Source organism: Mirounga angustirostris, unplaced genomic scaffold (assembly GCF_029215605.1).
Source record: "Mirounga angustirostris isolate CCGP_5_RB_7025 unplaced genomic scaffold, mMirAng1.0.hap1 SCAF_13, whole genome shotgun sequence".
NCBI lineage: Eukaryota > Metazoa > Chordata > Mammalia > Carnivora > Phocidae > Mirounga > Mirounga angustirostris.
This window is the reverse complement of record NW_026991721.1, coordinates 24,920,373-25,206,745: the sequence shown is the minus strand read 5'-3', so window position 1 is coordinate 25,206,745 and position 286,373 is coordinate 24,920,373. Positions and strand designations below refer to the sequence as shown.

Here is a 286,373-nt window from a genome sequence, read left to right as displayed (position 1 = left end):
AATTTTTATAGCAATGTTTACAGTTCACTTGTAGTAAAATTACTGAAAAACAAACTTAAGAGGCTTTAAAAGCCTTAGCTGTGTGAACAGTGTAGTTCATACCTAGACTAGGTTTCTGTGAATCTGACACAGAGAGTTAATGTAATTCAGATGAAAGTTCCCCTCTTTTCCTTATCATAAATAAACTTGGCATTAGTTTATTGGGTGATTGAAGTCAAAGCAGTCAGACTATTTTGCCAAAATGATCAGGATGAGTAGTTCAATTATTCACTTCACTTGCCTGTGAAGACTTCAGAGTGCTGTGATCTAATGAATGAAATGAATGTCAACTTGGAAGATTTGTGTTAAAATATGTTAAGACATATATATATTTTAAAGATCTTATCCATTTAGGGGCACTTGGTTTTAAAGTTATATTCAATATTAACCTATTTTTGGGGTGCCTGGGTGGCTCAGTCGGTTAAGCGGCTGCCTTCAGCTCAGGTCACGATCCAAGGGTCCTGGTATAGAGCCCGGTTCTCCCTCTCCCTCTGCCCTTCCTCCCTGCGCGTGCTCTCTCTCTTTCAAATAAATAAAAGATTTAGAGAGAGGGCACACGCAGGGAGGAGGGGCAGGAGAGTGGGGAGCCCAATGTGGGGCTTGATCCCAGGACCCTGGGATCATGACCTGAGCCGAAGGCAGCCGCCTAACCGACTGAGCCACCCAGGCGCCCCCAAAATATGTTAATATTGAATATAACTTTAAAACCGACATTTTTGGAAAAGTGTTTTCCATTTACAGGCATACCTCATTTTATTGTGCTTTGCACATACTGCATTTTTTACAAATTGAAGGTTTGTGGAAACCCGGTGTCAAGCAAACAGCATCTTCTCACTTTGTGTCTGGGTCACATCTTGGCAATTCTCAACAGTATTTCAAACTTTTTCATCATTATTATATTTGTTATGGTGATCTGTCATCAATGACTAAGAATCGCTGAAAGCTCAGATGGTTAGCATTTTTTCGCAATATTTTTAAATTAAGGAACATACATTATGTTTTAGACTTATTACTGCACACTTAATAGACTACAGTATAGTGCAAACAAAACTTTTATATGCACTGGGAAACCAAGAAATTCATTTGATTTGCTTTATTGTGGTGGTCTGGAACTGAACCCAGAATATCTCCAAGGCATGCCTGTATAGACATACGCCGCTCTCCCACTGGTTGGCTGGGAAAATACTTTTTCTTGTTCCTTTAGTTATACGATGCCCCCAACCTACTGCATGGCTTTGGATTAGAAAAAAAGGTTAAAAAAAAGAAAACAGTAAAGGATTAAAAATCCACATAAACATAGCTTCAGTCCCCTTTCTGTCAAGTAGAAAATAGACAATTTTGGTTTGCTGAGACCATGGCTTTGAACTGGGGAGGAAGTCAGACTAAAGACACTGATTTGCCTTAAGATGTATTGGTCTTCCTGGACTTGCTGACCTGAGTACACAACTGTGAAAATGTCTGAAAACCAAGGAAATGGGATTGGGATCACGATATTGTAGGAAGTGAGAGCATGGACAGACATGCATATTCACCAAATATTTCTGGTTCATCTACCTTCCTGTGAGGTATTTGATAGGATAGCATCTCTTTGTTGTGGGATCATGTGACTGTTTCTGGCCAATGGGGTGGCAAGTCTGGGGTATTTGACCAGAGATACTCCCTACTTCTCTTTCCTTATAATAATCAGCAACACATGAAATATGGTTTCTTCAACAGCCTAAATCTACTGACTACTGTGAACATAGCGCTCTGCTGAACCACAGTGGATGCGTATCATTTGTTTTTAGCAGAGAATTGGAAACCTTCTTCCATAAAGTATGAGTATTTTGGGTTTTGTACACCATACTGTCTCCGTCACAACTACTCAACTCTGCTCTGCTGTGGCATGAAAGCAGCCATAGGAAAGATATACATGAATGGATGTGGCTGCACCCGCAAAAAAGCTTTACAAAAACAAACACTTGGCCCTGGGACTATAGTGTGTAGACCCCTGTTTTGTCACAGACCTTTTAGGATTGTTACTGCAGCATAACCTAGCCTATTTTGAACATCTTTTTTAAGATTTTATTTATTTGAGAGAGAGAGACATAGTGAGAGCAGGAACACAAGCAGGGGGAGTGGGAGAGGGAGAAGCAGGCTTCCCGCAGAGTGGGGAGCCCGATGTGGGACTCGATCCCAGGACCCTGGGATCACGACCTGAGCTGAAGGCAGACGCTTAACGACTGAGCCACCCAGGCGCCCCAAACCTAGCCTATTTTGATATACTGGGGCTGTGAGATGGCCCCCCAAGTGAGAATCTTTGTCACCTGTGTTGTCATCTTTCCTGCTCCCTCTCAACAATCTTTCCCTTTTCCTTGAAGAAAAGCCTAACTGAGCTGTGGGTCTGTATGCTTCTATAACTGTTACTGTATGCTGTGCTCATGAGAGGCACAAGAGGCCTCTCTTTCTCACAAGCCCTCTTTAGCTCAAACCTGAATCCTTCATTAGAGGTCTCCAAATCATTGGTTTCCATACTTTAGAATCCAGGAGGGGGTGTTAAAAACAGAGTGCTGGGCTCCACCTCTGGAGTTTGTCGATCTGGGGAGAATTTATCTAGTAGAATATTTCATGTCTGATCTTAAAGACATTGGTCAAATTCTAAGGCATAAAGCAGTGATTTTTTTTTTTTTTCCAAACTTCAATGTGCATGCAAAGCGACTGAGGATCTTGTTAAAAGGCAGATTAATACAGTAGGTCCAGGGTAGGGCCTGAGGTTTTGATAGTGATGGTGGTCAGGCTGAGCATACTAAGAGAGATGCAAGGGGTTAAAGGATTCTAATCTTCCTTTCTAGCCTCTAAGTGTAGCACAGTACCGGGGCTTCAGTCTTGAATAACCTTAGGTCAATTTTGACTTCTCTCACACCTTACAATTTGTTAGCAAATCTTGTTGGTTCTATATGCAAAGCATCCAGCCACCTGTCACCACCTTCACTGTAACACACTGATCTTGGCCACCACCATCTCTGGGCCATATTATTTCAACAGCCTCCTTATTGGGCTCCCAGCTTCTCCTCTTGCCCCACTCTCCCTCCTACCTCTCATCCACACACATGGTAAAGTCTTTACCCAGGGTGATCACGTCACTTCCCTGCTTAAAATTAAAACTATGTATGCGGTGACTCCCCATTTCCCTCAGCAAAGGCCAAAGTCCTTGTGATGACCTGGCAGGCTTCAAAACACTGGACCTCTTTTTTGTCTTTGACCTCATCTCCTACTCTCTGCTTCAGCCACTGGGGCCTGCTTGCTGTTCTTGAACCCACCGAGCACACTCCCATCTCAGATCCTGAAACTTGGGTGTTCCCTCTACCTGAAAACTCTTTCTCGAAGATAACTGCTTGGCCTCACGCCCTTCAGTTTTGCCTCAAAGTGCCAGTAAGGCTTGTCCTGACCACCTTGTTTGGTTTTTTCTTCTGTACCATTTCACTGACATTTTTCTTTTCCACACTTAAAATGAAATTCCACGAAGATATTTTTGTTTTGTTCACAATCTCTAGCGTTAAAGAGTTCCTAACATATATTAAGGTGCTCAATAAATATGTGAACGAATATATAACATACTTCGCAGCTAACTGGAATATCTTGAGGCTGGAGTCCGCTCTCGTTTCCCTAGACTCCCTAAGGATACACTGTTGCCAGCCAGTGTTACTCATTTTATTCCCTAGGGAATAGTGGGGTTTGGTAGATTCCTCTTCAAAATCCTTTTTCAGAGAATTTAAATTATAAATTGGTCATTTACTGTTGTCATACATTATGCGGCTGAAATCTCTCACTGATTATGTTCCTTTAATACATTTTCTTGCAGCACTTGGCTTATTTTCCGTTCACTGTCCACACCCACCCCGCCCCTAGTTTAATTACAGGACTGGAATAATTCTCTTGGAGCAAAAAAGTATTTTTGTTTTATATTCATTCAACATTCTCTTAAGAGTATTAGGTAAATTCGAAACAAAAAGACAACAAAGTCTAATTTGTAATACTCGGGCTTATTGGATAAGTGTCATCTTAAGATAGAAGACTATTTTTAACCCGAGTCCAGAGTTACAAGACTTTTAATAAGCCACCCATCTTGCTCATTTCCAACGCGTCCTACAGAGGACGCCTAGGTTACCTACCGGGTGATTGTTTTGTGGGGAAAGCGGCGAACTGTCTTTTTTCAAAAGACCTTTTGGGGTGTGTGAGTTTGCCTGCTCTGCATACAGAAGGAATTCTAGAAGCTGGGATTGCACCACCCACCCCACGCACCCTTTACTTGCAGAAACCTTTGCCCCCCCCCCCCCCCGCAACCCCCCCATTAGGGCTCTTAAGAGGGCAGACGCCAGCTCCGATCCAGCTGCTTGACACCTATTGTCCCCGTTTGGATGTCAAGCGACTTCGCCTGAAGGACCCTAGCCTCGATTTCGCTCCAAACTCTACGCGCCGCTCTTGCAAACCCCCCGGGGCCGTCCGGACCTGCCCAGAGCAGCCGCCCCCCAAGGACTGGAGCTAGGGCAGCGCGGTAAGAGGCCAGGTGGGCCTTTCCCCGCAGGCGTTCGCGCCGGGCAGCCCGAGCGGCCGCGAAGGCCCCCTCCCGCAGCTTCTCCCGCCCCCTCCGCCCCAGAGGGCCGGCTGGCTAAGTCCCTCCCGCTCTCGGCTCTCCGCCTCACTAGCAGCGGCTCTCGGTGCAGCGGGGATAGGGCGAAGCGGCCTGCGCCCACGGAGCGCACGACACTGCCCGGAACGCACAGCCACCCTTGCCCCCTCAGTCGCCCACTCGGGATCTCCAGCGGCCTCCGCGCGCGCACGGTGAGCGCCACCCGGACCGAGGCGCTGACGGGGAAGAGGGCCGCTGCCCCGAGTGTCCTTTACCTCCGGATCGGCTGGACCTTCTCGAGGGGCTTGCTCCTCAAGTCTCCCCTCCCCCCCAACCCCCTCCCCCGGTCATTACCAGTGCCCTTCTCCACCCTTCTCCGCCTCTTAGCCCCGACCTCTCTCCTCCCTCCCTTCCTCGCCAGGGACGAGTGCCGGCCCACCCCGGCGGGGACCGTTGCACTGGCCGTTGGCGGCCGGCGCTGCGAGGCCCCGCCCCCGGCGCGAGCCTCGGTATCCCGGGGCGGGTAGGCCGACCGGCGGCCCGCGCGGGGGAGGGGCGGGGCGGGGGGCGGCGCGAGGCCGGGCCGGGCGCCCCGCTGGCGGGTCGCGCGCGCGTCCTCGGTCTCTTCCTGCCCTTGCGGCGCGCGCCGGCCCCGTCCCCACCCCCACCCGCTCGCGCAGGCTCCCGCTCGCTGCGCGTTTTGTCCCGCGTCTCTCCCCGTCCGCCGCCTGACTCGCCGCTCTTGTCCTCCTTCCTCCCGCTTTTTCTTTCTTCTCACGGTCTAAAGATGCCCTCGGCCACCAGCCACAGCGGAAGCGGCAGCAAGTCGTCCGGACCGCCACCCCCGTCGGGTTCCTCCGGGAGTGAGGCGGCGGCGGGGGCCGGGGCAGCTGCGCCGGCTTCCCAGCACCCCGCAACCGGCACCGGCGCTGTCCAGACCGAGGCCATGAAGCAGATCCTCGGGGTGATCGACAAGAAACTTCGGAACCTGGAGAAGAAAAAGGTGCCAGGAGTTGGCGGGGACGGGAGGGTTGGATGCTCCGACCCTGACTGCTGTGGCCTGCCCTCTTCCCGTCCCTGGCGCATCCCCTGCACTCACCCCCACCCCCCACGCCCGGCCCGCTCAGTAAACGGAGCTTGGAGCCCAGAAAACGGGCTCCTAGGGGAGGTGCTTGTCACCTGACCCGGACGCGGCGCTCACCCCCTCCCCCCGCTCCGCCCGGGGCGCTTTATTACTCTCCGCCGGCCGTGGGCCAGGTTTTTTGGCCCTTGGGAGTGGGATGCGTGAGGGCGGGGGCCTGTCCTGTCGCGAGACTGGACTGAGTGATGCCCTTCTCTCCGTCACCGAGGCCCGATTTCTTTGACGGAGGGCCAGCGGGGAGAAATGAAAGGGGTCCCGGTGACGGGGCTCAGGCCTCAACCGACCGCCTCGTGGAGTTGGGGCGGCCTGCGTGCGTCCTGTAGCCGTGGGATTGGTCCGCTCCGTTACCGTGTACCTGAGGCCTATTCAGTGTCTCTTCTCCTCTCGGGAGGGAAGCGTGTTTAGGATCTTCACCTAGAATTGCTCCTCTATCAGGCCCCTTTTGAGTGGGTCTTCTATTTGCTGCCCACCCCCCCGCCCCCCTCTGATGGGCGCCCCCACGTTTCCTTCTTTGTTTCAATTGTCTAGGTGCCCCCCTGAGCCTCACGCTCAGCTCGATCCCGAGAAGATTTTCTGCAGCGGCTCTTTGCCCCTCCGGGACGCTAAAGAGGGACGGGAGGGAGACTGCCACGATTGAGATTCGTTGGGGGGCGTGGGTCCGGGTTAGACCGAGGGGATCGCTAGGTCTCTGGGCACATGGAGAGAGCGTCTAACATGGCGGCGGCTGCGAGGAGAGGGAAGCGCTTTACAGGAGCTGCATTGTGAGCACAAAGCGAAAGCAGAGGGGGAGGGCAGAGACCAGGCAGCCGCCCGGGCTGGCCTTCCTCGCCGCCCCCCCCCGCGCCGCTCCTCCAAAAAACAGTCAAGCCACACCCACAATTTTTTGGATTCAATAGTTGGCCATTCTAGGTCACACCGTGAGGTTGATCTTCAAGTAGGCATTTTGTTTTATGCTTTCAGTGCAGGACAGTGTACCAACTCTTTTTAGAGCGACACGTGTGTGTGTGTGTGTATGTGTGTATGTATGTATATGTGGGTATGTAGAGAAAGGGTCTCGGTAGAGTGAATAATTCAACCTTCAGTAAGACTGGAGGTGGAAAGGAAGAAGCAAATCAGTAGTACAAAAATGGGGTAATTACATCTGTGACTCTTATGCATACTTTTTGCCTTTTACCTTAATAACTTTGCTTGGATAACTTAGGCTTGTTTGCTTCTAGTAAAACATATTTATTATAACATTCTGAATTTTGACGAAGTCATTTCAGAATGTTTATTTAGCCACCCACCTAACAGTGTTACTTAAGATGTTGAGACTAGCTAAAATTTGGGCAATAACAAATAACTTGAAGAAAATGGTGTAGGCCATAATTATTTTAATTGCTTGTTCTGTGATTTATTTTATATTTTGGGGGGAGTTTTAAAACAAACATTTTTAGATTTGATACTAATCTGTCTCATTTTTCCTATTGGGAATTTTACTTGAATTTCTTCGGTTTTATTTGAAATCGAGAGATGCACTACTTGTGGATGTCTATCTTTTGGTGATACTTTATTTTGATAAACAAGTGTGGTTTATTGTAAATGATAGAAATACTAGATTTATCAGCAGTAAAACAAGTATTTTACTTGTAAGGTAGCTACATTTAAATATGTAATGGAAAAAGCATGCCCAAGGCCAGTATCTTCTGAGTCTGCCATCTGATTTAGTTTTTGCTACTCTATTTGAACTTGAGACTTAGGTATCTTTTTAAAACTTCTTACTACAATAAGCAATCCTATCAATCTGGTTGATGCCTTGAGTGGTTTAATTTTCAAAATTCTTAGGAAATGCCTGTTTTCTTTTAGGATAGGAATCAAAAGATAAATAGCAATGATGTAATATTGGAAATATAGACAATTAAATGTAGATATTTATATTTTCATGACTTAAAAATTTCAAAGTTTTTAGTGTAAAATCAGGCACTGGATTAGCAGCCAATTTAGTTGTGAGGTGACTGAATCTAGTGCTCCAAATGTACTAAGGGAGTTTAGTTTATGAGCTCTTTGAGGACCTGACAGTGACAGGTCACTCATGTGTATGGATTTATATTATATACATTGCCTAACACCCGCCCCTCAGGCCCTCTTACAGAGGAGAAAGTAATGTAACTATTATTACAGAGATTATAGACTAGGCTAGTAAGTACTGAAAAGTTTCTTGTATTGGTGGAGGAAACACTACACAAAGTAACAAAAGTATTTCATATTTTTTTCCCCCAGTCTTCTCAGTGTTTTGGATGTTAGTGGAAAGGTCAGATTACTAAAGTTTTTTTTATAACTCACAGAATGAGCTACCCACTTGTTAAATAGTTAAGTTGGCAGTACTGGGGTTGTGACTTAATTACTATTGAAATTAAGTTTTACTTTTTGAGAAATTCAAGGCATTTGGGTTTTTCTCTAAACACATCTGGTTTCTAGTTTAAATTGTATTTTTTCTATATCTAGATGATTTACTGTATGAAAGGATTTAACTGTGATTTTTGTAGTGAGTGACATTTCTTATACACCTAAAATAGGATTTACTTTACAAATCAGTTTTGAACCTTTGTAGAAATCCTTATGCAGTAAAGTAAGATGATATTTATAACTGGATTTCTTTTTACTTTAGTCCACGCATAGCAACTTGTATTTGAGCTATATTTCAGACTTGACCTATTCATAAGAGTCTTCTGGACAAAATCTCTTTTTTAATGGATTCTAAAATCAAGTATCCTGACCAAAATTACTACCAGATATGTAGTATTACTTACTTTAAGACTTGGAGAATTGCAATAATTGCACTTCATTTAAAATACAAAGTTATTTGTTAATTTCCTTTTTTTTTTTTTAAAGATTTTATTTATTTATTTGACAGAGAGAGACACAGCGAGAGAACAAACACAAGCAGGGGGAGTGGGAGAGGGAGAAGCAGGCATCCCTCCAAGCAGGGAACCGGGGGGCTTGATCCCAGGACCCTGGGATCATGACCTGAGCAGAAGGCAGACGCTTAAGGACTGAGCCACCCAGGCGGCCCTATTTGTTAATTTTCTAGTAAGTTGAGCCTTGAGAGGAAAGCTAAACATCTGTTCAGTGAGAATGCATGCTTAACATTAATGAAATATGATCCTATTATGTAATGCAACTAAATGGCCTGGTAGTTTTTGAAATTTGAGCTTATAAAGACTGTGTGTTTAGCAAAGAGAAGAAATGCAGGTATAATCAAAAGAATGAAGTGCAAAACTCCATTTATAGATCTTTTAGCTTTTGTAAGTAATAATCAATTGAGTGATTGCCTAGTTTTCTTCATCAAGTTTGTTGGTATAGAACTGGGCTCTAGGCTATGCAAGATGGTACTTTGAAACCAAGCCTTAATTTTAACTGAATAGAGAGCTCATTTATATGGTAAGATGTAATCAGTTTAATGTAGAATAAAGGATGTTTTAATAGATGACATTTAAAATTTTTATGCTTTTTGGAAATATAAAAGGTTTAGACACTAGTGATTTTGGTAGGTGAAAGATTAACCAGGTGTTCTCTTGCAAGACAGCCTGACAGCTTTGTAACCAATATGTGACCAGAAGTGATAGCCAAGGGTACTTACTGTTTTTCATACTACTCCCTAAAGTCTTTGCTCTTTATATCTTTTCAGTTAATATACTGAAAAAGGATGTATCGTTAGAGAAGATAACATTTCTTTTTAGAGCAGTGCAGTGTGCCTCTACATACAATATTCAGTGCAGCTGTTGTACGGAATTTCTTTAAGTATTTTGAAATAAAAGCATTCTTAACTATTTTGTAAGTAAAATCTTTCTTGGGGCTAACATCTGAAGTTTTTCTTCTTTTTTTTTTTTTAAGATTTTATTTATTTATTTGACAGAGAGAGACATAGCGAGAGCAGGAACACAAGCAGGGGGAGTGGGAGAGGGAGAAGCAGGCTTCCCGCAGAGCAGGGAGCCCGATGTGGGACTCGATCCCAGAACCCTGGGATCATGACCTGAGCCGAAGGCAGACACTTAACGACTGAGCCACCCAGGCGCCCTGAAGTTTTTCTTGACAGAGTTAAAAATCTCTGATGTATTCGTTTCTCCCATTGGTTGCATGAAGTATTTCTCTGCAATGCAGAGGGCAAGAGTACTTTGTTTTTGCATTCACCTTGTCACAGAAAAAAAAAAAAAAGCATTTATAATGCTTCATTTGTTCCTCTCTTCCTGCCTGGGTATGTTGTGTGTGTGTGTGTGAGAGAGAGAGAGAGAAGTATTTAAAAATTTGAATTTAAAAAGGAAAAGATGTGAATTTCCTCATGTGATAATACGGGTATCTTTTTCTTGCTTGAAAGTAGAATCCCAAGTATTGTGATGAGGATGAATTGGTTTAACCTGAGCATGTTATTTTACTCCAGATAATTCCCATGAGGCAAATATATCTGTCCGAATACATTTTGTGTGACTTAGAGATTAATTTTACGTAAGTAATGTTTAGTTTACATTTAGGAAGATTAGTACTGTTTCATCTTTTAAAAAAATTAAATACTTTCAGATGTTGAAATTATAACAACATGGTGTTAATTTTATTACTATATTGTTAATAGAATCTAAGATACTTTAATACCTTAAAGTCATCTTAAGATTTGGTCGAATTCATTAATCAGTCTTATAGGGCCTGGTAGAATGCTCATTTCTCAATCTGTATTACAGAAGAGTAAATTGAGATGCTCAGGTAAAATGACCCAGTTTGGAATGAGTGAATTCCAAGGTCTCTTGTATCATGGGGGTAATTAGAATTTGTAATGCTCTGCAACATAAGTAAATTTTCATGTTTAAGCTGATCCTTTAGAACCAAGTGAGGCTTTTTACTTTAAATCTTTTAGGGTTCCTCTGTTTTAAAAAGCTGAAAGCAAAAGGACAAAGCTTTTTATTTCTTCATTGTTAAACCTTTATTAGTATCTTGTTAAATTTGTGTTTGTGCTATTCAGGTAATGGGGTCTTGAGAATAACAGTATAGGTCCCATTGTATCAGGTATCATTGGGACATCTGTATTGTTGTTAACGAAATGAACTTTATTTATTTATTTTTAATTTTTTAAAGATTTTATTTATTTATTTGAGAGAGAGAGCATGAGGGGGGGAGGGTCAGAGGGAGTAGCAGACTCCCCGCCAAGCAGGGAACCTGATGTGGGACTCGATCCCGGGACTCCAGGATCATGACCTGAGCCGAAGGCAGTCACTTAACCAACTGAGCCACTCAGGCGCCCAAAAATGAACTTTTAAAGTTTAAATTCTGCAGTGTCTCTTTATGCGTAGGTAAGCCCTGAAACTACATTTACCCCTCTCGACTCAGGCTTGGTATGTTGTACACCAGATAATTTGGGAAAAGCATTACCAGTAGGAGGAAGTAGGAGGTGTGTCAACCTTTCCATCTTAATTCTTGTATTCCGAGCTTCTAGGTATTTTTTAGTAATTGGTCTCTTTTTCTGGAGGCAATGAATTGTATGTAAACAGTAGAGAAGGATGAGAGGAGTAGCAGAAAAGACATTCAGCCAGAGTTGGAATTGTAAATTGCTTGACTTTTGTTCATTTATTTCTCCCACTAGCTACACTGGTGCTTTTGTTGGATAGAGTATGAGTGTAATAACATACATGAAAGAGACTATAGGGCAGAGTTAGAATTCATATTTCCTGAGGAAAAGGGAAGGTGTGCTTCTTGGCTATGCTCAGCTAAAGTAGTCTGTTTCCTTTAATGTCCTGTACTATCTACTATCTCTGTACTTGACATTTTGATTCTGTCTTATGTTCTTACTTTTTGTGTTTTTCTAAATAGGTAGTTAAGCTCCTCTGGGGCAGAGATTATGAATGATACCACACTGCCTTACTCATGGTAAATGCTAAATAAATACCTGTTAGTTTGACTAAATCATATAGAAATATTTGTAGTTTCATCAACAAAACCCTGTTAAGATGGATTAATCCATGAGGGAGAAAAATTCTTTTTGTACAGAGCTGTTTACTGCAGTGTTTTTACCGAAATGCAATTTTTCCTGAAGAATTTTTTTTTGATTTATTTAAGTGAGTAGCATTGATGAGTAGGCAACTAGAGCACATTTTAAAATCTTGGTACTATAAGCATGATTTGTAAATAGTCTTAGGAAGGGGGGACATAGATAATTCTTGGTATTTGAACCATTGTAAATTATTAGAAATTTCACTGCATTCCCCTTAATATTGTTATCCAGACGTAGAAGTAATGGAAATATACTTTAATCATTGAATTTTGGTCTCCATTAATTACAGTTCCTATGTTTTTATGTTGAACTCTCAACAGAGTATAAAATCATTCAGTTGTACCAACTCATCCTAATGAGTAGTTTGGTTAAAGCAACTAATAATTCAAAAGACATCTATTAAGATTATCAGTAATCATTTGTTTTTCAAATGCACAAGCTTTAGACTTCTTAAGAGTATAATGCAAAGTAGGTAATGCTGGAACTCTTCAATATTATACTTTTTTGTTTTCCTACTAGAGTCAGCTGCTTCTATTCATTCAGACTTAACCGCATAATTACAGCCATGGACAAGGAATAAGGATTTTTACAGGATTACCTTTTACTTTTTTTCCCTTTTCAATGGGACAAAAGTCTTATCAAATTAAACTCCTGGTTACTTATTTGCTTGAAAAACTGTCTTACAGTGGGTTCTTAGATAACATCTAATTTAGTATTCTCTTACTCTTAGTGTTTAAGAAACCCTGCATTCTTGACAAGTATTCACTCAGTTTCTGCAATTATCAGTCTTACAGGGCCTGGTAGAATGCTCATTTCTCAGTCTATTTCATTTTTGGACAGCTCTTTAAGATCTTGATGTTAGAGTCACCTCTCAACCCACCCTTCCCCTGCTCCCCACAATATTTAATATTGACTTTGTTTTCTGGAACAGCTCAGACTTCTACATGAGAAGGCTTCCAGCATTTGAAGAGGTGTTACGGATCATCTATGGATTGTAGTATATGTTCTCTCTACCCTCCTTTTTACAGTTGGAAACTTTTGTTTCTTAATATCTTTCCTGTCTCCTATGAATTTTACTAGTAACTAATTGTCAGCTGAATGCCAGGAGGCAGTCAGCTGCCTACCATTAATGTGGGCAAAGTCAGAATTGATATTTCTAAGTGAAGAACAGGGAATGTAGGGACTGGAGACTTGAAGTAGTATCTAGAAAGGCCACTGAAGATTACAGAAAGTTGAGAAGAAAAGAAATCCTTATCTTTTGGTTTTGCATTTTTCTATAGGTTTTCAATACTGTAGAAATGATTTATTTGGCCTGGAGACACAAAATAACTTATAGATAGGTGCTCTTATTATTTTTGTTATTTTAGGCTTCATTTTTTAATTTTAATTTTTATTTATTTATTTGACAGGGACACAGCGAGAGAAGGAATACAAGAAGGGGGGGTGGGAGAGGGAGAAGCATGCTTCTTGTGGAGCACGGAACCCGACGTGGGGCTTGATCCCAGGACCTTGGGATCACGACCTGAGCCGAAGGCAGACGCTTAATGACTGAGACACCCAGGTGCCCCTAGGCTTCATTTTTAACTTTTCTGTTTCAGTTTGGAGATCTCTTTGAGAAGAGAGGTTACATAGTTTCCTGGGTAGCCAAGCTAGTTTCTTCAGATGCTTGTCCCCTCATAATCTTTCTTGTGACCATAATTGTCTAGTTAAAGAATTTTTGTTTTTTTGGAGTCTCTCTTTTGCTATTTCTTTTTAATTATGTAATTTTAAAATGTTTTCTTTATTCATTTATGGAATTTGTCAGTTACTAAGAGGGAAGAAGGAAAGCTCAGGAGGATAGCTATTTTGGATATTTATCTTCTGGCACCCTCATAGCACTGTCCTGAATTTTTAGTAAAGTACTGAATTTCAGTAAAGTAACTTTTGTGGTCATGAAAAAATTCTTGAGAAGAATGGAAGATCTAGCTGTATTGCGATTCAGTAACATAATAATACTCTGGAGAGGGTGCGTGGGTGGCTCAGTTGTTAAGCGTCTGCCTTCGGCTCAGGTCATGATCCTGGGGTCCTGGGATCGCGCTCTGCATCGGGCTCCCTGCTCAACGGGAAGCCTGCTTCTCCTTCTCCCACTCCCCCTGCTTGTGTTCCTGCTCTCACTATCTCTCTGTCAAATGAATAAAATCTTTTAAAAAAATAGTACTCTGGAGAAAGGAAGGGAGGAAAACAGCAGCAGGGCAAAAATGAAATGTAGCAATGGCTAGAATCCAGAGTGACATAAAGAAGGAACATATTGAGGCACAAATGATTTTGCTGAGATTGATGACCTTAGGCAAGTTATTAACTGTCCTGTCTTTCAGGTTCTAGTTAGGTGAAATATGATTGATAATAGCCCTTGCTGATAGGGTTAGCTACCTGATAGCTTAAATTTGAATGTCTGTCATGTAGTGAATACTGTCAACTATTAAAAGCAACAAACAGGAGATAGGGTGGGACTGGGCAGCACTTCTTGGGATAATTATTTCTTAGGACCAGGTTGTCTTTTTTTTAAGATTTTAGAGTGCATGTGCATAAGCGGAGGGGCAGAGGGAGAGGGAGAAGCAGACTCACCACCGAGCAGGGAGCCTGATGCGGGGCTTGATCCTAGGACCCTGGGATCATGACCTGAGCTGAAGGCACACACCCAGCTGAGCCACCCAGGTGCCCCCACATACTGTCTTTTGACATTAATTGGGTATAGTCACATCTCTCCCTTTAGAGACTGGATAATCTGGAAAATGGCCCGATTTTTATCTTCCTCATATGTGGTGCAATAAATGAATGTTTAATACTTTCAGGATGCTCAGTATTTGAAAAGGAACCCTAAATTGAATTTCAAGATAGAATTTAAGAGGATAGGTTTTTGTTACGAGTATTGTGATAGGCTTTCTGATGAAGATATCTCTTTATGCTAGGAAAACAGCTCCATTTTCCAGAAAAAATACTTAATATTCATTTTATGTGGATGCTATGAGTAATTGACCAGTTTGTTCGTACTAGGTGTTAGATAGTCATGTTCTAGCTTAGGGAAGAAAAAAGCTGTGTTTGTCCGGAGCCCTTTGCTCCTGTGTGTGCCCCTTTGCATTCATTGGAGTTAATGTTGGATCAGTCATTGTGAAAAACAAATTATTTACATGTTGATTTAGTTCATACTGCAAATTTAACCCCAAATGAAGAGTGTTTCTACTTGGACTTTAAGCTGTTTGAATGGGATGTGACAATAGGAATGAAGCCAGTTACGATAGTGTCATTTGTTTTTGAGTTACCTACTCTTGGGACTAGTGCAGATACCATGTCTTTTTTTTTTTAAATCTCTGAAAGCTACTTAGGAGTGAGCTGGGATTGCAATCCACCCTCATTTTGAAAGGCAGAAGATTAGACCAATTGAATGTTCTTAAGAGGCTTTCTGTTGCTAGTATGAAATTTGGCATTCACCATTGAGTTTAATTATAAAGTGCTCTGAACTTCTGGACAGGCATAATTTAATAAAAGTACTGTGAATGGAAGATGGTAACCCTTCAGTGTTCAGATCATAAATGGATCTTATGTAAATGACTAGGTTAAATAGATTTATAAGCTGGTTTAGAAAACCACCATCAACAAGTTTTCTGAGTTTGTTCACAGCTAAACCTTTAAGTAACCAAATTGAGGCTGTCATATAATAATTTTTATGGTCACAATTTGTATCAGTGTTTCATTCAAAATAATTTCTTATTTCTGTATTCTCCTGGATTATTACAAGGGAATTACAATGTATTTGATCTAGGTGAATGGTTCTCAAACTTAACCACACATTAGAATCGTGGTGCATAGGGCTTGATAAAACACAGATTGCTGGGTCCCACCCCCAGAGGCACCTGGGGTGGTGCCTGAGAATTTACATTTTTTCTTTCTTTTTTTTTTTTTTAAGATTTACTTTTTGTAAGTGATCTCTACCCAACGGGGGTTCGAACTCACAACCCCAAGATCAAGTGTTGCTTGATCCACTGACTGAGCCAGGCCATCCAGGCACCTTGAGAATTTACATTTCTTCTTCTTCTTCTTTTTTTTTTTTTTTTAAAGATTTTACTTTATTTGACAGAGAGAGAGACACAGCGAGAGAGGGAACACAAGCAGGGGGAGTGGGAGAGGGAGAAGTAGGCTTCCCGTGGAACAGGGAGATCGATGCAGGGCTCGATCCCGGGACCCTGGGATCATGACCCGAGCTGAAGGCAGACGCTTAACGACTGAGCCTACCCAGGCGCCCTGAGAATTTACATTTCTAACAAGTTCCTAGCTGATGCTGATATATTGCTGGTTTGGAGACCACACTTTGAAAATCACTGACTTGGAGATCAACACAGGGTCCCTGCTATGTACAGATCTTATTATATGTAATAGGGAACAGAGGTCGTCCTCTTAGTTCAAATGCCATGGTGATAAAGTCTTATACACCCAAGCAGCCAGGAGAGCTTGTATTACACTGATAAAGAAAAAAAAAACCAACTAGGGCCCTTTAATGTAGAACAGTTTTCTAATTGTCCCTGCAGTCTTATTAGTAAGTTTCAGTTTCCTCAAATGAGGGCTATTTATTAGGAACTTTGACCAGACTCAGCATCTTGCTTTTTTGAAGATTGGGCCAGGATAAGGGAATAGGATATTTATAACGGTAGTAGAGCAAGTGTTAATGGCTATAGAGGAATAAATGTAAAGCTATAATGAAACTTTTGTTTTATTATGGTTAGAAAAATGTTTTACAAAAGATCTGTAGTTTGCATTCCTGTAGTTAATGACATTTTTTGATTGCATCACTAAAACTGCATTAATTCAGCTCACGAGGTATACGGAAGTGTGATCATCTTTTGAAAATCCCCTGTTAAAGATCCTTGAGATTTTTCAGTTACATCATAATTTTTTAAGATGTTTTTTCTGTCACAGTAAACTGTCATTTCTTGTGTGTCAGTGGCAGTCCTCCCTTTGAAAATTATGGCTCTTAAATTATGGATTGTAAAATTTGAAACCTGTTATAGCACTATAAAAATCAAAAGAAAGAGATGTATGAGTTTTAATGGAAATAGATCTTTGTTTTGGCGGCAAAGTCTTTGCATAGTTTTTGGTGACAGTATTCAGTGAAGGTGTGTACTGTGAAGCTGAGTTTCATATAGCAGCTGCTTTCCCTTTGTTTTGATTTCCCTTTTAACGTTTTTCCAGTTACTCCTCTGTGTGATAGATTACTCCAAAACTTACTCCATTTTATGATGCACACAGATTCTGCATGTCAGGGATTCAGACAGGGCACACAGTGGGGTTTGTGTGTCTCTGCTCTGTGATTCTGGGGCCTCAGCTGGAAAGACTAAGGCTTGTTCACTCACATGTCTGATGCCTGGGTTAGAATGACTAACACTAAGATTGCTGATCAGAATTCTTACATAAGACCTCTTCATAGCTTGGCTTCCTCATAGCATGGCAACCTCAGGGTTGTTGGACTTCTTGTAGGATAGCCTGGGGCTCCAAACACGAGTGTTTTTAGTGACTAGCAAACAGGACAGAGATACATTGCTTTTATGATACAGCCTTGGAAGTTTACAGGATTGCTTCCACTGTACTCTGTTGGTAGAAGCCCACTTAATACAGTGGCAGAGGAATTGGACTAGTTCTACAAGGGGCAGTGCCAAGGTCACATGGTAGAAGAGTATGTAGAACTGCAGATGTAGCTGTCTTTGGAAAATGTAATCTGCCATAGAGTTTTGGGTTGGATGAATACTAAATTTGTTATTGTGGAGAAAATTGGAGTTTTTCTACTTTAGGATAGCTTGCCCTGTATAGGATAGTATAGATTCATAGTCAAGGATTATTATAGGTTAAAGTCCTGGCAGTATCCTGAAATCTGTCATTCTTACTGTCTTCTATAGCATGAAATTTTAATTTTCTATTTAAACTGTATATGTTGATTGCAGAATATCTAAGTATACAAAACAAAGCAAAAGGAAAAAATTTCTACCTGTAATTCTACTACTCAGGTACTATTCTTAACATTAAAAAAACTTTTCATATATATATTTTTATATATGTACATTTTTTAGGAATTTCATTTAATGTCTATTTTAATTGGCATATATGTTTTAAGTTCTTAAGACATTAAATGATAAAGCTAAGCTAGGTAGGTAAAACTCTACCCTATGAGGGATATATAATATACTCTATTACTTTAGATTTAGCAACAGCTTTGAAAAATGTATAAAAAGGGAAGATAATAAATGCCAGGTATAAACTAACAGTATTTTTTCTTCTACCTAATAGTGAATTCAGAATTTTTACTGTACTAGCACTACATTTTGGGTCCTCTTTTCATTCTCATATCTTCTGTTATCTGTTTATTTCTAAATAGAGGAATCCTGACTATAATAAAGTATTATTATACTCTAAGTCATCATTAAAAGCAAATCTTGTTTGGTTTTTTATTTCTTAAAAGAAAAGTTAGCCTACCCTTTTAAAAAAGAGAATGAACTGCCTTTATTCATCCTCAAAGAGTGTTCAAAGGCAGTTGAGCATATCTTTTGTACCTGGAATTAGGCCTGCCTTCATTTTTCAACCATAGACAAATTTTATACCTTTCCAGCTGGAGGTTGTTGTGTGAAATAATCCACCTAAGAATACAATTGGATACTTTCATCAGCCTTTAATGTTTTAATGTTTATCTTGGTTTTATTTACCTCCAAGATAACTGAGGAATTGTTAGGCTTTTCTTTCTTTTTTTTAAAGATTTCATTTATTTGAGAGAGAGAGAGAGAGAGAGAGAGAGAATGAGTGGGGGAGGGGCGGGGGGAGAGGGAGGGGGCAGAGGGGGAGAGGGAGAAGCAGGTTACCCGCTCATCTGGGAGCCCGACATGGGGTGTGATACCAGGACCTCGGGATCATGAACTGAGCCAATGGCAGACGCTTAACCAACTGAGCCATCCAGGTGTCCTGTTACGCTTTTTAATTTAGGGTGGAATGGTTATGCAAGTTGACTAATGTTTCTGGTACAAAGAAAATGGATCGTTTGACCTAAAACTAACTAGTATTGTTTTTAAAACTTGTTTCTTTGACCCTGAATGCATTTTATTAGATTTTGTATTTTGTTTTATGGTTAATTTTATTTTTGCTGAGGGTAAGGAACAATAAATATTCATAATTTATTGTGATTATATTAATTAAATATTTTTCCCCCTTGGGGTGCCTGGGTGGCTTAGTCGGTTAAGTGTCCAGCTCTTGCTTTCAGCTCAAGTAATGATCTCAGGGTTGTGAGATTGAGCCCCATGTCAGTCTCCACGCTGGGCATGGAGTCTGCTTAAAATTCTCCCTCTCTCTCCCTCTGCCCCTCCCCCCTTAAAATTTCTCTCCCTTAATTTAGGTTTCTATTTACTCTCCTCTGACCTTTAAAACAACTCAGTTCTTGACTTTTGCATTACCTGGATATCTTTTCTTGGGGTTTATCAAATAGTAGTAGCCTGGGAAACTGCCAAAGTTTTTATTTTAGTGAAAATAAAGATGACTTAAGCCAGAGGTTAATTTTCTTTTCCCACTGTCATACATTTAATTCCATTTGTGAGAAAATGAAGCAAAGCTGTTGACTAGCACACTATCCATAGGTGATGTGATAGCTGAAGTATTATGTTGTTCAAAAGAAATGGATGAAGTACATCAAAGATAATATGCACTTGGGTCTATTCAGGAAAAATACACTCTTTTTGTATCACTTAGTCACATGAATTCTTTGGCAAGGGGCAAGAGAGGGACAAGAATTCAACACTAAAATGTCTGATATGCTCCTGTATAAGCAGGATTGTAACCATGTTGTGGCCCTCACTCATGTGGATAGGAACCATTTGTGCAGGCCATCTGATGCAGATCTTTTTTGAGAAACCTAAAGAATAAGCAATGTTGTGTTGTGTCATTGGCTTGTAGTACAAAATTTGGTATCATTCAGCAGGGGTGGGAGTATTTACATTCATTTTTTAGCTCACTGTTGATTAACTTACTTCATGCACTAACTTAAACTGAAATCAACTAAAACGTATCTTTAGGGCAAGATTTGAGACAAACTTAGAGGATATATGTGTTTGTATTTCAGCATGGTTAGGCTGATATATACTTTAATGTGGGGCATAATTCTATTTTTTTTTTCTTTTAACATAGGGCAAGCTTGATGATTACCAGGAACGAATGAACAAAGGGGAAAGGCTTAATCAAGATCAGCTGGTAAAGATGCTACATTTTATTAAAGACTATATGTTTGCTGTTTTTAATAAGAAAATTAATTTTTGGTTCTTTGTGTTTTAGTAAAGTTGGGTTTTGTCTTTGTTATTTTAGGATGCCGTATCTAAGTACCAGGAAGTCACAAATAATTTGGAGTTTGCAAAAGAATTACAGAGGAGTTTCATGGCATTAAGTCAAGATGTAAGTAAAAGATTATATGTATGTTTATGAAATAATAAAAATAAGGAAAGCAGAAAATTTTGTTTCTTTGGGTTTTAGTCGTTGCGTTACTGTTGATAAGCTCTCTGCAAGTTGAGGATTGCATTCAGTTACACCTAAAACGCTTTCCAATTCTGTAAAGTTTAATGTAACACCTGAAAGATGCCTGAGAACTGAGGTTTCAGATATGACAAACTTTTTTTTTTCAGATATGACAAACTTAATATAGTAGTTACCCTAAAGATGTCATTGTTAAAAAAAAATTAGCTTATGTATATACACACACGTATTTTCCATATATTTCTTGTATATGAACATTTATTTTCCATATATTCCTTTATGCCTAATGACCATCTTACAGTTCTATTAACTATCAGAAAATAGAGTCTTGTTTTTATATTTGGTAATCACTGTCTCCATTAGGGATCTTAAGGAATGTGGCAGACTGGGATACATTGCTCTTGTATCAACTCATGATCTAACAAAGTGGTGTGTTTTTCCCATACATCTTTTGATGTGATAGAAGTCTGGGAACAGGACAAAAATACAAGCAAAGTCAAATAATTTGTTGAAAATTGAGGGAGACCAGAAAATTCATATTCTTCTGAATTAGTGTTACCTTATTTGGAGAAAGGTTAACAGCATTAAATACAAAGTTGCCTCAGATTTGGTTAAGTGAATAAACAAAACAATTATGTGATGAGAGACATTGCAGTACAGAGATAAAAAGTTCTGATTCTGGAACCAGACTGTCTGGTTTGAATCCTGATTCTGCCATTTTTATTTAATAGTTGTAGGACTTTGAGTTACTGAACTTGTCTGTCCCTATATCATTCAGGGTTTTCCAGAGAAACAGAACCAGTAGTATCAAAAGAGAGACAGGGAGAGGAGAGAGGCTGTCACAGTGCTTTGGTTTTCTAATCTGTAAAGTGGCGATAATAATGGTCCCTACCTCATCACAGGGTTGTGCTTGGAACAGTATTTGACTCATGGCTAATATATTTCATGCACTTAATATGTTACTTACTAAATTTGATTAAAGTTGGAAAATATTGATGATATCCCTCAAAATGGAATAAAGGAAAACTTAATTTATACCCAAGTAGGGAATTGTTCCACTTCACCTAGGTCAGAGCCTCAGGCTTGATGAATCCTGGCCAATTTCTTTTTCTGATTTCTTTAAAAAAATATGGATCATAGAAGTAGGATTGCTGTACAGTTTAATAATAGAACCAATCTATTTCTCAAGCTACTAACACCATGTAAGTGAAAATACTTACATTCTCCTTTGCTTCTGTTTTAACAGTGATGTTTTCAGGAACTTTTCACGAGGCATTTAAATTTATTGGCAGTCTTTTTATTGAACTCTGATGCTTTATTGCACTTTCCCACAATTTTTAAACACCTTCTTTGTTTTGCATTCAAGAGTTCTTGGGGCTCCTGGGTGGCTCAGTTGGTTAAGCGTCTGCCTTTGGGGTCCCGAGTCCCATTCCTGGCTCAGCGGGAAGCCTGCTTCTCCCTCCCCCACTACTCGTGCTCTCGTGCTCTCTCTCTCTCTAATTAAAAAAAAAAAAAAAGTTCTTTAACCTAGCTCCAGCCTACCTTTTCGAGTTTTCATATTCTTTCTTACTTGAACTGCTCATTTTATCCAGAGTGGCATTCTTTATCTTCTTTCTTTTGCTTTCTTGACTTAATTTCACATTCCTGTGTCTCTTCCTATAATATTTCCTGCCTCTGGCTACTGGCTGCCTCTCTACCCTAAAACTGCACACACACACCCAGCCCCTGCTCCCCAGTAAGATTGAAAGCTCATCTGTTTTAGGAGTAGATGTCACTTTCTCCTTGAAAGCTTTCTGTACTGCCCTAGCTTAGATTTCATCTCTGTGTTTGTATGTAGTATTCACTTGCTACTTACTGTTAAATATCAATCTGCTACCCTCTCTGCGCCATCATAGATTTGTCTTATTGCAGACTTCATTGTTCTCCTAGGTCTCTCTTCCTCATTTCTCCCTTTATTATACATTTCGTATGTCTTTGTTTTTTTCTGTCTCAGTTTATCCTGCTGAGGCTTGAGAAATGGGAGAAGGTGGGAAGGAAAACACTTTTATGGCTCTTGAAAAGAGTGACCTTTCTTTAAAAGTCTGACCTTTTTTTGACTCCAAGCTGACACTATTATGCACGAGAAAAAGAGAGACGTATTTGAGTTTGGTTGATGCTCTCCCTTTATCTTCCCAGGAAAGTTAAAGACTAGCAGAAGGAAAAGAACAGTGGGGGAAAATATCTGTGTACTTAGCATATATTTCTCTTCTACCTCCACCTTTTTCTCTGCCAGAAGTCAGTTTCTTTTCTTTTTCTTTTCCTTTTATTACTGTTTTTAAGTAGGTTCTACATCCAACATGGGGCTTGAACTCATGACGCTGAGATCAAGAGTCGCATGCTTTACTGACTGAGCCAGCCAGTTACTCCATAGTCACTATTTTCAATATGTTGGGATAATATAGTACTAGCAGTGGATTGTTGGGGGTGAGGAAGGCAGTGGTGGGTTGTAGCATCTCTGTGAGTCGATAGTAGGTATTTAAAGTGAAAAATTTGGACCATTTTTCTATTTTTGGAGATGGATATAGGTAAGATTTTTTTATTGTTACTGTGTTTGGGTTTCTTTCTTTCTTTTTTTTTTAAAGATTTTATTTATTTGACAGAGACACAGCGAGAGAGGGAACACAAGCAGGGGGAGTGGGAGAGGGAGAACCAGGCTTCCCGCTGAGCAGGGAGCCTGATGCAGGACTCGATCCCAGAACCCTGGGATCATGACCTGAGCTGAAGGCAGACGCTTAACGACTGAGCCACCCAGGCGCCCCTGGGTTTCTTTTTTAATTGACTCGGGCTTAATTAGAAATTTTAATTTTTATACTTTTTATTAGAAAAATGGCAAAACTAAAGTTAAATGGATATAATGAACACCCCTGTATCCATACTCAGCTTCTACAGTTTTCATCTCATGGGCAGTCCTATTTCATATATACCCACACCTACTCCCTTATTCCCTATCAGCTAGGTTACTTTGAAGCAAATCCCAAATATATCCTTTTATTGGTAACATTTCAGTAGTATAATACTTTATAGGGGAAGATGTGTTCTGAATTTCTAGCAACTGTTTAAAACAGATGATATATTAAATATTAAAGTTTTATTTGTAATTTGGGAATCATCATTTTGTATATCAAGATCACATACTCATTGAGTAAAGTGTATCTTATTTATATTGGACTTGAAATTGGTTGAACTAAATTAGGAATTTTGTGAATTTCATTTCAGTGTCTTATGCTTACATATTTATGCAGATTCAGAAAACAATAAAGAAGACAGCGCGTCGGGAGCAGCTTATGAGAGAAGAAGCAGAACAAAAACGTTTAAAAACTGTACTTGAGCTCCAGTATGTTTTGGACAAATTGGGAGATGATGAGGTGAGAACTGATCTGAAGCAAGGTTTGAATGGAGTGCCAATATTGTCTGAAGAGGAATTGTCATTGTTGGATGAATTCTACAAATTAGCAGACCCTGAACGGGACATGAGCTTGAGGTATAGTGGTATTTGATAGTAGAAACTTCTAAGTGCTGACTTGACAACTAAAAAGTAATTAATTAGCTTTTTAATTATTATAAGGTTGAATGAGCAGTATGAACATGCTTCCATTCACCTATGGGACTTACTGGAAGGAAAGGAAAAAGCTGTATGTGGAACAACCTGTGAGTATTACAATTTTTTATTTTGTAACTAAGAGTCTTTAAAAACTGGTTTTCTATTTAAAAGTAATGTTAATTGACGAAATTTCAGAACTGTGTAAATAACATTTATCTACTGTTTACTTTTGGTTTACTTCCTTTTTTTTTCTTTTTGCCATGTGTGTGTGTATGTGTGTGTATGTGTAAGTCAAAAACACCAATCCTAAATCTGTAGAGATGGGAATCCTAACTTAACATGGTTTTGTTTATAACTTACTCTGCTTGAGGTAGACAGATTAACACCAAATAGACTTTTCAGAGTTGTTGGTATTAGATAGGGACTTTTTTTTCCTTACTGGTGAAATTTTGTGAAAAATGCTTACTGTACCTCATATGTTTTACTCATGGTCCTTGCCTTCGTCTTTCTTTAGTTTTTTAGACTTCAGCTAATTTGAGGATGTTAATTTTTTTGTATTTTTTTTTTAAACCTTAACCTCAAATGTGCAGTGCATATTGATTTTAAAGAAAATAAAGGGCCATTTAAGCTTCACTACCTCAGTAAATTAGGAATTTTAGGTTTATTTCCTTAGTAAATAAGGGAATAGGTTCTTTGCTATTTATGAAGTTGATTAGGAAAGTAGATTTTGAACATATTAAGGTAAAAGTATCTGTTTATACAGCTATTTGGTGAAAAATTGGATAAAAAGCTTTAACTGGCAAAACTGTATGATGTAATTTGAGTGTATTTGCTTTAAGGAAATAGGTAAATCAAATATGAGGAACCAGCCTTTTTGTAACTTTTCATGTAAGAAATAATTTTCTTGGTTTGTTAACTTGCCCGATGCAGGGCTGTATTTCTTTGTAAAAAAGAATTTGTATTTCTTCTGTATTTCTTTGTAAAAAAATCATTTTGGCTTCTTAATTTTAGTTCTGCACCAAATATGTACTGAATTTATCATTTGAAGTTCTAATAGAAAGAAATCTACGTGTGTGTATAAACTTGTTAGCTTGAAAAAATAGTTTTAGGTCAAGCCTGATCATTACTGAGGAGTAACAAGGGTTAAATAAGCTTGTAGCTTATTTTGGTGTTACTTTCTACTAGTCTTGTTCACTCATCTTAGGAATGTAAGATCTTTATTGCTAATGAAGAGGTACTAATGAACTCAAATTGGTGTTTTCATGTGCATTTAGTTTTCATGCATAAGTTTTTTAAAACAAATAGTTCTTAGTTACGAGCCTCTGATGCAGGGGAAGGGAAACATGAAATGTTCATTCAAAAAGTTGTTAGTTTTATTGTTAACAGGATTAACTCTATGATATTTTGATACTGTCCTTGAAGTTTTATTTTTCTGTAAAGTGACCTACTGGAGAATACATTCTGCAAACATAGGTACATTCTACGTGTACTATATATAAGGCCAGGAAATTGAGATTAATTCTTGACACATACCTTCACCTGCTGCCCTGCCCCCTTATATCCAAGTGTACCAAATTCTGACAGTTTTGCCTTTTAAATATCTTTTGAATCTATCTACTTCTTTTTCTCTTCCACTTTCTGCCTCTTTTCTAATGCAGTCTCTTAACTGAATCCACCCTCTGCATCCCTCTTTAAATTCTTTAATGGCTTTCTTTTTTATTTTTTATTTTTTAAAGATTTTATTTATTTATTCGACAGAGAGATAGACAGAAGAGCACAAGCAGAGGGAGAGGCAGAGGGAGAGGGAGAAGCAGGCTCTGCACCGAGCAGGGAACCCGATGCGGGACTCGATCCCAGGACCCTGAGATCATGACCCGAGCCAAAGGCAGACGCTTAACCATCTGAGCCACCCAGGCGCCCTTAATGGCTTTCTTTTAATTATATTTTACATACAGTTGTTCTTAACTTAAAGACCTTGCATGTTCTGGCCCTTACTAGACTCGTCTTTATGTTTTTTCTTACTCCCTATGCCTCAGCCACAGCACATGCTTTCATTTTCTTGTATTTGGCACCCTTTCTCTTTATACAGGGCTTTGTAAATGCTGTTGTCTCTGTCTTGAAACACTTCTCTCCTTTCTACTACTCATCTTCCAGATCGGTGCTCTTGCAGCACTTAACGCACCAGGAAAGCGTCTTGTGTTTCTTCGTGCCTAGGGTCCAATCCATTGTACCTCTGTGTAGTACTTTTCACAGATGTGATTTTACTGTTTTTGTATCTGATAACTCTTCTCTATTGGACTATAAACTTAGGGAGGGCAGATACTGTATCTTTTACAAATCTTGTTGTAGCCCCGTTGCCTTCTGCGTTGCCCAACATATAGGTAGGTGTTAAATACATACTAAATGAATTAAATGATAGTTGTCAGCTTTTTGTTTTGAACTAACTTCAAGTGTATAAAGTTTAATACTAATAGCTTCTTGTTATCTGTCATTCCATGATTCCTGTTGTTGGTGGACTTTAATGTTTTTTATATGTATGTTTCAGTAAGAGTTGATAAGGTTTTTTTCTTAGGGCAGTATTTTGTAGCATGTTGAATCTTATTCAAGTCAGGCATCCTGAGATGGCTGACATTATAATTCATATTTAATTTTTAGATAACATTATAATTCATATTTAATTTTTAGATAAAGCTCTAAAGGAAATTGTTGAGCGTGTTTTCCAGTCAAACTACTTTGACAGCACTCACAACCACCAGAATGGGCTATGTGAGGAAGAAGAGGCAGCCTCAGCACCTACAGTTGAAGACCAGGTAGCTGAAGCTGGTAAGTACTTAGGGGGATATGAGCTTTAGTTTATAGTCCTGGCTTTACTTCTTTTGCCACAAGTTCAGGTTATACATTTACTTAGTTACATATGCACATTGAGGTTTTTAATGAAACTTTAAGCAAGACAAAATATTCAAACAATGTGTATTAAAGAGTTATTCCCAGAGGTATTAAATATCAGTCATTTAGGGGCAACTTGGTGGCTCAGTCCGTTGAGGGTCCCACTCTTGATTGTGGCTCAGGTCATGATCTCAGGGTTGTGAGATAGAGCCCTGCATCTGGCTCCATGCTAGGTGTGGAGCCTGTTTAAGATCCTCTCCGTCTCCTGTCCTTCCCTGGATCACTGTTAAAAACTGATAGTTTTTTTTATTGCAGTATTGCTGGGCTGGAGTATAGATGAGGGGAAATGTTGTAGGGCTTTTTAAGTACATTGTGGTTGACATGCCCAGATTTATCGTTGTTTACCATGCCTAGTATGTGAAGTGAATAGCATGAGGGTACACACACGCGTGTGTGTGTGCGTGCGTGTCTGTGTTTTAAATGTTGGGGTGATTATAAATCTGTAATCTTGAACTGTAACTGTCAATGGCAAGGGATCTTTTCCAATTAACTTTAACACCTAGCATAAACTAATAAGTAGGTAAGTACTCACTAGGAGTACTTTTATGATAACTTAAGTTGATAAATAAAATTCTGAGTACCATTGGAAGCATTGTCAGAGCATAAATTTTGTAGTGGTTAAAAAGCACGGATTCTTGAATCAGACTGCCTGGATGGAAAGCTTGGCTTTGACTCTCATTAGCTATGTAACTTTGGGCAAGCAACTGAATTTCTCTGTATCTCAGGTTCTCTATTTAGAAAGTAGTATGTGAAGTATGTATGTATATGGTATCTGGTACATAGTAAGCACTTCATACAGTGTTATAAGGTTGAAACTAGAAGGGAAGATTGCACATTGATGGAATTTATTGTTTGCAGATCAACATAAGGAAGTCTTCTCTCCACCTTTAACTACTTTCACCAACTGATTAAAATAGAGAGTAAGATTTTAATCTGGGTGCTGCTTTATAATATTACTTCTTAAGGCTAGAGAGAGAAGTTTTAACTTAGCTCTTGGCATTTTACCTCATCAGAAATACTCTTGAACCTAATTCATTCTGGAGTAAATGGTAAAGAAAACTTTCTAAATACATTATTGTAAGAATGATTAAAATACAGAAACTTACTGCTGACTATAACTTTGTAAATAAATTCCGGCTATTTGATGGTAAACTGCTAACTTATTTGGAGTTTAAATGAATTGCTAATTTTCAAAAGATTTTCTTACTTTTCATTTATATCCTCTCTTAACCTCTTAGAACCTGAGCCAGCAGAAGAATACACCGAACAAAGTGAAGTTGAATCAACAGAGGTATGATTTTTATTTAATGTTAGCTTTCTTTTTCTGCCTTTCAAACAGAACTCTCAAACATTTACTTTGCTTTGCAGTATGTAAATAGACAGTTTATGGCAGAAACACAGTTCAGCAGTGGTGAAAAGGAGCAGGTAGATGAGTGGACAGTTGAAACAGTTGAGGTAAGAGTTCTCTCGGTTACACGGTTGCTATCTTTTGTTTTTATTAGTAATTTTTGGATCTCCTAAGAACAAATTAAGATTGTTAGTCTTTTGCATTTTTAGTACATTTATTATCATAACAAACTTATATTAAACATAACAAGATCATTATGTTTAAAAGATAATTTATTTATACCTGTGAATGTTTAGTAGAATCTCTGCTGATCCAGCTATAGAAAATATATAAAAAGTTATTTGTGTGTAAGTTAGGGTTATTAAAGTATATGATTTGTGTGTTGATACCAGGTTGCTCTGTAAAAATCTGGGCACCCATATGGATAGCCTTCAGAAAAGGTCCACCTTCCAAGGGATATGTTGGAGTGTCATCTTTTCCTCAATTGACATTACCTTTCTTCAGGTCCTCATGTCTAGTTCAGGTGCCCCCTTCATATTTTTCTTTTCTGACTGCCCCTGGCCATCCTGAATTATTCAGTTTTATAGGTCAGTTATTAGAAGATTTAGTTTTAATTAAGTTACTTTTACTTGAAACTCTTGATGGTGTTGTGTTACCTATAAGATAAAATCAAAATGCCTTGCCAAGTTGGTCCTTGCCATCCTTCCCATCCTCTTTTAGGTTACTTCTTTTATATATCTAAAGTACAGAAAAAATAGCTTTGAATAATAATGCTTTTCTCTTTAATATTGTTATTCCATCAAGAGCATTCTCCAAAGGTGTAATTGTATTAACACCTTTAGCTTTTTCTTGATGTACTAAAATGCACTGTTGATAGCTTGAGTAAAGAACTTGCCCTGTACTCTAGAAAGTTACCTAGTTTGGATGAAAACAGTGTCCCATGAAGCCCTAGCAAGACAGTATGTATTTGCTGAATTATGCAAAGCAGTTCAGAAATATTAGAGGGGCGTTAAAAGAACAATAGATATAAAAGATCTGTAGAATGGTGATTTATATATGAGGTATGTAAACCTCCTGGGCCTTGACTAAGTAGATTTGGCATATGTTTTTAGGGGAGTGAGGTAATTGGTATATATTAGCATGGATATAGGGGTAGAAATGAATTATTAGCATATTTGTTTTATTGAACATTAGGGATGAAAAGTATATGTTGGCATAGTAGTAAAGTTTGGGAAGTAACAGAGCTTAGTAGTACTTTTTTGCTTTTTATTGGGAGAGAAAAGTATATTATCATACTTAGTAATGTGCCAGTATGGTTTGTTCTTAAGTACTTGGTAGGTAGGGCCTTTCTAAAGGCTATCCAGATGGAATTCTAAGGAATTTTTTGAGCAACCTGATGTAGATGACACATCAGTTGGTCTTCATAACAATTTAGGTAGTGATTATTATCTCATTATTGCTTATAAGAGAAGTAAGGTTATGATTTATCTAGGCTCACCAGGTATGACTTGCCCAGGTTTAAAAGCCAGACAGAATGTAAATTTGATATAATAAAAATTAGTGAGATTTCCCAGAAGAGCAGGGAATTACTAAATAATAATCAGAAATTATTAGAGCTAGGAAAAAGGTAGGTGTAGTGAGCTTTGGCTTTTGTAGCAAGTTAGATAAGGTGATAGGGCTTGATTCTATGGTATTAGCAGAGAGAATGAAATGGTAGGAACTCAAAGTTTGATGATAATAACTAACTTGAGTGCTGACTATGTATCAGGTACTGAGATAAATACAGATTTAATTACTATAGAAGGAATAGCAGTTGAAGCAGAGTACATTCTTTTAGGAAGCAAGCATGGGTAATCTTTGAAAGCAGGTTATAAAGTAAATCTGAAATGCTACATAGTGATCCTGTGGAATTGAGAACACTCTAGAAGTGATAGCACTGAATGTTAAATTTTAAATTTATGATTATAGTCAGTTTGAGTAACTACATTAAAGCCTACTGTTTTGTTTATAGTATAGTGCCATATATGAATGGAGCTCTTGCATTCTCCCGGTCTGCATCCCTCCCCTCTTTATCCCCTTTAGGTGGTAAATTCACTCCAGCAGCAACCTCAGGCTGCATCTCCTTCAGTACCAGAGCCCCACTCTTTGACTCCAGTGGCTCAGGCAGATCCCCTTGTGAGAAGACAGCGAGTCCAGGACCTTATGGCGCAAATGCAGGGACCCTATAATTTCATACAGGTAGGTGCGGTTGAGTCAAACACTGACTTGAAAGTTTAAGTGTTTACGTCATTTAATTTAATTCCATTATATCCTGACTTGCAGGATTCAATGCTGGATTTTGAAAACCAGACACTTGATCCTGCCATTGTATCTGCACAGCCTATGAATCCGACACAAAACATGGACATGCCTCAGCTGGTTTGTCCTCCGGGTTAGTAATGATCTATTCTTATGTGTGAAATATAGGGCCAGTGCTTTCAGGTTTTGTAAAGCATATGAAAATTATTTCCTTTTAATGTTTGCTTAACTTTTGGATCTTGTGTCTTTTAATTTGATAAGAAATGTTTACTGTTTTTCCCTGTAATATGAATAACTGTAGTTCTGTTGCTTTTTTAAACCTTTTGTTACACACATAGACTTAAGTATGTACAAATATACAGCTTTGATGAGTTTCACAAACTGAACACACCAGCACCCAGAAATGGAATATTACCTGTACCTCAGAAGCCTTTCAGTCACAAGTTACCCTCTCTTCCAGCCCTGTGGGAAACATTTCCTGATTTGTAACATTACAGACCAATTTTGCTTGTTACTATAATTTATATAAATTAAATTTTGCTTGGCTTTTTAAATTTCAAAATTAAGCATAAAAATAATAGAGGGGTCTCTCTCTGAAGGATGCTTGCAGCTTTTTAGGAGAATTTGTGAACATTTTATTATCTAAATAAAAATGAGATGTAACAGTAAAGTGATTAAGGGGATGTTTAAGAGGAAAGGCGAAGATAGGCCAAAAGACAGTTGAAGTTTCAAACTCCTACTAATCTTACACCATTATTAGAAATAGCACTAAATAGAGTTGTTGGTGTTTTGTACTCTGTTACGTGGACACTTTTTCTCCGGGACCATTAGTAATTTTGAGTCTTGGTTTTTTTCCCCAGAACATGTCATCATTAAGGGCACAAAAGTGGAACTATATAAAATAACATATTTAATGTCATATAAATCTTCAGTGTCATAAAAGGAGTTGCTGAGAGAAAGCATGTTTAATGACACTGTTAATTTGTTAAGGTAGTTAGGATTTCTCCAAAGTAAAGGGAGCTCATATCTCTAACGTTTCTACCAAGAGTTAAAAAACAAATCAGGGTTAGGCCTTCTGGAAAGGAATCAAAGTAATTAGTGTTCATTTTCCATATTCTACCAGAGGAAGACTAACACAGTTTTTATAGTTGGAAAGTTGTGCCAAAATCAACACGTACAGCATTGATATAACCTGTAAGCCATTTAGATACTCAGTTAATGCTGAGTTCGTTAGCCTCTCTGATGAAAATGGGTGATTTCTAAATGACTAACCACAGATTGTATATTTTTGATTCTTTAACCCATGGTTGGGGAAGGGAGTAGAAGACTGCTAAGAGTTGACAATTTGAATATAGGTTTTTTTAAAAGGTGTATTCTTATTTTTTCCTGTGGAAGCATTTAAGATTATATTGAAAGTTGATAATGTTAAAATATTACTGAATATTGTCTATCTTAGGTGTTGAGTAAGGGTAATGCTACTTTGTAGTTACCACATTAAAAGGCTCTTTTTCATGGATAACTGTGGCATTGATTCTTGCCTATTCTGCTCTATACCTCTTTGTTAGTACTTTTTCACTGACGTCTTACTTTACCTTAGCAGAACTCAAAATGAAAGCCATTGTGAGAGTTGACTAATAATGATTACCAGGAAACCAAAATGCTCACTTGAAAGCTAAAATCCTACCTATACTTTTCCAATTTTTTTCATGATCACTAAAAAGTTTTTTTTAGGATTTGGCTATAGAAATTTTCTCTAAAGAAATTTGATTCCTGGATAACAGTGGGGTTTTTTTGGTCAATTTACAGTTCATTCTGAATCTAGACTTGCTCAACCTAATCAAGTTCCTGTACAACCAGAAGCTACACAGGTAAGAGTGACAGAAATACTGCTGTAGGTTTGTTTTTAATCAGTTCTTGGGTCTCTTTAATTGGCTTTTGAAAGTCAGGTATGAATTTTATCATTGTCTGAGTCTGGAGTGGGTAGCTGTCAGCCTTTATTTCCATGTTACATTTACTTTTGTTTTAATAACTTAAAAAACACTGTTTTTTGTTAAGTCTCATGTTTATAATAGTTTAATGAAGAAAGATGCCTTTTTATTTTGAATGGAGTAGAATTTGAGAAGACCTATTTAAATGTCATAATTTTAAAATTTAGTGTAGATATTGCCATTTAGAAGCATTTGTTGGGAGACTTCATAACTGGACTTGGGTTTATCTAACTTTCAGCTTTAATATTAGATGTATTTTTTGCAGTTGTTAGGCTTTATAGTTTCTTTAGCAGGTATATCTGTTTCTTAGCCCTGTCTGTCTTAGAGTTTATAACAGAAAGCAGCTTTGATTGCTTTACTTCTGTGTAGGTTCCTTTGGTTTCATCCACAAGTGAGGGGTATACAGCATCTCAACCCTTGTACCAGCCTTCTCATGCTACAGAGCAGCGACCACAAAAGGAACCAATTGACCAGATTCAGGCAAGTTTCTGTTACTAGGTAACATAAACTTGATGAGGCACTTATTCATGAATTGGGCAGAGGTAAATATTGTGTTAATATTGTGATTCTTTTTGGTCCTAATGCATGCAATACAGTATTTTGCTTTTATGAAATAGTTGAATTTCTTAACATACTAAGTCTTGGATAGTAGACTTGGTTAAATTCAGTTTACCACTAAAATGCATCTATTCATTTTGTGTTTAGGCAACAATCTCTTTAAATACAGACCAGACTACAGCATCATCATCCCTTCCGGCTGCTTCTCAGCCTCAGGTGTTCCAGGCTGGGACAAGCAAACCATTACATAGTAGTGGAATCAATGTAAATGCAGCTCCATTCCAATCCATGCAAACGGTAAGTAAATTAACTGAACTAACATTAAGTGCCTGGTGTGTACTATGATCATACCAGAGTGTCAGCAGAAAAGTCTTCATTTAGCTTTGTGTTTGAGTTTGCATCTATCCAAACTGTGGAATATATTTAATTGCACATAAACTCTATAATTTTTTCCTGTTCCCAGAGATAACATTTGACACTTAGGAGTTATGTACTCACATCTTCCTTTTTTATAGTTTCATCCTTTTGGTTTGATTAATAAAAGTAAACATGCAGAGAAGTAGACTACTACGATATCTAAATATAAATCATTATCTAGATTTAACAATTGTCTGCATTTTTCCATATTTGCTTAATCTTACCTTACTGAAGTTTCTCATAGTAAATTTCACATATTATAGTTCATTGTGGTTTTTCAGTAAGCATCTCTAAATTGCAGAATTACTAGAAAGCAATGATAAAAATACCGTAATTAATGGGATATAGCTAAATTGGTGGTCATGGTAAAGTTCATAGAGTTAAATATTAAAATATTAACTTTTGGTTAAAATGTCAATAAAAATAAAATGAATAAAATATTCAACTCAAATTTAAAGTTCATAGAATTAATTTCTGTAAGTGACATTGTATCAGGGGTTTGCATCCTTTAAAAAGCTTTCTTATTTATAGTAGCATTTCTAAGGCTGCTGCTTTGTCTGTCTTTTTATTTTTTTATTTTTTTTAAAAGATTTTATTTATTTATTTGAGAGAGAGAATGAGAGACAGAGAGCACGAGAGGGAAGAGGGTCAGAGGGAGAACCAGACTCCCCTCTGAGCAGGGAGGCCGATGTGGGACTCGATCCCGGAACATGACCTGAGCCGAAGGCAGTCGCTTAACCAACTGAGCCACCCAGGCACCCCTTTGTGTGTCTTTTTAGATTTTGATCCCCTCTTATGCTCTCCTTTAAGTGCTATGTGGTGTGTATGTGTGTATGTAAATAGAGAGAGAGAGAGAGAGAGAGTGTGTATGTGTGTTTGAGACTTCTGTAAGAGAGAGAGAGTGTGTGTGTTTGAGACTTCTGTAATGCATTTACATTTGAGGTAAAACCAGCATTGAGGTCTGCCTTGTTAAAAGTAGGGAAATTATTAGCATAAAGGGATGAAGTAATCATTTACTTTATTTACTTACAGGTGTTCAATATGAATGCCCCAGTTCCTCCTGTTAATGAACCAGAAACTTTGAAACAGCAAAATCAGTACCAGGCCAGTTATAACCAGAGCTTTTCTAGTCAGCCTCACCAAGTAGAACAAACAGACCTTCAGCAAGAACAGCTTCAAACAGGTAGGAAAACCAGCGTCCCTTCCTTGGCTGCTTGCTTTCCAACTGTTACTGATAGTGTTAGGAGAGTTTAGACTTTAGAGTGTTAGTGTCCAAGAATTTTTGTTTTAGTAGTAGACCTTATGGATTTTTCATTAAATCGAGTCCATATTTATTGTATGTGAATTACCTGCACTTTTTTTTGAGGCTTTATGCCAATTTTCTTTTGGTCAGTAAGCATTCATAATATCCCTGTTTCATTCTATGATTTTAGTGGAACTAAACTTGTTACTCAAATTATGATCAACTTTACTTTTAATTGCTAATTAATTGAAGCCAACGAGCATGATACCTGGTAGGTAGTAAGTCAGTTATACAAAGTTAAGAAGCAGTAAGGAATTGGCTTGGTTGTCAGTGTGCTAGTTAGAATAAAATATGCAAAAACCTCATGGTAGCTATATTTGGTAGATTAGGTTGAAACGAAGTCTCTGTTGGCAAGTAAGGTCATTCATAAGTTGGCTAGTTACCACACACATTGCAATAATGTAGATAGAGATATCGTAGATTTCTGAACTTTGTAAGGTGTGAAATACCTGCTTTAGGTCTTTGGTTATTTAGATCCCAGGTTGTTTAATTGGAATCCCATAACAAACTAGCAAACCTTTCTAAAATCATACGAGTTAATAGTTTAATTTTACCACACTGATTTAAATAACTATGAAATATTCTAATTGTCCAGTTTCTTGATAGACTTGGATCAACATTATGGATTTTTCAGTACTAAATTCTTACACATTTCCTGTAGTATTAAGCACCAGTAATTAGTAGGGAGTTTGAATCAACTATAATCTGATATTTATCCATTATGCTATCTGTGGTCAGCTGGTGAGTGGTAAAACTGGGCTTCATGCTCTCAGGCTCCTTTAATTATTGCCATGTACTCATAAGCATGTCAGCACAATGTCTAAAGGCCCCAAATACACCTGTTCCACAGCAGATTGTACTGTCTAGTCAGGAACAACCTGCAAAAGGGATATGGCAAGAATCTGGCTATTATTTATGGACTTAGAGTTTATGCTGTACAAACACTTCGATAGAAATTGTTTTTTTTTTTTTTTTTTTTTAAAGGAATTCTGGTTTTGTTTTCAAGATTTTATTTTTATTTATTTTGTGAGAGAGAGAGAAAACAAACATATGAGCCTGGTGGGGGGTGGGGGTGGCGCAGAGGGAGAAGCAGACTCCCCACTGAGCAGGGAAGCCTGATGCAGGGCTCGATCCCAGAACCCTGGGATCATGACCTGAGCAGAAGGCAGACAGACGCTTAACTGACTGAGCCACCCAGGTGCCCTGATTTCTAGTATTTTTAAATGAAGTGCTTTAATTGTACTGCTCTGAGTTTTCTTGCAGTGAGATTTGACCAAGACTAATACAATTCTTACTGATAAAAAGTTGAGTTGAAAATTCACTTTTGACCACTCTATATGCATGTGAATCAAATCTCTTCAAATAGAAAATGTTACCTGTAATCATGATAGTTGCCTGTAATTTTAAATTTGGGGAATGTAGTGAAAGGCACTCTGTAGAAAGATCACACAGTGAATGGTGTAATTGGTACATTAATTACATAGTTCAAAAAGGAGCCATGACTCCTTCTCCTAGGCATACTTGGGCTTTTTCACTCCAAATAGCATTCTAAGAACTGATAAATGTGTTTGGGGTTTCTTCAGGATACAAAATATATCAGGTGAAGTTTTTCAGGTCATACCACCTTTTCTTTCTGCCTAAACATGGAAGATTTGGGCTGCCAAGAGGTTGCTGATTGTTTTTGTTCCTGGGGTATGGGCCTTCCTTTAGTCTCTACCTTCCATACCTTCCAAAGGTAGTGTTCGCATCCCATTTTTCCTGGGAATTACAAACATTGGGATAATAGCAGAAAGGTACCTCAGGATTTAATTTTTGAAGATTTCTAGATTCTAGACTTCTCCCCATTGTGGAAGGAGGAGGGGGTGTGCAAGGTTAGTGTGAACCTTCTAGAATCTTCTCTTTACCTCATCAGGTTGAGTGCCAGTGTGAGTGCTATTTAACTGTCTTCTAAATTGGTTGTACTTAAAAGTACTTGAAATGGAATCAGGCATTAAGGGGGGGTATAAGTTGAAGGCCTCTGCTGATTTATCTTTATAATTGACTGAATATTCCACCATATGGTTGTCTAGCTATGGGAGAGTATGGTTTTGTATGTTTCACTAAGTATCAAGGGAAATTTAAAAGGATGAGAAAGCTTTTACCACTAAGGAGCTTTATAGTAAAAAGAAACAAATGATACAAAATGGTAATTGTATTGTTTTAGTATGTAAGATCTTCTGAATTATTGTGGGTCTCTTGTGCTAGTAGGCAGATGCCTCTTAGAAGATGTTTAATAATACAGGTTTTTTCGTTTCATTTGGAAGGATAGATTTTTGTGATCTCACACATTTGTGTGCTTCTAAAGGTTTGGAATTATTGTTGGAGAATTGTATTCTCTTCAGCTTATTAATGTATGGGTAGGAGAAAAATAGGGACTTAATGACTTAACTAATGTATAGTTTTCACTATTGTTAATATGAAAATTTAAAGACAATTTGAGGAGGAAGTATAAGACACCCCTTAAACCAGAAAATGTGAGAGAACAGGTTGTAATGTGCTATGTGTATGCGGTGTGTGTGTGTGTGTGTGTGTATAAATTTTTTCTTTTTATTATAGTGGTTGGCACCTACCATGGTTCCCAGGACCAGCCCCACCAAGTGACTGGTAACCACCAGCAGCCTCCCCAGCAGAACACTGGATTTCCACGTAGCAGTCAGCCCTATTATAACAGTCGTGGTGTGTCTCGTGGTGGTTCCCGTGGTGCTAGAGGCTTGATGAATGGATACAGGGGCCCTGCCAATGGATTCAGAGGTACAAAAAAAAAAAAGCAGCAGCAAGTTTATGTTCTTTTTTGATTTATAAAACATATAGAAATATGTCGTAAGGTTTTGGGGAAAGATATGTATCTGCATTAGCCTCTTATGTACGACTTAAACATTCTTAGTATGTTATAGGCAATTATTTTTTTAAAAGATTTTTACTTATTTGAGAGAGTGTGAGGGAGCACAAGCCGGGAGAGGGGCACAGGGAGAGGGAAAAGCAGACTCCCTGCTGAGCAGGGAGCCCGATGTGGGGCTCCATTCCAGGACCCCAAGATGATGACCTCAGCTGAAGGCAGGCGCTTAACTGACTGAGCCACCCAGGTGGTCCTGTTACAGGCATTTAAATTGATAAAATTAGGAATGAATTTTTTTAGGTGTCAAATCCATGTCTTCTGTGTCCTCTAGGTGATAATTGCTTTCCACACATTATCAGACTTTATGGGGATTTTTTTTGTGGGGGGGTGTGTGTGCATGAATGGGTAAAAATGTCCTCTTCCAAGAAAGTTAATACTCAGAAATTTAGGAACAGATTGGATCAGGATAGGAAACTAGAAATTAGTTTAAAGAACTAGCATGGCTTACAATTTTTCAGTTCTTCCTTTGGTCAATAGTAAGAAATAAAAATTCCTTGTGTAGATAAGAAAATTATTTTCTTGTCCTAAATTTTAGGAGGATATGATGGTTACCGCCCTTCATTCTCTAACACTCCAAACAGTGGTTATACACAGTCTCAGTTCAGTGCTCCCCGGGACTACTCTGGCTATCAGCGGGTAGGTAGAAGTTGCTTTAAAATACAAACCTGACCTAAATACACCAATGAAATGGACTGATGTGGTTTTTTGGACTTCAGTAATTAAGTAATTTGGGGCTAATTTTGTACCTTTGTACAAGATACTTCATTATGGAAAATGATGACTTTTGCTTTTCTTAAGAAGTACTCAGCATAGGTGCTCATTTAATAGAGTCTTAAAAACAATGATTTCATGCACTGTTGGTGGGATTGCAAATTGGTGCAGCTAATTTCACACTGTGAAAAACAGTGTGGAGGTTCCTCAAAAAATTAAAAATAGAATTACCATATGACCCAGTAATTCCACTACTGGGTATCTACCCAAATAAAAGGAAAACACTAATTCAAAAAGATATATGCACCCCTGTATTTATCGCAGCATTATTTATAATAGCTAAGATGTGGATGGAAGCAACCCCAGTGTCCATCACTAGATGAATGGATAAAGAAGATGTGGTATATATAATGGAATATTACTCAGCCACACACACACACAAAAAAGAAATCTTGCCATTTGCAGGAACATGGATGGATCTAGAGAGTGTAATGCTAAGAGAAATAAGTCAGAGAAAGACAGATACCATACGATTTCACTCATATGCAAAATTTAAGAAACAAAACCAAGACTGACAAAAAAACAATCTTAAATGGAGAATAAACTTGGTAGTTGCCAGAGAGGGGAGGTGGATAGGGGGATGGGTGAAATAGATAAAGGAGATTAAGATTAGACTTACCTTGAGCACTAAGAAATATATAGAATTGTTGAGTCATTCTGTTGTACACCTGAAACTAATATAATACTGTGTTAATTATACGTGAATAAAAATAAGTGTGTGTAGGAGAAGAAAAAAGATTTTTAAGAGCAGAGACATCTCATTGAATATTCTTGAGAATAACAAGTATAATTACAGAATAACTTCTAGCTATGATGAAATGTGTAAAAGAATAAGGAATTTTGTGTTCTGTAAGTGTCGGTAAGAATAGATAGATGATGAGTAAGCATTAAAAAGATTACATTTTCTTCAGTACTAACTAGCTTGTCTTTTAGGATGGATATCAGCAGAATTTCAAGCGAGGCTCTGGGCAGAGTGGACCACGGGGAGCCCCACGAGGTAATATTTTGTGGTGGTGATCCTAGCTCCTAAGTGGAGCTTCTGTTCTGGCCTTGGAAGAGCTGTTCCATAGTCTGCATGTAGGTTACATGTTAGGAATACATTTATCATTACCAGACTTGTTGCTAGGGATTAAATGAAATGCTCTGTTTCTAAAACTTCTCTTGAACCCAAATTTAATTTTTTGAATGACTTTCCCTGTTATTATATAAATTGTCTTGAAAACTAGAACATTTCTCCTCCTCAGAAAAAGTGTTTTTCCAACTGCAAATTATTTTTCAGGTCCTAAAACCTGCTAAATGTTTTTAGGAAGTACTTACTGAAACATTTTTGTAAGACATTTTTGGAATGAGATTGAACATTTATATAAATTTATTATTCCTCTTTCATTTTTGAACATGCATATTATATTTTAGGGTCAGAAATCCTTTAATGGCCAGATAAGCCATAGTTACATTTAGAGAACCATTTAGAAGTGATAGAACTAATTGAAATTTCAATGCCTTTGGATCACTAATAGTGATATAAGTGTCAAATTATTTCTGACTTTTAAATAAAACACCCAAAATCCTAACTAATTTATTGAACTATATTTAAAAATTACATGTTTAAAGAATTTCTGCTTTCGTCTATTACCATAGGAAAACTGCTTCCTATTTTTAGGGCAGGAAGCCAACCTGTGTAACAATTAGAGCGGTAGCATTTCATATGATCTGAAATTCTAAATGGTTCTCTGATTTAAGGGAAGTTAAATTGAATAGGTTTCCTCTAGATATTGGCCATAACATGTATAAAATGTATATTAAGGAGGAATTATAAAGTACTTTGATTTCAGTGCTAGTAGAAACTGGCCAGCAAAAAGGTGCATTTTATTTTTAAATTAATGGATCACTTGGGAATTAACTGACTTGAAGTATCAAAGGATATTTGCATGTGAATGTGGGTTATGTTCTTTCTCACCTTGTAGCATATTCTATGAAAGTTGAGTTGACTGGTAGCTAAAAATCTGTTTTAACAGCATGTAAAAAGTTATTTTATCTGTTACAAGTCATTATACAATTTTGAATGTTATGTAGTTTCTTTTTAACAGTTTAGGTAACAAGGTCTGTTTTTCATTCTGGTGCTTTTATTAATTTTGATAGTATGATGTTACTTACTACTGAAATGTAAGCTAGAGTGTACACTAGAATGTAAGCTCCATGAGAGCAGGTACTTTGTCTGTCTTCACTGCTGTATCTATTTCCAACGCCTGATGACAGTGCCTGGCACATAGTAGGCACTCAATAAATACTTGTTGAATGAATGAATGAATGAGTACTGGTGGAATACTCCATTAGCTCTACTCTTCTTTTAGCTAGAGAACATGAGCAAATTTGCACATGACAACTTCCAGGACAGGTGAACACTGAAGAATTGACCTCTTAAACCTAATAATGTGACAAGCTGCCCACATGCTTCTTGACTTCAGATGAAAATCTGCTTGAAGGCAAAGCAAATAATATTTGAAAGAAAAACCAAATGCCATTTTTGTCTTCTAGGTCGTGGAGGGCCCCCAAGACCCAACAGAGGGATGCCGCAAATGAACACTCAGCAAGTGAATTAATCTGATTCACAGGATTATGTTTAAACGCCAAAACACACTGGCCAAGTGTACCATAATATGTTACCAGAAGAGTTATTATCTATTTGTTCTCCCTTTCAGGAAACTTATTGTAAAGGGACTGTTTTCATCCCATAAAGACAGGACTACAATTGTCAGCTTTATATTACCTGGATATGGAAGGAAACTATTTTTATTCTGCATGTTCTGTCCTAAGCGTCATCTTGAGCCTTGCACATGATACTCAGATTCCTCACCCTTGCTTAGGAGTAAAACATAATACACTTTACAGGGTGATCTCTCCGTAGTTATTTGAAGTGGCTTGGAAAAAGCAAGATTGACTTTTGACATTGGATAAAATCTACAAATCAGCCCTAGAGTTATTCAATGGTAATTGACAAAACTAAAATATTTTCCTTTTGAGAAGGAGTGGAGTGTGGTTTGGCAGAACAACTGCATTTCACAGCTTTTCCGGTTAAATTGGAGCACTGAACGTTAGATGCATACCAAATTCTGTATGGGCCCGTAATACAAAAGGCTGGCTACCAGCTTTGACACAGCACTATTCATCCTCTGGCCAAACGACTGTGGTTAAAAACACATGTAAATTGCTTTTTAACAGCTGATACTGTATAAGACAAAGCCAAAGTGCAAAATAGGCTTTGATTGGCACTTTTTGGAAAAATATGCAACAAATATGGGATGTAATCTGGATGGCCGCTTCTGTACTTAATGTGAAGTATTTAGATACCTTTTTGAACACTTAACAGTTTCTTCGACAATGACTTTTGTAAGGATTGGTACTATATATCATTCCTTATAATGTACATTGTCTGTCACTAATCCTTGGATCTTGCTGTATTGTCACCTAAATTGGTACAGGTACTGATGAAAATATCTAATGGATAATCATAACACCCTTGGTCACATGTTTTTCCTGCAGCCTGAAGGTTTTTAAAAGAAAAATATCAAATGCCTGCTGCTACCACCCTTTTAAATTGCTATCTTTTGCAAAGCACCAGTATGTGTTTTAGATTGATTTCCCTATTTTAGGGAAATGACAGACAGTAGTTTCAGTTCTGATGGTATAAGCAAAACAAATAAAACATGTTTATAAAAGTTGTATCTTGAAACACTGGTGTTCAACAGCTAGCAGCTTATGTGGTTCACCCCATGCATTGTTAGTGTTTCAAATTTTATGGTTATCTCCAGCAGCTATTTCTGTAGCAGTTGCGTTTATCTTTTGTCTAACCCTAACTGAATTATCTTTTTCTCATGGAGGCGTTTAAATTCAAAGTGGTGATTCCTTCACTTAGATGCATAGGGAGAGTCACAAGTTTGATGGAGATGACAGTTTAGTAATTTATGTACTGTTGGAATTTGTGCTAGCAGTTTGAGCACTTGTTCTGTGTGCCTATGAACTTAATGCTGCTTGTCATATCCCACTTTGACTTCATGGGGAATTAATCCCATCTATTCAGCAAAGGCTACTAATACTAAGTGAATGGTATTTTCTGTGCAGAAACTGAATTTTGTTTTATTAGCCTTTAGCTAAGGAATTTTTCCAGTAGGTGCTCAGCTACTAAAGAAAAACAAAAAACAAGACACAGAACTATTCTCAAACATTCATTATTAGACAACTGGAGTTTTTGCTGGTTTTGTAACCTACTAAAATGGATAGGCTGTTGAACATTCCACATTCAAAAGTTTTTTGTAGGGTGGTGGGGAAGGGGGGGTATATCTTCAATGTTTATTTTAAAATAAAAGAAGTTCTTGACTTTTCTCATGTGTGGTTGTGGTACATCATATTGGAAGGGTTATCTGTTTACTTTTGCAAATGAGTATTTCTTTTGCTAGCACCTCCCGTTGTGTGCTTAAATGACATCTGCCTGGGATGTACCACAACCATATGTTAGCTGTATTTTATGGGAAATAGATAAAATATTCGTGGTTTACTGGGTAATCCCTAGATGTGTATGCTTACAATCCTTCTATATATAAAACTAAATTTGCTGTGTAGAAAATAATTTCATGACATTTAAAATTGAAGTAAATAAGTTCTTTATACAGTGATCTCTATGAATCAGTTCAGAGATGAGATGGGGGAGAAATGCTTTCTAGGTTTCAAACTTCTATGCATTAGTGTAGATGTTGTAGATGTGTAAAGGTGTTAGTTTTATTATTTCTATGTATGTTTTTAAAAGAATCGTTCTCTTGGAAATATAATTTTTTTTTTTGGCATTCTGTCATCACAGTCTAAATGTTAAGCTTTTATGTCTCAATTCAGACTATATTTTTTAAAGGAGTGCCTCGTTATGAGGCAGAGAACTTCTTTTTAAAAAGAAGTTCTGTTAAGATCTGAGTCTTGGTACTAAGTGTCCTGTATAATCTGTGAATACTTGTCCTACCTGCAGAAGGCCTTTTGTTTGGTCAAATGCTTATTTTAGCAGAGTTGCAAGGAAATGACTGTCACATGTGTCACTAGCTTCTTGGTATAGTAAGACTCCACATATAAGGTACTTGTTAAATGCACAATATCAGTCATCTCATGTGGATAATGAGACTTCTATTTTAAAGCTTTAAGGTAGAATGTCATTGATGACCTTGGTTAGAGCAGTTTTATTTCTAGATCCTAATATCCCTAAAGAATATGGAAGAGGTTTTGCAATCAGTGTATCTTGATATTAAAACAAATGTCCTTTAAACATTTTTAATCGGTTAGCTTCTGCAGTTCTTTTGTCTCCTATATATGTATCTCTGTTATGTGGGAGACTTTTCCACTTATAGGAGGCATGAGAATTTGTGTTTATTCTCAGAAGCCTCAGTAACTGAAGTGCTCTGTTGACAACCAGTTCATAAAATGTAGAAGGCAGTTCAGTAGTCAGCCTCCTAAGTGTCTTAGGAAATTTGTACCATTCATTTTATTTCCAGTAATACATCTAATTAGGGGAATGAGATACAGGTAAGCACTGAGTTCAAAGCCTTCTTCATTTCATCTTTAAGTTCCTGAACTCTCGTCCTACTTGAGTTCTTACTAAGCACTTTTAAGTTTTACGGGCTATAAATTATATTCAAAGAATCAGTATTGCCCTTGAGTTGTTTATCCCTTCTCTAGAGTCAGCGGGGAGGGAAACCATCAGGAAAATGAATGTAAATTGTTAAGGCTTATCTTTATACCTTTTCCCATCCTGAGGTCTATAAAAATACTGGAAAAGACTAGTGAATGTCTTAAATTACATTAGATTAAATATTAAAATCTGATTCCTTACTGTCCTTGAGTGAAGTCTGCATTAGTTGTGTATTTTATCCAGTAAAGCTCTAAAGTGCTACTTGTGAGAGGAGAGAAGGAAGAAGCTTAAATCTATCTGGTAGCCTTGTCTTCTAAGGTAACTAGACTGCCACCTTCTTTCAGTCAGGATTTTAATACCTTAATTTAACAGCTGTTGCGAGGCCTAATCCAGTCTCATGCAGAAGACTGGCTCATTGAGTGCAGGCAGTGCAAGACCACCTGATCTAGTACAAGGCAATTTTTAGTGTTGTATTTTTATTTGTAAATACTAGTTTTCTTTACTGTGTTTATATTCGGGAGACTCTGTATTAAGCCACTGAACTAAGGCTTCATTTGGCAAATTTGGGTGTCCTTTGCCAAGCATCATGGCAAGCACTAAGCATTCAGTGGTGACAAAATCACTGTGGTTCCCGCTTTCACTGAACAGTCTCGTCAAAGATAATGACAAGGTGACACAAAAAGGTAGCAAGTGCCATGATGGAGCAACATGGTTGATGACAGGTATAAAGGCCATGACTCAGGTTATGACCTAGTCAAAATGATCAGGAAAGACTTTGGTGAAAGGGATAATTCAACTAAGACTTGACGGATTAGGAGTAATTAGGCAGAGAAGTGGAGAGAAGAGCACATCCAAAGGTACAATCTCCAGTGACTGAGAAGGCTATCTGCCCAAGTGGGAGGAGTTATGGCTTTTAGTAGTTAGTGGCTGAAGAAATAGGTAAAGGGTACTGTATGATGGCTCTATAGTTATGTTCCATGTTAAGTTTTGTCTCTTAACAGTTGGAAACTATAAAGGGTTTCTAAACTGTGTATGGGGCCAGGGGTGGGTTCAAGGATGGTCACCTAATAAATTTGCCATTTAAAGAATATAAAATGCAGTGTTGAGAACAAAATGTATGGGGCAAGACATGTCTTTTGGAGTAGCCCATGTGAGAAATGATTACAACATAAAGTGGAGGACGGTAGTGAATGGATTCTAAATGTTTCCTGTCTCGCCACTCAGTAATCAGTATCATGTACTGGGTAATCTAGGCTTCAGTTGTGAGACGTTGATCTCTAGCTACAATCTTTCCTAGGTGATCTCATCTAATCCCAGGACTTTGAATACAATCACTAGTATTTCTGTCACTCCGAAATGCTCCTAGGTCCCAAACTCCCCAAAACTCCAGTCCTCGTCAGTATCTCAATTTGAATGTCTTGAGTATTCCAAATTAATCTCTCAATTAAGCTGCATTTGCTTAGGATAAATACTTTGGCTCTCATTTGTTTCTCTTTGATACCCTGTATCTAGTCCTTAAGCAACCTGGATCTACCTTGGCAGTGTATCCCGAGTCCTGTAGCACTTCTAACCACCACGACCACTGGCTCACAGTGGCTAGCGACAGGGGCTTACAGTGGCTGGCTGCTGCTCTTGTCCTGCAGTGATTTTTGGACAGCAGCCAAGAATGAGCCTTTGCTGAGGCAAGCCGGATTTTGTCACTTCCCAGTTCCCAAACTCCTGGCTTTCCCATCATGCCTAGAATTCTAAAGTTTGGTCTGTGTGCGTTCATCGTTCGGCCTAATTTCCTACCATTTTGTTCTTGCTCATTGTAATCTGGCTACATTGGCTGCTTTGCCACCTTGCCAAGATTTTTCCCATCTAGAAATCTACGTGTTACATCTTCAGCGTGGGAAGGCTTTTCACTCAAATATTCTTAATGCTCATTCTTCCTAAATTCAGGTGTTTGCTCCAGGCTCCAGTGTCATTACCTCAGAGGCCTTCTATGGCCACCACTAAAACATAATCCTTTGTCACTGTTTACTTACTGGATACTTTTTTCTTAACAGCACTTAAAACTTAGAATTATGCAAACTTCATGAGTGACAGGAACATTTTGGTCACTTGATCCCTTGTGTCTGGTATATTGACATTTTTGTTGAGTGAATTAGAAAATGATGGATATTGGACTAAATGGGTGCTGGTGATGATTACATTAGAATTGGAAGTGTCTTGATTTGGGGAAGGAGTTTCAGTGAGGAAGATAAGTTCGGCTTCAGGCATTTGAATTTGAGGTATCCGAAAAATGTCAAGCAAGCAGTTGGGATTTGTTTACTTGAAGGTCGACGATCTGGCTCAAAGACAAGAATGTGTAAGAATATATATGTGGTTCTTGTGCTTGGGCGAGTTTCGCCTGGGAGCTGGTGGGGGTGGGGGGTGAGGAAGAAAGGTGAAGTAATTTAGCAAGAGCAGAGACCCAGAGCTGGTTTTCAGAAGAACGCCGTCATTTGATGGCCAGATAAGGCCTAAAGGGAGCCTACAAAATACCCACACTGGTGGGTAGAAACCACGCTGAATTCTCGACAGGTCTACAGGAGCATTTCTGCAGGTGTGGAGGGTCAAGTGAGATGAATCAAACAGGTCTGCTGGTAGTTTACTCATTTTGTCACATTAAAGTGGGAAGTTGTTTTAATAAAAGAATCGGTAAAATAACGCACAGATCCCTGGAGTCGGTCGTCTCGTAAAACTAGGCTAACACACAACCCTGGACCACTTACCGTGTGCTGCCCCGGACCCATCTGGGAACCCAGGCTTGCCCCAGCACAGTGGTAGGAGCTGAGGGTGCGGACACCTTACGCTTATTTTGCCCTTCGAAGCCAGGGTATTTTGAGTCTGATGTGAGGCAAATCGCACCCGGCACCACAGCTGTCCTAAGCAGAGGCTGAATTCCAAAGCCGCGCTGAGGATTTAGGCTGCAGCTCCGCCTCCCGGGCCTCTGACGTCATCATACGGAGACGTGGTTGAGGAAGGTCCCGGCACGCACGTCACGCCGTGCCGTTAGTGCGCTTGCGCGCACGCCGCTTTTTAGGGCCTGAGCGGGACGAGCGTCACGGAGCGAGGCCAAGTCTGAGAGCGCGCGGTCAGGCATCCGCTAGGGGCAGGCCGCCGCTTCCTCCTGGCTGCTGGAGTGATTCGGTTCCACACGTGGTTCAGCTTGTCTGCTGGCTGGGATCCGCTGGGCTCGGGGCGCAGGTACCCAACACGGGATGGCTTGGGTTGGGTGTTGAGGTCGGTGTCCATGGGTCCAGAGGTGACCGGCTCGAGGATGAAGTCTCTGCATCTATGCCGATGCCCGGCCCTCGCCGGCTGCCTTCCCGCATGGGCGCTCCTAGATGACAGATTCCTCTTCCCCGATTGGCGACCACCCTCGGCGTGCTTCTCGAGCGCTCTCGGGGGGTTGCGTGGCTCGATCTCCACCTTCTAGGGACCTCTTGCTAGGGGTCGGGGTGAGGGGGTGGGTGACAACACTTTCGCTTTCTGCGGGGCTTGCCCACAGTTCCTGGTATCGGCGCTGGGCATTAAACTGAGGCGCTGGGCGTTACACCGAGTCCAGATCTTCCCACGCTTTGAACTGTTTGTCTCAGCTCATTCTTTTATGGTCTTTATTCAGCAGTCACATTCAGGACTTTGTTTTATTTGCTAATGCCCCTAGAACGGTGACTGGCACATAGATGCTATTTTATTTGTTAGACCAATAGGTGAGTGAATGAAGAAAAGTCCTCTTTCTCTTCTCTCAGGGCCCTCTTCATCCATTAAGCCTTCCGCGGCAACTCCAGTCCAGAGTAATCTCAGACCTTCATCAGACCACTGGCGGTACTATTATTTTACATCTAATTTTGTCTGTCTTCAGACAGATCGCCCTTTATCTGTTTCACTTGAATATTTTTTCCAAGGAGAATGAAAGCTCCTTGAAGTCAAGGCTTTATCTGGTATTGCTTCTGGGGCTCCCACAGTAACTAAGGCAAAGAGCAGTCCCTAATAATTATTGATTAGCGTGTCGTCGTTTTGAGGCAGCAACTTAACCGGCAAGCTGGGCAGATTGGTGAGCTGGAAAGAGCTTATTTAGACTTTGGAGTCAGGCAGACTTGAGTGTGAATCCTGTCTCTGTCACTTTCCTTCCTTGAGATACTTGAATCCTTTATACTTGCTCCTTTCCTTATGAAAAAGGAGCCATTGATTGTAACATAATGTTTGATGTTAAGATAGAACTGCTAAAATCCACATTTGGATTGGAGGTTAGAAGGATGATTACCACACAGTTAAGGCAGTTAATGAACTTTATGTTTAGAATGCAGCAGGCCCTGGGCTTTCTAGGTAACCTGTTATTCTTATTTTTATGTTGTAGTAATATAATTGATACTGTTGATGTTTCTTTGGTGTATTTATTGTGGTAATGATGCAATATTGTGTCATATGTAATCACAATGACTTTAAGGTTATCTGTACAGGCTTCAGTATGGTTTTCCCTCCCTTGAGGAGACAATTGGGACACATTTCATCACAGTAATCATCGATTTCCTTTCCCTGACTCTATTAGTAATGCATACGAATTAAAAACAAAAACACCAAATAACAAAAGAATAAAATAAGAACGATCTGCAATCTCACCGTTCAGAAATAATTACATTTTGGTGTTTTCTTCCAGGTTTGTTTTCCTTATATGTTATGTACAAAAAAAGGTATCGTGCTTTGTCCTGAGATGTCTGTCTTCTCATAAGTATCTACATCCATATCCTTAGATAATTTCTGAAAGTTATTTTGAAAAAGTTTTCTTGAAAACTGCTTTATTATCCTATAAATATGCCATCATATATTTTAATCATTCTGTTTTTTGGAACATTGTTTCCAGTTTTGAAAAAAAACCTCCTTGATAGAAGTGTGAATTACAGCTTCTCTTCTGACTTTCCTGCTGAGGAAACATATTGTTCACCTCCCAAGCCTCAGTTTCCTAATTTTAAAAATGAAACTGACATGTTCCCTAGGGAGTAGTTAACCCAGGAGGGTTAAGTAAAATGATAACTTTTTTTTTTTAAAGATTTTATTTATTTATTTGAGACAGAATGAAAGAGAGAGAGAGAGCTCATGAGAGGGGGGAGGGTCAGAGGGAGAGGCAGGCTCCCCACCGAGCAGGGAGCCCGATGCGGGACTCGATCCAGGGACTCCAGGATCATGACCTGAGCCGAAGGCAGTCGCTTAACCGACTGAGCCATCTAGGCGCCCAAGTAAAATGATAACTTACAAATGTGCCTGGCATACCCCTGGCTCCACAGGAGGTGGCCAGCTAATGTTCCTCACCCAGAATCTGGTGTTCACGTCCAGTTGTGTTTCCTTTCTCTCTGTTTCAGTGGTAATCTTTCACCATGCATCGGAAGAAAGTAGATAACCGAATCCGGATTCTCATTGAAAATGGAGTCGCTGAACGGCAAAGGTCTTTGTTCGTTGTAGTTGGAGACCGAGGAAAGGATCAGGTAAGATGTAGTCAGCATTTCCTGACTGACTTTGTATCTTATCCCACAGAGTCAGCTTGTTACTGGCCCTCGGAAGTTTCAGCACATAGTAGCATTAAGGTTCCTTTGACTGGTTTTCTTTGAGTAAGATGCCTAGTGAGAACCTCGGTGGGGACTAAGCATGAGGTTAAGTGTGTCTGACCAGGCTTCTAGCCCCTGCCTAGGCGCTGCTGGCCTTGTGACCTGGGGCACTTCCCTGTCCTGGCCCTCGATTTACTTTCTGGATCTGTCAAGTGAGGTCTTGGGCCTGGCAGTCTCTGAGGTCTCTTTGGGCCCTGAGATTCTGTGACTTCTTCCTTTGGCAGGTAGTCATACTCCATCACATGTTGTCCAAAGCAACCGTGAAGGCTCGGCCTTCAGTGCTGTGGTGTTACAAGAAAGAGCTGGGGTTTAGCAGGTAAGTTTGGCCCTTTGAGTGTCCTGTACCACTTACAATTCCTGCTCCTTAATTCAGTGCCAGGCAGTGATTCCCTGACCTAGTTTTTCAGGGATCATTAGGGAGGTGCTACCTATGAGGACACTTTCGAAGAGAGAAAACGATAGCGCTGATGTCCTTTCTTCGTTCCTGACAATGAGTTTCAAATCCATTCCATGCTCTGTAGAAGTGCCCAGCCCAATTCCTTGCTTTCTGCCTGTGATTTTCTTTTTACTTTTCTAAGCTGATCAAGCCTGTCTAATGCAAGTTCCTTCAATTGTCTTTTCCCATCTCAAATTTACTCTGTATTTGCAGTCTGTTTTTTGCCTTTTGTTTCTGAGGAGGACGTGCCTCATCCCATGTCCACTGCAGACCCCTTAATCTACTCTGGATCTCTTCTCTCACTTCTTTCAGGACCTGCATCCTCTTTCCTCTCCCAGCCACTCTATATCCCTTTGAAACTTGCTTCTTTTTCTTGTAAACGTGCTCAGCTCTCCAGTCTCAAAAAACAACAACAACAACAACAAAACGATTAGCTACCTACTCAGTTTTATCTCTCAGGCTTGCATTTTCTCTCACATTTATTGCAGTGAAACAGAAGCCTGGTGCACTTCTAGCCACACTCTTGCTAGCTGGCTTCTGCTTTGATCATTGTAACCAGACTGTGCTCTGGGAAGTCATCGACAGCCAGACACTTCACGCAGCAGCTTTTCTCCCTCTTTCTCCTTCCTCTCAGCGCTCTTTCTCCACTGGTTCACTGTTGTGTTTCACAGTTGGCTCTCCTCTTATTTTTTGAAGCTGCGGTAGTCAGGACGTCTAGTTGGTAAATAGCGGCCCTCCAGCACAAACACACTTAGGCCCAAAGGGGGTTTCTTGACGTCTCTGAGGTATGTTCGGGGATGAGATTTCAGCCCTGCCTCGGCTGCTGTAGAGCCAGAGCACTGATGCTCCCAGTTCTTGCTCACTCTCAGCTCTGCTTATCCGCTCTGTTCTTTCCCGCTACAGCTCTGCTTTCTGTGTTCTTTTGTCACCACGGCAGAAATAGCTGTTGAGTGTTGAGGTCCAGCAATGTCGGACATCAGTCTTTCTCCCTGAATTCCTGTGGAGCGATGCCCACCCCTGGGTCTGAGGAGGTGGGGTCAGTCCATCTAGTGGAAACGTGGTAGTTCTACCCATAATTCTGTGTATGGAGGAGTTTGGAGTGCTGAGGCCTGTTCCTTGGCAGGTAACCTCCTTTGTGGTGCCATCAGAAGCGCACTCCTTTGTTGGCTTCTATGATCCTTTCTTGGGCGCCCTTCCTGAGCAGTGCTCTTTTTCTTGATCTTATCTCCTACCGTCCGCCCAGCTCTAGTGTGCGTTTCTGTCCTTGAGCCACTCCTCTCTCCTTTATTCCCAAATGTGTTTGTCTCTGGCGTTGACTCTGAAATGGAATCTCCCGCCCTGGCTGCTTTGTGCCATGGACACTCCCGGCCTTGGCCCTGCCGCCACCTCTGTCCGGGATGCCACCTCCGCCTCTCTGGCACCCTCTTCTGAAACGTCCCCCACTTTTCGGGGCCTGCCTCCTTCCCCAAACTTACCCCAAACCCTGTAGCCACACCTTGGGGCGCCTCCACCCTCTTCGCTGCCTGTCAGTCTTCCAGTGCTGCTCACCCTCCGTTCTCCCTCCTCAGGAAGACGCTCCTTTGCACCCTGGTCTTGTTTTACTTCCAGGCAGTAAGTTCATTTAGTTAGGAGGCCTCGCCTGCTTATTTTTATATTTTCGTATTTTCAAGTGATCTGACATGTTTGTAGTAGGTGCTCAGATAATATTTGAGTTGAATGCATCGTTTAACGGGCTCTAAGAGTCTTTTAATTGTACTTAGTTCCAAAGGCTAAATTTGATTAGTTAGCATCCTTTGGTCTTCAAGAGACTTGATTCTGCCTAAAAGAAACTAGTTTTTGAGTAAATTGTCTTGCTTTTTTAAAAAAAATAATATAAATGCGTTCTTGTAAGAAATACGGAAAATACAGACAAATCACAAAGGTGAAAATAAAAGCACTCATAATCTCAGTACATAGGCATTGTTGGCATTTGGCTGTCTATCACTGTGTTGTAAATCATAATAGGTATTTTGTTGTATATATTCTTTTATATTAGGGCAGGTAAGCATTTTTAATACAGATTGAGAATAAGGCCTGTTGCCTGTCAGCAGAATGGTAACTTTCTGGGACTTGTGAGTGTCACTGCCGTGCAGTTGGTGAATGTCAGATGGGTGCAGAATTAGGCAGTTCACAGTGTTCGGGCAGATTTGTCTTTCCAACTTAACCCCTCAACTTCACTTGTAAGAATCTCGTATGTGCCTCTTGTAGCTCTCCCAGCCCTGTCTTGAGGTGACAGAGCACCAGATTAGCTGATGCTTGTAAGTCATGGGCTAAGGCATGAGCCCGAAGTGACAGTAACAGTCACCTTGCCCAACTGCCTCTTTCACAGATGAAGAAATACGGGCTCAGAGGGAGGGCCTTTGTTCTAGCTATTCAGTTAGAGGACTGTGGTAACATTTCGATCAGTTAGAATTCTCAGTTCTGGAGCTTTCCTGTTTTTCTCTCTGTAGAGGAGAGAATTAAATGACAGTTGGATAGTCAGGGTTTTTAAGACAAAAGTTCCAGATTCCTGAGAGTTATCCAGATCCCATTCCAACCCTTATAGCCTCTGTCAGTATTGTCTTAAGTAAGAGCTGCCCTTGAGGACTTGATCCCACAGCCTGGGGAAGGAAGTAGATGAATGCATTTATGAAAAATGAATAAACTACCTGTGGTCACCCTGCCTCTCCCAGGTCTTCTGGGGAATGGTACCGTGTAGTGGAAGCATGTGCTTGAGGCTAAGGTAATGAGATCACCAAGGTTGGTTTCAAACTCTGGTCTGGCCAGATATGAGCTTTTAGGTCCTTTTATTACCCTTCGTTTGAAGTCAAGTATTTGCAGAAGGTGCCAGGGCAGCTTAGCAGGGTCCCCACACAGATTTACCCCTGGCTCCCTCTGAAGCCCATCCTCAACCTCTCTACGCTTTCCTTCACCTTTAAAGGGAGGGGTTAGCCCTACAGTTGCCAAGTTCCCTTCTAGCTCTGAAGGTCTGGGTGGGTGATCATTGGCCTGTCTCCTGCTCCCACCCTTATAGCCTGTCTGGTTAACTGGCTCTCCTGGGGTGTGTGTGTTGGGGGTGATTGCAGTCACCGGAAGAAGAGAATGCGACAGCTCCAGAAAAAAATAAAGAATGGGACATTGAACATAAAGCAAGATGACCCCTTTGAACTGTTCGTGGCGGCCACAAACATTCGGTACTGCTACTACAATGAGACCCACAAGATCCTGGGCAACACTTTCGGCATGTGTGTCCTCCAGGTGGGTGGCTTCCTCCAGCCTGTGCCTGGAGTCCGAGGGCGGAGGGCTCCCCTCAAGAACAGGCGGACTGTAAGGAGACAGATTCACCTGTCCCGCCTCCCCCGAGCATTGTCAGCAGAACACTTGGCCACTCTCCAAAGCAAACTTGATACCTCACCCCATATAAAAATAAACTTTTCTACTCAGAGCAGCACTTATCTAGAGATACCAGAGCTGACACAGATGCTCCGTCACAGCTGCTTCTAACCAGCTGAAGGTGAGAAAGTTCTGCGAACTTCCAAGTGACCCCATGTCCCCAGATCCTTAGGAGAACTAGCTGGAGACTTCGGTGAGCAGTGAGTGGTGGGACCTGTGCACTCGGGCGTTCTCCGCAGAGAGCTTGATGGGCATAACCGCCACCAACACCCTCAGTCCCTGTCGTTCTTAAAATCCCCTCAGTTTTCCCCCCACAGAGAACTACCTGGGGCCTTTTTTCACAGGTAATATTCTCTTGCTAGTCAAGTTAATGGACTAAATCTCACGTTTTTCTTTGTTTTGAGCTCTGGCAGTCTGTTTTATCCTTTGATTCCTTGACACTTGTGACCCCCGCATGCCCCAAAAAAGAACACTAAGCTCAAATCCCCAAGTTTGGTATGTGTTTATGGTATGCTTGTACTACCATGATTACATTCGTTATAAAACATACCTTATGAAATGTAAATTAAGAAATGAGGGGGAAAAATCATGAATTGGGAGTTATTATTTTTTCTTTCTACGTTCTAGTGGGTTGTCCCTTACTGCTGGTTTGCATCCCGCCTTGGAGACAAGAAGAGAGCATTTTGCCTCTTCTCAAGCCACCACTGAGCGGTAGGGAGTGTTCTTAGGCTGCCGTTACAGGTTGCCGGGAAGAAGGCTCCCTTGGGCAGTGGCTCCCCCATGTGGTGCAATTGAGTTTTGTCAGACAGGTTCTATCTGTAAACATGTCAGAAAATGAACATGAGGGATTTGTGAAATGCAAGTGGGAATCAATTTCTTCCCAAATAGGATTTTGTCTGAGATTATTAGACACATACGACATACAAAACCAGGTACCCCTATTCTCCAGGGCTGGGCTCGCTTCTCTGCCCATCAGGAAGGGGTGTGTGTATGTGTGTCCATACTGGTGAGTTGGATGGGGGCTCTGGTCTTGGGTTTGTGTTCTGAAGCCCTTCTTTTATCACCTGGCCCTTGGTTGAGCTTCCCTGGGGGTGCTCTCTGCATGACTAGCCCTTTCCAAGGTCTCCTTCTTCCAGGATTTTGAAGCTTTAACTCCAAATTTGCTGGCCAGAACTGTGGAAACAGTGGAAGGTGGTGGGCTGGTGGTCATCCTCCTACGGACCATGAATTCACTGAAGCAGTTGTACACGATGACCATGGTAGGTGTATGGTTTTTAAGTGAACTCTGGCGGTTCAGATCAAGCTGTATTTTTACTGTTGGCCACGTTCTTCTAAGAATTCCTGTTCAGTAGTTCCAGTGAGTGGTCAGCACAAGCTCTGGGCTGGGAGCTTTTGGACTGTAAGTAATGAGAAGGTCACTGCGGAGAAACGTCAGTGGCCCTGACTGTGTCTGGGCATCTCTGAATTTCACATTTGCTTTCGGGTATTTGCAAATTCTACACTGGTGAGTTCCAGGTATGATGCAGCTATTACGTAGTTTCATTTCTGGAATGATATTCTGCAGAGAGCCAAGCCAGTGCCTCCTTTGTCTATTGCAAAAAAGGGACCACGCACAGATGCCCTCACCAGTCCTCATCCTGGTGGATGATGAAGGGACATTTGCCAGTTCCACTCCCAGTTTGGCAAGAGCTTCGACTCTGGGAGGGCTATTTTCCATCCAAAGCCGAGAACATGGTTAGGAGTGGGAATATGTTCCAGTGGATGCAGAGCTGCTCTCTTGACGCCATCAGTATTGCCACGTGGATGTTCTTAGTTATGCCCATGGCCCTGCTCCGGAATGGCGTTAGGATTGGCCTCAGGGTTTCACGAGCTGCGTTTATACGGTGACCTGGACTTTCCTCAAACCTTAGCTGCTTCCCATCACCACTGTGGCCCCTCTGGCTTCCTCAGGCGTCCTCAGACATGCCCACTACACTTTCACCTGAAGGTCTGTGCACTTGCTGTGGCCTCTGGGATATCTGTGTGGCGCTCTTCCTCACTGCATTCAAGTCCTTGCTGAACGCCACCTGGTCAGTGTGGTCTTCCCTCACACCCTGTTTGGAATGTGTGACCTGCTTTATTTTTGTTCAGGGCATTTGCCAAATACCTGAGGTTACATATATATTTGTTTATTGTCTGACTTCCTGTGTTAGTCTCCAAACTTTGTGAGATGAGACTTTGTTTTCCTCACTGGTGCACTCCAGATCCTGGAAGAGTGCCTGGCGTTTAGTAAGCGCTGATTAAATGCTTGTGAATGAATGAATGACCGTTGTGCCCACGTCAGTTTGTTTGTCCTTCTTCCCCCTTTCATATGGCTGTCCGCTTCTCACCTCAGAGGGCCTTCCCTCTGTACCACATGTAAGTAACTGCTGCCCTGCCATTCGCTATCACTGCACCCTGTTTTTCATTTGTTGTATTTGCCACAATTTTACTCATTTGTTTCCCTCCAACCATTAAACCATAGGTTCCATGAGAACAGAGGTCATGCTTCATTAAATACCGGTGTATACCCAGCATGTCTGGCACACGGTTGATACGTACGTTTTATTGAATGAAGACATTTTATGATGCTGGCTAAAATGTGGGAAGATGTCCAAGTTGAGATGAGGGGAAGTTTGTTGTAATGAAAAACACTACATTGAGTATTTGATGATCCCAGTTCCAGCAAAGAGCAGTTGGGCCGTTTAGCACAGGAGGTGCTGCGGGAGTGAATTTCCATCAGTAGCTCTGGCACCTCCTTTATCCCAGGGTTGCTTATTAGAACGTCTTCACATTTAGACCCAGAGCCTCATCCTTACTTTGGGATGTCTTTGTTCACAGATATTGTTTCTTTTAGGACGTGCATTCAAGATACAGGACTGAGGCCCATCAGGATGTGGTGGGAAGATTTAATGAGAGGTAGGTCTGAGGCACATTTCTCAGGCCCTTAATTGTGGGGAGCCATGGCGGGAAGCATATTTTTGTCTTGGACCCAGTGGAGAGCTGTGCTTTTGTCTGAGGGCAGGTAGCACAGGGGTCCAGAGTGGTGAGATCCTGGCAGCAGTGCTGGTTGGAAAGCCAACTGGAAGCAGTGAAAGTGAGTGGGGAGCTGGGGCTTGAACCAAGTCCTCCTCCTGTCTGGCTTTTAGCTTACTCTTTTGTCAGAGGGGTAATTTGTCTGGGTCACCGTTTCCCAAAATGTGTTTCACAGAACACTGGTATTTTAAGAGGGGCTTTATGTCGAAAGGATTTCTGGCCAGTTGTGTCTGGGAAGTGCTGATACGGTTTATCCTGTGTGAAGATTCATTTTAGCGTGTCATAGCCTCTCAAAAGTCTTGCAGCAGCAGGGACCTATTTAACTGATCGTTTCCCGGATTTATTTGACCACAGAGCCCTTTTTTAGGGAACACCAGTTAGCAGCCTGTGAAACTCCATGTGAAGCTGTAGCCTGGATCAGTGGTCCTCATCTAGAGCAGTCTTGCTCACTGGGGACATTTGCCAGTCTCTGGAAACATTTTGAGTGTCATGACTTGGGGGAGAGCGAGCACTGGCGGGGCGGGAGACGCTACCGGCATCTAGTGCGTAGAAGCCACGGATGCTGCTGTTGAACAGCCTAAAGTGAACAGAACAGCTCCACAACAAAGAATCTGAAATGTTGCTAGTGCTGAGGTTTAGAAGTCCTGGCCTCAAAGCTTGGGGCCTTTGCAGTTTTCATCCTCTCTGGTGCTTTCACTCAGGAGATGGAGTGGGTCAGGAGGTGGCCACGTGCTGCTGGATAGAACAGAAGGAAGCTTGTGCGAGTAGCCCATGAGGCTCTCTTCTTGCGCTGGGGGAGGAGTTTGAATTCTCCAGCCAAAACATGTTTTCCTACACACAGGAGTGTCTGTGTTAATTTCTTAAGGGAGCTTTTGTCTCTTCCTTGTCTTTATTTTTTCTTCCTTGTGGCCGAAGGTAAATTCATTCATGTACGGGTTTGTTTCCCTGTGTGACTGGTGATCACTTGTGGGGGGGGGGTTGGAGTTCCCCACTGAAGGATGGCCTGAGACAGCTCAGTCCTCAAGGGGTGAGCCTAAGAGGGTGTGGGAAGGGCCGTGTGACGCAGGGAACAGTGATGGTTGTGCACAGTAGGAGTGCTTGTAACCTGTCTCTCAAGATAGTTCTCGGTGTTCTTGTTTGCTGTATAAAGCACGTTCAGGGGGCACCTGGGTGGCTCAGTCGGTTAAGCGTTTGCTTCAGCTCAGGTCATGATCCCGTGGTCCTGGAATGGAGCCCCACATCAGGCTCCCTGGTATTCCCTCTCCCTCTGCCCCCTCCACTGCTTGTTCTCTTTCTTTAACTCATTCTCTCTCAAATGAATAAATAAAATCTTAAAAAAACAAAACACGTTCAGGTGCCTTGTAGAGGAGGCTCAGAATCCTCTTATACTGCCCTCCAACTGGGTTTTGGCTTTCCCTAGCATTCTTAGAGACGGGGCCAAATGATTTTCCTGGAGAAAAGCCACACCTTTGTTGTGTAGACATTGCCTTCCTTCCCCCTCAGCACCTCATGACCATTTTGTTCCTCAGATTTATTCTCTCCCTGGCCTCTTGTAAGAAATGTCTCGTCATCGATGACCAGCTCAGCATCCTGCCCATCTCCTCGCACGCTGCCAGTATTGAGGCCCTACCTCCCCAGACCCCGGTGAGTCAGCCAGCAGTCCAGGAATTGGGGCGAGGCCGTGTTTTCTGTGAGGACCCTTCCGTGGCAGTGGCAAACCTTCTCCTCTCCTCTCTGGTAGGATGAGAGTCTTGGTCCTTCTGACCTGGAGCTGAAGGAGTTAAAGGAGAGCTTGCAGGACACCCAGCCTGTGGGCGTGTTGGTGGATTGCTGCAAGACCTTAGACCAGGTGAGTGTGGCATTCCGAACTTCCCCGCCCCAGGATAGACAGTGCAGAGGGGAAATAGAACGTACAGAAAGCAACGGCAGCCAAGTCAGGACAAGTCAGGACAAGTCAGGACTTGGATCCTCCTGGGGAAGGGACCTTTTCTCTTGCTTGAACTCATGCAGCAACACCAGGGCTAGTCTCCGTCATCTGCGTTCCTAAAAAGTCCAGGGATTACCTCTCCCTCCACCCCAGGTCATCCGTTCTGGGAGTAGAGGGTCTGGGGGGCGATGGGGGAGAGGGATTGAATTTAAAGAGGATCCTCCCCCCAGCGTTTTTTTCCAAGAGAGGGTGATATATCTGTATTCTTCATTTTAGTTAAGTTTTAAGAACATAAAGGTTTTTTCTTCAGCTTTGCGTAAAAGTGAGAGGAGAGCCTAAGGCCCCTTGTACCCTGATTCCAGAGTGAGGCCTGAGAGGGCCCTCTGTGGTGGTGTGGACCTGATCTTTAGGTATAGATAGTGGGCTGGGAGGGAGCTTCCAGAATGCATTTCTGTCCTCACCGAGGTGGCCAGGCTGGTAAACTCAGCTTCTCTGGTGGTTCCTGGGCTGAGTAGGAGCTGACTGGGCAGTGCCCAGAGGCCTTCAGGCTGTCAGGTGTGTTCAGGGTTTTGGTCCAGCCTGAGCCAGAGGAGCAGTCCAGGCCTCTTGGCACTGGGCTCTGCCCTCATGATGGAAAACAGCTGTAGTGACACCTCCCACTTGGGGCGGAGGCCCAGCAGGCTGATTTCCGTGCTCGTTCTAGAAATAGAATTATCGGCCACATAGCTGTCTATGCAGCCCAGGCTGCAGGCTCTAGGCTGCTTTGAGCCACTTCCTGGTCCCCTTTGTCAGAAAGAGGAAATGAGCGAGAGGATGGAGAAAGGGCAGAAGAGGGAGAAGCTGTAAAAACAGTAGTAGTGCTGTAAGAAAATACATAGAAAAAGAAATCACTAAGTAGGAAAGAGTGTGCGTTACAAATGGAAAATGGTGTTTCTACTTGGCAGTCCCATTCTGCAGAGACAACTGCCATTGACAGTTTATTGTGTGTTCTTCTGGAACTTTTTCTGTGCATGGAAATGGAGATTTTAAAAATATGCGAAGGGATTACACTGTACAGTGTAAGTGGTCCTCTAGTAGGCATTTGGGTTGACTCCAGCTGTTTTCCTATTATGAACAATGCTGTTAGGATCTTCTTACAGATACGCGCTATCTCTAGGATAAGTTTCCAGAAGAATTGCTGGATTAGAGTGTGTGTGTGTTAAAATGGGTGTAGCACCAGTTCGTGGAACCAGCAACAGTGTGAAAACGCCTTTTTCCCTGTACCTTGCCAGCGTTGGCTGTGGTTAAACTTCTAAGCCTACCAGTCCTGTGCCATGGGAACGCAGGATCGCTGTTCTGATTTGTGTTGCTTTAATTATGAGAAAAGCAGGTACTTTTTTCATATAATTACTGGTCATCTGGGTTTGTTTGTTTGTTTTGTAAATTATTTTGGGGGGGTTGGTTTTTCATTTTAGCATTGTTTTAGAATGTGTTTTCTAAAAAGATTTATTTATTAGAGAGAGAGCACATCTGTGCCGGGGAGGGGCAGAGGGAGAGAATCTTCAAGCAGACTCCTGCTGAGCAGGGAGCTGGACATGGAGCTCGATCCCATGACCCATGAGACCATGACCTGAACTAAAACCGAGAGTTGGACGCTCAACCCACTGAGCCACCCAGGCGCCCCTAGAATGCATTTTTAGTCCAGATATCTTACCTTTCTGTTATGTTAGATTTTTCCTGGTTATGTTTTGTCAGAGTTAAAACTTCTCAAAAGTAAGCAACAAAAGAGCAAAATACAGTGCTCAGCAAAAACCAAGTTAAGATGAGTAGGACCTGGATCTCCTCTGAGTGTTTCCATCTGGAGAGACTCTGGCTTCTTGGAGCTTGTCCCCTTTCTTCCCTTCCATCTGCCTGGGCTTGTGTCTCTTCAGTGTCTTCTTTTTTTTTTTTTTTTTTTTTAAAGATTTTATTTATTTGAGAGAGAGAATGAGAGAGAGCACATGAGAGGGGGGAGGGTCAGAGGGAGAAGCAGACCCCCCGCCGAGCAGGGAGCCCGATGCGGGACTCGATCCAGGGACTACAGGATCATGACCTGAGCCGAAGGCAGTCGCTTAACCAACTGAGCCACCCAGGCGCCCCTCTTCAGTGTCTTCTTTAGTGTAGCTGCTTGGGTGTGTCAGGCACCTTGTTCAGGACCAGACAGGCCAGGCTGGACCATCTGGCCTTCTTCCCAGTCTCGGCCTGTTCCCAGGGCAGATCCCAGTCGGGGAGTAGAGTTTGGCCCCTGAGTGGTGTTGTGGTTCCTCCTCTCATCCTCTGCCTCTGGCATCTTGCTCTCCTTGCCAGGCGCGACCCTAGGCACTGGGCTCAGTAAAAAGGAGGGGCACACCTGCTTCGTGGAGCTTGCGTTCTGGTGGGTTGAGACTGACAGCGAGTCAAGGAAACAGGCCAATCCTGATGTGTAGTAGAAGGTGCTGCGTACGTTGGAGAAACACAGGCAGTGTCAAAGAGGAATCGGGAGTGCAGGAGGTGGGAGGCCTGGTTTAGAAGGTGATCCTTGAGCAAAGCCTTGGAGGAGTTGGGGAAAAGAGCCCTGGGGCCATCTGGAGGGAGAGCGCTTTTGGAGAGGGGCCACCAGGTGCAGAGGCCTGAGGTAGGAGTCTCCCTGGTGGTAGACTCGAGGTAGACTGCTTGAGGACCAGTAGGGAGGCTGCCTGAGTTGAAGCAGAGTGAGCGGACGAGAGTAGGAGGAGATGACAGAGGTTATGTGGCACAGCCCCGTGGCCCTGAAGGGCTTGGCACTTACTCTCTGAGAGGTGGGCACCCACGGAAGGTTTCACGTGTCCAGTCTTTCAGCACAGCTGCTGGAGGGATCCCCAGGCTGAATTTTAAAATTCACCCTCTGGCTGCTATGTTGAGTCTAGACTGTAGGGGAACAAAGGTGGAAGCAGAAAGACTAACTGGGAGTCTCTTATAATAATGGGGGAAGACAGGATGGGGGCTTTGAGCAGCATGGCAGAAGAGGACACTGGTGAGGGATGGTAGGATTTGTATATATTTTGAAGGTAGACTGATGGGCTTTGCTGGTGAATCGGGCATGGGGAGAAAATGTAGAGGCTCTTGGCCTAAACAGCGGGCCAGTTAACTTGAGACGGAGAAGACTGTAGATGGAGGAGGTTGGTGGGGGACACTCTGGGTTCCCCTCAGGTCAGTCTGAGAAGTCTGACAGACATACAAGCGGAGACATGTAGGGGCAGTTGCGTGTATACAGGGATTGCTGGGTGGGGAAGAGGTCTAGAAGTGGGTGTTCCCAGCATCTGAGTGGCATTTCAAGCCTTGAGACTAAGAGGAGATGACCAGGCGGTGAGAAGCCCGAGTGCTGAGCCTTTCCTCCTGGCCTGCAAGAACTGGCCCCCTTTGATTTTGCCTCGACGTCTCCACCATAGTGGTGGTAGATGGCTGAAACTTGGTCTTTCTCAAAGCTCACCTAAGAGGGTTCTCTTTTCACAGGCCAAAGCTGTCTTGAAGTTCGTCGAGGGCATCTCTGAAAAGACCCTGAGGAGTACTGTCGCGCTCACGGCTGCCCGAGGAAGGGGGAAGTCTGCAGCTCTGGGATTGGCTATTGCTGGGGCAGTGGCTTTTGGGTAAGGAGGTCTCATTGCCCCTCTTTGGGAAGTCTGAGCTCTGAGGAGTAAGTGTGCGGGATAGGAGGCAAGGGACCAGGATACTGTCCCTGGGTGTGTGCGGGCTCCTGTGTGATTTCTCTAGGCTGTGGGTCCTGTCTAGACACAGCGACGCCGTCTCCCCCCGTCCCCCCGGTGGTGCACTCGTGTGCGTGCAGGCACGTGGGTACACACACCAGGACCTTTGTGATCACTATTTAAAGTCGAACAGACACACCAAAAAAGTGGGACAGATGTACAAAAGCAAAGAAACAGGAGTAAGAAACTTTAAAACCCTTCAGGAGATGGGAATGGATGTGACCATCTTTGCTGACCGCGGAAAGTACACGTTTGACATTTTAATGATTTTGATCAGTAGAACATCTTGTTTGCTTTTGGGGAGCTGCCTTTGAGTGTGATGTTCCTTTCTGTTCTCTTGCCCTGGGTGGAAGATTTATGCAGTCGCCAGGAGAGTGTGTACTTAGAGCTTCACAGGCAGAAATAATGGACCTAGACTTTACCGTGTCCTCACATGTGTGATCTTCCTTGGTGCACCTAATAGCTCCGTAAGCATTTCACAGTGGATAAAACCCAGGCTCAGGGAGTTTCAGTGAGTCAGTCACTCCCGATTCCCCAGCAAGTCAGTGCCAGTGGTGCAGGGGCTGAGGGTAGCCCCTGCCTTGTGGTCTCTTGTTCCTGCTGCTCCAGGAGGGCCCGTCAGCAGCTCCGCCGTTGGCACCCTTTACACTCAGCCAGGGTCCCCTGCAGGTTCGCTGCGGCCTTGGTCTGAGCGCCGATTGAGCCGTCGGGCCTCATGGTCTGAAGCACTCTCAGCACAGCTAGCGATGGCCGTGAGCCCACCCTCTGGTCCCAGGACACAGGCTCGGCAAGTGGCACACCGGCTCCTCACACGGAAGGAGTTGTGTGCACGCACCTCTCGGCCGCGTGCCTTCCCAGATGTCAGGAGCTGACTGCCGGGACGTGCCGCCTTCTCACTGTTCATGTGTTCTCATTAGTTTGGGAGGAAAAATGTACTCAGATGAGGAGTTGTACTTTTCCTCCCTAAAAAGTGTTCTTTTTTTTCTGCCATTATCTCTGGTAAATCCCGTGTGTCACAGGGCAAACAAAAATCTCTTCTTTCCTCTTTTGTTCCCTAAACGTCCTTTTTGGATTTCCTAATTCCTTAAAAAAAAAAGTCCTCTTCTTTTGTTCAATAGGTACTCCAATATCTTTGTTACCTCCCCAAGCCCTGATAACCTCCACACTCTGTTTGAATTTGTCTTTAAAGGATTTGACGCGCTGCAATATCAGGTAGGAAATTAGGATAAGAACTTACTTTGATTCAGTGCTGGGTGTAAATCTAGGTGAAGTCTTTGGAGTGTCTGCTTACTTTTAATTTCTAACATTTGTCATTGATTTGACTCTCTCCATCAGGAGCATCTGGATTATGAGATCATTCAGTCTCTCAATCCTGAATTTAACAAAGCCGTGATCAGAGTGAATGTATTCCGAGAACACAGGCAGACCATTCAGGTGAGGCTCGTTCTAAAACCCTGCTGTGTGGGGCCACTGTCCTGCTGTATTTAAATACAGTCATTTTATGTCATTTTATGTTCTATGTAAATTGGGTGTCTTTTTTTTTTTTTAATATTTATTTGACAGAGAGAGACACAGTGAGAGAGGGAACACAAGCAGGGGGAATGGGAGAGGAAGAAGCAGGCTTCCCGCGGAGCAGGGAGCCTGATGCAGGGCTCGATCCCAGGACGCTGGGATCATGACCTGAGCCGAAGGCAGATGCTTAGCGACTGAGCCACCCAGGTGCTCCGACTGGGTGTCTTGTATACAGTGTTGCTGTATTATGATAAACCTGATCCAGATTTTCAGCCTCTTCTCAAGGAAAACTTGCAAGCAAACTCACAAACGTATGTAGCCAGGTTGGAAAGTTATCGTTTTATCCCTTGAAAATCGAGTAAGTGGGATTATGAGTATGCGAATCAGCTAAAAGAACTCCTATCACTGTTCTGACATCAGTTCTGATTTTCCTTAGTTACAGTAGGTTTTGAGATGGTGCATCTGTAACTAGAACAACAGCCTCTCCATTTAAAAGAGAAAAATAACTTTGCAAGATGTACTCTGAATCTTTGTGGTTTAGCCAGTGGCCTATTTTCCTTTTTAAACAGTGTTTTCCTGAAAGCTCTATAAATCTCCAGTGCTCTGGAAGCCTGAATGGTCTGCACTTGTCCAAAGTGCAGTTTTGTTCAATTATAGAGAAACATCAGTGTGACAGGCTTGCAGAAGGGATGGAGGCCCCTGGGCTCCCAGCGGAGGAGGCTCATCGATTGTTTTCGGACTTGGGGTGGGAATTGGGCCAGGTAAACTTGGCAGTTTATGACCTTTATGCCTGTGAAGGTATATGTATCTGTCTGTCAGGGAGGTATACCTTTCCAGGTTGTAACTAATGGTAAGTGTTTATGCCTTTTACCTAAGGATCTTAATTTTTTCCTACTAGGTCTCTTTCTGGAATCTCTTCATTCTGTACATTTCTTCCCATTTTTGCCAGATTCCCTCAGCCTCACTGGAAGTGGGGGGAAATCTGATGGTGGGGTGGGGTGGAGGGCAGGCGACAGGCAGTGAGAATACAGAGACCTGTTAAAACTCAAGAAAAATACACAAACCAGAGAAAGAAAACCTTTCCCTGAAATGCCCAGGCTCAGCCCTTGCTGCTCTTTGGATTTGTAATCAGAGACCCGCTTAGACTTCCAGAGTCCCTTTGTCTCCAGGCTGGAGTTTAAACACAGAAGAGGTGACCTGACTTTATGAGGCTCCATTTGGGTCCCTTTGAGGCCTCCTTCTTGCTGGAAATTGAGAAAAAGACGAATATTAGATTAAAGTCAGCTACGCCTCTCTGGGGGGCTGCTTTCTGCTGCTTTTATGAGGTGCTTGTTTAGGTTTTTTCCCCTTGGCAGGCGAGGACATGGGGCCCTACTGAGGGTGTGTATTTGCTGTTAGAGTTGAGTGGAGTTGCTGTCTCCCTGATCCATCATTCGACTTCCAGCAAAGCAGTTAGATCTTATTTGTAATGAAATACTTCAGAAAAGTACAGAGATCAAGGTAACACTCAGAATCTAAGCACTTAAGCCTAAGGAATGTTGACATTTTGTTGTTGGCTGTGTTTATTTCATATTTTAAAAGTCATTTTTATTTTTTTATTTATTTTATTTTATTTTTTTTAAAGATTTTATTTATTTATTTGAGACAGAGAATGAGAGAGAGAGCACATGAGAGGGGGGGAGGGTCAGAGGGAGAAGCAGGCTCCCCGCCGAGCAGGGAGCAGGGAGCCCGATGCGGGACTCGATCCAGGGACTCCAGGATCATGACCTGAGCCGAAGGCAGTCGCTTAACCAACTGAGCCACCCAGGCGCCCCAAAAGTCATTTTTATTTTTATCTTAAAGATGTAAAGCATTTAGACACAGTCGCAGCCCCTCTTGTAGCCCTCCCCGTCCCATTCCCTCTTTCTGCCACTCCCCATAGGTAACTCTACTCTGGGTTGGTGTGTTTCCTTTCAGTTCTTGTGTTTGTATTTTCCTAGGTAAAATGCTAACATACTATACTTGTCCTTTTTCTGCCTGCCTTGTTACTCAGCATTTGTTTTCAAGATTTGTCCAGATGGAAGCTTGTAGCTCTGGTTGATTTCAAGCATTTTATTTTTATGCTACTGTTTATTTATGTTTCTAGGAGTGGAACTGTTCGATTTAGGGTATGCACAGATTTCCCCCTTTCTTGGATTTTGCCAAATTCTCCTTTAAAAAAAAAAAAAGTGTACCAGATTACCTTCCCACCAGCATTTTTTTTTTCTTTAATTTTTGTTTTCCTCAAGTTCTTACCAACACTGAGTGTTTTATGGCTATTTAATTTTTACCTGTGTGTGAAATGGGATCTCCTGGTTGTCTTTGGCATTGCACTGATTACTCGTGAGATTGCATGTCTTTATGTTAGTTGGCCGTCAGGCTTCCTCTCCTGTAAAATACCTCTTTGTGGCCTTGTACAAACTTTAAAAATAGCAGGAAGCCCTGAAGAAACTGAAGAGGTAGTTTGTATGCATAAGGATGCCAAACTTAGGGCCAGTTTGTGGTATTATGTGGCCAAGCTAATAATACAGTTAAGGACATGTGAGTGTTTGTGTATTAGGAAGGAATCGAGTCTTAGAAGTATCCTCCCTCACCAGTTCAGGGAGACTTGGCCTTAATAATGATGGTGACCAAGCAGGGAGCCCAGGAGCCAGTGTGTAGCAGGCGCTTGAGACACCTGACATCGTTTCATCCGCTGCCGCCGCTGGGCCAAGGCTGTGCCTCTGGCTCTCTGGCCAGAGCGAGGCTGGGGAGAAGCATAAGAAAGGAAGGGGAAACCCCACCTATCAGTATTAGGCCAGGCACCAGCCAGGACATGTTTCTAGATTTCCCTGATGTTTCTCTCAAGTAACCATCAGATAGGTATTTCTTCCACAGTGTGGAGAGGAGTCGGAGGCCGCGAGGCTAAGTGACCTGTCCAGGGGCACATAATTGGTGATTGCACCTCCGAACCCAGGTGTCTGTCTCTGAGCTCATTCTGTTTTATCCTGCCAAGGAAAAGTGGGAAGGAGGAGTGAGAGAAAGAAGAACTGGGAAGGGAAAGAGAGAGAGGACAGAGAGTGGCTTTTATGAGGCCTTGCAGGGATCACAGCTGTGGCCCTGGGGTGGCTGATGATAATATAAACTTTTTTTCCCCACAGTATATACATCCTGCAGATGCTGTGAAACTGGGTCAGGCCGAGCTTGTTGTGATTGATGAAGCCGCTGCCATCCCCCTGCCCCTGGTGAAAAGCCTCCTGGGCCCCTACCTTGTGTTCATGGCATCCACCATCAACGGGTAAGCACCTCTAGTGGGAGTCATTGCTCCCGTTGTAGGTTCTTGCCCATTAGGCGGCATGAGTGAACGTGCCTGGGTCAGGGCGGGTCGGTCCGGTTCCCGAAGTCAAAGTTGTGGGAGCTGCTTCGGTCTCTACTGGGGCTTGTGCATGTTGGAGTCGGTCTCTCATTAATGAGTGGTGCCCACCTCTGGTCTGATGGTAAATGGGCAGCACGAGACTGAAGAGTTTCATAACCTAAGTGGTGAAGGTATCATTCTGTTTCTAGGCCTGATTAGGTTTCAGAGAGCACACAGCAGTACTGACGTCATGTCTTGTGGAGCCATGTGGAAATACAGAGTTACGGCAACTATCAAATTAGTATAAGACAGCAGTCTTTTTTTTTTAAGATTTATTTATTTGAGAGCAAGGTCGGGGGAGGGGCAGAGGGAGCGAGAGGATCCCAAGCAGACTCCCCACTGAGTGTGGAGCCTGACTCAGGGCTTGATCCCACGATCCTGAGATCATGACCTGAGCCGAAGCCAAGAGTCGGACGTTTAACTGACTGAGCCACCCAGGCGCCCCAAGACAGCAGTCTTACAATGGCTCAAAGCTTTGTTTAGATACTTGAAATATTTAGTTTATGCTTGCTGTAGAACCATTAGGAAAAATAGGCAAGCAAAAAGAAAAGTCACTTGATAGGATCACCACTGAGAGATGGCTTCTGTTAGAATTTTGTTATACATTTTCTATGGATTTATTTTACTTTTTTATTTTGAATAAGAATGTAAACTATGTTTACATACTGTTTTTAATTTGCTTTTTTATGTAACAATATACTGTGAGCTCTTTCCAGGTCAGTAAGTATGTATGTTCAATATTGGAAAGATTTCTGTGTGGAAATCACATCTTGAAGAGATTATCTCTTACAGATTATTACTGTGTCTGCTTTACTTATACTGAAAATATTTAAATAAAATAGATTTTACTTTTTTTGTTAAAGTTTTCTTGAGATATAATTCATATACTATACAATTTACCCACTTTGTGTAATTCGGTGGTTTTTAGTATCTGCACAGAGTTGTGCAACCAGCCCCACAATCAGTTTTGCATTTTCATCACCCCCAAAAGAAAAACCATACCCGTTACCTCTCGCCCTCTAATCCCTCCCTAACCCCCCCTGCCATGGGGAACTACTAGTCTATTTTCTGTCTCTTTTTTTTTTTTTTAAAGATTTTATTTATTTATTTGAGACAGAGAGAATGAGAGAGAGAGAGCATGAGAGGGGGGAGGGTCAGAGGGAGAAGCAGACTCCCTGCCGAGCAGGGAGCCCGATGCGGGACTAGATCCCGGGACTCCAGGATCATGACCTGAGCCGAAGGCAGTCGCTTAACCAACTGAGCCACCCAGGCGCCCTCTATTTTCTGTCTCTTATAGATTTGCCTATTCTAGACAATTCATGTAAATGGGACCAAACAATGTAGGGTCTTTTGTGACTGGCTTCTTTCACTTACCATAATGTTTTCAAGGTTCATCCATGTATCTTGTGTCAGGATTTTCTTCCTCTTAATGGCCAAATAATACTCCATTGTATGTTTATACACATTTTTTTTTTCCATTCACTTGTTGATGGACATTGGGATTGTTTCTATCTTTTGGCTGTCAGGAATAATGCTGCTGTGAACATTTGTATATAGGTTTTCTGTGTGGACATGTTTTCATTGCTCTTGGGTATATACCCAGGAGTGAAATTCCTGGGTCAGATAGTAACTTTATGTTTAACCGCTTGAGGGACCGCCAGACTGTTTTCCAAAGCAGCTGCACCAATTTAAATTCCCACCAGCAGCGTATGAGATTTCCAAGTTTTCCATGTCCTTGCCAGCATGTGTGTTATGTCTTTTTGATTATAGCCATCCTAGTGAGTGTGAAGTCGTGTCTCATTATGGTCCTCATTTGCATTTCTCTAGTGGCTGACCATGTGGGGCATCTTATCATGTGCTTACCCGCTATTTGTAGATCTTTGGAGAAATCGCTATTTAGATCCTCTGCTCATTTTTCTATTTGGCTTATTTGTCTTTTTATTATTGATTTGTAAGGTTTCCTTATATATTCCAGGTATAAGTGCCTTACATGGTTTACAAAAATTTTCTTCTGTTTTTTTCCCACTTTCTTGATAATGTCCTTTGAAGCACAAAAGATTGTTTTGTTGCTTGTGCTTACTTGTTTTTCTTCTTTTTTAAATAAGTAAATGGAATTCTTTTGAGAAAGCTTTGTATGTGTGGCCAGGAAGGAGAATAAAATACCTCAAAATTCCTGTTTTTTGATCATTCTTTAAAAATAGTATTTGAGTAAAAGGAAGGATTTATATAGTCTTTAAATATTATCACAGTGAGTACCATAAATAAAAAAGAAGACCCACTGAGCGGTCTGTCCCCGCGGGACCTGCACTGTGACTAAAGGAGGAAATACAGATGAGAAGAGCCCATTCGGTGGCCAGAGTAAAGATGATTTCTTTTTTTTCCAAAATTTTTGTTAGTTGTTTGGTCATCTTCTCAGTGAAAGTAGGGATGAAAGGAATTACTGAGGTGGTGGGTTTATTCAGTCTTGATTTTCCAAACCGGAAGCACTCGGTCTTCCTTCAGGTGCGTTACTTCAGCGGCAGCTCGCTCACTGACCATTGAACAGTGCTCCAGTTCATTATGCTGAAGGCTTTACTCGCATCATCTTTCCAGTCCTTATTTTTTTTTTTAGTTAATAGCACCATCTTGTGAGGTGTGTAGAATAACCCCCTTTTGAGGATGAGGCTTAAAGAGGGTGAGTTCCTTGTCCAGAGGTGCTCAGCAATTGCGTCAGACTTGAACCCCAGCCCCACCGGCCCCCAGCTGAGCCACTGGGCTGCCTTGCCTCCTGGAGGTGTGTGCACGCTCTGCGGGAGTCCAGTCGGCAGCAGGGGGAGGAAGGCAGTTCTCTGTCCTCTCCTAGACCGTGGATTTGGGATGTCATGCCTGATGGCCTTTGCTTTTGCTCCTAGCTACGAGGGCACTGGCCGGTCCCTGTCCCTCAAGCTGATCCAGCAGCTCCGTCAGCAGAGTGCCCAGAGCCAGATCAGCACCACCGCTGAGAACAAGGCCACAGCGACAGCCAGACTGGCATCAGGTACCCCCGGACGGGCGTGTCCACGGCAGGTCCCACAGATTCTCTTGCAGGGTCCTCTCCTTATACCAGCATGGGCGGTACCGGACTGTGCTGCCATTAGGCACAGAGGTTGGGTCCCCAGGAGGTGGAGTTGCTTTCCCCAGGGAACAGCAAGCCCGTGACCAGATGGAAGCCTGACCCAGGCCTGTCACCACCTCAGGGCATGGTTGCACCGACTTAGTGGGATCCCTGTGGGATCAGTGTCATGGCAAATTGACCATCCCCCAGAACAGTTTAAAACCAGTCCGTTTAAATTCTCAAGCCATATTTACGTGGGCCTATGACAGAGAAAGTAGAACATTTGCCTTGCTCTTTTAGACAAAACACATCTAATAATTGTTTCTTGTCACGTGTGTGTGTTGTGGGGAGCAGCGCGGACCCTGCATGAGGTCTCCCTGCAGGAATCCATCCGATACGCCCCCGGGGACACGGTGGAGAAGTGGCTGAACGACCTGCTGTGCCTGGATTGCCTCAGCATCACCCGGATAGTCTCGGGCTGCCCTCTGCCCGAGGCCTGCGAGCTGTATCCTTCCGGTGTCTGCGCCCTGTGATGGGTGGGGGGCAATGAAAGCATTGAGCAGAAGGCCTCGGCCCTTTGTTCCAGAGGCTGCCACTCCAGGGAGAGGGGAAAGTTGAATGTTCTCCATTTCCTTGCTGCTCCTGCCCCACAATACGGGGCTTCTCTGGAGGACATGGGGCTCCTCCTTCCAGGCTGGGGGCAGTCCACGTATCCAGGTCCCTTCTGGAAGCAGTATGTCCTGTTTTGGGCTCTCTTTGGTTTGTTTTGGTTGCTTAACTCCAGACGCAGTTACTATGTTAACAGAGATACCCTCTTTTGCTACCACAAGGCCTCTGAAGTTTTCCTGCAAAGGCTTATGGCCCTCTGTGTGGCTTCTCACTACAAGGTAACTGCAGCCAGCCCTTGGGTGAACTTCAGCTCTGACAGTGCCTTTTTTGGCTTTTCATATCTTTTATTACCTGATGGCTCAGGTGACCATTGCACTGGGACTTAGATGTCCTGATGTTGTCGAGGTTCACTGATATTGCTGGAGAGATTGCATTTCCCATTGATCAGACCTGTTTTGGGCTTCTAGCTTTGCAGACAGAGTGTGGAATTCCTGCACGTAGCCCCATGCTTGGTAGCTGGGGAGGGTGGAGAGCTTTGCTTATTTTAAAATAGGTTCTTGTGTTTCTCACTCGTCTGCTAAACAGATGGGCTCAGGTGGCTTAGCAGTAGTTACCTGGTGGTACCAACTGACCGAGGCCAGCCTTGTACCTCTGGGCTGTTTTTAAGGAGCACCGAATGAGAATTTAGAATATCTGAAAGTCTTCAAAACTGAAGGGCATGTTGGGGAGGACACTTCCTGAGGATCTAGGTAGCATTTTTATGAACAGCCTTCAGCAGAAGGCTGAAGAGTTGGGCGTTAGAAGTCGTGATAGGTTTTCTTGAAATAGCAGTCTCTTCTCAGGAAAAAGTTCACTTCCCAGCTGTGAAATCCACAGTACTGACGAAGCAGTCCTCTGCCCTCCTCCGTAGCCTCAGTACTGTGGACAGATGACAGCAAACCAGCAAACATTTGAGGCGAAGTCCCTCCTAGGTCATTTCAGAGGGTCTCAGGCTGGCTGGCCCACATACTAGAAAAGCGCTCAGCTGGGTTTCAGCTCGCAGCTTGGCTTTGGAGAGGGAGCTACACCAGTCAGCCGATGACTCCGGAGTGGCCTCTCGAATAAAGGACAAGAGGAGTGGTTCTCAGGGACTCGTGTTTGTGCCCCACAGAACTCTCCCAATGATCTCCAGATGCTTTCTGATGCGCCTGCTCACCTTCTCTTCTGCCTCCTGCCCCCGGTGCCCCCCACCCAGAATGCCCTGCCTGAAGTGCTTGCTGTCATCCAGGTATGGTAGCCGTGATTTGGGGAAACACTTAGGAATCAAGGATTAAAAAAAAATTTTTTTAAAAAAGGAATCAAGGATTAATGGCTCAGTAACTGTGGCATGGTGGGGGAGGTGTTGATTCCCAGTGTGGAGCCAAGTGGCTGGGTGATTTGAGGCAGGTGAGTAGGGTGCGTGGAAGGAAACCACTGCCGACGGAACCCCAAAGCCCCACTGTTGGAGGAGAGGTGAAAGTCGGAACTGGCCTCTCGTATTTTGACCTAGGGCTCCTCCTAAAACAGAACTTGTTTGTTTTCCTCCTTTATTACAAAAGCAATACCTGTACTTCTAAGATTAGAAGATACAGGTTGGAAAAAATAATGTTTTTAATGCCTGGCATGTACTTATGCATTTTTTCTTTTTTTATAAAGATTTTATTTATTAGAGAGCACACATGCACACACACACATGCACAGGGGAGGGAGAGGGACAAGCAGATTCCCCGCTGAGCACGGAGCCCGATGTAGGACTCAATCCCAGGAACCTGGGATCATGACCTGAGTTGAAGGCAGATGCTTAAGCAACTGAGCCACCCAGGCGTCCCTACTTACGCATTTCTATTTTTCCTTTTCATAAACGTGAGATCATAGTGTTTTGGAATCTGCATTTTTTTTCAGCGTGTCAGATACTCATAATCTGCACAGTTTAAAGGCTGCATTGCATTTCATTTATGCACACACCATACTGTTTTGAACCATTGTCCTGTTAGACACCAGAGTCCTTGTGAATTTGCACCCTGTCATACAGAGCTGCGGGAGCATCCTGTGTTTTAATTCATGTGCACACATGCCCACCGTGCATGGAGACCGTTTTTCTAGCGTAGTTTTTGCTCTGTGGGCCGGGAGGAAGTCTGTATTCTGCCTTATGAATGAGAGTGTCAGGATGCCCCCAGGGCACAGTCCTGAAACTTCCACTGGAAATGGAGGAATCCGCTGTAGGGTTGAGCCCGAACTAGAGTGGAAACAGCCGGCCTTGTCAGGGAGGCAGCAGCAGAATGCCGATGATGTTCTGTGAGTGGGCTCGATGCCTACGTCTGGCCTCTGTCTGCACTGTCCTACTTCCCCCGTAGGTGTGCCTTGAGGGGGAGATTTCTCGCCAGTCCATCTTGAACAGCCTGTCTCGAGGCAAGAAGGCTTCGGGGGACCTGATCCCGTGGACGGTGTCAGAACAGGTGCCACCCTCTCCCTGACTTGGCCGAGTGAGGGAAGCTGGCGGGGTTGGAGGATGTTTGGTGGCTCACTTCCTGGCTCGTGTCTCCCACACAGTTCCAAGACCCAGACTTCGGCGGCCTTTCAGGTGGAAGGATTGTTCGCATTGCTGTTCACCCGGATTACCAAGGGGTAACGCATCCTCATGCCTCTCCAACTGCTGGGCTTTATTAGCTGCAGCTGTGTTGCTGGCGGCTCCCTAGGGCAGGTGTATTTATTTGGTTGTTTGGATGGATGCCTAGTCAAGGAGTAAGCAGTTCCCGGTACTCCTCTGCTGTGGACAGTTGCCCCAGGGCTAGGGGTTGGTGGGTGGACAGGGTGATTGTATGTGCTTGCTTTTCTTTAGTGAAGATAGGGCACCTGTGAACCTGACCTACTTTCCACAGTTAGCTCCCGTCTCTTAGAAATCCCCACTGAGGAGCCAGCTGTGGAGACGTCCGTTTGGGGCTTGCTGATCTGGGGACCTGCCCTCCTCTTGCTCAGGCTAGATGGTGTGAGAGTGAGGGTCATAGTGTGCTCGTTCTTAGGGTCTCTGCTTTGACCTCACTGGGGGATTTCATCGGTTCTCTGCCAAGTGTAGTTTGACTCGGAATGCAGGCTTTCTGGGAGAGTACAGGGGCGTAGAAGTGGTTTCCACAGATTGAGAACCTGTCTGTTTCCCTCTGTGTTCGCTCACAGATGGGCTATGGCAGCCGAGCCTTGCAGCTGCTGCAGATGTACTTCGAAGGCAGATTCCCTTGTCTTGAGGAAAATGTCCTTGAGACGCCACAAGAAATTCACACCGTCAGCAGCGAGGTAAGCATCTTTTGGCTGAGCTCCTTGTTCCCGGGAGGATGGTTCTCTGGGTCTTCAGGAACATCAAGAACTGCTCAGTGGTCTGGGCTCTTGGAGCGCGAGCAGGTTTCCTCGTGTTTTGGAGAAGCAGCAGCTTCTTGAGGCACTTGAGTTGAGAACCTCAGATCAGCATTATCAGCATCACCTGGATACTAGTTAAAAATGCCAGTTCTCGAGCCTTGCCCCAGGCCTCCGGAGTCAGAGGGTGGGGGTGGGGCCCCGTGATCTGTGCGTCTTAATGAGTTCCCAGGTAATGCGCATGTGTGCCCCAGCTTTGCACCAGACTCCTGCTCGGGTCGCTGGGCCCAGACTAAGGGAAGTTGTGTCTCTCTTGGTAAGATCATTAACACCATGAACTGCGACAGTTTTTCACATACATTCACTTGATTTTCACAGTGTGCCTGTTCAGGAGGCGGGCAAGGGGCTTGTATTTAAGGGCCAGCTTAGAGGTTTGTCACTGCCCAAGTCACAGAGCCACCTGGTGACAGAGCTGGATCTTCAGGACCCTGTCTCTGTCTCTTCTTAAATGTTTAGGCATTTTGAAACCGTGTGGCTGTTTACCTGAATTCTAGGTTTGGAGCTGTGTGATTTCATGTGTGTCCAGGTGTTTGGTGTACTTGGGAATGATCACTGGACCCAGTGGTGTGCCTGTATTTTAAAAACCAGGGAACAAACAACAAAGAAACCTGTCCCAGTTTTGCCAGGTTTAGGTCTGAGACTGGTTTGGTGGGGGTGCTTGGGAATGTCACTGAGCTCCCTCTTCCTGTGCTGGGTGCACTGTGTTCTCTTCCTGGCATCCTCCAGGCCGTCAGCTTGTTGGAAGAGGTCATCACTCCTCGGAAGGACCTGCCTCCCTTACTCCTCAAACTGAACGAGAGGCCTGCTGAGCACTTGGATTACCTGGGTGTGTCCTATGGCTTGACCCCCCGGCTCCTCAAGTAAGGGTTTGCCTGCCCTCCCTCCCTTACGTCACCCCGTGGCCTTGGTGTCCCCAGAATGAGAGTTCTGTGGGTTGTGTGTGTGTGTGCGCCTTTCCAGCTGGTGTGTCTGTCAGCCATCCATTGAATACCCTTCCCGTGTTCATGTGTCAGCCGCTCTCAGAAGGTGCACGCTGCTCTTTTTGTATCTTTGCAGGTTCTGGAAACGAGCTGGGTTTGTTCCTGTTTACCTGAGACAGACCCCGGTGAGTGAGGCAGAGGAGGGGTGTGGGTTTGCGGTTACAGTTGGTGACAGGCCTGTCCTTACACAGGCCCTGGTGCCTCTTCTTGTGCTCTGAGCACGTGTGCCCCTGCCTGCAAGAGGTTTATTCCGATGGACACCGAAACGGCCATCATCCCTGAAAGGCCTTACTCCCGTGCTGTGCGGTGCACGCCTGGTGTGTGCCTGGCCTTGTGCGCGATTATAAAGTGGCAGAGGCACACATGGACTTGTTCATCAAATTCTGGAATCCTGCAGCCTGGGGGCCTCTTCGAATAGTACTGTAAAAAGTAAAACCATGTTTTTAGGAGAGGGTTGCAGGTGGGCAGACTCCGATTATAAGCTGGTGTCTGAGGGAGGGATGTAACTGCGTGGCTGACAGAGCCATGGAGATTATGGACGGGGAAGTTACTGACTGGGAGTTCATTAAAAAAATTCATTTATTTACCACCTGCTGTGAGCAAGCTAAGCCATGAAGCTTATTTTCTAATGGGTAGAAATGGGCAACAAGAAAGTGAAGAAAACGAGAACTTTTCAGATCACACTAGGTGCCATGAAGAAAACCAAACACTGAAACTGTAGTGTACTGAGTGGTTAGGCTTCCAAAGGGTGGCCTTTCAAACTGGACCCTGAATGATCAGAGTGGACTGGCTATGTGGACATTCTTGGAGAAAAATGTGTTTCCAAGCAGTGGGTGCAGTGAGTGTGGGGCCTGAGGTGGAAGTAACTTGGTGATTTGAAGGAGGCGAAATAAGGCTGGTGTGGGTCATGGTGGGGCAGCGAGGGTGGGTGGGGACTCTCTTTTCTTCCCATCTGGTCGGAGGAAGGTTTTAAGGAGCTGTGACTGCTGTGTAGACCGTGGACGGTGGTGGCCTGAGAGTGAAGGCAGGGAGGTGGCTGCCCGAGATGGGGCACGGGCTGAAAGGAAGTGGTGAAGACAGACGGAAGTGGCAGAGGCCAGGTATGTCTGGGGTCGAACTGATAGATTGGAGGATGAGTGAACCAGAAGACTTGAGGATAATTCTTGGGTTTTTGGCTTGGGATTCTGGGTGAGAAACTGGAAGATGGCGGTGCTGTTTGCTGAGAAGAGCTGCTGGAGGGGACAGGTCTGGAGCAGACAGTGGGAATGGTCTGGTGCAGTGTGACAGGCTGTCAGATACCTGATGGGAACGTGGGACAAGTGGTTGCCTACAGGAGTCTGGACTCCAGGGAGAGGTTGGGGCTGGACGTGGACATTTGGGAGCATGTTCTCAAGAGAACGTGCTCCCTAGGGTCGAGGACTTTGTTTTCTTCACAGCTGTAACCCCAGCACTTAATAGCATCTACCGTGTAGAGTAGTATTGTGTTCAGTAAATACTTTGGTTCAGTGAATGAGTACTACATTTTTAAAGTTATTGAAAACTGAGACTGAAGGTCAGCTGAGAGGAGGGTGCATCCTGGACTCTCCAGCCTTCAGAGGAGTGGGTCAGAGACAGAGGAGAGGCCTTGAGCTGGAGAAGAAAGTAGGGGAAGGTATACAGAAGGCAAGTTTAACCAGTGTTTCAGGAAGGGTGGGGGCGCCTGGGTCGCTCAGTAGGTTGAGCGTCCAACTCTTTTTTTTTTTTTTTAAGATTTTTATTTATTTATTTGACAGAGAGACACAGCGAGAGAGGGAACACAAACAGGGGGAGTGGGAGAGGGAGAAGCAGGCTTCCCGCGGAGCAGGGAGCCCGATGCGGGGCTCGATCCCAGGGCCCTGGGATCATGACCTGAGCCAAAGGCAGATGCTTAACGACTGAGCCACCCAGGCGCCCCGAGCGTCCAACTCTTGATTTTGCCTCAGGTCATGATCTCAGGATCGTGGAATCCAGCCCTGCATTGGGCTCTGCGCTAAGCTTGGAGGCTGCTTGACATTCTCTCTCTCCCTCTTCTGGCCCTGCCCCTACAGAGGCCTGTGTGCACATATTCTCTCTCTCTCAAAAAAAAAAAAAAAAGCATCTGTGGCTGTGGGAGAGCAGGTAAGCTAAGGATAACTAAATGGCCACTGGTCTTGTTGGCAGTGGTGATTAGAGGGAGAGCAGCTGCTGTAGAGACCAACTGGAGAGAAGGGGAAGTGAGGAAGTAGATGATTTTAGGGGAAGCAAAAGGGGACCGAGAAACCAGGTAGCTGCAGGGACATTGGCATTAAGCGGAGTTTGTCAGATGGAAGATCCTAGAACATGTTTGTTTGCTGCAGGGTATGATCCTGTAGAGATTGCACAAATAGTAGTCCAGGTGACGGGGCTCTGATTGCAGACCTCGAGGAGGCAAGGGGAGTAGGACCCCGAGTGCAGGAGGAGAGGTGGCCATCTCCTTCACAGCAACTGGGAAGGCAGAGAATTTGGGCACAGAAGGTGTTGGTCAGTTGGTTGAGTTGTTGGGTGGATGAAGTTCTCTTCTGGTTGCTTCTGTTTTCCCAGGGAGGGGAGGCTGTCAGCTGCGAGAAGGAGTGTTGGAGATTTTATATATATATATATATATATATAATATATATAATTTTTTTTTTTTTTTTTTTTGCACACACAAGGCCAGTATCCAAGGAGTGCCCATTTGAGTGTTTAAAGTGGGCCTGGCGAAGACTGCTGGGTGTTCGGCTGCTTCCATGTGGGCACAGAGCAGCTCCCAGATGGGCTAGGTCCTTGTTGGTTTTGGTTGAGGCTGGGCTATAAGTTTGCTGGGCAGCGGCAAGGAGGGTGCAGAGCATTGAGCTCAGTGTAGACCGTGGTTTATTGCTGTGCTTCTGTACGCCACTCATTTGTGGCGTGGTGTGGGTGTTTTGTTCTGTGAATGCTCTTTGTCGAAATCCATTAGATATTTCTATGGTGTGGGGTCTTGTGGTTGTTATATAATAAAAATTTAAAAACCTGTACCCACTATTTGAGCACCTGAAGAAGCTTGCATTTATAAGCTGATTGCCAGTATGGGAATTCTAGGTTTGGGGCCCGGCGTTTTGTTGTCAGGTTCCAAAACATGTGGATCGGATCGTGTGGAATTGAAGCTGTAATGACTGAGTTCAGAACCTGTCCTGATGTGTGCAAGTGGCTCACCTCCGTGGGTCCGGAGCAGCCCGCGTGCTCGGACAGTCTGAACCGCCCTGCTCCTCCATGGTGGCTGGCACCTGCTGCGAAGTCACAGAACCGAGTGGCCTCTGACAGCTGTGGGGGAGGTGCAGGCCATGCACGGAGGGCCCTCTCCCAGCTGGGAGGAAAGGCAGGCCCAGGGAGGCACCTCATCTTCCCGCCCTGCCCGCTTGCCCTTCAGCAATGACAGATGCTTCAAAAAAGGGTGCTCTTGGTGCCAAGCAGGCATTTGTGTTTCACAGAATGACCTGACTGGGGAACACTCGTGCATCATGCTGAAGACGCTGACTGATGAGGAGGACGCTGACCGGGGAGCGTGGCTCCCCGCCTTTTGGAAGGGTAAATTGGACGGGAAGGGGGGCAGTGAGGTAGCAGGCCAGGGGCCCCCACACCTCTGACTGCATGTGGTTGTACTCCACAGACTTCCGCAGGCGGTTCCTAGCCCTGCTGTCCTACCAGTTCAGCACCTTCTCTCCCCCGCTGGCTCTGAACATCATTCAGAACAAGAACATTGGGAAGCCGGCACAACCAGGTGAGCTGCGAGGGCCAGCGCGGAGGGCTGGTGGTGGCAGATCTTAGTATGTTCCGTGGGAGGAGGAGGAGGTGAGGTGAGCGTGGTGGTCCAGGAAGAAGGCTGGCTTAGGAATTGAGGGATGGGTCCTAGGCCTGCAACTCCCACTGACTGCCGCCCCACCCCCGACCCCAGGCCCTGCTCTGCCTTAGGGGCACCAGCACCCATAGTACCTTCCATTTTTATAACAAAACTTTGGAGATATGATCTGACTTCACATGTCAAATAGGGTCATACAGGTAGTTAATTATGGAACTTGATTTAAATCCTGTGAGCTAGCGTAACCAGCTCAGTTCTGAGGCTCCGTCTTCTCATTCATGACCTTGTAATAAGAACGTGCGCCCAACCTTATGTGGCTAACACATGGACAGTGCTTTGGGCATATAAATTGTTTGAATATCTAAAATATTAAAAAGTGGATCCTTAGTATTAATAGCTGTAGGTTTTTTTCTGTTGCTCATTGTGTGTGTCCCTTTTTTTTTTTTTTTTTTTTTTTTGGCGATTATATTTTGTTGGAAAAAGTTGTGTTCTTTGAACTGGGCAGAGCATACACTTTCTGTGAAGCTGGGTCCTGAGAAGTGACACAGTGGGGAAGGAGTGTTTCCTTGGTCTGATGTGTTGGCATGGAACTCTGAGCAAGGGGTGCACCCCAGCTTTCCCCGCTCCCTGCGTGGCCTGGAGCTGCCTCCCCCTGTGCAGGACGAAGGTCAGGGCTGCCCAGGGCCGTGTGTTATGTCGGTGGGCAGGCGCTTTCAGGCGGCTCCTCTCCTGCTCTGGTTCAAGGCCCTGTGGAGGAGCAGCTGTGAGCGTGCCACCTGGGGACCAGTGTGTGTGTGGTCTGGGAATCCCGTCAGACCTCGAGACCTGCCCTGACCTGCCCTGACCTGCCTGGCTCTGTTGCATGTACAGCACTGCGCCGGGAGGAACTGGAAGCCCTCTTCCTCTCCTATGACCTGAAGAGGCTGGAGATGTACTCACGGAACATGGTGGACTACCATCTCATCATGGACCTGATCCCGGCCATCTCCCGCATGTATTTCCTCCACCAGCTGGGGGACCTGTCCCTGTCCGCTGCCCAGTCAGTAGGTTATCTGCTGCTTGTGTGCTGGGTGTTGGCTGGGACGCTCGGGTGCAATTTTGTGCATTTAATTCCTTGCGGTTCTGATAGTTGGGTAGTGTACTCCCCATTTTACGGGTGGGGACACTTGGACTCGGAAGTCACTCATGTGCCCGGCCATAGCGTGTAGAATAGCTGCGGTCTGAACCCACGCCCTTCCCGCCCCACCATGTCGCCTTGATTCTGACTTGAACTTAGCAGAGGTCAGGGACACCGTGAACTTCTCGTGCAGCTCTGAAGCAGCTCTTGTCAGGATAATCAGTTTGCGGAGTTCAGGAAGGGGGAGTATTTCTTGGTGGTTTCAGTAATGGGATGAAAGAGAAGGAGCCGGAAAAGTCCATAGTTCGTACCACATAGCTGTGGTCAAAAGAGTGACTGGTTCTTGGTGCCATTTTAATGGGCAAGGGCCTGTCCTGGTGGCCACATCAGCAGATTTTACATCCTCCAGGCTCTTCTCTTGGGAATTGGCCTACAGCATAAGTCTGTGGACCAGCTGGAAAAGGAGATCGAGCTGCCCGCAGGCCAGCTGATGGGACTTTTCAACCGGATCATCCGCAAAGTTGTGAAGGTAGTATCAGCCAAGGGCAGGGTTTTGGTCAGTTTCAAATACTTTAACAAACTCACTCTCTGCCTTAAGTAGATGTCAATAGATGTTAACATTTCAATTTCTCTCTCTCTCTCTCTCTCTCACACACACACACACACACACACACACCCCCCCAAAGGGCTTCAGCTCTGTCCGTACTGTTCCCTGCCCCAGAGGCAGGAATTTGCTGTCTTCCTATAAGTCTGTGTTCTTGTCCTCTTACGGTGAATGTGCGCACTCTGTGCTCCGGGAAGTGGGTGCCGAGTGACTTGGGGGCAAGGGTCTGGGACTCTGCCTCGGCTTCATCTTCCACTCCTGCCTGTGGTCTTGCAGCTGTTCAGCGAGGTGCAGGAACGGGCCATCGAGGAGCAGATGGCGGCAGTGAAGGACGTGGTTATGGAGCCCACTATGAAGACCCTCAGTGATGACCTGGTACGTTCCCGCTGAAGGCCTGGCGCCGCCGGCCCTGCTCCCTTTCCCCCGGAGGAGGGGTGCCCAGCCCTGACCCCCGCCGGCCGAGGCTCTGTAGGCGGAGCCAGCACGAGCTCCCTGCGTCTCCCATGTGCGAGCCCCACTGCGTGCGTGTGTGCGTGCACGCTCTCCAGCAGCAGCTGCTGACAACTTCTTGTTAGTCCTTTTGGACTTTTCCTAATGCACATTTTATATTCCTGTGTCTTTGGTAAGAGCTGCCGCTGATGGCGGGCATGTGTGCTGGTCACGTTGACATTCTGCCCCCCTCCCCTTTTTCTGTGCTTTGTCCTCGGCTTGCCTCTGACCGACTCTGTCTCCGGGCCTTTGACTGCAGGATGAGGCAGCGAAGGAATTCCAGGAAAAACACAAGATAGAAGTGGGGAAGCTGAAGAACATGGACCTCTCTCAGTAAGGCCTCTGTGTGGCTTGTGGGGGGCGAAGGCTCTGCCTTGGCCGTCAGGACCCTCAGGACCTTCTGCGGGCCTCTTCTGACCCCCTTCTGGGCACCGTGGCAGCCTTGCATGGCATCCTTCTAGAAGCACTCAGCGAAAAGCTTCCTCCTTCATTATTTGCAGAATTTGGGAGGATTTTCCTCCGGCCCCTCAGGGAATGGCGGGGGGGGGGGGGGGGGATGCTGATTGATGAGCATCACTTTTAATGGCCGCTTTGTGTTTGGCTTTTGCATGTGAATTTGTTTGAAGAAAGGATTCTGCTGCCTAAAGCACAAAACCCCATGCTGTGGAACCCTCTGTGTACTAGATCTCTTGGTCCCCTTCCAGCTCCAGCCCTAAGGGTGCTGCTGGAGGTGGGCGTGAGCGACTAGGGGGCGACAGGAGGCTCCCCTGGGGGGCGGTGAGTGGGAGTCGGACTCCTGCAGGCCTGGCAGCCCCCCTTGCTGCAGCAGAGCTCAGCTCTCCGTCCGGGTCCTGCTGCACTCGGCAGCCCCTTCCTCTGCCGCTCACACGGACACCGCACGCTGCGTCTGACGAGGCTGTCGTCTGCTGTCTTCTTTTAAGCCGGCTTTGACATTTCCTTTTTTTTTTTTAGATATATAATCCGTGGGGATGACGAAGAATGGAATGAAGTTTTGAACAAAGCCGGGCAGAATGCCTCCATGGTCAGCCTGAAGAGGTGAGGTGGGCCCCACGACCTCTGACCTCTGACCGGAGAGGCTTTGTGGCTTCTGTGCTTCCCTAGTGACTTTCACTAGGAGATGGGGCCTGAGGCAAAAGCTCTGAGGGACAAGTCACTGCTCTTTCCTTGGAGGGGCGCAGCTTTGGTGTCCTCTGTCCTGCAGATGAGGCGGGCCGTGGGGCTGCTGTGCGCTTCGGTGCGGTGTCCCGTTCCCCTCAGAACAACGGCGGTGGCTGTATCAGTACCAGCGCCGCTTTAAAGATGAAGTGACCTAGGCTGGAGGGGGTTTGGTGACTTCCCGAGGAGCATCCAGCCAGTAGGATGGGGACCAGCTGTGTCCACTGCGAGGACTGGAGTTTGACCTCTGCGTCGAGGGTTCTCCAAGGCTTAGAGTTCTTTAGCGTCATAAAAATTGAGGGCCCCCAAAGGCCTTTTGTTTATGTGGGTTGTATTTTTTGAGATTTCCAATATTAGAAATGAAAAACAGAAAGAAGTATTCATCCAAAATTAACAGTCATGGATTTGTTATTGATTTGTTGTTTTAAAAACTCCCCCCACCCCCCCAAAAAAATCTTAGAGTGGCGGTCTTTTACATCTTGCAAATCGGTACTCTCTGGCTTATGGAAGGCAGCTGGCTTATCTTCCGCATTCAGTCTGGTGCCACCACACACCTCGCAGCCGGGGGAAGGCTGGTCAGCTGTGAGAGGACAAAAGGGAAAGGCAAACGGTGTGTTTATGTCATTAGGAAACTAGTTTCTACCTTGGGGCCCACCTGGAAGGTCCGGGGGATCCCAGGAGTCCGTGGACCCTGCTTTGAAAACCATCCCCTCTGGCTGCTCTCCTGCAGAGGGGAGCATTTGTAGACAGTGGCTCCTCGGGCCTGAACCTTCATCAGCGTTCCCTCGGGAAGAGAATGAGGTTTCCCCTGCCCTGGGCCTCTGGAGGTGAACTTCCATATCTGGTTTGGGGTTAATGGGGAGGGGAGTTCTTGGCATTGCCATAGGACAGGGTCCCTTAGAGGATGTGCTTGGAAAGACAAGTCTTGTGACTGTAGCAACTGTAGATCCCAGAAATGCCAATGTTGTCTTCCGCAGTCTGTTAGTTACCGTGGCATTTTGAAGGTTCCAGCATTGATGCCAGCCTTACTCCCCAGATGCTCCCAGATGTGGCACAAGAGCCCACTGTCAGTGTGTCCTAGTTTCTGGTTTGGACAATAAGGCAGATGTGGCACAGGGCCCACGACGGCTCCAGCCTTGAGCATGGGGCTTTGACCGCAACAAAAGGCCGGGGCATGTGCTGGTGTGGGGACGGCTGGTTCCTCACTCCTCAGAGGTCGGCTTTGCCTGCCGTTTGTTTGGCTGTTACTGCTGCTGAGGAGCCTCCTGAATTCCCTGACCTTTGTGGTACTTCAGGGCTCTGAGTAAATTGTACTCTTGGAGGTAAAAAAGCAAGGCCTCACATCAAAGAATAGGATGATAGATACCAGTGTTTTGTTTTGTTTTTTTCCCCCAGAGGTCACTTCATTCAGATGATGTTAGTGGTCTGTGGATAGAACTGTTCGTTCTCTCCTCGTAGGGAGGTGTTTGTTTCCAGGGCAAGATGCCACGAGAGAGGATCTTTAAGCTGTAAGGGGAAGGAAGGTGGCCATTTGCTGAGTGACTCCAGTAGTGACCTGTCAGGCTCCTGCTGGCCAGCCGAGATGTGTAACCTGAGTTACTGCTCTTTAGGTTTCCCTCTCATTCAGGAAAAAGAAAATAATGCCACATCACAAAGTATTATAAGGCTTTCCTGGGAGTCTCCTGCTTTGTATTGGAGACTCTCCTCAGGGTCCTTGGGATAATATGTCTGCTTTCCTGGGTGATCCTGAGTGGTGAGCGGTGGGAGGGAATCCTCCTTGTGACTCCTGAGATTTTCCTTGAGGTCTCAGGAGTGGGGAATGAACAGCACTCCAAAGAGAACTCTGGTTTCAGGTGGTAAGAGAGAGATTTGTTCCTCTGTCTGAGGAAGAGCCCGGTCGGGGCAGGAACTGGGTCGGCATGTCTCCCCAGCCCAGTGCCTGGCGTGCGGATGGGCTTGCAGAGAACATTTGTGTCTAAGGTCATTAATGTTTCTGAAGGTGGAAACCCTTTTGGACAAAGCAAAGCGAGCCTAAAGCAGAGCAGTCTGCAAGATGGTACAGATCTGCATATTTCATTTTCTTTCTCTTTCTACTCGTGGTTTTTCTGTTTTCTTTTCTCTCCAGTGACAAGAAAAGGAAGCTGGAAGCCAAACAAGATCCCAAACAGAACAAAAAGCTGAAGAAAAACAGAGACGTGAAGAACAAAAAAGATCTGAAACTGAAGCGGAAGAAATAGGAGCGTGGGCATCAGCGGCTGACGTGTACGGAGAGCGCCCCGACTTCCCGAGCTGTCTCCGGCGGGGCCCGGCGGCGGCCTGGATTGTTGAAAGCAACAGGGGCCCCCGCCAGACCCGGAAGCCGGCCAGGACTTCAGTCCATGGGCTGAGCTTGGCTTAAGGAATGCGACGGTTGGGCAAAGCTCTGGCACTGCCGAGGGCCTGTCTCCCCTCCCGCGCTCCCGGCCTTCTCCCCCCCATAAGTTCCCGTTTTGCTCTGGGCCCAGCTCTGTTAGCGCCTCCTCAAGGGGGGGAAGCCACGCTGACTCTTTCCCATCTCAGGGTTAAACACGCAGCTTTCTGGTGATGCGCAGGCGGCCACTAGTGGAGCCCTGGGCCTCTCGTCGTGGCCTTGGCCGGACACCCTGAGGCCCAGGTCAGCGTGCGGCGCCCTGGGCTTTGCTCTGCTGTAAACCATCCCGCTCCTGGCTGCGCAGGCCTGCAGCCCCGTGTCCCAGAAGAGCCTGAGCTCTTAATTTAAGAAGAGGACCTCGAGTCCCCCAAATCTGTTATTTCATCTATTTGGGAAAAAGTGTTGGGCGAGACCCTTTCGCTAGCAGGGGTGAGGGAGGGCTAGAGAACCTATTTTAATAAATAACAAGCTAGAAAGAGCAACTGCCTCTGGGTGGTCATTGACTCCACGAGGGTGGAAGTTGCCCCTCTGCCTGCTTCTTCTTGCGGATCTTGGCTGCCGGGTAGAATCTGGAAGGTGTTGGTGCCAAGGCCAAGGGGAGGCAGTGGCCATGCTTAACCAACCCGAAGCCTGTGGGAGAAGTGGCCGGCACCAACCGTGCTCGCTGTGGTCCTTCTGAGGGACAAGCTGTGGCACCTGGAGGCTAGCTAGCCGTGCTTTCCCCCCCACATTCCTCTCGGGAGACAGGAACTGGGGACAGAAATTATGTGGTGGCTTCACACAGACTTTGATATGTGTGTTTGATGGTATCCCTTTGTGGTTCCCAATCCAGCACTGTGTTACTGAGCCTTGAGCCTGCGGAGCCTCTGCCGGTTTCTGTAGGATTGTTCCTTATCCCTGACCCTGGTACAAGCACAGCTCAAGGTAGAAGTCAGCTCAGTTGTGCTCTTGTTCTGATCTGCTGTTTCCCGGTGCCACGCATGGGAGCTGAGGGCAGTCCTGCACAGCTCCCTGGCTGCGTCAGTCTTCAGCTTCCATGCTCGTTCTTCTTTTTATCTGCAAGATTCACATGGAGGCCTTGGTTACTGACGTTCCTTGGTTTTTCATAGAATTTAAAAGGACTGGTCTTCCATGAGTCCAAAGACCCTTTCTTCCGCCATGATGTGTAATCCAGGTTCCAAGAAGTCTGACACATGGCAGGGAAGGAAGGGGAGCTTCTGGACCAAAGAGGATTAAAGGCATACTGCCCAGGACTCACACCCACAGCAAGGAGAGCAGATTCTGCCTGGACTAGGGACCCCTGCACCTTGTCCACACAGGTCTCGGGGCCTTTTGTCTCCTGGATCTAGAGGTTCCTGCCTGCAGACCCCCTGTCAGGTCTGCAGGAAGGTTTGCTGAGAGGGGCAAGGAGACTAATTTTTGATCTGCTTTTTTCAGGTGAGTGCCTGAGCCTATCTTTCAAAGAGGATTTTCTTAGGAGAGAGGCTTAAAAGCAAAATCAGAATCCCAAATGGTCACAGCTGGATGGTTTCTTAAAGCTGTCCAGCCACGTCATCCCATGGGTAGGAGGGCCCGGCCCTTGCGCTTTCGTGGCCTCTCCAGCCCCGAAGCCTGGCTTGTGCTCTGCTCCGGGATGCAGGGAGGAGGCGCCCTGAAGCCAGGCCTCTCAACCCTGCTCTGCCCCGAGTCTCCCTGTGACCTGGGGCACACCACTCACCTGCACCTGCTGTCCAGGGCGACATGTGTGAGATGCAGGTGGCAATGATCGCTCCCACCTCCTGGGCCGTTGGAGGAGTGAGTGGAGCTGAGTGTGGGGAGCGGACCACGGTGCCTGCTGTGCGGCAAGGGCTCCAGAAATCTGTGTGTCACGGGGCCCGCGTCTGCGTAACCAGGGGAGCTGCTCGGTGACACAAGCGCTAGGAGTAAGACCGGCTTGTTCTAAAGCCACAGGCTGAGCTGAAGAGTCCCACTTGGGCAGCAAGAAGGTGCACCTGGTGGTCAGACCTGTCGGGCTGTCGGCTTCCAACAAGGTTGTCCCTCATCTCTCTGAGGCCGCCTTCCCCTCCACACGCTAAGAGGAAGCTGCATTTGCCTACTATCTACAGTCCCGGCCCTTTTCCTGACAAAGCGTATGTTCTTAAACAGGTCTCTGCACTTCGGGGTAGTGATCTTGCGTTCTCCGAACCTGACAAAGCACACCTCCCCCAGACCTCGCCATCTGGCCCCCAGACAGAGTGACATCTGTAAAGCTAGGCTGTCTCGGGAAATGTCACTGGCGAAATGAATTCAGAAAGGCTGCCTGTGAATGCTGTCACCCGGACGGGAAGGGGCTCAAGAAGCCTGAACAAAGAAGATGCCTAAATGGGCTGCATCCCCCTGAGCGGGGACGGGGTTCCCGCCGGCCTGCTCCGGGGCTTCACCGCTCATCTGGCCCCTGCCGCCCCAGAGGACTCGAGTGACCAGGAGTTGGACACAAAGGGCTGTGGAGGCTGGGGGAGGGGAGGAAATAAGTGACCGCCACCTTGGAAAAATGTAGACTCATTATCTGAGGGTTATTACCCCAGCCGCCAGCTCAGCTCGCAGGTCTCAGTGGGCGGGTCAGGCCTCAGCCTGGGGGGAGGGGAGAGGGAGGGGAGAGGGAGGGGATGCCCCGTTCTGTGGGCAGCCGGTTAAAGGGGAAATGTGTGGATTCGGGGTGGCGGCTGGTGGAAGGCCCGAGGCTCTCCTGTGGTGCTGTAGGTGGTTCAGCTGAGAACGTTGCCGTGGTCCTGGTGTCTGGCTGGCACTGGGAAACCAGCAGAGAGCAAAGTTAAGGGGAAGGAGGAACGGGGGCAGGAAGGCAGGCGACCCTCATGTCTGGAGAAGGTTTCCTTTGGGGACAAGGCCCAGGCTCCAGCTGCTGTCGTTGCCTGCAGGGCGGCTGTGGGAGACTGAAATCCCTCTGGTATAGAACTTGCGTTCAGCCCCTTGTTTCCCTGGGACTCCTGCGAAGGCCAAGTTCACTCCTGCCTTTGGCTGCTGAGAGCCTGAAGTGGGCAGCTGGAGGAGAAATGGACCCTGTGCTCTGGAGCAGTGGCCCTGAGGAGGAGACCCAGCCACCAGGGATAAGGTAAGGTGACCAAACACCTCCACTTCTCTTCTAGTCCCCCTAGCCCCCTTGGAAGAATCTGATTTTTTTCTAATTATTTGTTAGGTAGGCTCCATGCCCAGTAACGTGGGGCTTGAACCCACGACCCTGCGATCAACAGTCAGACAACTGAGCCACCCAGGCGCCCCTCTATTACTGAAATGCCTTCTTAGTGTGTTCTGCTACACAGAGGCTCAAAGGGGTCCCAGCCCTGCCTTACATTGCCTTCCCTTTAGCCTGCCCCGCAAAAGAGAAAACAGCTAAGCTCTCTAGGTACTTGGCTGAGGCATGTGCTACAGGGGGCACAAGGAGAGCGGGGCGAGGCTTGTGGGGAGGGTGGACACAGACCCCTGAAGGGGAGCCACTGCAGACTGGCAACTGCTGGCTGGGCAGGGACAGCCCCCTGAACCAACCTCCCAGGGGCGTCCACCCAGGATGGTGCCGAGCCTTGCGCCTCCTCCCTGTGGCCCCCAGAGGGCGCCAAGCTGCCGGGCCTGGGCCCCGCCCCGCAAAGCTGGGCATTGGACCTTTCCTGGACTGACCCCAACTACCACCCTGAGGTCTTCATGTTGTCCCCCAGTTTCTGAGTTCTGGCCTCTCAGTTGCCGAACCACAGCCGCTTGGGCCAGTGTTCCTAGTGACCGGCCTCAGGTAGCAAACACTTAAAAAAACCTTTATTTCTGCCTGGATGTCGTACTTAAAACTAGAACTGGTCCCAGAAGACCCTTGGGCCCAAGTCACCAGCTCCCTGTCCTCTCTCCATTCCCAGGTGGCACAGACCAGCTTGGGCTCAGCTGGGCCGGAGGCAGCAGCCGCCAACCTCGCCGGGCCTCACAAGGGTTTGCAGACAACCGTTATGACAACCCCAATGGTAGTTCCCACGTGAGGGCGCTGGGGGTGGCCTGGGCTCAGGGAAGATCAGAAAAGCCCCTGACAGCCATCTTACTCCTGGCAGGGGGCTCCCGTCCCTCCACACAAACACCTTTTCTGTCCTCATAAATGGCACCTAAGTGCTTAACAGAGAAGAATTTTGTATCTTCAGCTAGCTTGTTTGACAGGGGTAGGGTGGGGTGTGTGTGTGTGTGTGTGTATGTATATGTATGTAGGGGGAGTCCTAACCCAGCTTGGGGCTGGAGGCCTGAGTAACCAGGGAATTAGCCCTGGGTTCTCTTCCCCAGCTCTGAGCGACTCTCTAGCAAGAGTGACAAGGCCAAGGTCATTGTTAACAAGTGTTTATTGTTAATAAAACCCTGGTACATTTACAATAAGTGACATTAATGTACAGTTACAGTATCATACAATATTACAGCAATAAAATAACGCCTATTCCTTTGTACATCCAGCTCAAGGAGCTAGTCAAAAATATTTTCCAAGATTGCAAGCCCCTGGGGGCTTTTCAAGGTAACCAAAGTGACACCTCCTGAAGTGCCCAGGGCTCTTGGTGAATAAATAGTTTCTAAGGTGCAGCCAGACAGCCCGAAGATGGCGACACCCAGAACAAGCTGTCCGGATGCCACCCCAGTGTCTGGTCCGTAAATACGACAGGTGTCAGGCCCGCGGCTGGCAGGACAGGAGCCGTGGCAGGTCCTCTGCTCCCCCCACCGCCCCACCCCTTCCACCCCCGGACCCGCAGTTCCCATGAGAAGTGCCCTGCTCTAGAGACCCAGCCAGGGCGACACGGAGGCGTCTGCTTCCTGAGCCCCCAGAGGCAGCCTAACTCTAGGCTTGGGGTTTCAGGATTGGCCTCTAAAAGCAGCAGGAACAAAAGCTGAGGCCAGCAGACTGTGCCCTATGCACCCCCATGCCGCCCCTGGCTCAGCCTGGAAGTCCGAGGGCGTCACCTGGGGGAACCGCCTTCTCACACTAACAGAGCAGGGGTGTGCTCCCCCAAAGGAGGGCCTCTGTAGGCCTAGACACCAAAGAAAATAGGACTGTAAGTGACCCTCTGGGCAGGGATCTTCAGGCCCTCGGAGGCTCACATCACAAAGGCCTAGCCTTGAGGAAGAAGTTCAAGGATTTGGGCAGCCTTTCTGATGTGACCTTGAGGAAAAATACCAGTTTCGGCACGAAGTGGCCTGGGGCCCAGAGTGTAAGTTCTCTACCTTCATCAGGATGCCCATACCCCCAGGGGCCCCAGCTGGGACAGTCCGAGCTTGGGGAGGCCTGGGGATTGTGGGTGGTCAGAGCCTGGAATGAATGGTCAGAAGCTCTTTCAAGCAGGGGTGAATCAGGGTCAACCCTAGACCTCCAGGAGGGGAAAAGGGGCACACGAGGGTGAGTGCACCGTGGCCCTCGAGGTGCAAACAGTATGGGGTCGGGGGTGGGGGGAAGGGCCACCTTTTGGCCTTGTCTGCCCATCACTCGTCAAGCAAACCACCCTGGGGCAGAGGGGCTGACAGTGGGGCCGCCCAGTGACCGGGGGCTCAGAGCACATCAGCCTACCCAAGGACCGATTAACACCGGAGAGGGGGTCTGCAGAATGAGGGGGAAACGGAGCCCCATGAGCCTGGCTCCAAGGAGGCCTACAGCCAGTGCCCCTACCCCCACAGCGGGGCTCCGACCCATCCACAGGGCCCAGGTGTGTACTTGTTCAGACGCCCCCGGAAGCACTTGCTCCCAGCCTTTCAGGCCCCCCTCCCCACCCGGGACGCCTAGACTCGGAGCCCCGGCCCAGAGGCGGCAGGCTATGCCGCCCTGCCGCGTCCCCACTGCCCTCAGACCCGAGAGGTGATGTAGACAGAGTGCACGCGCTCGGCCAGGGTGCTCTGCAGGTCCTGCAGGGGGTCCAGGCCCTGCACCTTGCTGTTGCGGCTGTAGATGAGCTGCCGGAAGGAGTCCTGCTCGAGCAGGGCCTTCATGTGCTTGAGGAAGAAGCCTTCACAGAACAGGGCCAGTTCAGGGGCGTTGTGGATCTGTTGCGGGCGGGGGAGTGTGAGAGCCACGGCCTTCGCAGAGCCCCCCGGAAACGACACACCTCCCCACCCCGCCCCCAAATCTCACCAGGGGCCCAGGGCCTTCCCCTTATCTGGATTTCTTCCGTAATTCTCCTCCAGATGGGACTATTCCGGGTTCAAATCCCAGCTGCGCCACCAGGAACATCACTGTCTTGGCCCATCATTTTCTTTGCCTACTTCCCGCTGCTGCCATCACTGAATGGCAGGCACCCTTGTTGGCTTGAAGTGCCCTTACCAATGCCCGGGGCGGGGAGCCCAGCGCAAGCCGGGCACCTGAGCAGTTCCCCCGGGAGATGCTCAGTAACGATTTTAACTCAACTATCAAGTGGCCACTCCGGGCCAGGCGCTGGGCACCAAGTTCTGGGGGCCAGGTCTCTGCAGGGTCTCTTAGAGCTGACGCTCTACTTTGGGGGAGACAGAGAAGCCAGAGAACCAAGTAAGGTCACAGCAGACAGTGGTCAGTGCTGTGAGGAAAGTGGCAGGGGCCTCATGGGAGAGGCCAGTGGAGTCGGCAGGCCTGCGCTTTCCTGGGGGAGGGCATGGTTATCGCCAGAGCTGTGGGGGACGTGTGAGCTAAGAAAGCCATGTGGAAGATGTGGGAGGGGTCCTGGGGGCCGGCCAGTGTGAGATTTAGGCTGCGGAGGAAGCTTCGTGGGAGGGAGACTTTAAGTAGAGCAGTGACATGGTCTTAACGCTTGTCAAAGAGCCTGGAGACCTCACGGTGACAGCCAAGCAGGGGGAGGCCGGGTCAATGTCATGGTCCGGAGAGGTGACGGTGGCTCGGGACAGGGTGGGCACAGTGGACATGGAAGAAAGTAGACAGACTGCTGATGTGTTCACAGGGAGGGAGCCGGCCCAGATGGGGCAAATTAAGATATATGTAACTCCCAAGTTTTGAGCCCGAGCACCTGAGCAGAGGGCTGTGCCGAGAGGGGGTAAGATTAAGGAGGGGGTAAGATTAAGGAGGATAGGTTGGGGGAAAAAATCAAGTAAGAACTAAGGAAGTGATGTGACTTGGAGAAGCTCAGCCCTTTGGCCCAGGCCCCCCAGGCTGTGAAGCTCCCCTCCCGAGCTGCAGGCTGCCCTGATGAACAGCGGGAACCCCAAGCTACAGAGGGCATCACTAACTCCCCTCCACCCCTTGCACGGCCCCTCAGCCTGGCCTGGCACAGCCACGGGACAGCGAGCCCGTGGGAGGCGGCGGACGGCGCGGCACTCACCTTGGCGTACTTGTAGGTGTTCACGGCACTCTCCACGCTGAGGGTCTGAGAGCACAGGATCTCACAGTGTCTCTGCAGGGCATCCAACTGGAACAGGCTGGCAGCTGACAGCAACTGGGGGTGGCACGGAGAGGAGGGGGAACGTGGCCTTGGATGCGGGCAGCAGGCCCATGGCCCAGGCATCAGGGAACAGAAAGCTGCTCCGTGCCGTGGGCCCTGGTTTCTCCTAATCCTTGGGGCCCTGCCCGCCTCCGCAGGTCAAGTCTGAGGACTGATTTCTTTCTGTTCTAGGTCACCTGGGTACTTGCTGGGACACTTTGGAAGGCACAGGACGGGGGACAGACACTGGATGGGATGCCTGACCTCAGAAGGTTTTCAACCCTGAGCTGCGCTCCTTGTCTCCCAGACCTACTAGCCAGGCGCGTGACCCTCAGGGGGTCGGTTTTCTAAGCAGTGAGGTGGTGAGGGGGAGGCCGGGCTGCCTTTGATCCTGCTGGGCCCATCATCCCTCCACCCTCCGCCCCAAGGCCTGGCCCAGGAGGTAGATGGGCGAAAGGCCCTTCCTGTTACAGGAAGAGAAAGGACCAGCAGGGAATCAGGAGGTCCTGGAAGAGGCCACCTCCCCTCTCGGCTCTCCAGATGCCCTGTCCCTGAGTGCCAGCAGCTGGGCATGGGGCACACGGGCTCCCACCCCTCTCCCCAGCTCCGGGACCTCACCTCTAGGATGTCAGCAGCTGGGATGTCCATGGCTTCTGTCCCTCCGTAGTACAGATACTGCATCATCATCTGCGGTGAGAAGAGACCCCGTGTGAACACCAGACCCACAGGTCCTGTGTCCTTATCTGCCTCCAGCAGAGTGCCGCTCTCCACCCTGGGCCTGGCTGAGCCCTCCGTCCTTCCGCAGGTGGAGGCGCGCACGTCCCCCAACTCCCTGAGGCTACTCTTTGTGTCTGTGCAGTTTCCAGAAGTCAGCCCTGAGATTCTCCCTCCTGATCGACTGCGTGTAGGACAGGCCTCCTTCCATGGGGTAGCTCCACTCTGATCCTCAGGACAGCCCAGTGAGCCCAGAAAGGTACTATTCACAGATGGGGAAACTGAGGCCCAGGATGGGGGAAAGCAGCATGGCTCGAGTCACTTGGGTCTCCTGATTCCCACATCAGACCCCTAGGTGGCACGCTGCACATTTCTCTCACCTACATTCTAAATATGGGCCCGGGATGGGGGCGCTGCCCTCAGAAGCTGCTTCCAGTTTTCCTGTCTGTGCTGGGACTCCAATGTGGAGGTGAGAGCCAGACCCTGTCTCCCCGCTAGATTTGTTCCCTTGGACGGCAAGCACAGAGCTGGGGTTGGGATCTGCTCCAGAGGTCAGCTCGCCCCCCTGCCCAGACCTGCCTGGGGCTTCTGGGAACAGAGGGTCCAGGATATCAAATGAGGTGGCCCAGGAGTGGGTAATGACATTTAATTTTGTTGAGGTCTAAGTTACGAACTCTGCCATCACACTGGAGGCTGGGAAGTTCCCCGCTGGAAAAAGAAGTGGTTTGCACCGGTTGGCTGAAGAACAGCCCCAGCAAGGAGCTGGCAAGTGTGTGAGTAAACGCGGCTCCTGCCGGCACAGTCGGCCTCTGCTAGCAGTGGCCCCTGGGCTGGAAGAGGCACCAGAGGGTCTAGGGAAGGAGCCCAGCTCCGGGGAACGGGAGTGCGGAGATGGGCCTGGCCAGTCTGTCCAGGCCCAAGGTTGGTGCCCGAGACCGCCATCCCTCCCCTCCCCCCAGAGAGGCCTTCTGCAGCCCCTGCTGGAGCACGCGGTGTGCTCCGTGTGTCTGTCACTCCAGGAGGCGTGTGCCCCGGCGGGCCCACCCCCCCGCCCCCCAGGGCCTGGGCTCCGAGCTGTTCAGGACCGCACCGCAGGACAGCCCTGGATGAGCTGGGGCAAAAGCCCCTGGCCCAGGGCTGGGAGTGGAGTGGGCGGGTGGGCAGGAGCTCCCAGGATTGGAGGCTAAGAGATGGCCTCAGGGAAGCCCCTCAGCAAGAGGGGATGCAGAGGTGTGGGCAGCAACCCGCAGCTCCCCTTCCCAGCCTCCGCCTTTCAGGAGCTGGTTTGGACAAGGCGCAGCCAGCTGTGGCCCGTGGAGCTCCCTGAGGTCACTTGAATGCATATTAGTCCATGGAAGTCAGACCAGAACTGCTCCCTTGCACTTGCTGAGGGAGCTGGGTGGCCGGCAGGCCGGGCAGATGGGCTTTGCCCAGCCCGGCAGCCCCCAGGCAGGACGGGGGTCATGTGGCTCCCAGCAGGCTGCCCGCGGCTCTGGGAAAGGCCCGGGGAAGGTTCAGCTGCAGAGGGGCCGCACGGTTGGCTTCTGGCCCGAACGGGAACCCAGGAACCCGAGCGCAGGAAGGCCACGGACACCGCACGGGTAGGACTGGGGTCAAGCCAGACAGGCAAGCGTCTAGACCCGCTACAGCCACTGGTCACGTGTAGCTTGAAAGCCTGGGAGAGAAGGCTGGTCTGAGTGGAGATGTGCTGTGTCAGATACACACTGGACTGGAAGAACTTAGTATGAGAAAGAATGTAAAATACGCCATTAATTTTTATATTGACTGCATGTGATGTTTGGGCCATAAAGGGTTAAAGAATATACTATTAAAATTAATTTCACCCATTTCTTTTTGCTTTTTTACGTGGCTACTACGAAGTGTTAAATTACATAGGTGGCTTGCGTTATTTTCTCTTGGATGGCACAGCTCAGGTCTCCTCGGGCCGGTTTCCTCCTCTGGAAAACGGAATGACCGGCTTCCTTCCCTCCCCCTCACCTGTCTCTGTCTGTCTGTCTGTCTCTCCCAGTGCAGTGAAAGCCACGGAGATACTCAGGGGCTGCTCTAAAACATCCGGGCTTTGTTAGGAAGCTCGGCCTGGGATTGAAGGCTTTAGGCTGAGCCCTCCGAGGAGCCCGGAGAGCAGGAGTCAACGTGTGGAGGCCCCCCCCCCCCCGGAAACAGCGCTCTCCCCCGATGGCGGAGTTCTACAGCCACAGAGCCCACCCTGCCCAGGCCCCTGGGTGCCGGGGCGTGAGACCTGCTGTCCCCGCAGCCCTGACAAGTGACACGGCCACTAAGTGCCCTGGCACAGGCGTCCTCCAGTGAGCGAGGGCAGCCCCACGGCCGTGGTCACCCGGGTGCCCACACGGACCCTCACCCCCACCCTCCTGTGTCTGACTGTGACCCCACCTCATGTTCCAGCTCACCCAGACGGGGGGCTTCTTAGCCAAACAAGGTTCTAGAGCTGCCCCCTTGCCCGTGAGTTTGGATCGAGGGCTGGAAACGGGGGAAGCGGAGACACCCCACTCTGCTGCTGGTGCCAGTCCCCGGGGCCGGTCCACTCTCCCCTCATGCACCTCCCCCATCCCACTGCTGCCACCCACTCACCCTCATCACGCGACTAGACTTCTCTACAGCCTCCCACCTGGCCCCTGGCTGGAGCTGTGGCCCCTCTGAGTGAGCTCTGTAAATGCGAACTTGACCGTGCCACACAGCCTTGGATTGAATCCCGGCTCTTCACTTCCCAGCTGTGCGACCGCAGGCAAGTCACTCACTTCTCTGTGCCCCTGATGGAATAACCTACCCACCCCTCCTCGGACCGCGCTGTGCCCCGACGCGTAACTCATGAGCAGGGACACGAGCAGGGACACAGCGCTTGGAGCCCCGCCTGGCTAAGCGGTAGCTGTGATGACCTTCCAGGAAGCTTCCTCGGTAGGTTAAAGGTCAAACCCTTCATGCGATGGCTCCTCGGGCAGCGTCTTCTGAACCTCTAACCAGACCGGACCAGAGGGCAGTTCGGGAGCATGTGTGGTCTCTGCTGCTGGAGTTCGGTGTGCACCGTCCCCCTGCCTGGAGCCCCCGTGGCTGGCCAGCTGCCCCGGTCCCTGACAGCCGCCGCGCTGTGGGTTAGGTGCCCCCCACCTGTGCCCCCGGCGCTGCCCCCACACCTCTCACCCTCTCGGAGTCCCGTCTCCTGGGGGGCAGGGCCCTGGCCTGTTTACTGCTGTCCCCACGCTGTCCAGAGATGACGAAATGCTAAATAGTAAGTGGGTGAAGACAGTGTGAGGGGGAACTAGGCCATTTTCGATGGGGGCTCCCTGTGCTTCCGTGAGACTGATCTGTCCCATGAGGCCACAGAGCTGTCCTGTGCAGGGCCAGGCCCTGGAACCCATACCAGCTGCCTCCTGGCCTCAGCCCCTGGGGGTCGTCCCTGCAGCCTGGGGCCCACCACACAGCCTGGAGACCGGGAGTCGCCACTTCCCAGGAAGGAGCTCTCAGCAGGGGCTCGGCTGAGATCCCGGCCAGGCTCCTCCCTCCAGACTCTCTGGCCACGACTGGCGGCCAGCCTGTGGACTCTGCATCACGCAACCTCTGATGTTCCCCAAAGCCGAGGGACCGAAAGACCCGACCCTTGGTCTTCCACAACCAGGATGGGCTCAGCTGGCTTTTTCTGCTGGGCCTGCCGGGCTGGGGTCCGATGCTCGGGAGGACTGGTGCAGCCCACACGACGCTCCTCAGAGTGCGTGCACGCCAGCCGCCGGGGGGCTTGTTGGCACGCAGGAGGGCAGGGGGCTGACGCGCAGGTGTGTGCTGTGGGGAGCCCACCCTGAGGAACGAGGGCTCCTACAGGCACGTGTGGCGGGTGCTGGGCCTCACAGGTCTGCCGTCCGTCCGCCCAGGCCCCTTGCCCAGTGGTCAGAGCTCAGGACGCGTGAGCGAGGCTCTGAAAACTGTCAGCCTGCACTGGAAGGGCTACCGTGGCCTGGGACAGACGCGGCTGCTCCTACCGGACCACAGGTTCAGTGAACGCAGAAGGCAGTGGGCACAGAGTGCAAGATTATGGCCAACTCCCAGCTGCCTCCCAGCCCAGACAAAGCCGTGGGGCCCTGGGGGAGGCCGCCCCCCCGCCCCAAGAAACACGCAGCACGGAGGCCCACCCACCTGGAAAATGTGGTACTTCATGTCGCTGATCTCAATAGTTTTGCCACCGTCGCCATCTTGTTCTGATTTATTGGTCATCAGCGTCTTGAACCTGGAGCAAAGGGGGTGAAACAAGGCGGGTCTTGCACATGACTTTGATTTCATCCCCAGCAGCAATGGCGCCATCCATCACCCGACTGGTCACTGGGGGATGGGGCATTTTTAAAATTACTGCAGTGCTCCCAAAATAACTCTCGGCAAATGGCAGCTTACATCATCCTGGGCTGACAGCCGGGCCGGGCCGCGATCTGTCCCCACCGCCCCCCGTGAGTGACTGTGATGCCTGTGGCCTGGAAGGTGACTCTGCATTCCAGAACATTTTCTAATAATCGGAAGCAATACCTTGACCGGGAAGAACAGCGCTGCAGAGCGCCTCTTGAACTCTGGGTCCCCCCCTACTGTCCCGTCCCTCTGTCCACTCTGCCCCGCGCCCCCTGTGGGGTGGCGGGGGCTCCACGGCTGTGGGACCCATCTCTGCGGGGCAGAGGCTCCTCTCTGGAACGTGAAGCTGCCCCCACCATCCGGGGCTGGGCTTGTTCCCCGAGGCGGCCTACCTGTTAGAAGCCGTCACCAGCAGGACCTTGTGCGCATAAAAGAGCTTTCCTTCCACCAGGAAAGTCACGTCGGACATCTCCTTGTTGTTCAGAAAGTGAGGATCTGTAACCAAAGGGAGAGAAGGGAAGTGACCGAGGGCCCCCCGGGTGCCAGGTATGCGTTCCGAGAGGCCTGGGGGGTACACGGGAGAACAGAGACACTGAGGCGCCGGGAACGGGGAACAGCAGACCAAGGTGCGTGGAGAGGAACAGGAGGAGAGACGGGACGGAGCTCTGGGAAGGACGAGGGGCGGCTGGCCGCGGGCGTGGGGGGCAGGCCTCACCCAGCCTGGCGGGCAGCGTCTTCCGGATCTCGGGAATGCTGGGCACCGGGCTGCTGCCGTAGCAGTGCGTGAAGATGGTGGCCAGCTGCTGCGTGACGGCGTCGTTCTGCGGGGCAGAGGAGAGGGAGGGCCCGTGAGGCCGCCTGCCGTGGCTGCAGACACGGCAGGCTCGCTTCCCAAGTCCAGACCCGGCTCAGAGCAGCCACCGTCTTTCGGTTCCTCCTGGATCTGGCCTGGCGAGAGATGCCCGTGCCTCCCTCACGGAGTCCCCAAGTTGCTTTTCTGGCTGGGTTCCCGCCCCGACAGATCCACGGCCTCCGGCCTCTGCAGCCAGGCCGTGGCAGTCCGGCCGTGGGGTGTGCGGGAGGGGGCCTGCGTGTGTGTGTGCGTGTGTGTGCGTGTGCACACAAGGTCTGGGCCAGCGCCTCGGAAGCCAACATGCTCGGCGCGCAGGGTGGGGACCCGCCTGACGTCACTCACCTTGCTGGTCTTGAGGATGTCGAACATGAGCTGCAGGCCCTCGGTCACCAGCTCCTCGTTGTACTCCTCCTCCTTGATGGAGCCGAAGTCCCGCAGGAGGCTCTGCACCACTGAGTAGCGCGACTGGGAGAAGGAGGTCCTCAGAGACTCGATCCACACGTGCAGTTTCCAGGGGACGCCTGGGGGAAGGGTGGGCGGTCGTCACCTCCGCCGGGCACAGCCTGCACACACCCCCGAGCCCACTCCGCAGCGACCCCCTCTCCGGGCGGGCTCCTGCCCCCTTCCCTCATGCCGAGGGACCCTGAAGCCAGGGAAGGAGAGCTTCCATGGACCCTGACAGGCCCTGCTGAGAGGTCAGAGGGGAGTTCGGGTGCCCCCATCAGATGGGGCAGAGGAACGACCCCGGCCCAAGGGCAGGGCACCCAGACGGCTCAGCCTGGGGCCACACCAGCCCCCGTTTGTGGGGCCCCGGAACGACTTCCTGGGAAGACCCATCAATTACGAGGGCTGGCCAGGTGCCCTTGGAGGCCGGGGAAACATGCCGGGCATCTGGGCCCATGCCTGTCTGGCACTCGGGGCACTGGCATCCAGTGGCACATAATTACTGTGTACCAGCTCCCTGGAGCGTGGCAGTGGGGCCATAAACTAACTTAAAACTACTCTGTGGAGGTCATGACAAAAGCTAGTAATTTTCTTGGTAATTAGCAAGCTGCTCCCCCCGCCAAGCCTCACTATGGAGTAAAAAGAGGATGATGGCATTCCCCAGGGACACAGTGACGTAGGTGGCATTAGCATCCCCGGTGTTCTGACTGTAGCTGAGAACGATATACCCATTTTACAGTGAGGAACACTGAGCCTGACCGGCTGCAAGTGTGGCGGCCACTAGGACGTTCCACACTGCCATTGTGCATGCAGAGCTCACGGAGAGCTGGCCCCAGGCCCTGGGCCTCGTGTGACGTCACGGTCTTACGCGAGGATCGGCAGCGCCAGTGACGGCGGAACAGCTGGGATCTGGCCCAGGTCTGCCTGTCTGGGCGGCCTCCCCGCAGGAAGGAGCGTCCACGGACTCGCAGACCAGAGGAGCGAACGTGTGTGGCCGAGTGACAGCTTGAGAGCCTCTAGTTGACCAGAAATGTTGACCATAGTGATGCAGATGCTGGCAGGGCCGCACGTGGCAGGCCGCAGCCAGGCTGGGGGCCGTGAGGCTCCGACCAGGGAGGAGGAAGGGCCCGAGGCTGGAGGGCTGGGGCGATGCCCCCCGACGCATCCCCGCGGAGGACCGTCTGAGGCTCAGGACCTCTGCTGTCCTGGCCATCGGCCGTCAGGCCTGCGGAGACGGAGTCCGCCCCGTGCCCGGCTGCCCCTGCGGGCCCTGGCCCTCTTCCAGGCTGCTCTTAAAGAGCAGCAGAGTGCCCGTGTGTCGCGCGGATGTGTGTGCGCGTGTGCACGCCCGCGGGGCCTCACCCAGTGCCCGCAGCTCCATGGTGATGTCCACGTAGCCGTGCTCGGCACTGTAGTACATGGCCTCCTGCAGGGCCTTCGTGCGGGTCCGGCTCAGCCGCATGGGCCCCTCGCTGCTGCTGCCCTGGCTGGAGGTGTCGCTCTCCTCCACGCCCTCGGCCAGGATCTCCTCCAGGGACAGCACGTCCGCTTTGGCCTGCTGGGGCTGTGTCAGGAGCTTCCTCAGGACGTTCCTGCGGGCCACGGGATGGAGGACGGCCATGCCTGAGGCCCTCACCGTGGACGGTGCCCGCCTGCGGTGCCCTCCTGAGCCCCGTGGCCTAGACGGGCTGCTGTGGGGCACCTGCGGGCACTAGGGGCTCACGGTCTTCCCTCCCAGGCAGGCTGGGCCAGGGCTCCCAGCACCCTCCATCTGCAGCCATCTGAGAGTGGCAGGGGAGGATACGGGTGGACTGGCCCTGGGGACACCCCCCCCCCCACCGCCACCATCCTGGTACTACTAAGTCGTGGGCCTTGGCACCAAACAGGCCCTGCCATCCTGGCTGTGTGGTCTCAGAGAGGTTGCTCTGCCTCTCTGTGCCCTGACTGCTCTGGCATCTGCAGAGCGGGGTATCCGTGTCACCCTCATCCCGGGTCAACGGGAGGCTGACATGACGGCGTCGGGTGTAGAGCCTGCCACGCAGCAGAACCCCGAGATGGCAGCCACCTGCACGCGCGGCGAGGGTCTGAAACCCAGGACATGCTCACATGCCTCTGAGTTCCAGCCTGCCGTGAACAAGGATGCGCTTAAGTCAAGATGCCGGTTCTGCGGACTTCCCGTGTGTTGAATGGTGGACTTGACAGAGCACGTTCCTGTCTACCACTGCGTTAACCCTGTGAGAGCCCGTGGGCCCCGCCGCTCATGGCCGATGACTGCGTCATGCTCAAGGTCGCACAGGCAGGAGTGCGGACTCAGGCCCAGGACTGCTGGTTCCATACCCTGGGGCTCATTCTGTCATATCCGGTGGCCTGGGATGGCCGTGGGGGGGGCAGGTCCACAGGTCACCTGGGGGCTGAGCCTCCTCCCAGCAGCCCTGCCCAGCCCGCTCCCCGCTCTGATGGAGGTCATGTTGCGCTGGGCAGAGACGCCCTCGAGAGACCCGGGGTCATCCGACTGTCGCTTTGCTAGCTCACTGAGCTTACAGAGCACCTCGTTTGTGCCGTGCGCTGGCATGGGAAGGTGAGCCGGCCACCACCCCGTCCCCTAAATCCCGTGTTCCAGAGAGAAAATGGGAAGCAGGTGCATGGACAGAGTGTGTCCGCACAGGGTGAAGAGGTTGCAACAGGGGAAAACACGGGGCGCTGGCTGGGTGAAAAGGCCTAGTGGCACTGATGTGCAGTACGGTCCTGGGGGGCAGAGGGGAGGGTGATTTTGGTGGCAGAAGCTGTAGAGGAAAGCATTCTAGGGAGGGGGCCACAGCAGGGCACCCTCTGCTTTCCGAGAATGGCGCTGGCGAACAGGAAGTAGCTGTCCCACCCGCCCTTCCCTTCTGGCCCCTTCTCTGGCTTCTAATAACTGCCTCTCTTGTCTCACTCTCTGTCTCATTCAGCTGTCTCACAGCTGCTAGATGGCTCTGGTCGCAGCCTGCTACCCGCCCCGTCACAGCCCTGGGCAGGCCTGGCCCCCACAAAGCAAGGTCCACCATCTGCTCCTGGAGTGGGATGTGATTTCCCACACAGCCGCCAGGAGGCTCTTCGGGGCGAGCCATACGCTGTGCGAAGCCCCCGGAGCCCTGGAGAAGGGCCACTAAGGGTGGGAAGGGATGTGGCCCAGTCTACAGGAAGTGGGAAGGCTTGCCCTGGGTGTTGGGAGACCCAGGCTGCAGTCCCAGCTCCACCAGGAACCGGCCGGGTGGGCCTCTTGTGCAAGGGGGCTGTCTCCGCCACCCAGAGTCTCTGGGCCTCCAACATCTGAGGCCTCTCTGCTGGTTGAAGACCTGTATCTTCTTTCTGGATGGCTTCCACACAGAACCCCCATCTGGAAAGATCTCTAGTTCTCCTGCTCCCCATGGGGGACTCGGACTCCTGAAAGCCTGTTTCATGCTCCCACTTCACACGGGGCAGGAACCCCAGGTGCGTACCTGTGGCCGTGGGCGGCCGAGTGGCTGAAGCAGTTCATATCCTCATGGAGGGAGGAGGCCATGCCATTGGCTTCGAGCATGCTGAGCAGGGGGTCAGCGCCTCGGCTCAGCAACAAGCTGACCAGCTCATAGTTCCCTGGAACACAAGGCAGACGGAGGGAAGATGCCCCCACCACCCACATCATCGTGTGCCTCTACGGGCCGCCGCCTGGCTGCCGAGCTCCACAGAAACGCTGATGAATGGGGCCGGGGGAGCCCCCAGAGCCCAAAAGGAGGGTCTCCAGGCTCACCTCAGGGACCTGGGCATGTGGCCACAAGTCCGGCTGCAGGCCCTGCCAGGCTGAGTGATGCCGCAGGGAGGGCCAGCGGAGCCTTGGGGCAGCAGGGGACCCTTGTGGGCAGGGCAGCTGTCTGTATACGTACCAGCCGCAGAGGCCAGCTGCAGGGGGCTCTCCGTGTAGCTGTCCTCACCGCCACTCACTGCTGAGCCCTCCACGTGGGCCCCGGCGTCCAGCAGCAGCTGCAGGGCACAGGGCAGGACATGGAGCAGGACACATCAGTGTGGCAGGGAGAGTCTGGGAGGTGTGCAGGGGAGGCTTTGGGAGAAGGGCCTCTGGTTCCCTCCAGGCATGTGACCAAGACCCAGCTCACCTGGGCAGCTGAGGAACCTGAACTCTGGAACTTGAAGTTACCCTCAGGCCTTTAAGTTTCTAGAATCTTCACCTCTACTCTTGTGGCTCGGGACCAAGGCCCTAAGCTGTGGGGATCTCTGAGCTGGTTTTCTCTTTCAAACAAATGCTTTCCTATGAATCGATTGCATCGCCCCCGATCTACCAGGGGAAACTGAGGCTCTGGGGGGCAGCAGAGGTAGTGGGAAAGGCACTGGTATTAGAGTCAGAAAGAGCTGAGTGTCAGTGCTGGCCACCAACCAGCGAGTGACCTGGGGCAGGGCATGAACCTCAACTCCTGAAGCCCCAGGCTTCCGCATCTCAAGAATGGCCAGAGGCCTGCCCTGCCGCCATGCTGGGCATGAAATGAAATGGAGCTCAACCCACCACAGAGATTTAATAACCAGCGGCCTCAGGTGGTCTCCCTGGAGAGGTCTGGCAGGCAAGCTCCCCAAGGCTGGGAGGCACAGGGCCAGGGCAAGACCTCGCTGTCCAGGACGCCTCTCTCCATTCTGGCAAGGGCAGGATGGCGCAGGGCTAACAGAGGCCAAGCAGTTCCAGCTGAGCCGGGCCTGGCTTTGCCTCGGGGCAGGGGTGGGGTCTGCGCTGCTCCAACAGGTGACTCTGGGCTGCACCTCACCTTCCCTGACCAGTGCTCTGGAGGGAGCACTTCGCTCCTTCCCGGGTTTCTGGAACACCAAACCCGAGGGAAGCCCCGCCAGCCCCACACCTGGAGACCAGGCATGAGGGGGCCAGGCTGGCCCCCAAGCCTGCGCCCCAGTGTGTGGGAAGTGGGGAACGGCTGTCGGCTGGAGGCTCTCGTCCGTCAGAAACCAGCTGTGGCACTGCCCGAGCCGGTGTGCCAAGGTGGGGGCGGAGGCCCGCCCGATGGGGCGAAACTGGGCGCCGGTCCAGGCAGGACCAGAGCACGGCCCTGCCGGCCGGTCTGGGCTAGGCCGGAACTCTGCTCGCAGCTCAGGAGGGCAGCAAGCGGCAAGCAGGCGGGGGACGGCAGCTGGCCTGGTGCAGACCATCTGCTGAGTCCCTACGACAGGCCAGGGCTGTGCTGACCATGACGAACAGACTGGACACGGCCCCTGCCCTCAGAGGACTTGCCACCTAGCAGACAGTCTGCGAGGGTGACACATGAACTCCCAGGAAGGAGTGTGCAACCCCGTATTCCCCAGTGGCCTGAGGAACAAAGGAGTCTGGGAGTCGAGGGGCAGGGTGGCTGGTGCCCTACCTGGGGTGGGCCACTGCTTGGCTCTGCTTCTGGGCCTCAACCCCACCCTCACACCAGTCACAGCTACCTGGGCCACTGTGGGCACCACCCGGCGTGACCTGGCTGGAGAGGTGACCCGTGCCGCTCTGAGTCCTCTCTCAGGACCCGGGACGCGCAAAGACTAAGCCTGTTAATGGGGATGGGCAGAACCAGGACGCCCTGATACAGGGCCGGCTCTGTGGGACCATTCACGGGGGAGCAGAAAGGGCTGTGGGTGGGCAGGAGGGTCGGAGGAGAGGCTGCGGAGCACACGTGCCGATTCCCGCAGGCCCGGAGACTCCCGGACAGCTACAGAGACGCCCGCAGGCCCGGGACTGCTTGGACCTGGGCTCGTTCCCCAAGATTCCACACGGGTCCTTATGCTAAAGCCCTCTCCTTGAGGCAAGCCGGGGGGCGGGTCTGTCCTGCTGAGCCGGTGCGCGGCCCGAAGCAGCTCCTCTGCTCTCTCTGATTCCGGGCAGGCAGGGCTACATCCGGGGCCCAGCCCCCCTGGCGAGCGAGGGCTCACCTGCACCACAGAGATGTGTCCATGCAGCACAGCGAACGTCAGCGAGGTCCAGTGCCGGCTGTCGGGGTGGACGGAGGGGTGCTTGGGAGAGTTGCTTGGAACCTGGAAAATGCCACAAAGGATCCGTTTTTTTTTTGGGTGAGTGCCATTCCTGGGCAGGTGACGCGGGCACCGGAGCGAGGGGGGCATCCTGCAGGGATGGCGACTAGGAGCCTATCCGAGTGCTTTCTGTTCAACTGGTCACGTCTGCATGGCGCACCCCGTAGACAAGGCTCAGCAGGATGGTCGGTTAGTGCTGCCTGCCCTGGGTACAGACACGGCAGGGACGAGGCTGTCCCGTAACAACCGTGCCCACGCTCTCCGCTCAGCTCCCTGCTCTCGGACAGGAAGCCCACGCGTCAGGACAAGCGCTCCTGGTTCACTGTTATCTCTGTGCATCCCTATTCCCATCCCTCCAAATACGGCACCAGCACGGCTGCTGGGGACCGTGGGGTGCTCCCTTGCTGGGCCAGGCGCCCCGCCGCGGCTGCTCACCTGGATGTCCAAGTTCGCTCCCGCATCAATCAGCATCTGGACCATCGCCTCGTCCCCGGCCGCGCAGGCGTACATCAGCGGCGTCAGACCCTGTGTGAAGCAAAGGTCGACGCTAAACCATCTGGCAATGGACGCAGTGCCACGTATTCCACAGGCGTCTGTGCCAGAAACCACAGTCCGGGCTCGGGCTTGACTCGGCTGCTCATCCGCAGCAGCCCTGCGTCGTGGCTCACCCTCCTGCCCCTTCCGGGCGCACTGGACACGGAGCCCGTGAGGCCTGAGTACGGGCCATTTCCACAAGCCTGCGGGACACCAGAGGGGTGAGGAGCACGGGCCCCGAGGCCCCCTCTGCCACGGGGAGCTGTAAACCGTGTCCAGGTCACTCGTCTCTGTTTGTGCCTCAGTTTCTTCTTTAAAATGAGACCAACAACAGGATCTAGCTCATAGGCTTGTTGTGAAGAAGACGAGTGACCGTGTGTCAGGTACTTAGCGCAGAGGAAGCCGACGTCAAGAGCTAAGGAATCACAAGAACGCAGCGAGCCCGTCACTGCCCTGGTGTTATACCGCCGGCCATACCCTAACCCACCCCAGGCCCTGGGCCCCTAAATCCCTGCGGGAGGTGATTTACATGCAACATCTCATCGAATCACCATAACATCCCTATTAAGGAGGCTCTATTATTATCCCCATTGTACAGACAAGGAGCCGAGAGACCCAAGGCCAGGTCACACGAGGAGGAGGAAGAACTCACACCGGACCCCGGATCCACCTGAGCCGTGAAGCCCCCCATCAGAGGCAGCTCACAGAGCGCGGACAGGGGTCTGACTTGGATCTCTTGTGCTACTGAGCAAGTCAGAGCTTTCCCGAAAGCGGAGGGCCAGTCCCTCCCCAAGTTTGGGTGGACGGCTCGCCGGGCTGCCTCCCGGCTGGGAATCTTTCTCCGGGGCCAGTAATAGCAAAGGCAGCAGTGGAAAGTGTTATCCCACAGCTGGATCCTGGCGAGCGTGTGTCTGGAGCCCTGCGATGTTATTTATTAGGTTATTTGTGTGTAGACAAGATCTCCTTACCTCATAAATCCCTGCCTAGTGCCCAGAGATAAAGAAATGGCCTGACATTAATCATGGGCGAGAGAGCTGTTTACCCACAGATCATCCCATAAATACCAAGGCCGAGGGCACAAACAGGACCGAGCATTTAGAGAAGAGCCGAGTGCCGCCGAGGGCAGCTCTGGTTTGGTTTCAGCCCCCTCCACACTTGCTTGACTTTGTTCTCTACACGTCTGTACACGGTCCAGTGTTTACATCGGCTCGGAGTCTTTTTTGTGTCAGCCCCCCCGCCCCCCACTCCAGGTCCATAGGTAAGGAAAAGCATGAAGGGCTGATGAACAGAGCTCACGGCTAATCGTCACTGTCATCACATGGACAGCGAAACCCAGAAGAACGCTTACTGAGCCTTTATTATGTGCCAGATGCAGAAGCGTCCCCGAACCCTACGGGGCAGGGACTGCTGTCCTCCTTTGATGGAAGCGACGAAGGTGACCCTCAGGGAGGTGGGGCAGCTTGTCCAAGACGCCATGGCTGTGACTGGGTGGATGGCTCGGGCCTCACCCCGGCACCCTGAGCGGGGGGAGGACGCCCCAGGATGAAAGCCCCTGCAAGGCCCAGGGACTGGCCCTGACCAAAGCACCCCAGGGAGGTCCGGCACCCAGCCTGTGTCCTCCCTGCTGGCCCAGCTGACACCCTGACTGTCCCAGTTCCGTGCTCCTGCTGAGTCATCTCCTCTCCCTGGAGTGCCTGCCCCACCGCTCTCTGCTTCAGCCCCTCTCTCCCCGTCCCGGAGGCCCCATTCCCCAGCCATTCTGCTTGACCCGTCACCTGTCCAGGTCCACCCTGGCCTCGTGGTTGACCTGGCACTTCAGCACGCCCTGTCCCGTGCTGGCATCTCACGGGACAGCATTCCACCCAAGCCCTCTGCCGTCACGGAGCTTTCCCCCCGCGTCTGTGTGGCCTTCCAAGCCACAGAGCCATCACCTATGTGGCGAGGATGCACAGAGTGGTGTCAGACAAACCAACTGGACAGCCCATAGTGGTGAAGAGCCTGGAGTCATCTGCTCTGCATTAACTGTGTGACCTCAGGTAAACCAACTTCGCTGTACCTCAGTTTGCCTCATCTATAAAATGGGGATGATAATAGCATGACATCCTAGGGCGACTGTCAAGACTGAAGGAGTTCATCTGGGCAGAGCGCTCTGAACAGTGCCTGGAACATATCAATGCTCCACAAATGTTAGCTCTTCACAGCAAAAACAATAAACAAAGCAAACAAAACCCCTTAAATTCTATCTAAAATTGTAAATCACTTCCAATGCTTCCTTTTCCGGCTTCATTTTACTCTCTAGCACTTTTCACAGACACACTCTGTGTTTTACGTTTCTATTTCTTGGCGCGTGTTTCCCCAGCTAGAACATTAACTCCATGAAGACAGCAGGTTCTGTGGGCCTGGTATGGAGTAGGCCCACGAGGCGCCCAGGGCCCACGCCCCAGTGACTAGTACTCACAGCTGGAAATCCAGCTGGGACTCCTCCAGACTTCTTCCCAGCCCTGCACCATTGGGGACAGTCTCTGGCCTCCCAGCCAGCAGAAGCAGAATCTCTGTTACAAAGGCATCCCCAGCGGTGCTAGGAAAGTCTTCCAGCTGATGCCCCACCAGCAACGGGAGGCTGCCCACTCCTCAGAAGCACCGAGCTGAACAGAAGGACTGTGCCACCCTCTCTCGCCACGGCGAGTCCCCACCTCTGTCCCCCGCGCCTGGCTAGCGGAGCTCTCCGCACGCACCTGGTCGTCCATAGTGTTCACCCCGTCTGGGCCCAGGGCGTCGATGGCCTGGTTGATGAGGTCCGTCCTGCCACAGTTGAGCATGCGGAAGCCCAGGTCCTGGTTGAATTTTTCGGTGGCCGCTCGGGCATCCAGCCTCCTGAAGGAGCTGAAACAGCACTCGGGTCTGCATAGATGAGACCCGGAGGTGTGTGAGCAGGACTGTGTGTGAGCGCCTCTCAAGGAGGTGAGGCTGACGAGGGGCAGGGCGACAGGGTGGAGGGGAAGGACGGGGAATTTCGGTTCCATCGGCAGCAACTGGCCTTGTCATGCTCAGTGACGTGAGCACAGACATCTGCTCTTCTACAAACACGTTAAAGAAGAGCTCGGAGCTGTCCACTGTCAGGAAAGGACGTCCCCTCAGGAACAACCCACCAGGGACTCTGCCTGAGCAGGATGCAGCTCCAGCCCGGACGTGGGCCACGGTGCTCGCCCGTGTGCTTTCTGCAGGGCGAAGACTGCCCTCGGACTAGAGGACGGCCACTGTGGCCCAGTTCCAGTTCTTGGCTTACATCCTCTCTCCTCAAGGGCTTCCCGAGGAGGCCCAGAATTACCAAACAGATGGTGGAGAACGGCCCAGAATCCCACTGCCATTCAGCCCTCCCACCAACGAGAGTCAGATTAAAAACTACATCTATGAGACGGCACACCACAGGCTTCCCACAGGGGGCCTCAGCCTGGAGCCAAAGTGTGGAAAGTTCACGTCCCAGAATGACATTTGGGAATTTGCCATGGAGACAGAGGAGGATATAACTGGGGTTGGGGCAAAGGGTCAAAAAAAAAAAAAAAAAAAAGGCAAGTCTCTCATACGACAAGGATGGCCACGGAGAACATTCTCCAGACGGACTTCAGGAGACCAGTCCAATGTAAGACGGTCATGCTGGGAAGAAAGTTAAGAGCCCAGGCTTGGGGTCATGTAGACCTGGGTTCAAATTCAGGCACTTGGCTAGCTGAGTATCTGTGGACAAATTAGTATTCCTCCCTGATGCTCAGTTTCCCCATTTGTAACATGGGCATTATAGCCCCTCTTTCTCTAAAGTTGTCATGAGGACCAAGATGACGCATGTACAGAGGAAGGGCTCAGCCCAGCGTCTACACTAAGGAATAGTTGAGAAAAAATAGTGGCAAGTATAGGAATAGAGGAGAGGAAGGACCCGCTTTTGCTGATTACCCCCCCCCCCCAAATATCCCACAGAGCCAGCCTGTGAGCGCTCTCCTGCCCAGATCCAAATGCGCGTCTGCTCTGTGACCAGCGGAAAGCAGCCAGGGTCTGGAATGATCCGTCTAACGGGCACGGCGCCCACAGAGCACGCCCTGGGAGGGGGCCCCCAACGTCCCGGAGAGGGAGGCGTGCGGCGAGCTCACGCCTCGCTGCTTCCGTACTTGAGCTGGCGGGGCTCACAGTCCAGGCCAGGCAGCAGCAGCCGGGCGGCCTGCCGGATGTCGCCGCTGTCCACGGTGAGGCTGCGGCGGTGCTCTGCGTAGGTGATGGCCACGCGCATCCACTCCATCAGCGGCGGCAGCAGCATGAAGGGCCTGGGAGGCAGCAGACAGAGAGGGGGTCGGGCCGCTGGCGCGCGCCCGCCACCACGCACGCCCCGAGACCCGCTACAGAGGCGGTGAGGTGTGGAGGGGCGGGCTCCTCGTCCTCACAGAGACCCCGGTTTGTCCCATTCCACAGACACGGTCAGGAGCCAGGAGGAAGTCCCGTCCTGGGCCACGGGCAGAACCCGAGGGCCTCAGGTGACCAGTGAAAGGAAGGGTTTGCCAGTGTGTCAAGGGGGGGGCCCTGAATTCGGACGGGGTCTCCTGGTCTCTCCCCGCAGAAGGGGAGACTGCCTCCTGGGTGGTGGGGGGGCGTGCGGGGGCAGGAGTCCCACAGACCCAGGCTCCCACCCCGGCCCTGCCCGAGCAGCTGTGTTCCGTCACCACAGACCAGCGTGGCCCGGGCCTGCTCCTGCCACCTGTGAGACGGGCTGTCGTGGAGCTGTGTGAGATGATGTACGGCACACAGCTCACGGTCGCCCCTTCCTCACCCTGCACCTGGGCAGAGGTGGGCCTTACGTCACTTCCTGTGGCAGGCTGGAGCCGCCTCCGCGTGGTGCTCCCCGTCCTACGGGGACAATGGTCTCGGGGCCTAACACTAAAAACCCAGGGCCACAGTGACATGGGGCACTAGGTGGAAGCAGGGAGACACTTCTGTTGGGCAAGGCCTTTGAGTTGCCAACTCCAGGGGGGCACCACTCACGAGGTAGTCCATGTGTCACCAGGGGGCGCCATTCACGCGGAATGGGACTAGTGTCCCCTGGCATTGAGCAATACGGCCTGCACAGTGGCTCAGGGGCCTGCCCTCTCCCCGCCCCAGGCCCTCCCAGCCCCATCCCGCCCGATCTGGGTTACTGCTGGGGAGGCGGGGTCCGCTCGCTACTGAGAGAGGCTTTCCTCCTGTCCTCGATCAGTTCTGGCAAGTCTCCCATGGTGAAGACCATCTTCGGAGACCTCCTCACAGTCCAACCCATCTCGGTGCTTTGGGCCGCCCTGACGTCCAGTCTTTGGCTGTATGACTCAATGGACAACCAGCCTGCTCTGCCCCGAGCTTTCCTTGCCTGGTCACAAGGATGAGGCAGCCCTGGCACCCTGCCCCTTGTGGCTGTTCTAAGGACAGCTCAAGTCCGCCTCCCACTCCTGTGCGTGCTCCCTGCCCTCCTGACGCCTGCCGCTCCTCCGCACCCCACTCCCTCTGACGCCCTGGGCTCCTTGAGCATTAGGCCTCTGCTGTCACCGCCATCTTGCCCCAGACGTGCAGAGAGGTACTGTGACCAGGAAAAGGACCTCTGCTCTCTCTCCTCAGCCACTAAGTCAGTCAACTGGAATCAATGAGAGACCCTCAGATCACTGGTCTCAGATTTCCAAACACTCAGGAAATCGTCAGAACTTGAAGAGCTTCTCTCCTTGAGGGAAAGGATGCTTTTATTTATTTTTAAACAAAATAAGCAGATGTGATCTTGAAGGTGGTTCATTTGGAAGTTATTTTGATCTTCTGGTTCTGTCGTTTCAGAAAACCTATCTGGGTCCTAGTGTACCAATCAGAGTGGTGAAGAGAGTCACGGGTTGGAGAAGCCTGGCTGGTCTTGGCCTTCAAGAGTGCCCCAGACCTCACCCCAACCCATTTCCAGTCCTGGCTCATATCCTTTACCAGGACACACCAGACCACCAGGCACCCGTGGTTCTCAAGCCTACCCTGCCCTCCCTACCTCCTCAAGAGAAGGAACCTGCTCTCACCTCTGCCCATCCAGATCGTGTTTATCCTTAAAGGCTCAGTTCCAGTACCTTCCCTTTCCAGAAGCCCTCCCAGATCCTCTCTCCCCGAAGAAAATAATCTCTTCCTGCTCTGAGATCCTTTAGAACTTGCTCTTCCATCAATGAATGTGTCTCATCTTCCTGACTAGACCCACTGTGCCTCAGAACAAGAACGATGGCCTGCTCATGTCTGCGTACTCCCAAGTATGCCCAGCATGGGGCCTGAACACAATAGGTCCTCAATAAACACTGGCCGAATGACTAAAAGTATGGCTGAGCATCAGGAACTTGTTATGATGGATCTGAGTTTTCACTTCTGGACCAACTCCTGTTTCTGCCCAGAAAAGAATGGCATATAATTTTCAAGGGCATAGTGCTGACTTGCTAGAGTAGGGAAAGCCAGGACTCTATGGGCGGAGCTTATAGAATGTAGGAAGGAACAACAAGCCATTTGTGAACTCCTCCTCTGTTTATAGAACTTTGATTATAAATACCCATTTGAATTCTCCCCAAATAGTTCTGGGTTTTCCAATTCTGACATTGCAATGCTAGAAGGCAAGCTCAGACACATATTTCTATATATATCAGTCCTTCTGATCCAAGGGGAAGGCTTTATCTAAACCACCAGCACTGGGACTGAAGTGTAAATGAAAAGATAGTTCGTGGATTTGCCAGCCACTCTTCCATGTTGTGGCCAACAGCCAAGACCAAGTGCCAAGTACGGACACTGAAGCTCTAAGCAGCATCTCCCAGCTGCACTAGGGGAAATCCAGGAGGGAACTTGGGGAATCACTAAGTCCAGTCAGATGGCGTTGTGATTCATTATGCTCCAGGCCTCTTAGAACTTGGCACATGAAAAAATATGGTGTTGATAACCTCGGTGGGCAGGTACTGGGGACTGGCTCATTCAGCCTCCATTATCCCATCTTTGTTGGAGACATAAAACGTTGAAAACTACATTTCCCAGACTCCTTTGCAGCTGGGGTTCTGGAGGCAAATTAGGTTTCGCCATTAAGATGCAGCTGCGTGAGATCTGGTGAATAGGTGTGAGGCCAAGCCCACCTTTGTCTGTTTCTGCTAGCAAGCCAGGTCATGAGACATGAGGTCTATTTTTTCTTTTCTTACAGACCCTTCCAGTGTCCATTTTCCACCTTCCCGAGTGCTTCAGGGGCCGTGGTAGTGCTACTGAAAGCAACCACAAAGATGTCTTGATTCCAGCTTCAATCGGAATTGCATTTCCAGGGCGTGTCTCAGAGGGAGCAGCACCCCCTGCTGGAGGAGTCTGGTATCGTCTTTGGAGGCGTGGCCTTGAACCTGCTCCTTGAGCTCTTCCAGTGATTCTCCTGGCATCTAATTCCCTGCATTAAATCCCTTCCTGCTTAAAATACCTAGAGTGGTTTCTGTTTCCTGAATTGAACGCTGACTAGATATTCTCAACATACAGAAATCCTCCAGGGTTAAGCACGTCCCTCCGCCTCTGGGGTAGTGGCTGGCGTCCACCTGTCCACAAACAAGGCGGTGCCAGTCCCCACACTGACCTCTTCAGGCCCTTTTCCCTGGCCTACCCACCCCCCTGTGGTCCATGGGAAGATGATAGGACAAGCAATTCATGGACTTTCTCAGTAACATCCTTCCCTTGGCCTGTAGGTTCCAGGCTACTACTTCCTTTCTGGTAATTTCATGTAGCCCACTGGACATGCTGAGAAGCTGGCCTGTATTCCTGGACGTTCTGGAAAATCCCCGTAAAAACTCCCATCCGTACCAGCTGCGGGTGCCTCCTCCCCACTGGGGGAGAGGGCTCCAGAGGAGTGAGGCTGGGAATGTCGGACATCTGCATTGCCCCCATGCTTGGTCCCGTCCCAAAGAAAAAGGCGGTTTTTCTCTTCTTGCCATTCCTCTAGGCTGAGCTTGGCCACAAGCCTTTCACTGCCAGGGCAGGTGTCTGCTGTGCCAGAGGGGGTGGGGGCATGGCTTTGGTCAGCCCCTCTGCCACCGAGATTCCCCCTTGCTGGGTCCAATATCTCTGAATAGCGGTTCTGGAGTGCTTTGGTCCCAGGATCCCCTTTGTACTCTTACATATTATTGAGGCTTTCAAAGAGCTTTTGTTTAAGTGTGTTATTCTACGGCTATTTACTGTATCAGAAATCAAGACAGAAAATGTTTGGGGTGCCTGGGTGGCTCAGTCCGTTAAGCATCTGCCTTCAGCTCAGATCATGATTCCAGGGTCCTAGGACCGAGCCCCAAGTCAGGCTCCCTGCTCAGTGGGGAGCTTCTCCTTCTGCCTCAGTCACTTCCCCTGCGTGCTTTCTCTCTCAAATAAATAAAATCTTAAAAAAAAAAAAAAAACCCAGAAAATGTTCAAACATGTAAATATGCAAGTTCACCTTCGGTGTACTGTCATCACCTGTCACCTAGCTTCTGGAAAACTCCCCTGGACACATGTGAGAAGATGAGAGTGAAAAGGCAAATAACACCTTATTCTTATGAAAATAATTTTGACCCTGTAGACTCCTGAAGTCTCCGGGACCCCAGGTGGTCCCCAGACCACACTGTGAGAATCACTACCTTAAGAGAGGGCTGTACTTGGGCTGAGTGTGGGGCTGGGCTTCTGCCTCTGGTGGCACACGGTCCAGCCAGTTCTAGAATACTGTGTGGTTTGCATGCACCTTCCCAGCCCAGTGCACTGAGGCTCCTAGCCCCCTTCCCTGCAGCATCCTCATTGCAAGAAAGCCCCAGTGTCCTGGAAGCAAGGGAACGGGCTCTATAACCTGGGGCAGGTCATTACACTCTTTGGGCCTGTTTTTCTCTTAAAGAAGTGGCTTCTAGATATTTCCCATTGTGAGAACCTCTTTTGCTGCTATTTCACAGACTCCCCGTGACAATGGCTCTGTCTGCAGTGATCTAGAGTGTGGGCTCAGGAGGGAGCCTTTTGGGTTGGGATCCAGCACCACCACCAATAAACTCAATTGTGAGCCTGGGCCCCCTCAGCCTCAGTCGTCCCATCAGTGAAATGGGTATAAATAATACGACCACCTCACGAGAAATACGCATGGAAGTGCTTAGCCCAGCATTTGGCCCATGGCAAGTTCTCAGTAAAGGTGAACTATTATTACTATGTTAGTATCTGTTGATAGAGAAAACACATAATAGCAGAACAGGCTATAGGAATCTGGTCCTATTAAATGCTTCAACTCTAGCTCTTCAAGTGGGGCTGACTCTCCCCTCACCGGCCCTCCAGCAAGTATAAACATGTAAAGATTGCAAAAGCCTGCCAGCAAACTGCCCATCACCCACTCCATCCCAGCTCATAAAAGAGACAAAACAAATGCAACCACTATGTTGAGTGTGATCTGGAAGCTGTTTCTGGCAGCGCAGGCTCTCGGCCTTGGCGGTTGAGGATCGCGCACGGTGGAAGGGACAAGGAACACAGACTCACCAACACGTGACGTTGGGGGGGGTGGAGGGCATGGAATGACGGCCAGGGACCTGCGCCCCCTGCCCGCCCCAAGTGCTGCTGAAACGGTCACGCTCGTGCACACCTGCACATCGGGTGGGGCTGCCGCTGTGACAAACCAAGCCACTTAAAAGGGCCACCGACCGGCAGCATGTGTCTTTGTGCGCGCAAAACAGCGGTGACTGCGACGTGGGACTGTCCAGGAGATGCACCAGTGGGAAAGGGCTTCCACTTGACTCCTCTTTGCTAGGGGAGGAAATGGAAGCGCCCTGGGGCCAAGGGCTCCGCCCAAGGTCACAGAGCCAGTTCAGCGGCACCAGGGAGACCAGCCCCACTTGTCCTGACTCAGCTTCTCCTCGTGTCTCTCAGTTAATCATATACCTGAACCTGAGTATATCAAGCCAAGGGTCTCATAAGGCCCTTCGAGAGGACCGGGCCTGCAAAAGCCACTTTTTAACCCCCTTAAAAAAAAAAAAAAAAAAAAAAAAAAGAGAATAAACTTCTTAAGGTCTTGGTTTTAAAGGTCCCTACAGCCTGGAAAAAAAATAAACCCAGCCCCACTGAGCAAGCATAAGATTTACTGGGATTACAGCCCTATAAGCAATGTCTTAACGACATGGAACAGGAAATGACTCTAATTTCCAGCTCAAAGCAGGCTCTGTTCTTCCTTGAGGTGGGCAGCGGCCTCGGGGAGAGGGGCAGGTTGCAGGGGAGTACAGGCCTGTAACTGGAGGCTGTGCACCCCGAGCCCGAGGCACGAGAAGGCCCGTGCCTGTCCCCCCCCCCCCACTGACCCCTGGCAGGTCTGTCCCCTCTGTGCCCAGCCACGAGGAGCCGGGAATGAGCACGTAGGCAGGCCCTGGACGTGCCCACCGGCTGGGCAGGGCCTGGAGACCTGGCCTGAGCTCAGCCCTGGGAAAACCGGGCGGCGGTTTCTTCACTTCCAGCCTTGGCAGGGAGTGCAGAGGGCTCTGGGCGCGGGCCTGGCTCCGGGGGCTGGAAAAGGGTTTGGAGGGGTCCTTGCTGCCTTTGTCTTGCTCCCTAAGGAGACTGCCCCCTTCCCCAGGAAGCTCAGCCCACCCTGCCTGTGGGCACCCTCAGTCCAGGAGAGGAACCTCACGGCGGCCAGCCAGTCTCCCACCCTCAGCCCTATATTCTCCCCCTGAATCTGCACCACCTTCGGATGGAGCCACTGCCAAGCACTGGGGTGCATGGGGCCATCGCCCTGCTGCATCACCCTTCTTCTAGCTCCCGCTATGGACGCTGTCTGGGCTGGGGCCATAGAGTAGCAGCATCAGGAACCAGCAAAGAGGCCCCGCTCTGCCCAATCGAACGACAGCTCTGCAGGCAAAGACTCCTCTGGGAAGGTCAAGTCAGCTCTACCACACCGGCTCTGAGGCCTTCACCATGGGTCGTCTAAGATTTGCAAGAGCCACTGTGGCCTAAAACACCAAGCCAAACCGTCCATGCAGAAAAAAAGCCACCGTGTCCCATTGAAGTCAGAGGCAACTCCCAGCACAAAGGAAGCAATTCTAGTCCGGTTCACATCTTGGACTAATTAATTTTCTAGAATTGCTTGGTAAACCAGAGTGGTTTGGACCAGCTGGGAGTCAGAGTCGGCAAGCACCTCCTCTGACCCCCAGGCCTATGTTCTCCAGCGCCCGCACTCTGCCCCAGCACCTGAGCTGACCCACGGCAAAGCCTCCACGTGGGGTCAGAGGACTGGGGTCAGAAGCCGAGCTCAGGGCTTGCTGAGGGGGAAATACTCTTTTCTTATTAAAACTCATCTGTTATGGATTAGAGACCTAAAAAATCCTCTACTTGCCCAGATATACATATGGATATAAATTTAGAATATAACCAAGTCATGATTAGCCGTGAGCAATTTCTCTGCCTCTTCCCAGGGACTTGCCCCTCAGGCCCCATGGGAGCCTAAAAGTGGGCAGTGGGATGGGAGGTCAATCAGGTGACACTGGGGCATCTTGGCTTGGCTCCCAAGGCATGCGGGAATAACAGAAGAACACTAACAACTAACATTTCTAGAGCATGCTAAGCACCTGGCACTCTTTTAAGCCCCTCATACCTATTGACTCGTTTAACCCTCGTATCGATGTTACGAAGCAGCTACTATTATTACCCCCATTTTACATGGGGAAACCGAGGGCTAGCGAGGTGGACTACCTTGCCCCAGATCACGCACCTCAGTAAACGACAGAGCTGGGATGAGGTCCCGGGCTGTGTACCCCAGCCCCCAGCTCCAGCACAGAGCATTCCGCTGCCGCTCAGCTTAGGAAATCAGCTCTGGTCCTCCACTTTCCAGACCCTTCCCCATCTCCCTCATCTTAGGGATGAGGAGTTTTAGGCACAATAACCATATCTTTTGTCACCCAAACTGGCCCACTTCTGAGAGGAAAACGGAGAATTGTTGCCAATCACACTGGGCAGCAAACTGTCTCAGACAAACCAAAACATCTGGTCACCCTAGCGGGAGGGTAAAGCGCGCAGCGGGCTCACGCCGTCCCCTCCTGCCCACCCCGAAGCGGCTCTCCATTCTGCCCCCAAGCCCTGCGCCTTCGCAGTCCCTACCCTATCGGTCATCATTTCATTTGTGTGTGAGCCTGCTTTCTCTTCAGCCTATAATCTCTCCAAAGGCAGCGACTTTTGCTCACTGACATCTCCCACCCCTCAGCACAGGGGCCCATGTTAGAAACGCAATCTTTGAATCTGTAAACGTGTGGCACGTTCCTCCCTCCTGGCGGCAAAGCCCTCGGGCTGCAACCGTGTTTTCAGGGGTCCGCTCTCACTCCAGAACTCTCTGTGGGGCTCCATGGGCTACGGAGTCGAGGGCATCAGGCCCAACTCTCTACAGGCAAAGGAGCTCGTAAAATGGGGACCGACTTCGTCTTTCATTCTTGGAGGCTTGAGTTGGCTTGGGTATTGGCAAATGGTTGTCTTCAGAAAAAGAAAATACTTCCTGGATAAAAAGCCAACCAGGGGCGCCTGGATAGCTCAGTCGGTAAAGCCCCTGCCTTTGGCTCAGGTCAGGATCTCAGGGTCCTGGGATCGAGTCCCACATCGGGCTCCCTGCTCCGCGGGAAGCCTGCTTCTCCCTCTCCCACTCCCCCTGCTTGTGCTGTCCTTCTCTCTCAAATAAATAATCTAAAAAAAAAAAAAAGACAACCATTTCACAGGAGAATTTTCGACCCAGGAGCAGTGTCCCGGGGGCGGGGCTCCGCTGACCGGGGATGACCTCCGGCAATTTCGGGGTGGGGGGGCGGGGCGAGGGTGCTGGGGGAGCCTTCTCCGGGAGGGAGGCAGCAGACGTGCTTCTGCAGATGTCTGCATGCTGCTGCGCCCCGGTGGAGGGGACACAGCCATCTGTCTTCAGTAACTGGGCCTGCGTCCAGGGTGGCATCTCCGTGGGCAAGCCGGTACAGATTCCAGGGCAGAGCCTGCACGCAGGCCACCACCCCGCCGCCCTGTCGTGCCGCAGGGAGGGTGCTGGGAGCTCCGGGGCGCCGGGCCCGTTTCCCAGGCGCCAGCTCCCCACGTGGCGGCCGATGCGCAGGCGGCTGGCCCAGCAGGCCACAGGGACACTGCTCCCCACGCCCCCGGCGGGGAGCGGTGTCGAAGCAGGCCTCTCTCCACCTCACTGGGGTGTGGCTGCCTTGGCCTACCCGCCACACCTCATCTGCAGAGCTGCCATGGGCAAGAGACCCACCTTCTTCACTGCTCGGCGTCCGGGACGGCTGACGAGAGACCACAAACTCTTCCACCGTATGGAAGCCAGACGGGCAAGGCCTCCAACCTGTTCACACACACAGCATGGGCCCTTGCCACCACCCATCAGCCTCTGCTGACAAGGCAGCCTTGGGAGGATGCTGTGGCTTAGCTGTTCTGCTTATTTCTCTCTCAGACACCCGGGACAGGGAGGGGGCAGGTCTTTTGTTCAGGGTCTCTGGATGGTCCTCCTGTTTGGATTCAGCTGAGTATAATCACACAAAATTTACCTCTCCCCCCTCCACAGTCCAAGGCAAAAAAAGATGACCCACTCACACTGTCAGGTAAAGAGTTTCTAGAAACTTCTAGAAGGAGGTAGAGGCATGGGGTTCTTGAGGCCTGACAGAGGCGTCAGGGGGTAATCCCTGATTGACAGTGAGTGGCTTTGACCCGTGTCATAAATAGCGGTGCGCCCAGCCACAGGGATAGGAAAAGATGGCGCGGGCTCCCAGGACTGACCTTGCTTTCCGCACCCACATCCCAACTGCAACTTCGAAAAAGACTCTGGCACTGGCTTCTGGGCAGTAAAGCCACATTGCTATGATTTGTTGAGGACCTACTACGTGCTGAGCAGGCATGAGGCCACTCTGCACACATGGCCCTATTTCTAATACAGCCACCCTGCAGGGGAGGTCTAATTATCAGTGTGCATTTTACAAATGTGGAGGCTGAGGCTTTGAGGGGTTGGGACACAGATCCAAGGTCACATAGCTAGCCACTGGCAAACTGTTCGGCTTTGAAAGGAAAAACAAACAGATTCCGGGGTCTTTCACGAGAACAAACTGCCACACGCAGAATGCTCTGAGCCTGCCATCTGGCTGAAACCCAGGAAGTGGGCAGGGTAGACAAAGGGCTGGCCTCAGTGGTTCCCCCAGGCCAGCTTCTGTACCTACGGCCTCATCAGCCCTGAAATCAGCAGGGAGCGGGAGGCCGGACTGGGCCCCAGAGCCTCAGGGGTACTCTCCAGACCTCTGAAGAGACTTTCCCCCAAATGTCCAATATGAAAGCAGCAAAGTGGGGGCAAGTCCCAGGGGGCTGTCCCGTCCCAGGTGGCCGGTCCTGTGGGAGGAGGGGGATCCCTGTGTAGAGCTGTGTGGCAGGCAAGAGGAGTGGGCCAGAGAGCAGCCCGGCCGGCCTGCAGACATCACCTGAGCTGCTCTCCTGTCCCCTTGGTGCTTGGGACGTCAGCGGCTCAGCCCTGGAAGCCACCATTGAGAAAGCGAAGTCCATTCCCTATAGAGCTGGGATTTCCCAGCACACCAAGGCTCCATACTGCAGACAAAGGTGATTGTTACAAAAACACAGCTGATGAATGAAGCCCCCAGGCCCGGTGGCTCCCACCCAGTCTTCTTTTCTGTGAGGCCCGGTGGCCCCAACAATGGGGCAGGAAGTCAGCCGCAACAGGCAGCCCCCGGGGGCACTTGTCAACGGCAAGGCCGGGACCCTGCCTGTCTCCATCCCCTGTTATCGGGCACCGTGGCTTCCTTTGTCTGCCCCCAATCCCTGGCTCATTCCTTGTCAGAGGCTGGACAGATGCCCACCATCAGGCTGGCCACCGTGAGCCAGCACACTCTTGTCCACCCAGGAAGAGGCCCCAAGTGGTTGAGTGCAGGCCGCCTACGTCTCGCTGCGTAGAGGCGGCGCTGCCCAAGAGACCCGGCTCCCGGGGTCCTGCCTCCTCTCTCCTGGGAGGTGGGAGGGACACTACACCCCCGATGATGTGAACGCTGTGCTCTTATAATCAGGCCTCCCTGCCTGAGCTCCGATCTGCCTCTTCCTACTTGGGACCTTGGCTGCCCCTCTGCCCCTCTCCAGGCCTCAGTCTGCTCAGCTATAAATGGGAACAGTAACAGCTTTCTCCAGGAGCTCTCATGAAAATCTATCAGAGAGCCGTGTACGTAAAGTGCTTTATAGACTGTGAAGCTTTGACTAGATGCTTCCGGCCTGTGTGAAATACATCAGATCGTCTCATTCCCCAGCTGAAACCTAGTAACCGCAGCCCATCTTGTGGGGGCACCAGGGCCAAACCAGCAAGCAAGGGGCCAGGGTACCCCAGTAACGGTGGAGAGTGTCTGACCCTCAGTCCGCCTGGTCTTTGAACCAATGGGTGGATGAAACCCAGTTTTTAAAGTTTTCTTCAATCCTTGGATGGTAGGTTGTGATAAATCTAAAGTTTGTACACATCTCTGTCCAAAGCAGGCCTCATTAGTCCTTTGTGACATCTGGTCTACTTCATCTTCTCTGTCACTCGCCGGGCTCCCTGGCTTCTGTCAGGGCTGAGTTAAAGGAATTACAGGGACTGAGGGCGTGTATATGAGAGGGAGAGAAAACATGCTTTTCTTTTTAGATTTATTTATTTTAGACAGAGCGGGAGCGTGAGCAGGGGGAGGGTGGAGGGGTAGAGGGAGAGGGGAAGAGAGAACGTCCAGCAGATGCCCCGCTGAGCGTGGAGCCTGACACGGGGCTCCATCTCATGACCCTGAGACCATGACCTGAGCCAAAACCAAGAGTTGGCCGCTTAATTGACTGAGCCAGCCAGGCGCCCCGAGAAAACATGTATTCTGAGTATACGTGACTTTTTAAAATTCACCATTGTTTCTGGATTATTTATGCATTAAACACGATTTAGTTGTTTTAGGCCTTCCATAAGGTTGACGAAAACAGTAATTACACAGATAATAACAGCTACCACGTCTGAAGAGCTTACTCTGTGCTAACTCCTTTAGACGTATAACCTCCCATGACTGCCATAAGAACCTCTGGAAGTAGATCAAGCCATTCTCCAGTGAAAGCTGAGAGGCTGAGGCCAGAGAAATGAAATAAGCTGCCCAAAGTCAGCCAGCTCGGAACTGGCAGAGACCCCATGCTGCGGTTGTTCTGACACCAGAGTCCAACCTTCAGGCTCCTGTTTCATTAACTGAACAACTTAGCTAACAGCCTACTACGTGCCAGGGACTGTTCTCTGTGCCGGGCACACAGTGGGAACAAAGCCTATCTATGGTGCTCACATTCTAGAGGGTGGGGAGTGGGGGGCGGACAAGTAAGCAGACAGATGCGTAGCCACCAGGTATCAGCGGGCCGACGAAGGTGCTCTGGAGGAAAGCAGCAGTGGGTAAAGTGACGGCGAGGGACCAGGCGTGGGAGGGACCGCTTGCTGCCCACGGCAGACTATAAGCAAGCCCCTTCCGAGATGACTGGGGGCGCCAGTCCGAGGAACACGGGAAACAGGTACTAATTCACCCAATCACTATTCTGACTTCTTTGACTTCCACTTTGAGTAAGCAGATGGGAATTTAACGCACAGAAAGGGGGAGAGGAAAAGAGAAAAAAGAGCTTAACATTGCAAATCTTCTTGAAATGGTATTTAAGGGAACCCTAAGTCAGTCCCATCAAGCCCCCACTGCCATCATCTCTATTATTTGATAAGAAAACACTTTCGCAAGCTGAGCAGAAGATTAACGAGCCCACTTCTTCAGACTGAGCACAGAGCCTATCCGTGGCGCTTCCTATTTATGTAAAGTGCTCGGCTGAGGGGAGACATCCCCCCCTTCTGCATCTGGAATGGAACAAAGAGGCGCCTCTCCTCGCTTTGTACCTCTCTTTGTATTTCCCCAGAACCTGGGGGGTGCCCCTTGGAGGCAGAATCTGGAAGCACAGGAACCAGCAGATGTGGCTCACTTTACACAGGGGGGAAACTGAGGCTCAGACGGGAAGCTGGACTTGCTCAGATCCCAGAGCCAGAGGGGCAGAGGGGCAGGAACTGGACTTGACCCTCAGGCACCTCTGAGGATGTACTTTTCCACTGGAGAGCTGCTCTAGCCCCACCTGGACGTATTAGCCTAGACACGCAGTCAACAGGAACTTGAAAAAACAAACACCAAATTCTCGTGATTTTAAAATGTAGATCCAGTTTTGTCGTGCAATACATACTTTGAAACAACGAAGTCCTTCGGTGACTTTTGCTGCCCCATGCCACTTGGCCTGTCCCCATCTTCCTGTGGCTGTCCTTTAAGGCCCTGTTAAAATCCCGCTGCTCTGATGCCCTCCCCGAGCCCGCCAGGCCCCTTGAGATTCCCCTGAATATGGCCGTGGTGAGGAGGACAGAGCATCCTGTGCTCCAGGAGCTGCTCCAAGGGCTTTTGCTGTATTAACTCAATCCCCACAACACCCCTGTTAAGAAGAGACCAAGGCACGGAAGCTAAATGACATGCCCAAGGCCACCTTGTTTGTCAGCGGCAGAGCTGGGATCGATCCCGGCCGGCTGCACAGTCTGAGCGCCGACCTACACGTGATCATGCAGCGGGTGGGTTTTGCTCATTCTTGGTCTCCTGTCTTGCTCCAGCCTCCCTCATGAGGCTGGAGACTCCATCACAGAAGGCACTCTTCATAGTTCTCTCATATCCCTTCCCCACTGAGCGTCAGAAGTACAGGAAGAAACGTGGGTTAATAAGCAAAGCACTGAAGATGGTATCTGCCACTTGGAATGTGCTCTCTAAATGCTGGTCAGGGCAGTGCGTGTAAGGAGTCATGTTACTAGTTGCATTATTAGTAGTAGTTCAGTTGGTAATATCAGTATTAGTAATAGCAGTCACGTATTAGTAGTACTTGAGAACCACCTTTTAAGAAATGCCATTCTAGGTCAACAAAGAGAGCCCACTCTGGGTGTCAAATGTGGGTCATCTAAACCCGTTTCTGACCACTAATGAGGAGGAGGGTGGCAGCCGACATTTAATATGTATTTTTTATAAGCCAGGGACTGAGTTCAGTGCTTCGCCATATTATCTTGTTTACTGCCAGTGGACATCGTACCTTTGCCATTTTCCCAACGAGGAAACTGAGGCCTGGAAAGATGAGCTGACCAGCCATACTGCTGGAAGATAGCAGAGAGAACACCTCCAGGGGGACCCGAGAAGCTCGTGGAATCTTTCTCCTCTTGGGAGGGATCTAAAACCCCAGGGGTGGACTTCGGGGGGAGCAAGGGGACCTGTAATGGCTGGCGCCTTGGAAGTCACCGCTTCCAAATTCTGTTCACACACTTGCTGGAAACTTCTTGACTAGCCTGATGTGGAACGGAACAGCGAAGAGCAGGGCCAGACACACGCCGTCTTCCACCAGGACCTCACCCGGATGACGGTTTCGTCCTCTGAGCAGCCCCGGAGCCTGAGCAGAGCTAGTGCTCTGGGAACTGCACCCTCAGATGACTATCAAACCAGCACATTGGGCCCCTGGTCCCTCCTGAAGCTGTCCGGTGGGGCAGAACCACAGACCGGACTGCTCTAGGCTTGGGCGCTGGGCTGTTCAGTAGGAACGCCTCTCTTCCCAGCATCAAGGCAAGCAGAGTTGGAAGGGGCTGCCCGCCCTCTGCTCTCCTTGCTCTCAGTGGGGTCCGGGCACTGAGTGAGGCAGGCTGGCATGAGGGAAAAGAAGAACCAGCCAATCACAGCAAGCACCGAGCCAGAGGACGGGGCCAGAACCCTCCAGGCCAAATTGAGCCCTCTCCTTATCTCGGCCCATGTGGCCCTGGCTTCCCCGCAGCTTCGTCCTGCCCCCCCCAATTCCTTCTTCTCTACCACACTGCTCCTGTCTTGGCTGGGGACCCTGTTCTCCCCTGCCTCGCAGTCTCTGCATGCTGTTCCCTCTGCCCAGTACAAGTGGTCATGTTAATCATCGTAGTAGCTCATATGTGGCATTTACTGTGTCCCAGGTCCTGTTCTAGAATGTTAGGAATGTGAGCTCATTTAGACCTCGCACCTTACAAGTGATCATAAGGACCATGTGTTGGCGTTCTATAGAACCGAGCTTTGGAGGAACCTACTGGCCGAAGGCTCTAAAATCACTAAGTGGTAAGTCCGATCTGAAAGGCACATGTTTGAATATAGTCCCCTCCTCAGACAGGGCTCTGGCAGGCTAGGAAGTCATGACGCCGGACACTTCCAGGCTCTGTCTCCCATCAGACTCTGGCTCGGCTCCCACGCTCCTCCTGGCTGAGCGTCCTGGGCCTCGGCAGCCCCCAAGCCTTCTGAGTGTGCATCCCGCCACCAAGGCGCACCGGGCGGGGCTGGGGAGACGCCCGGGCTCCAGCAAACGCACTGGTCTGTGGACAGGTGGCCTGCTGTCATTCCTAGGATTCCCAGATAGTCTCCGCTGCTGGTGCCATCAGATCAGATGCACCTGGGAATGCCACCTGCTGAGCCTGGGCCCTCCAGCACCCGAGGTTCTGAAGCAGAAAATTGGTTCATGTCCTGTGCGCCTCAGCCCTCTCTGCACTGCGAACTGTCTCCCTCGCGGGCTCTGCTTGATGACGCTTTCCTCCAGCAATGTGCTGGCGAGCTGGCAGACCTCCTGCTGCTCCTGGGTGTCCATGCTGCCTGCCTCCCCCCTTCCCAGACGCCTCGTCCCCAGGAGGATGATGGCCAAGGAGGTATCTTCCACCCAGGACGCTCTTTCGGCTAGCTCATCCCTCCGCCTCCAGGCATGACTAGCAAGGACCACACTTAGCCAGATGGCTGTCCATTCTCCTCCAGACCTCGGGGGAAGGAGGCTCCCCCATCTCCATGGGCAACCCTGGATCTCTGACAGCAAGTTCTTTCACTTTTCAGGCTTGGTCTCAGGTGATGACATGCCCTGCAGGGCAGCAGCTGTGACTAATCCTGTGTTTGAGACCCTGCTTCGTGCCTCGCCCGAGCCTGTGATGTAGAACTGCCGGGCAGGAAAGGCGCTCTGGGAGGGCGCAGGGAGGTTCCATCTGTGAGGCTCTCCCAGGGTGGCAAGGGACGGGTACTGGGAATGCACAGGCAGGTGGGGCTGGAATGGCCCCGGGAGACCCCCCCGGGGAGCCTTGAGAGCTTGAGGACCAGGGCTCAGCAGCCGGGTGGGGCAGCTGCAGCTGGGCACGGTGAAGGGCAAGGGCTTTGAGGTCGGAGAGACCTGGTTCAAATCCCTGCCCAGCCACTTAGCAGCTGGGTGGCCCCTCCGGCCTCGTGCTTTCATTTGTAAAATGGAGGTCATTCTAGCACCTACCTTGCTGATCTGTGGGGCACAAAAGAAACACGGGTAGGTAGAAAGGCCCTCTAGAAGAGCTGGCTACCTTATATGTGTACTGCACTTCGTCCTCCCCGCTTTACAGGTGAGGCGCCTGGAGCGTGGAGGGGCCTGTGCGGGAGGCTAGACCAGGGCCGAGGCCTCAGGGCCAAAGCCCGGGCTCCTTTCCCTAGCACTGCTGGCTCACTGTTAGGGCGCACACCAGTATGCCAGAGGGCCCGACTGTCCCTTGCAAAGCCACCCCGCCTGCCTACCCTGGACTCCTACTGTTTCGGCAGCTCCTTCCTCCCACCACCTCCCCTCCCACCCCCAGAGCAGGAGGCTCTGGGGAGACGGCGCCTCCTGGGGAGATACTAAAGCCTGACTGAGCCGTGCAGATGCAGCACGTGACTTAGCAGGGAAGGCCGTGAGGAGCCTCACACAGAGAGAGGAACACATGTCCCACCCTTTATCAGCATGGATGGGGTCACACGGCCTCCCGTGGGAAAGAAGAAGGGCCATTTCCTCCAAGCAGAAATCTCTGAGCACAGACCTGGGTGGCATCATCAATGCTACCATGTGGTCAAACCCACGCCACCAAACTGAGCTCCTTAGCCTCTGTGAGCAAGGCAGTGGGAAGAGATCACTAAATCCCCACAGACCCAGAACTCCCTAAGCCATCCACCCCCTGAACAGAGGCCCATGGGACCCCATTCCGCCATCACACCGGCGATCAGAGGCTCTGGATTCTGGCTGGGTGCACTTGGCCCCCACAGTCCTCACATGGGACAGAGGGAGGAACTCCCAGAGTCAACGAAGTGGGGGTATAGGGGGCAGAAAGAGACAGCCAGCCATCCCCAGACTCACAAAAGCAAAGCTCTGTCGCCCTGGAGCCAAGTCCGGCTATCTGTGTGTACAGACAGGAGGTTTCCCCAGAGCTCTGGTGAGGATACCAGCGTGGTGGTGCCTTGAGGAGACGTGGGGCTTCGCCTGCCGTGGGATGTGAGCTCGGTGGCCCCCAGGAAGGGCCAGCCAGGCTCCCCAGGGCCTGCCCCAGCCGACGGAGTCCAAGCATGGCAGGATCCCCTTCAGTAGCCAGGAGCCGGGCCACCACACGGCTGTCAGGCTGTCTGCCAGCCTGAGTATTTTTAGGGTGTCCTTTTTGTGCCCAAATCTGAAATGTCTGGATATTTTTTCCTAATGGTGGTTTCAGTTCCTCATGTATCTAATATTCATTCAAAATGATTCATGGAAAAATGCCTCAGCTACCAATTTTTTTGTGCCACAGACAGCGTGGATGTTAAATAATGAGATATCTACACACACGCGCGCGCGCGCTGAAGCTCAGCTACTGAAGCTCAGCTACTACGATCATGTCCAGACAACAACCCAGGTCATACAGAAACCCCGCTGCTGTGTTGTAGAGCACTGGGAGCCGGGAATTCTCCCAGGAGGAAGGCCAGAGGGCAGACACCGAGACAGCCAAGGGGTTCTGGGCATGACGGCTACAGAGGAGCACCTCCCTGGCCTGCCCCGCGGCCAACGGCCACGGTCACAGCCAGAGGGCCAAGCGGCCCAGGCCAGGGCAGTGGGCCCAAAGAAGGCTCCTCATCTTCTCCCAGACACCTTTGCTTGGATGATCGGGCCCCGCCTAGCACCCTTGGGACCTCACCAAACAACCAGCGAGTCCCCTCGCCCACCCTTCACGGGTTTTCCTTGCCCTTTCTCCCACCCAGCCAACTCTGGAAACCACAGCAATTTCTCCACAAAGCAGAAACAGCTGCGGCTTAGGGCCTCTGCTCTGGTTCCACCTTCCTGCCGGGCGCTTCCTTCAGGAAGCCTGGAGCCTCCCCCTGCTGCCTTCTTGCTCGGGGTCAGGCCCAGAGTGACTTACCTGGGCCCTGCAGCCGCTGTCCATCTCCAAGATGATCTAATAATGACACTGGTTATCATCAAGCAGCGGCAGCCTTTACTGGGAACCTACTACGTGTGTGTCCCTGGGCCACGGCTGCTTTAGGTCTCCTCACAGTCCTGCACATGTACTGGTTGTGAACAGAGCCTCTGTGGCCTTGGCAAGTTATCAAATCTCTGCCTCCACTTCCTTATCTGTCAAATGGGGCTATGAAGCACACGCATTTCCTGTGGGTACACATGCCAAGTGCTCAGCACGGTGCCTAGCGCCTAGTAAGCGCTCAGGAAATGTTGACCCTCACGATTCAGTCCTTACAACTGCTTCATTACCACCTCCCTGTTTATAGCAGAGGAGGTGGAGGCTCAGGGAAGTCTGAAACCTTGCACAAAGTTCTCAAGGTCCATGAACGCTGTTTGTGCCCAGACCCCTTGACTCCTGGGCCACGGCATTCCCAGCCTGCAACGTTTGCCATGTGTCCACAGGATTTCCCAAATTTTCACGATGGCCGTTTTGAATGAGCTGTGGTGCACCGCACCTTTGTTTTCTGTGACCGTGGGGGCAACAGAGAAGCGGGCCTGGCCGGGGAGCAGGCGTGAGGACCGCAAAGTTGATGAGACCCAGTGCCTCTCCAAGGCGGCAAGCCAGCTGGGGTGGGGGCCTGGGAAAGCAGTAGCCTTCGCTCTTCGAGGCTGTAGGCCTTCTTCCTCCACCATGTGGTACAGAGCCCCTCAGGCTCGTTCCCTCTCCGGGACCTGCGGAGCGCGGGAATGCGTGCCGATGGTGCTTTCTAAACCAAGGGCGTGTCTTCCTTACTTCCAGGACCTTTAAGCATGCAACTCTTGAGCCCCTGGACAGACCCTGCTGGATGGCCATGTTAGCCACGAGGCGAGGCTCATGCTAGCATATATGATGTTCTGGGCAAATTATTAAAAAGCATCCTCTCTAGGGAGAAAAATTTTAAAAGGCAGCAGCCCTCTGAGTAAGACCAACTAGAAAAGGTACCTGGTCTTTAGGCTGACATGACCCTGTGTTTGTCTCCCACTCGTGCCCCTCACTGGGTCCCCTTGTGCAGTGCAAAACCTTCACATCTGTTCTTAGCAGCCCTGCTCCCAGCCGGGGAAGGGTTAGGATCCTGTAGAGAGAGCAGCAGGCCTGGGTCCTGGGGCTCTTCAACCACTAACCTGCCAGAGCCACAATGCTCTCGTCCGTAACCTGAGTGGACGGGGCAGGGCAGAGCAGGCCTTAGATCCCCACCGACAATGAGAATGGTGGCATGGCCACGATCACAGGAGGTGACGGCTACCATCGAAGGAGGGCCTGCTCCCACCCCGACGCTGTCCTGAGCGCTTTTCCCCAGGGCCCTCACTCGCTCAGTTCTCACTAGCACCTTTCCCGGCAGCTGTGAATACCTGCTTTTATCAAAGGGGCGACTGAATGTCAGCGAGCCCAGGAAGTGACTGTTAGAGCTGGAGCGCCCGAGACAGAAGCCAAAATCCATTCTGAGCCTCGATGACCCCAGGCCACCCCTGCCCAGGGTGAATAGCATGACCGCATGCCAGGGCCAGGCCACCCGCTGAGCAGCCCCAGGGAGACCCCTACCGTTCGTTGTTCAGCGCCATCCTCGGGGGGTCCAGGTTGGGGTTCTCCATGGACTCCATCTGTGGACAGCGCAGGAAGTAGTAGAGCGTGTGGAGGGCGTCGGGGGACCAGGTGATGGGCTGGGGCGGCTGGCGGGCCTGGCGGGCGGGGCTGGAGCCCGGGCAGAGCGGGCGGCGCCCCTGCATGTGGTGCATGGCGCGGGACACCAGGTCACCTGCGGGGAGGGCGGAAGAGAAAAGAAGTCTGAGTTCACCAGCCCCATCCTTCCAAGGCTCCTGTGGCTCCCCTGGCCGTGGCGTGGAATTACTGTTTCCCCCGGAGCCAGCAGGCAGAGGTGGAGACTGTCACCTGAGACACACACCAGCAATTTCGTCTTCCTTTCCCTGCCAGGCTCGCCCGAACAGCCGCGCTACAGACTTGGCAGGGTTGGTCTCCTTCAGAACTTATGCTAATGTGGTTTCTCTTTTAACACCCCCACTCCCTCCACGACCCCGTGGGCCTTTCCCCAGCCCTTTGACCCAGGGAGCCCTGGCCTCTGACACGCAGCGCCAGGCTGTGCGGTGGCCTTTCCCTGGGCCATCCTGCCCAAAGCCCAGGCACCTCCACAGGGCAGGTCCCTCCATCTCCAACACATCGGGTTAGATGACCGTGGTCACTGGCCCTGTGTGCTCAGTGTGTGCTGAGTGTTTGGTTTCCAGAAATGGGCTCTCATTTGATCCTTTTAACACTGGAGCCCAGTATTATCCCCATTTTACAGGTGAAGAAATTGAGGCTTATCTGGTAAACAAACACTTAACTGACCCCCTAACGTTTCCCTAGTCACAGGGAGGCCAAGGTGCACAGAGCTTAACCAGCCAAGGTCCTGTGGCTAGTAAATGGTAGGGTCTAGATTTGAATGCAGGCATGAACTGAACTGTGACCCAGGCCTGACCCACTGAAGTCTGTGGGGTCCTCAGGTCCCCATATCCTGCACGGTGTTACTGCCCAAGTCAAGTCTTTTCAATATCCCACTGGCCTGGGACAGGAAATGTCCCATCATTGTGTGAGGCCACAATGCTGAGAAAGGATGGGCCACAGAGCCCCAGGCATCTGTGGGCTCCTCTGTTCTGGGAAGAGTGGCACCCTTCCATTCTCCTCAGGCCTGAGAACTGAGGGGGGCCTTGCCTGGGGCCAGCTCCCCCCCGCCCCCTCGCCATGGCAGTTCCTTAGAGATAGCCCCTTCCAGAGAAAGCCTCTGGACAAGGCTGGCCCTAAGGTGAAAGAAAAGAGCTGGTTTTAATCTGGTGAAGGGCATTCAGTGAGTGGCAGAACCAGGTCATTTATTCAATTGACCTTCATGATACAGCCTCCGTGAGTCTGGTTCTCTGCTCCCCTGCGTCCCTAGCACCCTGCCCGGGGTCTCCTGCATGATAGGCGCCCCCCCCCCAACATTTACAGAATCATGAAATAGCCTTACACATCCATTTCATTTCATTTTAAAATACAGCTTCTGGTGGGGCTTGACTTGAGCCCATTAGCGGCCAAGTTCTCCTAGGACAGCCTCAGCGACGATGTCTGGCTTCCGAGCAGGGAAAATGACATCCCTGGAGTTGGAGATCTCCACTAGGAAAGAGACCTCCATGCCCCGCTCCCCTTCGTCTCTCCACACCTGACTCTGCTCGTCCTTGTGACTGTAGCTCGGCTGCCTGGGTACCTCGTGACTTACGGACACCTGGCTCCCATCCCCAAGACTGATTTAATTGGTCTGGGCATCCTCTTTTGTAGAAGTTCCCTTGGTGAATCTCATGTGCAGTGAGGTTACGCAATCACCAGGTGAATAGACGAGAGCCCAGATTCCAGAGTCAGCCACGCCTGGCTTCCAATCAGGGCTCTGCTCTTTCCAACCATAAGCCTTACAGAAGTTTCTCATCAGAGCCTCCATCTCCTCATCTGTAAAATGGAATCTATCTAACCTCAAAATTGTGAGGATTCAAGTAAATAAGTGTAAAACACACAACATCGTGCTTGGCAGGGTACTTGGTAAAGATGAACTAGAACACCATTATCATTAATGCCCTATTACTATTACTCCTCTATCCTCCAGGCCATCTTCCACGCTGCTCTTCCTTCCAGGATTCTTTTCCAGGCAGTCAAGCCTTGACCCACATTTCCCAGGATGCGAGGAGTCTGAGCCCTGAGATGCCGGGTCCCAGCCCTGCCCTCGGGCTCCTGGGTGGCAGAAACGGGCATCGACAACCCCCAGACCAAGCCACCTCACGCCAGCTAGTTGTAGAGCTAAGTTAGCCGCAATCAGCTGAAACGTGGCTTCCATTTCTCCAGGTCAAAATGTCGTAACTTTCGGCAGCGTCACAGGACCACAAGGAGGAGAAGTCAGAGGGCCCCTGGTAGCATCAAAGAGAGACCCTGTGCAAACACTTCAAAGGCTTGACAAGGGAGAAGCCACTATCATTAATTATGTTTATGATTGCTTTATTGTTATTGGTGTAGAACCCTCTGGCAGCACTTACCAGCCAGAATCAAGGAAGAAATAGAAGCGACTCTTAAGCATTCCCTAAAAGGAAGCGGAGTACAAAGAGAGGCCTTCCAAAGATTTGGGGGTGGGGCGGGGGGGGGGGGGGGAGGACCACAAAGGCAGCAGAATGGCTACTGGAGATGCATGCAGGTCCCCAGCTTCTCCGCTCCAGGCCCAGCTGCATGCCATCAGTCTCTCAGAGACCAAGAAGCAGATGCCTACAAACAACTCTGATCACTCATCCAAAAACCCACACCGCTCGGCAGTCCTCCTTTAGGGCCAAAGTCAACCGCTCGCCTTGGGTATTCTCCCCAGGGCGGGGATCTTCCTCCCTGCCACCTCATATTTTCTAGGCTCAAGAGATGGGAAAAGTAGACTAGATCTCATCTAATCTCCACAACTTCCCCGTGAGGGAGGTATTTCCATCTTACAAACGAGGAAACAGGCTCCGAGAAGTTAAATGATTTGTCCCGCTGTACTAGTAAGTGAACCAGCCAGGACTCGACCTGGGGACCCCGAACCCCAGACGCATGCTCTGGGCCATGGCTCCATGAAAGTGTGGTGCACTGGGACAGGGGGCTGCCAACTGTTTGTTACTGTTTGTGATTGGGTCAAAATAAGCTAATTTTAGAAACTGAGAGCAAGCTTTAAAAAAGTCTCACGGCAATTTGACAGAGTGATCTAATAATTTTTTAAAAACTGGCTTGGTTTCATGTTTCTCGACATGCGTTTTCTATTCTATTTTACAAAGATTTCAGTCTGCAACAGAGTCGGGGCATGGCATCCGGGCACGTCACCACAGCTGACTTGAGAAGTCATGGCCCAGACTGGCCTGCACTCTTGCTTTCGTGCAGGTGAGCGCTCAGAGCTGCTCCAGAAATGTCCTTGTACTTGAGAGTCAGCTGATCCCAAGCTCGATGAAACCTCAGTCTGAAGCCCAGAAATGCCCACAAGGCCCAGAAAAGCAAGCCTGCACTGCTGGCTGATCAGGAGAGCCTCAGTGAGAGGTGCTGCGGGCTCCTCATCTCTCCAACCCTCATGATGAGCCATCAAATAAAAGCAGGCAAGATCTGCAAGGTAACTCTGTCTTCAAAATGAGGCCTACGTTATCTGGCTACCTTTAAAAAGAAATGCTTAGGTTTATCTTGTACTCCCTCCCATTTACCTTTCCGTGGGGAGAGAGGGACAGAGAAAAATACAAGTGCCTACATTCCCTGTGCAGCTGGGCCCGATACAAGAAACTTCCAAACCCACCTGGCAGGCTGGTCCTGGCTAGGTGCAGGGAGTAAATGCATGTTAAACCTGCGGTAAACTTTTAGGTACAAGGAGCTCAGTGCCAAGTACCACTAGCCTCATTAAGTTCTTTAGTCTCAGAGAGAAAATCTGCATTATCTGCCTCCACCTTCGTCTCCTCCCTCCTTCACTGTGGGTTAGCAAAAACCCTGGTTTCAGGGTGGGGAGGTGGGGCAACATGGCATATGATCCAGCCTGTTCAGTCATCTGTAAAAAGATGCGAAGGGGATGCTTCTTTCCTTTGCCCCAAGGAGCTGGGCCAGTGTGTGGGCCCATCTCAGGTGGGTTTTGGGAGGCAAACACTGGACAATACAGAACTCATTCCTTTACACACACATACACATACACACACACACACACGGCATCACGTACTATTCTAATTGTGGGAATATGGTACAGCAGGGAATAAAACAGAGAAAGTCTATTCTCATGAAGCTGACATTCTAGTCAGGGGAAAGAAATGACAAACTATTTACAAGTAAATATACGATACGTTTTAAGTGGTGACCAGTGCTTTGAATGAACTAAAGTTGTAAGGGGGTGGAGAATGAGGAATGAGAATGGGGTGCTCATCTATACAGTGGATGCTCAGGGAAGGTCTGTCTAATAAGGTATCATTTGGGCAGAGACTTGAAGAAAATGAAATGAAGCACCAACATAGTCGGGTATCTGGGGAAGAGGGAAGAGGGAAGAGCCAGTGCAAAGACCCTGGGGAGGGAGGATCTTGGCCAGGAGGCCAGGGTGGCGGGAGCACGGTCCACAAGAGAAGAGTAGTAGGTGATGAAGCCAGATCATATATTGGATTTTGGGCTATGGGGAGGATTTTAGATTTCACTGAGTGAGCTGGGAAGCCATGGAGGATGGAGGGGTTATTGAGCAGATGAGTGACACAATCCAATTTGTGTTTGACATGGCCCTAGTTTGGGCTGAGTTGATAGGAGCGGAGATGGCAAAAGGAGCAAACTAAAACTTGGGATATTTTTAGAAGGTAGAACCAATAGGGGCTGAATGATAAGGGCAGAATGATGACAAGCCCTTCCCTTGAGGGAAGTTTCTGAATGGTTCTCCCTTTGCCTGGCTGTGGATTATCATGGGCACAGAGGCGGCCATGGTAAAAGGCAAAGGATCAGACTCCAATCCTGATGTTGGCTGCTTGAGATGCTGGTGGCCGGGCTGCTAGCCACATCTAGGAAGCCCATAGCCCCGAGCAAGTAGAAGGGTGACCACTTAAGCCAGACATATCTGAGCCCACTTCCTACAGGGTCCTGGGGCAGCCATGCACCAGCCCTGACTTCTGTGACGCCCCCAGGAGACAGAGCTGGAAGTCCTGCCTTCTCTCCCAGCCCTAGCAGGCATCTGCTCTGGGACCTTGAACCAGGCACTTTCTTTCCTGCTCTGGGAAGGAGGAGGATGGAGGGAGGGAGAAAGCAGTGTCCTGAAGAAACAAAAGGGTTGCCATTCACCGTTCAGAAAGCTCAAGGAAATCACGAATGCGAAGGGCTAGAGCAGAGTGAAACTGCACCTGTTTCCACGCCATGCACCTCGACCCGTGTGTCCCCGCCCGCCACAGGGCAGTCTCATGCGGCCGCAAAGGAGAACAGAGGAGTGTGCAGGCTCATTTCTTAAACAACTGGGACAATGAGAGAGAGACAGAGATCAGGAGATGCATGAGCTTTATTGCCTCACACACTCTTTTGAAGCAGTTGCCGAACAGTAATGCCCTAGCCTAAGGGGTTTCTAACTGTGTTCCGCAGGACCCCGGGATGCCAGGAGAAGCCCAGGGCCACTGCAGGGCTGAGGCCACCCCAGCACACCAACTTCACTCTGCTTGTATCTTCCATTTTCTACACTGAGACTTCCGGGGGCACTTTGAGAAAGAACAGCAGTTGTAAATGCAGAGCACTGTGGGCCAGGCAGGTGAAATGAATGAACGAATCGGGCCAGCTATAAAACACTGAGCTATATGACAATGTAGGGGACACATGCTGCCCACTTTGCTGCTACTTAGCTCCCCCTGATTGCTGCACTGCAGGAAGGGGGTGCGGAGGCACTAGGTCATCTGATTTTTCAAGAGAAACCAGAGATCCAGATTTGCGTATGATTGAGCCCACGTGCCAACCAAACCATACGTGCTGTGGGCCACCAGTTTGCCATCTCTGGCCTAGAAGTATCTGGCTTTCAGAGACAGTTTGGAGGAGGAGGAGGCCGGAATCTAGAAGGCAAACTCTTACCCGACCTCGCCCTTAGAGCCAGCTAGACTGGGATGCACCACACTTACTCAGCTCTGAAATACTTCCCACACAGGTGGCCAGGAGGGACTGCTCCAGGGTCCGGAGCTCCAGCTGAGCATAGGCATCGGCTCGCTCGTCGTGGCCCAGGGACCCACCGTTGTAAGGACTGAAGTACGCGGGGAGGGAGAGGACACCTGTGGGGAAACAGGTAGACAGGTAAGTTCAGGAAGGAAGCAAAGGGCCACAGGCCCAGCCCTGCAGCTTCTGGTAGAGCGGGGGGGCGGGGCGGTAGTCAGTGGGCAAATGTCAAAGCAGCACTGGAGGACATCTGAGTTCTACAGGAGCCAGAATGAGGAGCAGCCCTCTTGTAGACGTGGTTTCTTGGACCTGCGGAAGGAACTGGCCTACCTGAGCTTCTGGGTCATATAAGAACTCATCCATTCCTTCACTTCCTCATTCACTGACTATCGAGAGTGTCTCCCTCGGCCCAGGCCTTGTGTGACATTCAGGACGCTGGGATGACAAAGAGACCTGGCTTTGCCTTCACGGACCTCAGGGGATGTGAATGCCCACTGTGCCCACCTGAAGGGTGGAACCAACCCCCTCCGAGTCCTCCCACTGCCTCATGCTGTCCCCGTTCCCTCTTCCTGCCAAGAAAGGGACGAAGACAAACCACAGAGAAAGGGGATGCATCCCAGCCACTGGCCAAGTCCAATTAGTGTTTTTCATTAGCACTTCAGGGCCAGAGGGACAGAGCTGTCAGAATCAATCCCGGAGGGTGACAGCTTGTAAATTTGTGTGGCTTCTTAGAAAGCACCAGAAAAGCAAAATCGGACCGGCTTAAAATTACATGTTGGTTCTTAAGAGCCCATGGCCACAGAGATTCCCAGCCTTTGGTAACTGCCGTTTCTTCAGTCAATGCATCTTTGTCCCACAACCCCCTGAACTTTTTTTTTTTTTTAAAGAAAAATACCCACAGGAATTTAATTGGTCACTTTTGGGAAGATCTCTTAAAATTCCTTGAGATAGCTGGAGAACCCCTGGGATGTGGCCAAATCCGTGTGAGAATTCCCTACCCTGCACACAGAAATGTAATGAGGATGGCGACAGCCAGAGGTGAAGCAGAACAGTCAAGACAGGGCCTTGGAGCCGGAACGTTTGGGTTCCTGATTCTGGCTCCATCACTTAACCAGCGGTGTGATCTCGGGCCAGTGACTTCCCTTCTCCGTGCCTTGGATTCCTTGTGCCGTAGCTAAGGGTAAGACAAGCCCCTGGTTCGTAGTGAGGCCGTGAGGACGAACTGGGCTGTGGATGTCCATGCTTGCACCAGTGCATGCCTCCGAGGAAGGGCTCTGGAGCTGTTGCTGTTATTTCTGCTATGTGCTGGGAATGGAGGCTTAATTTACACCACGAATTTATTCTTTCTACAAGGTAGGCACTGCTGTCTCCAACTTAGATCTTGGGGGACTGACGTTCAGAGAGTTTGAATAACTTGTTCAACTTAGTGGCAGAGCTAGGAGCTGAGTCTGGATGTGGCAGGCTTTCAAATGGGTACACTTCTCCCCTCTTGGAAGCCCACATCCAAGGAGCACCCCACCAACGCTCACCTATGGCCCTCTTATCCCTGCCCGGTTCACCCAAGAAGCCCCCCACTGTGTTCCACGGCGGGGGGAGGGGAGAGGCAAACACACACAGCAGTCTTCTTCCTGCCCAGACCCTGGCGGTGTTCTCCGACGGCTCTGCTGACAGTCCGCCCTGCCCTCCTCACCTGGCCTCCCCCTGACCCAGCCTGCCTGCCTCCTCCACGCTGCCTCACTGCCCCCCGAGTCCCCCGTCACCCCTCCTGCATGGCGGTGGCCCCTCCCATCACATCTGGTGCCCACATGGCACAGCAGGGCATCAAAGCACTTCCTCAGAGCACTGTTTCCAGTGGGAGAAGGAGGAGGGCATGATGGGGTTCCCCCTGCCCCCTAGCCCTATGCCCCAAAGCAGAAACTCTCCCTGACGGCTGAGTATGCAAACACATTAGGAACAGCTGGCTCTGAGAATTAAAAGAAGTAAAACAAAAGAGAATTCACTCCCCTCCAACACACACACACACACACACGCACACACGCACCCTCCAACCCATACACACATGTGCACGTGCACACACACACACCCGCTCCAACCCATAGAGACATACACACATGCACACACGCTCCAACCCATAGACACACACGCATGCACGCTCCAACCCATACACACACACATGCACGTTCTAACCCATAGACACACACACACGCACACACACACACACATGCATGCATGCTCCAACCCATAGACACACACGCACGCACGTTCTAACCCATAGGCACACACACACGCATACACACACGCTCCAACCCATAGACAGCCCAAACATTTGGGAGAGTTTCCACACATCTACGGGTCCTGCGCCGGCTCTGCTCCCCTCCCTTCTTCATTATTAATCTACAGAAACAACGCTGGGGACATGTGGATCAAATTTACAGTGCTTAGGGCAAGGGAATGGGAAATTCAGCAGATTTGTCAAAGGGTTCCCAGAGAGAAAGATTACATCACTGGACCCAGTAACGGGAGCCGGCAGGTCCATTAATAACAGCTCCCACCTTCCTAGTCATCGCCCCCCACAGGGGCTTTCACTCAATACCGTGGCAAAAGTAATTATGAACCTATTATTAATAACAATCATTGATGGCACCACAGCTTTTGCCTAGTACCTTTTGCTTTGAAGAGACATTCAGCATTGAGCAACGTGTTCTTCCAGTGCGAGAGGCAGGGTAATGGCCACGTCCGGCTTTCACTGAGGGCTTCCTGTGTGCCGGGCACACACCATTCCCTTTAATCCACCAAGCTTCATGACGGACTCTGCACCCATCTCGCAGATGAGGAACCCGAGGCCCCCAGAAGACTAGCCTGAGGTTACTGAGGCGCAGACACTGAACTGGGGCTAGAATTTCAATCTCGCCACCTCGTCCTTTAAACAGCCCCAGGGGATTTGTGAGAAGAGGGCTTCCATTGTGTGTGGGCCTGGGGTTTGACAGGAAGAAAGAGAAACTAAGACCCAGAAATGGGACTTTCCTTTTAATGGTTCCCCGGGCACCTCTTGCCAAGGATCCCTGGAGGCCTCCCGTGGAAGTCTGCAGACGGAGGCTGTCCCCTTATTCCCTCGGATCTTTCCAGAATGCAGCTCCACAACTTGCGTTCCACATCTGCCCCTACGAAAGCCTTTTTTATGTCAATCTGAAATTCATATAAGCCTGCTCCTCACAGCTCTCAGTGGAGAAGGAATATCTTTATGTCCTCTCAACACTTCAGCGTCTTCTTTGCCCCACACACTCCCAGCTTTATGATAGGGGCTGCCCAGCACAAGGCCATTCTGGAAAAAGGGATTTAACACACACACACACACAGGCACACACACAACCAAAAGAAAAGAAAAAAAGAAAGAGCATCTCTTTTTTTCCTCCCATTTTTGTAAAATCCTTAGGAAAAATTATTTACTTCAGGGGCGCCTGGGTGGCTCAGTTGGTTAAGCGACTGCCTTCGGCTCAGGTCATGATCCTGGAGTCCCTGGATCGAGTCCCACATCGGGCTCCCTGCTTGGCAGGGAGCCTGCTTCTGCCTCTGACCCTCCCCCCTCTCATGTGCTCTCTCTCTCTGTCTCAAATAAATAAATAAAATCTTTTAAAAAAAATTATTTACTTCAGTCCTAATCAAAAAGCAAGCATGGTGGACTGTTTCCTTTGATGAGTTAATAAGGACATCCCTGATCAATCCCTGTAAACTCTGTGAAAGTGACAGAGAAAACCCTAATGCATCACTCCATTCCCGCGACGTGATCTACGGAGTCGGAAGCAGTGATCTTTTACCTCCCTCTTCTGTAATATGAGCAACTCTGTTCAACGTTCCCTTCGAATGTACTCTAGCTGCATGTGAAGCTCTGCATTTCTCAATCTATACACAGAACCGTCACCTTCCCTCACTCAATTTTGCTCAATCTGGTTGCCCAACTCCCGAATCTCGGAACTCATTATCTCATTCCCCAAAGCCACGGCTGTCTCCTCCCCCGTCCCCTCCTGAACATAGCGCCACATCCGCCCAGTTGCACAAGGACAGCCTGTGAGTCACCCTTATCAAGCCTCCCTCCCGTCCTCCACCTACCTGATCAATGGACCAACCGCAAGCCTCACTGCTTTGACCACTTGGGCGTCTCAGAACTCCGCCCCTGCCATGACCCCAGTCCAACCACTCTCTTCCCTCACCAGATACTCACCTGTCTCCTCCCACCAATCTTGTCCCAACCTTGCCGTCCCTTACTCTGATCAGTACTCTTACTTTGGCTTGGTACTCTTCAGTGACCCCCCACCTCCCCACAAAGGAAAATAACCTTTGCACAGGTAACAACGGATCATTTTCTTTCTCTGAAATTTAGGGATGAAAACAGTTCTACCGGTGCATGGGGGAAATCCCCAGCACCTCCCAGGAAATCAGCAGAGTCAAGAAGCCTACGCATATCTGATCCCTGTGGCTCCACGCTGTTTTGTGAGTTTGGTCCCTTGGCTCTGCGCCAGCCCTGGGTTTGGAAAAGCCACCCGCTTCCTGCCTAAGAGATTCTCCGCCAGTGCCCAAAGAGGGCGCCACTGAGCTAGGCGGGAAAGCCTCCGAGCCAGGCCTGGGAACCCCGCCTTCTTGCCCTCCCTCGCCAACCAGGAATCAGACCGGGTTTCAGTTCTCCGGGGTGTGAGCTCCTCCAAGCAAGCAGCAAAAGAGAAGCGATGGACTGCACGCCGGGTTGACAAACCAGACTTTCAGTGCGAAGGCTTTTCAGAAGCAGGGCTCAGGCCAAAGGCCAAATCCAGGGGGATTTCGTTCTCGTCTCTGTGAAACACTGGGGTAGAGTCGTGGCTTCTAGAATCTTCTCCAGCACCGGGACCCTACGCTCGGATGGGCCTGTCTATGTACTCTAGCACTGATGTGGAGCGCTCAAAACTTTCTCCTTGCTTTCATTCCACTAATGTCCTAAGTGTGAACAGCGGGAACAAACAGACCCTGTTACTACGATTTCCTATGATTTGATTTCCCCCACAGCTATCATACCTCCTACCCAATACACACACACACGCACAATTTTAAATGTAAAGAAGATGTCCTTTTTTGGTGAAAACTGGCTAGATTTATGGTTCAGCTTTTCTGAGCAGTCATCAAAAAACCATCAAGACTGTAATATAACTGTTCTCACCCCGCCCCCCGCCCCAATTCAAGAAGCTATTACCAGCGCTCTCCCCAGACTTGTAAATGTTCTTTTCAGGGCACTGTGACTACAGTGGGCCCAGATCCCCGTGCGAGCCTGCGTCCCCCACCCCTGCCCGCGACACTCCCCACCGGACCCACCAGCAACCGGCTCAGGGAAGCTCATTTGTGAAGATGGCAAAGGCCACCGCTGGTCTCCTGTTTCTTTAAAATGAAAACCGGGATGCTGAGGATTACTCTTTTATTGCCCTTGTGAGGAAACTTGGCAGGGTGTATTGTGCTGGTTTTCTTAGGAGCTGGAAGCTTGGGTGGGGTTCAATCCATAAGCTTCTGAAAATAAAAATTATATTGCCCTACTGAGCGGTTTCCAAATAGCCCACATAATCCAACACTTTTTACTTTTTAAAAAGTGTTTCCATTCTCTGATCTGGAATTTTATATATAGCATGTTTAATGCCCAGTGTTGGATATTAGTCATACTGAAACAAAGTGCTGAAAAGTTAAAGCATGGCTAGTTTTCAGAGAGACGCAAATGGAGAACAAGGACAGTCAATTCTAGAACAACTTCACTGAGTGGTATTTCTCCTGACATTCTGAGGCCAAAAAAGGTTGGGGGTGGGTATTGAGGCAAGGTGGGGGGGAGGGGAAGGAAATAAGAAGGAAAAACCTGGCGAACTGTCCATGATTCATGTAAAACTGATTCATCAAGAATAATCGAAAGCTCATCTAACTCTTGGCCAGAACCCCTCTGAAGATGAGACGACTACGCTATGAGGCTCAGAGTTCAAGCGGGAGAAGATGAGAGCCAGGGGGAGATTGGAGTGTGGTCTGAGTTTGGGAAGCAGGTTTTAACCATGGGTAATGATGAATGGAGGGGCGCCTGGGTGGCTCAGTCGGCTAAGCATCTGACTCTTGATTTCAGCTCAGGTCATGATCTCAGGCTCATGAAACTGAGCCCCACATTAGGCTCTGTTCCCAGCACGGAGCCTGCTTAAGATTCTTTCTCTGCCTCTCCCCCCTCCAAAAAAAAAAATAATAATAATAATTAATAGAGATGGGCTACCACATAGTGAGTAGTACTCTAAGCCAGTAATGGGATGAACCCCAGCATCTGAACCCACACAAAGACCCCAGCAGGTAGCTACTAGTTCCATGTACCACTGAGAGACACTGAGGTTTAGATGGCCAGGTCACTAGGCTAAGGTCACAAAGCTAGAAAATGGCAGAGGTGGGATTCAGACCCAGCCTGCCCGACACTGGAATCCATACGGGTCACCACCACGGCACACCCTCCCACGTGGGGCTCTCGCCATTCAAGCTCAGGGAGAGACACTTGCTTCTGCAGGCACCATTCCCATTAGCAGTGCGCTTTCCCTTCTTCTTCAGGGTGAGGAAATTAAAAGCAAACAACGGTGGTCTGGTTCACACCTGACCCTGGCTAAGTCATCAGAACACCAATGGCTAAAGATGGTCATCCACTTCAGTCAGGCCCAGGGGATGAGGAGCTCCCTGTGAAACAGTAAAATAATAATGCACATTTATGACTGCCCAGGATGCTAGGGGCCAGAGAACCCAGGGCAAGATCAAAGCCGCCTCAAGTACAACACGTTCATTGCCAGCATCCCCAATTCTCTTTAAAAAGAAGATGGTAAAAAGCAAACCTCACCATGAATTCTGGGCTGCAATTCACCTCCCTCTGGAGCCCGTGACCATCCTGGGCCTCCTGGCAGAGGACCTGCTTGGGGAGCTGGCCTCGGGGCTGCCTCCTCCCCCTCCAGCTGGCAGCATCACCTCCAACCCCAGGGCCGACTCACTCAATGCTCAGGGGGCCCCAAGGGGGGCCACCATAGAACAACAACAGCCCACCCCAGAATCTCCACGAGGAATGCGGGCTCCCCGGCATTCTGGCTGCTTGTTTCATTAAGCCACAGATCAGTTCTGTCCTAGACCCGGAGGATGAATGTTAGGAGCCCGTAAAAGAACAATCTAGTAGAGATCACGGATTGTTGCTTAATTTGGGGGTGGGGTGGGGAGTAAAAACCTAATAAAACGCAGTCTTTTCATTGCCATTTCCCCTCTTCGCAAGAGAGTAAAATAAAGCCAGAATAACCAAGCAGATCAATTTCAGGAAATTAAACCTAAAGGTGAACTCTGGAAAAACCAGCAACAGTCACAACATCGGGCAGTATGGGGCAGAAAACTCACAGTGACCTACTGAGCTTTTTCCCCTGGAAAAACATCTCCATGGTGTTTAGAGTACTTTTTAAGAGATTCTGGGTGGCCTCTCTGCAAAGCATTGATGTAACACATCAAGAACTTGAGTGCAGGAAGCGTGAGCCTTGGAACTGCTGCCTCTTAAAAAAAGAAGCCACCACATGACCATGGGCCTTTGTCGAATGCTGTTCTTGACCCACACTGGGTGAGCACATGAATTCCTGTGAGCCCAGGCCAACAGAGCACCCCTTTTGTATAAAGGCAACACATTCAGTGTGCATGGGTGGTACACACAGTCAGCACCCTAAAATATCAGCCCTTTCCCCCATCAATGCACACAGCCACCCGGGTAAGAGTGGTTCTCTCTATGCTAGGGTTTTAAAAAGGTTTTGCATTCCCATGCTTTCTAAACTTTATTTATTTTTTTACAATGCATATGATTTATTGGCATAGTAAAATGTGATTGCTATAAGGGAAATGGGGGACAGGGAGGGAGGGAGATCCTTAGAGAATGAGGAGGGTGACCAATGCTTCAGCTGAGCAAAGGAATATCCATAACTTCAAATATGGCAGAAAATTAGTTATCAGAAATTAAATATTTATATAAGAAAACAAGCATATGTTAAAAAGAAAAATACTATAATCCAGTTACATATTAAGAGCCAGAATGGAGGTCATCTATCATAAGAGATAGTTCTTTTTTTTTTTTTTAAGACTATTTATTTGAGAGAGAGAGAAGGAGTGCGCACGAGCAGGGAGAGGGGAAGAGGGAGAGGGAGAATAGACTCCCTGCCTGATGAGCAGGGAGCCCAACGCAGGGCTCGATTCCGGGACCCTGGGATCATGACCTGAGCTGAAGGCAGACACTTAACTGACTAAGCCACTCGTGAACCCCAAAAGCTAGTTACTTCTGCATGGGAGAATTTTGGATGAATTTTTTCTCCATTATTCTTCATACTTTTTTCTAATGATTAAATAATGACCACATGTATTTTAATAAAAACAAAACCATTATTACAACCATTGCGAGCTCATGGAGGCCAAAAAATAAGAAAAGGTAAATAAAAGGAAAACCTTGTTGTTTTATAGAATTATTACTACCAAAAAAAAAAAAAGTAAGAAGAAAGGATATTCCCTTTGGAAGAAATCCAGGCAGAAACTGTTCTACATTGCTATAAGATTTTTCTGCATGCCTCATTCTAAGAATCCGCCCCTCTGAGACCAAGCGCCTTCCCCTGGCCCGGTGGTGGTGACTCTGGGAGGCTCAGGGGCTGTGTCACCAGTCAGACTCCTTGGGCATCCTGATAACCAGCCCAGCTGTGTACTCGCTGCACGGCGTCTATGTGATCATGATGCAGCCCTCACGGTGGCCTGGACCTCCAGCACCCGCCATGGCAGGTGCAGGGGGCAACGTGCTGGTAACTGAGGACAGGGACAGCCAGGAAAGTCTTCACACCACATGACCAGTATCACCAATTGAGAAAAGGAGCCTGGCACTGCCAGCACTGTTGTGGGGGTACTGGTGGGCATGGGGATGGGAGAGGACGCAAAGCTCGGGCCAGGACTGGTTCCGGAGCCACATCTCCTGCTAGGGAGCAGCGCTGCCGGGAGGAAAAAGAGGGGAGCAGGGAAGTCTTTAAGTATCAGCCCAGAGGGGAGGAGAGGGATAAATAAGCCAAGCACCTAAAACACACACACCAGTCACCCCTTGGGGGTTAAAAAAGAGGCAAATATCACAAGGTCCAGGGCAGATGGCCAAGGCATTTATTAACAGATCATGAGTGCATTAGTCAGAAATTTACTGTGCTAGAGTTCTTCTAACAAATATAACCTGCTTCACTCAGCTTTGGGTCCCATTCCAAAGGATTTTGACTATTAGACTCTCCAGATGATTTAATAGCATGAGTCAGAGAGAAGAGGGTTTAAAATCCAGCTCGGAATCTTATTAGCTGTGTGACCTTGGACCAGTTGCTTAACATCTCTGAGCCTCAATGTGCTCATCTGTGTAAAAGGCTTAATAGCTCCCTAGTTCACAGGATTGAGGATTAAAAGAGGTTAAGTGAGCAAAATGCCTGACACTTAGTAAGTGTGTAGTAAATGGGAATATTCTTATAAATGGCTTCATTGGTTCCCAGGGCCAATGGCTTTGGAATAAAACCATCAGATACCATATTAAAGTACTTACCACATTAGGAAGAAGGGATGGACCCGAAGCCAATCTATCCCATTATTTTTCTGAAGACCACTGTGGTCTACACTGATAAAAAATCATGCTTTACTCATGAAAGATGGGTTATTTATTCTGCATTCGTTCACTCACTCATTTATACAACAGCTACTTATCGATGACCTAATCATGCGCCAGAAGTAGCTATGCTCTGGGATAGAAAAGCAAACAGACAAGGTCCCTACCCTCTTGATGTTTGCGGTCTAGGGAAGGAGGACAGACAGTATACCACCCAAGTCGGTATTGTGTGGAAAGGGCTAGAGTCAGCACAAGGAGCCCAGAGGAGGGGTGTCCAAGCCAGACTATCCAGGGCTAGTGGTCAAGGAAGGCTTCCTGGAGGAAGGGACATCTCAGCTGATGACAAGTAAATGCCAGTCTGATGAAGGGACTGAGTGGGTCTTCCAAGGAGAGGAAAAGCCTGTTTAGGAAGGGTCTGGGGCAGTGAAAGGTTGGGGAGAGGCCCGACAGAGCAAGCACATTATCTGTCCTAGAGAGGTGTTTATTTTGAGCAGCCTGGGAGGCGGCTAATGGAGATCATTGCTCTCTCTCCACCTACCCTTGGAGCCAGTACTAATCCAAGGGTTAGCAAACTTTTTCTGTAAAGAGTCAGAGTGTAAACATTTTTGGCTTCGCAGGTCTCGGTCACAACGGCTCAACACAGCCTGTGTCCTGTGCACGTATGATATGCAAACAAATGCGCGTGGCTGTGTTCCATGTACGGAACTATAAATACAGATTTGCATCTCATATCACCTTCACGTGTCGTGAATAGCCTTCTTTTAATGAACTTTCTCAACCATTTAAAAATAAACTCATTCTGGGACGCCTGGGTGGCTCAGTCGGTTAAGTGTCTGCCTCCGGCTCAGGTCATGATCCCAGGGTCCTGGGATCGAGTCCCGCATCGGGCTCCCTGCTCCGCGGGGAGCCTGCTTCTCCCTCTGCCTCTGCCTCTGCCTCTATCTCTCATGAATAAATAAATAAAATCTTAAAAAAAAAACACCTCATTCTTAGCTTGGGGACCCTACGGAAACAGGTGTTACAGGTGTCAGGTGGGATGTGGCCTGCTGACCCCTGTCCTGATTCAGAGCCGCCTGGAGGGACTGAGAGGCGGGGTGCGGAGCTATGGGCAGACTGGGACAGGCCTCTGGGGAGGGGCCCCGGGGAAGGATGGGGGGGGCGGGGGGAGGGTACTAGCCACAAGAGTCTAACGGGCTGGGGCTCGGTCCTGAGGGCAATGCGGACCCACTGAAGGGGTTCGAGCTGTTGAGTGACACAGTCATACACGCACGTCAACAGAGAAATCAGGCAGCGGTGTGTGAATTGCACCAGGAGCAGCGCTGCCAGCCGAGGACACCTTCTCTGCTGTGGGACTTCATGGTCCCAAACCCACCCTGGGCCGCTGTCTGGGCTCTTACCTCAGTAAAGCCGCACATTTCTTTCAGCTTTTGCATGAAGCACTTCGACGTCAAAGACAGAGGTAGCAGATGGTAGTTTTTAGAACTCAGACTCGGCAAGGTACCATTTTTAAGGCCAAATAAGTGAAAACTGTACTTGACTACCTTTAAAATTGGTGATGGCCCTAGGTCAACTTGAAGCAGTTGGCAAATTTCAATCTATCAGGCTCAAAAAGGTAACTCACGAAGAATGGGAGAGTTTTTACAACAGATGCCTTGAAATCTGGGTCCGAACAAAGATACCCCAGTCCTGAGTGCACTGGGGACACCAGGGCCCAGAGGCGATGGTGCCCCCTTCGTTGCTCATACAGAGCTCACACCCCGCCACACACACACTCCACACACACACACAGAGAAACGGCTGTTTGCAAGCAGCTAAGTTCTGCAACAGAGAACACATTCTCTAAGGTCCTGGGACCCCGTGTCAAGGTTAACTGATGGCTTCCAATTCGAAATAAGCATCTGAGCAGGCTACGGAAATTTTAGCACTGTGCTACTATGCCCGTGATTCATTCACTTATGCAAATATCCCTTATGTGCCTATTAATTACCCTGAGCTTGGCACTAGGAATACAGAGGTGAATAGACACAGGATGCTGCTCTAGAGGAGAGGAAAAACATGTAGACAAATAATTAAAATGCAGTAGGATACGTGTGTGTGTGTGTGTGTGTGTGTGTGTGGGCGGGGGGGGATCTGGAGTAATAGAAATTTGGACAGAGTCTGGAGAGAGGGCTTTTGCTATGTGCCATCATGAGCTAAGGAGGAAAAAAATAACAAGATGTTTCAGAAGGCCCCCACTTATTCCAAGAACCCCAAAGGGATTTTACAGACTTTATGAGAAACAAACAGTCCCGGTCAACCCATGGCTGAGCAACATCATGCAACACCAGAGTGGGCTAAAGAGGATGCAGGAGGTACAGGGAAGGAAACTAATTTCTAGAAAGGAGGTCTCTAACAGAATTGCTCATTTCTGGGCTGGGGACACCCCAGACCTCACTGGGTCACTCCCAGGATCTTGAAGGACACCATGATCTTTCCCTGCTAAGATGTATGAAAACAGTCGCTGATGCTCGAAACCGTGCCAAGGCTCTGTGACCAATGCCATGCCATTCCTTCTTTCTAACAGAACCCCGGACTATTCTGTCTGGAACAGTCACATACTCTGAACCCTAGGGGACACTTCCTTGGCCTCCCTATAGCGGTGCAACACGGTTTCGGACAATGGGACATAAATTCAAGACTTCAGGGGTTCTGGAAACTGTTGCTTTCCCGACCTAAGGGGACAGGCCATCCAGCTGGCAGAACTCCTGCTTTGCTGACGACCTCCAATATGACAGAGCATCTGAAGAAGGTGCAACCGGGAGGCAGGCCACCTGCGGCAAAAGCTGGAGCACCGTCCAGGGCCCACCGTCCTTCAGTGGAGGCGGCGGCGGGGGGCGGCGGGGGGGGGGAAGGTGCCGCAGGAAGGGACAAGAGCAAGATGAGAACCAGTGCTCAGGATGGCAGAGCAGACAGCAGAAAGAGCCTGGGTCTCTGACAGCCTCACCAAGCAGCTAACTACCAGCAGGAGATGCTGGTCTCTGAATGTTTTACAGAAGAAAAACCACCCCGTTGGTCGGCGCATTCTTTTTCTAGGGCTGCGGTAACAAAGTTCCACAGACTGGGTGGCTTACAGAAGGGTGTATTCTCACAGTCCTGGAGGCTGGAAGTGTAAGATCAGGCGCTGGCAGGGCTGTTTTCTCCTGAGGCCTCCCTCCTTGGCTGATACATGACCGTGCTCTCCCTGCGCTCCGTGTCTGTGTCCTAATCTCTTCTGACAAGGACACCAGTCATATTGGATGAGGACCCACTCATATAGCCTCATTTTACCTTCATTACCTGCCTGAAGGCTCTATTTCCGAGTACAGTGACACGCTGAGGTACTGGGGGTTAGGACTTCAACATACGAATTTTGGAGGGACACAATTCGGACTCTAACGGTCGGGTTTCCCGTGACTTGCAGATGAAGTGATTTCTCTAATACCAAGATGATTTCTGTAAATCCCGTTTCCAAAACTGTTTTTATGCCATAGAACCCTTTGTTTGAATGAAATCATGTGGAAAGTCCTACAATAAAACCGTCTCCCCACTCCCAGGGCCCCCACGTCTCCATGAAGGGTGGGTGACTGCTCAAAGCCCACTGTCCATTCTGGCTGGCTATGGAAATGCCCCTCAGACCCCACCAAGAACAGAGCGGTTCTGGTCCACAACGCCAAGTTCCCTAAGGGCTTAGGTGGGCAACAGCAACTCCAGCCCTCATTTAGTTCAGACCGGAAGCTTCATGGTGGACCTTCCTCGTAGACCATTCGGCCACTACTAGGTGAGTATCTGTGCAATGCCAGTCACAGTTTAATTTCAAAAAATGCAGGTAAGCAAAAAGAAAATAAAAATCGTGGTAACTTTACCACCTTGAGATAATCACCACTGACATTATGGTTTTATATCCTTCAGGCATTTGAATATGCACCTATGCTTTGAGAGTACATCTATACTTTAAACAAATCTTTAAAAATCTAATTTTTGAGAGAAAGAGAGAGCGAGCATGCGTGCACAGCGGGGAGGGGCAGAGGGAGAGGGAGAGAGAACCTCAAGCCGACTCCACGCTGAGGGGGGAGCCTGACATGGGGCTCAATCCCACGACCCCGACATCACGAGCTGAGCGGAAACCAGGAGTCGGGCACTTAACCAACTGCGCCACCCAGGAGCCCGTATACTTTTAATTTTTAAAAAGGAACCCTACCATATCCTTTAATAATCTCCTTTTTCACTTAATATTTCATGGACATTCTCCACGGACCCAAAGAACGTTTCTCATCATTGTTTTCAATGGCAGCAGCATACGCCATTCCTGAGGTTCACGGCATTTACTGCCATTATTTTGGGTGAGTCAGGAGGGACACCTCTGATATGACTTCACAGTGGGCACTGTTCCCCGAGTCACTTCAAACTCTGGTGCTCTCGCACTGAGAAGCGTCCTCAAGTGAGGGCTCTACCTGGGAGGTGAAGAACCTCCTCTCCCACCGTTAGGTGACCTCATCAGGGCCTCCCAACAGACATCCACCAGCACCTTCCACCTCTTTGCTCATTTGAAACCGAGGTCTCACCAAAAGGGAATTAAAACCCCAGGAAGATGTGGGGTTTCCTCACATGTGTCTTTGGATGACAGACTCACTCGCAGAGGCCTCAAAGGGCTGGCTATGGGGCTGAATTCCAGGGAGCACTTGGGGTCTCTGGCCCACTGACATCTAGCCCTGGACTTGCACAGGGGATGCCCCCCCCTCCACCGCCGGGAAACCCAGGACTCCCAGTGCTTTCCACGCAGAACCCAAATGGGAAGATCTCTTGCTAAGTCACAGGTTTCTGGGGGAGAAACAGCCTGCAGCAAGCTTCCCTGGGAGGGAGGCCTTTCCTTGGGGGAGCTCCTTTGTCTGGCTGCCTTGGGTATGGCCGAGTCTCTGCCTGTCTGCAGAGCTGTATGTGACCCCGTGCACTTAAACTACAACTTTGGGCTTTGGCCAGAGTCCCTCGCTGTTTGTTTTACAAACTCCTACTTACAGTCTCAAATTAGGCTCATTAAAAAGCCAGCTCCCCATGGGGCTATAAACGTCACACGGACAAACGGAGAGTGAGTTTACAAGGCTGGCGTGTGATCTGCCCACCAAGACCGCTGCGGACCCAGTGGAAATAGTGAATCAGCCTTTTTGGGCAAAACCCCTTTCCCGGGCCCTCCCCGACTGAAGCTGTGCTGGCGACGGGCCAGAGAAGAGGCAGCTCAGGGAAGTCCTTCCAAGACAGCTGGGCTGGCTCTTTCTTGGATTTGAGCAGCACTGACAGAGGGGTCCTTTTCTCGCTTATTCATGTGCAGTACCCCAGCTCTGTTTACCCCGCCCTCCATGATCATCATCATCATAAGCAGAGGCTGCTGCCAACACAGCACCCCAACTCTCACTCATGCTTGAGCAGATGAGCCTTCTCCTCCCGGGGCTGTTTCTCTTGCCCCCATCCTAGCTCTGTCATCCCTACTTCGCAGCTTCTGCCGGTGGCTGGGGTCACACCCAGGGGGCGGTGGGTCTAGGTGAGTGGAGGGCAGAGAAGGCATCTCCTGCCCCCCAGCATCAGGCTCATTCTCAAAGCATCCACAAGTCGGCACGCCGCAAACTCCACTGAGGCTGAATGAAGCAATTTGTCACCTCGGAGATCTTACTATCCAGCCCCCACATCACCTGCCAGATGGCCAAGGTGAGAAAGAATCAAAGTCTTTTAACCTCCTTGATGAAATTTCAGGAGATTCGTTCTCCATCCCAGGGCTTTACTGAAACACACACAAATACCACTTGTCCTACACTTACTCTCCATCCCGCACGTAAACCAGAACACACCCCATATTTATATAGCGGAGGCTGGAAGGGACTATAGAAACCACACGGCCTCCAGCCCTACTCGTGCTTACCCGCGGGCCAGATTTAACATGTGGCCATCATGTCATCTATATTAGCCCCCTGCCCAGTACCCGTAGCTCCAGCTGACCATGGCTCTGATGTGTGACACGTCCAGCCAACGTGCCAAGTGGCTGTCAGAGGGCATGGTCCCAGGGACTGCAAACTCGCTTCCTCCTAAGAGAGTTCATGCGCAGCTCCAACCGCAAAAAGCTCTTATTCGATCCAATTCTATCTTGTTGCAGCTCCTATACTCCCGGTCCTGTGCCCACACCAGTAAATCTATCCCCTTCCCATGGCGGGGGGGCCCTACTTCCATCACAAGCTCCCCATGGGCCATGGCTCCACCCCGCCTAAATCTGGGAGCCCAGGACTCCTGCACAATTCTGGGGTGTGTGGTGTGTGTCTGCCCTGACTGCTTCAGAGTCTGAAATGCTCACAAGTGCAGCCTCGCCATTGTGGCTTCCCTAACGGTGGCCATCCTCTTTCTCCCTAGCGACGGGCCCCCCTTCCCAGAGCCTCCTACCCCGACCACAGTGCAGGTTAGGACCCCAGGCCTCGTGAGTTAGGCAGGACCAGCCTCAACGCTCGGCTCCACCGCTTACTTGCCATGTGGCTTGAGACAGATGACACCCTCTCTGAGCCCGTCTCCCTGCCTGTGAAATGGGGGTGAGACCCACTCTCAGAAAGCAAGAATGAGGCTCGGCTGAGACCACATGCCTTAGGCTTAGCACGGTGCCAGGCGTAGAGTGGGCGCCCAGGGAATGGAGGCTGTCCCCTGTCCGTGCCCCTGTCACCACTGGCTCCTGGTGACTACCACTGCTCTCTGCTCTTCTCCTAAGTCCTCAGGCTCGACCAAGGAGTTCTCTGTGATCCGAGGTGGGTAGCTTACGAAGGGCAGACGTGGTATTTTTCATCTCCCTCCTTCCTTCTCTCTGCCGTCTCTGCAGTCCCAAGAACACAGTAAGCATGAACGACCCAGGTTCAGAGAGCACGAATCGGACACTTGCAATATTAAAGCAAACCAAGACAATGGCTTCGGCTTCAGATGACGTGGAAGGCTAAAGAAAACCACCGTCTCTGTGACATCCATCCTTCCAAGAGCAGGTCTGGGAGGGCAGGCGTCAGAGCGCAGGGGCAGGCCGGGGGCTGACCGCTCAGCCACATGCAGTAGGGAGAGGCTGTGTCAGTGTGGCCGCCTGCCTCAGCCCTCCCCAGCCCTGATCCCGATCCAAAATGGGCTGGGGACCGAGCGCTGGAACCATCCGCAAGGCCTGGCCGCCACGGTTCTGGTGAAGCCGACCGACCGGCTGTAAACAGCGGCTTTGCAGACTGTAGAGCCCACCCTCTTTGCCCCGAGCTCTCCTACTCCCTTACCTTAAAAAGAAACAGAGGGAGAGAGGGAGGGAGGGAGAGAGAGAAGGAGGGAAGAAGGGAGAAAGGGAAAAAGAAGAAAGTGTTTATCTGAAAAATAAACACGAGTGCTACACACAACTGCTTTGAACTTAGAACCCTTGTGACGTTTCCATTAACTAAAGTTTTAGAAAAAGCCACTGCCTATTTGACTCTCAGTCTTCAAATAAACATTGGGAATGGCTTGGCAGGATGAGCCCTCTAGCGGCCCCACTGCCCAGGAGGCCAGTCTCTCAGAAGGGGCGGTTTTAATAGAGGGGCTCTCCTATGGGGATGGAAAGTAAAAATGAAGCTCTCCTTACAGGAATGACGGCGCTGCCTCCTCGGGGAGCAGTTAACAACGGCAGACTGGAGGCCAATGTGCAGAGGGTGCATGGCGTCAGAACTAAATGTCCCAGGGAACCTGAGATTGAACGGTGTCCCCATTCTACCAGTAAGCGAGCCATGCCGCAGGATGTTAAGCCACTTGCCTGACACCCCACGGGTAGGAAGCAAGAGCCTGCATGCCTCAGCCCCACTCCGTTACAGGAAACCTGGGCCTAGCATTTACAAGTCACAATTGGTTGTTTTTGTTAACTTGAGATACAGTTCATATATCCTAAAACTCATCCTTTAGGGGCACCTGGGTGGCTCAGTCGGTTAAGCGTCGGTCTGACTCTTGATTTCAGCTTATGTCATGATCTCGGGGTTGTAAGATCGAGCCCCGTGTGGGGCTTCGTGCTGGGTGTAGAGCCTGCTTAAGATTCTTTCTCCTCCCACCCCGAAAAAAACACAAAACGAAAAACAACCCACCCTTTAGAATAGTACACTTCAGTGGTTTTTAGTATAGTCAAAGAGTTGTGAAAACCCACCACTTTTTTTTTTTTAAAGATTTTATTTATTTATTTGAGAGAGAGAGAATGAGAGAGAGCACATGAGAGGGGGGAGGGTCAGAGGGAGAAGCAGACTCCCTGCCGAGCAGGGAGCCCGATGCGGGACTCGATCCAGGGACTCCAGGATTATGACCTGAGCCGAAGGCAGTCGCTTAACCAACTGAGCCACCCAGGCGCCCAACCCACCACTTTTTAATTCCAGAACATTTTCATCACCCCAGAAGACACCCTGTGCCCCTCAGGAGCCACACCCACTGTCCATCCCCACCACCACCCCGCCCCCTGCAGCCCTGGCAACCAGGAACCGACTTCCCGTCTCTCAGAGCGTGCCTGTCTTGGACGGCTCATACAGAAGGAGTAGCACAAGAAGCCGTCTTTAGTGTCTGGCTTCTCTTATGGAGTTGAACGTTTTCAAGGTTCACCCATGCTGTAGCACGTGTCAGTCCTCGCCTCCTTTTTGTGCCCGCATGATCTTCGGTTGTATGGGTCAACCATGTGTCATGTCCCTCTTGATTTGTGGATGGACATTTGGTTGGTTTCCACTTGGGGGCTACTGGGGAGAATACAGCTATGAACATTCACATACAAGTTTCTGTGAGGACATACGTTTTCGGTTCTCCCAAGTGTGTCTCTAGGAGTGAAACTGCTGGGTCAGAGGGTAATGGCATGTTTCACTTTTTGAGGAACTGTCCAACTTTCTTCCACAGTGACGGCATCATCTGACATCTAGTGGTCTAGGAGGGTTCCCGTTCTGCTTGCCTCCTCACCAACTCTTGCTACTGTCTTTTTGGGTAAAACCATCCTAGTGGGTATGAAGCTGTATCTCGTTCTGTGACAGTTTTTTAAAAACATATTTACTCTTTGGCAATGATTCGATGCTAGAATGGGCCTCCTTAGGAGGTGTGCCACCGCAGAAGACGTGGAGGAAGCCCAGAGTAAAATGAGAAACACATTTAATAAGAAATCAGTCCTAGGAGATTAGGATGATCCTAAGAATGAAGCTTCCTCACCAGCTCCATGTCAAATCACTTCTATTATAATCATCATTAATGCACGTTTACTTCAGAAAAATATAGAAAATATAGTCCAGTGCAAGGTACAAAATAAAAGTGGCCCATAATGCCATTACTGAAAGAAGTATTGATATGTTTTTTAAACATGCAGTTTGTAGCATTTCACTTACTACACCGCAAAGCATTTTCTCAGGCCATTAAAATCTTTGAGACAAGCCTTTATGTGTCTCCATGGTCACTGCCACCTGCTGCAGGCTCTGGTAGCCTGCTTTGTTCTGGGTCTCCTACATGTGTTCACCTTCCTTTCTTTTGAAACTAACCATCATTTAGTTCCCAGCATCAGGGCCTCTGGTTGGATATAACTTCCTTCCAGGGGGGCGGGGGAGGTAGAAGTCTGTGTAGAAACCCCTGGAGAGCCTGTAGGATGGACACACGCACACACACACACACACACACGCACGCACAGTCCTTACATTTCCCTGTGAGGACCATTCTGATGAGAGAAAGCAGAGAAGTTGGACCCGTGGGCTTGGGGACACTATAGTCCCCACGCACTCAAGGCTAGTGAGTTCACAGAGCACACTGAGGGGCTGAGGGGCAGCGCAGCTCAATAAAGGAGAATTTGTGGGCCACAATGAGGGTTGAATGTCAGGTTAGTCCCTTACCCAGGGATGCTGGGCACATCTTCAGCCTTTCAACAGTGAAATGGGACCAACAACACCGAAAGTACCTTGCAGGGTGCTGTGAGGGTCCAGTGAGAGCCTAGGGCAGTGCCCGAGACACAGAATGGCCTAGAAATGGTCCCTGGGGCCAGGCGGTGAGCAGAGAAAGTCCTTGTAAGTTAGCAATGGGGTGGCCTGCCTCCCCCCTCCGGTTCCTGAATGAGCAGTCCCTCCCTAAAGGATCTGTGACCATTTATTTGCCTGTTTCCAACCCCACTCACTCCACAAAGCAGAGGCCACAGGACTTTGAGTGGTGTCCACCTAAAGTCACTGATTTGGCAAGAGGCTTAGACTGCCTCTTCTAGTCCCTTCCCTCTAATTTCATCACAAAACTTTAGTACAGATGTGGCTCCTCTTTTCCCTGTTTCTGAAAATATTCCTAAAAGTAATGTCTCAGACAGCCCAGGAGCAATGAGCATAAGCCACCCCGACCCAGGGTTCTAATGCCATTCTCCAATAAAAGGACCCGAGTCCCATCGGACAAATGGTAGATTCTAGAAAGGGGCAGCAGTACAAAAGATGAGTTTGGAACATGTAGCACCAGAAAGGATGACAGGGGCCAAAAAAAGAAAATGATAGGGTGTTTCAAAGGATGCAGGAGCCCACTGAAAGAGCTCCCAATGGCCCACACTGGAACACTGTGAGCAATAAAAAGTACCATGGCATTGGATTATAATCCAAAGTAGAAAATAAATATCCATGTGTCCATATGATTAATAATGATGGAATGATTGAAGGGGAAAATAGATACATCTTTCATACTGAATAATTCTCACTAACTTATGTAAATGCATCTCCCTCTAGAAGGTGGGGCATAAATTCGTTCCCCTTAAGTGTGGGATGGGGAGGATTAGTGATTCCTCCTAAGGAGTACAGTATGGAAAGGGCTGGTGGAGGAAGGGTACCTTTACAGCAGAGAAACCTGACAAACAGTATCTCAGCCAGGTGGTTGGGGTTAATGTCATCAGTGATGAGTCACGTTGACATCATGGACCTTTGGCAGGACGTGAGAAGCAGGGTGCTTGACCTCTGTGATCCGCCCCCAAAACCTACAATCCCCATCTAATCATGAGAAAAACCTCAAACCCAAATTGAAGGATATTCCACAAAATACACAACCAGTACTCCTCTAAATGTTATGCTCACCAAGAACAAGGAGAGTCTAAGAAACTGTCAGAGCCAAGGGGAATCTAAGGAGACATGGACTTTAAATATAACACAGGATGCTGTGGCAGAAAAAGACCATTAGGTAAAAACTAAGGAAATCCTATTGGAGTAGAGACTTTAGCCAAAAACAACACTTCAATGTTCATTCATTCATTGTGACAAATGTACAATGCGACTCTCTAAGGTGATAATAGGAGAAATTAGGTGCAGAGTATTTGGGAACTTGCTGTACTATTCTTGCAACTTGTCTGTAAATCTGAAACTTCTAAAGTAGAAAATTTATTAAATGTTATTAAATAGGTGAATTCTAAAAAAAAAAAAAAAAAAAAAATTGTGCCAGAAACATTGTGTGTACTTCCCAAATTCCTAGTAAGGTGACCTGTCCTGGAATCTCTAAAATCTATCTAAAATTCTGCAGACACTTATCTCATATGGTACTTGCAATACTTGATTGCATTATATCTATTGATTTGTATATCCATTCATAAAACATTTTATTGAGTCCTTACTGGGGGCCAGGCACAGTGCTAGGCCCAGAAGATGTAATGGTGTTGAATTTGGTGCTTTTCCCTTTTCCCTGGGCCGGGGGCCGTGACAGGAGGTGCCCTGTGGAATAGGTTTGGTCCTTCTGTGACCAGGGAGGCAGTTGGTGTTTGCTGGATGAGGGTTCTGGCCCATCTCAGGCACTTTGTGCCCTTACTGGGCACCTTGGGGTAGCCAGGCATTTAACGAGGCTCACGTCCTTTAGGACATTTCAGGTTGCTTTATTCATTTTTTTCCCCAATATATATATATTTTTTCTGATTATAAAGGTAAATACGGTTATTATTTAAAAATTGGAAAAACGCAAATTTTAAAAAAAGGAAGTGTCCTATAATCTTACCTTCCAGAGATAACTTATTAATTTAGCACAAACTTTTTCTTCAAATAGTTTTTTGGGTATATATTAACATATCAGTATTTCTTCCACAGATAGGTAAAATATAATGTCGTTATTACCCTAACACTAAATCCTATCTTTTTTTTTTTTTAAGATTTTATTTATTTATTTGACAGAGAGAGACACAGCGAGAAAGGGAACACAAGCAGGGGGGAGTGGAAGAGGGAGAAGCAGGCTTCCCGAGGAGCAGGGAGCCCGATGCGGGGCTCAATCCCAGGACCCTGGGACCATGATCTGAGCCGAAGGCAGACGCTTAACGACTGAGCCACCCAGGCATCCCTAAATCCTATCTTTTGTGGACATTTTTTCAGCTGATTATACTTAGCTATATATATATATATATATGTGCATGTGTGTGTGTTTAAGATCCGCACAATTTCCTGCTACAACTGCCTCCCCGCATTAGGACCGTGTCCACAGCTGGCCCCCCTGGTGCCTGGGCGTAAGGGATTTCCCCTTCTCTTGGCTCTTCCCCCCGCTGGGGTGGGGGCAGCCATCAGAGCAGCTCCTGGGAGGAGGTGTCCTGAGCAGACCATGAGTCAGGCAGAGGAGCTTCCGTAATGGGATCATGCTGCTGGGGAGCTGTGGACACCCCAGCAGGGCCCGCTGAGCACTGACTCAGTGAGGTAGGAGGGAAGGGACGGGGCTCCCATCTCAAGCAGAACCTGTAACAGCTGACGAGCACAAGTTGTACCCAGAATAGGAGAAGCACAGTAAATGACCCAGGGCTTCCCCATCAGGGATATTCCTGAGTTACTTTCACTGATAACAAGACAACCGCTTGCGGCCGGTGAGGGTGAGGCTGAGCCAGGGAGGCGCCAGGGCTGGTTCTGGCCAGTGGAGGAGAAGATGCAATTCTCTGTCGTGCCTCCAAGTGCCAGCATTGCAGGAATACCCTGTCAGCTCTGGCTCGGCTTCTCATAAAATAAGACCACGGTGCATTGCACGTAATTGTTTCCTCATGCAAACGCAAGGCTACCCGGCCGTGCTGGGGCCTGGGGCCATCTAGGGGACTAATTCCGCCTAATGGGGCACCCAGGCTGCAGGGTGGTGGGCCCGGCTCCTGCCGGCTTCAGAGACCTCTGGCCATCTTGGCTCGGACACCGAAGGGTGCCCTTTCAGTTCCCCTGAAGCACTAAGACAGAGACCGCTGTGGTGGTTTGCTTAAATGTTCGGTGTCTAGTGCTCCCCTCCAAAGCGCAAACTCCTTCTGGCAGGAGTTGCCTGGATGATGGTGGGCACGTGAGAGGGGCTCAGTAAATATCTTCTGGGGGAAAAAAAATGAATGCCATTAACCAGCTGTTCCACTGTGACCTGGGTAACTTCTCTGACTTCTTCTAGACCTCAGTTTCTTCATCTGTAAAATGGATATGGTGTCTTCTCTCTAGTGGGTATGGGGAGAATTAAGAGGGCAAATGCACATAAGCCCTAAACCCAATGCCTGGCACTGCAAGAGCTTAAGAAACCAATGCATGGGCTCTTTCTGTCATCATCATCAGAGGTGAGAAGGATCCTGGACCCTGCTGTAAACTGCCACATCCCCCGTACTTAATGAATTCGCCTTTGTTCAAGCAGCCCCACAGGAAGGGGTTGGCAGAGAGGAAGGTCAAAAGGAACTGGTGCCTGTGATCCCACCTTCCTAAGAGGATGTGCCCATCAGAGTCCTGGAAAGGACCCTGTCTGTGTGGGGATCCTGCCATTTGGTTCATGAACCACAAGCCACAGGCCCTAGGAAGCAGCAACCAACAACCCATCACTGATTGCCATTTTGCAAACCTTTTCCTGATCCGGCTGCTCAGTCCAGCTAAAGGCACTCACTAGCTTCAGGAGTTCAGCCATTAGCTAACTGAACAGTCTTTGTGCCCCAGGTAATAGACAGAGCCAGGAAGCCAGGAAGGGGCACAGTTATACCCCGATACAAACCTCCCAGGTAGCAGAGCCCTGAACAGAGAGCTGCATGCTCGGGACCAGAATAGCACCCAGTTTCTCTGCTGCCTAGGGGCAGATCAATTTCCAGAAGGAAAAGAAAGTGCTGTTGTCGTGGGGCAAGGCCTGGTGGGGACAGCTCTAGCAATCAAGAGGAGGAAAGAGGTCCTGGTGGGAAGTCCCTGGTGATTCTTGTTCTGCGTTGGGGGTGGGGGGTAAAAAATTAGATAGAGGCTGGAGGAAAGGGGTTAAGAAAAATACAGGGAGCTCTTTTCCTGAAAGAAGAGGTCATTTGGAAACATCTCTTCGCGGGAAATCTAAAAATGCATTTTGAAATAGCTGAGAAGGTACGGAAATTTTCTTCCTTTTCTCTTATGGAAGTTTAGAGAGTTCACATTTGTCTTCCACCTCTGGCCTTGTGTGAAGGGCGGAACACACAGGATACAGTTTCATGTACTTTTCAGGAAAAAAAATTCTTCCTGATTTGGACTGGTTCATCCAAGGGCTTTCAGAGAAGCTTATGTGCAGGGCTGGAGAAGGACCCTGCCCCTCCAGATTTCCCAGAGGGCAGCTTCTTGGAAGGTCAGGGTGGGGGATCTCCTCCTTCCTCTTCAGGATATGCAGCAGATTCCAGGTAGTTAGAAGCAAAGAGGACCCCATTCTCTTTTGATCCCATCCCTGCACCCCTCCCCACAATTTACTGATTTACTCCGGGAAGCCTCAGGGCCCAAGGCCTGGCCTTGATCTCCAGGGGAAGCAGAAGTGATTGAGATGCCCATACATCAGGCTTGTCGGCAGGGCCCAGGAGGGAGGAGGGGGGATAAACAGACAAAGAGGGGCGGGGCGTGGGGGGGTAATAAACGAATTCACATCAGCTGCAAAGCGCCTCCCCTTGATGGATTAGCACCTTCCTCTGCCCTAATCATTCTAGACAGCCTCAGTGGCTTGGGCCAGCCAGGGCCATCTGGGAACCCTCAGGGATCTGGACTCCAGGTTCCATGGAAATGTTTTGGCAGCTACTAACTGTGATCCTCAAGTTTATGAGAAAGTTGAATGTAAACATAAAGACTTACTATCATTTAAATTGTACAAGGAAAGCAAGCTATTTAGAGTCACGGCCAAGAGCAGGGGCTTTGGGGACAGATCACCTACCTCTGAATCATTGTGCCTGTGTGCTCCGATCTGTAAGAGTCCACAGCACCACCTCTATGGGGTTGTTAGGGAAATCAAATATGCCAATGGATACAGAATAAACAATATTGGTAGTTTTTATAACAATCACCATGACTAGAACCCATGACATTTCTGGATGTTCTGAGTTTACATTGTTTCCCTGTTATCTCTGTAAATTCCTTTGCCAGATTATTCGTGGTTCTTATGATCACCACAAGATGCTCTTTGTAAAGGATAGTCTCCCTTTCTGAATTATTATTTGTATAAATCTGAACTTGCCCAATTCAGGCTGGCTTAAATGGGGGACCCACTCAAGAAGAGCCCTAGGCTAACAGCCGAGGAGGTAGGACACCCTCCTAAAGGTAATTTGGATCTCCATCTCCTTCCCTAAATCACAACTAAACGAGCACAGGTATAAACAGCTGTGAAGGTGCCAAGAAGCTCCAATGAAAACAAAGTCCCAGCCAAAGGAAAGAAATCCCGGAAACACTCGCTTCCAAGGAAAGTCCAAGTCCAGCCCACCTGTATTTCTGTAGCTCTCAACTTATTTGGAGAGAAAAAGTCTGGCCTTGACTTTTTCAGACACTCTAGTTTTCTCAAGGGGGACGGTCAGGGTGCCCTGGTTACCATCAGTTTCCTCCGGCATCTGAGAAGGAAGGTCAACATGGGACAGAACAGGCCACCTCTACCCAGAAATGTGCTGTCTTCCCTGAGGACGTCAGTTTCCATCTTCCAGTCTTCCCGGGCATTACCTGGTCCACGAGACCATCATTGCTCACATGGCTTTCTGCAGTGGCCTAGCTGATCTCCCTGCTTCTCTCTTTACATTCCATTCCCAGTGGAACAAAGAGAAGGATCCTGTTAAGACCAAGAAGCCAAGTCTAATCATGCCACTCCTCTATTCAAAGCCCTCCTATGGCCCACCCTGCTGTGTGCCCTCTTTCCATCCAGCACTGCACTCTGAGTAGGTCTTTAAATTGGCTTCAGAGCCCTATGTCATCTCCCCATACCCCTACCTCTCTGGTCACACCACACTGGCCCCCTTGGCTGTTCTAACAAGACAGGCATGATGCAGCCAAAGGGCCTTTGAACTTGCTGCTCCTTTCCCCAGGTATCTGTATGGCTGGCTCCCTCCCTCACCTCTTCTAAGGCTTTTCACAAATATAACTCTTTCAGTGAGGTCTCCCCTGACTTGTATCTGCCCACCTCCAGCTCTCCCTATTCACATTCCCTGCAATATTTTTCTCTACTACATGGCTCACCATCAAATAGATTATGTATTCTGCGAAATTATTTTCTTCATGAATATTATCTAATCCCCATGAGGCAGGGCTTTTGTCTGTTTGAGTCATTGCTATATTCTTAACATCTAGAATAATGCCCAGGATATAATAGGTGCTCAATAAATATCTGTTGGATGAATAGCAACCATATGACCATATTCATATGCATCCATGCATTTGCATAAGTATTAATCCAGGACCTACCATATGTTAAGTACTTAACATATACAATCCCATTAAGCTTTGTAACAGCCCATGAGGGGGGCTGTGAGCCCTACTTTATAAATGACAAAGCCAGGCCTGGAAGCTAAGCTAAGCGACTCCACTCTGCCTGAGCTGGGCTATTCTCTTTCCGTCTGGTCTCATGACTCATCACACCCTATTGTATCACTAGCATCTGTTTTCTCAGCTGATTGGAAGCTCCACGAGGGCCAGGGCCGAGTCTGGCCTCTTCATCACTGTGTCCCTGGTGCTCAGTAAATACCCGTGAAATGAGTACAATCTGATAGAGTGGGGAGGGATTCACAGCCTTGCCTTTTATCTAGCTCCTGGATCTGGTTCCCACCTACAGAACTTTTCAGAAGCACAGAAAGCAGTTTAGCCTGAGGCTGAGCCAACCAAGAATTCGCGCTCAGGCTTCTCCATCTTTCCTATCTCACTCACCCCCACCCTGGGCTTTTTGCCAGCAAAGAACAACTACCCAAACAAACTGCAAGACAGGCCTTTTCCTGTAACTCAGATCTATACTATAGTACAAGGTAAGTCTCTCTGACAAGAGTCTATGGAAAGAACCGACATTTGGGGGCTAAGGGCAGTTGTCACTCTCTCCGTGCCCCAGGCCCCCTCCCCCACCCTCTCCCCACCCCTTGGCAAAAATTCACCAGAGACCCACTGCCAGACAAAGGGCAGGAAGATGTTCTAGTCCGAATTGACCGTTTCCCCAGAGAAGCAAGTAGTCTAGGCTCTTTTTTTTTTTTTATATTGGATAAAGACCCAAGAGCCTGGGGACTGAATTATCACTTAAGAGTTAGGTGGAGTTTCTCATTTCAGTTACACAATTTCCTCACCACAAGATAGTTTAATGGATACAGAAGATTTGACAATTCATATGAAAACCTCAATGGCTAATCATCACAGTCCATTTTTTCCTGGGCTTCTGAGAACAGGGGAGAAGAAAAGGTTGTGTGTGTGTGTGCGCAGGCCACGCCCGCCCCACCACCCTGCCCCCTTAAAGCTGGAGCCAAGAGAGCTCTCAAAGAACGCCCTCCTTCCCAGTGCCAGAAACTTCCATTTGATGCACCCACTCCATTTGCTAGCGGGGAAGCCAAGCTGCTGACAGGAAGACCTCAAAGGTGGGAAGCCAGGATTCCAGGGAATCTGTGACGATCCACCTGGCCAAAGCACATGGGCTCCCAAGCACCGGGCTTCTCTTCCTCCACTGGCAACCATGCCCCTGAAGAAGGGGACCCCAGCCCCTCCACTGTCAGCACTGGCTAATCAGGGACAGGGGAGATGTTGTAATAATAAACTAATCATGCAATAGATGTTCAGGTCACTCATTCCCTGTGCCCACTCCACTGAAGCATCCTGCCCTTGAGTGCCTGGGCTGAAATCTTCAGAAAGACCAAGTTCACAGGGTATTGGCGGCAAGAGAGACAAGAAACAGAGAAGAGGCAGTTGCTTTTTCCTCCAAGGGTGGCATTATGGCAGGGGGGTTAAAAGAATTTGAGAGCCAGATGGTTTGAGTTCTAGCGTCAGCTCCACCAGTTACTGTGTGACTTTGGGCAAATTACTTGACTGCTCAGTTTCCTCATCTGTACAGTGGAAGTAACAGTTAGTAACCTCCTTCATGGGGCGTTGTGAGGATTAAGTGGGTCCATACCTCTCTTCTACAACCTCACAAAGGAGAAATGGAAAATGTAATCAAACATTCGCTCGTGCATTTCTGGGGAAGGGGAAGGCTGCCTTCACCCCAGGGACAGTCCAAGGGTGCCTCCATCAACTTCTGAATTTCCAGCCAGATGACATCCCTACTGCCCAAATACCACAGAAGGAGTGAAGAAATGACGGAGTGGAAGATACTGGAAGGACACCACGAACCACACACACACAGGCACCTCTCTGGGAGCCCAGGTTGGAGCCAGGAAAAGGGCCCAGCAGGCTTGTTTTGCATCCCCTCCATCCAGAGTTCCAATATTGCTCATTTATTATTATTTTTAAGAGACCCTGTCCATCTTGTATTCTTTATATAGAATGTAACTGTGGCTACATTTTATTCTAATACGTAAACACTTGTCCCCCTTCCTCATCCGTGAAAGATGCGAGCTTTTAGGATCCAGGCTGAATTTTAGTCAGAAACAGGCCACAGCCCCCCAAACGCTGCTGTGAGCAGCTAACCCCTTCCAGGTGCCTTGTGAAGGCTCCACAAGGGTGATCTTGCCTCCCAGCCCCTCATTTGCTTTAACAAACCAAGCGCATCAAAAAGCAGAGAATGCTGCCCGGGCCCCCCATCTGGAGTCTCTGGGTGGCGTCACTCTTGACCTTAACTGTGCTCCTGGAAACCCCCACCTCTGAGGCTGCGTTATGACAATGGAAAAAGTGGGCTTTGCCTTTTATAAATGAAACCAAGATCCATCCAGGCCCAGGTCTGTGTAGTAGCTCTGCTGTCACCCGTGAGTCAGACCTCGCCACGCCCTCCTGGTCTGTCGGGGGCTCAGGGCACAGTATCGGGCACGTGGGTAGTCGGGGTGGGACAATGACACAGTGAACGCTTGCATCATGCCACTGCTGCACCTTGCCATGCGGCGCCCCGGGAGCGGAAGCTCTTGCGGGACCAGGGGTGGTTCCTATTTTGGGGGTGGGGGGGGAGGGGAGGAATCCTGATAAGAGAGCTCTCTGCAGTTGCAACTGCATTCATCCCAAGCGAAGGACCGGTGCCGGCGTCCTGGGGGAGGAGGGGCTGTTGGACTCGTGGGAAAAATGACCAGCGTGGGCGTCTCTGTCACAGGGCCGTGTGACAGATCTAGCTAGTCACCGCAGGCCGCGGAGCCCCACTTCTGCCCCGAGCTACGCGGTTCCCCGTGCATCGCCTCAGTTAATCTCCACCGAAGTCCCTATAGGATGGGCACAACCACCGTCTTCATTTTCCAGAAGGGGGAACTACAGCTCAGAAAGAGGTCACTGCTGCTAAGTGGAGGCTGGTGGGTCACTTACGGGGCCTCCCCGAGGGCCTGACCCCAGCAGAACCAAGGCTCCTCCCGGACTAGGGCATCTTTCCCTCCTCCCCTGCCTCCCTTCCAGCCACACCTCTCCTCATCTCCACCCTGCCCACCTGTCGGGGAGCCTGATGAGGCAGCAGACTGGAGTTGGGCTGCCTGCACAGGGGTGCCTGCTGGTGGGGCTTTCCCCCTTTGGAGGAGCCATCACACATAGGTCAGTAACAGCCAGGAGCTGTAGACGGGGAGGCTGTGGTCCCCACACCTGGAAGGGTAAGAGAGGTCTGCTTCTGCCAGGACTAGCCTCCTGCCCTGCGGTAAATCACCTGGCCCTTCTTAACCCCACTTTCCTCACACATAACCCTCCCCGCCCCCCAGAAAGTAATACTAACATCTACTGGCATTTACTGCAATCCAGCACTCTTGCTAAGTACTTCCCATTTGATATCTCATTTCATCCTCAAAAATAATCCTGGGAGATAGACCCTCGTCTTATCCCCATTTTCCAGATTGTTATTGTCTATCTGTGAAAATGGGAACAATATTGGTTCTCTTATGAGGCTTCCAGGAGGACTCAGTAAGATCATTTATGAAATGCACCTGGCACAGACTCAGTGTTTGGAAGGTGAACACTCAAAGTCCTTCCATGGACAGCCCTAAAGTCAAGCATTTAAGTCAGACCAGAATGGAGCCCTGAGACATCCAGAGCGGGACGCTCTTCAAAGACACGCCCCAGCCCCAGGTATCGGCTCGGTGACTCAGCAGAGGGCATTCCACTGCCTTATAAAAAATTATCCTGGAAAACCCCTCCTGACCGTGGCCAAGATCCTTCTGAACCCTAGGACATGAGTGGATGTGTCTGCAGAAAAGAGGGAATTTGAAGCATTGGTTCCTGAGCCTAACAACGCATGTAATTCTCAAACCACCTCGGTTTCTGCACCAGTCCCATGCCAGGCCCTGCATTAGCTCTGGACCTACAGAGAGAAATGAGATCAGCTTCTTTCCTGGCACCAGCCTGGGTACCGGCAGACCAGGCCTGCCTGGGGAACCAGGATGCTGACCTAAGGAGATGTCACTGTTGACCAAAAGGGGTGTTGTGGGTTTTTTTTCTCTCTCTCTTTAAATCACTTCCAGTTGTTAAATGAATAAACAACTCTAAAATACTTAGGAGATAAGAGGACAATCTATCAGGACTCCCCTGACCTTTGAAAGCTCAAAGTGAAAAGGGAAGCAGGCCTGGGCTGCCTGTGGGAAAAGTAGATAAACAGCAGTTTCACAGGCAACACAAAGGGACTGAAAACCCTGCACATTTTTAGCATGTGACTAGAATAATCCACAGCTGGGCCCCCAGCACAAAACGCAGGCTAATAAAGCGCATGGGTAACAGGGATATCCAGGGACCTTCATTATAACCGAGTGAGCACTTTGGCCCGTTTAAGCCTTTCACGGATATCACCTCATTTCAGCCGCTCTCCGCATAGTGGGTGGGAGCGGGGTTGAGAGTCAGTCTGGCTGGGTGGCTGTGAATAGTCACTCCCACCCCCTCTGCACCCACCTCCCCTCGCTGGCTGGGCAAACTTGGGCGCACTGTTTAAATGCTTTAGGCCTCGAGGGGCGCCTGGGTGGCTCAGTTGGTTGGGCAACTGCCTTCGGCTCAGGTCATGATCCTGGAGTCCCGGGATCGAGTCCCGCATCGGACTCCCTGCTCGGCAGGGAGTCTGCTTCTCCCTCTGACCCTCCTCCCTCTCATGCTCTCTGTCTCAAATAAATAAAATCTTTAAATGCTTTAGGCCTCGATTTCCTCATCTGTAAAATGGGGGTACTAGGACCTACTTATAAGACTGCTGTCAGTGCTAAATAAAGCAATCCACGTAAAGCGCTGGGCAGGATCCAGGGACCCAAGTCTTCAATTCACATCAGCTATTGTTACTCTTACCGTGACTGTCAACAGCCCTGTGACTGACGTGCATGTCATCTCGAGCACACACACGATTAGGCTGAAACTTCTCAAGGTCGGAAGCTACTCACACTGGGTCCAGTTTCCTCTCCAGAAGGAACTGTTCACCACCCTGCCTCCCTAGAGCCACCGCCCCGTGAAACCATCCCTGCAGGCAGGGGGGCCTCTGAGAAATCACTGCCTGAAGCAAACCACCCAGGAACGGGAACCCGTTTGGGGGTCTGCCCAGGGAAGCAGACGGCAAAGGGAAATGCTTGGCTGGGCAGACCCGAGGCCTGACTCTGAATTCCCCATGGCTCCGCTGTGAGCAAAAGACCTGAAGGTGTTCCCGAGGTGCCAAGACATGGGAGGCACTCACTGGGACGAGCTGTGGCTGAGACCCCAAGGCGTCTGGAGCTATGCTGCCTTTTGTTTGCTTGTTCTCCTCTGGTGCAGAGGGATGAGCAGGAGCTGATCTGGGGGTTGGTCACAGGAGGGCTGGCTTCAGACCTCAGCCCTGCCTCCACCCTGGGGCGCCTCACGCGCTTCCACACACCCGGAGCTCCTTTACCAAGTGCAGAGTCTTATAATGAAGACAAATAGAAGCTTTTTGCCGGACCGCTGCTTCTCTCCTGAGCACGGAGACGCATCTGGGCCCCGCTGGCAGAACCCAGAGCCAACCCACTGCCAGTAAGAGAAAGACTGGTCCCTAAGGTGGATCACGGGGTGCTGCCCACCCCTCCCCGTCACTATCACACCTGTGACAGAAGGCCTTCCGTTATGTATTCACTGAGAACAAGCGACTGTCTAGCAGCTGTGGGTGTTAGAGCAGCCAACGAGGCCACAGCCCTCCCCACATGAGGCTCACAAGCTAAGAGGAAAGAGATAGTGACCAAAAAGTTCTAACGAGGTCATCCCAAGCCCAGACTCAACAATGCAGTCGGAATCGCCCCGTCAGCACATACCTCAGACCGTGTCGCCCCTCTGCTCGAAGCCCTCCAAGGACTCCCCATCTCACTCAGAGTGGAGTCCTGAGAATGGCCTGTAGCGTCCCGAGGGGCTGGCCCCAGGGCATCTCAGATCCTACTGCCCCGAGTCGCACTGGAACTCCTCAGGCCTTTGGGCAGGCTGTCCCTTTTGTCCAGAATATTCTTCTCCCATGGCAAGTTCTCTCACCTCCTTGCAGCCTGTGTTACAGTCATTAAAGTCCACCCTGACTACCTATTTCAAACTCCGACTCCACCACCTGCCCTCCTGCCCCTCCTTCCATTCTTGCCCGTTTCCCCCTTCCCCCTCCCCCCCCCACATACAATACACACTTACTGTCTTCACCGCTGGTTATCTTCCCATCCCCACCCCTCAACCCCACAGGAACATAAAGGCAGAGATGTGTGTTTTATTCTCTGACATATCTCAAACACCTAAGACAGTGCTGGCACGTTCCAGGCATTTGGTAAACACTTGTTGAATGAATGAATGAATGAATACTATGACAGGGTATTTGAGCACTCAGAGAAGAGGGCTAATTTGATCTAGGGGTCAGGGAAAGCGCCCCCACCTCCAGAGCCTGAGGGGTACTGGGGAGAAGGAAATAAGGGTAGAGAATCACCTCCTGACAGCCAGTCTCTGCCTTGGGGAGGGTGAAGTGCTGTCCTTGCCCCCTCCCCGAGAGGGACAATTCCACCTGCAGAGGGTGACCCCCAGGCCTGCTCCTGGCCATTCTAGGTACTTCCAGCTACCTGGACGGGCATCTCCACCTCAGAGAATGAAGATTTCTTCAAAGAGAGCTACTCTCTGAAGCCTGACCTATAAAATCTTTCATTAGCCAAATCCTCCACGAAGATTCTCAAGTCAAAGACTACACCAAGTCCAGCCCTGGCTATGAGGTTGAAGGGCAGAATGGAAGTACCCAACAGAAAGTTAAAAATCAATGATATTTATTGAAAGCACATTAAGGCCCCAGCACTATTATAAATGGTTAACAGACTTCCTTACTGATGAATTGGGCACCTCCAGCATGGGGACAGGCGGATAATAATGGAACCCACCTCATAGTGTGGTTCTGAGGAACATGGGGAATTAAAAGTAGGAAGTACTTAGAACAGAATCTGTCCCTCCAAGTCTTTGCCACTATGTCACCGTCCTCAACAGATGAGAAGACTGGGCCACAGAGAGCTGACATAACCTGGACCAGCTTCCAGGTCAAGCCAGGATTCAAACACAAGCCAGCCGGTTTCAGAGTTGATGCTCTTTACCCTATGCTACATTGTTCTCAGAAATCAGGCTCCTCACAGAACACATCTTCCTAAGGGATAGAGAGGCTCCTCAAAGCAGATTTGTAGGACGTTGGCTAAAAGATCCGGCAGCTAGCTATGGCTGAAAAGCCCAGGACCTACCCTCTCCTAAGGCTGACCCCGCCCCAAGTACAGGGAGCCACTGTGCTCTTCTGGACCATACTGTAAACTGGAAAAGAATCCCAGCCTTTGATGTTGCAACCACAGAAACACCTGGACCCCAGCAGAGGAGCAAGGCCTCCCTTCTCTTGGGGCGACAAGTGTCTGTCACATACGTATTGGTCTTCACGGTCAGATCCTGGCAGGGTGTGACCACCGGCAGCGATCCCACACAAAGGGCAGTGGAAGGACAGAGGGACTGGCTGGGGCCCCAGACTTCTTGCTCCCTCCTCCCCAACACCCTGACTTAGATGCTCTCCTATATAAAAAAGAAACTTCCTCAATTCCTTTAACTATGGCTTCATTTTCCATTCCACATTCCTAGAAGCCAGGACGGCTCTTACTCAAAGAAGGAATTATTTATTTATTTATTTATTTATTTTTAAATTCTTATGTTAATCCCCATACATTACATCATTAGTTTTAGATGAAGTGTTCCATGATTCATTGTTTGTGCATAACACCCAGTGCTCCATGCAGAACGCGCCTTCCTCAATACCCACCACCAGGCCAACCCATCCTCCCACCCCCCTCCTCTCCAGAACCCTATTTGTTTTTCAGAGTCTATCGTCTCTCATGGTTCGTCTACCCCTCCGATTTCCCCCGCTTCATTCTTCCCCTCCCGCTACCTTCTTCTTCTTCTTTTTTTAACATATATTGCATTATTTGTTTCAGAGGTACAGATCTGAGATTCAACAGTCTTGCACAATTCACAGCGCTTACCAGAGCACATACCCTCCCCAGTGTCTATCACCCAGCCACCCCATCCCTCACACCCCACCCCCCACTCCAGCAACCCTGTTTCCTACAATTAAGAATTCCTCATATCAGTGAGATCATATGATACATGTCTTTCTCTGTTTGACTTATTTCACTCAACATAATACCCTCCAGTTCCATCCACGTTGTTGCAAATGGCAAGATCTCATTTCTTTTGATGGCTGCATAATATTCCATTGTGTATATATACCACATCTTCTTTATCCATTCATCTGTCGACGGACATCTTGGCTCTTTCCACAGTTTGGCTATTGTGAACATTGCTGCTATAAACATCGGGGTGCATGTACCCTTTCGGATCCCTACTTTTGTATCTTTGGGGTAAATACCCAGTAGTGCAATTGCTGGATCATATGGTAGCTCTATTTCCAACTTTTTGAGGAACCTCCATACTGTTTTCCAGAGTGGCTGCACCAGCTTGCCTTCCCACCAACAGTGTAGGAGGGTTCCCCTTTCTCCGCATCCCCGCCAACATCTGTCATTTCCTGACTTGTTCATTTTAGCCATTCTGACTGGTGTGAGGTGGTATCTCATTGAGGTTTTGATTTGGATTTCCCTGATGCTGAGCGATATTGAGCACTTTTTCATGTGTCTGTTGGCCATTTGGATGTCTTCAAAGAAGGCATTATTAAAAAGCAGAGTGTGGAGTGGAGTTGTGGCCCAGTCCACTGCAGAGGTGGACCTGAAGGGCGGGGGGACCTGGAGGCACACAGCCCCTCCTCTCAGGGTGTTCAAGAGAGGTTACGTAGGAAAGAGAAACAAGTGACTTAGTTCACAAGTGTGGTTTTCATGAATGAATGCAAACGTACAACTTTTTTAAAAGGGACATGTTGATTCTGGGAGGGACACGTCAGCAAAATCCACTGAAGTCATCACGATATGATGACTCCTTCAAATTATAAAAACTAGGAGGCATCACAGAACTAGAAGACACCGGCAACACGGATTCAGTGCTGAGGCGGTCATGACCTGCACGCTGCTAGCGCTGACCACAGACAGGAGTGGGGACCCTGAGGAAGCTTGCAGCACCCCGAGCCCGCAGGCTCTGCGCCGCTAGGGACGGGTCTCTGTCTGGCCCCGAGGTGCAGCCGTGGTCAAGGCGGTATTACATGGGCGCCAAGGAGCAACTGAGAAAGTTGCGCAGAACTGGTGAACTAGTTTTACACCCCAAACATCCAGGGTTAGGTAAAGATTTAAATGGGATGCTACAAAAGCAACCAGCTTACGGTGTCTTTTTTTTTTTTTTTTTTAAAGATTTTATTTATTTATTTGACAGAGAGAGTGAGAGAGAAACAGCATGAGAGAGGAGAGGGTCAGAGGGAGAAGCAGGCTCCCCGCTGAGCCGGGAGCCCGATGTGGGACTCAATCCCAGGACCCTGGGATCATGACCTGAGCCGAAGGCAGACGCTTAACAACTGAGCCACCCAGGCGCCCGCTTACGGTGTCTTTGACCCGAGTAACCCCTGCAGCTTCTCAGGGAGTCAGCAGCACGCCGGGAGGCCCACATAGTGCCACAGGGCCAAGGCCCGGAACGCTGGCAAGAGGGCAGGCCACCGGGGTGGGGCGCTCCACCACCTCCTGACCAAGGCAAGGCCTCTTGAGCCTGAGCCCAGCTGAACACCTAACTTGGAGCTCTGTCCCCCTCGGGGAACTCTTTGGTAAGCCCCATCCCCTCACACCAGCGGCGGAGTGGAAGAAGGCCGAGTCCCAGCCCTGCGCTCGTGGAGCCAGCAGCGTGGCTCATGAGACGAGGCCTGGCCTGCGTGCAGGTGTATCCATGGCCGGGGCAGCATGGCCGCTGATGGCTCCCAGGGGCCAGGATGGCCTCCGGGGCCGGGGGGTGGGGATACTCCGGGACAACCCGAGCTGGCCCTGGAAGAAGAGCAGGGAAGCTCAGGCAGAGAGAGGCAGGGGTAAGGGTCCAGGGAGGAACAAAGACAGAAGAGAGTGAGCAGCCCCCGAACAGAAAGAAGAGGGGGCGTGAGGGGCTGGCATTCATGGGAGAGTGGGGCGGGAATGCCTGCAAGGTACGTGGGGATAGGGAGCCTGAATGTCATCTCCTGGCCATAAGGGGACGCTGAAGGCATCTGTGCAAGAGAAGTCTCTCCAGGTCTCCTGAAAGGCCTTGTGAGTGTTTGAGCGCTCCCAGACCGTGAGTTCCGTAGGGGCAGGGGGTTCACTCCCAGCACCCATGGAAACTTGTGGCACACGTCAGTAAATACTTGCTGAATAAAGTCATGACAGATGTGCATCCAGAATCCCTTCCGTCCTGGTCCAAGGAGGCATGGGTTTCCTGTGGCGAAAAGGGCGGGGGGCTTCATAGACATCAAATGACAGGGTTTGGGCCAACTACAAGTCCTCAAATGACCCCTAGGGTCAGCTTTCTGCTCACATGGGGATGAAACTTAGTCCTGGGAGAGGAGGGATGGATGTGGAAAGTGAACAGTCATGGCAGAACACCTCCTCCTTCCAGTCTCCGCATCAATTCCTCCCAAACCCCAGAAGCCGTGATTGAGATCCCCCCTCAAAGAGGGGCAACAGAAGCCCCGAGCTTCCTTCTGTAACATGCACATCGGGTGCCTCCCTACCAACACTGCAGCCGCCGTTACTGAGATCCTGCCACCTGCCAGGCACCGTACAGATCGCCCTCTGCTCACTTAATCCTCGGGATAACGTGGAGAGGTGGATACCATCATCCCCATTTTAGAGATGAGAAAGTCAAGGTCCAGAGAGGCTAAGTTACTTGTAAGGTCACACAGCTTGTTTGGGGCAGAGTTGGAACCACACTGGTCTGACATCCAAGCACACGTTTTTTTTTTGTTTTTTTTTAAAGATTTTATTTATTTATTTGAGAGAGAGGATGAGAGGAGAGAGAGAGCACATAAGAGGGGGGAGGGTCAGAGGGAGAAGCAGACTCCCTGCTGAGCAGGGAGCCCGATGCGGGACTCGATCCTGGGACTCCAGGATCATGACCTGAGCCGAAGGCAGTCGCTTAACCAACTGAGCCACCCAGGCACCCCAAGCACACGTTCTTAATCTCTACGCTTACCCCTCCATCAGAATCCCTGATGTTACCCCAAAGAGGAAGGGAAGGAGGGCAGGTGCCCACAGAGCGCATAAGTAGAAACTGGTGGGCTAAGAGATGAACATTCCACCCTGGCTTAGGGGCAAGGGCTGGTTTGGCTGTGGTAGAGGGAAGTGGGGAAGGGCCTCTTAGACGCAAGGACCCTGGCTCCTCCCTTCTCCTATAACAACCAAACCAAAATAGAGGGGGTGAGGCTGCCAGTGGGCGTGGGAGCACATCACTCCCAAGTGAATCATGCCTCGGTGAAGGGCGAGGGGCCTGCTCAGACAGCCCAATACTATTTCTGCTCTGCCTGTGTGAGAGCCGAAAGGTGAGCAGCTGAGCTCTTTGTGAAAGGGAGATGCACGAAGTATGGCCAGAAGCATGCACAGACACCCTGCACCCTCCCCCAAGCACCAGGGGGACGTTAGGGGGACTGGCTCTGTTGAGGGGACCCTGTCTGCCCCCTTCTGCTCGGTCATGGTTGACCAGGCATCCACTCCCGCGCCCAGTAGTGTGTCAGGTGCTCTGGGCCATAAGAGAGACACTGTCTGACTGAAAGGGTAAAAGGAGAATTCTTTACTCAGTTTATCTCATATTAGATGCATTTTTGTAAGATTCCTTGCTTTTTTTTTTTTCCCCTGGGACCAAGCACAATGCAAATCAGTGACCAAGTTCTTTCGAATGAAGCAGTACAGATATTCGATGTACGCCTCGGAACAGACACAGCTGTCCGTGGAGTTGAGGACACAGTTGTCCTCATGAAACAACAGAAGAATAATGCAAGGATATCTGTAGCATGAGGAGAGGTGACCTACTGCAGACTAAAACAACAGTGGTTTGGAAGATAAAAAGATTGAAATGGCTCCTGATTATTGCAGTTCTGCCTGTGTTCACGGGAACTCAGAAGCCAGTAGAGAAGAAAATTCCCTCACTCCATCCCATTCTGAGTGACTCACAGGTGTGGAGTGTGGGGCACTGGGGGATCTGAGCCCCGCCTCCTCCCAGGGCCCCTCCCCGGGGTGCTCACCACAAATCTGTAAAGGGGAGACTCTCAAGAGAGAAGCAACTCTAACAGTCAGTCCCACATGGAGGTTCTGAGTTCAGGCTCCAGGAGGTGAACTGCAAGGAAGGCCACCCGATACGGCACTGTCCCCAAGCCAGGGCCCTACACTCCACACCTGGGGGAGGGATAACTGGAGCCAGTCAGGGGGCCAGATGCCAGGTCCCTTCCTGAATCCTCACATTTCCCCACTTCCTTTTGGTCTGTCTGGACAGCTCCTAATGACCACTGCTTGAATAGCTCTCCTTAGTCACAGGGGGAGGGTGCAATTTGGATAGCATGACCCAGGCCCCACAGGACCATTGACCCCTTCCCAGAGAATTGGAAAGGGAATCTAGAAAGGTTCCTAAGGTGTGCATTTAGGGCACACACCCCGAGCCCCAATCCCCAACTGTGCCCTCGTTTACAAAGAAGCCGACAGGAAAGAGGAAAGTAGGAAGGAGAAGAAGGAGGGAGAAAAGGAGACGGGTGCATTCTGCCAGACCTTGGTCCCAGCACATCACAAGGCTCAGCTCTCCTGTCTTTGGGCTCTGCCTGCTTCCAATAACCCTTTTCTTTTTGTATTTCTACCTTATCCTCAAAGATGTTTTGTATAACTTACAACCACAAGAGTCCTCCCTAATCTAGTGCCAGGGCCAGTGAAACTACCAGCTGGGCCAGAAGAGGCGAGGTGGTCTCCGGAGCCATCAGGAGACCAGACCTGGACACCAGGTCCTCTCCTGTCTCATTCCAGGTGGCCATCACCTGGCCCATGCACAGCTCAGGTCTGACTCCATCCCTCTATCCCAGGAGGAAAGGGGCTTCCACAGCTGCTCTCAGTGGAAAAGCCTCCTGTTAGCGCTGGCCCTGAGCTCCCTCCCCCACTTCCCAGCTAATGCCCATCCCCATGCTGGGGGAGACTGGCCCGTTATCTCCTCAGCATTCTTCCCGGATGACAGCAGGCTTGCCTGCTGCGAAACCGAACGCCGTGGCCCCTTCTGGGCCGGGAGCATCCCTGCCACCGTCTCTCATCTCATCACTAGCACCTGGGCCAGGGGACAGCGGAGGCCTGGGGTTCGTCACTCCCTTCCTTCAGAAGGACTGGGAGCACCGCCCATTCGGCCGCTGCCCCAGGCCCTACTGCACAGATGCAGCCCAGCTCAGAGAAGCCAGCCCAGCTTATTGAAATAGCCACACTGATTCCAGGGGAGCCACAGAGGAAGCAAAAAGCCCATGGTTATCTCTGCTGCTTCTGGCCTGGGAACAGTGCTCCTCCTCCCTCCCCCACCCAGTGGAAGGGCTACCTCTTTGGCATTCGGGGCGCTAGGAACAAAGCTGCCCTGTCTAGCCATCACCTCCTTGGGCTTAAGGCAACCACACTCCCTCCTTCAACACCCCCTCGGTGAAGTTCACCTGTCCTTCCTTACGTAGGTCAAAGGGCGCGGACTGTGTAGATGTATATTTTCCCATATGGCCTAGCAGCCCACAGCTTAACACATTATGACTGCACAAGAAATCATATGAGCGCTTACGAAGTGCCAGGTACTGAGCTGACTGCTTGGCAGACACAATTTCATGAAACCCTCACGGCTACCCTGTAAGGAGGGTACTGCTATGTTTTCCATGTTACAGACGAGGAAGCGGAGGCTCAGAAAATCCAGGTCGCCTCCCAAGTCCTACGGCCAGTGACTGATAGAGCCTGGACTGAATCCCCATTCTCCATGCTGCACTTCCCTCGGGACTGTAAGCCCGAGCCCGCATTCCTTCTGACTGCAGAACAGGCTTCTGTTAGCTTCTACCAGCACCTACTTGCTCACGCCGGTATACAGTGATGCTGGTGAATAAGGTGCTCACCAGCCATGTGTGGCTACTGGGCACTTAGAGTAAGTCCAGTGAATATCAGGAACTGAATTTTTACTTTCATTTAGTTTCAATTAATTTAAATTTAAGTCACCATGTGTGGTTAGTGGCTACCATCCTGGACAACACAGATATAAAATCGTATTTGTGCAAAGTACTTCCGTAGGTACTGTATTATTCTGTTTTCAGGCAAACAGGGCAAGTGAATTTAACCCCTTTTACAGAGGAGAAAACTGAAGCACGGGGATTTGCTCAAGTTGAATTCAACATTTCACTCTAAGCTCTCAAACTGTTTTCATCACATGTCCTTTACTCAAACTTGACCTCTGACCTGAGGGCCAGGAGAGATGGTCTTGACTGGGCCCCACTCTGGCTCCACTATTAAACAGACACGTCACTTTCTCACCTTCCCCTCCTCCATGCTGAGAAATAAGAGGGACAGATGCACATGGCAGAACATTATAGAAAGCCTGGGGTATGGTCTCCTCAGACCAAAGGGACAGGTAGTCAGGATTCAAGATCCTTCTAAGCTCCTGTGTGGTTCCAAGTCATCTTTCTAAAGGTGAGGAAAATGAGGCAGAAATTAGATAAATTCTTTCCCTGGTCCACCAGTCTTGTTTCAGAAGCCATAATTGGGGGGGAAAATACTGTGATCCCACATTCTGGCCTCAAGGACATTCTAATGCCTTGGTAAATGAAACCCAACTCCTGATCATTTCCTTTAGGACCAATCCAATCCTCAGGACATCACCTTTCAGCCAAAAATGGTATAATCCACTGGGTGGGCATTAAGTCCTTGCCAAACACCTTGGCACCCACCCAACACTCATTCCCACTCCTGGTCCTTGTGAAATCCAACCGATGAGTCTCGCCTATGATGTCCTCACTACCGTTGGTTTATAATCACACCCCCATACTACGGGCAGGTTACAATCTCCTGGCGCGCAGGGGGACATCTAGAGGCGGAAACAAATCACACGAGAAACAAACACAACACATGAGTTTCATAAAATACAGACAGAAAATAAACTACTAGTTCAGCCACTAGTGACCAGGGCAATGCTATGTTTTCCCCTCTGGTCCCTGGTGAATGCCCCCTAATTCTGGGAAAGGCTCCCTTTCGCCTTCTGAGTCAGGCTTGAAGGAAGACTGCAGTATTTCAGCCTGGGGTTTCTAGCAGAGAAACAAACCCGGTTTTGTCATATAATTTTCTGCACCCCCACTATAATAACACATCATTTGTGGATCTATGCTAAAGCAAACACCATATGGTGGCTGTGTAAAAAGCCGTCCGGGCTTCTGACCTTCGAGATGTAAGGGGTTCGTTTGGGAAAAGGAGGCTGAGTGGGGGGCGGAGAATCAAGACGGTAATGAGACATGGTGTCGGCAAGCTGTACTGGGTGACATTTGGAGGCTTAGTGTTGGAAAACGAGACTGGTGCCAGGTTCCAAACACTCGAGGCAAAATCGCCAATAATTCTTTTTTTTTGCTTTCCCAAGTGAAAAATGTTTCATGAAGTCTATTTTCTCAGTGTCTCACCGCAACTCACACACACACACACACACACACACACACACACACACACTCACTCACTCACTCCAGTGGGGAGGAGCACACGGGGAGCCACAGGCTACCCGAAAGGAAAATGACATCCTGACGCCTCTGGCTGGCGAGCTGCTTGGGGGAATGCCGTAGCTGTGCAGCTGAAAGAATGAGCCAGGCTGTGCCTGGTCTGCAGCCCACGGGTTCTGGGGTGGCTCCGAATCTCTACCACAGCACAACTCATGCAGACATAAGACCAGTCACAGGAGTCAACTACCTGCTCTGTGGCTGAGCTGCTTAAACACAAACTCACTTAAGACATTTAAAAATTCTAAACACACAGGATAGTTCCATTATTCCCCACGCATGAAAGGAGCCTCAACAGTTGGCATGAAGAGCACCTGGCCCTGTGAGATGGTTTTTTATGAAGGCAGGTCTTAAGACTGACCTCTGAATCCTGACTGCAATCAGCTGAGTCCATCGTGAACACCCAGGGAGGGCAACTGCTCCATAATGAACGGACACCCCTGGGTCCTCCCACTGGAGGGAGAAATTAAAAGAAAAATGAACCCAGGAGCCACGTGTGTCTTCGGAAGACCCGGTTCTGTGGCATCAGAAGCAAAAGCATGACTGAGGCATTGAGAATTGGTTCTTACCAAAAAGCGACTCAGAGCAGCTGAGTCTCCAGGAGCCCCTCTGGGACTCCGAGAGATGAAGAAGAGTTTCTGGACTAGAAGGGGCCCCAAGAAGCCAGCCTCTGAAGGAGCCGGCTTGCCCTCATACACCCAGAAGAATCCGCTGAGGGCGAGAATTTTCTGTTAATGACGAGGATGTTTTATATCTCTGCAGTCCAACATAATGGTCACTAGCCCCGTTTTGGCTGTGGGCACTTGGTATGTGGCTCATGCGCCTGTCTTAATTTAACATGAATTGAAATGTAAGCTTAGTCACATGAGGCGAGTGGCTACAATACTGGACAACACCATAAAATCAAACCTTCAATCACTGTTGGTGAAAAAGCCACCAAACTGCCTTCAGCAAAGCGCTCTGACAGTTACCCTTTTTCTTTCTTTTCAAAGAGAGGAAAGCTCAGCCAAGCTCACACCTTCTAATGTCAGGACACCCAGGCACAAAACCGAGGAGGCCAACTCGGGAGCAGCCATCTTCTAGCCAAGACGGGCCCTGATGCGTTGCCCCCAGAGGGGAAGTTCTCTACCTGAGGGTTACCAATCCTGTGAAGCCACCAAATCCCTCCAGAGCATATCCCACCAATCGTGGGCTGCACTGCCTCACCTTCCCCGGGAAGGCCAGACTCCCTCGGGGTGGGGGGGCGCAGGGCAAGACCCACACAGAGGCAGCACCCCCAGTTCCCCTTCAAGGCCTGCAGGCAGACTGCTCCAATGACCCCAAAACTCCACGGTCTCAGGGCTCCCCTCCAAAGCTCCAACCCATTTTGTCCAACAGAAATCTCAAGGGGTTTTTGTTGTTGTTCTTTTTAAAAAACTTCTATTTAAATTCAATTAACATATAATGTATTACTAGTTTCAGAGGCAGATGTCAGTGATTCATCAGTTGCATATAACATCCAGTGCTCATTACATCATGTGCCCTCCTTAATGTCCATCACCCAGTTACCCCATCTCCTCACCCCCCTCCCCTCCAGCAACCCTCAGTTGGTTCCCTATAGTTAAGAGTCTCTTATGGTTTGTCTCCCTCTCTGATTTCGTCTTATTTTATTTTTCCCTCCCTTCCCCTATGATCCTCTATTTTGTTTCTTAAATTCCACATAAGAATGAGATCATATGGTAATTGTCTTTCTCTGGTTGACTTATAGAAGTCTCAAGGTTTAAGATGAGGTCCGTGACATACCTACGGATTGCCATGTTGGCTTGTAAGTCTAGATCACTCATTTCAGCAGATAGCGATCATTATCAGATACCCCTCACATGCCTTCCCTACAGCTCGTTTGAATAAGGAATAACACAAATTTCTGCTCTGCTTTATCATTAACTTTTTTCCATTTAATCCTCACAGTGAGGGAGAGGCAGAAGGAAGATCTTTCAAACCTGCTTCATAGCTGAGAAAAATACAGCTATCAGGGGTTTACAGAGATGGAGTTAATGACCCAGCAGAAGACTGAGGATAATCTTGCATCTCTTTGGCAAGTTACTTAGCCTCTCAGTGCTTCAGGATCACATGTTAAATGGGAATAAAGAAAGCACGTGCCTCTTAGGGTTGTGGGGAGCTAGAGTTTGTACAGTACTTAGAAAGGTGCCCAGCACAGAGAGAGCTCTACCAGAGTGTGCTTATTCAGAAGGCTGTGATGTGTATGTGGGGGGAGGGGGCCATTACTATATGCTTACACACCATTGCTCCGTGCACATCATCCTATGTGTGAGCAATTTAACAGATGCTCAGCCAAGTCCAAGCACTGAGTGTGTTTGCTATCGTCAATTATTGCTATTATTCTCTTACTGGTGTCAGGCCTGTTAACGTTTTGATCTAACAGCCTGATGGGTCTCTCTGTCCCAGCTCAACTTCTGCTCTCCCACCCATCGTCTCTAGTGAGGTCCCATGTGTCCGACATCACCTTTGAGCCTGAATGAGGATAGGAGGGTTAGGTGCTACAGTCTAGGAGGTCTAGAATCAGGTGTGGTGATTTCATAGCAGGAACAAGGTGGGTGAGATAACAGAGGTCATGCAGCTGTAAGCCCTAAACTCCTATAAGTAGTTTGGAGAGTGGGCAAGAACTACCACGGAAACTTCCAGAAGATGAACATTTTTCTGATGGGGGGAGGGCAGGTTGTAAAATCCTCCCCAGCTCAGCTCCATTACTTCCCAGAAACAAGCAGACCTCTTTCGTCTGGGCATGTGCAAATTCAGCCTTTTGACATTTAGGGATCTGCGGGGTATCTACCTCCTTCCCTCCCTTTCAGCAGGCGGGCTCTGGCCTAGAGCCTCACAAAATGCTGACTGGTTATATTCCTGAGCAGTTGAGTGTCACCAATCAATGGCTTTTCAGAACTCACTGGGTGGGTCACAGGGGCACGAGTATCGCTGTCCTCAAAAGCTCAGCCCCCCTAGAGAACTAGAATTAGTCAATGAATCCCCAGAGCTTCCCCAAAACAAACTTTAAAAAAAAAAGATCTCTGCTAAATGTAAGGCTGTGTCTGGAGAGATTGCTTTTGATGGTGCTCCTGCCCAAGTGCAGAGTGGACAGAATCACAACCACCGTCCAAGCACCTTGAGGCGTCCCTGTGAAATCCCCAGAGGCCCTGGGAGCTGATGAGGACCGTGGTCAGGTGGTTCAGGCAGAAGCAAGCCGAATACAAAATGAGGATTTTCTGAGTTCAATAGCCCATCTGATCCTGGTTGATAAAGTACCTGCCCTGGCAGGGCGGTGCGCTGCCTCCTGAATAATACATTTTCAAGGTCCCAACTGCCGATCGCGGTGTAATTCAATGAGGGGTCTCCCAAGAGGACACGTTGGCGGCGCACACCACCACGCCGGGGCCTCGAGGACACAGTAGAATTCCCAGATCAGGCTTCTCCCCCGGAACGTCATCCAGAAACACTCCTGCCCCTTTCTAGGGATAAATCTGCACTGATAACAATGGAGTAACAGTTTTTCTAAATGGACACTTGGCCCAAGCACTGCCTCTTTGGAAGAATTCCAAAACAGTTACTCATTTCATGGGGTTTTCTCAACTCTTCAAGTCCTTCCTTTTACAGGTATTAAAGCTGACCCCCATGGAGACCAAGTGTCCTGCCCAAGGCCACGCCAAGGGTGAGTGCAGAGCTGAGGGGACACGGAGGCTCCCACGGCCCCATCTCCGCCAAACGCCTCATCCTGTCCTGTGTGAGTTCAGAGTATCCTTACATTTCAGTGATACTCCATAGGGCACGTTCACATCTCCTGTCTCCATTTCTTCCCCGAGGTTCAAGAATCTAAAAGATTTTCTAGAGGAAAGAGAAGTGAATGTGAAAACAAATGCAGCCGAAATGGTTGAGCACACAGTGCAATAGTTGTGGATATGAAAAATCCAGACTGACCTAAAAGATAAATACACACATGCCTCTTTGCTTTACAAAACTATTTACCATAGGATTCCAGTAAGTGGCCTGTTTTTCTCATGCATTTGAAAGATTTAACTTACAAAAGTCCTCCCCCCACAAAAAAAAAGTGTTTTTGGGTTCATGCCAATTGCATTATGGGAAAAAAATGTATATATATATTTTTTAATGTACTGCCGGCTTTTTACTTTCGAGAAACCAAGGTGGTGATAAAAGGACTATGAAGGACAATGGCTACTGACAATGATGAGAGTCCCATTTTACAGATTCACAGAGAGGTCAGAAGAGAATTTTAAACCCTGGGAGTAAAGAGGCCTCAAGAAACCTGATGCTTCCTTAGCTGTAATGAGTTAATCCACTTAGATCTCATGCATAATGGGCATGATGATAAATTTATAATTATCAGCATTTTCACTCTTTTAAAATGCTCTCACACATTCTCCTCTGGCGTCCCCCACCCGACGCATAGCCATTTTCACAGATTGGTGAATAAGCTGCATTCTTCTGGCTTTTAACAAACACCACACAGTGCTGTCTGTACCACCCCCCAAATTAAATCAGGCTTGTTGCAACACAGCTGCAGCTACCGGCTGCCAGCCTTTCTGGAGGCGCGCACAACTTCCGACTTGGCAGGGTGGGCTCTGGTTGTCACAGACCCTTCCAGCCCCAAATACCACCACACCCCTGGCACGGTGAGCCGGGCCCCCAGCAAGAGAACAAGGCGGACTCACATCCTCATCAGAAGCAGCACAGGGGCTTCTCATTCTCATGACCACCCTTCCACGGAGAAGTAAATGTGGTCCAGAAATGCAACAGGGTCTGCGCTTGGCACACAGTAGGTTCACGGTAAGTGGCAGCGTGGGCTGGGGCCAAGCACAGCGTTTGCAGCCTCTCTCAAAGGCGCGCAGAAACACTTCAGGCCAGTCCTCTTCCATCAGCTTATCCCTTGAGCGATGTGAGGGGCTTGTGCTCCCATGATCATTGACCCCAGTGCTCCTCCACAGAGGAGGGACCTGAGGCTCCGAAATAAAGGAAAGCGCCCAAGGCCACACTGCTGCGTGGGAGCCGAGATTTAGACCTCGGTCAGCCTGACTTTATTCTCGCTCTCTTTTCGGGGTCTTCAAGGGCCCCAAACACGGTGGAAGAGACAAGACAAAGGTGGGGCTAGAGATGTGGTGCTCTTGCAACAGAGCAAACAGGAACACAGAGCAAGGCCTTGGGGGTCTCTTTCGATTGTACCTCCAGCAACTACATAAGCTATCCCCGGCCCACCCCCACAACGTCTCCCTGGTGATTTGTCTTCCTCCATTAGCCTTGATAAATTACAAGGCCCCACGGCAGGGGCTGTTAGTTCCTCTCAACTTTGTTTGGAGCATTGTCCCAGCGAGGCTCAAATAAAGGGCTATTATTAATGGTGACAATAATGCAATACTGTCTTCTCAAGGGCCTCCACAAAGGTTTGCCAGACCCATGCCATGCTACTTCCTGCCAGCTTTCACTGGTGGCCTTCACCTGGGCACCCCGGTTGCCTGGAGGCGGAGGGTGGTACCCAGCGCTGCCCTAGCCCTGAATAGCGGACGTGGCGGGGGGAGGGCCCAATCCAGCACATCAGCACTTCAGAGTGCTGGCAGAGGTCGGACAAGGCAGCCGCAGGGGACAAACCCAGGCCAAGGAGATAATGCGCCCCAGCTTTGTTTTGAACAGAGCTCACTTGCAGCCCAGGGCGTAAGAGTGAAACAGCTCTGGGGACTGGTTGAGCATCGGGAGTGTTTCGCAGCTCTGGTTTTCATTAGGCACTTTGGGCCCGTGGAAGCTCTGACAGGTTAAGGGTTCATCTCTTGAGAGACGCTGCCTGTGATGAAGGAGGGGACATGGAGGGGAGCCCTTGTGTGTTTGGGCTCGTGGGTAGGGGTCCACGCGTGCAAGTGTGTGCATGAGAACCAGGCTCATCCTTCACATTCCTGAGCTTTGGGCTCCGGCTCGAAATTCATTAATAAAGGCTCAGTGGGGGAAATAAAAGGCTTTTATTGCAACGAGAGCCACCATCAGCATGAAGCGGGGTGGATGTGGAGGGGAGGTGGGGTTTAAACGTAAGTTCTTTTGCAGGTTCGCAGCTTTTAATTAGCATGCCTCTGGGGACAGAGTCCTCACCTCTACCCCCATGCTTATAAACGGCAGGTCTGCTCTTGCTTTGCTTTTACTGTCACCCGTGACAGTCAGGTCAGGCCCAGGTCACCAAAGGGGCTCGGCTTTTCCTAGAGCCTTTCATACATGTGGTTGACCTGTTCTCGGGCAGGTGCGGGGCAGGTGCGGCTCGCTCCTGTCAGGCCCCGGTAGACCACGAGCTTCCCCTGTGGACAGAGCTCAAATCTAGGCCCAGTGGAGAAACAAAGACCATAAGCCTAGATTTGCTCCCCAGGAGCCCTCTCCTCCAAGTCCAAAGAGCAAGATCCTGCTCGAACCTAGAGGCACATCTGACGTGCACAATACCACCACCCTGCCCCACCCCCTGCCCCCTGCCCTCTGCTGACAGCTGCTGGGGAGGTTGTGATCCGGGGGCCTAGAAGGGAGAACCAGAAACCGCCTGCTAACAAGGTGGTTGTGGGGGTGCTGTGGGCCCAGGCAGCTCCCCTTTCCACACTGATGTCTTCACGGAAAGTCTTTTGATTGGCTTTGCTCTGTAAGATCAGTGGTATTAACAGAGGAAGTTTCCCACCTTCTCTGAGGGAAGAGGCCCAGGCCTTGCCAGTCTTCTCCAGCAGGACCAGAGATCTTTGGGCAGCAGCTCGGAGAGGAGCACTGATCTTTGAGCAGCAGCTCGGAGAGGAGCACTGGATGGGGAGCACTGTCTGCTTAGAATCCCACAGGCTGGGATTCTAAGCTAGACTCTCCCTCAGCCCTGATTTCTTCCTCTGTGAGATGAGAACTTCCACATACGCTACTTCCACAATTAAATGGCAACACATCCAGAGCACACGTGGACCATGGCTCCTTCCTTGGGACCGTGGACAGGAAGAGGCATGATCAGACGTCTGGATACAGCTGGTGTCTCTACAGTATGCTGGGGAAGCTAGAGTGGACTGATGCCCTTGGAAATCATGCCCAATGGCCCTAATCCATGGGAATTTGCCCAGCTCCCCTAGGGGAGATCTTTCAAACTTGTTCAGAAAATCATCTTGTTTGACATTTTGCTGCCAACATTTTGTTGAGTTGGTTGCTTTTTCTGCCTCTTTCAGTCCCCCCACCCCCACACTGATCAAAGAAACCCAAACAGAGCCTCAAAGCCCCTAGTCAGCTATAATGCTCTCCCTGAATAGGACCAGTGGTGGGTGTCATGGACCGGCCACTCTTCAGTACCCTCCTGGGACGCTGAACTGCTCAGAAGTGTGTCCCAAGGATGCAACACATCTTTGGGCCTGGCTCTGCAGGGCACCAACCTCCCCTTCCTGGCCTGGTTCCTTCATCCTCAGAATAAGGGGCTTAGCTTCGCTTTTCTGTAAATGTTCTTCTAGCCTAAGATTTCACAATCCCTCTACCCTTCAACGTCCTCAATCACCAGAAGTAGGGGACAGTAATCCAGCACAAAGGGCCAGGAATGAGGAGATACGCATTGCAGAGCCTGCTCTTCCACTGATAACTCAGGACTTCAAGTCCTTACTCTCTTATGACTCAGTTGCTTTATCTAAGGATAAAGGAAAGGGCAATAGGCCTGTCCTTCCTAAGCAAGAAGCACAGATAAAGGAAGGAACAGAAGTGAGTGCAACCAGTTTGGGAGGCGGGTCTTTTATAGTCCTTAAAACCTGAGCTGTGTAAACGGCCCACACACTTTCTGTTCTTCTAGCAGAGAGGGGCAGAGGATGGGGCAAGGCTGCATCAGCATTTCCACAGTCTACAAAGTCACCGGCTGAGTCCTCTGACATCTCGGGGTTGCTACCCACAGGTAGCCCAGAGGGGTCCCTTCCGCTACCAGCACCAAGCGGACCTACCAGCCAAAGGAAAATGCCCTCTTTGAGCGAGGAGGAGAGAACCCAGATGGAGAGGGGCCGAGGCCTGGGATCCAGTCCCACCTCTACCACTAACTCATCGTGCGACTCTGAAGAAGTCCCATCCCCTGCCTGAGCCCTGTTTCCTCATCTGAGAGCTGAACTAGCCTACTGGAGCGATCCCTTCTGGCTGACACTGTGCACTCCTCCTATCGAGCAGGAAAACAGTAGTGGGTCTTGTTATTTCTGAGCAAAGGCCCTAATTGTTCTCTATAGCATGAACTCCTCTATCTAAAAACCACAACCTCTGCCTCCTTCCCTCCCCCGGCCGCCCCCTTCCTCTGTGATCCGCAAGACTGTTACAGAATATTCAGTTCTTTTTCTTCCAGTGCTTGGGCTGAAGACTCTGATGACTAAGCCATTGAATTTTAATATGCTACTGTGCTCCCAGGAGGATTCCTTCATTTCCCAGCTCCCACCTCCCCTGCCCCCTGCGCCCTCTGTGGACATGTGGTAGTCGTTAGGAGCAGTTTGAGGAAGTTTGGGCTTGCAGAGTAAAGGAGACACGGGGGGAGGGCTGCTAGTGAGGCATGATAAATGGACACAACAGGCCAGAGAGCCACTCAAAAAATAAACATAAGGCTCCTTTTGAGTGAGCCCACTAAACACAAATTCCAAAAAACGTCCTCCTCCTTTTTGTGTGTGTGGGGGGTGGTGGTGGTAGGAGAGGGAAGTTCTCTTGATGGAAATGAACAAGCTCAGAGAAGGAAACAATTCTCTTTATTGGCAGCAACCAGGAGCGCGCATTGGGGCGCTGCCAGCCATATGTCATGAATGCTGAGTCCTCCAGAGCCGAGGCTGGGCATCCAACTCTCGGGTGTCCAAGAGACAGCGGCCCTCGGAAGAGCCAGCCAATGCTGGCAGAACTCCATGGAGAAACGTGGGTCCCCACGTCCCTGGGGGAAAGACTCAACTGGCCAAGAACACCCCATGTGGGCTCAGTCTTGCTGACTTTCTGAAAGCCCTTCACCGTCCCAGAGGACTTCCTCAAATTTTCTTTCCTGGATCCCAACCCCAGCCTCTTGCCGATCCCCGATGCCCTTACTCCCTCCCTCACAGCCTCCATTTCCACCCATGCAGTTAAAAACCCTAGCCCTGACCTCTGAACGCAAACCAGGGAGCATGACACCCATCACTATGAGGGTGCCCAGGTACGGCAATGATACCGTGGTCATAAGAGAAGCAACAACTTTTTTTTTTTTTTTTTTGAGATGTTTACTGCAGTAGGAAGGGATGCAATGACATGAGCTATGGGATTATGCTTTCAAATACTCCAGCAACTACGGGGACACACAGGGGAAGTGGGGCAAGATCTCAGTAACTGTTGAGTCTGGGTAATGGGTACGTGGTTGGAGTTCTTCATACAACTCTTGACACGTATCTGTAGGCTCAAAAATATTCCCACTAGTAAAGAACAGTCTTGAACAAAATGTCACTTTCAGCGGTAAGCATTTCACTTGGAAGAAGTTTCTTCACAAGTCTGTGACCTGGGAGCATTAAAGCAATTTTCTGAGTGTGGAGAAGCACAGCATTTCAGGAAGTTTTTGGCGCGGATTTCACTTATTTGTTACCCAAGAGCTTGGGCAACCAGGTGCTGCCTAAGAAGGAAGTGTATCAATGTTCTGTGCTTTCCAGGAGCCCTTGTTAAATCACCTCCCATGTTGGGGTTTTATTTGGGAGCTCTCCCCAAGGATCTCTTTGGCACATTTTTCGGATGCACTGGAAGATGGCTAAGAGAACGGATACGTTCCCTTCTCTTCCATTCTTTCCCAGTTGTAAATAATACACAGATGTATACAAAACACATCTCCCCAACTCCGTTGTTTTTGTTTTTTTAAGTTACTGACTGAATTTTCCTCTTGCACATTTGAGAGCTCATGCACACGAGTTCACCTGACCACAGGAAAGAAATGCTTGGTGTAACTCCTGGAATGAGAAACAAGAGGCAGAGGATCCATCACTTGGAGAGCGGACCCTTCCCTCCGGGAAGATGCTCTGGACCAGCAGGAGGAATGCCATTTGCTGGACCATCCCTCGCAGCAGCTGGGAACCGGAAGGCCTGGGTCTGGGTCCTGCTCTGCCACCAGCCCAAGCCTCAGGCAGCTCCCTGAAGCCGGCCACACCTCTGTTCCCCCATTTTTAGAACAGGGTTAACGCCAAGTGCCTTGAAAGGCATCAGAAGGCTGCACGGAAGGTGGGCAAGCTGCCCAATGTGTTTCCTAGGGCTGCTGTAACAAAATACCACGGACGGGGTGACTTCAAGCAACAGAAATGTATTCTCTTACACGTCTGGAGACTACAAGTCTGAGATCAAGGTGTCCACAAGGCCATGCTTTCTCGGGGCAGAATCCTTTCTTGCTTCTTGCTAGCTGCTGGTTGTGGCTGCCAATCCTTGGCATTCCTCGGCTTATGGATGCATCGCTCCAATCTCAGCCTCCACCCACACATGGTGCTCTTCTCCCCGTGTGTCTGTGCTGCAAGTTCCTTCTTCTGAGAAGGATGCTGGTCATGTTAGATTAGCCGCCCACCCTACTCTATCAGGACTTCATCTTACTTAATTTCATCAGCAACAACCCAACTTCCAAATAACGTCACACTGTCACACTCTGAGGTACTGGGGGCTAGAATTTCAACATATCTTTTGGGGACACAGTTCAGCCCTAACACTCTTTTTTTTAATTTATTTGAGAGAGAGAGAGCGTGAGCGAGAGAGAAGCAGAAGGAGCTGCAGAGGGAGAGGGAGAAGCAGGCTCCCCGCCGAGCAGGGAACCCGATGCGGGGGCTCGATCCCAGGACCCCGGGATCATGACCTGAGCCGAAGGGGCAGTCGCTCAACCGACTGAGTCCCCCAGGTGCCCCAGCCCTAACACTCTCTTGTAGGCTTATCGGAGCTGTCAGTCTGTGGCTGAGGGGAGGAAACTGCCCACCAGGCCCGTTCAGTGGTTAATATGCTGGAGAAATGCCCATTGTGACAGGAACAGCCTCTTCTCCTTTTGCGGTTTTTGCTAAAAGGGGATTGGTTTTATGAAAAATCCTGTGGTTTTCATCAGGAAGTGCCCCTAGCTGGAGCCCAGAGAATGGGAGCATTGCTCCATGGCAGTTAAATTGAGAGAAATCCTTGGCTTTGTCATGAGGGCAGACCTGCTATGGGCCGTGGAGGATGTGCTTGTGTGGTTTTAGATCTGAAAATATTCCTGGGGCCATCTATTTGCAACAGTACCTAAGTCTGGCTGGGAGAAGACAAGAAGAAAAACAAGTAGGGGATTGAATCACTATCCTTCCATGTTCTTCCCTAGAGGTTGGTAAGTTTTTACTGTAAAAGGTCAGATAGTAAATATTTTGTGCTTTGGGGGGCCATCTGGTCTCTGTCACAACAACCCAACTTTGCTATTCTATGGGAAAGCAGCCATAGACAATACATAAACAGAGGGGCATAGCGGAGTTCCAACGAAACTTTATTTACAGACACTGAAATTTGAACTTCATAGAAATTCTATGTGCCATTAAGCATTATTTATCTTTTACTGTTTTTCAACCATTTCAAATGTGAAAACCATTCTTCGGGGGCAGGATTTGTCCCAGCGCCCCAGCTTGCAGACCCCTGATCTTCACGCTACCAGAGATATGAGATAGTGTGTTTTCCCACAGCACATCACTGCTGTCATATTACCTCATTTTTCAACACAACTTTGCACTTCATAGCATATTTTCATAGGATCAGGTCACCGGATCCTCTTATCCACCCCACTGGTGGGCACACTAGACATTATTCCCATTTTATAGATGAGAAAACAGAGACTCTAGTAAGTCAAATGCCCAGTTAGCAAGTGGTAAATCCAGACAGAAACATACATCTTCTGACTCCTTGTCTGGTACCCCAGCTAATACTCCACATCACCCAAATGTACGCCAAGCAGGCTACTCCCCGACAGATGTACATGTGCGTCCACGACTCCCCGAGTCACCATTTGTCATCTTCCCGTCACTTTTCTAGGAATTCTGCCATGATTGGGCTGTTGGTGCGGAGCAGAGAATTCTCCTCTAGAATCCTAGCTTCCTAACTAGGACGAGCAGGTGTAATGCTGACCTTGGAGGAGGATGGACTTGGAGCAGCTCCCACTGCTTCCACTGTGCCCACACAGAGTAAGGAGCTGAGTCTCAGGACCGGCCAGGGCCTGATTAGCTCCTGATGCTTCTAATCAGCTACACCGTTCAAGACAGTTTCCTTCTTCATCTGTGTCAGGAGTTGACAACAAGATGCTTATGGGGTCAGGCACGCAAGGTAAATGATTGAAGTTTGGGGGATAGAGATGCACAGCAAATTGGAGAACATCTGCTCCATCAGAGGGGGCAGATGTTACTCAGCTTTAGCCAACTGTTGCCAGATCAGGAAATCTCTGAATTTTAAATGATAGCATAAGATTTTTTTTTCTTTTTTTTTAAGGAGTATTAGCTCAAAAGATACCCATAGGCCTCTGTGTGCAGCCTCTGCCCTGAAGCCTGTCTCTAAACTTCAGGCAGGTGATGCCACCTTGTAGTACATAAAGTTGATTCTCTTTCCCCCAAACACTCATTACTAGCAGCCAAAGGTGTGGGTGGGTGCGTTTTTGGAGAGGAGACAAGGAGAAACAAGCAGCCACATGACCCTGAATAGAGCAGTACAAGGGGGTTAAAAAAAAAAAAAAAAGGCTTGGCGTTTGGAAGTAGATGAACACTGAATTATTCAAGGCAGGTTCAGCCCAGGGCAGAAATAGAAAATAAGTCCTTGCCATGTCCCTATTCAGACTACATTGAACTTGACGGTACCCCGTCACAAGACACCTTTGATGGAAATGAAGATGATAATCACTGATGCCATCCAGCATGGTGATTGATAATGTTCCCTCTTCCAAATCACAACAGTGTCCTTGAATCCCAGCAAGGGGCCTGGCTTGGGTCCAACATTCAGACTCTGGATCCAGAGGAAGGAGCTCAAGGCTCAGTGGGTACCTTGCTCCCAGTTTACACTCTATAAATACTGCCTTTTGCACCACGACCCATTACATTCTCTTTGATGGTAGAACCATGTTGCGGCCGTCCTTGAAACCCTGGCATCCTCGTTGCCAAACCTCAGCAGAAGCTTTGACTGGCTAACACAATGCTGTGTGTAGCACCCAGGAGGGCCCAGTGTTTGCTGAGCCAGCACGTGGAAATCAACGTTTATGGAACATTCATGCACCGGGTACATGTAATAAAACAAGGAGGTACTATTATTGTTCCCATTGTACAGATAAAATAAAAATTAAAAAACAAACAAAAACGAAACAGCACTAGGAGTTTAAGCAACTTTCTTAAGGTAAAAAACCTGATGAGAAATCAAGCTGGGATCTGAAACTAGGTCTGAGCCCCCAAAGTCCACTCTTTCACTGCGATGTGAGAAACACCTGCCATGCAGCCCCAAGGACATCCTTCCAAGGGCTGTTGAGCTCGAGTGACTAGCACATCCTTCATGGGAAGGAAGGGGACTGCCGGGAGGAGGAGTGGGGAAGGAAAGAAGGTGATGACACTTGACTGACTGGACTCCTCCTCGGGTCTGCCGCAGACCAAACAAGGTTCTGGGGCCATTCCAAGGAGCTACCGGTCCCCCAGGGAGCTTGACAGCAGAGCCTGATGTAGTGGTGCGTGACAGAGAGTTGCCATGTCACACGCCTTCTAAATCTTCCTACTTCCAAAGGTACATTCTGAGCTCATGCTCTGGAGACAGGAATGCCCGGTGGCCTCACGACTTCCCAGTGACTGTCCATCACTGTTTAAGCTCGCCGGGCCTCAGTTTTTTCATCTGTAACTGAAGGTGGTAAGGCACCCACACCTCTGTGGGTTGCTGGGAGGATGAAATAATGTCTATAAGGTGCTTAGCATAGTGCTTGGCATACAATCAGAACACAATACAATGTTGCCAGTGGTTTATTTGTTTGTTGGAACCTTTAATTGTGAAACAATTATAGATTCACAGGAAGTGGCAAAATTGTACAGAAAGGTCCTGTGTATCCTTCACCCAATTCCCCTAGATGGATACATCTTACATAACTACAGTACCATAGCAAAACTAGGAAATGGACATCAGAATAATGTGTATCTATAGTTCTATGCCATTTTATCACATTTTTAATGGTTTATTTTTATGATTAAAACCATTTTAGAATTTATAACTATCATGAGAGGCAGCACAGGGCTGTGGTTAAGTGTGCAGCCTCTAATTCCAGGGTGTCTGGGTTCTAGAACTGAGTTTGGCCATTACTGGCTGTGTGACCTCCAGCAAGTTACTTAACTGCTCTGTGCCCTAGTCCCCTTATCTATAAAAGGGGAACAACAAGAATAGAACTTCTCTGGCAGGATCATTAGGATTAAGTAACTTAATATATGTTAAGTGCTTAAATAGTGCCAGGTAGGCACTTAAGAAAACACTCCATGAATTTTAGCTATTATGATGCTCACAATTTTTCCTATTTCTGGGACCCAGGAAGAGAGAGGGGGGAGAATAATTTTGGCCTGCCTCTGTCTTGGAGCTCAGACCTTTCTTTCCCTTTGGTTGTTGGTCAGGATGCTTTATAGAAGTGAGCCAAGGAAATACCGGGCGTCTGCTTTTGTTGCTGTTTTGTTTTGGAATAAACCCTTGTTGCTTTCTGGAGAAAACTCAGGCAGTCTGGGCCTGAACCTGCTTTTTGGAAGGCCCGAGGTCTCTGTTGTGGAACCTTGATGGACTCCAGGCTCACTGTTTTGGAAAAGTAAGCTGGCAGGGAACGTGGGAGGGGCAGAGCTGGCTGGCTCTACTGGGCTTTCTACCTCTCGGAGGCCAGCACTTGACCCCGGATCGCAGTATTCCAGAACACTCAGGCTTCCTCTGAAAGACTCCTCCATCCATCCGACTGGTGGGCCCTAGATGGGCTTCCTGGTGGAGCCGCACTAGCAGACCTTAGAGGGGGTGGACGAAACAGGAACCCATCCTGACAACGGGCCCGTGGGAGGAGAGCCAATGGTGGCCACACGGTCCGGCCTCAAGGGCAAAGTTCCTAAGAACTTACATGCCCTTATGCACTAGTGTCGGAACAACGATGTAGAAAAGCGGAAGGAGAGGAGACCCGTACAGCTGCATGGAGGGTGGCACCCCCAAACAGGCTGTTGCTATGGGAAGAGGGGGACAGCCGTCATGCTCCCAGCCACCCTTGATTAGCACTTGCTTTGTGCTAGGTACGCTCAGCCTCAGACCAACGTAAGCTGTGGCACCATCACCCCATTTCACAGCAGAAGAATAGAAGGTTGGAGAGGCTCAGAGCCCATAAGCCACAGAGCCAGGATTCAAACGCAGGCTCAAGAACTCCCGCGTGGGGGCTCTCACAGCCACCAGGCTACACCCCCACCCCGTGGCCACACCTCCTCTAGGCTGGCTCTTGTTTTGCCCTTTTTGAACGCCATGATGCATGGTTGGCTCGGTCCTGCTTACAGCCCTTCCAGTATGATCTTAATGCATCCCTGCATGAGGTAGTGGATTGGAATGGTTGCTACATATGAACAAACAAAAACCAGCACACGTCAGCTGGATAACATTAAAAAGAAAAGACAGGTTTTTTTTGTTTTCTTTTCTGGCTTTTTTTTTTTTTTTTGGCCAAGCAGGTCTCACTGTGTTTTGTCTGGGAGATAAACGGTCGGTCAGACCAGTGGACGCGCAGAACCCCATATCAGTCTTGGGATCCTATTAGCTGCGTGGCTCAGCCCGTGTTGGCTCGGCCTGGCACCATACATACTGGGCAAAGGGGCCTTGAGACCCCACGATGCGTTCATGCCCCGGAAACCTCTCCTGCTTTTCCACTTCCAGCCAGCTCTCATCCTCAGGCTGAGGCTGCCAGTCATTCCAGACCCAGGGGGAGGGCGGGGAATGACGTCAGCAGGGAGAACTGGACCAGTGGCCTCGGCCATGGGACTCTTGCCCGGGGCCCCGCTGCTGGGGCTGCTGAGCCTCACGGAGGGGACGGACATCTCTAGGTGCTGGTGAGTCACCTGCGCTCCACGCTGGCCGGGCCAGCTCGAGATCCCTCATTCCACACCCTGGGCCGTGAGCGTCTGTGAACTAAACAAACCATGGGGGCCGAATACACCATACACTGACGCCCTCACCTCAAAACCCAACGGGAAAACCAGATTCCATCATTTGGAATCTCTTTTGCTTGGCTCCATGACAGGATTCCTTACTCCAGACCTGAGCCGGAACAGGGCCGCAACCCACAGGCCAAGGCTCTGCTGAGGAGAGTCAGAGTCGCAGGCATGGTCCTCCTCACCCGCTCGGAGTTCAGGCTGTAAACTATGACAAAAGAAAAGCTGGTGGACACCCCACCCACCCACCCCGTGAAAAATGTGCCATCCTGCCTGCTGTGGAAATAGCACACACTAGATTTTCTCCAGAGCCGTTCGGTTTAGGGGAAACTGTGGGGATGACAGCTTGCCACAAGCTTCCCCTGAATATCAGGCATCATTTTCCTTTGATTCTGCCCTAAGAGGGGGCTAAAACAGCAACATGACCTTTGATTTCCTGTCTAGAAACAGCCGCGGATGACACTGGGGCCCAACGGCAGCTCCTAAGTCCAGAAGTCACCCCCACATTGGGGGGGGGTCTCAGCTCTGTGCCTCCTTTTCGTATCATTTCCCATCCGCTTTTCCCAAGCTGGTACGGCCAGTCTTCCCTGGTCTGGCGGGTCTAGTTAAGGATAGTTAATTGTGCAGAGCAGGCTGAGGAATAATAATACATCCTGCCACCCTTTCATGTCAAAAGCACCAAAACCGTCAACCCTGTTAGGTGAGCTGCATGCACTATTCTGTCGGGTCGGTTGTGGTCTTCTTCACAGGTGAGTGAAGCAATGGCCGGAGCAGGTGACTATCCTGCTAGGGGGTGTCACAGGGGGCCACCACCGGTCAGTGGAGAGAGGAGACTCTCAAGCACTTCAAGCAAGGTTGCCATCACATACTTGGACAGACACCTTTTCGCATTTAATTCAGTGGCTTTTTGAGCTTACCGAGAATAGAAATGGCCTTTGGGCATTACCAACGTGGGAGGGCTCAGAAATAACAACTCAGGGGTCTTCGGAATCACACCAAAGGCCCTCCAATGAGAAGAATGACATGTCCAAGTAGGAAAAAAAAATTGACATTAAAGAGAGCCATGTCAAAACTCCTGACTCGGTGTGACTAATAATTCCCCAGACCATGCTGCTGAAGGGTCCTGACCAATTTAAAAGTTTTAAAAAGCATTTAAAATAGACCTTCCTGCTCCCCAAAACTTAATCAGTTATTCTTGGCTGCAAATAAAACCAATGCTGGTACTTACTTAAAGCTATATTTCATAATCCAGTTACTATTCTTAAGGGAAAATATTAATACATAAAGTCCTTCTTGGCTATATATATATACCATGTGGAAAAAATATAGGGCAACAGGATTCTTACACACACACACACACACACACACCCTCACTCTCTCTGGCCCAAGCCTGCCATTTCATCTGCTTTATTGGCAGGCACATCTGGATTATATAAATTTCAAGTATGGTTTTCAATATTAGTACCGCTTAGGGTTACAATACTTGACAAATCTCGAATGCCAGGATGTCAAATCAAATTAGCTTGACCAGCCACAGGAGCAAAGGGGTGAGTGGGATGTACAGTTGGAGGGCTAGAATAATAAACAAAAGCTTGCACTGGATCCATTGTTTCTTGCTTAGTTGGCACAGAGGTTTCAGGAGTGACCTAATGAACTCTCAAATCCAGGATACTGGTGACCTGCAGATCCACATTTCCATTCCTTACGAGAACAGTCTAAGGAAGTGAGCAATGAGGCTTGTGGGGGTCTGGTAATTCATCCCGATTTCCATGGTGCAGCATTATGAGGACACTCACATTTTCAAATGATTCTTGTCAAGGCAATTCCAATGCAAGGCAGTTTTGTGGCTTAGTGCTATCCCCAGAGACACAAAGTATATGAAAAATATTTTTCGGGATAAATCTATCACCCTCGATCTTTCATACTGCTTTAATCTAATACTACTCGATCTAGCCGTAACAACTAGATCAGGGACTGGCCCAGGAGATGCCCAATTGGCTGAGAATGTGTGCTTAAAGGCTCAAAGGGAACCACTTGAATGCACAACCCCAGTTAATCCAGGGTCTCATAAAGAGCATCTCTGAAATTTCAAATTTTACTTTTACTCCTCCAGTTTAAGTCTGACCCCACAATGGAGCATCTTCTGGTGGGTTATGTGGGTCTAGGCTGGTCAGACATTGAGTATTTTATGATCAAGTCTAAAAGTGACTGGCCACAAAAAAATTACCCAATACTTTTTTTTTTTTTGCACCAGCTCCTTAAAACTACTTGAATTACAATCCCATCATTTTCTAAGGGTCTTATTAAAAAATTACAGATTCTCCCTTCTTAATATTCACATATCACTAGTTATAAACTCTTTTAAAATAGATTTCTTCAGTGTTTTTTGCCTAGCCCCTAGCAATGCTAATAGATGTTATAAAAAAAAAAAAGCGTTCATGGTGAATTATATCTGGGCACTACTGGGTCAAACAATGTTAAGTCTGTTCCTTTACTGCAGGACTTCTCAAGAGCCTTGAATGTGCAACAATGCGTATTATAAAATGCCAAGAAGGAAAGACAGTGTAATGCATTTTCCAAACATATGTGGCCACGGAACTTTTCCTGTGGTGCATTTTTACATGACCAGTGTTCTGAGATTCACTTTGGGGACTAGGTGATACTGGGGTCCTCTACTTCATAATCACCACCCCAAATTCATAGATAAGGAAACCAAGGCTGTCCAAAGTGCTGGCTTCCATAATGAGGGAATGGCTGAGTGTCACCAGCTCCTGAGAGCACACAGTGGACAGAATCACAGCATCGTGGCCTCCCACAGTGCCTTGTAGGCTCAGAGCCTGTCAGAAACACAGCTTTACTGCTTGCCAGGTCTCCCAAATGTCCAACACTCTGGTGGGAGTGGACACCGACAGGCACATGCATGAGCATGAAATCACTGCACATACAAAGCTGTGTGTTTGGCCTTTCCAAGTAGGAGACTCAACGCCAACTTGGCAACACTTAGGAGATGCACTCCAAGTCAGACTACCACCACAAACAGGCTGGGGAGGTGCCCAATGATTCTGGCCACTATGGACATGCAGTGGACTCCAAAGGCCACAGTGAACCTCTTGGGTGGCCTAATGTTTGAGAATGACTTGTGAAAGACACAGAAATGCAGCTCTATGGGAGAGGATGCATGCGTGCATGGAGGTCCTGCTTTCTTCCTAGCGTCTGACAGTCACCGGGGAAAATGAAATAGAAACCAGAAATCATCTTCTTACTTCAAAATGAAACCTGAAGAAAATGCGCAAACCACCTCCTTAATGTGGTAGAGCGAGCACGACTGAGGCGCCATCTCACTCCTCAGCACGAACACCATTGCTTCCTGAAAGCTCACTCCTGCCACGTGCTGTGCATTTGTTCCATATGTTAATCTTCACTGCCTGAGCCCTGTAAGAAGTCTACGACTGAGCCCATTTTACAGATGAAGCAATGAGGCCAGGGCAGTCAAAGGTCCGGAGACAGGGGCAAAGTCAGGATTTGAACCCAGGTCTACCTGGTGTCATAGCCCGAGCTGCCCCCACCTATCCACCCAACAAACATTTAGGAGTCCTTACTTTGTACTACATATTGTGGGGGCTAAATGGATCAGATGGGGATTCTGCTCTTGAGAAAGAAGATGTTAAGAGGAAAGGCCTGAGGCGTGGAGATTCCAACCCCAGAAGGCACTTGCAAGCATTCAGAGAGAAAATGCCTTCTATACCCAGTCGGTATTCTAAATGCTTTTTATAAAGAAACCCGTTTGATCCTCTTGAGGATCCTATGCGGTAGGTACTATTACTATTATGCCCATTGTACAGATGAGAACACGGAGTCAAGAAATGGTTAGAAACTTGCCCCGGGTCACACAAGCAGAAAGGATGGAGCTGGGATGGGACCCTGGCACATGCAGGCTTGATCACCATCCTAGACACCATGGCAAAGGACGGTGAGTTAAGCCAGGCTAAGATCCTGGGCTGTGTCTCCTGCCCTTGCCTGTTGGGCTGGTCTGCCCCCAGCATACAGGCCAGAGAGGAGAGCATCACACAGTTCTCGCTGTAGCCTGGGCAGAATGCCCTCTGCAGAAACCTTCAGCCACCCGGCCCCTTCCTAGCTCCAGCAGCTGCCCCGGGGACCCTCTCTTCTTCTTGTCATTTTAGAAAGGTGTAGCTCAATAATCTGTTGACAGTGATTGCTTTCCCAGCCCAGGTCTGGTAGGAACAATAGCTGTCCTAAGCCTTTTGACCTCAGAGCCCCTATTATTAAACTAACAGGCATACTAGTGGGATGTGCCTCCAGATAATGGTCCTTCAACTCTTACAGAGTAGACTACATTAAGCCCTGAAGACCAATGGACAATGTAAGCACCTCGCATTCAGTCAGGTACTATGGGGGTTACTTTATATGTCATCACTTCTAATCCTTACCACCACCCTGTTTTCTATAGAAGTGACTTAGCCAAGGATGGCCCAGTAGTCTTCGGAGGCAGAGTCTAAGGGAAGAGTGACAGCCTGACATCCAGCAGAGTCCTTTCTGGACCTGGAGTGTGTACCCCCTCCTGCAGGCAGGTGCAGACACCCCTTCCGTGTGTTGCAAGAGCTCTTCAGTATACACCAAGGACACAGCAAGAGTTCGCTAAGACCTTCTTACTGAAACCGCCGACCCTGGCCCCACACAGGCTGGCTCTCAGATCTGCGACTGCCCTTTGCTGTGGAGGTCACGCCATTCTGCGAGCTCGGCTCCCAGCTCTGCCCCGGCTTGAAACTACCTCAAGTTCCGTAGCACGGCTGCCCACCCCCAAGCCTCGGATCTGTCCTGGCTTCTCCCAAAGTCCAGGGTATGGCCCCAATACGTACAGACAGTGTCATGCTTCCCACCCGCTTACAAGAGCCTCTGCACCTCCCCTGAGCCCTTCTGTTGAGACAGTCCTGTAACTATCACCAATGCTGGGCCAACCGTGCTTTGAGATCCTCGCACAGCCCTTTGTGGCTACCTGCTAGGCAGGCCACTGAGTTCCAGAGGCCAAACAGTTTGTTTTCTTCAGAAAACCCAGATGATGCTAAGAGCCATTTGCCACAATGAAGCTGCAGCCCCTGGTTCCAGCATAGTGACAGCTTACTCTCCTGAGGTCCATATGAATGGATACGGGCTACATCCCAGGAGGGAGTTACATCTCAAAGTCCACCTCCCAGCTCTTGGAACTCTGGGCCTCTCGTTCAAATCTTATGATTTTTATATGTATTCAAAAAGTTATCCTAAAGTAATCATTTAGACCATGTGCAAATATTTTGCTACAGATGAAGCTCATGACAGTGTTGATAAAACAGAAAGAAACTGTAAACCAAATTGCCCAGTCACAGGTGATGAATGACATAAATCCATTATGGAGAGTGCCCCATGTGATGAAATACTTCGCAAGACATTAAGAATGAATATGTAGAAGACTTATATTTACTGACTTGAGATGGTATTTATAGTATATTGAATGAACAGATTATAAAATAGTATGCAAGTGAGATCACATTTCTGTAAAAAAAACTGTGTGCATTAACTTTTTTTTTTTTTTTAAGATTTTATTTATTTATTTGAGAGAGAGAGAGAGCAAGAGAAAGCACGAGCAGGGGGAGGAGCAGAGGGAGAGGGAGAAGCAGGTTCTCCGCTGAGCAGGGGGCCGGTCGCAGGACCCGATCCCAGGATCCTGGGATCATGACCTGAGCTGAAGGCACTTAACTGAGCCACCCAGGCCCCCCTGTGCATTGACCTCCTGAAGGCACTCTCCAAACGGTGAGATTATAGATGACTTTATGGATCATCAAAAAGCAGCACATTATTTTTAAAGTTTGTCTACATTGAACATACGAGTTGTACAAAAATCACAAAAAGTTTTCTCTTGATTGAAGAAGCAGCATGTGTCCATTTAGCAAGTGTAAAAATATATACGGAAAACAAACAAAACAAAACCATCATCCCATAAATCCAAGCTTCAAAGTTTCAAATCAATGCAAAGGCAAATAGTAGTAATTTAGGGCACAGATCAAGACAGAAAATTGTCACTAAATGCCAGCCAGCCTAGAGGGTATCAACACAAGGTGGCCCCAGAGGACACTATTTTTTTGTAGGTGGTCTTTCAACACCAAAACATTTCCCCAAGAATGAGAAGCTGCCAGGAAGCTTAGTCCCCCGGGGTCAAGACCCACACTTGGCTCCTTCCTGTCAGTAAAGATGCTTCAACCTGGTTCTTGTTTCCTAACGGGGTCCCCTCCAAAGCCAGAAGGAAGGAAGAATAGACTCTTCACCAGCCAGTGTTATGGGAGTAACTTGCTGGGTTCTCTTATCCCCTACCCAGGTTTATAATGTCCTCGTACAGAGCTTCTCAAACTGCACCATATACATGATCCCTGAGATCTTGTCAAAGTGCACACTTGAATTCAGCAGGTCTGGGGCCAGACACTCTGCATTTCTAACCTGCATTCCCAGGTGATGCTGCGGCTGGTCCAGGGCCCACAGTTTGAGAAGCAAAGCCCAGTCCGTGATTCTCAGATGGGGGGCTTGGCTCAGCCCCAATCCCATCACCCAGGAGGTCAGAAATAGTCTGGCTTTTGGAAAACTTCTACCTCCTCGGGTCACTAGTGACCAGTTAGCAAATGATCTGGATGGAACTCTAAAGGACCTTGACGACTTCATGTTCCTATAAAAAATGAGCTGTTTACACCACAGTTACCGGAGGGAGCAGCCCCCATGCTTGGGCTGCCCTACAGAAATGCTGTAGAGCCAGAAACGCCCTTGGGTACCTGAACCAGGTGGGTGGTACCAGAGATTCCATTCAGAAGCAGGGCACTCATGACAGGGGGGAAAAAAAAAATCAACCCCAAACAGTCATTCTGATTGGCTGCTTCTGACACTAGAAGGAGGGTGTGAGGCCACACTTATCGGGAATTAGAGAAGGATGAACAGAAAGCAGGGAACGGACTACTGTTAACAGGAAAGGTAGGGAGAGCAGAGGACATAAAAACGGTAAGAGATGGACCCAAGTAGCCCGCTCCAGCCGTAAGCGTGTCCCCGAGGGCCCCGAACAATGGCAGCAGGCGCTGAGCTTGCACACCCCCCACTTGACACTGTCTAGACCTGGAGGGGCCTTAATGAGGCTGGGTGGTGAGGCGACTCCATTTTTCATCCCTGACACTCAGACGGGCAGTCCTCAGCCCAGGACCCTGGCCAGTCAATCAGCCCCCAGCTCGGCTGTGTATAAACACCTTCCCTCCTCCATCAGCAAGGGAGGCAGGTGCTGGAGATCTGGTCACGGTCAGCTGGACAATCTGATAAAGCCTTCCTGGGGTCGCGGTGGCCCGAACAGACCGGCATAATTAGACCAGGCAGAGGGGCTGTCAGACAACCCAGGCGGAAATAACAGGCCTCTGCCAATCAAAGGGAAACCCAACCGAGGTGGTGGGTGGGGAGGCAGGGGGTGTTCGTTGTACCAGTGGATGGTGGGGGAGGGGAGGCTTCCCCGAGGCTGGCCGGGGACTCTGGCAGGGCTGCGCAGCTCATTATGTGAGCCCCAGAGCTAGGCGGGGGCTATCGATCACTATCGGGGGGTCTCCGGGGACTCATCATTATGCAGCAGGACCTGGAGTGCGCTCTGCTCTGGCGGTAACCAGAGGAACATGACAACGCATCCTTGCCAGTGGGAAAACAGGTTGGCCTCCCCACCACCCCCTCTTTTTTAATTATCTTGCAGCTCTTTTAACCGGGAAGGTGCAGCGGTGGACAGTTACTATTAAAAAGACCACAGCAGGTTTGTCGTTTACAAAGCCATTCTATCCATGGCATCTCAGGAAGGTTAAAGGGGGGCCAGTGCTTACGGGAGCCTCGCTGGGAAGGCTGGGGCCCACCACCCCACCCTGTTACACTCACCCCGTCACACACGTGCACAAACGGCTAGATTTAGTCAGGGATTCCTGCCTTTTCGGGAACGGGGCAGAGCTAACCAGCCCCAGTCCCAGCCCAAGGGCATAGCATCTGGCCAGTGGGTCTAGCACTGCTTTTCAGGAACAGGGACCCAGGGCACAGTGAGGCAACTGCTCTCCTAATCCTTTCATTCCATGTTTTCTGTTTAATTAGCCAAAAGTTGTCCCCCTGGGGACATCCCATCTGGGATGGATGGGAACCTGGTGGGCAGCCTCTGTCCTCGGCCCATGCACACCTTGAAAAGCAGAAGGCTGACTTTTGGCCCATCCTCCAAATAAATTCAACTCTATAACCCAACAGTACTGAAGGTTTCTTGGGGAAAACCAAAGGAAGTTCACACTTCATCTGGCCTCCCTTCACCTGCTTGGACTTCCTCCAGCCTTCCTTTCCCACTGCCCACCGAGGTCCCCACGATCTGCCACCATTTTCATGCTGTTCCTTCCCCTGCCCTCACTCCCAGCAAAACAAAAGCCATTTAACTATTATTCTCAACGTGTCCCCAGGAAGCTGAAAAACATATTCATGGGCATGATGCTGTGTGAAAACAGCCAGACTTAGAATGTTAAGTGTTACAGGATTCTATGTACATGATACTCTCAAAAGACAGACCATCATGATGTAGAACAGAACAGTGGTTTTCGGGGGCTGGGCAGGGGGAGAGGGTGACCATAAAGCAGAGCAAATGGGAGTTTTTGGGAGTGATGGAACTGTTCTGTATCTTGACTGTGGTGATGGTTGTACAAACGTACACACGCATTAAAACTCACAGAACTGTACACACCCCGAAAAGCCAATTTTACCATATGAAGATAATTAAAAAAAATATGTACCAACAGAACTGGTCCCCTCCTGGGATGGGGGTGGAGAAATTCTGCAATTATGAATGATGGACTGATCCTAGTCGCCAAATAGAGCCACTTCTTCCAAATCCTTCCAATGACAGCCCATACACAACACACACACAGCCTCTCTGCCCACAGCAGGGCCTCAACTTGCATTACTCAGCTTTGGGGACCCCACTCATCATATGCAATGTGAATGGTACCCAGAGATCTACTCGATGGAATGCCCTTCCCACCCCCACCCATGGCTGCCTCCTGCAATCAGAGGAACATTCTAGGCCTGTCTTTCGAGCCTCTGGCTCTGTTCCTGATCTCTCAGCCACTCTTCCTCCCACACCCCCCAACCCTAGCCTTCTTTTCTTTCCTCAGATACACCAAGCTTGTCCCCATCTCTAGGCCTCTGCACCAGCTGGGCCCCACCTGTAACGCTCCTCCCTCCATCTTGCACAGACAGTGCCTTCTGTTCACTCAGGACCCAGCTCCAACGTCTCCTCCCTGGAGAGGCCTTTCCTGAGCCCTTTGCATGGAGCTCTGTGTTTCTGTGGCTTTTTTTTTTCTCATTCTGGAACATTTCACTATTGCTTGTCTGTCCTCTCTAGAAAAGAGAGAAGGATGTATGTTCGGCAGGCGAGGACCATCCTGCTCACCGTCATATCCACATCACCTAGGATGGGCCCAAACGTGCCCAAACACAGCCACTAGACCATGAAGACGACAGAGCTTGAACAAAATGGGAAAAGGATTATGAGGGGAGGGGAGGGGGCGAGGAGGAGCAGTGAAATCACAAATTTATGAATTCTCTTTTGCCCTTTCCCAAAAGTTTTATACCCAAATATTTCATTTCCCCCCACATTTGGTTATTGAAAATTTTTCAAACATACAGCAAAGTTGAAAACATTTTATGGTGAACTCCTGTGTAGCCACCACCAAGACTAGGGCCATCACTTACATTTTGTTACACTTGTATTATCACAGACCTGTCCATCGGTCTGGTCCTCTAGCTGTCCTTTAACCCATCTGACTTTTTCTCTGCTAATTTCTATCCTGTCATCTCAAAGGCCCCACTACATAAACAAAGGAAACAAACCAGGGATGAGAACACTCTCGGAGTTGTCCCAAGTGCAAGAATAATCCTATTTTTCCAGTAGCTGGGGACCCTGGCAGCCGGGCATCCCTTCCAAGTTTTCTGAGCATGCTCCCTGAGCTCTGGAATTATCAAGCAGCACAGAGCACGAGATGTGCTCTTTTTTCCATGGTCTCATTTGTCTCCTTAGTCATGTTTTTGGCCCTGGGGGCAGGGGAGGCGGGAGGCGGTGGTTAGGGACTCAAGGGTTCACAGGGGGATGACAATGAAGGACGACCCTCAGCCACGTTTCCAAGGCCACTACCCTGGAAGCAGGCTTCTGTGTTGCTGCAGAAACCATTCTCTGGGTGTGCAAGGAAGAGTGCAGCAGAGTATCCTCGGAAATGCTTTCCTTTATCGCCCTAACATAAAGCCCAGCTTTCCTTTGGGTGCTCCTGCATCTGGTCATAATATCAGCAGCGACCTTCACAGTCCCTCTGGGGTGATTCATCACATGCCCACACCCCTACCCCTGCCTTCACGTGGAAACGCAGCAACATGGACATTTTCACTGGGGTCACGTGGGCTGAAGGAGAATCTGCTTTTCCAATTCTGATATCGACACTGCCCGCAAAACTGGGGGGCCCATGAAGACAGTGGGTCAATGGTGTAAATCTACGATCAGTCAGGTTCTGATGAAGATGGAAAGAGCTAACCAAACACGACTTTGTACTTCTAGGTCCAGGAGGAGCTGCTTGTCACGTCGGTAATGACGTCCTCAGCTTCCCTAAGCAGCTTCACTGTTCTATCTTGGTGGATGTTTAGAGTCTTAGGAAAGGTAACGGATCCCCCCTGCCGCCCCCCCCCCCCCCAGGATAAATAAAGTGCACGTCAACACAACACTGTGCAATTACTTTTAGGGGTTCACCATGGCACACCCACAAGGCCTCTAAGTTCGAGCAGCTGTGGTTAATGCTAATGCAGGCTGACTGCACGCTGGGCTCTGTGCCAGGCACTTTACCTACACTGTCTTATATGATCTCATGACAACCCCTTCATCATTGCCATTATCCCATTCTCAGAGGCAGAACATGAAGCCTAGAAAGGCAAAGCAATTTACCTTCCAGAGCTACAAGATTGGTAGGCAGGAGAGTTGGAATCTAATCAGACCTGACTCCACGACCACCAAGAAGCTCATGGCCTTCTTGAGATCCCTCAAACCAACCATGCTCAGGCCATAATTTCAAGCTACCCTGACCCTAAGTCTTCCTCCCCATGCAAATGACTTATTAAAGTCAACTGATGAGACAGTCTCTCCTGGCAGGCCAGCCAGAATGGGCCCTGGGCATGAGCCAGGAGCATAACGCTGTGGGGCCTGAATAAGGGAGGCCTAGGGGAAGGTCACTAAAACCTGAGAGATGGTGAATCAACCCCCAAGGCAAAGAATATCCCATAAAGAACCAGCTCTGTAGCAGATGTCAAATTGTACCCATGGGCCCAATTCAGGCCAGATGTGTGTTGCTTGGCCCGCACAACTTTGCTTTTTTTTTTAAGTTTAAATTTGAATAGCTTTTGGTCGGGGCCTGCACCTGACTATATAGTCCTCACTATTCCCAGCTGTCCTCCCTCCAATACCTTCATTAACAAAATGAACAAAGATGAACGGCCTAGCCCCTGAAAACATTTGAGTGGGACTCCTAAATCACAGCAAACCAGTGGTATTGACTCCTACAATGGAATTTTGATACTGGCCCCCAAACACTTCTCCTGCTTTGGATTTTACAAGCCCCAAAGCCCCCCCACCTCAGACTTTCTCAGAATGCCTGTTTCCATGCTTGCTCCTTAAGCTAACGCTTCTCTAAGCATACAATAAGAGTCAGCAAACAAGTAGATGAATGTTAGCTCACTCTATTTTTCTCCTAAGGTCAGAAAAAAGGAGTGAATTAATAAAAACACTGGGGTATCACAAAGTTATTACAAAAATTTTCATATACAAAAATAGAATTAAAAAATGATTCCAAATGGATTCATTAGAACAGTGGTTGAAAATACCTGGTCTAAAAATAACCAAACCAAACTAACCTAGTCTTCTGCTTTAGCTTGTGTTATTCCCTTGGCACTAAGAGTTAAAATATTTATGTAAGTTAATAGCCTTTTACAAAAATATAGCAATAGAGAAAAGTTGTTTCCTACAACGAAGCACACATAATATGATCCCACTTATGTTTTAAAGATGTGTGCTACATAGACATAAAAATAGGAAGGATGCAAAGGAGACATTGCCTCATACCTGTCAGGATGGCTACTATCCCCAAATCAGAAAATAACAATTGCTGGCAAGGATGTGAAGAAACATTGGGGCTGTAAAATGGTACAACCACTACGGAAAACAGTATGGAGGTTCCTCAAAATATTAAAAATAGACCTACCATGTGATCCAGCAATATCTACTTCTGGGTATATATGCAAAAGAATCGAAAGCAAGGTCTGAAAGAGATTATCTACCTACCTGTGTTCACAGCAACATTGTTCACAAAAGCCAAGAGGTCGGAGCTACCCAAATGTCCACCAATGGATGAATGGGTAAATAAAATATCGTATATACATATAATGGAATATTATTTGGCCTTAAGAAGGAAGGAGATCTGACATAGACTACAACATGGGTGAACCCTGAGGACATTATGTTGAGTGAAATAAACCGGTCACAGGCAAATACTGTAAGATTCCACGTATATAAGATAGCTAAAGTTGCCTAATTCATAAAAACAGAAAGTAGAGTGCTTACCAGGGGCTGGCAGGAGAGGGAAGAGGAGAGCCGTTTAACGGGTACCGAGTGCCAGATTCGTAAGATAAGAAAGTTCTGGAGGTCTGTTTCACAACAATGTGAATATATTTCATACTACTAAACTACCTAAACATGGTTAAGGAGGTCAATTTTATTTGCTTTTACAGTTCAAAAAATATATTTAAAAAATGAAAATAAATGGATGAATACGGCTGAAGTTTGAGTTTGGGTGTGGCTCTGGGGGTAAGATCTTGGGATATGTGTGCGTTCTGTGTTGCTTTCATTTTTTACAATGACCAAATGTGATCAGAGAAAAATCAGTAGAGTCATCCCCTTTGTGAAAAAGAATGTCAGGTTTAACAGGGTTCTAAGGAGAGGATAAGGGATTATGCATGAATAGGAATTTCCTGGGTGAGGTACAACTCTTTGCTTAGGGTAGCTGGCAAAAGAGACTCCATCTGAAATATCTGGGCCAGAGTGCTGGCCATTATAGTTATGTTTATTTGAAAGAGAGCAGGAGAGATCCAAATACACTCATAAATTTGCACTATAAGTAGGGGCACATGACAGATTGAATGAAGCATTTTCTTACCCTTTTTCCTTTTCCTTTTTTTTTTTTTTTAAAGATTTTATTTATTCATTTGAGAGAGAGAATGGGAGAGAGAGCACGAGAGGGGGGAGGGTCAGAGGGAGAAGCAGACTCCCTGCTAAGCAGGGAGCGCAATGCGGGACTTGATCCTGGGACTCCAGGATCATGACCTGAGCCAAAGGCAGTCGCTTAACCAACTGAGCCTCCCAGGCGCCCTTTCTTTTTTTTTTAAATTAAAATCTTAAACACTGTGAGGGCCCTAGTGATTCTAATTTTTATTTTGTTTCTATCTCAAACAATGTTCCTAAATGCTTTATTTTTATATTCAGAGAAAGTCCTGCAAATTCCTCACTTTTGTATAGTACCACAACGTGCTTGTGCATGTCTTGAGTTTCTGCATATCTAAAATCAGAATGGGGTTTAAAATCTACGTATACTCTAAATACAGACCTTCTGATTCTCTCAAAAAGTTATTTCTAAATCATTATTGAAGAAAAACAGCACTTGTGCAAAAGAAATATTACTCTTAGTGCAGTGTCAGGAAATTTAATGATATCTGGATTAACACTTTAAAAAATCAATAGTAACATGTATAATGTATTAGAAAAAATAAAACAAGCACATCAAACTCAATGATGTGGACAGTATGACCCAGAGCAAGGCTGAATTTTTAAAGTTGGATTTAAAGAGAAATATTGAGTAAAATGTAATCTGTTTACAGCCCACGTATTTGGGTATGGACAAAATCATGAAACGATTAAAGCACACAAAGAACTGGATGAGGGCAGGTATCTTCGCAGAGTGGGACTGGATTTGGGTTCAGTCCCATCTGAGATCAATCATCTGCATTTTCAAGATGGCAGCAGGAGTTAAGGGGTTACACTGTGGCCAGGGGAGCAGAGAAGGCATGACTTTCTCTTTTTAAGGTTCTAATTCCTCCCTGACTCAGCAGTCCATGCCAATCCAAGTAACGCCAGGAAAATAATTTCTAGACTTTAAAAGTGTGGTTCTTCTCTATAATAGATGGTAGTAGTTGAAGAAACCAGATATTTTAGGCAGCCCATTAGCCACATATGGCAGATATGAAAATCATCTATACATCATCAAAGACAGGTGGCCTTCAGGAAAGCTACGGAGGGGAAGGAAAAAAAAAAAAAAGTGGAACAATAGAAAAGTGTGTGCCAGAGAGGACAGAATAATTGCGACTTGAACACAGACGGATAAGTGTCTCCGGGAATTCCACAGCCAGGACTAATAGCTAAAATTACCAGCTTAAACTATTTCCCATGTTCATTCTCCGAGGTGCTATAAATGGAAATAGTTATAAATTTTTTTCCCCAATAAAGTGTTCATATTCTTCTTTCTAAGACACAAGAGACTAACGCTTATGTAAGATGAACTGAGGAAAAAACAGAAATTTATAGCCACTGTGCAAAACCCTGAAAACCTTCATCGGCCAGTAGAAAAGGGAGCAAGAGGGCCCCAGATTTCTCAGGCTCCCTGCACACCCGAGATTGGAGCCTGTCCTTATGTGTGTAGATCAATGAGCTTCAGATCTAAGTCAATGCCACAGTGATCCCCAAGGAAACTGGCTAAGTGTTCCTAACAGCCTGGTAAACTTTGGGAATTCAGAGGACAATAGTATCTTTTTCTAATTGGATCAGAATCTGCTTTGATGTCTTCATCCCAAGTGGACCAGCTTCTGCTTCCCAGCCAGGCTCTCCTGCTGGGGTGAGGGGTCTGTGAACAACATTCCCAGCCTGGAGGGAGCAGAGCTGGAGACCCCTTTGTCAACGGAACACACACAGGGCAGCGGCACTGGCCGGCTGACTCTGGGAGATCCCAGGCTAGGACAGACGTGGCTGCGTGCTCTCCAGGGGTGCGACAAGGGGCTCAAAACTGTTCCACCAATGGATCTTGATTATATTTTTTACATTGTTTTTAATGTTACCATTTAACATGAATGGGCTTTCAGTTGCGCAAAAATGGCCTGAAAAGAAACATCCCTACTTGGGGCTAAACTGGAGTATGGGTTTTTAAAAAAGGTCCTTCGAACGGCTCACACAAATCAAACAAAGGTACCATTTAAATGAATGTGGTAGGAACCTGAGCTCAGCAGATTTCTACATCTAAAACATGGGCCATATACACTGATTCCAAACCCAGCCTACACACTTTGTAGATCTACAGAACTGTGGCAGATGGCAAGCAAATCTAAATAGACCTGAAATCAAACAGATAGTTCATACTGCTTGAAACCCTGGTCTACAGTCCACTGGATCAGGACCAGGGCTGCATTCCTTTTGTTCATACAGTAACCCCGCTCCCTCCCCAGTAATGAAGGAAAAGCCATAGCGCTCTACAACAGGGTTGGGAATGATTTGGCAAAGACTCGCTTTGCTAAAGAAACTTCGAAAAGAGCTGCATGAAGCTACATGCCTGGTGGCACAAAGATGATCTTTCCTACTTTGCAAATGGGTAAAATGTTGGTGTTAACCTGAAATGAGCCAGGGGAGGATCCTTTTAGTCATGGTGAAGACAGTGGCCAGGCCAGGGCCACTGGTCTCCAGTCTTCCCAGAAACCAGCCAGTCATTTTGCCTTTGCCCCACTGGAATATGGGATGCTCTGTGGAACACTTCCTACACTAACAGCACCAGGGCATTTGATAGCAAACGGACATAAGTCCTGCCTTAAGGGTCTTCCCTTCCAGTGGGAGGAAAGGGGGTTATGGACGATAAGCAAATATACATAGCAGATAGCAGCTGTCGGTATGAAGAACAATTGAGCAGGACAAGGGAATGGGGAGGGACGGGGGGGCTGGAGGAGGAGGCAGTGAAGCAGAGACCCGCACCAAGTGAGAGCACCTGTGACGAAGGGCCACCTGGGTGAAGGTCAGCAGGTGCACAGCCCTGAGGGGTGGTAACAGAGGAGTCACCCAGGAACGCAGAGGCCAGATCACAGAGGGCTTGGAGGCCACTGAAGGAGCTTGGATTTGACTTTAAGTGTGATGAGAGGCCTTTGGCCAAGCGAGTGGCAAGGTAAGCTCTGGTTCCCAGGGGGACAGGTTAGGAGGATGCTGATGTCATGGAGGGGAGAGAAGACAGTGGCCCAGATTAGAGCAACGGCGTGGAAACAGGATTCTTTGTAGGCAGAGCCAGCAGGCTGGCTCATGGATCGGATGTGGGTTAGAGGAAAGAATCATGGAGGACAACCACTAGGTTTTTGGCAGAGTGACTAAAATATGCCACTTGTGGATATCAGGAGTCCTAGGTGAGAAGTGCGTCTGGGAAGGTGAAAACAGGACCTCAGTTTGGGGGCATCAAATCTGTGACATCTGATGGGACACAGAAGGCAGCGGGAGAAGAGCCAGGGGTTGAGGGAGGCAGTCCAGGCTGGAGGTACAATGTGAGTCTCAGAACCAAATGAGATTCCTCAAGGAAAGAGCGGAGATGAAGAGGCCCCAAGGCCAAGCACGGGAGAGTTCTCTAGCCCTCTGGGGAAGGAGGAGGAAGAACCTGCCAAAGGGACTGTGAAGGAGAGTAAGGGTGCTCTAGACACCAATAAAAAACCTGTTCCAGGGAGGAAGAGTGACCCGCTGGGTCCAATGTTGTACACACACAGTGGAAGAAAGAGACGGGGGGAAGGGCAGAGCAAACCTGGTAGAATGTTCACATGGGGGTCTGAATGAAAGGGAGAGGGGGATTCTTTGTTCTATGCTTGCATCTCTACCTCCAAAATTTTGTCAAAGTCAAAAGGAAAATGAGGTTTCTGTGAGATCCCGTCAGATGAGGCACATAGAATGGGCCAGAGTCTGGCAATCCAGGAGCTGTGGACCCCTCCACAAGGACAACTCCAGTGGAGTGGAGCAGACAAAACCCTGATTGTTGGTGGGCCCAACAGAGAAGGAGAGGGGAGGAAATGATGATATTATCTAGAGACAACATTTTCAGGAGGGTTTTACTGTAGACTGGAACACAGAAATGGGAGGGGGCCATGGGCACGGGGTCACGTGAAAAAAAAATTTTAGGAAGGTATCTATGTAAGATGTTGTCGTTGCTGATGAGAACAATCCAGCAGAGCTAGGAGAACTATAAGAGCAGAGCTCTTTCAGAGGCTAGAGCAGGTGGGATGCTCATATAGAAGGAGACGGTTGGCCACAGACAGGTGGAGAAACAGGTCATCCACTGGAGGCACAGGAGTGTATGGAGACAGATGCAAGGAGGTCATCGATTTGGCAAAGGCAACAGAAGGAGATTCCCTTCTGATTGTATTTTCTCAGTGATATATACAGCAAAGTCAGCAACTGAACAGAGAAGGGGAAAGTGTTTAAGGTTTCGGAAAGGAGAGGAGGTGTGGGCAAAATAAAAGAGTGACTGGACTGCCAAGCAAAGCAGAAAGCTCAGTTGAGGTATGTGGCCATAAATTTAAAGTGAATCTAATCAGGATGATTGTGTACATGTTCTCTTCCAGCCACGTTCAGCTTCTTGGGTGCTAGCGGGCAGAGGGCAGAGGAGGGTTTAACCAAGGTTAAGATTTTCCAGAAAGTGTGAGATGGAGTGACGGACAAGGCAGTGATGATAGCGACGGGTCCTGAAATCTAACTTGGGTAGGGAGGGAATAAAAGAATGAAGGGTGTTCGTGGACTGTGGGATCAATGGATTGGAGGTCCCACTGGAATAGAGGCACCGCTCGAGTGTCAGGACACAAGAATTAAGCCAGAAAGACAGGAGATGGTGGAGAGAGAGAGAGAGTGCGCACGTGCGAGAGGACTTCAGAGATGCTGCTGTCAGTGGTCATGACAGGGCCCAGGGGAGGTGTCCAAGAGCAGGTGGCTGAAGTCAGTAAAGGACAAGACCACTGGGAGTGAGGAGGTCCAGGAACCCAGAGGGCAGGTTCTCCGTGGGTGCTGACACTGCCCGGAGTGAGGTGGGGGTGGCTCTGGCAAGAAGGGCAGCGAGGCAGGGGCCCCCATCTTCAAGGAAGGGTGGGGACCTGAAGATGTGCCAATTAGTGAAAGAAGGAGGAGGGGCAGGGGGTGTGATCCGAAATGCCCGACGCTTTGAAGGAACTGGGAGTTTCTTTGTTTTTCTTTTTAAGGAGAAAACAGGGGGGAAAGGTCTAGAAATGATAATAAGGAGCCAGGGAGAGTCCCTGACCTGTATCCAGGCCCTGTGTACACAGAGTGTGAGAGAAACAGCCACTCCCCGAGGAGGCTGTAGGTCAGTAATATCCTCCAGCCCACAGGGAGGTCTCACTGATAACAAGATGACAAAGGTAAGGTTTAAAAAAAAAAAAAAAAAGGCTGGACTTCTGGACAGCTCTGACATGCTCAAAGATGTAGACAAATTTACCACCATTCATGAGTTTGTATGTACGAATAAAAGCCTATGTCCATAGGACTAAAAGCCTGTTAGGACATATGGACAACTTAGCCATCTATAGATGGCTTACCATGAAAGGAAACACCTTTTATAGAAGGATTTCCCTAAGGATGGTAGTTTAGTCTTGGCGCTCTATGTACCTATCCATCTTATATCCCCGCTTGCTTGTCTGTCTCATGCCTGGCGCATGGCAGATGCTCTCTGCGTGAAACCAGGAACGGATCTGCTTTTCCTTAAAAGTCCCTTGCCTCTCAGAAGCCTTTGTACCTCAGGCTGGTTCTTTCTCCCGGCTTCTCAACTTTGTATTTTTTAAGTGGTTAACTTCAAGAATGTCAGCTAAATTCTGGTTAGCTTTTTCTAATGTGCTTTGGAGTAAAATATCTTAAAATGAAAACATAACCATGTGTTCAAGCTAAGTATATACAGACAGTCTGTCCAACTTTTGTCATCTCGCTCAGACTCAGGCCAAGTGACTTGCCCACGATCACACGAGGCATGTGAGACATGGAACCAGAACCCAGGACCCCTGGCTACCAACCACTCCAATATACACCACATAACATATGTCCACATCTCAGTGCAATATGATTGACCGGCCTCAATCACTCATGGCATACCCTTGGCATAAAACTCAGGTCTTAATTCCTACCTTAATTTTTTTTTAAAGATTTTTATTTATTTGACAGAGAAAGACACAGCGAGAGAGGGAACACAAGCAGGGGGAGTGGGAGAGGGAGAAGCAGGCTTCCAGCTGAGCAGGGAGCCCAATGCAGGGCTCAATCCCAGGACCCTGGGATCATGACCTGAGCCGAAAGCAGACGCTTAACTGACTGAGCCACCCAGGCGCCCCTTAATTCCTACCTTTAAAACACTAAAGGTTACATAAAGAAACGGGTCGTGGTGGGGGAGGAGTATCTCTCTCTCTCTTTTTTCTTTTAAACCAATTACTTTTAAAAGCCATTTTACTCTCCAGTCTTCCCATAGAAAACCATGCTCGGCTTGGATACACCAAAGCAAAAGAGTTGAGCGTTTCCTACATACAACTGGGCCTGCATAAATGTTTAAATTAATGAAGATCCCTGTTCTAATTTCATTCTTGGTGCTTCTCAGCATCTTTCAAATTCCGGCCCTTGAATGGTTTGAGTGATTGAAGATGCAGCTTAAGGTTTCATAGGAGATTTTCAGGGACGTCTGCATTAATCCTCTGTTCCATGCAATGTAGAAAACATTAAGTAAAATTGTCTGAAGTTAAAATATGTACTTAATTCCCACATGGGGGATGGATCTTTTTAGCAGATGTTTTTCTGGAATGGCTGGTGATTGTAAAATAGGAAGAACTAAAAGAATCAAAGTCAAAGTAGGTAAGGAGGATAGACTGGGCAGAGGTTTGGACCGGGAGGCAGGAATGGCATATCAATTAAATTTCCAGACTACTGCTTATGAAAAATAAGCTGTCTTCGGATCGTTTCTAGGACATGGCTATACATGGTGGTCATGGACCAAAGAAAATGAATCCAAATTGATGTAAAAAATAATAATCATTTAAGCAGGACGTTCCTGTGATGTTTAAGCCAGGATCTCCAAGGGTATCGGGTTCCCTCGTTTGGAAGGACTGTGTATTTGGGAAGTCGTGACAGTGTAGTCCTCGTGGAAAACAATGACGGCGGTTGTTTGGCAAGCCCGAGGAGGCTGCAGCTCTGCGGATCCTGCTCCATCGGGGACCTGCCGGCCCACCACTCCTCATGGGACAATGTAGGCCAGTGAGCGAACACTGCCTGAAGCCTTCTGGGGGCTGGGCCTTTTCATTTGCAACTGGCTTTTCTTTTCCCAGGCTCAAATGGACATCAATGATACTTTGGGCCCTGGTGCCAAGGGCGTTTGGAGTTTGCTGGTCTGGGGCTCCCATTCTTCACTATTCCTCCACTGGAAGTAAGCGAGAAGCGAGAAGCGGGAGATGTGGGAGGCAGCGGAGGGTTGCTGAGGCTGACATCCCGCGTCCACCACTTACTGGCTCTGAGAACCACTTTGGGCTCTGGTTTCACCTCTGTAAGAAGGGGGTACTATTACTTCCTGCTTCATAAAACTACTGGGAATAAGTGAGACGAGAATAAAATAGATGGCACAGGGCCTGGCACTGTGCTGTGGGCCTCTTGTTCATGTGGGGGAGGGCGAAAGGGGAGGGGATGAGAGGACCTTCAAGGTAAGAAAGGGGTTTCTTTCATGGCTCTTAAAAATATATTGTTTTCTTTTAGCGGAGCGATTCTACAAGCCCACTGAATCTCACTGCCATGCTAGCTCAGCATGAATACCCACCCCTACATTAAGAATCATGTCACACTCCTGTCTCACAAGTTGCGGAAACCCAAATCAGACTGCATTCAGCTTTGGGTAGTGGGAGACATAGTGAAGGCCTTTCAATTGCCACAGCCATGATCAGAATGAAATGTTCTCGTATCAGGCATTTCACATTTTAGAATTCAATTACAAAACCCTACCATTTAGCTTGTTAGGCTGGCTGCTCTACCCCAGGAAGAGTGACAAAAGACAATCTCTACACCCAGGCCCCAAGTTCCAACGCTATAAATCACTGGTTATCGGATGGAGTGGAACTCATTAATATAAACGAGAGGCCTGAAAGGCACCCATTAGCATGCTATTAATTTGTTTGACGATCTCCGGCATGGCAAGAGCTAAAATCGTTAGGCTGGGCAATACTGCCTCTCGTGCAGAAGAATAATCTGGTCCCATTAATTTCTGTCTTGGGCTTGCCAAATGTAATTGGGCATAATCAGGGCTCATACATCCCCTCATAGCTTTTTCATCCTTTCTTTTAAAAGAAGAAAATTGGGGGTGGGGGAATGAGCTCAAACTCTTGGTACTCAATAAACATAACCAATGAGAAGAGGTTTCAAGTTGCAACAATCCCCGAAAGGACTATAAATGTTTCTACCCTTTTGTTTTCCTTCCTTTGCTCTTTGTTTGTTTCTCATGAAAAGAATGTGAATCATAAACTCTTTTCAGGTTGGGTTAACTTTACTTATCCTTCCTTCCACCCATCCATTCATCCATCCTTCCACCCATCCATCTCATTTATTATGAGCGGGGGAGGGGAGGATCCATTCCATCCTAGCAGGTAGATATGACTGTCTTTGATCTTTGCCATTAAGGTGGAGGCATGAGGGAAGGAGAGAAGATAAAGCAGCCCCATCTACATCTCTGTGGTGTCATGTCTTTCTGTCCAATTACAGGGCATTTCTGTAGCTGGTTAGTTTCCCAGCTTCTAAGGCTATTACAGAAAAGCAACTCACAAACTTGAAGGCCTCTGCCAGTGTCTTGGCATGCCTGGGCTCACTGTGGTCATAAGGTACACCGGAGAAGAGGGAGCTACTCATATGTTCTTAAACACACCCCTTTTCTCTGGTTGTTGCTGTTCAGGACACCCACCCACCTCGTCAAGCCAGCAAATGACTTGAAGACAAAAATTGTGTTTTCAGAGTTTTTCAGACAACAGGGCTGCACATAAGGGCCTGTGGACTCGAAATGGATCTTCCAGTGATCATTCTGACTACACTGAGATTTTTAAAAAATCGAAATCAACAAATGTGTACTCTTCCTGTCCATCGAAAAGCGAGCATAAACAATGAGTAAGTACACTGGAGCAGTCACACCCACTAGCAAAACACACAGGCCTCGCCTTAAGGCTGAAAGGGAGAGAAGAGGGAAATGCTGGTGAGCTTTGCAATTTTGTTGAAACCCAATCATTTTAGCATCACCCTCTGTCTGCAATCCCGAGAAGAATCTACCTCAGAGCATTCAGAACTCCTCAGCTTCTCCTCACTGCGGGATACATTAACATTAGAAAACACTGCAACATCATACATGTTCAGGGCACAAAATTTGGCAAATATTAGAAAGAATAAAGAAATCAAAAGTCCTGTGTGTTTCCAACTCCCTGAGATAATCACTGGTAACACTTTGGTGCATTTCCACACACAGCTGACATATGTTTTTACAGAACTGGACCATGGCAGATAGAGTTTCCTGTCCCACCCTCCTGCCCACCACAACTGGATACTTGCTAAGCATTTCCCTAGGCCACCACATTTCCCTCAAATATGTACTCTTGAATGGATGCATACATTTCACCATATGCAAGTGCTGTGATTAATTTCACCATTCTCAGATGACATATAGACAGGATTTTAATCTCTCCCTGGCTTCTTTACTAAAATTAAACTCTTATCTTCCTATCTGAAAGTCACAATCAGACAGATTCAGATCCATCAAGGGATATTCTATTGGGGGAAACTCGAGAGCAGGAATTCTTGCATGAAAATCTCCGGGAGGAGAAGGTCCACCAGCTCTCCAGCCATAGAGGGCTCAAGCAATAGCCGCAAAGGTTACCAAGGCCTGAAATCAAGTGCTGGTCAGTGGGGCTGTGGCCCTCCAATGATTCAGTGTTTGTGGCCTTGAAAATATCTTCTGGAGCAAAGCAAGATGTTCCCCGTGGTCAGCTAATGCTAAGGAGCCTCCAAACCCTCCAAAACAGGACCCGTTGAACCCTTATATCCAAAGCCCCAGTCAGAAGGGAAGCGGGGACACTCCTGGCAGTTTGGTTTATTACCCAGAAGGCATCCCAGATGCATGCGGTGGGGGTGTTCTGGGCTAGCCAGGGGTCAGGAGCTGTCAAGCTCTGTATATCTGGATCTTGGGTTGTTGGCGCTTCTCTGGGAGGGCAGGGTTCAGATCAGCACCTGATAAGACACCTCTAACTCCATTTCCTGGCTCTGACAGATTTATTCCTGATGAGTTTCATGCCCAACATTCCTGTCCTTCAGGCCTTTAAGTCAGAGGCCGCGGGACACTTTCTCAGGTGGGAAGCAAGGAGAGAGACCACACAACGAGCACCTTCCACTCCCCACAGTCCGACTGGGTTTATGGTACTTAGGAAGATGGCAGCGGTCAGCTTACTTCATTGGCCAAGAGGAAGAGCCATGGAGAGGCAGAGGAAGAGGTGTAAAGGTGACTTCCTGCACCGAGCAGGACCCAACCGCAGGTCAGCCGATCATCAGCCACCATCTGATGGCTTACAAAGCTTTCCTTTCCAATTCTACCTTCCATTTTTATTAACCAATCAAGCACAGGTCACTTTATGCAGTGATAAGAAGATCAGAAGCAGCCTCCCCACATCAAAGGCGATCTTCACCATTTGCAAGGAATTCATGAGTGGCACCGCGTAGGAGCTTCCTGTCTAGCAGAAGAAGGGATCAAATGTTTTCTTTTTAAACTGCCAGCTCAAATGCACTCTTTAAATGCATTTAACTGACATGAATGCAAACAGAAACACTTGAAGGAAAAAGGCTTCTAGTAGCAAACACTTATATGAAGCTAATTTTGTGCCCCCACTATCAGCGGCACTTGCGATCTGTGAATTCACTTCATCTTCCTAACAGCCTCTGGGGTAGGTAGGATTCCCATTTCACAGATGAGGAGACAGACACAGAGGACAAGGGACTGTCCGTGGACACACAGCTATGAAGCGGTGGGGCCAGGCTTTGAACCCAGGCAGTCTAGCAAGAGCGTTCTAGGCCAACCGATGGCTGGAGCAGCCCCGCAGACTGGCATGTAGGCTGCCAGTCCCCTCATGGGGCCTGGGCCCTAGAGTGAGGGTGGGGCAGGGGCAGGGGCATGAACCCGTCCTCCCTCTGTCGGCCTCAGTTTCCGGGCGCCGCTCTCCGTGTACTTTGCAGGCCATTTAAGGGATTGTCAGGAGAAATCCGGGCCGTGTGTCATTTCGGCGGGATGCACTGACATCAGAGCCTAGCAGCCGTGTAAGGTTAACACTCTCCGGAAGAGCGTCTAGAATAGCACACAAGTGAGCATCACTGGCTTCCACATCAGAGCACACATCGCAGGCTAAAGAAAATACAGGCTCTAAATGAAGACCCCACATAGGTGCGCTGGATCTAGAGGAGGCCCTTGCATCCTCGGGCCGAAAATCAAAACGCTAAGCTGGGCCTCCACACTAAAACTCAGCAACACACACCCAAGAGACCAGGCCTGGGCTCACACGTGAACTCTTGGCAGCGTTTTCCTGAAGCGTGCGAGCGGAGCAAGCCTTTATGGGACAAGCTTATTCCCGCGGGCACGTGTAACACTCAGCGCATCATCCCCCCCCGCCCCCCCCGCCCCTGCCAAGGAGTAAACCTTGCAGTTTGAAGCGGCTGATGCTCCCGAAGGCATCACCTGGGGCGGGGGGCAGTCACAACTCAGGGACCTCTTTCCTGGCAAACTGAGCAATCAAGTCAAGGGAGCAGTTGCTCAGATTTTGCAGAAATCCTGGCAGAAAACAATCATGCACCTCATATAAATAGTCTCCTAGTGGCTTCGAGGCTGGATTGGAGTGGAATAAGAGAAGAGGAGGCAATAAAGACCTGAAAGCAGTCTATTTCATTCATGGTGATGCCTGTCCTCAGAGACAGCTGAGTTAGAGGACAAAAGACGTCACATTATGCTTCCCCTCCAACTTTTCGTTTTGCAAACGTCTAAACTCTCACACTCCGTGGCCCCTCACTGAGTCACTGAGTCTTCTTGCTTGAAGATTTATTCTGCTTTGCTTTAAACTGCCAGCTCAAATGCACTCTTTAAATGCATTTAACGGACATGAATGCAAACAGAAACACTTGAAGGAAAAGGCTTCTAGTAGCAAACACTTATATGAAGCTAATTTTGTGCCCCCACTATCAGCGGCACTTGCGATCTCTGAATTCACTTCATCTTCCTAACAGCCTCTGGGGTAGGTAGGATTCCCATTTCACAGATGAGGAGACAGACACAGAGGACAAGGGACTGTCCGTGGACACACAGCTATGAAGCGGTGGGGCCAGGCTTTGAACCCAGGCAGTCTAGCAAGAGCGTTCTAGGCCAACCGATGGCTGGAGCAGCCCCGCAGACTGGCATGTAGGCTGCCAGTCCCCTCATGGGGCCTGGGCCCTGGAGTGAGGGTGGGGCAGGGGCAGGGGCATGAACCCGTCCTCCCTCTGTCACAACTCAAGAAATGGGAAGGCAAATACAATGAGTACCCATATGCCCTTCACCTTGATTCACCAATTGTTACCATTCTGCCACATGTATGTTCTCTTTTTGCTGAGCCACCCGAAAACTGCAGATACGTGGCTTCCTGTATCAGTATGCAGGGCGCACCTGATGTTCTTCTACCTCACACTGTCGTTCTCAAGAAAGCTAATACTGACAAGGTAACGTTACCTGGTATCAATCCACAGCCTTACATTTACTTCTAAAAATATGAAGAGCCAGCAAAGCCTCAATTACATAAAATATACAATAGGATTTGTACAATTTGGACTCCATTTCTTAGGGGGAAAATAATTATAAAATGTACAACAGCCCACTCTCGGGGTGCCTGGGGTGGCTCAGATGGTTAAGTGTCTGCCTTTGGCTCAGGTCATGATCTCAGGGTCCTGGGATTGGGCCCCACATCAGGCTCCCTGCTCAGCAGGGAGTCTGCTTCTCCCTCTCCCTCTGCCTTTCTCCCCTCCTCATGCTCTGTCTCTGTCTCAAATGAATTTTTAAAAAATCTTAAAAAAAAAAGGAGTCCATTCTCAAAGTACAGTTCAGCGACTAAAATAACTTTCATGTGATGATTAAGTATTTGTGAAGTCTCAGCACCATGAATCTAAGCCAATTTTCTCATTAAGCAACACTGTAGTCCCAGCGAGGGAGATAGAGTTCAAAGCGAATGGAGCCCACTATACATCTGAGCTGTTTTCAAAAAGATATTGCTTGGGGCTACCTGGGTGGCTCAGCTGGTTTAGCGTCCAACTTGTGATTTTGGCCCAGGTCATGATCTCAGGGCTGTGAGATCGAGCCCCACATCAGGCTCTGCACCGGACGTGAAGCCTGCTTGATTCTCTCTCTCCCTCTCTTGCTGCTCCTTCCCCTGCATGCTCACTCTCATTCTCAAAAAAAAAAAAAAAAAAAAAAAAGATTTTCACTTGTGTTCTTGCTTTTTGCCAGTCAGTAAAAATATTTCTGCTTTAGGAAAAGAAAGACTGGAAAGTGAGCCATTTTTCTTGTCTTTTCCTTTTTATAAACAAACATTACCTTATAATACTTAGAAAATTCTGCTACATGAGAACTTTGATGAGCCCAACACATAACAGGAATTCAAAAGTGCCCAGTGACTGAACCAAAGCTTGCCTACTTGGTTTTCCAGCCACAGCAAGAAATGACAGCCAAGAGTGTAAAAGGGACTTACAAAAAAAAAAAAAAAAAAAGCAAAGCAGAATAAATCTTCAAGCAAGAAGACTCAGTGACTCAGGGAGGGGCCACGGAGTGTGAGAGTGAGATTGACTTTCTTGCATGCCTCCCTGAATGAATCACTCACTCACTCACTCACTCACTCAGAGCTCAGTATCCTAAGAACCCATAAAGCAATGTCCCAAACCATCCAGACTCCCTCTTGGTATGGCCGGGCTAGTCAACAGCAACCAGTGCCTGAGATGCTCCAAAAGGTAACTGTCACTCGGTCACACACGAAGTCCAGGACAACTAGGGCACTTCTCTAAAATACTTGTGAGGGGCGCCTGGGTGGCTCAGTCGTTAAGCGTCTGCCTTCGGCTCAGGTCATGATCTCAGGGTCCTGGGATCAAGCCCCTGCATCGGGCTCCCTGCTCCATGAGAAGCCTGCTTCTCCCTCTCCCACTCCCCCTGCTTGTGTTCCCTCTCTCGCTGTGTCTCTCTGTCAAATAAATAAACTCTTAAAAAAAAAAAAAAACTTGTGAAATCAGAACTGAGAAATAACCAACCATGTTCAGCTGAATCACATTTTCCCCTAGGTCTTCCCTGATCCCTTTGTATGCATATCCTGCTTCTCTACCTCCCAGAGCTCTTGGATAACTCAACACCTCACGTACCCAAAACCTAGCTCTTCGGCAATCTCCACCAACCAGAACTCAGCCAACAATCAGGAGATGAAGGACAAGAGCTTGAACAGTCAACAGTAATGTCCTGGACCCCATTCATGGCTCCAACAGGAGGGCTCTCCAGATTCACACCACAATTTTTTCCTTCTGTGTAACATTCGAGAGAGTGATCTCCTTGGGGATACAGGTAACGCTCTCCGGGTCGGATTCTACATTACCAGTGGTTAGAAGTCCAGCACCATAGTAGATGATTCTCTGAGTTACAACATGGCAGAATAAAAAAGGTGAGTGTTTTAGAATCAGGGTCCTTGGGCAAGTTCCTTAATTTCTCTGAGCTCTGATTTCCTGAATCTTAAAACACAGTGTAAAACATTTCCTTCGAGAGAGTACACTTTGAGAAGCCATGGGGCACCAGTGGTTAAGAATGTGGCTCTGCAGCCAGACCATGCAGGATGGAATCCCAGCCCTGAATCTCCTGCTCCATGATCTCGGACAAGTCACTTCACTTCTCAGAGTCTCAGCCTCCTCAGCAGCAGGATGGAGGTAATAACAGTAGCATTTACATCTTAGCTGGTAAGGACCCATAATATGGGGACTACTGAGTGGATAAGGATGATGGGCTTAGAACACCCGAAACAGAGCACACACTCAATGATGCTCATTATCATTCATCATTATTACTATGTGTACAGTTCCCAGCTCGTCATCACCTGACACATAACAGGTACTCAGAAGAGTGTACTGACTCCAAGTAAGCTGGCTGGTTTTTTGTCCCTCGGACCATAGCTTGTTTGAAGAAAAAATGACAGTTAACAGCTTTAGAAGGGCTTAAAAATGTACAAGAAGAGGGGCACCAGGGTGGCTCAGTTGGTTAAGCGTCCGACTCTTGGTTTTGGCTCAAGTCATGATCTTGGGGTCCTGGGATCGAACCCCACGTCAGGCTCCCCACTCAGTGGGGAGTCTCTTTGAGATCCTCTCTCTCCTTGCCCCTCTCTGTCCCTCCCCTCTTTTTTTAAAAAAATGTACAAAAAGAGAAAGCATCCATGACTCAAGACTAAGTGCGGGCCATTTGGTATTGTGGTCAACACCTGGTCACATCTTGGGGTCCCTGCGTGAATCACTCCCTCAGAGCAAGCAGGTGCTATAAGGAGACTCCCACGAAGACTATGAGTCATCAAGAACACATTCATGTCTGCTCAGCTCACTCTGTTTCAGAAAACAGGAAACCGTGTGAAACACTTTTAAAATGCTCCGGTCTAAACAGTTGAGAAGTTTTATTGCAGTGATAAGGTTTGAGCACTTACGCTGACCTGCGTCCCCACAGTCTGATGGGTTGAGGTTTCAGCCGAGGCAGATTTACGGTGAAGCCAAGGAAGCCTAAATTTTGGGCAGCCCCTGCATGCACAGGTCCCTTCCAGAACCTCTGATGGGGTCTAGCCATGTGCTCAGTTGGACATGTGTTTTTACAAAATTTGGCCAAAGCAAGATTACTGACACCAGTTAAGACCACTGTCTCTTCCCTCCAACTGGCCATCCATCCAGTGTCCAAGGGCATTAGATGGGCACTTCAGGGAGCTGGGTGAGGGGGGAGTCGAGTTGGGGATACAGTCCACTAGGCTTAGTGGTTAGCAGTCATTTCTACATACAGTTAATATATCATTAACCTTCCCAGTGTACGAAGGACAACCAGACGCATGCCTGGTGTCGAATGTGACCTGACACAGGGCGTGGGTCATATGAAGGTAGGACTGGATACTACTGTGCTCAGCACCAGAAGGGGACAGGAGCAAAGAAGAAATGAAGCTCAGAACGCATGGGGCCAGAAGCTAGTTTGTAGGAAATTCTTCTAAATCTCACCACTGTAAGTAAATGTGATCACTGTTTGCCTAAATTGAACAACAATCCTGTAAGTATTTGACACCACCCCCAATGAGTTATAAAGCCAAAATAAAGTTTTCTAAACTCTCAGTGATGCAAGAAAAACTTTTGATGTACTATTCTACAGGGAAGACTGAATTATCCCTATAGAAAGGAGTTTAAAAGCACGGTCATACGAAGAGGTGATCAAAGCCAAAAAATATGGGGAAAAAGTGCTGTCAAAGTGTATCAGGCAGTTAATCAAATGATTGTTCTGGATTTTGTGACATGTCAACTTTCATAAATGAGTTGTAGTATCTTTTTCATTCTAAATAAATACTTGCTTCCATGTTCATGTTGCATTTGTGATTTTGGATTCCTTTTCTTAACTGCATAAACTTGAGACCACACTAAACCTGGATTGCCCCTCATGGTGGCATAGGGTGAGCTTCAGATCACTTAGGCCTGACCCTGAGACTGATTACCCATGTGGTTTGGGAGGCATCTTCCTCCACCCACTAGGCCTCACTCTCTTTTCTTTTCTTTTCTTTTTTTTTTTAAAGATTTTATTTATTTATTTATTTGAGACAGAGAGAATGAGAGACAGAGAGCATGAGAGGGAGGAGGGTCAGAGGGAGAAGCAGACTCCCCGCCGAGCAGGGAGCCCGATGCGGGACTCGATCCCGGGACTCCAGGATCATGACCTGAGCCGAAGGCAGTCACTTAACCGACTGAGCCACCCAGGCGCCCCTCTCACTCTCTTTTCTAAAAAGGGGATAAGCACTGTATGTGTTTGTCGCATGCTTGTTGGTGGAAGGAGATAAGGCCTAGAAGGGGCTGAACACCAGGAAGGACTCCAGGACGTCTAGATACTGCTCACCTAAACGTGGATGATTTTCAAGTCCTCTTCAGATCCATTATCCAACTTGTTACTTACAACTTCATACAACTTCATCTCACAGATACCCCAATCTCAGCATGTCCCGAACCTGGTCCTCTCCCCATAGGCCCCTCCCCCTCCCCTCAGTGAAAGCCTCCATATCTACCCTGCCGTGAAGTCCAGACACCTGAGTCCCTATCGACACGTCCCTCTCAATGCTGCCAAAATCTAACCAGCTTCCAAATCTGTCACTGGGGTATCCTTCAAACCACCTAACTCGCCTCACTCTCTGATGCTTCCTGGTCCAAGCTTGCTCCCTCTTCCTGGAGGACCCCAGAGCCTCCACACAGGCCTCTTGCTCCCCCTACCCCAAGGACCCAACCACTCTCCAGCTAGAGCGATCCTTCCTTTGCAAGCACAGTTCCGACCGTGACAACCCCTGCCTCAGGACAGATACCTTAGTCTGCTTACCTCCCCAGCGGAACCGCTCCAGTCTTCAAGTCCTTCCTGACTTCTGCCTCAGGGCCTTCGCACAGACTGTTTCCTTTCCCTGCACAGTCCCTCCCCTCAAGTCCTCCCCCTCAGAGCCTGGCTTTAGGAGACATCCTTGACCCAGTGGGGTCAGATGTGCCTGGTTCCGCGGGCACACGGTTCTCCTCTAGGGGATGGGTTGCATTGTGGTTATGCACTGTTTAATGTACAGCCCCCTAATGAACCTCGCTGTCCACCTGCCCTTCCCTGTCCTCCATCCCCAGCAGAGTTCCTCCACATCAAAACCAGCTTTGAGAACACATGTGTGCACGGGTGTGATATTTTCTGAAGGGAGACTGCTCCTCGGTGGTGGTCCCTCTCCTCAGCCCAGGGCCCAAGGGAGGATACCAGTCGGACTTAGGATGGCACAGTCTTGAAGGAAATCCCAGGGAGAGGGCGTTGCTCTACGCCCAAGGGGCTCCACACACAGCCCTCTCGTCCACTGCCCTCTGTTCCTGACCTTTTCGGCCTGTGAGAAGGAACTGCTTCTCTGCTCTCTGCCTCCCAGCTCAGCCTGGTGGATCCTGGCAGGCCTCATGCACGCCTGGAAGGGCGGCCTCACCCCTTGGAGAACTGCAAGCTGTGAAGCTGGACAGGAACACAACACTTGCATGCTACAGCCCCAGAAAGGCACACTGCTGTGCTTCTAAATTTATCTGCTGCCCAGAGGTCTAAAAATACTGAAGGTGATGTCTCATCGCCCAAGTACCAGAGCGGCTTGGACAAGGCCTCAGCTGGCCCCTGGTTGGCCTTAGCTCCAAACCAACCCACATAAATTTGCTATAAAAGATGACCTTCTGCACAGGGAGCTTCAAACCTCAACCACCCCCTGAAAACAGATTAAGGCAGCGCCTCACCTCACCTAGAAATTCTGCAGTTGCCACTGATATTTTAATATTGAGAGAGGGAGAGCAGTTCTTTCAGGGGTGGTAGCTGAGGTTGCTCTCCAAAGCTGAGAATAAAATTAAAAAAAATTTTTTTTTAAATAAGGTACACAATTTCAATGTGAGGCAATCATTTACACTCAGCCCTGGTTCCTAGCATCTTGCCTTAGGGTAATTACGCCATTGCTCTTGAGTGGAAGCCTATAGTAAAAAAGGGAGCAATTGACTATTACTCTCTGCTGGGACAGGACTTTTTTTTTTTTTTTTTTAAGTAATCTCTACACCCAACATGGGGTTTGAACTCAACAACCCTGAGATCAAGAGTTGTGTGCTTTACCGGCTTAGCCAGCCAGGCGCCCCTGGGGGCAGGACTTCTAATTGTCAGTTCATTCAGAGAAAGTGACTCAAAATAATCCTCTGGAACATCAGGTGGTTCTGCCTGGAAAGGCGTCTTCCAAGTGACAGAGCACATCCAGACGTACCCAAGGGAGTTCCCGGTTTGGTCCAACACTGGAATCCCAGGAAAACCCACATTCTCCACTCACCTTCAGAGGGTCTCTGAGAGGTAAGAAACACTGGATTTGGGGGTCAGAAGCTTCTGGCTCAACTCTGCAGAATCAGGCAAGCTTTCTCAACTGTGAACCGGGGTTGGTAGCTACGGTAGAGGTTGCCTCCAGGATAACAAGAATGAACCATACACATTGGTAGGGCTGGACAGATACTTGCTGCATTGGAACCTGGTCTCTGGCTTTTGGGTCCAGTAGAGTGTTCAGTACTTTACTATTTCTAGATCAAAAAGATCACTCTAAAATGTTCCCTGCATCAAACTGGTTTGCAGTCCTCAGAGTTCTTGTTTCTTCTTTCCTCTCTCATTTGATCTAAGAAAAATGAGCCTCCCCAAGGATATTCCTTTACCTCAGATTGCTTAACAGCGGCACCTAATGTTTACTGAGCACTTACTATATGCCATGAACTATATAAATGTGTTTCAGGCATTATCACACTCAATCCTCTCAACAACCCTGTACAATAGTTTCTATTATTCTCACTTTACCAAAGGAAACAAGCTCAGAGAAGGTAAGTAACTTGTGATAGGTTACAGAGCTAGCAAGTGGTGCAGCTGGGCCTCAACCACACTTAAGTGATTCTAAAAACCACGTTCTTTAAAAAATTTAAAAAAAGAAAAAAACCCTTCCTTAGCAAGTGAGATACACACACTAAACTCAAATCTGTATTCTTGATTTGGAAATGGCCCAGGGACTAAAAGGGTTAATAAGAGCTCATTGTCAGTGGGGCAATTTATACATAAACGAGCTCATGTGTTTTTTGTTTTTTTTTTTTGCCCAAGGGTTCTGGAGGCTTCTGTGAAATGAGGTCAGCAGCTGGAGGGTGGCTGGCAGTGGGAAGAGGAGTAAGAGGATGACCAGACACCCCAAACAGGCCCCCCTGAGGGCTGGCTCACAGACGGATCCTACTATTGGCTGTCTCCTGAGCACCCCAGCTGTCTCCTGGGTAGGAGGTGGTCTGACCACATTCTTTCAAGTGTCTGGTAGCTCCTTGCTGGCCACCTGGCTCAGAAGACGAGCCAGCACCTGAGCGGCAGCCTGCGTTGCGGCCAGACTCACCAGAGAAGCCCCACCTCCTGCCCCCGTGGTTAAGTTCAGGCCCGTCCCTCCCTCATGAACAACCAAGGGCCATCTGATAGGTGGACATCTGGAGAAGTTATCTTCAACACCCGGAGAGATAGCAGGCGTTGGTAGTAAACATGCCTACACACACTCTCAGCCATGCCACATAAGTGAGAGAGATGCCCCTGTGAGGATCACGGGCCTCAGTTTCTTCATCTGTGAAACAGGCTTAGCAATAGGACTTTGCCACTCTGGCAAAATGAGTTAATATGCATAAAGCGCTCAGAGCCGCGCCTGGGGCTTAACATTCATCAGGCGCGGCTGCTTAACGTTACTACCACCACCAGGGCAATGAGGAGCAAGAGTTCACAGACTCGCTGCATAAACCTCACCCCACCCCCCCAACCCACCACCCCCAGAGAGGGACTTCCCCAGCCCCGGCCGGCGGGAAGTTAAGGCCAAGTTCTTCTCCAAGCTGGGGGCAGGTCACGGGGCGTGACCTGGCTGACACGCAGTGCTGGGGTGAGGGGCCTGCCAGTGGTGTGCTGAATGAGTAAACATCTCAGAAACAGGTCCCAAATTTTACAACAGCAGCGGGAGGAGGCTGATGCCAGTGACCGAGGGGTGATGGAAAATACTCCCCGGGACGCTCCCATGAGCGTGGCTCGGATTCTTTGATATCCACCACCCCCTCCAAGCCCAGCAAGGGCAAAGCCGGATGCACAGCCATTCTGCACGTCCTGGGGGTCCTGCTGCTCCTCCTGCATAAACCGAGACAGAGCAGAGACCTCCGTAAGCTGTTCAGGGAGGGAGGGGTGGGTCTGAGCTGATACTTTCCCTTCGGTGAAGGCAGGGCCCAGGTATGGTTTCCGCGATGAAGCGGCTCTACCCCAAGTCTGATCCAGCACGTAGTATGTCGTATTAGTCAGCTGGGGCCGCTGGAACGAAATAGCACAGACTGAGTGGCTAAAACAACAGAAACTTATTTCCTCTCAGTTCTGCAGGCTGGAAGATCCTGGCTCAGCAAGGTTTGGTTTCTGGTGAGAGCTTGCTGAGGACCAACTGCGGTCTCACTGTGTTCTCACATAGATCTCTCTCCATCCCCCCTCATTCTCCCTCTTAGAATGCCACCAATCCTATCAGATTAGGCCCCCACCTTTAGGACCTCATTTATCCCTAACTCCCTCCTGAAGAACTGATCTCTAGATATAGCCATGCTGGGGCGGGGGGTGGTGTTAGGGCTTCAACACATGAATTAAGGGGGACACAAATGAAGTGGTAGCACATGTGTTCAACAGTATTTGGTACACAAGGAAAGGACTAGAAAGGCAAGCCAGATGTGTGTTTTCAAGGGCCTACTTGCCACTCACCGGGCTACCTGCTTCAGGGCATAACCTTTTCTCCTCTCCACAGCAGCCGTAGGGGACAGGCTCTCATTAGAAAGGAGGACACGGAGGCTAAGAGGCCAGCGTCCCCTAGCCCCAGGTCTCACGGCGGGTGAGTGGTAGAGCCCAGCCTTCAGTCCAGAGGTCCACCCCTGGTGCCTGAGCCCCCTTGGTATGACAGGCCACATGACTTGTGGGGACCAGGGCAAAATGAAAGTCTGGAGCTCCTCATTCAAACATGAAGCGTTTCCAGATAGTGACAGTAAGTCAGTAAGTGAAGTGTGGGGCCCTTCTGAGTGGGGGCCCTATGAGACCTCACAGGATACACACCCAGGAGGCTGGCCCTGCCGCTAGGGGTTGGCTCTGAGAAGCTGAGGGAGAAATGGGGTGTACAAGACATAATCAGCCCCGCATTGCTTCTGACCATTTTCACTTTGCCATGTTCCAGCTCATCTCTCCAAATGACTTCTCCAGAAAAGCCATCAAGTATTATCTTACCCTCCTTTAAAAAAAAAAAAAAAAAGCGAAGACTGGAAAAATTTCTGCCAGAAGCATTCAGAATTCCACATTAAGAGGAGGCCCGTGCTTCAGTGAGTCTGTCTTCTGGATAGTCTACGTTTGCAGGAGGCCACGTGAGTGGCAGACGCTCTGGAAACAAGCTTGCCGGCATTTCGAAACCTAAGTGGGACCAGATCCTTGGTTGAGGAGCCCCAATTACCACAGAGCGAGTTGTCCTGATTAAAACCAGTGGCTTGAGGTTCCTGGATTTCACTGAATAAACACACCCAGTTCGGGCCGACTGATTTCTGCTGATGGAGAGAAGGGGGTCCGTCTGAAATTACCTGTGCCCATGGCCCTCCTGAGCCCAGGCTCGGAGGGGTCTGGGATCTGGCTCCCTGAGGCTCAAAAACCCATCTCTGGGAAACTCTGAAACAAGGGAAAGCTGTTTTGGGGCAGTCAAAAAGCTTTGGGGAATACAGCTCCAAATATTCATGAGGAGGAATGGGAACAATTACATTGATGATACATTCCAGGGATGAGTTCTGGGTTCCCGTTCTCCTCTCTCCCCCACAACCAGCTCCTTTCTCCTGCGTTTCTCCTCCCCTTACCCAAATCCCAGCTCGCCCACAAGCCTCAGCAGATGCAGCAGGGAGGAGAGGGAGACCTCTGGCCGGCCACAGCCCTGAGGCTTTTTATTTTTCCACCATGAGTCTGGTTCTCAGGCACACAGGTCTCCAATCCAATTTCTCTTTTCACAGTAGCAATCCGAAGCAACCACCCTTCATGTGTTAGACTACCTTCCATGGCAGGATGTCCGTGCTTCCGACCCATGGACAGAATCCCCAAATACCTGTGCTAGTCAGTCCCTTTACAAAGAAGGGACGTGAGGTGGCATAGGATAATGTGTCCAGGTCAGCCTACATAGCAACTTTTAAGTGTCAAGCTGCTAATTTAATGTTTACAGTTAAAGTTGTAAGGTAAGAAAAAAATGGTTTGCAGTGTCCTAACACCTGACATGGCCAGAACCAACTTCGTGACCCGGTGGCCAGATTTGTTCAAAAAGGGCTAAAAGTGCTAACATCACTCTGCTTCACCCACCTAGCAGGACGGAAACTACGGTTCCAGCCTTCTAAGGGTGCTCTGTGGGGCATGGGGTGGAGACAGCTCTCGTCCGAGGGCATCCAATATGAGCTCATGTTCTGTGGTCAGTCCCAGTCTCTGGCCACACAGTACCACTTGTCACATGGGTATTAGACAAGCTGCAAGCTGTTCCCTTTTGTCCTTTTTCAACCATCAGTAATTGGGACCCTCTGGAGAGACAAGAACTCCTCAGTAGGTAAGTATTCACTTTCTAGAAATGATTTCATTGTAAACTCAGCTCCAGCCCAGCCAATGGTCTGGACCTCCTGATCCTTTGGGAGGCAAAGATACTCTTTGGATCATCTCCTACATTCTGCTCATTTGCTTTCCTAAAACCGACAGGCTTAAGTCAGTGACCAAGTGTAAACATGTGTTTGCCATAAGTCTCTCATCATCAAGTACAAATGCACCAGGCTGAGTGGTGAAAATGCCAAGGCCAAGTTACTGTTTCCACTGGTGCTGCTGCTAATCTGTGAGCTTCAGCATACACACAAATACGTAAATACATACCTATACATACACATTTTGAATATACCACATACTTAAAAGTGATAAAACTGCAACAATGAGACTGTATATAAAGAGCTTCCAAGGGACACCTGGGTGGCTCAGTCAGTTAAGCATCTGCCGTTGGTTCAGGTCATGATCATGGGGTCCTGGGATCGAGCCCCATATTGGGCTCCCTGTTCAGCCGGGGGTCTGCTTCTTTCTCTCCCACTGTCCCTCCTCCCACCTATGTGCTCTCTCTCCCAAATAAATAAAATCTTAAAAAAAAAAAATAAAGAGCTTCCCAGAATGAATCAAACTCAGCTGGGCCTATCATAATGGACTGCATGAGGTGTGTACTAAGGATCTATGGGTGCATAAGGTAGTAGTGAGGCTGAAGATGCAAGCAGTCTATGACACAGCTCCCCACTCTACATGCCAGTGACCTCATGGGGGGGAAGCCCAGAAAGGCATATGGGGAAGAAACTTAAAGATCTGGGCAGAACACTCAGGCCCCATCAGTATCAGCTCCAGAACGACTTTGCAGGAGGGGCTTGGGGCAGGAGAGACATCAAGGTTGTTTCATTCTCTGCCACTAGCAGGCAACTACCGGATCAATAGAGGTAGAGTGACTCCAACCTCCAACCAGAAATGCACGGAAGACCTCTCGACATCTCAGAGTGCACTGTCAGGTGTTTCATAAAAACACAACCTATCTCATGTAGGGGACGCATGTCACCTGTGAGATTAGTTCCTACTCTAGAATCGGTGGACAAGGCTCAGGCAGTCCTTGCTTGCCCTCTGATTCCACTGCCCTAGGTTCAGATCATTATCACGGTCATTAGCATGTTTTGACAGGCCTGTCTACCCTGGAAACTATAATCTTCCCGCTGGTAAAGGCGGTGGGACATGTCCCCTGTCCCAGTGTTGTATTCTTACTTCCAAAGACAGCACTTGGCCCACAGGGCACCCAATGAGTAGGCGTTGCCAGAGAGAACAAACGTAACGAGCCACAGTAAGGGGAAGTGGTCAGCAAGCCTGCCAACGGCGGATCTGAAGGGCAACCCAGACACCCCCTTGAGAAGTCATGCCCTGCCCCTCCCCCCCCCAAGAAGGAAGCACGGGCTCCGAGGGTTCTGGTGACTGGCCAAAGGTCACTCGGCCATCTGGTGGCTGAGCCAGGACGTGACTGGAGTCTCAGCTTCTAACTACGCAATGGAGCAGTCATCAAAACTCCAACTTAGGTTGGAGTTGGGCACTCGGAAAGAAGGTGGTTTTACCCAATTGTGAATCACCAAGTAAGTACAGAGTCCAAAATCCAAACTGGATTATTTTCCAGTTAGTGCCAGCTGGTGAGTCAGGACTCCACGTTCCCAGTTGGGAGGTTACCCTTCATGTGATAAGGATCCAATGTGTTGCTCTCAGGTTTTCCTTGAGCAGCTTAACCACCAGCCCAAGGAATCCATAAAACCCGGTGTTTAGAGAAACAAGATGTTTGTTTGTTTTTAAAGATTTTATTTATTTAATTGACAGATAGAGAGACTGCGAGAGAGGGAACACAAGCAGGGGGAGTGGGAGAGGGAGAAGCGGGCTTCCCGCCGAGCAGGGATCCTGGGATCATGTCCTGAGCCGAAGGCAGACGCTAATGGCTGAGCCACAGGCGCCCCAAAACAAGATGTTTTGATGAAGAAATACCAAGAGGTATCATCTTAGGGCTAAGGAAGGGAGCTGGCTTGCCTTTCAAAGGACTGCCCCAGTTGTTAGCCTGAGTTAGCTACACGGCCAAAGGCACTTCTTCCCCAGACTAAAATTCTGGGGCCAGAAACCAGCACTGCCTTAGCAAGAGCGGCAGCGAAGGCTCCTGCAGCTGGGGACCACATTCTGTCATCCCTCCAGAGTAACAGGAACGACAGTGGGGCAAAGACCACCCCAAATTCCAGGAATCGAGATGGGCAAGGCAGCGCACTGAAGCTCTGTGGCCTGGGTCTGGTGGACAGGAAGCCTTGGTTCAATCCTTCTTTCCCACAATCCCACCGCGGTCCATCCACGGTCAGGTGGAGAAGGCCACAGAGTCATCGGCAAGGCTCATTTGGGCTTCCTTCCAACCTTGTCACAGAGGTACAGGTCCCATCAGGACCAAGGGATGCCTGGGCTGGCCAGTGTCTCTAAGAGGCAGGGCAGGGGAACCTAGGTTCGGACAGCTCCAAGCCATGGGTGGGCCATGGGCAGGAAGGGACTGGCCACCACACGCCAAGCAGTGATTGTGCTGCCGACTTTGGGAAGCGGTTCAGAACTAGCCAGACCGGGGTTGAGTCCCCTCGCCACCACTGGTCACCTCGTGGGAAGTTACGTCACCTCTCCAAGCCCCAGTTTTGTCATCTGGAAAATGAGACACCATCCCTTCTTCGAGAGCAGGTGGATAATGAGTTACTAGGTATGAAGCATGTAGCGTTTAGGACCTAGAACATACTAATCCCTTAACACAGGTTTCCTAATTTCATGCTTTAAAAAAAAAAAAGATTTTATTTATTCATTTGACACAGAGAGACAGAGTGAGAGAAGGAACACAAGCAGGGGGAGTGGGAGAGGGAGAAGCCCGCTCCCTGCCGAGCAGGGAGCCCGATGTGGGGCTCGATCCCAGGATGCTGGGATCATGACCTGAGCCGAAGGCAGATGCCCGACTGAGCCACCCAGGCAACCCCCTTATTTTATTCTTAACACACAGCTCATTCCCCAGGATCTCGGCTCACAGGGCTGAATGTGATTTGATGTCTTTCTGTCCCATGCATGTGCACGGGTGACCCAAACAGGAACCAGTCTAGCTTTGAAGGCACTGATGTGTTTATAGGAGGAAGGAGCAGACTTTCTTAAGGATGTTAAACTTGGGCAAACACTGAAATATTTTGCATCTCCTGGGCAAGCCATGTGTGAGACAGGGCCCTAGAAATGTACTCGGTGGCAGAAGCAGTCTAGTTGGTGAGGAGAAACTATCCCTGGATGATCTCCAAGTTGAAGGCAATAGCCATTTCAACTCCCCAGCAGTGGAGAGACTTATGAAAACAGGTCACCTGAATGGACACATCTCACCACAGGAGAATCTTTTCTCCAAAGCAGTGTAGAAACTGGAAGCCCAAGTTTTGGGTGGGTGGCATGGAGTACCTTTTCCATTCACTCACCTAGCCATCACTGAGTACTTCCTCCACGAGCACCGTGTGTCCACATCAGAGGGTTGCCAAATGCTCTCAGCACATACATACCGGACTAAATTTATTTCCCCTGGGCAAGGCCTGCTTGCTGCCTTTCCTCTCCCGAGGACAATAGCTCACTTCTGTTACCAACACAGTTTTTATCCTTCTTTCAACCAGGTACACTAAGATCTCCCATGAAGTTTTACTTTGCACCATTCAAAGATGTTTCGCCTTGGGTTCAGTCTTTGCAAGGAGAGAAGGGACATCTGCAGATTTCCCCCTCCACAGAAGTCAGACCTTCATAAACGTTTCTGGACAAATCACAGACAGCAGTGTGCCAAGAGCTCAAAGGAAAAGGAGAAACACTAACCAACCAATTTGAAAAAACACAAACAAACACAGAGGTTTAAGCAGGAGGATAAGGAGAGTTTGAAGGTCAGTTCCCCTTTTATGATCCAAGGAAAATTAAAACCTATCAGGGATGACATTTCTTTTTCCAGAAAGATGCCTGTGAACTGAATGCTTTATTGGGACGCTTCTGGGTGTAAAACAACAAAAAGTAGCTTAAACAGAAAGGGGATTTATTAGCTCTTAAGTTATCTCAGGTAGGGGAGTTTCAGGGTTGGTTGGTTCTGTGGCTCAGCATTATCATGAAGGATCCAAGTTGTTTCCTTTTCCCCCCTCAGTCTGTATCAGGATGGTGGGCTCTATCCTATTTCCCTGCACAGCCATTGGATGGCTCCTGCCTTAGCTCCAGACATGCCCATATGACATCCAAAAACCTGAAAAGAAGATGACCGCAAACTTGGGTCATCCCTTTGAGAGGAAAACCCTTCCAGAAACCCCACCAAGCGGACTTCCCTCAATGGCCCGAATGAGGTCCCAGATCCATTCCTAAATCAATCGCTGTTCAGGGGACAAGAACTACAACTGTCAGGACAGTCAGGGCTCACCTCTGGGCCAGGAGGGAAAGCCCAGACACCCAGACGCATCATGCACCTTACTTCTGATTCCTAAACAGAGCCACAGATCCGCTCGCAAGAACAAAGGATGGGGCGGGCGGGGGCGGTTTTGGTGCCAGTTTGGGAGATAACCCAACAATATCTATCATAGTTCACAGTCCTCCTGGGCTCCTAAGGATTTAAACTGTATATCAGGCCACAGAGGCATGCAAAAACCATCCCAATATGCGGGTCTGATGTCAAATGCTTTTCTCAGAATTCTACCCATCATGAAAACACATTTGGGTTAACAATTTGCAATGTGCAGATCTTGCTTGGAATCTGATTCAAACTAACCAACTTATAGAAGATATTTTTGAGGCCAACAGGTAAATCTGAATATGGACTAGGTACTGGGTTACATCAAGGAATTATGATGATGTCATTGTGCAATTAAATGTAAGCAGCTATGTAACATGTAAGCAAATCCTTATTTCGTCAAAGGATGCATACTGAAGTATTTAGGGATAAAATGTCATGATGTCTGTCTGGGATTTGATTTATTTCAGCCAAGTAGAGGCATAAAGACAGTGTCAAAATGGTGCTAACTATTGAATCTGGGTGATGGACGTACAGTCACGCATTACACAATTCTCTACTCTTTTTAATGTTTAAAAATACTTTGTAACAAAGATTTAGTAAGTAAGGTATGCTATAATCTGACCTTGCCTTCAGAAAGCTCACTATGCCTTCAGGCTGTTCTTCCTCGAGGCCCTTTGGACCTTCTGTCCCATCTTCCTGGGATGTTTCCCAAGATCCTTGCATTTCTGGCTCCTTCTCACACTCAGACTTCTGTCCAGATGTCACCTCCTCGCATTGGCTTTACTTCCCCCCACAATCTTTCTCTATCTTATTAGCCTGATTTTGCTGCCATTCGGTACTCATTGCTACCTGGAGCTACCATATTTGTTTACTAAGTCAGTGTCTATTTCTTCCATCTAGAACAACCTCCGTGAGAAGAGTGACCTAGCGTACCCCATACAATCTTTCTCTGGCGCCAAATTAGCACCACGCATATGGAAGGCACTCAAATATGTGAACAAAGAAATTGAATTCTCTTTCTTCTTAAAAGCCCTCACTGACACTAACCAGAATGATTACCATTTAATGAACAATTCATGTATATTCATTTAATCCTCATAATAATCCTAGGAGGGCAGGTCTTGTGCTACGATTAAGGTCCAAGACTTATTTAGCCTCTGTACACTAAAGGTCACACACACCTGACCCACAGGCTTCCAGCCCATTCCTGGGCCCAGGACAGGCATCCCTGATATATCCCCAAATTCTTTCCACAGAGTCTGGACTCAACACAGTGCTCCAGGCAGTTAGTGTCATTCGATTAGGTCTGGCCCATGAGGTGAGGTCTACTTGCCATTCCCATACTAGGTCTTGCTATTAAAAAGCAGGTGTGTGATGGAGCTCCCCCTCCAACAGTTCTTTCTGGGGTTCATTCCTGCCTCTTCAGGAAATGCAAAACCGAAGGCTCCAAACCAACCTTGGCCTTGGCGAGTGATATTGCCAGACCACTGGATCAGCCTCTAGAAGGTTATTAAATAGCGCAGCCCAGCTGCCAAAGCCTTCTGAGGCTTGGCATGCAAGGAAGGGCTCCCCTGTGGGGACTGCTGGCTGTCCCCATCACTTACAGATCAGAATTTCCAGCCCTGCTACTCTGCCACTTCCCACACCTTTCTGCCAAGAAGGCACAAGGAAGCACAAAGACCAAAAGCAGGAGTCAGGAGACCTGCATCCAGTCCAGACCCTGCCTCTACATGGCAGGCGGCTTCACTCCTACCACCTCCAGTTCCACACCTGAAGCGATGTCCCTTCCAGTTCTGACCTCAGATTCGAGGTCCATTTTCAGAGCTTTGATATTATGTGCATAACCCCTGGCACGGGAAGGTCTCCCATCAATGATTATAGGGAAGAGGGAAAGGAGCCTCTGAGTGGATCATCAGCAGGCTCTAGCAGGGGGCGATCTCAACATGGTGGAGAAGGCAAGGTCCCTAGGACAGACTAGGAGTCTGCACGCCTTCCAGTATGTTGTTCTTCCATCGAGACCCTCTGATAGCAGGAGAAAATCAATGGGTCAACAGTCTGCTATTTACTGGCTAGGTGACCTTGGGCAAGTTAAACACCCTGTGCCCTAGCTTCCTCATTTATAAGATGCAGATAATTGCAGTACCTACAGTATAGGGTTGTCGGAATAATAACATAATGCCTGTAAAGAACTTGTTACAGTGCATGACACACAGCAAGTGACCCAAGTTAGCTATTATTACTATTCTTACTACCAATACTAGTCTTTGGATTATCCAACCTAGAAGGGAGGGGATTCTGCTGCCTGGTTAGATGCTGGATAAAGGTGAATGAATGAATAAATGAGATAAGCCAAATTTCATTCTTCCATTCATTTCCCCCCCCACTCTACACTACTTGACTGATGGGTTAGAATGACTTCCCCTGAAGCTAGATTTTACATGGAGGGACTTGTATGGTGGTGAGCTGTCTACATTGCACTCGAAGTATGAAGATTGGATTTCTCAGTTGATGTGAAAACATAAGTATTTTCTTTAAACCTTAGAGAAACCACTTTTAAAAACATCACTACACAAAGAGATGGTAAAAAGAATATAATAGATAAAAGGCAATACTAAAAATTGTTCAAATAATCTAAAGGCAGAAAAAAGGAAAGAGGAACAAAAACAGAGGGGGCAAATAAAAAATAGAATGGTAGAACCTAGATCCAAATATACCAACAACTATATTAAATGTAAATGGGCTAAACACACCAGTGGAGACAGAAATGGTGAGAATAGAGAAAAAACAAAATGCAACTATATGCTGTTTACCAGAAACTCACTTGGTATAGGATATGAACCAGTTAAAATTAAATGTATAGAGAAATATACTATGTAAACATGTATCAAAAGAAAACCAGAGTGGCTATCATTAATATCAGATCAAGGGGCACCTGGGTGGCTCAGTAGGTTAAGCGTCTGCCTTCGGCTCAGGTCATGATCCCAGGGTCCTGGGATCGAGCCCCGCATCGGAGTCCCTGCTCCTCGGGAAGCCTGCTTCTCCCTCTCCCACTCCCCCTGCTTGTGTTCCGTCTCTCACTATGTCTCTCTCTGTCAAATAAATAAAATCTTTTAAAAAAAAAAAAAGATCAAGTAGACTTCAGAGCAAAGATAATTCTTCGGGACAAAGAGGGCCATTACAATGCTAGCTTTTACATAAAGCATCAGAAAAGATGAAGTTTCTAGCAGGGTGAGACGGAAACCATTCCGAAAGACCCTCTTCTCCCCACCCCCTCTCCCCCATCTCAGCTGCCCCAGAGTCCAGTGGCATTGCCTGGCTCTCTCTCCCAGGCCTCAGGTACCTCTAGTTCTCTGTACTCACACCCCGTTCCCTTCCAATCTCAATGAGCTTCTGAGGAAAAACCACTGCAAGGCATCAGTGACCTTGTTGAAAAAACCATCCCCAGTCCGGTATTACACCGTCATTCCTTGGGGTACATTCTCAACTCTACAGCATCATGTTAGATTCATGGGGCTCTGCGTCCATGCTGTTAAGGATTTGGGGCAAAAATCCCCTCACTTCTATTCTCCCCCCACCTCACATTTCTACCAAGGGAAACTATATGGGGGGCGGGGAGGGGAAAGCCTTTAAAAAGCAAATGATCCTGCCCAGGAGAAAGGGTTCTGGATTATGTTTTCTGCTCCTACGACCTTGGCAGGATCTGGTTTAAACAAGCCCCCGGCGGAGTGCGCGTGTGTGGTTAGGATGCGCTCTGTCTGCCGCCTGGCCTCCCAGACCCGGCTCCTCGCGGTGTGGTTTACAACTCCAACCCCCACGCTGCCTGCACCCTCCGACGTGTCAGCCACACAGTGTGTGAAAACACCGAGACTGGGTGCCCTCAGCAGCTCTGGACAACTCTGGTCCCACCCGATTCCCGAAGCCAGATTTGGTTTGTGCTCGGACTGGTCCTGCTGTCCATGTTGCAGACAGGCTGGACTAGCAGCTCAGAGTCCGAAGTCAGACAGATGGAGGCATCACGTGGGTCAGACAGGCTGGCGGGAGGCCCACCCAGTATCCTCTTTCTGGAAAGGCATCGGCCTCAGCAGTCAGGCAATCTTCCTTCTTCCCAGGCCTGCAGTTTCATGAGTGATGAAATCTGTTATCGGGAGAACTCATTTTTTTGGACGGTGAGAAATCCTGTAGTGACAGGCTCCATCCACGGCACTGGGGTGAGGGACTCGGGCTGTGCAGCTGGGGAGAGCCCACCGTGAGCCTGGCTTTGCGGCTCACTTGCTGTGTGACTTGAGGCAGGGTTCCTAACCTCTCTGAGCCTCCACCGCATGCGAAGTGCTTTGCTCCTGGCCTGCGGAATGAACAGCTCCTGTTGGTACCCCCACAGCATCGTTCCTCCTTTTTTATCCTCCATGATGCCTACAAGATGCTGGTCCAGGGCAGGCATCCAAGGAACCCTTGCTGGCTGCACATTCACACTATCTGGATCTCGTTAGCTATAGGTACTTCAAAAGGAGCATTTCATAACACGCCTCCTTGTCTGGTTTAGTTCAGAAATGGAAAGCAAATCGGCCACCCAGCCATCCAGGATTCTGAAAACCCGTGGCCTCTGACACCATCACACCTCCCACGGGCACCTGCAGCTGGTTAAAAGGAAGCACCTGTGAGACGGACTTGCCTGGGGTACCTGACAGCACACGGCTTAGACCAAATGGTCTCACGACGCCTTGCAGGTGGCACTGGGCCGGTGACTGACCGGAAGAAAAGACAGGTGGCCCTTCAATCCACCCGGCACAATTTAAGATGCCATCAGGACAGAAATCAGCCCAGTCACCAGCTATTCGCGACCTAATGGCTCTTTCCCTCATACCTATAATCGGACTCTTGAAGACACACTCCAAAGTGCTTTCTTCCAGAGAGGAAAGGCTACATTAGAGCAAACGTACACTGAAGTCAGTGAATATAATAAAGAACAATTGCTCTAATAGCTGCAACAAAAAGACACTTGTGAACTTCACATTTGCATTAATGGTCTGTTGAAGCTCTCTTCAAATAAAAAAAGCTATCCTTGCCCAGCCTAAGGTGGCACATGTGTTTCTCCATAAAACTGGTTTTTCCATCCGACTTTTCCTCCTGGATCACCCAGCCTACCTCCCCGCCTCCCAGGTCCCCCAGTGCCTTGTCTCCACGGCATCCGTCTTTCTCTCTTCTACCCAGAGCCGCCTTATGGTTCTGTGACCAGCTGGGCTCCCAGCCTTCCCTCCAGCATAGGAACTGTATGTGGGCAATGGACTACAGCGATTGGTTCGATGGTGGACCCAAGACCTCAGTCAGGCCAATGAGACTCAAGTCCAGGGTTTTCTTTTGAGCGGCCAGGCAAGCAGAGTTGTCCCCTTGGCTATTAGGCTTTAAAGCTGAGGCTGCTGCAGGCAGTTTATAATCATGAGGAAAAAAGCTGATGGATAATGGAGCCAACCGAGGAGCAGAATCAAGAGGGAGCAAGCAAGAGAAAACAGGGCCTCAAAGATCCTACTGAACCCCTGAATCAAAGCACCCCTGAAGCCAACCTTACTTCAGGACTTTTAAATAAGCCAGTGTACGTTTTTCTTCTTTAATTAGTTTGATATGTGTCTACAACCTACAGAGTCCTGACACAGAAGTTTTAAACAGAAATGTACTTGCAAGTAGTAACTGGATGGCTTCTCAGCCTCAAAAACTTGGAGGAGAATGATGCATGGATTCCCAGAATCCTTCCCATCTGGCCGCCCGGAAGAATGGGTACAGGGCTGGCCACTTCTGAGTAAGTGACTGCTAGCTTAGAAATGCCCATGACCTGGGACACCTGGGGGGCCGTCGGTTAAATGTCTGACTCTTGGTTTCAGCTCCGGTCACAATCTTGGGGTCATGGGATCGAGCCCCACATGAGGCTCTGCGCTCAGTGGGGAGTCTGCTTCAGATTCTCTCTCCCTCCCCTTGCCACTCACTCACTCTCTCAAATATATAAATAAATGAATAAAATTCTTTAAAAAAAAATGCTGGTGACCTCACTTAGATACTACTACTCAGGTTCACAGGTCTTGGGTAATGACAAAGTATGGGTCCTCAGGAGACCTGAGGTCTGGCCCCAGTCAGGTCACTCATTGGCCCTGGGACCTCAAACATACCCTTGGTTCCTTTTAGTAAGAGAATGAAGCCATCTGCCTGGAGCACAGGGAGAATGAGAGGCACCACCACGTGGCATTTAGCAACATGGGCTTTGAGTTGGGTAGATTTGGGTTCAAATCCCTGGTCTGCCCTCAACTAGCTATGTGATCGTAGGTCACAGGCTTAATCTCTCTGGGCTGGTTTCCAGGTCTGTAAAATGGAAATGGAGTGTTACCACGTAGGGTTGTTTTAAGGATTAAACATGGTAAAATTTGTAAAGTGTTTAGCAATGTAGCCAGTCTATAGTAAAGGCTCAATAAATGTTAGCTATAATGGAGATCAAATGAGGCAGAATGGGAAAGGACTTTGTAAAAACCATAAGGCGCTGTCCCCATATTAGTGAGTATCGGCCTCACCTCACTCCTGAACTGGCGGTGGTTAGAATGTCATAGTGTCGAGTGAGGGCAATCAACCCAATAGAATGACTTCAAGTGATAAATCATACCTGACCCAGCAGAGAGAGAGAGAGAAAGACAGTTGTCAATGGGGCACAGGGTTGCGAACCCCATGCTATAATTGTCATTTTGTTGACAGTTTAGCACGCTCCCCAAGAAATAGATCAGGGCAGTTCATGGAAAGCTATATCAGTAGCGACCTGTTAAATGTTCCTCTGGAGGCCTGGAACTGTGCCCAAGCTATGAACAGTCTGGCCTGTTCTGAACTTTTCCAGAGCTACATCTGCAGAACTACAAGGCAAGATCCCCTTCCTGATTTTTCTATTTCTTTTAACAACTTCATGGGCAGGATGAAAAGGTGCTTCTTTATGAATGAGAAACTTTGGTTGCTGGACTTGGCGGCAGAAATTTCCAAGAAACCCAGCCGTGAAGAGTGGTGCTTTACAGCAGGACCCCTCCTATTTTCCACGGGCACATCCCGTAAAATGAGGGAGTGCGGGGTTTCACGGGGGCTGCTCGCAGGAAAGAGACAGCTGTGGCAAAACCAAAAAGATACTCCTTCCAGGTTCTGGAGAGAAAAAGTGCCCCCAGGCTGAAGGGACACTGGTTCTTTTTTAGTTTGGGAGCTTTAAAAAACACATAGCCAGCCTTAGAAGTGCTCTCCACAAACATACAAAAGGGTCACTTCAAATAACCCAAGGATTGCTTAATATGGAAAAACTTAAAGCTTGAAAATCAGGTCCATAAAACGTAAGGAGTCTTGGAAAAACAACCCCAATTGATTCTGCACTACTCGCGCAGGAAAATAGATAGATTGTTCTCTTACTCTCTCTTCTAACTGCAGCCTGTATACCAGCCGTGTGTATTTTGGACTCTTTCCCATCCTACCATGATTTCCTGTCTAAGTCTGGGTCCCATGGTAACTGCAGCAATCTGGCATCCCGGCCCCACATGCGGTGACTGGCCATGTGAGGGATGCCAAGCGGGTATCTTCTTCCATAACAAACACATCCCTCTTCTGGGTCTGTGGCAGGGCTAGTCTCTTGCTCATAAACTCTTAACTAATAAAGTCTTCAGTTTATAAATGGATCTCCCCACCCCGCCTGTCTCACCCACCTTGCGGGGAAGTGAGAGTCTCCTGCAGAATCAGAGGGCCTGTGTATTCCACATTCCATTCATTGCCCAGGGTAGAGAGGCTATAACATTGCTGGGGGGGGGGTGTGTGTGTGTGACAATTATCAATGGTCTTGCCACCAGCAAAGGCATCAAGCGGTTCAGTAGAACCAAAATCTCCTTTATGGGGTGGATCGAAGTGATCTTTGGAAATGTGTTTCGTGAGAGTCCCAAGGATACCCAGATGGGGGCTGCGTGTTGTAGACGTCTAAGGGTTAACCTCTATCTACCTTTCGCCACGCAAATGCCACCAGCTCTAGGCCTGTGATAACCCTGCACCCCCAATCTGGATCAGGGGCTGTGGTCTTCCAAGCACAGCATCTAGCAGACTGTGTGACAAATGCCTGTTTAATTCCTGCTCCCTGACTGGAAGTTTCTTCCTGAAGGGCAGGGCCTGGAACTTTGCACCTGTATTTTGCCACAAGGCTTGATGTTCTGTAAGTGTACGTACGATGTCTGGTGGGCAGACCTAGCCCTGGACTTCAACACAAACTCACGGAATCTGCCTTCATGGCCCCCCTTTGCCCTCTGTTCGTTCGCTGCCACCCACCATCCACACGGTTCTACCTCCTCCTTCATGAAGACCTATCCTCGGGAAAGGACAGGATAAAAACCATTCGGGTCAAGGTCACATGGAATCATACATCATGAAAACAGAATGTACCCCCCTGCCCAAACTCAGGGTATTAGTGCCTCCCCTTGACCCAAGGAATTGAATTATAATCCTAGAATTTTAGGCAAACATAGAAGATGATTTTGCTTTTTGTTTTTGAGGAACTGAAAGAGATGGTTCCTCCCATTGCTTCTGAAACCTCACAGTGACCACAACTCCTGGCATTTCAGCAAAAGCAGCATCCAAGGAACCCCCACTCAGGGGAGTCAGTCCAGCAATGCCTCTGTTGATTTTGCTAATAGAACAAATAGACCCTCTTTAGAAAAAAAAAAAAAAATAGGCAAAAGCTGCAGAACTCTGCTTTCCTGCCCATTTCCCCTGCCTTATTAAGAACTGGTTTCAGTAAGAAACCCTGTAAACCACAGATGGAACCATCTCAGAAGGGTGCTCAGAGGGCCACAGGGAAGGGCGTGCAGGGCACAGGAAGCAGACCTTGAGGCGAGTGCAGAGGGGGAGACACAGGCAAAGACTCTGAAGTCCACCACAGCAACAGTCAACAATAAACAGCTTCATCTGATGACGTGTTAACTGTTTTACACATATTTTACTAATGACTTTACACGTGGTATCTCATTTGATTCTCTTAACCCTACAACACAAGTACTACAATTTTGCTTTCAAAAAAAAAAAAAAAAAAAACGGGGATCAGAAAGGTTTGATAATGTTCCCACCCCTAGAAGTTCCAAAACAGGCAAAATGAATGGATGGTGACAAAAGTCAGGGTAATGGCTACTTGGGGGCAGGTGGGGGGTGGGTATAGACTGGGAAGGACCATGATACTAAAATACTTCCTCATGGGAGTATTTTAGATCTTGAACTTCACCTGGGTCGATTATACAGCTGAATGTCTGGGTAAAATTTCATCAAGCTGAACAGAATTTAGGAATCCGCACTTAATGCCCTTCAATTTAAAATAAGGAAAAATGAATAATACCTGTGCCTCAAAATGACATGGTGAAGATCCTGAAATTGAACCTAGGTGTCCCTAATTCCAAAACCTATTCTCTCCTCTCCTTCAAATTCAGAGGGTGGCAGGACATGAGGATCATTTAGACCCAGATGCCACGGACCTAGAGGCACAGGACTAGGGTGTCTCCAATGCCCTCCATGCTTCCCCTTTCTGTTAAGGGAAGGAACCACAGGTAAAGAAAAGCCATAGGCAAAGGTCATGATGCTTGATGGTGGCAGTGAAAGCAGAGAGGTCTAAGATCATACCAAGACAAACACCATCGGATCCAACCCAAACATTGCCTTCCCTTGGAAAGAAAATCTCCTGGCGAACATGAATGCTCCTAAAGTGATTCTAATGAAAGCCTTTATATCTGGCACAGCTAGGACAAAAAACAGCCCTGTCTTTGTTCAACTGTGTTAGACACACACGGGAGCTGATGCCCAAGACCTGCAACAAACCTAAAGAGCAAGGCAACAGAGATATCCCTACTGTTCCACACTCTTCACATGGAAGCCACTGGGGCTAGAGGTGGGAAGGCGTGGTGCTCAGGGCATTTTGCACAGACGACAGGCCATCTCAGAGGGTAGTCGTGGTGGCCTAGGGTGTGGTCCAGGTGGTTCAGGGGATAATGACAGTTACCGCCTACTGAGAACCCACTAAGTTCTTAACTTTGGATGCACAAATTGGATGTATCGTATTCCCCAGTTCATGACCATGTGTATTTAGTTGTAATAATGTGAACTCACCTCCAAAACAAAGCTAGAGCCTTGACAACCCTCCACATGGCAGCCACCGGGGCCTCCCTCCCTGCACAGGACACAAACACCGTCAGTGTTCACCACCCCCACGCTCAGGAGAGTGTTTATACAGGGTTAAATGTGCCCAGGAGGAGCCCCTCCGATACTTCTTCACTTAAAAACTTTGTTTCTAACTTTACAAACATTGTATCATGCTACATGTAATCTTTTGAGGCTGATTTTTATTTTTATTACATTGCTACGGGTCATTCAACTCCTATTTTTCTTCCCAATTCATTCATTGCCAGCGAAGCCCATGCTTTGTTTGCGTTTTTGCTTTTCACTTTTATGACACCACAAGGCAGGTGATGCTGTCATCCTCATTTTATAGATTAAAAAACAAAACAAACAGGCTCTGGGGCTTTCCCAACCTCACATAAAACAAAAAAACCCCAGCTTAGTGGGGATTATACCCAGATTTGTCTCTAAAGCCTTTGATCCTTTCCACTGTAATACTGAGGATGTGCTCACACAGGAGTGGGTGCCCTCATCAGACTGGGAAGGGTCACCAAGGACGCCCACCCCCAATAGTCACCGTTGTCCTCATGATCATCATCATTACGGTTAATATACCCGACGTTTACGTGCCAGGTACTATTTCAAGCATTTTAGAAAGTGTAATTCACTTACTCCCTGCAACTACCATAAGGGGTGGGTTAGTATTCTCTCCATTTTACAGGCAAACTGAGGTGCGGAGATAGGAAGAAATTGGAAGCAGCGGATCCAGGCTTTCAACCCAGGTGGTCCGCTGCACGTTGCCCCCTCAGTCACAAAGCTATCTGCCTCGCAGGCTGCAGAGAGGGACAACCATTTGAGTACCAGTGACGAACAGGGATAGTGGCCATGTGGAGTTTGCACCCCGGACAGTAACGGCTCCACTCCCAGATCCAGATTTATTTATTTATTGAGGAAGGCGCTGACTCTAGGCCTGGGTCCCAGGAGAAGAGCTGCATGCAGGGGCCGGGCAGGGAAGGAGGAAGGGGGAGGAGGAAGAAGAGAAAAAGCAGACTAAAACACAGACAGGCTCAGTGACGACTGGCATAGTTTACTGGTGGCTGGTCTCGGTCAGGGGCTGGGTCTGCAGACGGAAAGAACCAGGCTCCGAAAGCCAGGGCTGGAGGGCCACAGGGCAGTGCTGTGAGGAAAGGTGGCATGGCAGATCCTTCTGGAAAATCTCATATTCTGTTTAGAATATAGAATTATTTGACCCACTCCCAATAGTCTAAGGATTGTGATTAAAATTCCAGCCAGCTTCCAGCAATGAAAGCCGTGGGCTTTGAAGGCTGGTAACTCTGATGTCAAACTCCACCCCTGCCACCTGCTGTGTGCGTGCAGGACCTTGGCCAATTCACAAATCTGAATTACCTGAGGGGCCTTTAGAAAATATACATGTTCTGGCCCCACTTTTCCAGGTTTTTACTTATTATGTCCAAGGTGGGGCCCAGAATGTGAATTTTGAAAATGCCTCAAGATGTTTCAGCCCCCAGCCAGACCTGGAAATGACTGATGTAAGAACTGCCTACATTTTAGGAAGGCAGAGGAGACGTGTGGGCTCACGCTACAGGTACATGGACAGACACACACACCCCCACTGGGATCTTTTGACATTTGAGGGGCCCCACCGACAATGGAGAAGACCTTGGCACAGATAACTAGCAAAGCAACTATTTGCCAAGAAGGATCCGAGCTACCGATTAACCACGAGTGATTTGTCAATTCCAGGGAAGCCACACAAAGGACAAGGGTTTGGTCAGCCTGGAAGGGCTCACGGGGGGCCCAGGTTACACAAATAACATCAAGATAATGCAATATCCTGGCCCCATGTCTTTCCTTTCTTCTCTTAGAAGTGTTTACTTGAAAGTGGTGTCTCCCTCGGTAGAACCATCTATAGAAGGAAAGCAGGGACAGCACCACCCTCGGCGGCATTTGGATTGCCCTCATTGAAATCCATCTCTTGTAACAACTGTGGTGAAAATGATTCGATTCCCTACATATGGTTCCAAGTTATTTGGATTTCATCACAAGTGGCAGATTTAGCACATTCTGTATGTGGGCAAACGAGTGGCAACTGCATAACTATATGGGCATTTCTCACCACAAATTAATCCTATAGAACCAACCCAGCTCTGATTACACTCTTGGATGGGGCGGTGCTGGTCACCCAGCCCAAACCAGCAGGACGGAAGCAGGCTGGTGGTTACCATGTGAGGACCTGACATGACCACTGCACGGAGGCGTGCTCTCTACCCCCACCATCCTCCAGAAAGAAGAAAGAGAGGAGGAAGAAAAAAGACCATGTGGAGGCCCAAGATACACAAACTTCAACCTAGCCATTCACTGGGAGAGCGGACACCCTCTGGGTCACTTCTTCTAACCAGACAGATGATACACCCTCGAGTAGAAAATGCGAGCGCCACAGGAAGTGAAAGCATGCCGCATGCCACTGCCCAGAGGCGGTGACCGCCAGGATGGCCGGCGGCACGCGCCTGGTGACAGCGGTGCTAGGCACTAGGCTGGGGGCTTGGTTTGGCGTTGTCCCATTTAATCCTCAGAAAAACATACACAACTGTGTAGCCTGTGTGTGTTCTCGCTGTGCGTCGAGCATTCTGTTTCACACCTATTTCATTTTGTTTAATCCTTACAAAACCCCAAGGTATCTTTAACCCACCCTTTGTCAGCCCTTGTCAGTACAAGGGCACTGCTTCAGAGAGGCTAAGCGACTTGCCCTAGGCCACACAGCTTGGAAACGGTAAAACCTGACCTCGTGTCAAGGGTCCAGAGGTTAGAGCCACAAGAATCAATGGGCTTCATCTCTACTTCCATGAATCTTCTTGTTTCTGCAGACAGAGGGCTTTAGAGAGGCCGGAGACTAGTTCAGATTTTGAGGCCTGTGAAAACCCAGAGAGCTGGCCCCAAGTGACCCACCGATGACCCACTCTGATGGCCACGCGTCCCACAGAATCGTCTGCAATGATGCAGGGGCCTCTATCTGCCTCGTCCAGTACGGTGGCCACCAGCCTTATGTGACGAGTGGGCACTACAAATGGGCCTCGCGTGCCTGAGGAAGTGACTTTTTTTTTAATCTCATTGAACGTTTACTGAATTTCCATTTAAATAGCCTCACATGGTTCGTGGCTGTGTATAGAACAGAGCGACACCTCTCCCCCCCAGCCCAGGCCTCCTGGGCACCACACAGTGAAGGTTGTAAGAATACTCCCGCTTCCAGGGCAGGCCTTAGTGCAAATGAATAAAATAAAATAAATTCTTCTCGCCCCAGAGCAAACACCATCACTATGATCTGGGAACTTTTGCAGCTGGAAGAGAGAAATGACTGTTTCCAAAACAAACGGCCTCGCCTCATTTTTTTCTTCTCCTTTTAAAAGAAAAAATTAAGTGTAGCCCCCTGCCCCCATTAAACTACTCGAGAGGTTGTCACTTTTTTCTGGGGACAAACTCCTTTGGTTTACAGTGACATAAGGGCTAAAATATGGTCGAAAGGAAAAGCCAGAAGAATAAACAAGAAGAGGCCCAGCACTCTCTAAGGTGTCATAAATCAAGAGGAAATAGACTCAGGGAGCTAAAAGCTTCCTAACATTCTTCCTCTTGAACTATTTTAAGCAACCCACACATACAATCTCTCAGAGGTTATTTCATTCACAGCAACAGATGAGAAGCAATGAGCTTGGCAGGAGATCTCTTCAAACATGCAGAGAAACAAACACCTCCAACCACAGCCCTCAGGCCTGTCCGATCGGCCACACCGCCAAGCAAGGCCACTATTTTAAGGCACCTACATGACTCTGTTGTTCAGAAGCAGCGAGGGATGCTCTGGCCTTGCTTCAGTTCCTCTCACCCTCTTGGACCAACCTATCGCTTTCTCCGCTCAGGAAATCACTAAATGTGCTTCTTCCCCCGCCCAGGCCGCTCCCGAAGAGAGAAGCAGCAGGGCCAATGGGGACTCTGGAGCCCGAGAGACCTGGGTTTGCATCCTGCTGTGTCATTTACTAGCTATGCCCCTTGGACTTCTCTGAGCCTCATTTTCATCCGCTGTGAAAGGTGGGGTAAGAAGACTTAACACACTGGGCGATTTTAAGAATGACATGGTAGGATACAGGTGAAGTGCATGGCCTAGGGCCTGGTACTTGGGAAAAGCTCCACACATGGTAGGTATGTGCTGGGGGTCTGAGTTGAGAATTCAGTCTCTTGGCTTCTCTGGCTAGGAAGGGAACACAGCGTGGCGGAGAGTAGAGAAGCTGGTGGAAGGCTGCCTGGGTTCGATTACAGTCTCTACTTCTTATTAGCTGCATGACCTTGGGCAAGTGACTTAACCTCTCTGAGACTCCATTTCCTCCGCTCAAAGATGGAATAAAACAGTACCCACCTCATTTACTAATGGGATAAATAACTTTGTTATATCCTACCACTACCATTCTAGATCGAACTCAGCTCTTTCCGTGCAACCCTAACAATTCAAGCTTCTCTTGGGTGTTCTCTGGTGATCCTTCCAGATGAGCAAGCCAAAGCAGTGAAGTGAAGGAAAGTCACCATCCTGGGTGGGGCAGAAATGAGCACTCCAGAACAATGATTCTTTTACCACCAATAATAGCTAATGTCTGAGTGCTCTCAGAGCACCAGACTTCCCAAGAATGCTTCCCACACGGTCTGGGCCCCACTCCAGGCCACTTACATCAGAATTCCTGGAGGTGGGGCCTTAAGACACACATATACACAGGTGTGTGTGTGTGTGTGTGTGTGCGCGCGCGCGCGCGCGCACCCTTAAAGCTCTCCAAGTGATTCTAATGTGAATCCAGGGTCAAGAGCCACTGAAACAACCTTGAGACAGGAACCATGATAAATACCCATTAAACAGGAGAGGAAAACTGAGGCTCAGAGACCAGGTAACTAGCTGGCAGTCAGGCGGTGGTGACTCATGTTCCAGGTCTTGGCCACCCTGTGTTGGATGGCCCTCCTGAGGAGAAGGGGCCACACCATCTAACAGGCACCCAGACACTCCCACGGGGCCTTTCTCAGACTGCTCCGGAGTCCCCTTCACCTTCTCAAAGCACCCAAGAAGGTTCTCTCTTGGGCTAAATTCCTGACCCAGATTTGACCTCCACAAACCCAAAACGGCCTGAAATGGAGCCTCACTTTCCAAGGACCAAGGGATACATGCACGAAGTCAGAGCAATCCACAGAACAACTGGACCTAATTAAACAGATCTCATGTTAATGACGGGGAAACAGATTTGACGATCTTCATTAAAGGCAGCTGGCTGCCCGTGAAGCAGCTAGAAAGCAAACTTTAGGGGCTCTTAAGGCCATCAACCACGGAATTATAAGACTGAAAATAAATCTCTCCTGCCTGAGGCCCTATCTGACCCTGCTGGACGGTGCCCACTAGCAGGTCAGACAAAGGAGCGCAATGTTTCAATCCATCATATGATTAAGGGCATTCAAGGAGATCTGGAGGCCAACCTCCTTCTTGATAGCTCTATACAGAAGTGTGGGACAAGCAACCAAACTCACATGCAGACCTGTGGCTCAATCCGGCTTCTTCGACACACAGCTGTTCCCATTCTAAGCAATGGCTACTCCCGTCTTTCAAGTGCTCAGACCATCAACCTTGGTGTCATCCTGATTGCTCTCTCACGCCTCACACATCCAAGCTGTTGACATATCCCCTTGGCTCTAATTTCAAAACACGCCCATACCCTCCCCGCTGACTCCCAATCCAAGCCGCCATCCTGTCTCACCTGGATTACTGTAAAAGCCTCCCAGCGGCCATGCTGCTTCTGTTCCATCCTTGATGCTATGTTCCCTTTCCAACCTAGCAGAGGGGCTGATGTTGTTAAAGTACAAATCAGATGTCATTTCTGTGCGTCAGTCCGTCCGGTGGCTCCCTGCAGACTGAATTAGCAGTCGAAGTGCCACCCAATGGCCCACAAGGCCCGACCTGACTCACCCCCCCTCCACTGGCTCTCCAACCGCATCTCCTCCGGCACTCTCTGCTCCCCAGCACTCGCCCCAGCCCAGCCACGCTGGTTTCCCGGAGCCCCCCCAGGCACTTGCTGTTTCCCCTGCCCAGATCCTTCTGCTCCAGCCTGGCTGGCCTCGCTGTGATTCTCCCAGCATGCCTTATTCTTCCTCCTTATCCCCCAGGCCTACTCCCTCCCATCCCCCTGGGCCTCTTTCACCAGACCTGGAAGAGTGCCAAGCACATAGTAAGCCCTCAGTAAATATTTGTTGGATGAACAAGTAGATGTACCCTAACCTCAACTCTTGGCCTCTCCGGTGCGCCCAACCCCTGCGACCCACCACCTGTCTCCTCAAAGCCCGACGTGGTAGAAGGCACACAGGTCTCTCCGAGAATACTTTGTACAAGCACCCACTAGACAGGTCAGGTTCACCATGATGCCTTTTCAGAGGCAGCTCTACCATGGAGCGTGCTCACCTGCTACTGAGTTGGGTCCCAGCATCATTCTGGCCTGCCCTGCCTGTCCTGGGAGGATTACATCCAGAAGAACAGCTGCAAGTAACTTGCTTCCAAAGTGTGTACTCGTGTACAACTTGATATACCCAGCTGAGATGAGTGAAAGAAGCAGCACGAGGCCCCTGGTTTTCACAGAAGCAACTTTTGGGGCTGTCCTGTCTCCTTCTTGAGAATATTTTATTCATTTTCAACTTGGGGATTCTTCTGGTGGATGGGCTGGTGGGGAAGAGGTTGATAAGCCACTCCATTGGCAGAGCCTCTCAAGGTGAGCTTCCCAAGCCCTGCTCAAACTTTGTGGTTGCAGGGTAAACTGGGGGTCAGAACCCATGCACCTAGGACTGCTGAGCTCCATGTCCTAGTGCTTGGAGTTGCTGGAAGCCTGTCATCCCCACTTACTCTTACTTTCCCTCCTCTTTGAAAAACCGGCCCTGCCAACTGCAACAAACAGCATTTAAAAATATCTTGCTGGATTATACAGCCCTGCTTTCTAAATTCCTCACAATGCCTGTCTCTGTCCCACATAGTATGAAGACGGGTGTAGCGTATTTAATTTTTTTTTTCTAGCTGCTCCCCTGCTATAAATACCCAAGTCTGGGTAGGCGGGCCTCAAACACTGGCTGCATGAAGTCACCTCGGAGGGAGCGGATCCCACCACAGTGCCGGCCCGCCAGGGTCTGGACGCAGCTGTTGAGCATTGAAGTGCTGGGTCGGCCAGGAGACGACAGAACTATCCCTCTGATATGGGGGGCGCGGGGTGAAATGTCTAATACAGTAATTGCAGTTAATCCCAATACGGAAAAAGATGGTGTTTAGTCCTACTACCCAGCCAGATCTTCAGAGAGCGTGTCCAGCTCCATCCCGGGCTGTTTCTTTCCCAAGGATACTAATCACAGGGCTTGACCTTAGGAAAATGATTTCACAGTGTCCTTGTGGGGTCTAGAAACATCATCAGAGACAGAAGGGCCCTTGGAGAATCTAGCCCAACCTCTTCACACCACAGATAAAGCAACAGAGAGCCAAGAAGACAGAGTGATTCACTCCGGGTCACGGAGGGGCCATGCTCCAACACAGAATTTTCTGGATCCAAACCCTCTGCTCTCTGAACTGGATTGTCCTAGATGCTTGTGCACATATAGTTGCTTGGTGTGTGAGCTTCAGCTTGTGTTTATTAACAACTCTCCTCACAGAAAATGCTGATTTTCACATTTTAAAAGATACTAAAAAAATTTTTTTTTCATTTTGAACAAAAACTTGGCCTCAGTTTCAGGGATGATTTTTATGCACTAAAAGTTTGTTTTGCCCTCTTTGAGGTCTAATTTAATCTCTCCCCACCCTAATCTTGTCTATCTGGTACTTCCAAGTTTAGTTCCCCTATTTAATTTTCCCATAATGGACCTAAACCCACCCCCCTCTCCTCAACTCACTTCTGGAAAAAAATGGACCCCAAGTCATTAACCACAAAAGACTATAAGATAAATATATATATATATATATTTATATATATATATATTTCATTCATGAGCTCTTTTTCAAATGACAAGAAAATTCCTTCACTGGGGTCAGGAAAAGCACAGCAGTTATTAGCTAGGCCATTGATGATCTATCACATTTTATTATTGTCAGTGGAATTCAGCTGGACCCCAGGGAGTCCAATCCAGATGGCGTGGAGTGACAGAGTGGTTCCACCAGATCAAACATTTAACAAGACTGAAATCTTTATTATCATTGCTCTGGAAATACCCTCCGAGAATTGGAAGGTGACTAAACCTCTCTGAGAACTGACCTACTATTTCCAAAATGATCAACGCTAAACTGGAAATTGAACACATCAAGTCAGATACTCATTACCGAAGAAAATATCTTACCCTGCTTTATGTCCCTCTCCACCTCCAGATTTGAGAACCCTGCCTTGGCAAGAGTCAATCCGATGGCCTCATTTAATGAGTCCGTCAGCCCTGACCTTCATTTGGTACCGTGATTGCTCTCGCCTGAAATGCTCCGTTCAGGGCCCTGGGAAGAAATGACAAGTCTGAAGCCAAGTTGAATGGGAGAAGCAAGGTGGATGGAAGCCTTGTTCTTCATGCCCTCTCAGCCCAGGTCTGCTCACTCAGTCTTCTCTCATTCCTTGTACCGCTAGGACAACGGACGGGGGGCACTGCTGAGGCCAAGCTTCCAATCAACAAGAGGGGTAACGGGAGGTCTGGGGCTGTGGCTAAGATGCGCTCGGGGAGCAGACACACTCGATTTCTGAATTATAAAAATGAGTATTGGAAAGCTCTCTTCCTGTACTCTGGCAGACTTCTTAACATCTGGATAAAAGATGTGGGAAAGTTGTCCCTTTTCGCTGTGTTATCTGCCCTGCTCTCCCCGTCCTGCATCTGAACCTTCTGGCCTTTGGCTTCCAGGTCTCTGCGCACATCGTTCCCTCCTCTGGAAGCCTCTGTGCTCCCCGCACTGCCTCCCCGCCCCTGTCACGGCCCTGCCCGCCCCAATCCCACTGGCCCTGATGCCACATCCGCATAAGGCAGCCCTGCCTCCCAGCCAGCCAGGCCTCCTCTCTTTCCCCTTTGAGCTCTCTCGTCACCAAGAGCTTCCAGGTCCCCATCTATAGGGCAGACACGACATCCACCTCACAGGAGGGCTTGGGAGCAGAAATGAAACAGCTGATGGAAAGCAATCAGCGCCGCCCTTGCCGACTGCAGCCAGCGACCCCGGCCTGCAGCCAGCGACCCCGGACTGCCTTGTAAGGATCTGGGCGTGTGCTCTGCTTTCCCTCCTAGACCCTCCGCTCCCTGACAGGGGAGATCAACTCTTGCCCTCCTCCAGCTTGTCTCCATGGCCTCATCCGCAGCTGGCTCTCGGTAAGCAGCCGATTAATGAGGCCGGCGTGGCATTTCTCGGCTTCCTGGGGCCGTGCTCCTTCGGCTTCTCCTCCCAGTTCGGCCTTTGGCTCCAAACATGTCGCCAAAGCTGCAAAACCATTTAGGCTTTTTTTTTTTTAAAACAAGCAAGAAGACCACAAACTATGTTTACACGACAAGCCAGCAAAACACAAAACACCTGCTGTCCCGTGGCTCGGGACTTGGCAGCTGCAACAAGCGGGGTCCAATATCCACAGTGGAGTTGCTCCCTGGGGCCCGGGACCTTGCGTGCACGCTACCGTGGTCCTCGGCGCAGGGGGCGGACAGAGCTCGGGGAGAGGGGTCTGATCTCGCTGCCCCCTGCCCGCCCGCTTCATCTTGGGGTCAGTCGGGCCATAGCTGAGCAGGGTGCGAGGGTGCTTTTTCCAGATTCCATAACTTCCTTCTACCTATTAGTCACCAAGGAAAGCCTTGTGACTCATCCTCGTCACCCTGGGATTTGGGTCACGATCCTCCCCTGCCCTAGAGACTCCCACTATGACAAAAAGCAAACATGACCAGCACATTCAACACAAGTCTGCAAAAATACAGCAATAATTAGAATCAATATTTTATGTGCCAGAGTACAAGGTTCCTTACGGAGGCTTTTAGTTACTCTTTTCAGTCCTATTACAGAGCAGCGTTTCTCAATCAGTGGTGATTTTGCCCCCCAAGGGACATCTGGCAACGTCTAGACACGCTTTTGCTGGCCACGGCTGGCAGCAGAGGGGCCAGAACAGAGGGCAGGCAGGGTCTAGCGTCTAGGGGGTAGAGGCCCGGATGCTACTGAGCATCCCACAATGCACAGGACCGCCCCCACAACAAAAACTACCCAGTCCAACCTGTCAACAGTGACAAGGCTTGAGAAATCCTGTTATAGAGAAGGAAACTGAGGCACACAGCCCTCAAGTAAGGGTGCCAGGAAGGACACCCAGACAGTCCAACCCCGAGCTCTGCTCTTCATGCTGAGCCCAGCATCTCGGCCATCCCGGGAGCCCCCACTCTGTACCGAGTGCAGCGCCCCACGCAGAAGAACCAGCCCCTCATTTTACTGTAGCTCAACGGAGATCTGGAGCAACTTTCCCGGAGGCAAAGCAATTTGGGCCCCAACCCAGACTTCAAAGCCAAAGCATTTCGGTGCTTGCCACATGGGCTTCTTCTCTCCCCAGGCTCCCAGCACTGACATTTCGCCCCATGAGGACTACACCGTAGCAGACTCTGAGGAATTCCTAAAGGCTTTTTTGCCAACTCCAGAGTCAGTGAGCTGAGCTCCCAGAGACCAGTGGCCTAAACACAGGCTCCCTTGGGGTGCATTGCCTACTGCGTTTCCTCCTTTCCTGAACTGACTCACCCTCCATAAGAGTTTGGCAGTGGAGGCCGCAGCTTTTCCATTCAGCTGGGCTCACTGCTCACCAAGCAGCTGACACGTGCAAGGCCCTCCCTGGGCAGGAGAGCTCCCTCTCCCCTCAGGAACAGCAATCATGGCTCCTTAGGATCGATGGCACCTGCCGAGCATGCTCGGGGACAGCTGGGAGGCTGCAGTTAAGCACAGTAACCGGGCCTCCTTTGGGGGCAGACCCGTGCCTGGATCTTAATACCCGGTTTTCACCATTAGTTATGAAGATTCACTGGCCTAATGCATTTAGGGTGCCTGGACACAGCAAGCCGCCAACAAACAAAATCTATAATAAATACTGCTGTCACTAAGAGTTTGGTGGGGAGGGTCACATACTGACCAGTTCCCCACACCTTTATTTCTATAACTCTTCACAGGAAAAGCACAGGCCTAAGGCTTGAGCAATCCGGGGCTCTGTCCTGGCATGGCTGTGACCTCGCTGTGAATTCTGGGAAAGGGCGTCCTGTTCCATGGATTTTTATGGGGACCCGGTAAGGTCACGGATGAAAAATGTTTAAGGTGCTGCACAGGGTGTGGAAGTGTGGAGACAGGCCAAAGCGCCCACCCCCTGTCCTGTCTGGCAAAGGCCAGATACAGACAGTGGGGCGGATAAAGACCACTGGGATGCTTAGGAGAAGGGGGAGAAGGGGGAAGGGAAGGTCCACCTCTCATGGAGACCTGGGGATTAGAAGCAAGGTATCTCTGGCTTGTTTTGGAACTTCAGTGTTGCTCGTGCATCCCAGGAGTGTCTTGGCAGTCGATTGCCTTAGTTCCTTCTCAGACTGGAGGCAGGGGGTGGAACCTTTTCTGAGCAATAGTCATCAACCGAGATTGCCCTCTGGGGCAGCTCTGTGGGCAAGGGAGGTGTGGGGTTGCTATTCTTAGGGGAACTTGCTGCCTCCATCTCTCAACTCAATCCTCCCGTTGATTTATCTGCTGCCTATTAACTTCTGCTTTGACACCCCCACTTTGGGTACTGTACCCTGAAGGGATCCCCTATTTACCTTTGAAATACAAATGAAACCCCTCCATTTACATTTACTCATCACAGCTGGCCTTGGGAACCCTTCAAGAAATTAGAGTATCAAAGGCTGAATGATGTCCCTAAGGCTTAGGAACCCCCAAAATGCTGCCTCTGCTCATCAAGCACTTGAAACTTTCTGCCATGGTGTAAAAGGGGGAAGGTTCTTCCATAGTGTCAAAGGATTTCAAATCAACTTTCTGGAATTAAACATCTGTGTGGTGGAATCATTTATTTGCCCGACGAGTATGTATGGAGCACCTACTACGCACCAGGTGCCATGTAGGGCATCGGGGAAGACAACGAGCTCACAGTTGGGTGGGAGGGACAGACCTGAGCAAGAAACGATAGGCACATATGCTCTGGGTGCTGCGGAAACGTGGAGGAGGGGCGGCTTTTCCAGTCGGGGCGGGGGTGGGGGTGTGTGTGGAGGAGTCAGGTAAAGCCTTCTGGAAAAAGCAGAACAACTCCACCTTGTTCCTCCAACTACTTGAGGCTGGGTTGCATTTCTCAGGCATTCAAGGGGGGAAAAATAAGTTTTCATTTCCAAAGCTTGCTTTCAGTTTTACCAGCTCCCTTGACTTCAATAAAATAGTCCAAGAGAAGCTGCCCTCCTCCCTCAGACTACCCAGGTGTGGAAACTGATTAAATAGCAACTAGTGGCTCAATTAACCCTTGTCCCCTTCGTTGATGATCTCAGGGAAATCTCCTTATAACCTCCTTGCTGTGTCCTACAGAACGACACATTCCCCGCTGAAGATGCAGCCCTTGTATTTCTTGGCCATAAATGAGATTGTTGGGTCTTGCCTCAGATGATAAATAACTGAATAATTCAGAAAAGTCCCCAGTCACTATATTTGCTGAGAGATTCTTCAATAGCAGTGGTACTGATACTATTACTAGTGACATGCCTGAGAGGCCCTCCTTGGCTGTCATTTAGATTAGCTCTAGTCACACTATCCCATTACCTTGTCTTTTTTAGTAACATTTACTACTAAGGGTAAATCCCTATTTGTCACTGGTTTATAAGCTTCATGAGAGGAAGACCCCCCTCCCCCTCTCCACTTAATCTATAGCACTTTTTTTTTTTATGCCTCCCCCTCTTTTTTTTTTTTTTTTTTAAAGATTTTATTTATTTGACAGAGCACAAGCAGAGGGAGAGAGAGGGAGAAGCAGGTTCCCTACTGAGCAAGGAGCCCGATATGGGACTCGATCCCAGGACCCTGGGATCATGACCTGGGCCGAAGGCAGCCGCTTAACCGACTGAGCCACCCAGGCGTCCCAATCTATAGCACTTTTAACAGCGATGGGCACAGGGTCAGTGTCAGTAAATATTTGTTGAATGAACTACCATTTACTGAGCATTTACTATGTGCTAAGATTTTCAGCCCTATGATCTCACCCAATCCTTATGATCTCATACCAACCTCCTGAGTTAGGTGCTGTTATTACCCCCATTTTACAGATGACAATGGTTAAGAACTATGCCCCGGGTCACTCTTATAAACAGCAGAGGTGAGCTCCAAACCCTGTGACTCCAGCGTTTGCACTCCTTACCTCTGATGGGGCTACTCTTGTGCACTTCCTGGTGACTGATTTGGAGTAAGAATATTCCAGCAAAATCCTCTCATTTCACATGCAGTCTTGGAACTGAAGAGGATTTCTCAAATGCTTTGAACACTCGTGAAAGCTTCGTAAGACAAACAGCCAAGAAGAAACCCAGGAGTGAGTCTCGGTATCAAACTCACACACAGGGATAAGAAAGAGCGGGCAGGGAGGAGGGGGGCAGTGAACCAGAGAAGTTTCTATTTTCTGCCAGCTCCGTGCTTATAAATAGCACCCTATTAGAGTGGTTTCTCTACCTCCCATAAGGAAGCCACGGAGATACCATCCCTTAACGACACTGCCCTGGGAACACGGACCTCAATACCAAATGAGCAAGTGACAGAGAACTCCTGCCGCTCTGTGAAGCTGAGATCATGTTGTATAAACACTACAGAACTTTTGTCATCCATCTTGGGCTGAGCAAAACCATATTTGCCCAGCACTCTGAGTAATGGCCAGGAGTAGATGGGTTAGGGCTCTTAAATTCCTGGTTGGAAGACATTAAAAGTTTAAGAGCCCTATATAGCTGAGTCAAATGCATGTGCCCATGCTGTATAATTAGCAGGCACAACAACAATAAAGATATAATTGAAAGGGAAGACCAGCAGGGCAAGAATGCGAACCGACACCCTCCTCCCGGGTGTAGCCTCTTCTCCCTTGGACCTCAGCTGCGTAAACGGTAACCTTGCCGGCGCTCGGCTTCAGTGTGGCAAAGGTTTGGATCTCCCATTCCTTCCCTGAGCAATTTGTTTCCCTCTGAAGTCAGCTTTCAGGCATAAGTAATTCACTGCTCCTCTACTAAACATTCATTTCACTTTGTCTAAACAGACTTCTTAAATCAGCCTAGTTATTGTTTACGGAGGCCACCAGCAGGATCTCATGTATAAAAAAATGAGCATCCATGATCCTAAGTGGAAGCAAATGGTCACCCAGCCTGCAAGAGACTTCCCAGGAGACCAGGGAAGGCACAGAGGGAGACGCTTGCTCTGGACATCCAGGGAACTTTGCTGTCACATGGAGTCCTGCTGTCTTGACTACCATGGCTTGAGAAGGGTTGTTTGGAGTAGGGGAGGAGGGTCAGTGATGGGGTCAAAAACTCATCCTGTAAAGAAAATCCCAAGGAGTGATGGCCCTAGATAAGAAACGGTGCTTTGGGATAAGCCCTTTAGTGGAGGACACCCGTGTTCTAGCAATTTCTGGCTACTTTGCATTTTCATGGGATCCTGGAGGAGCAGCTGTTCTTTCTTGCTTCAATTTGCAGTTGGAAAAACTGAGAAGTTCTTCTACCTGCTGGGCGCCAGCTGTGCATGAAGGACATTTTTGGTTCCGTTGGGCACCCCTTGTTCCATTTTTGTTCTAGTCTGGTTTATAGGCTCGGGGCCTCCGTCTTTTCTGCTAAGGAGCTTTCCTTCTTTGAGCTCAGTCTGGGCCTCCCCCTCAGCCCAAAGTACAGGACTCTCCCCTGGGCTATGATGGTGGGTGGAAATCCCCCTGCCCTCCACTTCCTCTCCTGGAGCTCATGTTCCCGGTGTTGATACCACAAACTCAGAAGGCAAAGCACAATTACCAGCTGTGACATCAACACAGATTCTGGGCTGACCTCAACTCTGACCTAAGAGGAGGAAAATTAAAAGGCAAATGCTCTTCTATTCCAGGCATCTCCTTTGGTGGTGCCAGAATTAAAACTCAAACCAAGGAAGGGCTAAGCAAAGCCATGCTGCTACATACAATCTCCAAAATGAGGCCTTAGGTGTCAGCTGCCCTCCTTGGAAACTGGACTCCTAAGAATGAAGCTGTGTCCGCTCCTCTGATGGCTAAAAGCTTGAACTCTGGAGCCTGCCCAGGCTCAAAGTTCAGGTTTGTCACTTAATATCTGTGTATCTTGGGTAAATTCCTTAACTGCTGTGTACCTTGGTTTCCCCATCAGTATAATGAGGATCATACTAGAGAGTACCTACCTAATAGAGTTGCTAGGATTTCTTGAGTTAACGTATAAAGTGCTAAGAATAGTGACTGCCATCATGTTAAGTGCTCACTTTGCATTTTAGCTATTTTGATGTTAAACCACGTTTAAATTTGACTCCCTTTATCCCTTCTCAGCACCCACCCGGCCTCTTCCACGGACTACTTATTTACCACCAAGGGCTGTCCCCAAAATGGCCTTCCAATCAGATTGCAAGGATGTCTAGCCATAGTACCATTCTAAATAATTTATGGTTTGCTGACTTCTGAAATTGGAGTCTGGTAGGCAGTTTGCTGTTAAATGTATGTCACACCCTAACCTTACCAGGGAGAAGGTCAAGTGCTTCCCTCCACCCTTTGCACTGAAGCCTTGTCATCCCTCAGAGAAATGCAACTACCCAGTGTGGTTCCTTTCTCAGACTCCACATCATGCAGCTGCCCATCCCCCACATCTCTTCCCCATAACCAAGTTTACTGGGTCATCATTTCTTTTAGGAAAGCCCACAAGGTTGTGCATTTAATACAACACTGAGCACAGACAGTTAAGAACCCACCACTACTTCTCCGCCTTCCAGGAGGAGGCCTGAAGTGCATCCTTCAGGCCTGCAAAGCCCCAGGCAGCTGCACCTGATCCTGGGCTTCCCGCTCCCTTCCTCCCGTCCCACTTATCCAAGGCTCAGGTCTTAGAGTTTGGACCCTCTGGCTGCTGCTATTGGGCCGAAGAGATCCAGGGTCAGAGCCACAGTCCACCTGCTCTGCTGCTGGGGAAAGACCCTTAGAGATCCAGTCAGGCAAGGCAAAGAGCGGCAGGGCAGGCAGCCTCGCGGCAAGGAAGGTTCAGGAATGGCTTGGTCAAGAGCCTCAATCACTGAACAGCACCCAGACAGTGACAATGCCGCGAGGAATAGGATGTAGTACATCAATCTCAGCTTTATCCTCCGAAAGCCAGTCACCCCAAGAACGATCTTTGCGAAGAGCCATTCGATGGACTCCACCCACAGAACAAACGTTTTCTCCCAGGTCCTGGCACACCCACCAGCTTCAACCTAGGAAATTCACCCCGTGGGTAGCCCAGGGCGGGAATTCTCTGCCATCCGTCCACGGCCGAGGCCCACACACTTACCATTGGCGTTCTTGCCGCAGATGAGATGTTCATAGGGCTGCAGGACGCCCCAGAGCTCGGCGTCGTTGTTGATGACCATCTCCAGGGCCTCGGCGGACACCTCCCCGCCCCCGGCCCCTCCACCATCAGGGCTCTGGCTGGCCAGCACCCTGGCCCGGATCTCCTCCACCAGGTTCTCCATGCAGGCCGTGAGCGAGATGGCCGCGTACTCGTGGATGCGCACGGAGATGCGGGTGTCCACCATCCAACGGAAGAAGCGGCCCACCGAGAAGGTGAGGCCACAGCGCGCCGACTTGCCGCGGCGCAGCCCGTCGCCGGCGCTCATGCTGTACAGGGACAGCGCCTTGACCGCGGCCAGCGCGCAGCTCTCGGCCAGCGCCCAGCTGTGCACCAGGCGCACGGCGCTCTGCACCTCGAAGCGGGTGCACTTGGCGTGCAGCACGCTCAGGCGCTGCGCCTCGCGGGCCACGCGGATGAGCGCCCTGCGGAGCAGCCCGGCCAGGCGCCGCACCCCCTCGGCGGAGAACAGGGGCAGCCGCCGGCCGCCGGCGCCTTTGCGAAGCACCCGGGCCACGTCTCCCTCCGTCCAGGGGAACTCCTCCAGCTCCGGGAGGCGCGGGCAGCGCGAGAAGAGGTCGGCCACTTCGGGGTCCTCGGGCAGCACCGTGTTCACCGTGTCCCAGCTGTTGTGGCGGCTGTTCATGGAGCCGGAGTAGCACCACCAGGCCGCCCCGCGGTGCTGCTGCGCCGAGGAGTTGAGCGCCTGAGAGTTGGACTTGGAGGACGAGAGGCTGAGGGAGCGGCACGAGTCCCCGGCCCCATACCCGGAGTCCAAGGTCAAGTCCTCCAGCGTCTTCAGAGTGGAGCTGTAGGTCCCGGCCATGGGGAGCCTGCCGGCGGCGGCCTCGCCGAGCGAGGGGCGCTCACAACTCCATGCTCCCTTCCCCAAGCGGGCAGGAACAGGCTCTAGGCTCTCCGGGGCGCCCTCCTTCCTCTCGGCGGCCACATCGCCCGCCCGGAGGCCGCGGGAAGGTGGGCGAGATTCTCGGCGGCCAGGGCTCCACGCGCCCCGCGTCCGACGCGAAGCTGTCACTGGAACAGCCCCCGCCGCTCCTCCTCGGCGATCCCCCCTGGCCCACCTCAGCCTCCCGCCAGCAGAGCGTCTGTCCGCAGAGAAGGAATCCCGGGAGAACAGGGCGGCGGCAGAAGGAGGAGGCGGCTCGCGGCGCCGCGCGAGTCCGGGACCAGCCGGCGAGAAAGCGCTCGGCAAACTTCTGCGCGGCGCCGGCGGCCCGCACAGCTGGGTACCCCGCCGCCGCCGCCGGCATGCAAATAACCCGAGGTGGCTCACCAATCATCGGCCGCGACGGGCAGGGGCTGCACCAATGATCTCCTCGAGGGGCGGTCACTATGCAGATTTCACGGGGCTGCGGGTGAAACCCCGCGGCGACGGGGGCGGGGCTGGAGGCCGAGGGTCGGGTGAAGCGGCTGGGATGAAGGTGGAGGAGGGGGAAGAGAGCCCGCGAGCCACCGGGCGCGCCGGGAAGTGCGAGCCGACACCGGGAAAGGAGGGGTCGAAGCTTTGGGCTCGGGAGCTGACGATTTAAAGGAAAATTTAAAGGAAAAGCCACTGTGCCCTAACCCCCTGCCCGCCGTCCAGGCTTTGGGCGTTCGCAGCCCCTTTTCAAGCCCTCTGCAGCCAAGCACCGAGGCTGACTTGAGTGTGGGTCCGGGGGGCGTGGGGGGAACAGCCGACTGGGGGAGGGGGGCACAAGCCAGGCACCGCACCTCTCTCCCGGACTTTCTGGCAGGCCCTTCCCGTTTCCTGAGATGAAACTCCACTTGTGTTTAGAGGGAGGAGGGACGTCCCTTCTTGCTTCTCCCGAATCCGTCTGGTTTTCTTTACGTTGCTATCCTAGGTTCCAGTCGGAGCAGATCTGACGAATAGACGGGCTGCAGGAGGTCTGTGGTCCCCCTCCCACCCCACCACGGGAAATTACGAAGTTTTCTGAGTATTAACTCTGGGGAGAGGGTCCTAACTTTTATCAGATTCTCAAAAGGGCCCGGGGCTTCCCTGTTACATCTGTACAGTCCTGCTGGCTGTCAGGTGCATCCTCTCTGTCCGAGGTGCGCATGTCCGAGTGTGTGTGTGAAGGTGAGAAATGTACCTAGCACTGGCCTGCGCTCCCAACACCTGGCTGCATGCCCCACCCCCTGACGGTGTGCCCATGGGCGAGCCCTGCGCCCCCTTGGGACTCGGTTTCCTCCAGGGTGAAATGAGTGCTGACCTCCAAGCAGCGCCGGGGTAAACACGTCTCAGGGCCTGTGTCCAGAAGCGGTCAGTCAGAGCGCTATTGGTTCCAGCAGATCCACGCCCAGTCCTCTCCGTCCGGCTGCGGTCCCGCAACTGTGCACACACACGTGCTCGAACGTGCATATGCCCCCCTTGACCGCAAAGTCAAGGAGGAGATTGTGCACGCGTTACCCCCAAGTTGGCCTCCCGCGCTCCTGAATGGTTCCTTTGTGCTGTATTTTACACAGTTCCAACCTCGGGCCGTGAGTTGGATACGAGCTGGAAATGTCTGGTTTGCCTCTTTCCTTCTGAAATTAATGGCCCTTGCCCTGTGAAACTCCTTTTTCTGTAGCAGTTTGGCTTAAATTTTCTTTTCTGCGGATCTTTATTGATGCAATATTGCCGCCTCGTGGTCAGAAGTGGGAACGGAGTCAAGGGTGGAAGTAATACGAAAGACACAAGTCCGCAGCGCTCAAGTTAAGAGGACACAAGATGGGACTACATTTGGTAGAACTGAGATAAGAAGTCAAAAGTGGGTATTGAGGTTCAACATGTCAAAAATTCGAAAACAAATTGGATGCAATTTAAAACTTATTAGGGGAAATATAATTTTAAAGCAAATGTCGCCCTCTAATGGACATTTAGAGGAAAGAAATTGCTCACAGGCCCGTCGGTTCTTTCTCTCTTTCTTTCTTTTTTCTTTCTTTCTCTCTCATTCTTTTTCTTTCTTTCCTTCCCTCCTTCCTTCCCGTCTTTCTTTCTTGTTTTTCTTGTCTTTCTTTCTTTCTTGTCTTCCTTTCTTTCATTCATTCTTTCTTGTGCACACCCTTAAGAAGCAGAGAAAATTTCTTAACTGGAAGCTTAAAACAGGGAACTGGGAAAGAGCAGATGCCGTTTATCTTATATTTAAATGACTTGATGACATAAAAGTGTAAAGACAATCAAACATGCCTACAGCCAAATTTCAGAATCTTGTGGATGTTAAACTACTCTGCAAAGATTTGTTCCGCAAAATTTAGCCATGGAAAATTCTACTGGAAAAACAATTGAGTTTCATTAATAAATAAATTACAAGGAGAGAAAGAGATGGTTAAGAACCTTATATACTAAAAAAGACTTAAGACATATAAACTAGTTAGTCATAATGTGTGGAATTTATTTGGAATTTGATTTTTTTAGAATCAATAAACATTTGACATTATGAAACAACTGGAAATCAGGAACATCACCCAGATCTTTGCTATTATGAAATCACTGTTACTTTTTTGATGTGGTAATGGTAGTGTGGTATATTTATTAAATATTCCTATCTTTTAGAGATACATAGAGAAATGTGTGTTGTAATTTTTTCATTAAAAAAAGGAAGAAAATTCTTATGGGAAAATCTGGTAAAGGGACTAGAAAGTTATGAAAGATGGTTAAGATTGTACATCTCTTGTCTTTCATATGTTCACCAAAGTCTTCTATTGCCAACTAGAGAACTGGACATACAGAGTAAACCCGAGTGTGTCTCCTTGTGTTTTGTGTGATGGGGGGAGAAAGAAACAGAGGAAGATAGAGGACAAGATACATTGAGCCATGTTAGAAATTAACCAACTGATCGATTTCAGTTAGTCATTTGGGAAGTTGGCAAGCAGGGTGAAAAACTTTGGATCAAGAAAGAAAAGACATGGCTTCTTATACATACGTGTGTGTGCTTAATTAAGGCAATCTGGTGGTAATGTGCTTAATGTTAGGAATGCAAATTATATTAGAAGAAGAGGAAGTATCATCCCAACCAGGCCTGGCCCAAACATCATTTTTGGAGAAAAATAATTGTCATGTAGCTGGACACGTTAAAAAGAACATGATGAAACCACAGCAAACATTGGGAGAATTCCCAGGGGAATGAGTAATTAAAAATCTGTGATTGCCCATGCAAAAATTATATAAGGGAGGAAGCTTGAAATACAGTTTAGAAACTTTACCTTGGCTGATGTCTCATATTTTGTTATACAGTTTCTTACAAAATCAAAATCAATCTGGAGATTAGGGGACAAAATACCCTGGAATTTATCTTGAAAGCGAAGAGGTTAAAACTAAGTACAGAGAGGACTCTCATATGAGAAAGGTAGCTTATGTCCTTGGCTTTAGAGAGTGGCCAAGTTTCTATTTAGTTTGTGGATCATTTTTGGTAAATTCTCTCAGTATTATTTATTGAATACCTACTGGGTCTGCCCTGTACTAGCACTACGGAGGTGCGTTAGACAATGTTCCTGCCATTAAAAAAAATCAACACACACACACACACACATGCCCAATATGCAGACAGACAAGCATATGAGACTAACTATTCTGCAAAAATATGCTTTGCAGAACTGCTCAGAAACCACCGACTAAGGGCCACTGCCAGTTCCTTGACTCACCACACAGGCTGCACCTAGAGGAGACATGGCACAAACACGAGGGAGAAAATACTCTGGAATGCAAGAAGGGTTGGAAAAGGTGCCATAGTTGTACAAGCACGTGATGGTTAGCAGAGAAGTTTTGTGGCGGAAAATCAAGCAGAACCCTCAGTTGTTGAAAAGGGAACCAATGGTGTGGAAACTGTGAGATAATCCTTCCATTCCATGCAGCCCATGTTAGCCCAATCCTGACACAGGGTTGTTGTTGTTGTTTCTCTCTCTCTCTCTCTTTTTTTCTGGACCTCATGACTAAAGAGATCTACAGATCATTTGGAACAAAGAGCCCCCAAGATGACCCAGGGAAAAAGAAATGCACTTCTCCCAAGCACATTCTGCAGAATGGTGTCAGGGGTTGGTTTGTGAAACAAGGATCAGTAGTTACGTTTGGGAATTTCTGCATTGTGTTTTTCCCTCTAGTATATTCATGATGGACAGTATTTTATTTCGGGCTCTTTCATATTTCCTTGAACCCAGCATATAGCAGGCTTAACTGGGCAGAGAACTCTTCCTGCCCTGGGGTTGCTGCAAAGGAACTGGGACTTTTTATTTAGCTCGAAGCAGAAAGGACAGTTACCATGCTTTATGAGTCTGCTCAGGCAGTGGTGGTAAGGCAGGACCCTTGGAAAAAGTCCAGATAAACCCCTGAACGGAGCAAGGTTCCCCACCTAACCCCCGCATAGAGTTTGGTGATCTGTTAATCACACAAATGTGACTCCAAAGGTAGATCTAATCCTAGAGCATTGGTCCCCAGGGGAAAAGGAGGTGGTATGGGTTTGGGCACTGGCACAAGTCAAAAGGTTTACAGAGTCAACAAGATGGGGGGGGGGGGGAATGTCTCTCCAAGGGGGAAATTCTGCTTATTAGGCAGCTGGTATTACAGATTTGTTAGCTGCTATTAGAGACGAAACCATCAGCACCTGGCGATTAAGGGCAAGAATTTTAGGGGATGGTCTGGAACTCAAAACTACAGAGCTGAATTCAAACAAGAGGACAGAAAACCAAGGAACAACCCCACGGAGGTAAGAGTGCCAAACCCCCACATCAGGATGTTCTATGTGCCAGTCAGCAATGCACTGCAGTTGTGTTCTTCTGTCCTGGTAAAGAGAATATCTAGGGTGAAATATGATATTCAACTCTGCAGTATTTACTAAACAGTCATCTTGTAAGATGCATCTGGCATTCTTATTGCAAATCTGAAGTCCCAGCCCCCTTTCTTGAAGGTCCTGATTCAGGAAGCCCGGAGTGTGATCCAGGTAAAAGTATTTTCGACAAGCATTCCCAGAATGCTAAGGCACTTGTCTCTTAAACCTCAAAGTGCCTGAGGACTGGTATAAAAATGCTTATTCTTGAGCCATACCTGCGGAGTTTCTAATTCAGTAGGTCTGGAGCCTATGAAACTTCATTTTTAACCTATGGGTCTCAGGTGATTGGAACGCAGGGAGTCCAGAAAACTTGCTCTTCAAGTTGCAGGGCAGGGAGTTCAGAGGTCTCCAGCAGGTGGTGCTCTTGTTCATTTTGCTAAAAATTTACTCGTTAAAGAAATTAAATTCTTATGAGCTGGATCTTTAAAAAAGTTTAAATTTCCCAAGTGGATAGCTCTGGGACCAAATAGCTATTCCTATTTATGAATTCACTGCATAATCTGAAGATGTCTCTGTCTTCTCCGAAGCAAGGATGCTCAATATTACAGGAGTGACTGTAGACAGCTCCCAGCACAGGGATGGAACTGGAGGGAATAACCTTCAGAGTTCAGGCAGTGGTCTCTTCAGCCATTTCAAGGTTAAAGACAAGACTATGGTGGGAATATCTCTTAATTAGCACCAAAACTTTATTTTTTTTAAAGATTATTTATTTATTTATTTGACAGAGAGAACACAAGTAGGCAGAGCGGCAGGCAGAGGGAGAGGGTAAGCAGGCTCCCCACTGAGCAGGGAGCCCCATTCGGGACTCAATTCCAGGACCCTGGGATCATGACCTGAGCCGTAGGCAGACGCTTAACCGACTGAGCCCCCCAGGCGCCCTAGCACCAAAGCTTTAAAATTGAACCCTATTTTAGTCTTTTTAAAAAGCAGTCCAAAATAATCAACTTGGAATTGAAGAGGTTAGTGGACATTAGGGATAGTCCCTATATTACAGATGAACATGGGAACACGGAAACTTTTCTTGACTCAATTTGGTCAGCAAACCAGAATCAGACACATGATTAATAACCAAGATTTTTTGACTTCTACTTGAATGATCTTAGTTAAAACTTTTTATTACTGAGAATTCCAAACATAGACAGAATTTGATAATGAACCCTCATGTACATATAACCCAGCTTTCATGATTATCAGTTTGTGGCCAGCCTTGTTTACACTGTCACCTACTTCCCCATCTCCCAGTATTTTTTAAAGCAAATCTCAAAGGTCATAACATTGGGTAATGTCCATGTAAATCTGTCTGCTAGGCTGACTCAGTGGTTTGAAGCAGGCCTAATAGGACCGTTCTTTTTTTTTTTTTTTTTTAAGATTTTATTTATTTATTTTAGAGAGAGAGCATGAACGGGAGGGGCAGAGGGAGAGAGAATCTCAAGCAGACTCCATGCTGAGTATGGAGTCCGACACCGGGCTCAATCCCACGACTGTGAGGTCATGATCTGAGCCGAAATCAAGAGTGGGCTGTTCAACCAACTGAGCCACCCAGGCGCCCCATAATAGGACCATTCTTAATTTGAGTCCTGCTAGGGTCACATTAAAAGAACATGTGCCAGGTTTGCAAAATACCACCCCTGATGCCAAGAAGACACTTGCAAATGTGGGTGCTGCTTTAGATTATGGGGCTTAGGGTACACTTGATGAGGTTTTCCCCTCCTATGTGAAAATAATTGTTGTTACCAGTATGAACGACCACTATTAATCTGTTTTCTTAATTTCTGAATTGAAGCCAACACACCTCCCACTTTAACCAAGGGGCTGTCTATAGGATGTTGAAGGGAGTAATTCTCTAATAATTATTTTTCCTGTGTATGGTTTTGGTTTTTAAATCTTCACCCTTCCCTAAGTTAGAAAAGAAATCCTTTTAAAGTTTATGTTAGGAGTCTAGGATAGCAACTTTATTTCTAACATTTACATGTCTTTCTATATTTAAAATATAAATATAAATGAAAAATAAAATGAAGGTAAGTACCAACCATAAACCCACCAATTACCAAACTATACAGAGTAGGAAGTAGAAGTTCTTTGTTTATTCCTTCAGGCTCATGCCCCTTAACAATTGGGCCTTCCAGAATTTTCCCTTGACCTTGACAGATACATCTTTTTCTACACACATAAACACACACACACTTATTTTCTTTTCACAGGGATGAGTTTATGTTATGCACATGTTCTGCAAGACATCATGTGAAAAGATAATGTGGACATTTTTCCAAGTTAGTTAGTAATGTATTTTATTGCAGTCTTTTCAAAGACAGAATAGTATTCCATTGCATGCTATACCAAATTTCTTCAGCTAGTCCTTTATTGAGGGGCTTCTCTTCTTCTTTCTTCCTTTTTCTTTCTTACTCCTTGCCTCCCTCTGTCTCCCTCTCTCTCTCCTTCCTTCCTTCTTTCCTTCCTTCCATTTCTGTCTTTCCTTCTCTGCTGTACAATGCTGTGATAAACTTTCTTGTACATGAATCTTTCTCCCCTTTCAATTATTTCTATATGATAGATTTCCTAGAGGTGGGATTATGGGTCACTGGGTATGCTCTTCATTTTTTAAAAAATATGTATCAACAAATCCCCCACCCCAAATGTTATACCAGTTTATATGCTGCCTTTTCAAATCCTACATATCTTCCTTTCAGCAGAGTTCCTACTCCTAGCTTCCAGGTGAAATTTTGCCTAGTAGTCTAGTCTGTATGAATTTGTAACTTACTTATCAGTCAGTGCCCTTGTCTGTTTCATACCTGACTGTTCTGAAAACAATGTACTTTGTTAGAGAGATTTAATGAGCAAATGTTATGCCCTCACCCCATTTCAAATGTTACAGGGTTTCACTTCTTAGAATTTGTGGTAAGGAAATTAGAATGAGCTCAGATATTTAGCAACAACAACAACAAAATCCATTGCAGTATTGTCAGTGATTCTAAAAAAGATAGAAACAATGTAAATATCTAACAAGGCTTACCTTTCCCTGCTTCAGACCTGGATCTGTTATTTCTCCAGAAAGCCCAGGTTCTTTTTAGTCAGGCCTCTCAGAGTTATCTTCCCTGTGAAGCTTTCTATAACCTTCCCATACCCCTACCCCACCCCTCAATCCCACTTCTACTGTAATCATGCCTCATCATAGTGTGATGAGACTCCTATTTACTTGTCTGATTTTTTCCATTTTACTGTAAGCACCTGAAGGCAGAGATTTTATTTCATTTAACTGTGTATCCCTGATTCCTACCTAGCGCAGGCCCAGGGAAAGCATTCAGTATTTTTGTTGAAGAGATGAATGAATGATATTTATCATGTATGCCCCAAACATGATTAAATTGTTTCTTGGGTATGTGTCTTTTCTTTCCAACAACATTACCTCTTTTTGGAAGAAAGCTGTTTTATGTCTCTTGTTCTATACCCTTTTCCTTCCAGAGCCTAGCACTGTTTAAACCCAGAAGAGGCACTCAATAAATATGTGTTGCCTCAAACTCAGTGAACTTACACTGAATAATGCAACACTCATTGCGCAGAAACTGAGAGCTCTATCTCCTTGTGGGGCTATATACAGTTTGCTTGTGAAGCTTGTACAGCAAAGGATTTATAAATATTCACTGAGCAACTACAATTTAGAGCACTCTTTCTCTCTTCAAAATGAAGACGATTCAAGGTCAGGTAGATAAGCTAGAAAGAAACCAGTATTGTAACAAGATACATCATTTATGATAGCAAACAGGAAAAGTCACCCCAAACACTCATTCCACAGTTAAAAATTACTTAATGAAGTAGGTCTCCCAATTACCTAACCACCTCACTACAAACATTCTATTTGCAGGGAGCAGAAGCAATAGAGTCAACGTTCTTTATTCTTGCTTATTGTTAATATGACAATTATATAAAGTGATGACTCAGACTGTGGCCATCTTCACGTCCATTCTGGCATCTTAATGACAAGAATAAATGCCATTTGCCTCACCCACTCACCCATGAGTCTGAAATTACAACCTGCCTTCTGAAATTCTTCAGGAGTAATTGATGTAATAATGCTGATGGGGCAACTCCGCTTTGCTGACATCCGCTTCTTCGTCTTCTTCTTTTTGACTTTATTTTTTTAGAGCAGTTTCGACTCATACCAAAAGTAAGAGAGGTACAGAGGTTTCCCATATACTCCCTGCCCCCAAATATATATGGTCTCCCCATTATCAGCATCCCTCACTGCAGGGGTACATTTGTTACAACTCATGAACTTACGTAACTGACACACTATCATCACCATAGTTTTTGGGGTTCACTCTTGGTGTTATACATTCTATGGGTTTGGACAAATGTATAATGACATGTGGCCACCACTATAGGATCCTACAGAATAGCGTCACTGCCCTAAAAGTTCTGTGTTCCACGTATTCATCTCCCCTCCCCCACTGCAACCACTGATCTTTCTACTCTCTTCATAGTTTTGTCTTTTCCAGAATGTCATATAGTTGGAATTCATCTGTCATATAGCTGGAATTCACTTTTCAAAGTGTAAAAGAATGGAATAAGACTTTGCCAGACTTAGTCTGGAAACCGGTGACCTAAGAGGGGCTAGTGGAACTCAGGGTATATTCTTGGGGACTATGTCTTTTCATGCTCTCTAATGTGATTCCTGGGTTGTTTCTAATATTTGATAAACTGGGGCACCGTGAAGTCCGAAGAACTAGGCAAGCTGTGTTGGAATCATTGGACCTGCCTTGGAGGCCCTGGATCATTATCATTGAAGGAATCTCCCACCTCCTTGTCCTGCTTTTCATTTTCTTGAATAAGACTATAACCCCTAGAGAGCAAACTGCTCTTTATTTGAGCAAAATTAACATGCTGACAGTCAGGTTGGAGTGGAGCAAGGTCACATACAAGTTTGCAAAGCAGGAAATATACCCATGGTTTTGGCAAGCCACAGCTAAATGTGGCCCAAGCAGGATCTTGCCAAGGGTGCACTTAGATAGGCTGAGTTACAAATATTGACATGAGGAAAAATATCTGAAAAAAAAAAAAAAAGTGGGGAGGTAGTCTACAAATTATCCCAGGCAGCCTACCATTTGGGCTTCAAGAAGACATTACATTTCAGAACTAATCATAATCTTGTGTTTTATAGCATGGTGATATCTTCCAGCCAGCCACACCGGTAAAAGTCATTGAACTTTGGCCCATAGTTCATGCACCGCTGATCAAGTTTAATCGACAGCAGCTAGTACTAAAACCCAAGGCCACAAAAAACAACTGAGCTGGGAGTCTTATGTTGTGGCCATTGTCTCTAAATCTGACTACAGGTGAAGTATTTTAAACCTTACAGGGTTCCACTTCTTGGAATTTGTGGTAAGGAAATCAGAATGAGCTCAGATATTTAGCAACAACAAAATCCATTGCAGTATTGTCAGTGATTCTAAAAAGATAGAAACAAAGTATATATCTAACAGTAGAAGATTGCTAAAATAAATAATAGAATATCCATATAAGTAGAATAATATGTAACCATATAAAATGATGTTGTAGAAATATCTTTTATCTTGAAATATGTTCATGATATATTAAAAGAAAAAAGCAGATTATAAAACATGTATGTTTTGATCCTACTTTTGTTTAAAAAAAATAGAAAACAGCTTAAAATCTTGAAGGGCTAATAGTGGCTCAAGGTAGATAAAGTAGATGGGGTTATAGTTTTCAAGTTGGAGTTTTTTGGTTTTGTTTTTTGCTTGCCTGCATTTCCCAATCTTTCTGAAGTGAGTGTATATTGCTTTGTTATAGCAAAACAATACATTTTGAAAATAAAAGTGTACGGCCTGGCCCTATTAAGTGTTATGAAAATAAATGAATGAACCGAAGGTTACTTAATGTACAATTGTCCCCACAGAGCAATTTGTGCTGTCATGACGTGTGAGAAAAATGTTTTAATTAAAGCGTATTTCACATTGCATTGTGATATATCTGTTTACATATGTGCCTCCCCTTCAGCCCAAGCTTCTCCAGGGCTAGGGTTATTATTATTCATCTTTATATCCCTAGTACATAGGTCTAGAATGTAGAGGGTGATGACTAAATGTTGAATAATTGAGTATTTGGCACCCCAAAGAATGTTGAAAGATTTCAACTTTAGTTTCGAAGCATGATATTCACAATCACACCATCTGTCTTGCTCTAACCTAAGAATGTAGTCGATGTATTTATGATAAAACAAACTTTGATTTGAAAAAAAGCGGTGGTTTTCAAACCTAGATGATGATCAGAAATATCTGGAAACTCTACTCTCAAACAACCGAATCAGAATCTGACATAAAGAAACTCCAGCTGTAAATATGGCAAAAAGCCAATCCATCCCAGGAGGTCCTCCAGGCAAAGTTAAGAAAAAAGGTCAGGGGCCAAGGGCTGAAGACAAATAAGTTATAGAAATCACATGTTTGTGTTGTGGGTTCTACCTCAAAGACACCATCAAGTTTGGGATCTCAGAAAGTATTCAGGAAAACTGCAAACAAAGCAAATGATAATACTTAGTGCTTTTAAGAAGGATAAAGAAATAAGCGCATACTTTAATGCATATTTTTTGGAGATCCGGTGAAGCATATTCATCAAAAGCTTTAAAAATAAGCATAACTTTTGACCTAGTAATTTCACTTCTGAGAATTTATCCTAAGGAAATTATCGTGGATGTGCCTAAGAAAGTTACTCTCAGGCTCTTGATCACAGTTCCACGTATAATACCAAAAACAAATAAAAGAACTGAAAATTAGTAATGGGAAATCTCTCTAAAAATGGAGTCGGGAGGTTTCGGCAGGGGGAGCTCTCATGCCCTACCACTCCGTAGTCAATTGCAGATCCAACAAGAAGAGATAGACTTGACCTTCCTCAGATTTAACCTTGTGGTTAAAGCATTTGGAAACTACTGCTGCAGCTGAAGGAGGACATGCTTTTATCTCCCCAGTTCAGCCAACGAGAAGCCGCCACGCTTTTGAACTGCCAGTTTACTCCAGTGAACTGTTTTGTTTTATGAAGATTATTTATTTGAGAGAGGATGAAAGAGAGAGAGGAGGGGCAGAGGGAGAGGGAGAGAGAGAATCCTCAGACTCCACGCTGAGTGCGGAGCCTGACATGGGGCTGGATCACAGGACCCTGAGTTCATGACCTCAGTGGAAATCAAGAGCTGGGGGCTTAAATGACTGAGCCACCCAGGTTCCCCACTCCAGTGGACTTTTTAGTTCATAACAGCCTTTCCAATTATCCCTTTTCTCCTTAAAAAAAGGGGGGCCTCTCCTTTGTCCCCCCCAACTTGGTTTTACTGCAGCATATTTGTCCCAGATTGCAATTCTCTTTTATTCCCAAATAAGCCCATCTTTTGCTGGTAAAAGAACTGTCAGTGTCTATTTCTAAGGTTAACAGAACAAAATAACTAAACCAAAACAAACAGTATCAATGCCCAACCCCAGACCTAATTTTTGCAAACAAAAATATATAGATGAGTGGTTGCGTCTGGAGGAGGGAGATTGTAGATTGTTAGGAGTTTCTTTTGTTTCTTTGTCTTTTCTGAGTTCTTTGTAGTAAACCTCTATTGCTTTTATAATAAGAAAAAAAAAGAAAACTAAGACTTTAACAAAAACATACACGTATTAAAGCCTAAAATCAGTAAGTTCAGAGGAGAAAGGTTTTAATTTTGGAAGCCAGCTCTTCTATCACACTTACTATATACTGTGTATGCCATCAAGTTACTTATATTCATCAACTGATTAATCCTCATTACAACCCTGTGAATAAGTCAAAGAGTGAGTGGAGCCGGGATTTGGACCCTGGGAGTCTTGCCCTAGAGTCTGCACTCCTGGCGAGCACCCTACTATGAGGGGACAAATCTTGGTCTGTGTCTCCCTGTCATCACATCTCCATGATGTCCATTTATCATGTCTCGTTGATTTGAGGCAGGTGGTAGGGCAGCACATACTGGAGAGAATCTGCCTTGCCCTGCAGGAGTAGGCTTTGAGAGTTATCCTGGGCTAAGCTCCGTGGGTGAAATTGACCTCTCAGCGCCTTCTGCCCTACCTGCCCCGCTTGCTAAATTTAGTGCCTTCACCTGATTATTGATACTAAAGGTCTACACTAAATGTCTGGAGATTTCCTGATAGATTTCTACCATGTTAGAGCCTAGTTATCTTATTAGTTTAACGGGTGGCTTTATACTCAGCAACTGCTAGCCAATCTTCAGAAATGAATCGATGCTAACATGGTAAAGGGTACAAGTGTGTTGGTGGTATGTCACACTTCCAGTCCACATATACATATAAATAGAGGCCTTCTAGAAATTACTCCTCAAGCCAAAGAATTCATCATTCTCATGGTAGATATTTTGGACATTGCAGGTGAAATATTTTAGGCATTCATAGCTGAACTGGTTGAGCAACAGCTGTTTCTAACCCCCTTAGCTCCTGCTAACTTCCCTAACAAGCCTGCAAAAGCTAAATACTCCTGTTCCCAGCCTCCTTGCAGCTAAGGGTAACCATGTGGCACGGACCTAGCCAATGAGATGTAGTTTGTCGAGGGTTAGGGAAGAAAACTTCCACTTTTCTGATGCTTATACCCTCCAGAGCCTCCTCCTGCCCCACACTAGGTGCCTTCAACTTCATACCTGGAGCTGTTTTAGTCATTGGTGACTGGCAGGAAAAGTTCAGAAGAATCTTGAAGATACCAGCCCACAAACTATTGAACCACCGAGCCAACACCAACAGCTGCCCATGTCCAGATCTTTTTTTTTTTAATGTGGGAAAAATAGTCTCTGGGAAACCACTGTTAGTCAGTTGCCTTTCACTGTCAGCCCAAACATTCCTGACTGATAGACACATCTTTAAAAACAAACCGCAGTTCAAGGTCATGGCTCTAGTTTTATCCAGATTGTTGAAGTGCAGTTCCAACACATAACAAGGCAAACAAAACCAAAGGTCCACAGCATTGTGGAGTTTGTTCGCAGCATTCCTGAGCGTGTTATATGTCTTTACTTAATTTCTGGTTACTTTAACAAGAAACATAGAAAGATTAAAGAATAGAGGCTACTATCTGAGATTCATCACGGGTAACAAAATGCAATGTGTAGCGTGAAAAAGTGTATTGTTTAATTGACTTGACAAAAATATTTGATAATGTTCATTTATTCAGACTTTTGGTTACTGTTTTTCAGTTTTGATAAATCCATCAGGTTCTTAGCAATATATGCTGCAGAAGCTCACTGATCAGATCTGTTTTCTTTCTTACTCTTCTTCCATTTTATCTTTTCCTCTTTTCTTCCACTCCCTTAAAGTAAACCCTCCCTCCCTTCCTTCCTCTCTCTCTCTTTTTTTTTGTAATCCACAATCCCATATGGAAAAAAAAAGAATAATATGTATAAGTATGATGTAATAAATAATAATGAAGCAAGCACTGGGGTCAAGTTACATGTGCTAGCTATCTTCTGTTTCTCCCCCTAGATCCATTGTCTACCTGCTGTTCATCCTGGAAGCTGACCAGTGTGGACCCATGACCAACTTTGCTGTCTGACTCTCTCTTGGGTCTGGCTGATGGGGAGCCTCTGCTGGAGATCCGAGGAAGGAAAGAGAGTGGGGTAGGGCATCTATTCCCTTGGCTCCTAATGTGAGATCATCTCAGGCTGGCTGTGCCTTTCCACTCCTCTTGACATGGTAGAATCTACTTAATTTTCTATCCTTCTGATTTCAGGAACCAAGCATTCCCCTTGTCCCTGCAGGCCTAAGCGTGGTAACAATTTAGCTGCCGCTAGCCCTGGGTTGTTTCCCCTACACCTGTACCTTTGTAATTATTGTCTTATAAATGAATACTCCTCAAATTACCCTATTTTGAGTAAGCCTGCTGTTTCGCATTAGAACCTTGACTGATCCGGGGCGCCTGGGTGGCTCAGTTGGTTAAATGTCTGCCTTTGGCTCAGATCATGATCCCAGGGTCCTGGGATTGAGCCCCACCTCAGGTTCCCTGCTTCTCCCTCTCCCTCTGCCTGCCACTCCCCCTGCTTCTGTGCACGCTCTCTCTCTCTATCAGATAAATAAATAAAATCTTAAAAAAGAAAAGGAATCTTGACTGATCTAAAATGACACCATATTGTCCAATATAGTAGCTACTGGCTTCAGGTGGCTATTTAAATCTTCGTTTTAGTGAAAGAAATGAAATAAAATTAAAATTCAGCATTCTGCTCCTTGGTCACACCAGCCACTTTTCAGGTGCTGAATAGCAACATATGACTAAAGGCTACAAGTTGACCCAGTTGGCTGGCTCAGATACAGAAAATTTCCATCATCCCAGAAAATTCTACTGGACAGCACTGATAGAATATTGACCATCCCCAGACCTGCCTTTCTCCATCAGGCTTTTTCTTGCTTTTATTGTAATCACATCCTTGCTTTTCTTTATCATTTTACCACCTCTGTAAGCATACTAAACAGTATGTTTTAAGTTTTGCCTATTTTGAACTTTAAAATGTAATTTTACAATATGTGTTTCTGTTGGCTTGCTTCTAGACTGTTCGGAACATCCACTCATATTATATTTTTTATAATATATATATATAATATATATATATATATTATATATATATATATAATATATATATAATATATTATATATATTTAATGTTTGTTCATCATCATTGCTATATAGTATTCCATTATATGAATATATCACACTTCAGTAAAAATCCATTCTACTGTTGCTGGATGTTTGGGTTGTTCCCAGCTTCTGGTAATGACAAACCATGTATATGCTTCTTTGTGGATGTTTGTGCACATAGGCAGGCACATTCCTGGAGTAGAATTGAATTTCTGGGTCATAGAGTATGCATTTCTTCCCCTTTAATAAATCATGTCAATCTGTCTTCCAGAGCGACTGAGCCAATTTACACTCCCATCGGCTGTATGTGAAAATACCTATTGCTTCACACCCTCACAGCGCTTGGTATTTCAGATGTTTACGTGACAGCCATCCTGATGTGTGCTGTGGTATCTCCCTGTGATTTTTAAATTGCATGTGCCTGCTTACCAATGAGGTCAGTACCTTTTAGGTCCAAGTTCATTTTTTCCCACATATATAGTCAAGTATCTTGGCATCATTAAAAAAAAAAAAAAGACTGTCCTTTCCCCATGCCTTGTGCCACTTATGTCTAAATCAAAGTTCATATATGTATGGGTCCTTTTTTAGGATATGCTTTTCTTATCTGTTGGTTTCTTTGTCTATTACTGTATCAATTCTACACAGATTTAATTACTGTAGTTTTGATATCAACATATCTTGGTATCTGTTGGAGCAAATCCTCTGACATTGTGCTTCTTATTTAAGATTATCTTGGATAAGGGCACCTGGGTGGCTTGGCTGGTTAAGCGTCTGCCTTCAGCTCAGGTCATAATCCCAGGGTCCTGAGATGGAGCCCCACATCGGGCTCCCTGCTCAGTGGGGAGTCTGCTTCTCCTTCTACCTCTTGCCCCCTCTACTCGTGTTTTTTCTTACTTGCTCTGCTCTCTCTCTCTAATAAATAAATTTAAAAATCTTAAAAAAAGAGAGATTGCCTTGGATATATTTGGTCCTTTGCATTACCATATGTGTGTTTTAAAATCAGCTTGTCAAGTTCTAAAACAAAATAATACAGGACAAAACCCCCAAATTCTGTTGAGTGTTTTGGCCAATTAATATGGTATATCTTCCCATTTAACCAGATCTTCTTTAATATACCTTAATATAATTTTATAATTTTCTCTGTAGAAGTCTTGTATAATTTTAAAACAATTTGTTTCTAGGTACTTAATATTAACAATGATATTGGTTATAGTATCACCTTTTCAAATTTTATTTTCTATTTGTTTTTGGTACAGAAATGTTGCTTATTTTTCTTTATTGACTTTGTATCCTAGCAACCTTGCTAAAATCTCTCACTGCCCTAATAATATAAAGTAGATTTTTTGGATTTTTTTAATGTCATTATCATATAATCTGTAAATGAATTTTTCTTTCTTCTTTTCTAATTGCTGTGTCTTTTATTTATTTGTCTTGCTTTATCACACTATCTAAGGCCTCTGGTATACCCAACAACGTTAAGTAGAGGTTATGAATAGAACTGTCTTTGTCTTGTTTACAACCTCTAAGGGGAAGAATTCAATGATTCACTCAGTTGATTATTTGCTGGGTTTTTTTCCAGATACCATTTATCAGATTAAGATTATGGAAGGGTCCTTCTATTCCTGGTTTGTTAAGGGGTTTTTTTGTTTTTTGTTTTTTTAATCATCAATGGATACTGAATTTTATCAAATCTCTTTTTTGTATCCATTGAGATGATCATATGCTTCCCCGCCACTCATCCCCATTACTTATATACCAGCCTCAGAAAATTAGCTGGAGAGTTTCTAGGTCTATTTTCTAATGCAAGTATCTTACAACGTGAATCTGTGGGTATATCAGTTTAGGCTCTTTTGATTGCAAAAATAACATAAGCCAAAAAGGGAACTTACTGTCTCATTTAACCAAAACTTTGGCATAGGTGAATTTAGGCATCAAATGATGTCATCAGGACTCTTTCTCGTCATCACTGTGCTCTGCTTTTCTCTGTGTTGGCTTCCCTGCATCCCCCCTTCCCCCATCTGGGGCAAAAGACTGCCAAAAGCCATGGGCACCTCCTTCAAGCTTCAAGTTCAACAGAATAAGGTTAGGCTTCTTTCTCTCAGCTTTCCCAGCAAAATGGCCATTGTATCTCACTGGCTGCAACCGGGTCATGTTCTCATCCCTAAAACCATTACAATTGCGGTGTCATACAATGACCTGACCCATCAAGCTTTAGTCATGAATCTGGGGGTGCCATCAACTCATCCTTAAGCAGAGGATTGGGAGGAGGGGCAGGATGTAGGTGATTTCTGAGAGAAAAACTGGAGTATGGTTATCAGAAACAGAATAAAAGGATGTCTCTTACACTAACCTAGATCTTTACTACTACCAGTATGCCTGCTACATCTATTACTATCTTAACTTGCTGACTGGATTTTTCTTGGTTTATGTTTAATTTGAATAATGAAGCAAGTGCTTAGGCAGTGTGCTAAGTGCTTTAGATGAATTGCTCCTATAATTCTCACAACAACCTTAAGAAGTAAGTACAAATATTACCCACATTTATAAAATAAGGCCTAAGTGACACAGTTGAATGGACAGAACTGGAATCGAAACTCAAATCTATTTATCTCCAGGGTCTGGGCTTTTTACATCACCCAACACTGCTTCTCTAATCATCTAACTCTAAAATACAAGGTTACAGGGGCGCCTGGGTGGCTCAGTTGGTTAAGCGACTGCCTTCGGCTCAGGTCATGATCCCAGGGTCCTGGGATCGAGCCCCGCATCGGGCTCCCGGCTCAGCGGGAAGCCTGCTTCTCCCTCTCCCACTCCCCCTGCTTGTGTTCCTGCTCTCGCTGTCGCTGTCTCTGTCTCTGTCAAATAAATAAATAAAATCTTAAAAAAAAAAAATAAATAAAATACAAGGTTACCGACATTGGTAAATCTAATTTTCTAAATTTAAGCCCCTTTATCTCATTCCAACAGAATTTTGAAATATTATCCCTGAATAATGTTTTGTAATATAACATACCCCAGAGGAACATACAAATGGAAGGATATATGATTTGTCACAAAGGATGTGCTTCCACAAGAAAGCTAAAGAAAACAAGGATCAGTGCCAGGTTGTCCTGTTGCCCAGCCTTCATTAGTGGCATGGGGCCATTTCTGAATTTAGATTCCCTGTGAATCAGCCACCTAATCCCAGAGTGTCACATTAAGGAAGTATTATCTGGTTGGCAGCAATGGCATGATGAGAGTAAAATGTCCCCAGGGCCATGTAAAGTGTTCCTGCCCTCACCTTCTCCACGCTGCTGCCTGAAGGGTGAGATTTTGCAGCATCTAGTGCCTTGTGGTCCCCCATGCCTTGGATCCCTGTATGTCTCACTGTGACCCACCTTCTCTATTCCCTGGTTATCAGTGTCCACAGAGATGCTGCCTTCTGATAACCATTATAATTGAAGAATGAAACTCTTCTGTGATCCAATTATCAGTATACTGTTTTCATAAAAAAAAATCTGTTTTCTAACTAAACTGGACCACATAGAATTCTGCTGTGTTTCCTATCTAACGCAATGTTTCTTTTATTCTCTATACCAAGGATGATGGGAAATTGGGTTAATTTAGGTTTGCTAAGACAAACTTTGCAAGGGCATAGTTTTTTTTTTTTTTTTTTTTTTTTAAACTCATTTTATTGAGGCATCACAAGTGTCAAGAACTGTTCCTGGCACATAATAGGTACTCAAAAAAAAAAAAAATTAGCTCAATTAGTGTGCTGAGTGTCACAGTTGATTTGTATTCTGGAATGAGCTCCTTACCTCATCACGGAGGCTTAGCAAACAGTTCATAAACGGGCATATGTCCTTGGCCTTCGCTTTGAGTAGCCCTGATCTTGTCCAGTGTTTCTCTATGTGTGGCCTTCAGAAAAATGTAAACTGCCTAGCATAGAGTCTTTGAATTGGCAGGTTTTATGAGTAACCTGGGCAATTTTTAGGCATCTTAACACTCTTGAGATCCCTGATCAAGTCCAATATCTTATTTGATAAGAGAAGGGAAGTAATTTACTCAAAACCACACATTTTAGGCTATTTTAGCACTTGTTCCCTCTTTCTCTCTTCCTAACAGTCTCCAGGTTTTGGTTTGAGCATATCCCCCATTCACAGCCTGTGTGCTCTTGTGCTCTGGAGGAGGGTGAACAAAATCCCCCTCAACTTCAAGGTTGTACCCTGAATGGCACATGTAATCCCTCTGGACACAGTAGTTGGTTCAGAAGTAGACACATGACTCAAACTGGTCCAACCAAGGTGAATGTTAGAATTTTCCCATGGCATGCTGACATGGCAGAATTCTCTCTTTCTGAATACCTGGGATGGTCTCCAAGTCTGCAATAGTTGTAGCCATTTTGCATCACAGGGAAGCCAGGTACAAGATAAAACGATGGGGAGGCACATAGGACAGACAGGCAGTGCTGACCTCCCTGAGCTGTTGAAGCGATCCAACCGGGAAACAGGCCCTACTTACAGGCCTTTCAGTTAGTTACGTGACTGATCATTTGCCTTTATTACTTAAGCCAGTTAATTTGGATTTTCTGTTACTTGTAACCGAATATGTCCTAACCGATTTATTAAGATGTTCAAAGCAGAGAATTTAAGAACTTCAGCTCTTTGTGATTCAGTTTTATAATTAGTAAATTAATGGATTGGAACATATCAGTGGTTTTTAAGTATATTTTTAGCCATCAAACCCATTTTTTCAAGCAAAGTTTTACACGGAACGTACAAATACATAAAATACATTTCAAAAAAGCAACAGATGGACTCCTTATTCAGTAATTCTCATTACTGATGGCAGATATTTCATTGTTTGTGGAAACCATGGAAACTTTTATTTTCCTTGGAGCACAATTTAAAGTTCACTAGTATAGACAATAAAATATATGTGACATATTATATATGATAAAATATATAATATGTACGTATATAAAATAGATGATATTTATTGCTCTTACTTTGTGCCAGGGATTGTGCTGAATGCTTTTTTTATGCATGGCTTTATTTTAAATTCAACACAGATCCATGAAGTAGGTACTTGTATTTAATAAAGGGGAATAATAATACCTAAATTGTGGGACTATTGGGAAATTCAAACAAGATCCTAGACTGAAGAGTGAGTACCTTTTCATTGAGCTTGAATCTAGAAGAATGAACAACTGAAAACCTTGCCTATTCATGGGCTTTTTAATTTCAAATCAATAAATTTCCCCTGATATGGGAGCCTTAACTGGTACAGATTCTTTCTGAACTTGACCTCAATATTCTCATCAGCAAAAATAAGACTCAACTTCTGTTTTCTCTTTGAGTCTGTGATATGTGTTAGTTCTTTTGGCGACAGAAAATCATACCATCAGCAGCAGTACTTTAAGAATGAAAACAGTAATATATTCATAGACACCACAGAGCGTTTGTGCTGAAGCCCTCATAGTCATGTTAGTTTACAGAGGAGCCACAGAGAGGTTTAACAGCTTCCCTGGGTTGCATAGCTCATTAGAGTCCAGAGTTGAGACTCAAACCCAGTGGGCTCTGACTTCTGGGCCAAGGCTCTTCACACTTGATACTGCTCCTAATTGACCTGGCCAAACTTGATCTCTAATAGCCACTGAAGTTAGCCAATAAGAAAGAAAATCTGGTGAGTGTTGAAAGCAAGTATGTTCCAAATTTGACTTGTCAGGACTTTCAATGGCCTTGTGAAGAAAAGAATTTTTGCGCTCTGGTTTTCTATGTACACAGAGGTGTGACTGTGGTTTTGGAATCTTGTTGTAACCCTTCACATTGAAAGGTCAAGTACAGATCCACTGAAATAATACTTGGTAATTCTCTCTAGTTTTTGCCATTTCTCTATTAGCTAGAAAACTAATGCAATGCCCTCAACATTTTACATGTTATTTAATTTGCTTGAGTGTTCAATAGTTCCTCACAGTATATATATATGTATATATGTATAATATATATATGAATATATATGTATATATATTCAATGTATCAGATAAATTGTTGCTAATGTATTACTTGTCTTTGATTACATCCTCTCTAATGCGATTGTAAGTTTTCTGGGGATGAGACCATCTTTTTATCAAGTACATACAGTCTTACCATATTTTGCCTTATCATATTTTGCTATTTTCCAAACATTTAAATGTAGTCCAGATGTTAGCGTAAGCCTCCCACTGCACATCTTCACCAGAATTTCTGCACATTCCCAGTGAAATTTTGTTCTGGCCAGTTCCAGCTCCCACAAGACTCTTGGTCAGACTTGAAGCAAATCTTCTTTGTAGGGACCTGTCCCTAACATTGCATGGCCCAAGTCAGGGCGGGCAATAAGAAGGGAGGCTCACATTCTATTTGCTTAAATATTTAACAAACTATTAAATATTAAACTATGAAATAAAATTTGTACTGTCCTACCTTGACGAATTTGCCTTCATAACAAACTGCAAGGCCAGGTTGAAACAGAATTCTTGGACTTCTTCTAGATCCCTACTGGAATTTGGCAGTATGGGAAGAGCCAGACCCTGCCCACCAACCCCCCACCCACTCCTAGTACATCTCCTTCTTTTCTTCCTGTGCCCCCTCCTTCATCATTTCACACCATGGGGATTTTCATATGCAATCATGGACATCCCTCCATGTCTAAGCTCTGTCACCTCACCCTCAAATAGCCACTCCTTGGAGTGGACCTCAGTCCTGGTGGTATGCACACCAGTAATGTGGGCTATAATCAGGAAGATGGACCCATGAACAAAGCTTGTGCTATGTGACCCTTTGGGCAGGATGCCTGGTGTATGGTCTAGAAAGGGAGAGAGTATGGTCCTCAGACCAGAAGCATCAGCATTACCTGGAAGCTTGTTGGATTTGCAGAATCTTGGGTCCATCAATGTGTTGCAAATGGCAAGATTTCATTCTTTTTTGTGGTTGAATAATATTCCATTATAAATAAATAATATATGTGTGTGTGTGTGCATGTGTGTGTGTGTATATATATATATATGTATATATATATATATCACAATTTCTTTTTTTTAATTCATTTATTTTTTAGTAATTTCTATACCCAGCATGGGGCTCAAATTCATGACCCCGAGATCAAGAGTTGCATGCTCTTTTGACTGAGTGTCAGGCGCCCATATATATATATACCACACTTTATCCATTCATCCATCAATGGATACTTAGGTTGTTTCCATATCTTGGCCATTATAAATAATGCTGCAATAAACATGGGGCACCGGTGTCTATATCTTTTTGAGTTAGTGTTTTCATTTTCTTTGGATAAATACCCAGAGGTGGAATTGCTAGATCATATGGTAGTTCTGTTTTAATTTTTTGAGGAAGCTCCACACTATTTTCCATAGTGGCTCTACTAATTTACATTCCCACTAAGAGTACATAGGTCTCCTTTTCTCCACACTCTTGTCAACATTTGTTATTTCTAGTGTTTTTGATAATAGCCATTCTAATAGGTATGAGATGATATCTCATTGTGGTTCTGATTTGCATTTCCCTGATGATTACTGATGTAGAGCATCTTTTCATGTATGAGCTGACCATCTGTATGTCTTTTCTGAAAAAAAAAAAAAAGTTCAGATCTGCCCTTTTTTTTAAAAGATTTTTTTATTTATTCATTCGAGACACAGAGATACAGAGAGAGAGAGAGAGAGAGCATGAGCAGGGAGAGAAGCAAAGGGAGGGGGAGAAGCAGACTACCCACTGAGCAGGGAGCCTGATGTGGGGCTCGATCCCAGGACCCTGGGATCATGACCTGAGCCGAAGGCAGATGCTTAACCATCAAGTTTTTTTTGGGGGGGGGGTTGCAATTGAGTTGTAGGTATTCTTTATATATATGGATATTAATCCCTTATCAGATATATACTTTACAACTATCTTCTCCCATTCAGTAGGTTGCCTTTTCATTTTGTTGATGTCTTACTTCACTGTGCAAAATGCCCTACAAAAAAGATGTAGTCCCGCTTGTTTATTTTTGCTTTTGTTGCTTTTTCGTTTGGTGTCAGATTAAAAAAATCCTCACTGAGTCCTATGCCAAAGAGCTTACTGCCTATCTTTTCTTCTAAGAGTTTTTTGGCTTCAGGTCTTATGTTGAAGTCTTTAATCCATTTTGAGTTAATTTTTGTGAATGGTATAAGATAGTGGTCCAGTTTCATTCCTTTGCATGTCATAAATAGGCTATATATGTATGGGTTTATTTCTGAGCTTTCTATTTTGTTCCATTAATCTAAGTCTCTGTTTCATTGATCTGTGTATCTATTTTTATGCCAATATCATACTGTTTTAATTATTAAATCTTTGTAATGAAGTTTGAAATCAGAGAGTGCAATGCCTCCAGCTTTGTTCTTTCTCCAGAGTTCTTTGGCTTCTCAGGGTCTTTTATGGTTCCATACAAATTTTAAGATTGTTTTTTTCTATTTCTGTGGAAAATGACATTGGAAATTTGATAGGGATTGCACTGAATCTGTATATAGCTTTGGGTAGTATGGACATTTCAACAATATTAATTCT

At 48.2% G+C, this 286,373-nt stretch overlaps 3 protein-coding genes and 1 long non-coding RNA gene across 13 annotated transcripts; 3 read left to right on the top strand and 1 right to left on the bottom strand.

Annotated features, from left to right (window-relative positions):
* Positions 1 to 4,677: 4,677 nt before the first annotated feature.
* Positions 4,678 to 42,194, top strand: CAPRIN1 (cell cycle associated protein 1). 2 transcript variants are annotated; one of them, XM_045893924.3, is made up of 19 exons: positions 4,678 to 4,860; positions 5,436 to 5,651; positions 19,996 to 20,058; positions 20,170 to 20,256; positions 23,616 to 23,854; positions 23,939 to 24,021; positions 26,600 to 26,737; positions 28,099 to 28,151; positions 28,229 to 28,315; positions 30,291 to 30,446; positions 30,531 to 30,639; positions 32,313 to 32,374; positions 32,864 to 32,974; positions 33,200 to 33,349; positions 34,502 to 34,652; positions 37,368 to 37,562; positions 38,243 to 38,343; positions 39,412 to 39,475; positions 41,014 to 42,194. In XM_045893924.3, the coding sequence occupies exons 2-19, from the start codon at positions 5,436 to 5,438 to the stop codon at positions 41,076 to 41,078; spliced, it is 2,130 nt and encodes a 709-aa protein (XP_045749880.1). In that variant the 5' UTR covers positions 4,678 to 4,860; the 3' UTR covers positions 41,079 to 42,194. The 2 variants fall into 2 exon arrangements, with proteins under 2 accessions (XP_045749880.1, XP_064432757.1); XM_064576687.1 differs by lacking the exon at positions 28,229 to 28,315.
* Positions 42,195 to 46,565: 4,371 nt separating this feature from the next.
* On the top strand, positions 46,566 to 85,466 carry NAT10 (N-acetyltransferase 10). Of its 3 annotated transcripts, none has more exons than XM_045893923.3 (29): positions 46,566 to 47,374; positions 49,528 to 49,650; positions 49,995 to 50,086; positions 53,311 to 53,482; positions 54,754 to 54,876; positions 56,493 to 56,554; positions 58,201 to 58,315; positions 58,413 to 58,520; positions 62,088 to 62,221; positions 63,457 to 63,550; positions 63,674 to 63,772; positions 67,009 to 67,145; positions 70,154 to 70,278; positions 70,690 to 70,840; positions 71,126 to 71,222; positions 72,095 to 72,211; positions 73,317 to 73,418; positions 73,513 to 73,587; positions 74,134 to 74,250; positions 75,094 to 75,227; positions 75,424 to 75,472; positions 78,827 to 78,923; positions 79,006 to 79,116; positions 80,065 to 80,237; positions 80,721 to 80,840; positions 81,192 to 81,290; positions 81,664 to 81,737; positions 82,377 to 82,460; positions 84,706 to 85,466. In XM_045893923.3, the coding sequence occupies exons 2-29, from the start codon at positions 49,543 to 49,545 to the stop codon at positions 84,815 to 84,817; spliced, it is 3,081 nt and encodes a 1,026-aa protein (XP_045749879.1). In that variant the 5' UTR covers positions 46,566 to 47,374; positions 49,528 to 49,542; the 3' UTR covers positions 84,818 to 85,466. The 3 variants fall into 3 exon arrangements, with proteins under 3 accessions (XP_045749879.1, XP_064432756.1, XP_054367968.1); XM_054511993.2 differs by lacking the exon at positions 46,566 to 47,374 and adding an exon at positions 47,974 to 47,995; XM_064576686.1 differs by lacking the exons at positions 53,311 to 53,482; positions 54,754 to 54,876; positions 56,493 to 56,554.
* Positions 85,467 to 87,627: 2,161 nt separating this feature from the next.
* LOC135362339 (uncharacterized) lies at positions 87,628 to 94,879 on the top strand. The gene is made up of 3 exons (XR_010406909.1): positions 87,628 to 88,099; positions 88,887 to 88,988; positions 92,583 to 94,879. It is a non-coding gene; the product is annotated as an uncharacterized LOC135362339 (long non-coding RNA).
* Positions 88,976 to 262,605, bottom strand: ABTB2 (ankyrin repeat and BTB domain containing 2). Of its 7 annotated transcripts, none has more exons than XM_045893922.3 (17): positions 261,305 to 262,603; positions 135,259 to 135,405; positions 129,176 to 129,389; positions 109,494 to 109,646; positions 108,072 to 108,237; positions 105,238 to 105,327; positions 104,704 to 104,805; positions 102,669 to 102,765; positions 102,246 to 102,381; positions 100,129 to 100,358; positions 98,665 to 98,843; positions 98,185 to 98,290; positions 97,862 to 97,964; positions 97,269 to 97,359; positions 93,009 to 93,077; positions 92,292 to 92,405; positions 88,976 to 91,029 (listed from the first exon to the last, which is right to left on the bottom strand). In XM_045893922.3, the coding sequence occupies exons 1-17, from the start codon at positions 262,185 to 262,187 to the stop codon at positions 90,832 to 90,834; spliced, it is 3,078 nt and encodes a 1,025-aa protein (XP_045749878.1). In that variant the 5' UTR covers positions 262,188 to 262,603; the 3' UTR covers positions 88,976 to 90,831. The 7 variants fall into 7 exon arrangements, with proteins under 7 accessions (XP_045749878.1, XP_064432752.1, XP_064432751.1 ...); XM_064576680.1 differs by lacking the exon at positions 88,976 to 91,029 and adding an exon at positions 91,192 to 91,472 and having other exon boundaries at positions 261,305 to 262,604; XM_064576683.1 differs by lacking the exon at positions 88,976 to 91,029 and adding an exon at positions 91,192 to 91,475.
* Positions 262,606 to 286,373: the final 23,768 nt, after the last annotated feature.

What these genes read in the sequence shown, in the direction of transcription:
- CAPRIN1 (XM_045893924.3), top strand. Translation starts at nt 5,436, where the DNA reads ATGCCCTCGGCCACCAGCCACAGCGGAAGCGGCAGCAAGTCGTCCGGA. An exon ending in TCAGCTGGTTTGTCCTCCGG is followed by an intron (nt 30,640 to 32,312) that starts GTTAGTAATGAT and finishes GTCAATTTACAG; the next exon opens with TTCATTCTGAATCTAGACTT. An exon ending in ACCACGGGGAGCCCCACGAG is followed by an intron (nt 39,476 to 41,013) that starts GTAATATTTTGT and finishes TTTGTCTTCTAG; the next exon opens with GTCGTGGAGGGCCCCCAAGA.
- NAT10 (XM_045893923.3), top strand. Translation starts at nt 49,543, where the DNA reads ATGCATCGGAAGAAAGTAGATAACCGAATCCGGATTCTCATTGAAAAT. An exon ending in AAAGAGCTGGGGTTTAGCAG is followed by an intron (nt 50,087 to 53,310) that starts GTAAGTTTGGCC and finishes GGGTGATTGCAG; the next exon opens with TCACCGGAAGAAGAGAATGC. An exon ending in TTCACACCGTCAGCAGCGAG is followed by an intron (nt 74,251 to 75,093) that starts GTAAGCATCTTT and finishes GGCATCCTCCAG; the next exon opens with GCCGTCAGCTTGTTGGAAGA.
- ABTB2 (XM_045893922.3), bottom strand. Translation starts at nt 262,187, where the DNA reads ATGGCCGGGACCTACAGCTCCACTCTGAAGACGCTGGAGGACTTGACC. An exon ending in TGAACACTATGGACGACCAG is followed by an intron (nt 105,328 to 108,071) that starts GTGCGTGCGGAG and finishes TGCTTCACACAG; the next exon opens with GGTCTGACGCCGCTGATGTA. An exon ending in ACATCCTCAAGACCAGCAAG is followed by an intron (nt 98,291 to 98,664) that starts GTGAGTGACGTC and finishes TCTGCCCCGCAG; the next exon opens with AACGACGCCGTCACGCAGCA.